General features: G+C 49.0%; 8 protein-coding genes and 1 long non-coding RNA gene across 44 annotated transcripts; 6 read left to right on the top strand and 3 right to left on the bottom strand.

The window, feature by feature from the left end:
- Positions 1-14,890: 14,890 nt before the first annotated feature.
- Mycbpap (MYCBP associated protein) lies at positions 14,891-33,620 on the top strand. 4 transcript variants are annotated; one of them, XM_048446935.2, is made up of 20 exons: positions 15,137-15,259; positions 20,926-21,053; positions 21,635-21,794; positions 21,912-22,015; positions 22,658-22,841; positions 23,131-23,246; positions 24,068-24,218; positions 25,168-25,283; positions 25,370-25,491; positions 25,903-26,014; positions 27,111-27,300; positions 27,653-27,840; positions 28,900-29,046; positions 29,342-29,521; positions 29,618-29,767; positions 30,146-30,267; positions 30,995-31,110; positions 31,525-31,670; positions 31,806-31,976; positions 33,448-33,620. In XM_048446935.2, the coding sequence occupies exons 1-20, from the start codon at positions 15,184-15,186 to the stop codon at positions 33,547-33,549; spliced, it is 2,781 nt and encodes a 926-aa protein (XP_048302892.2). In that variant the 5' UTR covers positions 15,137-15,183; the 3' UTR covers positions 33,550-33,620. The 4 variants fall into 4 exon arrangements, with proteins under 4 accessions (XP_048302891.2, XP_048302892.2, XP_048302893.2 ...); XM_048446936.2 differs by having other exon boundaries at positions 29,621-29,767; XM_048446934.3 differs by lacking the exon at positions 15,137-15,259 and adding an exon at positions 14,891-15,038 and having other exon boundaries at positions 29,342-29,767.
- On the bottom strand, positions 26,878-36,648 carry LOC146893251 (uncharacterized). Of its 7 annotated transcripts, XR_015003762.2 has the most exons (9): positions 36,560-36,648; positions 36,336-36,485; positions 35,451-35,619; positions 34,592-34,707; positions 29,008-29,142; positions 28,541-28,698; positions 28,107-28,222; positions 27,687-27,810; positions 26,878-27,254 (listed from the first exon to the last, which is right to left on the bottom strand). It is a non-coding gene; the product is annotated as an uncharacterized LOC146893251 (long non-coding RNA). The 7 variants fall into 7 exon arrangements; XR_015003767.2 differs by lacking the exons at positions 36,336-36,485; positions 36,560-36,648 and having other exon boundaries at positions 27,504-27,810; positions 35,451-36,316; XR_015003763.2 differs by lacking the exons at positions 36,336-36,485; positions 36,560-36,648 and having other exon boundaries at positions 28,103-28,222; positions 35,451-36,310.
- Epn3 (epsin 3) lies at positions 35,177-45,323 on the top strand. Of its 3 annotated transcripts, none has more exons than XM_048446930.3 (10): positions 35,177-35,317; positions 38,161-38,840; positions 39,940-40,058; positions 40,758-40,838; positions 41,019-41,147; positions 41,962-42,049; positions 42,485-42,754; positions 42,905-43,021; positions 43,137-43,364; positions 43,462-45,323. In XM_048446930.3, exons 2-10 carry the CDS (start codon positions 38,300-38,302, stop codon positions 43,785-43,787), a joined length of 1,899 nt encoding a protein of 632 aa, XP_048302887.2. In that variant the 5' UTR covers positions 35,177-35,317; positions 38,161-38,299; the 3' UTR covers positions 43,788-45,323. The 3 variants fall into 3 exon arrangements, with proteins under 3 accessions (XP_048302887.2, XP_048302889.2, XP_048302888.2); XM_048446931.3 differs by lacking the exon at positions 35,177-35,317 and adding an exon at positions 36,714-36,850; XM_048446932.3 differs by lacking the exon at positions 40,758-40,838.
- Positions 45,324-49,646: 4,323 nt separating this feature from the next.
- On the top strand, positions 49,647-56,295 carry Spata20 (spermatogenesis associated 20). Its single transcript, XM_048446928.3, has 16 exons — positions 49,647-49,874; positions 49,983-50,162; positions 50,247-50,311; positions 50,422-50,576; positions 50,652-50,795; positions 50,896-51,097; positions 51,350-51,480; positions 51,569-51,673; positions 51,877-51,951; positions 52,038-52,247; positions 52,332-52,524; positions 52,742-52,910; positions 53,164-53,375; positions 54,595-54,794; positions 55,696-55,776; positions 55,931-56,295. The coding sequence occupies exons 1-16, from the start codon at positions 49,798-49,800 to the stop codon at positions 56,096-56,098; spliced, it is 2,367 nt and encodes a 788-aa protein (XP_048302885.1). The 5' UTR covers positions 49,647-49,797; the 3' UTR covers positions 56,099-56,295.
- Positions 56,296-61,145: 4,850 nt separating this feature from the next.
- On the top strand, positions 61,146-125,930 carry Cacna1g (calcium voltage-gated channel subunit alpha1 G). Of its 22 annotated transcripts, none has more exons than XM_087910071.1 (38): positions 61,146-62,090; positions 69,243-69,355; positions 69,564-69,697; positions 70,010-70,107; positions 72,086-72,245; positions 73,171-73,471; positions 73,633-73,725; positions 76,017-76,800; positions 78,601-78,977; positions 91,295-91,446; positions 92,131-92,316; positions 92,404-92,518; positions 92,598-92,753; positions 95,780-95,848; positions 97,357-97,441; positions 97,523-97,719; positions 100,995-101,426; positions 102,228-102,328; positions 102,498-102,621; positions 104,303-104,371; positions 104,536-104,720; positions 105,626-105,752; positions 107,270-107,395; positions 108,260-108,349; positions 108,788-109,001; positions 110,998-111,051; positions 115,752-115,903; positions 116,596-116,705; positions 117,410-117,543; positions 117,800-117,870; positions 118,006-118,084; positions 118,182-118,303; positions 118,754-119,107; positions 119,762-119,905; positions 121,622-121,756; positions 123,181-123,358; positions 123,582-123,751; positions 124,884-125,930. In XM_087910071.1, the coding sequence occupies exons 1-38, from the start codon at positions 61,850-61,852 to the stop codon at positions 125,613-125,615; spliced, it is 7,164 nt and encodes a 2,387-aa protein (XP_087766197.1). In that variant the 5' UTR covers positions 61,146-61,849; the 3' UTR covers positions 125,616-125,930. The 22 variants fall into 22 exon arrangements, with proteins under 22 accessions (XP_087766197.1, XP_087766199.1, XP_087766198.1 ...); XM_087910073.1 differs by having other exon boundaries at positions 76,068-76,800; XM_087910072.1 differs by having other exon boundaries at positions 61,147-62,090; positions 108,788-108,980.
- A 14,890-nt stretch (positions 125,931-140,820) lies between these two features.
- On the top strand, positions 140,821-191,174 carry Abcc3 (ATP binding cassette subfamily C member 3). Its single transcript, XM_087910093.1, has 31 exons — positions 140,821-140,978; positions 158,793-158,969; positions 159,311-159,436; positions 159,641-159,778; positions 160,423-160,548; positions 160,751-160,812; positions 161,467-161,592; positions 162,750-162,938; positions 166,041-166,218; positions 166,314-166,475; positions 167,209-167,301; positions 169,048-169,251; positions 169,365-169,511; positions 169,836-169,923; positions 170,142-170,208; positions 170,431-170,557; positions 170,641-170,817; positions 172,886-173,053; positions 173,341-173,518; positions 174,791-174,902; positions 175,056-175,203; positions 175,282-175,489; positions 175,697-176,007; positions 177,388-177,587; positions 177,694-177,820; positions 179,406-179,507; positions 182,560-182,706; positions 182,834-182,992; positions 183,463-183,629; positions 188,022-188,216; positions 190,449-191,174. The coding sequence occupies exons 1-31, from the start codon at positions 140,934-140,936 to the stop codon at positions 190,555-190,557; spliced, it is 4,563 nt and encodes a 1,520-aa protein (XP_087766219.1). The 5' UTR covers positions 140,821-140,933; the 3' UTR covers positions 190,558-191,174.
- Positions 191,175-192,548: 1,374 nt separating this feature from the next.
- On the bottom strand, positions 192,549-205,953 carry Ankrd40 (ankyrin repeat domain 40). Its single transcript, XM_048446924.3, has 5 exons — positions 205,645-205,953; positions 199,953-200,101; positions 199,114-199,596; positions 196,147-196,328; positions 192,549-194,859 (listed from the first exon to the last, which is right to left on the bottom strand). The coding sequence occupies exons 1-5, from the start codon at positions 205,776-205,778 to the stop codon at positions 194,713-194,715; spliced, it is 1,095 nt and encodes a 364-aa protein (XP_048302881.3). The 5' UTR covers positions 205,779-205,953; the 3' UTR covers positions 192,549-194,712.
- Positions 205,954-211,136: 5,183 nt separating this feature from the next.
- On the top strand, positions 211,137-247,610 carry Luc7l3 (LUC7 like 3 pre-mRNA splicing factor). Of its 4 annotated transcripts, none has more exons than XM_048446918.3 (12): positions 211,138-211,385; positions 226,696-226,762; positions 231,578-231,617; positions 233,854-233,998; positions 236,148-236,222; positions 238,238-238,342; positions 240,555-240,716; positions 241,293-241,576; positions 242,495-242,655; positions 245,494-245,634; positions 245,740-245,845; positions 247,173-247,610. In XM_048446918.3, the coding sequence occupies exons 1-12, from the start codon at positions 211,287-211,289 to the stop codon at positions 247,219-247,221; spliced, it is 1,434 nt and encodes a 477-aa protein (XP_048302875.1). In that variant the 5' UTR covers positions 211,138-211,286; the 3' UTR covers positions 247,222-247,610. The 4 variants fall into 4 exon arrangements, with proteins under 4 accessions (XP_048302874.1, XP_048302875.1, XP_085551800.1 ...); XM_085695674.2 differs by lacking the exon at positions 247,173-247,610 and adding an exon at positions 246,292-246,612; XM_048446917.3 differs by lacking the exon at positions 247,173-247,610 and having other exon boundaries at positions 211,137-211,385; positions 245,740-246,612.
- Positions 247,611-252,236: 4,626 nt separating this feature from the next.
- Positions 252,237-257,037, bottom strand: Ankrd40cl (ANKRD40 C-terminal like). Its single transcript, XM_048446921.3, has 4 exons — positions 256,892-257,037; positions 255,341-255,424; positions 254,075-254,250; positions 252,237-252,879 (listed from the first exon to the last, which is right to left on the bottom strand). The coding sequence occupies exons 1-4, from the start codon at positions 256,929-256,931 to the stop codon at positions 252,736-252,738; spliced, it is 444 nt and encodes a 147-aa protein (XP_048302878.2). The 5' UTR covers positions 256,932-257,037; the 3' UTR covers positions 252,237-252,735.
- Between the last annotated feature and the right edge of the window lie 23,728 nt (positions 257,038-280,765).

Raw genomic sequence — 280,765 nt, forward strand, 5'->3', positions numbered from 1 at the left:
TACTTGGTTACGCAATTTTCCCCATGATGAGTACCTCTGCAGCGTGTCTTTATGGATATCGTTGCTTCCTTTATTTGGATTATTTCCTCTAGTCAGTGCCCCAGGAGGAGATGGCAGGGAGAAAGGGTATAAATGCGTTAGCGACCCTTGGCATGAATTACTGTATTGTTTTCCAAAGGGGTTTCCTTTAAAAAAAAAAATCTGCTGAGAAAAAAATACATATCTTTTTTTCAACCACATAAAAGAAAAACAAAAATTACACTACAGAATTTTTTTCAACATTCGGATGCGGATTGTTCCAGACAGCTCGTGATGCATAGATACACATGTAGATGGAGAGATAAAAATTATTTTTTCACAAAAGGGATCATATTCCTATGCCAGTTTTGCAGACTAGTGTTTTTCTTTCTTTCTTTTTTCAACTGAACATGTTCTGGTTTTTTTCTAGTTGGTTCTTTGGGTAGCTTTGCCTGGTGCTGGCACAATGAAGTGGGAAACTGTAAACCAGACGCTGTGTCAACGATTTTGCCTGAGTTTAGTTGTTGAGGCTCAACAAGACCCAGTGAGAGATGGTGTCCCTTTCACAAAGTTGTAGACTCAAAGAAATTGCCCAAGGTCACATGACCAGAGAGTTGGGGGGTAAGGGGAGTGGGGATGGGAGGTGGGGGGTAGGGAGAGTGGGGGGGGCTTTGGGGGGCGGTGCTTGAGCAAAATTCTTTGAATCTCCAAAACAGATGCTTATACAAAATAGTACAAGAACATACTTTTGTTTGTTTTTAATTAGCCTTTTTATTGTACCTTTTTTTTTTTTTAAATGAGGATCCCTCACTGTTCCTGCCTCCTAGCGCCTCCATGAGCCTCGAGAAGAGGAGAACTGGGGAGAGGTGGGTTTCCACAGCATCACCTTACACACAGAACCGAACAGACAGGCACAAAGTCATTATTGAGGTTGGAAGATGATAGCCAAGGACAAGGGGGACAGAGTATGGGAAGTAGGGTACCCTTAGAAAATCCAGCCACCCCCAGCTGGGTGCCTTAAGGGAGCCATGATTGGCTCCAAACCAAGAGGAATTAGAAGATAAAGCCCTTTAGAATCACGCAGAAGACAGTGTTGGGGGGAGGTAGGAGGGACAGTTTGGCAACTGGGATCAAGGGATTGCCCCCTCCACTCCCTGTAGGATCCCTTTCCTCAGCCTCTCTGGTCTGGCGAGAAGGGGGCAGGTCTGGGATGCCACATGCTCTAGGCAAGGTCTGGATGCAGTTCATTTGGAAGTCACATTTGAGATCTGTGTGTTGCTGCTGACTGCTGCTGCCAGCACTACCACCACCCCTCCATCACCTCCTTCTCCTCCTCTTCCTTTCCATTCTTCATATTTATTTTTAATTGTATATACTTGTGTGTCTGCGTGTGGGTATGTGCACATGAGTGCAGATGCCCCTGGAGGACACAGGCTTCAGAACCCCTGGACCTGGAATTCCAGGCAGTTGTGAGCCCCCGATGTGAGTGCTGGGAACCAGCTTGAGTCCTCTGCAAGAATAGTGCCTGCTGTTAAATCCCTGTGCTGCCTCTCCAGACTCCCCAGATTCTCTTTGACGACTGCATTGATCATTTTGGTCTTAAGGTGTACATTCTCTGGGGGCCAAGAGGTGAGCACCAAGTTCTCTTTCTTGTTGTTCTTAATCTTGTAGGCTGCATCATGGCGAGTGTGATGGCAGTCCTGGTCTGGCTGCATCTTGACAAAGGTGTTGTGGGGGTGGGCATCCACAGTCTGCCCTGTGTCGCCATGGCATCTTCCAGGATGGCGTCCTTGCTCCGACTCAGGTAGAACACTGCCTGTGTTTCTTTACTTTTCTCTGGTGCTGATGGTTGGGCACTGTCATTTCACGGGATGCTCTGGTGACACAGCAGAGACAGCGAGACGCGTGGCCGTGTTTCCGGAAGTGAAGAAAGACAAAGAAGAACAGCAGAATAACTGAGCCTTTGTGACTGTTTTGTTTTGGGGTTGGTAGGGGTTTTTTGTTTGTTCATTTGTTTGTTTTTGTTGTTGTGTTTTGTTTTTTGATTTTTTTTTTCCGAGACAGGGTTTCTCTGTGTAACAGTCCTTGCTGCCCTGGAACTCATCACTCTGTAGACCAGGCTGGCCTCGAACTCACTGAGATCTGCCTGCCTCTGCCTCCCAAGTGCTGGGACTAAAGGTGTGCGCCACTATCACTGGGACTGGTGGGTTGGTTCTGAGACAGGGTCTCACGCAATCCAGTGTAGTATAAAACTAGCTATGTAGCTGAGGGTGGTCTTGGATTTCTAATTCTTATGTCTCCGCCTCTGCGGTGCTAGGATTATAGGTGTGGCCACCATGCCTGGTTTATGTGGTCCTAAAGATCGTCTGAGCCCCCAGGCTTTGCATATGCTTGATGATATATACATCAAGGCTTGTATATGTGTGAAGGCAAGCACACCATCAATTGAACTCCATCCTCAGCCCTAAGCAATGCCTTCTTGATGAAGCTGGGCGGAATATCTAGCCAGATAGACAATGGTAGGCAGATAAATAATTACAAATGTATTAACCCTGCTTTACTTGTTGCAATATTGCTTCCAATATGCTGCAATATTGTTTTGTTTGTGTGTTTGGAGACAGACTCTTACTGTGTTCCTGGGGCTGACATTAAACTCAAGATCCTCCCGCCTCTGCCTCCCAGGAGCTGGAATTTATAGTTCGCTTGTCCCCATGCTACTCCTTTTATCCCTCAGAAATCCCTACTCTTTTGGAAGTGGGTTTTCTAGCAATTTCAACTATATTTATACAGCTGAGTCCATCTGTTGTTGCCTTGTGACTTTTTCTGCCAGTCTCAGGCTCATATGTCCATTCTAACTCCAGGGAAAGGCAGTGCTTAAGTTGGCTCTCTCTTCCCAGGAAAGACTACTGTCTGAATTCCCTTCTGTCGTTTCCCACCTATCTACCTAAGGAAGGGTTCTTCACTCTGAATTCCGGGTTTCCTGGCTAGTGAAGGAGTTGGAGCAGCCCCAGGTCCTCCAATTTGTCTGTGCACCAGGGGCTCCATAAGATGTACTTTCGCATCTGCTCCATCAGATCCCAAGAATCCAGACCTCCACACAGTCACAGGATCTTCAATGGCTTCCTGCCCAGGCTAGGAGTAGTCAGTGAGAGCAGCCGGCAGCCACGACTGCTAGGCTCCAGGAGCTGGTAGCCCTGTCTCTCCCTCTTTGTCGGAGCCCCAGCTTGGAATCCAGCCTGAGAAGCATCCCTGATCACTGCCTCCCTGGCATTCTGGGGGACTGCCACAGCCACACTCTGGGGGAAGGGGCAGGCCAGTTACTCGGCAGCTGGGTCCTCTTAGGGAAGCCACTCATGCTGTGAGTCTGGATGTGCTCACTGGTGGAATCAGGGACGGGACCTTCCTCCAAAGCTGTTGCAAGGATGACAGTGACAGATGGGTGGGTGGAAAGAGCCTGGAGCTGCTCCTTGTGTAAATGGGCATGGCTCACGTGCGGAAGGCACCACGGTCAGTGTTTTCATTGCCGTTTACAGCTGTCGCGGAGGAAAAGACTGTCCTGAGGTCTGTGGGCTGGGTCTGAGAATTAAACTGACATAAGACAGGATAATAGGAGAAGGCAGACAAAGTAATACCAGCTTAGCGTGGCACAGGAGAATGCATAAGAATCCAAAGGCCCAAAGACCCAGGATTGAATTAGACCAAAGTAGTAAATTAGGAAAACGTGATAAGGCTAAGGGGCAAGGCTTGGAATAGTGAGCTGGGTAGGGAAGCAACGAGGATGCTAAGCGTGAGTTGGGGGAGGCTTGCACAGGTTTCCTTGGGCCCCGCATTCCCATCCTAGAGGGTGAGAATGACCCTTCTGCGACAGAGGGACTATCCTTTAAAGACAAGGTCTCACTATGTAGCCTTGGATGATCAATCCTCCTGCCTCAGTCTCTAGAGTGCTGTACAGGTGTATGTCAATGTGCCTGGTTCACACAGGAATTCCAACTATTGTTTCTCCTTTTCTTCCTAGTGCCGAGGATGAGCTTCAGGTCTCACGCGTGTGCTAGCCAAACATCCTACCGCTGAGCTAAGCCCTCACCTGCCGCTTTTAAGAGCAAGGAAGGGTGCACACCTTTACTCCCAGCACTTGGGGGTCAGAGGCAGGTGCATATCTGTGAGTTCAAAGACAGCCTGGGCTACCAAGTGAGTTCTAGAACAATCTAAGCTGTTACACAGAGAAGCAAACAAACAAACAAAAAAACCAAATAAACAAAAAAAAAATTAAAAAGAACAAGGGAGGTCAAAGTGATCTTGCACCTGCTGTTTTTTCAAAGGCCTTTAAATGAACACAGTCAGGGTGCCTGCGTAGTAGATTTGGGGGCAGCCTGTTAATGACTTTTCGCTGTATTCGGGCATACATAAGTGGCCTTAGGGAATGCAGATCTACAGCTGGAATTCCTGGTGTCTGACAACACACAGATCTGTCATTTCCCTGTCACCTGGGACCCAGGGCACCTGGAAAATTTTTCTTCCTGGCTCAGTGGAGAACTTGTGTCCTGGGTATCTGAAAGGGTGTGTGCCACCAGGTGACGGGCAGCCTCTAGGCACAGGGCACCTGTCTGTGTGACTCCTCACGTTTGTGTCCTTCCCTTCCCCCAACAGGTCTGACAGGAATGGTCCCTTTTCTCTGGTGGCAGATCAATCCGGGCAGGGACCACCCCCGTCTGCCTCCCCAGACCCCTGATACCTGAGGTGCCTCAGGACATGCCTTCCCTTTCCCGAATCTCTGGATTTTGCCTCTATTGGTTCCGTTCTAGAGACTTCAGGCCTTTCTAACTCAGCCTGGGGCTGCCCAATGTTTGGGGATATTTGATCATACTGTGTGAAAATGTGTCGCTGTTTTATTTTGATTGGTGTACAGAATGAAGGAGAGATAAGGAGCCATGAGGCAAAAAGTATATTAATAGAAGCTGGTTAAATTAAGTTATTAGAGCTAGTTGGGAACAGCCTAAGCAAAAGCCAAGCTTTCGTGATTAATAATAAGTCTCCGTGTCATTATTTGGGGTCTGGCAGCCCCCAAAGTTTGACAAGAAAGACTGACAATAGCCTTGGAACCTGCCTAACTCACACCAGCCTGAGTGCTTTGCTGAGCTTTCTTGTAATTAAAACCCCAGAACCCTGGGCCCTGGCAGCACTGATGAGGGCTTAGAGGTAGGTGGGGTCTCAGCTTTTTGTCATTAAGGAAGTTGTCACGGAAATCCCCCTTCTTCCAGTCACCTTCAGATTAATAATAATGAACAGTAGGGGCGGGAGAGATGGCTCCTTTGTTGAGAGTACATGCTGCTCTTCCAGGGGCCTGAGTTCCATTCCTAGCATCCTCATCTGGTGATTCATAACTGCCTGTAACTCCAGTCCAGGCGATCTGACACCCTCCTCTGGCCTCAACGGGCATCTGCACTCACATGTACTTTATCATCACCCAACACATAGTTAAAAATAAAATAAATTAAAAAAAAAGATAGAAAGCCAAGAAAGGTAGGAGTTTTTGAGGTCAGGCAAAACAATATAGAGAGTACCATGCCAACTAGGATTAAACAGTTAAACCTTGTCTCTAAAGAGACAAGCTGGGCAGTGGTTGGTTGCACACCTTTAATCTCAGCACTCAGGAGGCAGAGGCAGGGGGATCTCTGTGAGTTTGAGGCCAGCCTGGTCTACATAGCGAGTTCCAGGACAGCTAGGGCCGTTACATGAAAAAAAAAAACAAGAAAAGAACAATGTAAACAAGGTAAGAAGTTGGTCAAGATGTCGCGCCCCTGTCATCCCAGCATGCGGGACGTTGAGGCAGTAAAATCTTGAGGTCAGGACAAAGGCAAAGCAGCAGCAGCAGCATTGGTAGAGGAGGAAGAGGAAACCTCAGGAAGGGAGAAGATATTTGCCAAACATAAATCTGGAGAAGCACTAATCACAAAAAGAATTCCTACAACTCGACAGACAAGCAATCAGATTAAAAAATGGACAAAGGATTTGAGTAGACTTTTCTTCAAATTATAAAACACATGAAAATATGCTCAACATTCAGCATCACTGGGCAGAGTTGGAAATCAAAACACAGTGAGATACCTCTACAGACCCAGTAGAATGGGTATCATCTGTTTCATTCAAAACCAGAAAAACGCTGGGTGATGGTGGTGCATACCTTTAATCCCAGCACACTAGAGGCAGAGGCAGCCTGGTCTACAGAGGAAGTTCCAGGACAGGCTCCATAGCTACTGAGAAACCCTGTCTTGAACAACCAAAACCAAAAACAAGGAAAAGATCTGAGGATTTAACTTAGTGGGAGAACACAGCCACATATGGAAAAGGAAAATAAATGATAGAGAGGAACTGGGGCAACACACACTCCCAGAGAAGGTGTGGCTGCAGTGGGAAGCAGTCCTACAGTTCCTCAGAAAGTTAAGCCTAGGGCTGGGGAAGTGGCTCAGTCCATAGAGTACATACCTAGTATGCTTGGGGCCCTAAGTTCAAACCCAGCACCTGTGAGCCAAGCACTGGGGAGGTGCAGACAAGAGGAGCAGAAGTTTAAGGTCATTCTTGACCACATAATGAGTTCAAGGCCAGTCTAAACTACATTTGAGACCCTGTCTCAGATGGACAGATGGATGGATGGGTGGATAAATAAGTAAAGTTAAACTTATAGTTACTATAAAAACTCACAATTTTATTTCTGGAAATACACCCAAGAGAATGAAAACACACAATCACACACAGACTTGTGCACAAATGTTCACAGCAGTATTATGATAGCCACAAGTCTTCAACTAATGAATGGACAAATAATAAAATGTAGTGAATTCATATAATGGAATATCATTCAGCAATAAGAAGAGATAAAATAGGGCCTTTGAGATGGCTTAGCCAGGAAAGGCACTTGCCACCAAATCTGATGACCTGAGTTCAAGCCCTGGGGCCCACATGGTAGAAGGAGAGAGCTAACTCCTGCATGTTGTTCTTTGACCTCCACATGTGGCTGTGGAATGTACACACACACACACACACACACACACACACACAAATAAATGCAATTTAAAGAATGAGAGGTGAAATATGTACTTTGTGGATGGACCTTGAACACATTACAAAGACAGAACAAGTCACATATGCATGATTTCATATATATGGAATGTCTAGAATAGGCACATTCACAGAGACGGACAAATTAGTGGTTTGGGGAGAGTAGGTTGGAAGAAGGCTAGGGAATGACTAAAGGGTTTAAGGTTTCCTTTGGAGGCGATGAGAATGCTCTAGAACTGGATAGTAGTGGTGATCTGCTGCACTGCTGGCATGACCTGGATGCCGAGACTGGCGGGGAGAGGGGGGTGCCAGGATTGAGACACTGTGGCTTCTTTTCAGGTAGAAGAACAGCAACCTTTATTTTGCCCCAAGCTAAAGCCTTTTATACCTCTACTGCTTCTGTGGAAAACCACTGGCCAGAAAGAACACAAACATCCTTGTCAATTACAGACCACAAGGAAGTTCCGCTGTGGGTCAGGGAGAGTGAGGGCAGCTAGATCACAACAGTGATCATTCAACCTCATGAATGATCTTAAAAATACTGGATTATACTCTTAAAATAATGAGTATAAAATGTTTGTAAATTATCCAGGTTTTTGTTTGTTTGTTTTTTTTTTTTCGAGACATGGTTTCACTGTATTTTTAGAGCCTGTCCTGGAACTAGCTCTTGTAGACCAGGCTGGCCTCGAACTCATAGAGATCAGCCTGCCTCTGCCTCCCAAGTGCTGGGATTAAAGGCGTGCTCCACCACTGCCTGGCTCCAGTTTTTTTTTTTTAAGGAATCAGTGCACATCAAGTGATATAAAACCACTGAGTCCATGGTAACCCTAGAAATGTTAGCCGTTCAGGGTAAACTCCTCTAGATCCATCGTAACCCTAGGAAATGTCAGCCATTCAGAACAAACTCCTCTAGATCCATGGGCTAGTCCAGAGAGGGACAAAGAAATATCATCAAAATAGGGTGTGGCCTTTAGAGACTATTTTATTATTATTTTAAAATTTTTATTTCTATGTTTTATGTATGTGGGTGCTTTTGCCTGCATATATGTGTATGTGCCATGTGTGCCTAGGGTAGGAGGCTAGAAGAGGGTGTCAGATCCCCTGGAACTGGAGTTAAAGATGTTTGTGAGCTACCATATGAGTGCTGGGAATTGAACGTTGGGTCCTCTGGAAGAACAGTCAGAGTGCTCTCAACTGCTGAGCCATCTCGCTAGACCTAAGATTATTTATTTTTTGTTTGTTTTGTTTTTGTTTTTGTTTTTTATTTATTTGTGGTTGTTTTGTTTTGTTTTGTTTTGAGACAGGGTTTCTCTGTGTAACAGTCCTCACTGTTCTGGAACTCACTCTTGTAGGCCAGGATGGCCTTGAACTCACAGAGATCCACCTGTCTCTGCCTCCCGAGTACTGGGATTAAAGGTGTGCACCACTACTGCCTGTCTAGATTATTGTTTCTTAAAGATTTGTTATTTTTTAAAGATTTGTTTTTATTTTGTGTACACGTGTGGGCCTGCACCTGCATGAGTTGGTGTACTACATGTGTGCAGGAACCAGGGGAGGCCAGAGCCAGGAATCAGAGCCCCTGGGAATGAAGTTGCAGGCTGTGGTGAGTCGCCCAGAGGATGCTGGGAACCAGCTCCTCTCTAACAGCAGTAAGTGCTCTTAATTCATGAGCCATCTCTCCGGGCCTAAGATTGTTTTATCTTATTGATTTTGAGACAAGGGTTCGTGTGGTCCAAGTCTACCTCAAACCGGTTACATAGTCGAGAATGACTTTGAAACCCTGATCCTCCTGCCGCGGCCACCCCAAAGCTAGGATTATAGACCGGCAGCACCTCACCTGGCGTTTTTTACGGTAGTTCTTGCTACTGCTATAACAAATGCCCACGAACTATGGCTTAAGACAACACAATGCCTTATCTAGCAACCAGAGGTCAAAGGTCTGCAGTGGTTAACTCAAGTTGTCAACAGAGCTGTGTTCCTCCTGGGGCACAGGGAGAATCTGTTCTGGCCTACTTCCACTTTAGTCTGTGGCTTTTCCTGGCCCTGGATGACCACAGCGTGCTGGCATCACCGCCCCACCCTCTCTGGCCCGGACTCTTCTCTCTTCTTCTCTAATGAGTTTGTGATTAAAAGGGTCAGTGGATAATCTGGGATAATTTTCAGATCTCAGGATCCTTAATCACACCCGACAAGTCCCTTCTGCCGTACCAGGGAACACATTCACAGCTTCTTGCAATTAAGACAGGCGCATCTCTGGGAAGTCCACAAGCTGCTTAAGAGAGAAGTGTTCTAGTGGGGCTGAGTGTGCTGGGCCTTAGCTGTAATCCTTTTCATCAGGGTTTAGAGTTCTTCTGTGTGACCCTTTTTTCCTCTCCTTGAACTGATCCTGGGAACTCAATGAAATAAGTACTGAGCCTACACTGTGAGACAGGGAGAAGCACTCAGGGGACTCACTGGGCCAGGTCACACAGACGCAGAGAGGCTCAGGTTCAGAGCTTTTATTATTTCATTTTCTCTAAATATTTACTTATTTATTTTGAAGCAGGGTCTCACTGTGTAGGTCAGGCTAGCCTGGAACTCACAGAAATTCTCCTGTCTCTACCTCCCAAGTGCAGGGTTTAAAGGTGTATGGCACCATGCCCAGCTCATCTTTTTATTTCTAAAGAAATATACCTTTTATGAGTTTCATCGATTCATTGTGTGTGCTGCTTAGACGCCCGGAGAGCCAAGGGCGATGTGCGGTGGCCGGTTCTCTCCTTTCACCCTGTGGATTCCAGGGAGTGGACCCAGGCCCTCAGCTGCGGCGGCACCTTTACCCCCTGCCATCTCCCTGACTCCAAGACTTTTTTATGTATTCAATTCTGAGACAGGGTCTCGTGTAGCCCGGGTTAGTCTCGAACTCACTATGTAGCCGAGAACAATAGCGCTGAGACCACAGCCAGCTTTGTGCAGCTCAGGAATGACAGTCAAGGCCTCGTGCATGCCAAATAAGCGATCCACCAACAAAGTCTTATCCATCAGCCCCCAAATTAATGATGCCTCTTTTTTTTTCCCCCCAGTACTGGAGATAGAACTTAGAGCACAGTGCATGCTGGGCAAACACTCTATCACTATGTGATATCCTATAAGGAGTTCAGAAATTTTGATTCAGTTTCCCCACCCACCGTTCCCAGACCTTCTCTTCCAGAACAATGTGCTCTTGGTGCCTGCATGGGGGGGGGGGACCCCTCAGGCACCTGACAACCTGGAGGACAAAGCTTCCCAAAGTGAGCCTGTTCTTACGGCCTAGATGTGTCCTTAGCAGGCAGTCCTGAAACTAGGAGGGTGGAGGGTGGGATGTGGGCAGAAAAGTTCTTTTTTTTGTGGGTATCCTTGGCACAGAATCCCAGAACTTAGTGTCCATCTGTCTGGGGCATGTCCTCCACAGCAGCTGAGGCTGGAACCCTGTTTGCCCAGAGCACTCTTCTTCTTAGAAAAGACTTAGTGAGAATCTCATAATCACTCCAGTGTGGTTTATGGTTTTGCCTTGGGTGCTACTACTGCGTGGGAGAAGAGCTCTCCCGGACCCACAGATCCCACAGATGCCGGGGGAAGCTGCCATGGAACCTCCCGATGCCTCTCTGAGCACCTCTCCCCCACCCCACCCACCACGATGGTCTTTGTGTGCCATCCTATTCCAGGAACTGGGTTACTCTGAAAGCAGGGCCCTGTTCCCTGGCACATCTGCCGCCGTGGAAGGAGATTAGACCTGTAGTAGAGCATGTGATAAGCAAACAGGACTGACCTGTGGGATGGGATAGGAGGGGACAGCGATCTTGGGGTGCACAATATCCCCAGCTCTAAGGATGATAGCTCAGGTAGGGACAGGCAGTCCATGAGCCTCACGCTCACTCTAGGTGGTCCCCCAAAAGGATTCTGGCATGGTGGCCCTTATCTGTAATCCCAGTTCTGAGGAAGCTAAGCCAGAGTCACCAGGGGTTTGAGGCCAGCCTGGACTATAAGGCTAGCTCAGAATCAGTCTGGAGCTACATAGCAAAACCTTGTTTAAAGGAGCGGGGGGGGGGGGGTGGGGGAGGGAAGGAAGGAGAAGGAATTTGAGCCCAGGAGTAGTGGCCAGTGTGTCATCTCTGAGGCCAGAGTAAGTCCACTCTGGAAAGGGTGTCCAGCTGACTTCAGGGCTGAGACTAGTGTAAGGTTCTCACTGAGTGTCTGCCAAGCACGGGTACAGTAAGGAGGCAGTGGCCTGATGTCAACTTTCATGAGGGTGGCAACCAGATGTGAGGCCAGCTGTAGAGAACAAGTGAGCTCTGTGTGTGGGTGGCCAGCTGTAGGGAGGCTTGGGGATAATCGGGGTGGGCCAAGTGTCTGTAGAGACAGAAGTGGGGAGCCAGAGGGCAAGCCATCTGTGAAAGGCTTGAGGTCAGCCTACCCCGGCTCAGGCTTTGGGAGGTGACTGTCCCCAGGAAATTAATGATGCTCTTGGGTGGATCTCTATCCAGGGAGGCAGTTTAACCTCTGGAAAGAGTAGCTGACAAAATACTTTGCACTTGGCTGGGTGGAAATAAATAGGGACATGAAGCAAGTCTGTACATCATCTGTAAACTCAGTCACCAGCTCCCCCTCCCTGGGCTGGAGGAAACCGCTCAGGGTTGCCTGCTGAAGGAGCCTCCCTGGCTAAATAATGCTGCTGTGCCTTTAAGTGAGGCACTTCCTCACTTCCTCCTTCTGGGCTTTGGTACCTGTTGTGTACCAGAGTGTGGCCACCAATCCTGTCTTCACCTCAGGGGCTCTCCTTCTGCAGCTGTCACATCACTGGATCACGTCTGCCCCTCTTCACAGCACACGTAATCTGGTTGTCTGTTTGTTTGGTTTTGGTTTTTTGAGACAGGGTTTCTCTGTGTAGCCCTGGCTGTCCTGGAACTCACTCTGTAGACCAGGCTGGCCTCACACTCACAGAGATCCATCTGCCTCTGCCTCCCAAGTGCTGGGATCAAAGGCGTGCACCACCACAGCCTGGTTATGGTCTATTTTTAGGACACTCAGATCTAGCTCCAAGGGACACTGACCTTATTCTAAGCCCACCCAAAAGCACAGGAATGAGCTTCAGGGAGTCCCTATGGTTGAATGGGAAATCATGGGCAAAATTAAACATAGGGCCTGTGAGATGGTTCAGAGGGATAGAGGCAGTTGCCGTAAAGCCTGATGCCCTGGGTCCCACAGAGTGGAGGGAGAAAAAGGACTCCTGCAAGTAATCCTGTGGCCTCCACACGTGAGCTGTGGCACACGTGCCCACACACATATGTACACACAAGAAATGAACTGGGTGGTGGTGACACATGGCTTTAATTCCAGCACTTGGGAGGCAGAGGTAGGCAGAACTCTGTGAGTTTGAGATCAGCCTGGTCTACAGTGTGAGTTCCAAAACAGTCAGGAGTATACAAAGAAACCCTGTCACAAAAAAAAAAAAAAAAAAAAAAAAAAAAAAAAAAAAAAACAAAGAAGAAAAAAGAAGAGGAGGAGGGGAAAGAGGAGAAGAAGAAAAGAAACGTGATTAGTGATTACAAAATAATAAAAATAAATGTGCAGATGAACAGATAATCAAAAAAAATCAATGAAATGATTCTTAATGATGCTCTCCTATACTCACAGATCAGTGTCTAGTCCACTCATCACCAGAGAGGCATCCTCAGGCAGCTGACAGGGATAGGTGCAGAGACCCACAGCCAAACATTAGGAAGAGAGAGGTCTCCATTGGGTCCCTCCCCTGAGTATCAGCTAAACTTAGCCTCTGACACACAGTGGGAATGGGGGAATCCCAAGGAATGGGGGAGGAGGAATTGTGATGTTTTGATATCCTCCCCGTCATGTGTCATTAGCCTGACTGAAAACACACAGGAGCCCCCAACACGGAGACCATTTTCAGAAGTTTCTGTTGGTTCCTCTTTGCTCTGTTTCTTGCTGGTTAACCACACCAATAAAGATAGTTAGGAATGCATACACCCTCCCTTCCGGAGCACTCCCTAGTCCCAAGTTTGGGGGAAGAAGACACACCTGGAAAACTGCTTGCCAGAAATGCTGACCACAACAAAATCCATGTACCGGTTGCTTTAACCAACCCGGACATTTTTTTTTTGTCTCTCTTCTTTCTCTCCATTCTTTTGATTTTTTTTTCTTAACAGGATTCTAGCCCATGCAGGTCTAATATCTTCTATGTAGTTGAGGATGACCTAGAACTTTTGATCTTCTTGCTTTAACCTCCGGAGTAGGGAGTTGCGTCTTTAGATCCACTGCTCTACAGCCCTCCCCACCATGAGCAGAAGATGGAGAGCCCACCACATTCCAGAAGGGCTGTTTTCTTAAACATTACGTAATCGAAATGACTACCTGTCTGGTACCTACATGCTTTCCTGTGGAAAACGACGTGGGCTGTGCTATAGGTCCGGGACAGAACGCTTGCCTACTGTACAGCAAGGCCCTGGGTTCAATCTCCTGCATTGGAACACAAAACCATCTTTACCCAAGCCTGGAGATCCAGCACATCTGTGGTCTCCGCGTTTGTGGGAAGACAGAAGCATCAGGATCCTTTGCTGTAGGACTAAGTTTGAGGATAACTTGGGTTAAAGAAATCATGTCTTTAAATGAAAAAAAAAAAATCCATGAGACTTCCTTAGGTTGTCATAAAGGTCATTGAAGGTGAGCCTGCATTTATGGCTAGAAGCTTCCTTTCATTTCCTTTCCTCCTTTCGTTTGTGGACTACACAGTTCCTACAGGGGAAGGAAATCTCACCAGCGCATATTACCTAGGCCCCTTATGGCTTTTCACTCTTTTTTTAAAAAAATTTATTTATTTATTATGTGCATAGTGTTCTGTCTGCTTGTATACCTGCAGGCCAGAAGCCGGCACCAGATCTCATTACAGATGGTGTGAGCCACCATGTGGTTGCTGGGAATTGAACTCAGGACCTCTGGAAGAACAGCCAGTGCTCTTAACCTCTGAGCCATCTCTCTAGCCCCCTTTCACTCTTCTCTGTGTCCCAGAGCCTGCTCCTGGAGGGCCCAGGTATGCTAAGTGCCCCCTAAGTGCCCCCGAGAGACTCTGTGGGAGTACAGGGGAGCAGGAGGGCTGCCTTTGGAGCATGTGTCAAGTAATGGGGTGCGAGATCTAGGAGCTTGTAGTAAAAGTCCTGGCCCTTGCAAGGGGCCCAACCTCAGAAACAAACCAGGTAATTCCAGAATGCAGTAGAGCTCTGGTTTTTTGTTTTTGTTTTGTTTTTTTTAAAGCAGAAATTTGGAAGCTGGGCAGCAGCCAAGAGGTAGGAGTTCAAGGCCAGCCTGGTCTACAGAGCAAGTTCCAGGATAGCCAGGGCTACGTGAGAAACCATGTCTTGAAAAACCAAAAATAGAAATGATAAGAGATAGAGGGGATGGGGTGGGGAAGAGGGAGAGAGATTAATTTGAGATAACAGGAAGGGACACCTTCACTTGGGAACCAAATGCAACATCTGTATGCAAAGACCCCAAGTATGGGAAAAGTTAGGCTGTCCTAGGAAGTGAAGTCCCAGTGGCTACTGCGTGGGAGGGGCAGAGGTGTCTGGAGACAGGAGAAGTGGTCAAGGCGTGGTCAGCAGGGTGTGAGCTGGTGGTTCAGGGAAGCTTAAAGGTCGGCCAGCAAGTGGTGGCTCAGGGCAGGAGCATCTGAGGGACTCTGGGTAGGGGATCGCACAGGGCAGCCGAATTACTACTGTCCCCATTCCAGCTACTTTGTCTCTGCCAGCTACTGCAGCCATACTCTGTCCTAAACGGTCGGTGACGCCTTGGAGCTCTCTAGCGCCTCCTGTGACGTCAAGAGTCTGACCCGGGCATTCTCCGTGTCTGTGAGCGAGCCTGAGGAGCCGCTCGCGGCGCGCGGGGTCGCTTCCTGATGAAGAAGTCTAATGACAAGCAGTCCCCGCCCAAGTTTATCGGTGGGTGCGCGCCCCCGCGCGGGGCGCTGGTTGCTATGGACGCTGCGGCGGCCGCTTGCGGGCGGGGTCTCAGGGGGGTGCCGCGCTGCGCAGTCACCTTGGGGGCCGGACGCGCAGGCCCACGCTGGTAACCTGGGGCGGCACCATGAAGGCCCTTAAGAAGGAATCTCGTGTCAAAATTCCAACCAGCAAGTTCTTGGAGGCCGCAGAGAGCGTCAAAGGTTGGCGCTGGAGGCCTTGGGTGCTCAGGAAAACCCGACAGGGATGCTTGGGCTGGGGTTAGGACACTACAAATTCGAGGGAGGGTCACTGAGACCATGGTGTACAGAACACAGATGAAGGAAGGAGGGAGACACAGCGCTCCGGACTTCGGTGGTGGTGATATGGCAAATGAGGGACTAACAGAGACTTCAGGGGTCAGTGGGACGTGGACAGCCTTGGACAGGAGGAGTAAGACTCCTCCAAGTCAAATTATATCTTAGGGTGGGGCAGGGGACAGGCTTCCTGGTTTGGGTGAGATGCCGAAGAACCAGGGAGCACTTGATGAGGTTCTTGGGAATTGAGGCAGGGGTCACCTAAATAGTCATGCCGGGGGAAAATCCACCAGTAAAAACGACAGCAAAAACCCTAACTCTACTGGTTTCAAAGTGCCATTTATTTCCTACCACTCGGCCTTTCCAGACTCATGACAGACATCCAGGCTAACATGGGCTAGCACCATGAATGTTTCTATTACTGTTTGCAACCTATTCCCTTTTTAAAAATTTCCTCCTGGGAATGGAATCCAGTGGCCCTGTGTGTGCTAAGCAACTCTCTGGTACTGAGCTATCCCTCGCCCTGGTTTCATTTACTGAGGTCTGTCATGTGTGGACGCTGTGTGACTCCAGTCCTTCAGAAACACATTCAAGTGAAGACCCAGAGGAATACCAAAAGGCTTATAAATGCAGATATGGATGCCTATAGGAATTCAGGACCCTCGGAGCTTTTTTGAGTTAGACCTTGGCTGGTAGACTTGGAGGAAAGGGTTTTCTGAGGTAGATGGCTTGTATGGCAGATTAAAGGAAAAGACACCTAAAAAAAGGAAGGTTTTGCTTCTCTGGGTTTGGAGAGCAGTGTGAATTCATGGATCAATGAACACAGGAACCAGAGGACTCCATGCAGGTGGGCAGGGGCCAGACCATAAAAGGACTTCCCATGCAAAGTCAGAAAGTCTTGTTGTGTGACCTTGTAGGCCCTGAGGGGACCCAGCTTCCTAGGCCTGGTGCAGCAAACTGTGAAGAGGGGGGCAATCCAAGAGTCAGTAAGAGTCCCCTGGGAGGCCCAGAGAACTAAAAAGACCCTAGTGGGCTTTTTTTTTTTTTTTTGATTTGTCTTTCTTTTATGTTTCTTCCTAGTATAAAAAGCCAGTGCTGTTTCGTGACATACTTTTAATAGTTAAGAGAGGAGGAGAGAGAGGGGGGAAAAAATCGCTTCCCTTTCCCAAGGGCAGCCAAGGGCTCTCCCAGCCACTGCCTCCTGCTCACCTACTTTCAGACTGGCCTTAATCAGATTTGAACTTTCTGCTGTAAACAGATCAAGGAAGGATTTTTTTTTCATCGTGTATTTGTTTTTAATAAGGGAGGGATTCGATCTGTTAAATAGTCTTTGAGTTAAGAACATGTGCCACAGTGAGGAGAGGAAAAAGAAACAGTGTTTAACAGGCAAGGTCCCTTTCTCTTGAACTTTCTCAGAAGCCTCCAGTGTCGCACGCCTGCCCGCCCAGTGTGTCCAGTCCACAAGTGTGACCTTGGAGTGTGTGTACTGTGTGTCTCTGGGGTCTCTTGATTCGTGAGCGGAAAGGCAAGCAAACGTGACTGGGGACCTGTTTAGAAACCTGAACTACCTACCAAGTCCCGTGGCTCTCCTTGGCCTGGTTGCTAAGCTACCAGAAGCACCAGGTGCCCCTTCTAACTACAAAGACAGCTCTGCTCTGGGAGGGACAGGTCCTGGCTTGGTTCCCTCAGCTCAACCCTGAAGTCAGCTTCCCAAAAGCTTTCAGCAACACTGAGGAAGAATGACATTTGTGCAAGAAGTAGAAAAGAAAAATCAGGTCCCTTCTTTCTGACGCCCTCAGCAACTCCTCTTGCCTTAGCAGAGGTATTGCCCAACTGTCCTATTCAAAGACGCTTGTGTCTGACCCCTGTCAGGGCAGAGAACTGGCAGCTGTCCGGCTGACCAACAGCCCCGCTCAGCTTGGGTTTCCAGAATGAACTCATGGGCCTCAGATTTAGCGGTGAAGCATCTCTACCCTGTGTGGTTCTCCAGAATACCAGAACTGCCACCAGCCTGCGGACTGGTCCCTCCTACCTAGTCTGCCTCCAGTCTGTCTGTCTCTCTGTCATTGGATGGATCATTCTGGCATGTCACTGTCAGCATGCCACTGTCCTGTACCAGGGGTCAGACCCCTGATCTGAATGTCATTTAATATCCATGTAAAGTTCAGTTCATGCCAGTGAATAGTCACGGAGCACCTTTATCGTTGTTCGTTTGTTTTGGGATAAGGCCCCAAAGCCACCACGCTGTTGTCCCTCATCCCGATCAGCAGCCCTGCCCCCCCCCAGCAAGCTTTCTGTGTCATCCAGCCTTGTTCCCACCATGGCCTTTCCTGGAATACCGCCGTTTGCTGGACCTCTGCAAAGCGTTTGCACCCTTCCAGCTCTTCCGGGCCGGACAGCTGTCCCTCCAGCTGTTCCTTGAACCTTCTTTAGGGCCTTCAACTCTGCAACTAGCATAGTTGCTCTTTGAATGGCTAATCAGGCCTATTAGTGTGCTTTTCATTCACGTTTAAGATCACTGTGTGTTTCCTTCAAGAGGAACTGAATTAACGCCTTATATATTACCTCCTTTGTCCTTTGCAGCACATAGAAGGTGCTTGGTTAGCCACGCGTAGTAGCTCACACCTGTAAAAGCAGCCCTGAGAAAGCTGAGGCAGGAGAATTGCCATGACTGTGAGGCAAACCTTGGCTAAATAGTGAGTTCTAAGTCAACCTGGGCTAGAAGGAGTCCCTGTCTCAAAAGAAAACAGAACAACAAAAGTAGGTACTTGGTGGATACTCTCTGAGACGGACTTCACTTTAAAATGCATATATTAGTTTAGTGAATGTTTAGTTAACCAGAGCACGTGCCATCTCCCAACTGTGCAGAGTGGCAGCGTTTATTGTAAGGCACTCAAGATAGTTCAAACCTCAGACCAGAGCTTTCAAGGGCTGCATCAGCCTCAACCAATCAGGGTCTGTGTTGCTAGCTGAGCGTGGTGGGATTTTTGGCCCCAGGAGTCGTCAGCAGTGTTGAAGGTTTGTGTTTACAGTATCTACCAGTAATTCTATACCCATCAGCGAAAGGCATATTCCTAGGGAAGATGTAGCTTGACCACAGTGATGGATAGAAGAAACAAATGTCTTGGGAAGCATAAATAATATGGAAATGCTTCTGACAGCGGATCTTCAGCTGGCCGCAGTTCCCTCATGGGTTATCACCTGCTTTGATGTTTGTATAGAAGGGGAGAGAATTCAAAATCAGAGCCCAAGCCCATCGAGATGGGGGCCAATAATCTCAGCACTCAGGCAGCTGAGGCAGGAAGATGGCAAATTCCAGGCCAGCCTGGGCTTCAATAGGAAGATCCTGTCTCAGAAAGAAAGCTTGTGCAGGGTGGTGGCACACGACTTTCATCCCGGCAGAGGAAGGTGGGTCTCTGTTCTACAGAGCGAGTTCCAGGACAGCCAGGGCTCCACAGAGAAACCCTGTCTCCAGGGGAAAAGAAAAGAACAGAAAAGAAAAGAAAGCTAAATATCAAAACCCAAGGCAGCATCTCCCGGTGTGGTGGAAGATCAGACTGAAGTGGGTCAGACTGCTCAGCTCTGCGTGTGTCTGTGTGTGTGCACTTTGTGCAGAGAGACACCCTGAGCTACTTCGCCTGTGGAGGAGATGGACTTAGAGTTATGTTTGGAATTATTAAAAAAAAAACCTGCAATGCAGATATTTCCTTTAAAAACAAAACAAGCCAGTTTGATTGTGTAAACCAAAGCCCCTGCCTTGATGTGGTACTGGTACCGCAGATTAGAACACTTTGAGAGTCACTAGATAAAACTCAAATGTTGTTCTAAACTCCCGAAGCGCTGGATAAAACCAAAATGTTGTTCTAAACCTCCTGATGGCTGAGTTTAGGTTCTCCTTTGATATTTTTGTATAGATGTTTACATCAAACCCTTCTCAACCAGAGGGGAGGAAAAGATGAAATCACCAACAAGAGAAGCCAGGTGTACATCTGAAAGAGATAAGCCACCTCTCTGGAGGCAGACAGAACGCGTCCTGATCAGAGGGCCTCTGGCTGTCACTTAAGTGGCATAAACTCTGGTCCCTGCACTTTTGTGAAGTTGCATGGGCCACTGGTGGCATCTAGCATCTCAGGCTGAGTTAGACCCTTAAATAATCTTGTCCTCAATCTTGACCCCTAGGCTGTCTCTGGCCCTGCCTGCCTCTGTCCTCAGGATAGGCTGAAATCCGTTGTACCAGTGGCTGGACTCCTATTTCCTCCTGCCTTTCTTCTCCCATCCCCATCTCACTACCCCAGTGATCTCACAGTGCATGCTTTGAGTTCCAGGGGGTTCTCCCTCCTCTTTGGCCTCAAGGCCTCTTCACACAGTTCCTTCTGGAATTTTGTGGCTGTTGTTGGGCTTCTCTTCCTCCTTTGCTTTCAGTAGCTTTCTTTATCGAAGCTCCCACAGCCACCCCTGGGTTGGGGGCCCCTGCGTGCCAGACTAGTATCCCACATTTAGTCGACCTGGCCATTTTGTCCCCTGAATCTGTTTTCATCCCAAAACTGAAACTCTGTCTTCCCAGACCTCACCATGTAGCTCTGGTTGGCCTGGTCTCCCTATATAGAGCAGATTGAAACACAGAAATCCTCCTGCCTCAGCCTCCTAAGTGCTAGGATTAAAGGTTTCTTTCTTAAAAAAAAAAGATTTACTTTATGTATGAGTGTTTTGCTTAATGTATATATGTCAACCGCATGTATACCTGGTGCACATGATGGTCAGAAGGGGGCATCAGACCCCCTGGGATTGGTGTTACAAATGGCTTTGAATTGGCATGCAGGTGTTAGTCATCGGAACCTGGGTCCTCTTCAAGAAAAACACGCGCCAGATAGCAGGTCTTACAACACTGGTCAAAACTGTCATGGTGGCAGAGGCAGGTGGATTTCTGTTAAGTTCAAGGCCATCCTAGTCTATAAAGCAAATTTCAGGCCAACCAGGATGACACCGCGAGACTCTTGTCTCAAAAAGAGAAAAGGAAGCCCAATGCCAAGCTGCTGCATGTGGTGGCATGCACCTGCAATCTCAGTTCTTGAAAGAGAGAGTTAGTAGGACCATCAAGGTTATCCTGGGCTACATGGTGAATTTGAGGGAAGCCAGGGTTATATGAAACCTTATCTCAAAAAAATCAAAATTAACAGGACAGTGGTGTCGCATGCCTTTAATTCTAGCACTCAGGAGGCAGAGGCAGGCAGATCTCTGTGAGTTTGAGGCCAGCCTGGTCTACAGAGGGAGTCCAGGACAGCCAGAGCTATACAGAGAAGCCCTGTCTCAAAATAAATAAATAATAAAATAAAATAAAGGTAAAATTAAAAAGGGCCAAGCCCATTGGTGCCCAGTATAAGTCTAGCACTTCGAAACAGGTGGATCTCTATGAGCTCAAGGCTAGCCTTGAACTTGTGGTGTGAGGAATTGAACCTCACTAACCTGCACATACTTGCTAGGCAAACACTCTACCACTGAGCTGCATCCTGAGTATATTTCTGTATGAATATATGCAGAGAGCTCTTGGCACATATCTCTTTGCTTCTCTCCAGATAAGAAGCGGACAAAGACAGCTGAACAGCCCACTCCCCCCATTCAGGAAGAGCCTGAGCCTGTCAGCAATGTCTTACAAGGAGATGACATTCTTGCCTTGGCCATTAAGAAGGAAGACTTGAAGAAGGTAAGGTGGAAGGCCAGGGATCCCTTAGAACATCCAGCCACTGTCATGATCCATCCCTCCACTGGCTTCCTGATCCCAAGGAGTCACCAATCCCATGAAAGAAAAAAAAAGCCATCAGATACAATTTATTTTACTTTAGTAGCTGAAGGAACTTACAGGAAGTTAGGTTTTCAAATTTTGAGAGTCTAGTAGAACCACAAAATAGCTAGGTACCTTGTGGCAAGTGCCATCACACCCATTCCGCAGACGGGCAAGTAAGTTCTAGCAGCGTAGTTAGAAATGAGCACAAGGCTACTGATCTCCAGCCTTTCCTCTTACCTGGCAGTCACCCTTACATAGTCTGCCTGGACATTTTCCCTGCTCCAGGTGGCTCCTAAATCTCAGGTCTGTCACAGGCATTTCCAGGTCAAGAAGTATGGATGGAGCTGGGGAAGCAGAGTAATCAGTCTCAGGAATTCTACCAAGAATTGGTGTGTGTGTGTGTGTGTGTGTGTGTGTGTGTGTGTGTGTGTGTGTGTGAGAATGTATGTTTCTCCTCCTCTTCCCAGGTTGCATTTTCCTCAGCTTTGTTTCTTTTTTAGCAACACATCCCTCGGTTTGTGGAAACAGAAGGGAAGCCTGTCATTACGCAGAAATTTATCATCCGTAAGCTCAAACCGAAGGATTCTGGCCGGAAGGTCTACCACTTGGTAGCACACCCTGCTCACCCCGATGTTGCCACAAAGCCCCTGGACTACTCTGGTATGGCTTCTCTGGGCCTTGTATTCCCGGGTGGGTGTTGAAAGCCCACTCTCTGAGACACAGTCGCTCTGTGGGTAGTTCACAGCCTCTGTTTCTCTGTTCCTCTTTCCTCCCCAGGTCCGGGCGACAATTACTTAAGCAGTGACCAGATCCTGCCTCATCAGATCTTGGGGAGTCTTCAGGACTTTAAAAGAATCGCAGTTGCTCGAGGGAACACCCAGGTTTGTTCCTACAGAGCTGTGTGATCAAGAGAATTTGGCAAAGCCATTCGCTCCCCCGCAGAGTCAAAAGGGCGTTTGTGGAGATGGGGTACACTGGTCAGGTTTGAGTGATAGAGGTCAGCTTCTGGGCCTAGATGATAAGGTATCCTTTGGGAAGTAGTTGGAAGTTACAGAAGCCAGTTGCCCATCGAAGCCACCCCTGGCTGAAGTGGGGGTTTACTGAAAGGAATTGAGAACTTGCCTTGTAGGAACCTGGGTCTGGGTAAACTGAACCTCACAAGGTAGCTAGCAGCTCTGGGCCCAGCTCCTCATTTCCCGTTTCTGGGGAACGGATTGCGGGAGGGAGATGTCCCCCACTGTCCGCTGTGCTACCTTCCTATCACAGAGCGCTCCTCTAGCTCAGATCCTTCACTTCTATTGGCTGTGGGTAGTAGGGGCCCAGCTCAGTGACCCTGGAGGAAGTCATCAGTGGTGAAGAAGAGCTACCCTAAAGGATGCTGTCCTTTCTGGGCAGAGGACACTGTCAGCATCCCCCAGGTCCCTGGTTTGTTTTCTGTCCCTTGCCACCCTATGGTCCTGAAGAGGAGGGATTCTTAGAGCAGGGCAAAAGCCAGAACTCCCTCCCCTCCTTGTACGTTCCAGCTGGCTAAGCTGATCCACATCCAGCCCTGTTTGATGACCCTCATCTCAGCTAAGGAAGAGCCGAAGCCAAAGGCCCCAAAGGAAGAGAAGAGACCTCCATGGGCTCCACCTCTTCAGCACAACTTCCTAAAGAACTGGCGACGGCACATTGCCTTGTGGAAGAAGCAACAGCAAGTCCTTAGTGGTGAGCTAAGCTGACAGGGACCTGCCAGGCCTTCATCTGGTGCCGGGGCTCTACTGTGTCTTCTTCCCCACCCTTCTGCAACCTGGACTCACACCGACTAGCATTTGTGCCATCACTGTTGAGCGCTTTGGGTTCTCAGGCCTCAGTGAGTCCTGAAATGAGCCCGAAAGTGGACCACCCGGTTCATAGCGCCAGAACCTGTGCGGTCTGTCTGGGTGCAGCCATAGCACCATAGCCTGTGCATTCTGTCTGGGTGCAGCGGTCACATTCTTCCTTCTTCCTCTTTAAGAGCATCTGAAGAAGCCCACGAGTGAGCTGCTGATGCATGCTGGGGAGAGCTACAGAAGGATTCAGGAGGAGAGGGAGCTCATTGACCGTGCACTTCCAACCCAGCATGACGGAAAAGTGAGGGCACTGTCCCAAGTACAGAGAGAGGGAAAGAGGAAGGGGCGGAGAGGGAGGATAGGAGAGAGGGGAAGAGGGAGGGGGAGAGAGGGAAGAGAGGGAGGGGGAGAGAGGAGAAGAGGGAGGAGGGAGAGGGAGAGAGGGAGGGGAAGGAAGGAAAGGAGAGAGAGGTGGGGAGAAAGGGAAGAGAGAAGAGAGGGAAGAGAGGGAGGGGAGAAGAGAGGGAGGGGAGGAGAGAGGAAGGGGGAGAGAGGGGAAGAGGGAGGGGAAGAGAAGGAGGAGAGAGGGAGGAGGGAGAGGGAGAGAGGGAGGGGAGGAGAGAGGGAGAGAGGGAGGGGAGGAGAGAGGAAGAGAGGGAGAGAGGGGCATGGGAGGAGAGAGGGAGAGAAGGAGGGGAGGAGAGAGACAGAATGCACATAGGAACTGGTGCCAACTTGTCTCCAGTTACACGGCTGGGGAGAAAACAGCCTGTCCATTACCAAGCATTGTTAAGCCCTTGGGATCTTTGTTGTGTTATATTTCATATTTTGGGGCTGAATAATTTAGCCTGTGGTGGTCCCTGGTGGTCAGTTTATCATAAGAGCCTTAATGTTTGTCTCCTAAAGGTTTTTAATATATATGTAGTCTAACCAAGGACAAAGCACTATTTGGTACATCAGTGAGTGCCTGGGCTAGGATCAGCTCGCCCCATCTCCTGGTACCTTGAAAACAAGAAAGTTGTTAAATGCCCACTCTTCTGCCATTGGGTCCCAGTGGATGCCCCCCACCAGCCTCTGACTGAGGTACAGAGGTGACCTCACTACTCTGCCCTTCCTTGTCAGGGTTTCAAGGCAGCCAATTGGTTCTGGAGTCCATTGGAGTACCTGGGAGATGAGGTGACCGGTCTTCTCATGACGAAAACAAAAACCCAGCGTGGCCTGGAGGAACCCATCACACACATCAGGAAGCCCCACTCCATCCAAGTGGAGACCGGTGAGGAACAGGGCCCCAACCCATGAACTTTTCGTGCCTGGTGCGGGAGGCAAGGCAGTATATGGTGGTGGTCAGCATGACTCTGGCCCAAATCCTGGTTCACTTGGCTTTGAGCAAGTCCCAGACTCTACCTGGGATCCAGTTCTGACCTTGGTGAAACTGATAGATGTGATAAAGGAGGCAGGGTAGTTAGGGTCCTGGGCATAGAGCTTTCACCAGCCTCATGCAACTATTGCATCCCTGGAATGTGATTAGTCTGCATAGAAATAACCCGTCAGTGTAGACCGGTTTGAAAACAAACAAAAAACCCCCAGTATTTTAGTAGTCATTTCTATATCTATTGCAATAGTAGTCTTCATATATGGAGTTAACTAAACTGTGTTAAAATGAATCACACTTAGAGTTTGGTGAGATTTACCTTTTCATCATGCACATAGAAATTTTGAAGTGACACACACACACACACACACACACACACACACATGCTTGCATTCGTGGTTTGTATGTAGCATACTTCCATGGGGTAGCCATGTTTTAGAGCCTGCCAGCCTGCACAGATTCACACCCCAGCTTTCTGAATTTGTATGAGGTGTTTGGCTCCCATTGTCCTTGATCGTCTATCATAAGCACTGTGAGGGGGTTCAAAGAGACATTATACGTGTTAAGGGTTTCTGGTTTCTTGCTAAGACTCAACAGAAAGTAGTTGCGATTGTTACTGCAAGCCAAAGATTTGTCTATTCGGCAGCTTATTTTGTGGGATTCCTGTATAGGGTTGCTAAGGACATAGAGGACCAGAGAACTGAAGCAGAGTTGCCTCCACAGAAGCTCTATTTACCCCCAGTCCTTCTCAGGAGTGCTCTTGAGATGGGTGTTCTCAGGACCCCTGGGCAAAGGGTAGGAAGCAGGCATGGTGGCAGCTTGTGCTGACGGTCTTCCATCTCTCCGCTAGGATTACCAGCGCAGAAGGATGCTTGGTACCGTTACACCTGGGACCGGAGTCTGTTTCTGGTCTACCGACGCAAGGAGCTACAGAGCATCATGGCAGAACTGGATTTTAGCCAGCAGGTTTCTAATGCCTTCATACCCTGTCCTGAGGTGCTTCAGCTGATAACTGCCAGGCAGCTCACGCTGCCTCTCTCTGCTCCTCTTAGGATATCGATGGCCTGGAGGTGGTGGGCCGTGGGAAGCCCTTCTCATCTGTCACAGTGGAAGTGGAAGAGCATTCACCGCGTGAAAAGAGCCTGAGGAGTTCCTCCGAAGACACCGTGTTCCTGTGAGTTTGAGCCCTGGGGGGAGAGGCGGCTGGAGAGCATGCTTGCCCTGACATCCACCAGTGTTAGAGGGCAGATTTCCTTCCTGAAATCAGAGTGACCTCATCCCAGCCCTGCCAGTAGCTGCCTCCCTTCCTCTAAGCCATTCCAGCATGTCTGCCAGCTGTCTGCTGCTGTCTTCTCCTTCCCCACAGCTGGATCTTAGTGGGGAATGACCATATATTACCACGCTTCTAAAATGTCCTCACCCACAGAGCCCTCCACAGCTATTAACAGGGAATGGCCCTAGAGAGAGACTTGCAGAGACCCTGCAAGGCTGACTGAGAGTCTAGATTTCCTGACAACCATGTCCATAGTTCCAAGTGGCGTGAGGGCTCAGCCTCGGGAAAAGAAATAATGGGTTTTTCTTACAGAGACTCACTGACCAACTTCTCTGACATGGCCCCCTTGCCGATTCTTGGCCCTTCCCTGCTGTTCTGTGGGAAGCCAGCTTGCTGGATCAGAGGCAGTAACCCAAAGGACAAGGTGAACTGCCTTTTCAGCTTCATGCACTTGCAGGAAGGGCCTCCCTGATGGATCAGGCCCCAAGGTGACCGTGACAGTCACAAGGAGTCCACACGGTTTCTGATATGTGCTTTATCTGATTGCACATTCTGCATGCCTGAAAATGGTAATAGCAGCACTAACTGAAACAAAAATGAGATCACAAGGCTAGAAAGGCTTGTGCACACCTTAAATCTCAGCACTCAGGAGGCAGAGGCAGGCGGATCTCTGTGAGTTTGAGGCCACACTGGTCTACAGAGCTAATTTTGGGACAGCCAAAGCTATACAAAGAAATCCTGTTGGGGTAGAGGGGAGACAGAGTGCATGTGTATCATTGATAATACCTGGATTCTACCTAGTCCTCAAGCAGGCAAATAAACTCTTTTACATAGATAGGACTAGATGGAGGTTTTAGGATAATAATTAATATTAATAATATAGTTTTATATATGTATGTGTGTATGATATGTATGCAGGCTTGAATACATGTGCATGTCCAAATATATGTGAGCACATGTGTGGGTGCAGTGCACATCCCTTGTGTGAACATACGTGTATAGGCCTGAGGCTGACATAGAGTGTCTTCCTCTCTTGCTTTCCACCTGTGTACTGAGGCAGGGGCTTTCAGTGAACCTAGAGCTAATGATTGGGTGAGGCTGGCTAGCCAGCTTGCTCTGGGGATTATGTCATTGCCTCCTGTGTGCTGGGATCACAGGCAGGCTGTCACACTCAACCTGGCTTCTGGAGATCCAATCTCCAGTCTTTGGACCTGCAAACTAACCTCTGAGTCACCTCCCCAAGATCAGTTCTAGAACATTCTTCAAATGCTAAGGAGCAGAAACGAATTCCAGGTGTAAAAGTATTTCTCTTCTTAGTATTAGTGATAACCACAGAGGCTTATTACCAGTGTAGGAGTTGACAGCACTCAGGGTGACCAAGCCCAGGGGACCAGTGTGAACCCTGGACTTTCAGAGGAGTCAGAGGAAACAGGGATGAATTGGTCACTGTAGGGCATGACCTCAATATGTGTATGTATATGTATGTACAAGACGGTGCTTGTACCCACTCCCTCCCACAGAAAAACATTGGAATTGCTGTCCGCCTGACATTTGAGACCCTTGAAGGGGAGAAAACATCTTCAGAACTGACTGTGGTCAATAACGGCACTGTGGCCATTTGGTATGACTGGCGACGGCGGCCCCATACGGATTTTTTCCAAGACCTAAAGAGAAACAGGACACAGAGATTTTACTTTAACAACCGGGAAGGTACCCCGAAGCTACCCTCCTCACCAGCTCCCCATTTGCCTCAATGACTGTGATATTCGATACTCGGTGTTCAGTTAGTACCTACCAGTCTGACCCCTCCTTCTGCCTTGACCCTCCCATTTCTCTAAGTGTGTGTTCTGCCATTCACGTCTGTTGAGCAAACAAGACCTGGGGCCAGGATGACCAACTGTCCCCTGACTGACTGGAGCTTCCCCGCTATAACAGTGCCACACGTCCTCGGGGGATGGCTGGTGACCAGGTGTGGGCGGGCTGGACTGCAGTGTGTTTTCTCCACACAGACCGATGGCTCAGTTGGCTCCTCCACCACAGCCTCTGCCTCTGTCTCCCTCAGGTGTGATTCTGCCCGGGGAAACCAAACACTTTACCTTCTTCTTCAAGTCTCTGAATGCTGGCATCTTCAGGGAATCTTGGGAATTTGGGACTCACCCTACCCTCCTGGGAGGTGCTGTCCTTCAGGTCACTCTCCATGCTATCTCGCTGACCCAGGACCTTTTTATGGAGGAGAGGAAGTTGCTGGAGGTAAGAGGCTTAGAACCTCAGCCACGGGGACAGTACGTGGGTACCTCAGGGGTGCCTCCAGGGATCTTTATTTGTCCTATTCTGGGAGGTGATCTTTTTCACCACGTGACAGATAACTCCTCTTGCTTAGGAAATCATACCCTGGCCTTTATGAGGTAGAGGATGGGAGGGCAGGCTTGGGCAGGACAAGTGACCCTGCCTTGCAGACCTGAGTTAGAAGGGAACAAGATGAAACCCTAAGATCCAGACTTCATAGACGTACGTACGGAGTCCCGAGCTTTCCCACTGGGGCTGTGAGGTCCGGGTAGATACGGGAGATTTTTCTTCACTGCTGCCTGCTACTGTTCAGTGGAGTGGGGCTGCACTGACAAGACTTCCAACCCTGAGACGATGATTTAAAAAATCAGCTCCGGTCCCCTTCTCCATTATCAGCCTCCCTGGAGGGTGCAAGGTGAGAGCTGGGGGCTGTTTGTCCCTGTTGGGTCTCAGTGCGGCTTCCTTGTGCTGTGCTTCGCGGGATTCTGTGGAAAGCCGGGCTTTTATGCCGTGCCCTCCCTACACACAGCTGCCTGCTTCAGGCTGGGACTTGGTTCGTGCCAATCAGATTGTAACCTTGATAAAGGCCAAGTTCACTGTATTTGCTGACTTTAGGACCTGTGTATGGAGAGATGCCCTTCTGCTGGGTTTCTATGACACTCACTGTGTGGCCAGGCCGGAGCAACGTTCACTCTCATTCTCACTGGTGCCCTGACTGTGCACTCTGTCTCTCCCCCTTCTTCCAGTGGGGGTACTGGAGGGTCCAAACCCTCTGCAGGAGTGGCTCTCCTCTAGGATTGGTCTCTGCTGGATGCCTTTTACCTTTGTGAGGTGAACACAGATATTTGGAGAGACCTGGAGATTTTTGAGTCTTGAAATAATAATAATAGTGTAAACCAGAAGGACTGATGTCCAGGCAGAGACTCAGACTTGACTCTAGAGTGTTCTGACTTTCTCCTTGAGGATACATGGGCAGTGGAGAGCCTAGGCTGCCATCGTGTGCCATCATCTTTCCTTCCCCAGAGTAAGCTGGCTGCCCACGAGGCTGTCACCATCGCACAGAGCGTGCTGCAGGAGTTACTGAGGGGCATCTCCACTCCAGAGCGTGCGCCATCCCCCGTGGATGCCTACCTCACCGAAGAAGACTTGTTCCACTATAGGAACCCTCGGGTATGGGTTGGCCCTGTGCGCTCTGGGTGACTGTCATCGTAAACCCTTCCACGTGCCGAGTATCTTCCCCAAGTAACTCACTTCTTCGCGGCACTCCTAAGAGATAACAAATGCAACGTAAATATGGGAAATGGTGGCCCAGAGATGTTAAGGAGTGTACCCCAAAATAGTTCACAAGTGGGTGGATGCTTGGTAAGACCAGAACAGCATATAAATCTTCCTTTAAACCTCGCCTGTCTTGGAAGGCCCAAACGCGCATGCATGTGTGTGTGTGTGTCCCTCTTCTTGGCTGCAGCTGCATTACCAGCATCAGGTGATCCAGGACCTGCATGAGCTGTGGCAGCAGTACTCCAGCCTGCCCCTGAAGACTGAGGAGGCTGGGGTAGGTCAGGAAGATCCCCTCAGGTCCAGAGTGCAGCCTGCTCCGATGCCGTTAGTGTTTATGGAGAAGACCCAGGGAGACCCCCATCACCTGGTGAGCAGCAGGAGCCCGGTAATGGAGGCCCCTCAGCTGCTCTCGAGGCAGGGGATGGATAGCCTCAGAGAACACCGAGAGCTCTTCCTCTCTCAGAAGACTGGCACCAAGAGTTTTCCACGGAAGAGCATCATGGAGGAGATTCTTGTGGAGGAGAGCCCTGACATGGAGCCTACCAGGAGCCCCTGGGAGCTGGAAAGCCTTCCATTGCCCAAGTGGAACCTCTGCCTGGAGGACTTCAGAAAGGTGCCCACAAGGCTCCGAGGGGTTGGTGGAGAATGTCCCTGAGTATGTTGCTCCTTTCTGGAACCAGCTGGGGAGGCTCCAGCAACCTCCCTTGCCCTATGGGCATATAGATGAAACCTGAGACCCATAAAAAACAGTCTTTTGAGTCAAAACTTTGTTTTTTTTTTTTAAAGAAGAAGCTTCTGTAAAAGCCTTAAAGACTGAAGTTTGTGGGAACAGACTTTTGCGGGAGGTGTCAGGCTCCCATGTGGAAGCATCTTCCATAGTTTCTAGTTTGGGGGCGCTGTTCTGTGTAACCAGGCCCATTGCTAGAGAACACAGGGACCCTTGGAGTTCTGGTCCAGAATGGTTGCCCATGGTGTCCATGACCCTAACCAGGCAGTGATGACCTTCCCTGAGGAGACCCAGAGAGAGGATGGCCTCATCCGGCTCAACAAGGCAGCTGTGGAGCTATGCCAGGAGCAGAAGCCATTGCAGTCTGACCTCCTGCACCAGATGTGGTGGGTATCCTCGAGGGGACCACCCCAGGTGGACCACTTCCCAGGTCTCCTTCCCTAGGGCCTGGGAAGGTAGTTCCAGAATCCAGGAGGCTAGGTTTCCCTTGAGCACCGATGCTAAGAAATGCAGCAAGCATCTCATCCTCTGGAACCTGCCACAGCAGCCCCACGGCTGCCTGCTGCTTCTCTGGGGAGCAGTCTCAGCAGAACAAAGAGTTTGCCCCCCCCTTCCCCTTTCCTTGTTCCTTCTCAATGAGCAGAAGAATGGGGGAGGGGCAGAAGACACTTGAAGAGAGAGGGGGCCTCACAAGCTTCACTCTGTTGCCAACCAGCCATTGCCTGGTTAGACTTACGTGGCTGGGTTTCAGTAGGACACAGTCCCGGGAACTTCATACCGGGAATCGTGTGCAAGGCCCAGCCCTTCCTGTGGAGCCTAAGTCTAGCCATCGCTCCAAGCTGGAATTTAGACTCTGAAGCAAGACTGAGTTCATCTGGGCTTCTTAACACTAGTCCTAGACCTAATTAATCTCTTGTTTGCTGCCACAGGGAAGCCAAATTCCAACGTGAACACTCGCAGAGTGTCAGGGAGGGTTGGCTGCTTGGTTACGTGGCATTTTCCTGGTAGTTTCCCTTGTCAGAGTCCTTAAAGGGAGGCAGCCGAGCCTCTGAAGGCTCAAGGGCAGGTGAAGCCCTTCCTTCAAGCTTTCCTTCAAGGTGTCTTTTCCTCTAGTTTGCAGCTGTGGCGAGATGCGATTGACAGCCTGGTAAGCCAGTCGCTATGGCTAAGGGCTCTTTTGGGCCTGCCTGAGAAGGAGACGGTTTATTTGGATGTCCCAGAAGAGCAAGGTCAGACATTGTAAGGTCTCACCTCTGTGTGGTCTTCCTCAGTCCTCTGCCCTGAAGGCAGTAGTGCCTTGGCTGTTTATCCCCTTATGGTAGGTATGTGATTGAGTCCATAGACGTGGGGCTCATTCATCTTCTTATCTGTTGTCAGGATTTGAGGCTCACGTCAGTGGAGCCCCTTGTTTACCACGTTGAATCACTGGGAGTTTAAATATATTGGAGCTGGGATTGAACTGTCTCTTGCCCTTGTCACACAGCCTCGGTCCATAAGGTCACGTGGAGGGCTCAAGGAAGCCCCCCCCACCCTTAGCCCTCAGCCTACTGAGCCTGTTTTCCAGCTCACCTTGGCATAAAAGCCTGTGGTGTAGGCCAGGCCATAGGGAGCCTTCGGTATGTCTCCCACTTTCTCCCTCTTAGGTCATAAGTCCCCTCCAGTCATAGAAGCGAAGGTGGTAGTCAGTAAAGTGGGGAAGGAGGAGCGGAAAGGGGCTGCCCAGGAGAAGAAGGTACCAGGTATCAGAGACAAAGAGGAAAAGAAGGGGGCCAAGACGCCAGGGAAAGAGGTATGTGCAGGTGTGATCTGCGCCCTGGATGGGATGGTGGGGAGAACTCTCGGAGTCACTCCAGGAGAGCCTCTGGAGAGAACAGCCCTCCCTCAGAAGCTGTCGAGGCTAGGGGGTCTCCATTTCTTCATGCAGGAGCGCCTGAACAGCAAGAAACAGAAGACAAAGGATGACAAGAAAGTGGTGAAGTCTACAAGCCGGGACAGGCTCTCCTCAGAAGATCCGACCACGGACAGCACAGTCCCTTCCCAGGAGCCCATAGACCCCCTGGTCATGGAGAAATATACCCAGAGGTTGCACGCTGAGGTGAAGGGAAGAGGGGACCGCACACCTCCCAGCCCTCACACCTGCATCTTTCATTCCGTTTATTCCACTGAGGAGCACTTGCCTTTAAACCCCCCCCCACACACACACACAAATACCAGAGAGAAATGAAGGCTGGCCAAGGAAGGTTGCCTTAGGCAGAGGAAGCAACTGGTGTGGAAGAGGGGTGTGCCAGCAGAGTGGTTAGGAAGCAAAGCTGCAGACAGGGCCCGTGGGCCTTGGAGTTTCTCTGAGTGACCCCAGAAGTCATGCAGAATTCCTCACTGGGCTTGATATGACAGGATTTAGGGTGCTTCTAGCCGTTCTTTGGAAAATAGACTCTCAGGAACACAACAGGAAAGAGGCCCTTCCCTTTTCAGAACTGCTTCTGCCTCCCCACAGGTCCACCCTGGCAGGCGCATTTCCTGGGAGAACACCATGTAGGATTGCCTTAGTCCTCTTTCTGTTGTTATAGGAAAAGTTGATTTGGTTTCATGGCTCTGCAGGCCAGAAAGTCCCGGAGTAGGGCACGAGGCTTGGGGGTGGGGGGAAACAAGGGAGAGAGAGGACACTCATGCTGCTTCAACTCATGACCCAAAGCAGAAGGGCAACTGGCCTTGTGTGGAAGGCACACAAAAGGAGGAGCTAGGACTCGCGGTGGTGAAGATATTAATTGCTCTGCGAGGGTGGGCTCCTCACGACTCAGTGACCTCTTAAAGGTCCCCAGATTTCTCAGCGCTCACACGGGAAGGGAAGGGGACTTTAAGGGGAGCTCTAGAGGGGGCAATGTACATTGGAAGGACATGTGTGTGTCTGCTGAGAAGACTTCATCAGGATCTGGTCTTCAGCAGCAGGCCCTCAGAGTCGCCCCCAGGCCACCTTGGTCTTTTGTTCCTGTGGTTTTTTTCTGAGGCGTGGGGAGGTCTACGAAACCACGCTCACTAGGTCATCGTATCTAACAGGGATACTTCGTCTCTCACAGATAAAGCATTGTGAACCTGGGTCCACATTCCTGTACATTGTGGGACCACCCCAGGGTCTCATTTGACCAGCAGTTCTGTTTGCTGCTGCCTGTGACATCGCTGAGTTTTCTGATGACTGATGGGGTCTAGAAAGTATTTATAGGGCGCTGGTGACCCGGGGTATAATCCCTTCTTTGACTCTGTGGCACTATAAGAGTCAGTTTTCTTAGGCTGTGTGGTCCAGCTGCAGTAGAAGGCTCAAACTCGGTTTTGGAAGCTTCAGTGTGTAGATCTATGATCTTACAGGAAGCAGAGTTGACTTCTGAAAAACCAACACAGAATTGGGTCTGAGCCCAGGCCCACTCCAGATCTAAAAAGCAATTACACGCAGCAATTCACTGTACAACTTTGGCATTCCTCTCCGTATTTTCTCTTTTTGCAAGGCTGATACATTGGTGCCTTCCGCAGAGTGAGTGAGCCCTTCGCTTCTGATGTCTGTCCCGTTCTTTCAGGTCTATGGACTGTTGGATACCCTGATTACTGACATGATGGTCCTGGCGGATGAGCTCAGCCCCCTAAAGAGTGTGGAAGAGCCTTTGCGTTTTTGCAGCTGACTCTTGGGCCCAGGCTGCCTCCTGGGAAAAGGGTTAGAAAAAGTCAATAAAGAATCTTTAGGTTCCTACCATTTCCGTTGTGCCTCTGGGCATGCTGGATCTCAACTGTGTCAGGTGATGTCTGCATCCCACCTGCCCGCCCACACGTGGTTCTCGGAGCCACCCACACGTAGGAAGGCCATGTGCAAAATGACAAGCCAGAGAACAAGGGGATAGCAGGGCCAGGAATGAAGTCAGGTGACAGGGCAGATTGCCTTGCCTTTGGAGCAGTCCCCGCCTCAGGCCCACACTTTCAGGGTCATGTTTCCTGGAGTCAACTCAAGTGGCACAGCAGCATGACCGAGTGAGAAACCAGGAGGAGAAGCAGAACCAATGGGATCTGGCTTCCTGAGGTCTGCTACTTCAGCTCTCCTCGTCCCCCGTCCCGCCCCAGGGTGGTACCTGCCAAGCTTTTTAAACCCCGGCGGAACTGGGGCTCGAGCCCAGACCCACCCCAGTTCTGAAGAAAAACAAACAAAAGTACAACTATTTGCGATAATCCAAGAAAGTCTCACAAGTACTGTTTTCCTCTCCCGGTCGGTCCTCTTTAGCACCCTTGTCCTAAGCCAGAGGTTAGGATTTGGGCTCTAGTCTGCTTTATCCCTTCCTCCAGCCAACACATCGGGCCCGGAGCCATTTTTCTGCTCTGGTGAAAAAAATGTAGTCTCAGTGGGACACCGAAGGTTTTAAATTCAAAATCAGCCCGAGCTAAATAATGACTCTGAGGCCAGCCTGGGCTACACACCTGGAGACAAGGTCTCAAGGAAAACAACAAAACAGCTTTAGGAATTCCCACTCCTTCCTGGAGCGAAGGAATGTGGGACTGTGAATTAGGTGAAGGGTAGCAGCTGGACAGAGAGGCAGGGCCTGCTCGGGTCATCCTGGGGTTTCTGTTGTAACAACTACAAAAAACAAACAAACAAAAGAAACCTTGTGGGCTGAGGGTCCCCAGGAACAGCAGAGGATCAACCTTGGGCACTGCAAAATCCTGTGGGATTCATACCTCACGAACCTTCAGCACTCTCCAGGTGAGATGTGGAGGAAGGCGGTTCAGAGGCGGTAGGGCCGTCCCAGAGTCGGTAGGGCCCTCCCAGAGTCGGAGAGGCCAGGCGAAGCCAGCTGGGAACAGGAAAAGACAAACCCCGGGGGGTGTTCTGCTTTCTGCTTTACTGTCCTCCTGGCTAGGAGGGGTTAAGGGCGTGGTAGGGGTATTGGAGTTGCCTCCACTCCCACCCCTTCCCCCCCTTCTAGCTCAGGAGGTGGTGGAAAGGCCAGCTCACTGCAGGGTGGGAGTGGGTCAGCTCCAGGTCTGTACCCCTGAGGTCACCGGCAGACACACAGGCCGGCCTCCTTCCCCTCCTCCCCCCCCCCCCACCTCGCCCCCAGGCACCGCCCGGCAGACAGCAGGAAGGGGTTAAACACGCCCGCCCGTCATCCTGTGTCCTGTTACTGCTGAGGCAGACCTGCCTGGCCAGCTGAACAACTTTCCTCCGGAGAGTGCTGGCCGGCAGGAGTCGGAGCGGCGGCCGCCCGGGAGGCTGAGCTGCTACCTGCTGGGGGACTCTGCTGTCCTTCAGAGGGCCCTGTGCCTCTGGTCGAGGGTGGGGCTCCCGAGACCAGGGTCTATGGTGGATGGCTCTGGAGCTGCTCCTGAGGCTGTACCATCCCCCACAAGTCAGAGGTTCACTGCAGAGCCTGCTGGGGCTGGGGTGAGGGAGCCACACTGGAGGTAAGCTCCCTCCCGCGCCGCGGTGGTGCCCTGCATGAGGGCGGGGGCTAGAGTGGGCTCAGGATTTAGTCTCTCTCCCTGGCTCGAAAAAAGGCAAGGCAGGGCAGTGGAGGAGGACCTGGAGGCTTCTTACCTGCAACCCTTCCTACCTTCCTGGTCCCTCCAGGAAGAGACATAGGGCCATCCGAAGGTTCTCAGTGTCGTTCCCCTCAGATCCTGGCATATCTCTGTATTTGCACCTCTAACCTTACGGTGGCCCCTTAGTCCACTCCAGTGCGCCCCTGGACACAGCCAACTCAGGTCTGATGAAGCCAGACAGCCTAAGGTTAGCTACCATCCAGTCCCACATCCCTCTAGCAGCAAGAAGGACACTGCCACTCCCCCATTGCTCACTCTGGGCTTGATGGGGACAGAAGATGGGGAGGGGTGCTGGCTGGTGGGGGTGCACACATACTTTGGCAAATTCGTGCGTGATTGGTTCTTTCTATCTCTCTGAACCTCCACCCTGGGGATGCCATCTGCTTCCTCATTGCTGACTTTTAGGAATTTCTCCATCCCCCACCCTGGCACCCTTCTGGACTTGTGTCCTGAGAAGTCCCTCCACTCCAATTCCTCCTTGAGTATCTGTGTGGAGGAGGGAGTCTATACTCTACGCCCCCACCCCCAGACCAACCTATGCCCTCTCTCTATTAGTACCCTCCTGCCTTCTTTCCATCTCTGAAGTGGCCACCCCAGGTCCTGGCTTCTCAACGTCCTTCCCTCCACCTGGCAGGGTCTGGCTCAAGGTCACTGCAGTAATTCCATACTCGCTGCCCCGGGGCTGCCGCTGCCGCACCGTCTTATCGGCAGCTGGGTTTGTATTTCACTCCCTTTTATTCCTGGGCATATTGTGTTCGATAAAACCTTCTGCTTGTAACACCACTGGCAGGGCTCCCAGCCGCTCCTCCCGCCTTCCTTTCCTCTCAGCTTGTCTTCCTTTCCTCTCAGCTTCAGCTTCAGGCCTGCTCCGGGACCTTACCCTGCCCCTCTTGCTCCTTACTGTGTCCCTACTATGTTAAACTCCTTAAGAGTAGAGGAGCAGCTGGGGTGGAGGTTCAGGCATCTCCTTTTGTTTCCGGTTCCTTTCCCAGGCTCCAGCAAAAGTGTGTAAGCAATGTCCACCTTGTTCCTAGGAGAAAAATCCAGGTTTGGCCATGGTGCCTACATAGAGGGTCCCTTCCCATGAAGGCTGGTTGTACCCACCCTGGCAAAGTGAGAAGGCCTGGGAAGCCAGGCCCAGGTAGGGCTCTGGTAGAGTCAGGAGGTCTGACCTGACTGGTTCTGCCAATTCCAGCAGCCAGCAGGGAGGAGCAAGTACACCAGGGCGGGCTTCGCACACAATTATTTCCCATCTTGACTCTGCCACTGCCAGCCTGCCCTCCCACTGGGGAGGTGAACACAGGTCTGAGTCACTAGCGAGGGGGAGGGCAGGAGTTAAACAAGTTGTGGCTGTGGCCATTCTCACAGAAGGCCAGCTGGACAGAGAGACACAAGGTAGGCAGCCCCATGGGCCAGGCGGTCCAGTTTCCACAGACTCCCATCCCTCGGCCCAAGACTGGGACCCGCGGGTACTCTGAACTGAGATGTTCATTCCCTTGCGGTACTGGAAGGACAAACTTCCTGTACACAACCTTCACTCCTACCCTTCAGGAGGCTGGGACAGCTGGCCCGCCCGCCCGAGGGCGATCTCGGGAGGGGAGATCTCTGTGGTAGTAGGGGGCATTCATGGAGAACGTGGGGGTTCTGTCTGTGTGTGTGTGTGTCTTGTGTGCACATGTATTCGTGTGTAAAACTATATTAGTGCCCTGATGATGGCAGGAGGCTCCTACTTTGGGTCTCTGACAAGGCCTTGGGGGACTCTTTTATGCCTCCTGCGGCTGTGGGGAGACATGTGGCTGATTGTCCCTTTGAGTCTGCCTCTGTTGGGCTATCAGGTCTTCCTTCTGCGTGCCTAAGGCCTTGGTAGTTTGCTTGGATTGTCCCTGCCTTCAGGGAACTTCCATTCTGGCTGAAAAGGTAGTTCTGAGACAAGTAATTAGATTAAATTCATTAGCGAACTAGGCGACACTGACAATAAGTATTGAATTAGTCTCAAGGAGACTTGGGTATTGTCAGTCTTACCCCTGCCACCTACTTGCCCTTTACCGTCTGTAGGCGGGTCACCGCAGCACTCCTGTGTGTCTGTGAGAGGCCAGGGGGTGTGTGCCCTGAGTACTCACAAATTCCCCACTTTGCTGGTTGCTTCCCTCTCCTCACTCTTCCCTTTGCGTCTTGTCTCTAGCTCAGCTCCACCTCCACTATTTTCCTTGCTTGTGCCTCCTTTACCTCTGTGCATGCCCACGCTGGGCTGTGATCGTACCCTTTCACTGGGCCGTGGGTATTCTACAAGCATATCGCGGGGCTTGGGGAGAGACCCTCAGGAAATAGGTGTTGCGTGAATTAAATTACAGAAAATGGCCATATGAGAAAAAAGAATGAAGGGCTAAGCTGGAAAGGTTGGAGGAGACAAGCATGATCTGGGTGAGGCAGGAGAGTGACATTCCTGGTGGTCACTGGGTGATCCTTGAAGCCACACATTCAGGTGTGACTAGATATAGGGATTTCAACATCTTGGTCTGGTGGTCGTATAGATGAGAATACCAAACAAACAGGGGCCATTGAATACTGAATACGATAAGAAAGATAAAAGGTGTTGGCCAAAAGCTTTTGCTGGCAGCAGGGACAGTCTGGCCAAGCCATACCTGATGAGGAAATGAACAGTGAGGGAGCCACTGATCCTGAGTCCCAGGTCCTCTTTTTCCCAGCCCCATGTGGAACCCAAGGACACAGCCGCCCTGCTGAAAGCAAGGCGGCCCATCCTTCGAGACCGTGACCTCAAGACGGTGGCCCTCAGCCCTCTACCTCCGGCGGGGGCGGGGGCTGCCCACCTCCAAGTCCCCGACCATGACAACCTCTGCGCTCCGCCGCCAGGTGAAGAACATTGTCCACAACTACTCTGAGGCTGAGGTCAAGGTGCGTGAGGCCACCAGCAATGACCCCTGGGGCCCACCCAGTTCCCTCATGTCAGAGATTGCTGACCTGACCTTCAACACAGTGGCCTTTGCTGAGGTCATGGGCATGCTGTGGCGGAGGCTCAATGACAGCGGTAAGAACTGGCGACATGTATACAAGGCTTTGACACTGCTGGACTACCTGCTCAAGACGGGCTCGGAGCGTGTGGCCCACCAATGCCGCGAGAACCTCTACACCATCCAGACACTCAAGGACTTCCAGTACATTGACCGTGACGGCAAGGACCAAGGCGTCAACGTTCGGGAGAAGGTCAAGCAGGTGATGGCCCTGCTCAAGGATGAGGAGCGCCTGCGGCAAGAGCGAACCCACGCTCTCAAGACCAAAGAGAGAATGGCCCTGGAAGGCATGGGCATTGGCAGCGGGCAGCTGGGCTTTAGCCGAAGATCTCGGGGCTCCCCCTCCTCCTACACCTGTGAGTAGACCCTAACAGTGTGACTGGGGAGGGTGGGTAGCCTCTGGCTCTGCAGTCAGGAACAATAAATGATAGATGGTTCCTACCTCAGAAAGGAAGTTGGGAGGACCCATCCAGATAAAGAACGTAAAGTGAAAAGCACAATGCCTGCACATAGTAGGCGCTTAGTAATTCAGATGAAATAATGACATCATCAATTGCTTGCCCTTGTTATTAGTCAGCTGTTGAGAGGGTGGTATGGAGGTCGAAATGCAGGCTCTGGACTTGCTTTGTTTTGGTTTGGTTTGGTTTTTCGAGACAAGGTTTCTCTGTAGCTTTGAAGCCTGTCCTGGAACTAGCTCTTGTAGACCAGGTTCACCTTGAACTCTCCGAGATCCTCCTGCCCCTGCCTCCCAAGTGCTGGGATTAAAGACCTGCGCCACCATGCCACCACCGCCCGGCTAAGGCTCTGGACTTGCATACCATTCATTCTGTTCCTTCCAAGCTGCGTGGCTTGGGCAACCGGCTCTCTGTAGAGCAGAGGTCCACTTACCTCCCTCTATTGTTTGATCTGAGAACTGAAGGAGACAAGGCCAAGAATGCCCTTGACTCTTTTACTCTGACACCTGATGTTCTGTAAACCCCCACCACTCAAGAATACTGTCCTTGAAAACAAGGGTGGCTGATGACGAAACATCCTTTCTGATGGCTTGCCTCAGTGGTGGAGGCCTTTGTGACCCGGGGAATACCAGAATGGTCCTCCTCCATAAAGCCCATGATGGCCTACTTGGGCTCCGAGGCTGTGATTTTCTTTGATTGGCAGATCCCTTCCTCCTAATCCCTGTGGCCCCAAGCAGGCTAGGGTCCTATTGGAAGAGTTCAAGAGCTGAAGTCAGGAACCTGCATTAAGTTCTGACTTAGGATCATGGCCAGGCACCCCCTGCACTGTCTACTCCTTGCCAGGGGTCCTGGCATCTGCCTTAGCAATGCAGTGGAAAATCCATAATGGGTGTCCAGGTTACTGCCTCGCTCACTGGTGCCTGAATAGCCAGTCCGGGCAGGCAGAGGAGTGTGGGGCCCGTGGGCACTGGTGTGCTCACGGAAGCCACACTTGTTGCAGCTGCGGCCTCGTCCCCGCGCTATGCCTCAGACCTGGAGCAGGCACGGCCCCAGACGTCTGGAGAAGAAGAGCTGCAGCTGCAGCTGGCCTTGGCCATGAGCCGTGAGGAGGCTGAAAAGGTGAGACCTGGGTCTGTACAGGGTGCCTGTGGAGGAAGGAAAGAGGCTCGGTACTCCCTAGCCTCCGCTTGGGCTCTCCATCCTGAACCTGGAGACCCGCACTAGCTCCCAAGGCAGCACAGGGCACGTCAATGTGCCTGATCTGTCCCAGTCACAGACTCCAACTTTTGGTGGTTCTCAGGCAGGGCCCAGAAGAAGTGGTGTGTAGTTGGGGGTCTGTGGTGTACCTTAGGGGCCTGCTTCTCTCTTTGTGCTTAGGGAGAGGTGTGTGCTGACATGTTCTGAGAAAACACGGGGACTATTGCTCCCTCGCATCAACTGCCCTTCCTCCGATACCTCCACATCTTTGCCATGACTTCTATGGATCGACCAGGCTGGAAACATTCATGCCTCTTCCATGGGGTGGGCTAGAGAGGCTCTCAGGGTACCTAGAAGAAAAAGATAGGTGAGCCCCAAGTCTGCACAGGGTGGCTGTAGAGGAAGGAAGAAATTTGGCGCTCACTAGCCTCCACTTGGGAGGCTGATTCTTAAGTTGCATCTCAGGCCCACAGCAGGAAGACAGTCACCCTTTCAAGGCCCATCCTCTTGAGCAAGGGGCATCTCTGTCTCCATCACTCTGCCTGGGCAGGACCGTGCTGGCCCTCTAGCCCTGGGGTGGGAGCACTGGGCCAAGTTCACCCCTCTCTTCCTCCCTCACAGCCAGTCCCCCCAGCCTCCCACAGGGATGAGGACCTTCAACTGCAGCTGGCTCTGAGCCTGAGCCGGCAGGAGCATGAGAAGGTAGTACAGGGGCAAACTCGCCCAGGCCACAGGTGCCTACCACGATTCGGTGACGGTGAAGGCATTGGTGGCGGATCATGGGGCACTAATCAGCTTCTCTGCTGCACTAATTTGGGTGCCTCCCACCTGCTCTCTGCTGACCCCAATACCGTGCTCATGCCCTACCTGTCCCTCCTGCAGGGGGTGAGGTCCTGGAAGGAAGATGACTCTCCAGTGGCGAATGGCGCAGAACCTGCTGGCCATCGGCGGCGGGACAGAGAGCCTGGGAGAGAAGAGAGAAAGGAGGAGGAGAAGCTGAAAACTAGTCAGGTAGACAATGGGCTGAGGAGCGCCGCTCCACCAGGACTGGATGTAGCCGAGTTGGCATCTGTGCACTAAGTGGGAAATGAAGGTGGCCGGGAACACAGCAGGGGTTGGTGAAGCGAAGTGGCCTATCAGAGCCATGATAGAGACACCTTGCGCTTCCTGCCACTGAATGACTTGGGACATAGGACTGGCCTCAGCTTCCTTTTTTGCACAGTGGGTGTTTTGGACGGTTCCAGCTCTCACACTGTAGGATCACGTGATACCATGGGTCTGGATTAGGAGCTGGTTCAAGCCCATGGTGCAGCAAATAGGTTCCCTGGGAAGGGGAGCAGGTGGCCACTGAAAGCAAGATAATTTTCCCAGGTTATTCATTCTGTCCTTGGGGTGCCCCTCTCTTCTTCCTCTCTTGTGTCTGTGGTGGCCAGTTTCTCTTGAGTACTGGGCTAGGGAAATAGACTCATTCCGCCCCCTCAAAAAAAAAAATCCATCAGTCTAGAGTACCCCTTTCTGTTGGTCTGGGATCTCTCTGACTATGTAACTATGTAACTCTGGGCAAGCCATTTCCTCTCTCTGGGCTTCAGCTAGTTGGCTCATCTGTCAAATAGGTACATTACCTACCTAACAGGTTGTTATGAGATGGGAAATTGGATGGATGAGGAAGCGTTTTATAAATGGGAATTGCTGATCAGAGGTGAGGGGTCATTAAAAGATGCCTGTGCAGTGAAGAAAAGAGGGGAATGAGTTGGCATTGGCTCAGGCCTCCCCTCCCTCTGGGCCCCACCCACTTCTGAGCCATGGTTGCCTCTCACCTCCACAGTCTTCCATCCTGGACTTGGCTGACATCTTCGCACCTGCCCCAGCCCTGCCTTCCACACACTGCTCTGCTGACCCATGGGACATCCCAGGTGAACATGCAGGGCTTCAAGAGCCCCCCCCCTCCTCAGACTGGCCTCTAACAGCCTCCTCCTTCCAGCCACTTACCGGCAAATCACCTCCTCTCTATAACTGAGGATCAGTGTGCTGCCTCTGGGAGAGGGTCTTGCTGTAAGGGGGGGGCGGATCTGCAGATCTTAGCTCCTGGGAAGCTCTACAGAGGGCCTAGTTGCCCTCACTGACTAGCCAAGCCCTGACGAGGCCAATACTCCCAGGTTTGGGGGGGTCCAAGTTCCTGGGCTTATTTGTTAAACATGAACTTGAGAGTGCCACTGGCTCCCAAGTTAGCATCCCACTTGTGAAGTGGGTACCACCATCCAACCTGGGCTGGGCAAATGAGAAGGGGCCTGGACAAAGGATGTGGGAGTGTTGGGATAATGTCAGTGCTATCTCCCTCTCCTCTACAGGTCTCAGGCCGAACACTGAGCCAAGTGGCTCTTCCTGGGGACCTTCGGCAGACCCCTGGTCTCCAGTTCCTTCTGGACATGCTCTGTCCCGAAGCCAGCCTTGGGATTTGCCTCCTACTCTTTCCTCTTCCGAGCCCTGGGGCAGGACCCCAGCGCTGCCTGCTGGATCCCCCGTTGCAGACCCCTGGGCACCAAGCTCCCCCAATCGCAAACTCCCCAGCACTGGAACAGACCCTTGGGGGGCCTCTCTGGAGACCTCTGACACCTCTGGTAAGTGGAGGGCACATGGGTGAGAAGCTGGGGACTCCTGGGTCCCCTTCCCTCCACTACCAAGAACAATCTATGGTGAGAAGGTCATATCTCAGACCCATCTCTACCCCTTTCTCTAACTCACTCTATTTCTCTCTTTCTTCCGACTAGCTCTAGGTGGTGCCTCGTCCTTTGACCCATTTGCCAAACCTCTAGAATCCACAGAGCCGAAGGAGAGCCTGGACGGTGCCCAGGCCCTGGCCATGGGGAAGTCTATCAGTCCTGTGGGTGAGTAAGAGGCCGCGGGGATACAGCTGTTTGGTCTGGGGGGCAGGGGGACTCAAAGGGCACCCACCTCTGCCTTCTTCCTTCCCCGCCGCCGAACTGATCACCTTTCTTTCAGAACTAGACCCATTTGGAGACACCAGTCCCAGTTGTAAGCAAAATGGCATGAAGGACTCCGAAGCCCTTGACCTGGGTGTTCTAGGGGAGGCACTACAGCCAGGAAAGGAGGCGCGCCCCTGCCGGACTCCGGAGTCCTTCCTGGGCCCCTCCGCCTCTTCTTTGGTCAACCTGGACTCACTAGTCAAGACACCCCTGGCTGCAAGGACCCGGAACCCCTTCCTGACAGGTAGAACCCTGGCCTGGTGTCTGGGACCCCGATGGGCAGTGCCACTCCCGCCGCCGTTGCAAAGCCCCTTATTCTCTGTTCTCTCGCCCGCCCGCAGGTCTGGGTGCTCCGTCCCCGACCAACCCGTTTGGCGCGGGCGAGCAGGGCAGGCCGACCCTGAATCAGATGCGCACCGGCTCGCCCGCGCTGGGTCTGCCGATGGGACCCGTCGGGGCGCCCTTGGGCTCCATGACCTACAGCGCCTCCTTGCCCCTCCCGCTCAGTAGCGTGCCGGTCGGCACGACCCTCCCCGCCTCGATCAGCGTCTTCCCGCAAGCCGGAGCCTTCGCCCCGCCGCCCGCGAGCCTGCCTCAGCCTCTGCTACCCACGTCCGGCCCGGCGGGACCGCTGCCCCCGCAGGCTGGCACCAATCCCTTCCTTTGAGACGCTTCGGCGGCTGCGCGTGAGGCCACGCCTCCTCGAGGGCGGTCGTGCACGTTGAGCATTGATCCAGGCTCCTGAGGACCCCTGACAGATCCTGGACAAGCTAGGGACTGACATCTAGGGGACGAAGACTACACCCGCCTAATAAAGACTGGAATCGACGTCCTCAGCTCTTACCAAGTGGACTTTTTGACGGGTGTGGCAGCTGGGTCTGTACCACAGCACTGATTACCAGCCGAGGCGGAAACCACTTGGCAGTCTGAATTCCCTCAGAACCCTCTCAACCCCCCATTCCCATCTTGTGTCGGCCTGGTGCCTTTCTTCCCTACGCTCTCACTCATTCAGGCATCCATCCACTGTCACACATGGGATACCCTGCTAGCAAGGGGGTAACAGCATTTGCTCATTCTTTGATGCGCGATATACCTTAGGCAGAGAATTTCAGGTAATCATATTGCAAGGCGCCTCCGCAGTTATACTGTTACTCAGGACTTCAGTGTTTGTAGGGCCCTACCCAAGCTGAGCATGCAGTGCTCCTTGTCCAAAACTGGGTTAAGAATTTCAGAACACAGTTGGATGGATATGGTGACACATACCTGTCATCCCAGCACTTGAAGGAGGCTGAGGCATGAGAATCCTGAGTTCAAGGCCAGCCTGGGCTCATTTTCTTTTTTCTTTTTAAATTAAGACAAGGACAGGAGAACGGTAAACTAACCCTCCCAAGTGAGGTGGCATAGGTCTTTCTTACTACTCCTGTTTAATAATAGCCAGTTGAAGCTTTGAGGGGTACAGTGGCATGCTCATAAAACTGGAGTGACGTGGGGGCAGGGGTTCAGAGTCAGACAGTCCGGCTGTCTGTGCCGGACCAGGTTTAATTCAGCAAACACTGACTGATTGTCTTGGACAAAATGCTGGACTCACCCAGGGGAACCAAGGAGGTCTGAACCCACATCTTCCAGGAGCTAGGAGGGCAGCAAGGTAGACATACCAGTAACACTGGATACAGCTTCGGCATAACCAGCCATGGGGAGCCCCCTTATCTTATGTCTGACTTTATCATCTTAAATCCAACCCTGCCCCTGCCCCTTCACCAGTACTGAAGGGAGCCACCTTGACCCCCAGAGGTCTGGCCCTCTGGAGGGTTGTTGCAGCATGTAGAAAACCAAACACGGGCTGGCCCTGGTCTTCTGGGGGTTGCTATGGTTATCCATATGCACCCAGGACCCAGGACCTGACCTATCAGGGAGCCTGATGCTGGTCCCATCTCTTTGGGGTCACAGAATGCACCTGGGTTTTCTCAGCCTAAAGCACCACCGCTGGTGGAGGTGGCACAGTATCCTGCCCTTCCTGGGTACATGGGCAGGAACTAGTCTGCTCATAAGGGAGGGAGGCCACAAGACTGCTGCAAGCAGGAAGGGCAAGGGCAGCTGCTGGGAGGTCAGCTGGGCCTGCCAAGCTCTGCTCCAGGGCTGGACTTAATGATAATCGCTTGGTAATGAGTGGTTAGGCACTCCTGAGTAAATTACTTTACCTCTGTCTATGCCTCTGTTTCCTTACTTGCGAGAGTTCCTTGTGGGTTTACTATGCAGATGCTCCCAGACCAGTGAGTCTTCTGTCTTCTGACCCACCCAAACCCAGGAGGGCCAGTGCTTCTTGGCCCCAGGGTTCTGCTACTCCCCCATACCTCTGCCCCTCCACCCCCGGAGCCCCGAAGAACAGGTTGGTGGCCTTGCTTCCTGGAGCTACTAGGCTCGCCTTCCTCCCCAAGGCTGGCACTCTGCTCTGCCCTGTCTGGGGCACTCCCCATTCCCAGCATTCTTTCCTCATGGCTCAGTTCCCACCCCAGTTCCATATTAACTCCCTGGTTCGGACCTCTCATCCACCTTCATGATGCCATCACCCCAAATCCTTGGCACTCATGACAGGGCTCTTGCCCTCCCTTGGGCACGGCTCTTCCGGCACTGAAGCATGTGACCTAGGGCAGTGCCCACCCACTCCCACCCGTTTGTTGCCCTCATCCTCTGACTCTGCATCAGGAGCCCTGTCTCTCCTCTAGGTCTTCAGATCAATTCCTTCCAGCCAGTTCTTGCCCACCAATGTATAGCCTCCTTGACTTCATCCCTTTTGAAATCAAACCCATTGTTTTTCCTCTTTCCCTTTCCTAGCTGGGGGGGCTGCCTGCTCTTTGCCCCATGTCACCCAGACAACTCTCACCAGCAGAAGGCCCAGCTTGCTAAATCCAGAGAACATTTGTCTTTTCTCTTTAGGCACTTTATTCTGTTCTACAGTGTGCGTGCTTGTGCATGGTATGTGTGTGTGTGTGTGTGTGTGCACGCGCATGCATGCACATGGGCACATGTATGTGGGTGGATACCAGAGGACTAAGAGTCATTCCTCAGGTACCTTCACCTTTTGAGACAGGGTTTCTTTTCCTTTCTCTCTCTCTCTCTCTCTCTCTCCTTCTCTCTCTCTCTTAAGTGTATTGGTGTTTTGCCTGCTTATGTCTGTGCACCACATGCATAAACTGAATTCAGCTGTGAGCTACCATATGGATGCTGTGAATTGAACCTGGGTCCTCTGGAAAAAGAGCCAGTGTTGTCAACTATCAGGCCATCTTTCCAGCCCAAGACGTGATCTCTTATTGACCCGGAACTTTGCTAAGTAGACCAGGCTAGGTCAGTGAATTCCAGGGATGCATCTAGCTCTGCCTTCGCCTTCCCATTGCTGAGATCACAAGCACAATGCTGCTGTTTTTGTTTAGCTTTTTATGGGTTCTGGGGTTGGAACTCAAGTCCTTTATTGACTGAGCTACCCCTTCCCCATGCTTCCCCCTCTACCACACCCCCTCTTTCAGACAAGGTCTTTCTTTGAAGCTCACGTTGGCCTTGAACTCATGCTCCTTGTGTCTCGGCTTTCAGCCTCAACTTCTCCCCTTAGCCTCCTAAGCGCTGAGATGTACAGGTGTGTATTACCATACCTAGCTGCTCTTTAGGTCCCTGTAGCTCTGCTTCCGGGATGCAAATGTCTCTGAGGCTATGCATGGGCCCCACTGTGTCATCAACATTCAAGGTATATGGGCCCCTACTCAGCTCTCTGCTCCCAATATGCTATTTCCTCAATGGCTCACTACACAGAAGATCCTTTCCTTTCTATTCATTAAACCTTGTCACCTCTTTTCTACATGGACATCTCAAAGGCATTAAGACCAATAGGCCCAAAATGTCCTCATGACCTCCTCCGTCTCCATACTCTTCAGAGAAAGACCTCACTCTTTATGTTGACTCTGACACCCTCTCGTCTCTGTAACTTTACTCCATCCCCTGGCAAGCCTCCTGTCTCCCCTGGGTGCTGCCATGACCTCCTCACTACCCCTGCTTCCACTCTCTCTCCTTTCCAGTGTGTTCCCTACCAGAGAAACCTGGAGCGCAGACCTAAGGGGCTGCTTTCCTGATTTAAGCCCCTCAACAGCTTTCTTCTGTCATCAAAACTCCCTTCCTCCCCTGAAGATGTGACCATGCACTGGATCACCTGTGTAGCTTGTATGAGATCCTGGGCTCCATCCCTAGCAATCCCCTCTTTCTCAGAATCGAACTAGTCCTACCCACTTCCCTAACCTCCCTTGTCAGCCTGACACAACTAGAGTCATTTTGGGAGCAGGAACTTCGAATGAGAAAACGCACCATAGGCTTGTCCTCACCTTGTGGGCAAGCCTGTGGTTCATTTTCTTGATTGATGTTTGAGGGACCGGTTCACGATGGGCAATGCCACCCCTGGGTTGGTGGTCCTGGGTGCTGTAAAAATACAGGCTGAGCAATCTATGGAGAGCAAGCCAGTAAGCAGTGTTCCTCGATGGCTTCTGCTGTGGTTCCTGTCTCCAGGTTCCTGCTTTGAATTCCAGCCCTGATGGATTGGCTGGTTTTGTGTGTCAACTTGACACAAGCTGGAGTCATCAGAGGAAGGAGCCTCAGCTGAGGAAGTGCCTCCTTGAGATCCAGTTGTAAGGCATTTTCTCATTTAGTGATCAATGGGGGAGGGCCCAACCCATGGTGGGTGGCGCCATTCCTGGGCCACTGGTCCCGGGTTCTGGAAGAAGGTGGGCTGAGCAAGATGGGGGAGCAAACCAGTTAGCAACTCCCCTCCATGACCTCTGTATCATCTCCTGCCTCCAGGATCCTGCTGTGTTTGAGTTCCTGTCCTGACCTTCCTCAGTGATGAACAGCAAAGCCAAATAAACCCTTTCCTCCCCAACTTGTCTTTTCGCCATGGTGTTTTGCCGCAGCAGTAGAAACCCTAAGACATGCGACTTCCCTTTGATGATGGACTGTGATGTGGAAGTATAAGGATGAAATAAACCCTGTCCTCCCCAAGTTGCTTCTGGGCATGGTGTTCCATCACAGCAATAGAAACCAGCCTCCTTTACCTTTACCTGTCCGCCTCTGTTACCTGTCTTTTTACTCTTCGCCCTCCAGCCGTGCTGGCCTTCCGCTGTTCTCCAGTCCCAACTCCCATCCCACAGGATCCTTAAATCTTCTGTGCCTTCTGCTACTTCTCTTACCCACTACAGGGTCTCTCTCAGTCTTTATAGTTACTGCATAAGTAGGACTTCCTCGGCCAAGCTTTCCTGCTTGTCCCGTCTACCAGATAAAGTCTCTTGCTAGATTATACCCACTCAAGGTGCTTGTCACAGTGTGTGACTGAATATTTACTGGCTATAGACTGAATAAAGGCTAAGAAGGAACACACTGGTGTCCAGTGCCTGGTATAGTAGAGAACAGTGGACACGACCCTGGCTAAATAAAGCAAATGAAGCAAGTGCATAGGGCATGCAATAGGACGCATTGGGTCAGGGTCATCATCCAGGGAAGGCTTCCTGCAGTGGTAGGACCTTGAGATGGGCTGCCTGAACCAAGCAAATTTTGCTGCCCGAGCAAATCCTCCAGTTGGAGCCTCGTTTCTCGCTTGTGAAAGGGGCAAGGGTTAGGCACAATGATAGGATTCTCTGAGATCTCACGCCCTCCCAAGGGCGAGGGTAATTTTTCCCGCCAGCACTTTAAAACTAACTCATTTTATTCCAATGTTAGGTACGGAACCTGAATGAGCTTCAAAAGCACGGCAGGTCTGTATTTCTGCGCTCTACCGCCGGGCGGCGCTCGGAGACCAGCCACAGTGCCCGAGACTTGGCGAGGATCGGGCTCTGGGTCCGCCCCTCGCAACTACCGCCCGATCTGGAGCAGCCATACTGGGAGTGCTGGCCTGACTGGGCCCTAGCCTCCGGGTCTCCCTGCGTGGGGCTGAGCCTCGCCTCTCGCTGCAGGTATGAGCAGGTCACTGCAACATGCCTTGCGCCTGTGGGGCTCGCGATTGTCTCTCAGGCACCGGTCTGTGGTGTCTGCTGAGATCTTTCTGCATGCCTGGCCCTCCCCAACACAATCTGTTCCTTGGTTCCAGCAGGAAGGCTTCCTTTCTTTGCCTCCCCTTATCTACTGCCGGGCTAGCTCAGGTTAGCTCTGGGTCTACCTTAACACCACCTCTAGGAAGCCTTTTTAGAATGCTTTCTGTCACAGCCTTAGGTTGCTGCGACTGGCCTGTTATTATTTAACTGCGTTCCCAGGGCCACTCTCGGGCTGAACTCCCTGAGACAGGCCTATTTGATTCTCTGGGTGTTCTGTGGGTGTGGATAGTTCAAGACCTGGTCCCACAGAGTGTCCTGTGCTCTGTTTTTGGTTGTTGTGGCTTAGCCATCCCTACCTACTTCCTCTGGTTGTCCTTCACCTGGCCCAGTCCCAGACCTGCAACAGACACTGGCAGTAGCCCCTCCCTTTTACAGGTCACCCACATGCGTGCTAGGGATGCCTGCAGTGCAACCACCCCAGGGAGGGGCCCTGCATTGGTGGCAGAACCCAGCTGGAAGGACCATTCTACTCATTGTGACCCGCCGTGACCTCACAGATAGCCTACTTACTGCCAGGTCTGAGAAGCTGGGGGAGCCTAACCTGGCAGGGAGCCCCCAATGAGCCACCTTTCCTCACCACCCCCAAAACATAAGGGGGAGCACAAAGGCCACGGTCTCCCCCGTGGTTCAGAAAGGTGAGCTGGGCTGAGAGTAGGACCTCCTGAGCCTGGGAGGAGTTGAGCTGGTTGGGGTGGGCAAGGGAGAAGCGGTCCTCGTTTATGTGACCTCTCTGCCTACCCTAGGGGTAGCTCCTCCCGGGACAAGGACCGAAGTGCTACAGTTAGTAATTCAGTGCCCATGCCTGCTGGAGGAAAGGCTAGCCGGACCAGCTGTACTCCGCCCGCACCTCAGAAGGCCCCCAACCGCCTAATCCACGAGAAGTCACCGTACCTCCTGCAGCATGCCTACAACCCTGTGGATTGGTGAGTTCTGGTGGACTGGTAAGGGCCCAAGCTCCTCTGAGTTTCCCAAGGCTGCCAAGTGATGCCTCTTCCTGTTGGACTTAGGTACCCTTGGGGACAGGAAGCCTTCGACAAGGCCAAAAAAGAAAACAAGCCAATTTTCCTCTCAGGTATACACCCACCTTCCCCAGTATGGGGTTCAGCGACAGGCAGTAGGTTGGGGGTGGTCCTCTGGGTCCCAGCGACCCTTTCCTGTCCTATTGCCCCTCTTCCATCCTAGTGGGGTATTCCACCTGCCACTGGTGTCATATGATGGAGGAGGAGTCCTTCCAGAATGAAGAGATCGGGCGCTTGCTCAATGAGGACTTTGTCAGTGTGAAAGTGGACCGAGAGGAGCGGCCAGATGTGGACAAAGTGTATATGACTTTCGTGCAGGTGAGCCATCTCTGGTGGCAGTCTCGTCACACCTGTGTATGACAGCTCCCCTAACCTTGACCCTCTGCCTTTCAGGCCACCAGCAGTGGAGGGGGCTGGCCGATGAATGTGTGGCTGACCCCGAGCCTCCAGCCATTTGTCGGGGGCACCTACTTCCCACCAGAGGATGGTTTGACTCGAGTTGGCTTCCGAACAGTGTTGATGAGAATCCGCGAGCAGGTTGGTGGATATCAGGGAGGGGAGATGCCCGCGTCCAGGTTGAGGGACCACGGAGCCCACGGCACGTGCTGACCTCCGGCTGTGTGTTCACCTCCGGTAGTGGAAACAGAACAAGAACACCCTTCTGGAAAACAGCGAGCGTGTCACCACAGCCCTTCTGGCTCGATCTGAGATCACCATGGGTGACCGACAGCTGCCGCCCTCCGCTTCTACCATGAACAGCCGCTGCTTCCAGCAACTGGATGAAGGCTATGATGAGGAGTATGGCGGTTTTGCTGAGGCCCCCAAGTTTCCCACACCTGGTCAGTGACCTCTGACCTATATAATGACTGTCTTGGCTTAGATAAGTGACTCAGTGACCCTGGTCTGTCTTGTGTGGCTGGGCGACTCAGTACCTTTCTGGTCCCCAGTAGACCAATGCTAACCTGATCTCTGACTAGGGCAATGACCTGTGTCCTCTGAGTGGATGGTGAAAGTTTCCCCCTTTCAGTCTGACAGAGACGGATGGATCAGAGACTGCCTGACTTTCTCACCCTCCTCTTCCTGTTCCACAGTGATCCTGAGCTTCTTGTTCTCCTATTGGCTCAGTCACCGGGTCACCCAGGATGGCTCTCGGGCTCAGCAGATGGCCTTGCATACCCTGAAAATGATGGCCAACGGGGGCATCCGGGACCATGTGGGGCAGGTGAGGGGGAGGCCAGGTTCCCTGGAGGGGCGGCAGGGATGGTGACAGAGGCTGAGATCAACCTGGCCCTCCGTCCTGCCTGACACAGGGCTTTCACCGGTACTCCACGGACCGCCAGTGGCACATCCCCCACTTTGAGAAGATGCTCTATGATCAGGCACAGCTATCGGTGGTCTATTCCCAGGCCTTCCAGGTGACTCTTACCCCTAACCTCAACCCTAGCTACCAGTCCCACAGCCTTCCAGGTAACTGTGGCTTCCTCCTAATTTCAATCCACAATTCCTTATCACATCCTGGATACCTGAGCTTCCCTCCGGTCACTTTTCTGGGTGACTATCCTCTATTGAATCTGAGCCACCCCAGTGACTTCTATTTACAGCCTCCCATCCCCTACAGATCTCTGGTGATGAATTCTACTCTGATGTGGCCAAAGGCATCTTGCAGTATGTGAGCCGAAGTCTGAGCCATCGGGTGCGTGTCCACTGAGGCGGTGGGGGGGGGGGCCTTGTTGCAGGAGGGCTTTGGGTGGTGACCTTCCAATTCTCCTATTCCCACAGTCCGGAGGTTTTTATAGTGCCGAGGATGCCGATTCTCCTCCAGAGCGGGGCATGAAGCCAAAAGAGGGTGCGTTCTACGTGTGGACAGTCAAAGAGGTCCAACAGCTGCTCCCAGAGCCTGTGGGAGGCGCCAGCGAGCCACTGACCTCAGGCCAGCTCCTAATGAAGCATTATGGACTCAGTGAGGCAGGCAATATCAACTCCACTCAGGTGAGGACTTCCCGGAACACAGGAGGAGGACCCCAGGCCCACCGACTACAGGGGTTCCTTCTGACTTAAGGCTGTTTTTCTCAGGACCCCAAGGGGGAGCTGCACGGCCAGAATGTTCTAAAAGTGCGGTATTCGCTGGAGCTGACTGCAGCCCGCTTTGGCCTAGAGGTAGAAGCTGTGAGCACATTGCTCAGCACAGGGCTGGAGAAGCTCTTCCAGGCCCGGAAACATCGACCAAAAGCACACCTGGACAGCAAGATGCTGGCTGCCTGGAACGGTGGGGTGACCCTCTCTAAGGCCTGATCCTATTTGCCAAGCCCCCTTCTATCAGCACATTCTTTCCCCCTAGGTGTCTTTATATTTTGAATTAGAAAGGAATAGTGCAGATTTACAGGCCAAGTAATCTGCCTGGGCTTGGCCCTTGGAGCCTCAGGTGGGTGTCCCTGGAGAACTCTTGTTGGCCTCTTACCACCCCTGGCCTCTCTTCTCTCCAGGCCTGATGGTGTCTGGCTTTGCTGTAACGGGGGCTGTCCTGGGCATGGATAAGTTGGTCACCCAGGCCACCAACGGCGCCAAATTCCTCAAGCGGCACATGTTTGACGTGGCCAGTGGCCGCCTGAAGCGGACATGTTATGCAGGCACCGGGGGAGCGGTGGAGCACAGGTAGGGGGTTGGGTAGGCCAAGGGGCCATCTTATGTGATTCCAAGCCCTGTTCTTCCCCTTCAATTGCCTGATCAGTCGCTACTCTGCCGTGTGCACACTCAATACTCCTGGACCCCTTGACTCTTTTGGGAAACGGGCTAACTGTAGCCTTAAGAGAGGTGGGTGTTGAGGATTGACAGAGAGAAGACAACTGTCTTGTCTGCTTCTTCCTGGGCCTGCCCTCAAACTTTTCCTTCTCTCCTGTATCCCTAGTAACCCACCCTGCTGGGGCTTCCTGGAGGACTATGCCTTCGTGGTGCGGGGCCTACTGGACCTGTATGAGGCCTCACAGGAGAGCTCGTGGCTCGAGTGGGCTCTGCGCCTGCAGGACACACAGGACAGGCTCTTCTGGGATTCCCGAGGTGGTGGTTACTTCTGCAGTGAGGCTGAGCTGGGAGCAGACCTGCCTCTTCGTCTAAAGGACGGTCAGTGTGGTTGTGGGCCAGCCCTTGGTCCTAGTCAGGGCCGGGCATTTCCTGAGGGGGGTTCCTGACTTCATGGCTTTAGTCTGTGTGACTTTGGTAGTCACCTGATATTTTTGAACCTGCTTCTTAATATTCCCACGAGTGTAGTAGCAGTGTTTCCCCAGGGTCAATGGAGAGGTGGCTCTAGCTGTCCTGTGAGCATGCAGTGGTCTTTGAAACCCACGGATTCACTTGTTAAACAAGAATGCTCTTGGTCTCTGCCTGCAGGAAGTTTGCAGTGTGTGGTAGGAGCCGAGGACTGACAACCAGCAAGAGTATAAAATGTAACACACCCCCAGAACGTTGAGCTCACGGTAGACCTGTGGGACAGGTGTCAACCAGGAGGAGCTGTGTGGTCAGGGAGGCCCTTAGGAGAGAGTTTAGGCAGAAGAGACAGTCCAGGAGAGCCCTAGGGGATAGGCCGAGTGACGGAAGACTAAGAGACTGGGAGTGGTGTGGGAGGAGGCTGCAGATGCTGGAGTAAGGAAGTGAGGGCTCAGGGGTGGAAGAGGGTTCTGACCTGCTCTGGCTTGAGTGTAAAGAGGTCACTCTGTCAATAGTGGAGTAGATTAGGAACACGGGAATCAGGGTGACCCATCAAGAGGACTGGTGTTTAGTTTTTGTGGTACTGCTGAAAGCAGCCAGGGGTAGCACCTGAAGAGGGGGACATGGAGGGATTGGGGCCTGTTCGGGCAGCAGCCCAGAAGGGTGTGTAGACGGATTAGAAAATGTGAAGGAGTTGAGTGCCTCCCTGTCCCCAGCAGTCAGTAGCTAGAAAAGGGCATTATTAATGAGGTAAGGAAACCTGAATACCCACAGCTCGGCAGGATAGAGGGGTCTGAGAAAAAAATGAAAGAAAAAAGAAAAAGAAAAGAAAGAAAAATAGCCAGGCCGTGGCGGTGGCACATGCCTTCAATCACAGCACTTGGGAGGCAGAGGCAGGTGAATTTCTGTGAGTTAGATGCCAGCTTGGTCTACAGATACAGAGTGAGTTCTAGGACAGCCAGGACTATTTCACAGAGAAACCCAATCTCATAAAACAAAACAAAAAACGAACAAACAATCAGACCAACAATGCATGTACTTCTTCATCCTACCCCTGAACCTCATAACCCAGTCTCAGGGCAGAGTCCTGAAACTCAGTGACCGTCCCCCTTGTGCCACCTCCTGTCCCTTGCAGACCAGGATGGCGCAGAGCCCAGTGCCAACTCTGTGTCTGCCCACAACCTGCTTCGGTTGCATGGCTTCACTGGCCACAAGGATTGGATGGACAAGTGTGTGTGCCTGTTGACAGCCTTCTCAGAGCGCATGCGCCGCGTCCCGGTGGCGTTGCCTGAGATGGTCCGTGCCCTCTCAGCTCAACAGCAGACTCTCAAGCAGGTAGGGAGGTGGTTATATGTGGACTGAGACCCAGACCAGGAGGGCAACGGGTTATGGGGGCCATGAGTGGAGCTCCAGTGCTCTCCCTAAAGCTCACTTACATATATGTAGGTGCTTACATATATGTAAGGTCGGGGGTCTTCTATCTGTGGAGTGGAGGTGTCTGTAGAAAGGTAGTGTCAGAGGAGACAGGCCTCTAGCCCAGGGACATGCCTGTGACGGTTTGTCACTGGGCTGTCTTGAGTATAAAGGCAAAACTGAAGGGACTAAATATGGGTTCCTGGTGGCTGGGTGGCTGGTGAAGTGTTTCTCTGTAAGGCCCCACATGGTGGTCTGATTAATTCTGTTCCTTTGTGCTTTATTGTTGTGCCAACTCTTTAGTGTACACCACACACACACAGACACACACACACACACACAGACACACACAGACACACACACATGTTTTTCTGGCTTGTGGCCTGGTGTGGGTCAGAGTGTTTTGCCTCAGGTTTGCCTCTGAATACTTGTGAGTGCATATGTGTGCAAGTATGTTTGTGTGTATTTATATGTGTGGCATCCACTGACTTTGGGCATCTGCTGTGCATGTATATAACTATTCTGTGCTTCTTGGTATGTTGTGTACCATCCAGTCTCCCAAATACCCTCCCCCCAGGTTTGTATAGCCAGCGCAATGTATGGCATTGCTGCTTGTGTGCATTCCTGTGTGTGTATGTCAGTGTGTGGTTTGCGTGTTTCTGTTTGCCAAGCATTAAATCTGATGAATCCTCCTGGTGGCTGAGGTGGGTCCTTTCCCTTCTTAGGGACACTGGGTGGGTGGAGGAAGGACGGGGAGGTCCTGGCAGATCTGGGGCCTAGCTTCTCCCTTTCTGACACTGGATGACTTTCCTGTTCTGGCCAGATTGTGGTCTGTGGAGACCCCCAGGCCAAGGACACCAAGGCCCTGATACAGTGCGTCCACTCCATCTACATCCCTAACAAGGTACACATCCCTGTGAAGTTGGGTTCACCCTCTGCCTCCCTTTGTTGCGTCTCCCTACTCGGCTTCCGACATCCTGCCTTTTGGAGGCTTGGGGGAGAGGTCAAGTCCCACTGGGCTCTCCCGGGTGACACTCTTTGCTCTGCCACTACCCCAGGTGCTGATTCTGGCTGATGGAGACCCATCGAGCTTCCTGTCCCGACAACTGCCCTTCCTGAGCACCCTTCGACGAGTAGAAGACCGGGCCACAGTCTACGTTTTTGAAAACCAAGCCTGTTCCATGCCTATCACTGAGCCCTGTGAACTACGGAAGCTACTACACTAGTAACTGCCCAGAATCCTTTGAGCTGGGCCAGAAGGCAGAAATTTCCAGCTGACCAGAGACTTAGGCCTTGCAAGACTATCCCCTACAGCCATCACTGGGAACCCTGCCACCAGGTGATGACAGCCATTCTTGTAGCTCCCCCCATGGGCACCTGCTTACCATGAAATAAACCTAACAGTGTCCCGTGGTGACCTTGAGGCCCTAGTTTCTCTTGCTCTGGCCTGGGACCTTCCTCTGCGAGTCTCCAGCTGCCTCCTTTGTCTCCTCTCATTGCCCCTTCACCTTCCGTGGGTCACTAGTTTGATCTTGCCTCTGTCCGTGATTAATAAGCTTGAATGTAACTGAGTCAGTGGACCAAAACCAAGTACAGGAACCAGAGTGAAGACAAGGTGAATACTGGCCCAGAAAGGGAGGCCCCTGTTAGGAAGTGGCCTGTATCTGCCCATTGGTCCCTTCATTTAAAGCTAGGGAAGGGATAGAGCTCAGTATAGACTTTAATATTTAACAGAAAGACAACATTTCCGTGCACTGTAGAGTACTGTAGAAGCTACTATAACCGGAACCAAGACATTTCTTTGGGGTTACCCATTCAAGCGTAGCACCACTGCAGGAGGTCATGGTCATTCTCTGCTTCCTGCAGGACGGTCTGGGGAAGGACTCTCCTTCATGGGGAGCATCTGTTGTATTGGAAGCCCTTCCCCAAATCCATCTGACTCCTGCTGCAGAGGAAGCTGGCATCTTCCCTGGACCTCCTCCTGGCCTCTTGATGTTAGGAGATGCTCTTGAAGGCCATCCTTGACAAATGATGGTTGGAAAACTCCACAGAGTTGCTATCAGCGAAGGAAGCTGGGGGACATGCTTGGGTTGGGTAGATATATAGAATGAGGGGGTTGTGAGATTATAAAGAAACTATTTCTTTGAGGTCTGCTGAGTTTGATCATCGTCCTAGCCTACAAGCCAAGCAACATGGATAGCTGGGAGAAACTGCTAGAGAGACAAAGAAGAGTGGATGGAGGGGAGGGAGAATGTCAGCAGCAGGGAGGAATGGAGCAGGAAAAAAAAAACAACTAGAGACAGGGCATTGTCACACACACAGCTACACATGGTCACTGAGACCAGAGTTGTCACAGTCTGGGCAGCAGGCCCTTGGTGCAAGCCACCAGCCCATCTGGAGGGGATTAGCACTCCGGCCAATGAGGTCAGCTGGCCCTTTTCTTGATGGATCCCACTAAGCCTTGCCAACAAGTCAAAGACCGGACACGTGGAGCCTGCCTTGGGGGCAACAGGAAGGAAGAGTAGAGCATGGTGAGACACAGGTGGCCTTTTTGGCAGCCCCAGCACTGAATTTGGAACAATCTGGGCAGTTCATGCAGTCCCCTTGCCCCTGTGGTCCCATCGACCCTCATGAATGAGATGGTGAAGCAGGAGCCTTTAGCTCTTTGAGGCTAGCTATTGGAGGGCCAGAGTTGGTAGGAATTCAGCCTGACATTCCTGAGCGTACCAGGGTGCTTCTCCCTGGGGGCTTCAGAATGATGGCAAAGATCGCTGAGGCTGCTTCTTCCCGCCAGGAGGTAGAGGCATGGCTATAAAGGAAAGTGCATTTGGTGTTCTCCCTTCACCCTGCCTTCCTTTTGCTTCTCTCATTTCCCTTCTGCTATCAGGCAGGCACAGGGCTAAGGCATCTTGTAAATAGATTGAGGAAGGAATTACATCTCCCAAGAAGGCTGGGTTTTCCAGAGCACAGGCTGAACCTGATCCTTACTAGATGTGAAGTTGATTTAAAAGTCCCACATCGCTTCCTCTTTCTTGGCAAGTGCCACCTTACCGCCTTCCATGCCCCCTCTTCTGTCAGCAGGACTGTACTGGGGCAGCTTTTTTGTGACCTAGGTTCACAATATACATGGCCTCATGGCTTGGGAGTTATTTCATTTCCCTGAGCCCCAGATTCTTTAACTAAGAAATGGGGGTCCTATTTAATTCTTAGAGATGTGGAGGGAACCATATTGAATGCTTCCAGCATTCCTAAGTAAAAAATACCACAAATAGATGATTAATTTTGTTTTTAAGGGAACCAGTAAGCAGCAGGGGAGGGGCAAAGGCTGTAGGGACCTACAGGGGCCTGCTGAACAAGGCATATATGGGGTGCTCTAGCAAACTCAGAAGAGTGTTTAGACCATATGTAGGTCTAACTTGGTAGGAAAACTCAAGCACAAACAAAGCAGGTTTTTGTTTGTTAGTTTTGAGACAGGATTTCTCTGTGAAACCTTACCTGTTTTGGGCTGTCCTGGAACTCGCTCTGTAGACCAGGCTGGTCTCGAACTCACAGAGATCCTCCTACCTCTGTCTCCCAAGTGCTGGCATTAAAGGCATGGGCCACCACCACCAGGCTCATAAAGGAAATGTTTGTTCCTCTCTTTCCACTTGCCGGATTGAAATCATTCATCCAAAAGAAATTCACTAAGTGCCTTCTGTGTGTATGTCAAACGTTAGGCTAGGGCTTGGCTCAAGGAGCACAGCCTAGGGGCAGAAATAAGTCTCCACTCATCTCTGCCCAGACGTCCTACTGTGATGTTTCTCACCTTTGACCAAGTCAATACTGTGTCCTCAGCCAGAAAGAACAGGCTGGAGAGATGGCTCAGTGGTTATGAGCATTGGCTGCTCTTCCAGAGGACCCGGATTCAATTCCCAGCACCCACATGGCAGCTCACAACTGTAACTCAAGTTCCAGTGGCATGCAGGTCAAACACCAAAGCACATTAACAACAACAACAACAACAAAAATCTCCAGAAAAGAAGCCAGTAAGAAGGGGGTGGTGTCAGAGCTGAAACTTGGAGCATTGACGTGAAAGACTTCCTATCTTCTCTTGCCTTCTTCCTCCCTTCCACCACTCAGGTAGCAGATAGGGTCCCCTGACACCCTAGGTTGTCCTAGATGGCAGATCTCTCCACTTGCAAACTCAGGGAAGTAGGTCTCAATTTCTCCAGCTGGTGCCTGCTTGTCTCTTTTCTTGGTGTGTTCCATAACAGGGGCTGCCCAAGGATGAAGATGAGGAGCCTCTGACCACTGAAGAACTGTGGGGCTGGGCGAGGCTTGCCTCTCCGCTTCAGAGACTGGGTTATGAAAGTTCCAACCTCTAGCTGCCAACCCTAGGGCTTCAAAATGGTGGCCAAAGGGCAAGCCCACCTGGGAGGGAGGGAAGAGGCTGTCAGGTTGAAGGAGCAAGCCTTAAATAGCTCCTCTCTCCCAGAAGGGGCCCCCCGAGTTCAAGACTGGCACCTCATACTCGGAATGAGAGCAGAGACTCCCTCCAGGAGAAATAGGCACTTAGGGGATCTGCTCATTAGCATGAAATGCAAATAGGCCTGGCCTCCTTTGCACAATTCAATGCTGGGATTTGGCGAAAGGGCAGCTAGGAAGGTGACAGCGCAGCAGCGGCTCTGCCCTCTTCACTCCACCTTGGCAACTGGCCGGAGTGGGAGTTGAGATGGCCCCAAACCCATGTCGTGGTGCCAAGAGGTCTCTGGAGGATGTGTGGGTGGTACATCTTTGCCAGGGGACAACGCCTGGGAATCAGGGGCTGCAGGAGGTGGTCCGATCCACTCCTCAGCTTTTCCCGCAGTGGCTTGGGCTTTCCTGAGTCTAACGGGACTACGGAACTGCGGATCCTGTGGGTTCCATCGTATACACCCTACGCAGATTGTGGAGATGTGGAGATGTTTTCTTGTGTCTGATCTCAACGTCCCCCGCTCCCGCCACCCCCCCCCCCCGCGACCGCCTCACGTTCAGAACTCCGGTGGCGCTTGGGTCTCTGGCACCCACAGGTTTTTTGGAGGCACCGGCGGTGTGAGGGAGCTAAAACTGATTGAGATCCCGAATACAGGGAGATGAGGTGGGGCAAAAGCCAGGGTCTTTGCTTGCATGCACACGCCTGCGACGCACACACGAACCCAAGCACCACTTCGAGTGGAGGAGAGCAACTATGCGGAGCACTTATCTCTCAGACAGGCTTTCCTTAAGCCATATTGAGAATATGAGATAGGGGAGAAACTGAGGCACAGAGTGGAGCTCTGCAGGACGAAGTAGGTAAAGCTCAGCCCACACTCGAGGCCCACAGTGGCCTTCGCAGGTGGTCTCCACTTTGGCTTCAGGTGACCCAAGCTCTGCGGTCTGGTGCCATTCCTGGAGGTACGCTTTTCTAGGATGAAGTCCCCAAGAGGAGCTTCCACCCTGCAATGATCTCTAGAAGCAGAAAGTGATGCTCAGAGCATCAGCCAGAAGGGTTAGGGTTAGGCCAGGGTCAACGTCTTAGAAGTCGACCCGGGATCTGGGCCAGCAAACCTAAGGGGCTGGTGGAAGACACTTCCAGACCACACCCACCTCTACCTTTCTAGCCTCGCCTATTTCCCTCAGTCACCTTCCAGCCTGAAATACCAGGCTTTCCATTTTTCTTCCCTTTCCCCACTCTGGCTCTGGGTTCAAGCTCAGGGTGAGTGATTGACCAGGTGGAGAGTCGAATTTCACTGCGGGACCCCGGTAACACTTCTAAGTCCTGGGGTTCTTGTCTCCCTTCTTTTCCAGTCTTGTTTAGAAGTAAGTTCTGCCTTTTGGCTGTTGTTCAATTCGGGGGTGCGTAGGGGCTACCCCAGGACTCAATGCCAAATACTCTGATTTCTAAAGCCTCCCTCCATGGGAGTCCCAAAGACCCTAGAGACTAATAGAAAAGTGGGTTCGGTCTGGGCAGCTGTGTGATTGGACCCAACCTTCGGGAGCGAACCCAGGGGCAAGAGGAGGGGAGAAAGGCGGTCCTGGTTTTGGGGTGGGAACCGGATTCCAGCTGTGGTTCTCTCCCCCAGTACCCCCTCCCGCACTGGCACGGCGACTGACCAATAGAAGGGCGGCTCTGGACCGGTGACGCACGGCGATTGGCTGTGAGGTTGGCTGGGGAGAGGCGGGGCCGAGGCTTGAAGTTGGAGTGAGGGATCCAGCTGTGGTGTGCGCCGGGCTGCTCGCCGCCGCTTTCGCTCGCTCGCTCGCTCCGCGTCTCGGCCGGAGGAGGAGGCAGTGGCGCCGGCGACAGCTACGGCAACGGCAGCCACGGCGGCGGCGGCGGCGGCGGTGACATCTCCGCCTCCACCCCCGCCCGGGACGGCCCCCCACCGTCTCCCTGCCCCTCCCGGTTCTCTAGCCCGCCGCGGGGCGGAGGAAGGAGCCGGCCCCCACCCCCTCCAAACCCACCCCCAAAGAGATCCCTCCTCCCCTCCCCCCTGCTGCCTCTGGCGCGGAGCCGGGACGATGCTGACCCCTTAGATCCTTCTCCAGCTGCGCCGAGGGAAGAGGGGGCGCCCCTTCCCGGACCCTTGCCCTCTACCGGGTGGCCCCTTTTTTCCTCCATCTCTCGGGGACTGCTTCGCCGAAGGTAGCGCCAATTCGGGCAACCGGAGCCTGGGCGCGAAGCGAAGAAGCCGGAACAAAGTGAGGGGAAGCCGGCTGGCTAGTCGGGGAGCCCCCGGGAACCCAGGGGAAGCGGGACTCTCGCCAGGCGGGGCTTCCCTCCGACCCGGAGCCCCGCGGGCAGCATGCCCCTGCGGGCAGGGGGAGCAGGGCTGAACTGTCCCTCCTGGGGGCTCAGCAAGCTCTCTAGAGCCCCCCACATGCTCCCCCGCCGGGGTCCCCCGGTTGCGTGAGGACACTTCCTCTGAGGGGCGCCGCTCGCCCTCTTCGGACCTCCCGGGGCCCCGGCTGGCCAGAGGATGGACGAGGAGGAGGATGGAGCGGGCGCCGAGGAGTCGGGACAGCCTCCGAGCTTCACGCGGCTCAACGACCTGTCCGGGGCCGGGGGCCGGCAGGGGCCGGGGTCGACGGAAAAGGACCCGGGCAGCGCGGACTCCGAGGCGGAGGGGCTGCCGTACCCGGCGTTGGCCCCGGTGGTTTTCTTCTACTTGAGCCAGGACAGCCGCCCGCGGAGCTGGTGTCTCCGCACGGTCTGTAACCCATATCCTTCGGGGCACCGCGATGAACCGGATTAGGGGGGTCCACAGGGGGGCGGGTCGTGTCGCCAGAGGGGGCCGAAAACCAGGTGAGTTGAAGAAGTGAGCCTGAACTGTAGACAGTTGAGAGGGGGACTGCTGAGGAGGGGAGGGGGCGTCCGAGTAGAAACGAAGACTGGAGCAGGCTTGGTGGGTACCCTAGGCGAGCCCCACCTCCGAATACACACACCTCAGTCTTCCTTGGGCGGGGAGGGGGGTGGAGGATTGAAATTCAAGCTAGGAAAAGAGAGGAGACGTGACCCTCTGGTATGCAGCTGGATGCTCTACAGATGTGGGCAGAGGAGGGTCGTCATCCTCCAGATGTAGGCAGCTTCAGGAGCCTGGGCTTTCTACTCCAACAGCTCGCCCGCCACGGGCTAGCGAGCTGGGTTTGGTTTTCGAGTTTGGGGGCAGGGGTGGAGAGGAAGCTGCGGGGACGGAGGAGGGGAGACCGCAATCTCCTGGGGTTTCCTTATGCCCCCGCCCCAAAGTTTGCGGCGGATTCTAGGGTCCAGTCCCCCGACCTGGTCCTCAAGGCTGAGGTTTTTACTGACCTAGCGGGAAATGGGGGGGGGGGGAGGTCCTGTCCCCCGCCCCCCAACACCCTCCCAATCCGCGGGTTGGAGGCACAACAAGGAGATTTCGGCGGCGGCTGATGTCAGGGGTGCAGAATGAGAACAAGATGTGGCGAAGGGGGAGCTGTCTGCCCCCAGAGCTGGACCAGAGCCCCTTTCAGAGAGAGCCCAATGCGGCCAGCGCCCTCCCCACCTCAAATCTTTATCTGAATGCTGGTGACTAAGGTTGGGTTGGGGAGTTTTGTGCTTTTTTTTTTTTCTTGTGGGGGGAGACCGACAAGAGCTCCGGCAAGTGGGGGATGGGATTAAGCTCATCCACACACTACGCCTCCCCTTTCACAAATCAGAGTGCTCCAGCTGATGGCAGACCAGGTATGGGAAACCGCAGTCTCTGAAAGTGTTGGGGGTCCAGGAGACTGCCAGTGTGTTCACTAAGGAGGACTGAGGTCGGGCACCCCAAGCCTACTCTATGGCTAGGTTTTGGAAGTGCATGCCCCACATTCTAGGCAGATGAATTTTGCTCCTCACCCTCACCTCTTCCTAGCCTGGAGCAGTCAGAGAGCCCTTAGCCCTCTAAAACCCTAGCACAAAGCACTGACTTGACTGCCGCCCAGCTCCGGGGTAACAGAAAGGTGGGGTCTGACTGTATTAATATCCCAGTAATCGACAGCCTCTTCTGGTTCTCCAGCCCAGAGGTTCTCTGGGACTCAGGGTGGGAGACCATAATTCTACCCTGGTAGCCCTTGAGAGTCCAAGCCGGGCTCTGATTTGGAGAACAGGGGCAGTGGGAAGCTCGGTGCCGCCCTCACTCTGCAGCGCTGCTGTCTCTAGTGCGCAAAGCAGGCTCTAAGCTTGCGTCCCCCACCCCCTGCTCTACACTCTGAGTCTCTGAAGAGCTCCCCTCATCATCCCTCCCAATACTTTGCCCCTTCCTCCCTTTCTCTCTGAGCTGAAGAAAGGAGAGTAGGGGCTCTGAGGTCTGTGGTCTCTCTAACTGTTAACAGACACATCTCAAATTGTGAGCCTCCATCCCAACGTCCCCTTCTCTTGGCAGAGATGGGGATGGGAAAAGAAGTCCTCCTCTCCACTCCCAACAGCACTATGAATGGGGAAAACCCCCAGCAGTCCCTGCTTCTCTTCCTCAGGGATCCTTGGGTGACTGGAAGGTCTTGTCTCCTCTCCCTTCCTAAAGCCCCTAAAACCAGACCTTTGGGCAAGCGTCTCTGCCAACTTGCCCTATCTCCAGGCGAAGGATCTGGAGGTAAATGCTTTCCTGGAAGGAGATAAGTGACCCAGGCTCTAAGTGGGAAGAGAGGTTAGGGGAGCAGGCCCAATTGGGGAGAGGGTAGTCTTGGGTGTGTAGAACCTATGTCCCTATATCTAGACTAGCCAGCACACCAACTGAGGGTATGCTGAGAACAATTTCCTGGTAAACGGGGCTGCCTGCCCGAGCCCCCACATTGTTCCAGTTCCAATCTATCTATCATTCTAGTTCCAATCCTATCCAAGTGACAGGGGCAACTGTATTTTCACTGCCAGAGAGGTATCTGAACTGCCCCTAGCCTTCCCCTTTCTCTCTCTTTGGTTTCTGAGAGGCTTCTGTTAACTCCAGGAGTCCCCAATGTAGGTCATGAAGACATTGGTCCTGAGAGACTTGAGGACAGTCTTACCCTCTCCAGTTAACTGAAGCTAGTTACCCTTTCTCCCTGCTTTACTTTTCTTGGCCCCTTCCCCTTGCGGCCTCATTATGAGGTCAGATTTCCTAGAATGGAGATCTAGACGCAGGTAGGAAGTGTGTGTGTGTGTGTGTGTGTGTGTGTGTGTGTGTGTGTGTGTTTGTGTGTGTTGGGGAAGGAGGAAGCTCAACAAGAGGAAGAAGGAACACAAAAAGTATATGCTCCTGTATGGGGGAGAGGAGGGACATGGGCCCCAACCAGCTCCGCGGCAGGCCACAGCCTCCTAGGTTACAGGGATTGCTGCCTTTGCAGTGTTTCTTACAGTGTGAGGGCGTGCGTTTCCCCTCCCGGGAAGGAGTTCCTGAGCATTCCCTCTCGGGCTGTTGTGTCACATCTGGAAGTTTGTGTAGGAGTTTCTCCAAGCTCAGAGCCCAGCACAGCTTTTTCTCATTTGGAAATCACAGGCTGGCATTTGGGATGCCGAGAGAGGAGGGGTGGGAGGGGGGCCAGGGAAGGAGAGGGGAGTCTGCCAGGAGTCGGGGGGGGGGGGGAGGGAGAAGGGGGGAGGCCTGAGAGGCAGGAGTCCTAATGGCTTCCAGAAGTGAATGTGAGTGTGGGGCTGTGTGTCACTGTGTGTGTCTGAGTGTGTGCCTTTAGAAGGGAGGAGGCCCTAGGAATTTCTGTAGTCTTCCTTGCCATTGTCCCAGTGCCCTAAGTCTTCCTATTCTTTCCAAGGGAGGATTCTCCACTGGGTCCTCAGAGGAAGTGTGTGTGTGTGTGTGTGTGTGTGTGTGTGTGTGTGTGTGTGTGTGTGGAGGGGGTTGAATCTCCTATGTTCTTTCATTCCATTTTCAAACCCTAGACCATCTAGAGAAGATTCTAGGGAGAAGGACTAGAGCAGAGAATTAAGTGGACTGGGGGGCTGAGGATCTTTGGCAATTCGTCCCAGATCCTCCTTTCTTCTGGGTCATATAGACTCCTTTGCACGCACTCTGCTCCACTGCTGGGGGACTCCCCATCACCCCTAGTGCCAGTTGGAGCCATTCCTGGGATTACCCCTCCACCCTGCCCCCCTTCTGCTACTCCCGCCCCAGCTCTCACCCCGCCCTGCCTGCCTTAGTTGGGATGGCGACAGACACACTGCTCACATACACAGACATGCGCGCACGCACACACACACACACACACACACACACACACACACACAGTCACAGACGTTTGAATCAGATTTCTGGCCTTTTTCCCCTTCCAAAGATTCCAGTGGCGTTCTCTCTTGTGTCTCTGTGCCTCCTGTCTCTGTCTCTGGGTGGGGCTGGCTGCCTTTCGGGCAGGCTTCAGTTTTCAGTGTAGTTGGAAACCTCTCTCCCCACACACCCACACACTGGAGCTGGGGGTGCATAGGGAAATAGGCTAGTTAGAGGGAGGGGGCCTCTGTTGGGGAATCCCCTTTTCTGAAGGAGAAAAAAAACGAGCACAGGCCATCAGGATGAACCCCTGAATCTTCTTCCTCGCTAAGAAGCATTAGATGCCATAGACCATCATTCTCTCTGTAAGATGGGTGAGGCAAGGACCTGGTCCCCTACCCCTCAATTCTTACTAGAAGGCCAGAATTCCTGGGTCTAGGCCAATTTCCTCCTCAATGTTCTTTAGTCTCACATTTCCAGACTTCTGGAAGGGAGGGAGGTAGCTAGAAGGCCTGCTTGCTGTCTGGGTTAACACCCCAGGCCCAGGGCCTTAGATCTCTAGTTGCCAGGCTAGGCAAAAGCTGTGTCTAGATAAAAACCTATGGAGAAGACTCATCTGTGGATATAGCATGCTCTATTTCCCTCTCCCAGGAAGGGGGGGAGGAGGGATGATAGAGAGGTCATCTTTTGCCATTCTCTTTTTCTCTGCTTTTGATGGTGGGCTGTGGGGAGGAGAAAGATCCTCCCCTCTCCTGCTCCCACCCTTTGGGATCCACTCCAGCCCGGACAGTCACCATAGCAACAGTAGACATGTGACCGCACAGGTCTCTCATAGTCACTATGGCAACCACTGTCCCCCGTTCCCTTGGTTACCATGGGGATCTGTCACATGGTTTCCCCCCAACCTGATAACCTGTGGGTCTCCCTGCTTCTGTTTCCTTGCATGGGGACAAGACAGCAGTCTGGGCAAGGGGAGGGCATGTGTAAGGGGAAGGGGGGTGTCTCTCTAATTACCGTGGCAACAAATCCACACCACCTGGTGACACATTCTCCGGTTGTTATGGCAACAGAAGAACATCACACAGTGACATACTGCCATGTTCCCAAGGAAACAAGCCCCACCCCGAGAAGGGTGAAAGACCCTCTTAGATATTCTCCTATTCAAATTGTTCTAGATTTGCCTGTCCCTTAAGACTTATCCATAGTGAAGGGACGGTGGAGTGGAAGGCAGGTCCATGGTGCAGGCTGGGTGGCCAAGGGGCCTGGAGAAGGGAATTTTGGCTAAGAGCCTGATGCAGGGTTGTCTGGGTGCAGATTCTAACTATCAGAGGCCCCAGTCCAAGCCAATACAAAGTAGGAACAGAAGTGGGGGCCATCCCTTCTGTGGGATCAGCTCTGTCGCTCCTCACATCACTGTCATTGACTGTCACCGCCGAGGGCAGCATCAGGAAAACATGAATGGGGAGGCTTCTAGACTGACAGATGACTGACTGATTGATACATTGGTTCCTTCATTCATTCGCTCTTCCTGTGCACTGATGATCTGCTAAGGACCACATATTACACTGAGCTCTGTAGTGTGGGTGCTGTTAAGGGTGAAGCAGAGTGTCCCTACCTGCCAGGAGCCTATAGCCAGCAAGGGAGAAGAGCCACGCACATGACTTAACTCAGTGGAGTCACGGCTATTAGATGTCCACAGGAATATTCTGGAGCCCTTCTCCCCACCGTTTTTCTCATGGGCCCCTCCTAGGTGCTGCTTCTCCTGCAGAGAGGAGTGGGTTAGCTTGGGGAGCATGGACCAGTTATTAAGGGGAATTGTGTCCTTTCCTTTCCAAGTGGTGGTTTCCTCCCTGTCCCCATTTTTTCCAGAGTGACCCCTGGCTGACCCCTATTCTGGAGAGAGATCCGACAGCTATACTCAGGAAAACAGCCCCATAGAAACACTTTCATTTCCCCCTCTCACCTACTTCCCTGCTCCGAACCTAAGATTTTATTTCATTTTTTACTTTTTTTTTTTTTTTTTTTTTGGTTTTTCAAGACAAGGTTTCTCTGTAGCTTTGGAGCCTGTCCTGGAACTAGCTCTTGTAGACCAGGCTGGTCTCAAACTCACAGAGATCTGCCTGCCTCTGCCTCCCGAGTGCTGGGATTAAAGGTGTCCGCCACCGCCTCCCGGCTTACTCTCATTTTTTAAAGGGATGGATATTATGAAAACCGAAATGTCTGAGGATTTCTAGGGTGCTGGGTACAGGTGGTGACACGAATGTGTACCCAACAGGAAAGAGCCTGCTGACAGGAATGGGGAGTACTTCAAGGTGGCTGAAGAGGAAGTTAGTGCTGGAGATTCAGACAGTGGTGGGGTCATCTGGGAGAATGATTACTGGGTCTCTGAATCTTCCTGGTCATCTCTTCATGCCTGCGGGAAGCCTTCTCCACTAGGCATTCCAGAAGCAAGGCTGAGACAGGAAGGGTCCATGGACTCCGGGGCCCCGAGTGAACTGGCAGGGCAGGCAGATGGTTGCCACAGCCCCTTCCCCTTTCCTCCTGTCTCCGCTTGTCTTTGGGTTCTTTGCTCTTTCTGCCTCACTCCTGTTTTTCCGTGAGGAAGCTAGGCTGTCTTGCTGTTCATCTGTGGAGTCCAGGGCCTGGAACCTTCTTTATCTAGAGGTCATCTTCATTTATCTGGAGGTATATCTTCATGCCAATGGGCCGAGGAAGGTAAACCAAACCTCTCAACAGAACTCACTATGCAGAAAGGCTTGAGATTTAGTCTTCCCTCTACCCCTAGCTGCTCAGATGTGGCTTAGAAGACACAAGAGGTGTGGCAGAAGCCTGGCCATGTCTGGTGCTACTACTGCCCTCTCTGCAGAGCTGGGGCTTCTACCAAGTGCAGGGTCTGGCATGGGTCTTGTTTCCAAAAGGCATGAATGTGGCTAAAGGCCGAGGACTTGGAGAAGCCGGGAAGCTGGTGGTTGAAGTCAGAGCCTTGGGTTCCTGTGAAGCGTCGAGGGGAGCAGGCCTGCAGATGTGGGCTCTCTTTCTGGTACCAGGGCTATCCTGAGTCCCTGTCTGCCTGCATAGTTGTAGTGCAGGGAAGATAACGGAGTCGACCATGAGCTTGGAAGCCTCCATCTCATCTTGGCTTCTTGAGCAACTTTGGCATATGACTTGGCTTCGACTCTCTGGGTCTTGCTGTCCTTGGGTTGTGGGGAATGAAATGATCCACCCTGGATGCTTCATGGGGCTGTTGTGAGCAGCGATCGTGGCATTGTGTGAAAGTGCGTGGTAAACTGTAAGGCAGGCTTAATCCGACTGTAGGTTTGTGTAACACATTCGCATACATTATCTCACTTGCTTCTCACATCTACCCAGTGCGGTGGGGAGAGGAGGATCAGATTCACAGCAAACTCATGGAGCCTGGCATTTCCACAGGCGCAATCAATTCTGTTCCCTACATGGCTTGTGCAAATAGTCAGGGTATTTATGGCCTCCTCTACCTTACAAATGAGGAAGATGGGGCTGGAGAGATAAAATGACCATGGTAGGCCTGGCCTGGCTCCTTCCAGCTCACTTCTTGTGTTTCCAAAGGCCTCGGGAGGTTAATTGACAGGTAGCGAGTGTTAGGTCTGACCTGGGAGGCATCTTCAACTCAGGCTTTGGAGAGCTGTTTCCTTGACACCTGGTACCTGGTTCGAGCGCATCAGCATGTTGGTCATTCTTCTCAACTGTGTGACTCTGGGTATGTTCAGGCCGTGTGAGGACATCGCCTGTGACTCCCAGCGCTGCCGGATCTTGCAGGTAAGTATGTGTGTGTTTCTGTACATCTGTGTGTGTGTGTGTGTGTGTGTGTGTGTGTGTGTGTGTTAGAGGAAGGGTTGAGTGGTTCTTGGATCGTAAAGCCTGAATTCTGTTCTGCCAGAAGGCCTGGTCCAGCTGGTGGGCATTGGGTGGGGTGGGTGTGTCCCCTATTCTCCTCAGTTTCGGCAGTCGCTGTTCCTCACTTTAGGCCTTCGATGACTTCATCTTTGCCTTCTTTGCCGTGGAAATGGTGGTGAAGATGGTGGCCTTGGGCATCTTCGGGAAGAAGTGCTACCTGGGAGACACCTGGAACCGGCTTGACTTTTTCATCGTTATTGCGGGGTGAGGGCTTGAGTTAGGGTGGGAGGTCACTGGGCAAGTCTCCTGCCTGTCTGGCTGTCCACTCCGCCAGGGCTGCCTGCTTGCAGGGCTCTGGTCTGTCATCTGAACCCCTACAGTGTTCCTTTGGGGGTCTGGTCCCCTTTGAGTTGACTGCCATGGCTTGGGGGTATCCTTCTCCCCTAGACAGAGAGCTGACCTTCAGCTTCCCTTGGTGGAGGAGAGGGAAGAGTCCTAGGTCATCCTGCCTCCTCACAGCAGGATTCTTCACTGGCCTCACACTCAAAGGGCCTCCATCCCGGCCCCTCCCCACAGGATGCTGGAGTATTCGCTGGACCTGCAGAACGTCAGCTTCTCAGCAGTCAGGACAGTCCGGGTGCTGCGACCGCTCAGGGCCATTAACCGGGTGCCCAGTGAGTGACCCCTTAGCCCTCACCCCTGGACAGAGGGCCCTCAGAGGAAATGTGGCACATGCATCATGACCTGGTCATTGAAAGCTGAGGCAGAAAAGGGCACAGCAGGGACCCAGTCAGAGCCTCTAACCCTGGTGGTATCACTAGGAAAGCTACCTGGGTTCCACTCATTTCAGTCAGGCTGTGGGCCCGAATCTTAGAAACACCTCAGATGACCCCTTTCCAGGGGAATAAGGGTGGATGGGGACCAGTGGAGAGACCATCAGACCAGCAAGAGGGGACACAAATTGTTAAAGGTCTTTTTGGTTTTCACTGGTGCGACCACACTGGCATTAAACACCACTTCTCTCAAGACAAGGCCACTCCACGCCTTACCCTCCGGCTGTGGTTGCATTTCTCTCCTCCCCCCCCACCCCATCCCTCCCCACCCCTTTCCAACTCTTGCAGTGACTGCTGAGACCATTATCTAAATTAAACCGCATTGGTTTCTGGAGCCAGCAAAGGTTTGGCAGCTCCAGCTCCCCTGACATTCTGCCCCTCTCCCTTTGCAGGCCCCCTTTGCAATTCCTTAAGCTGCAGATGGTCCCCACTGGGGCCTCGGGAGGGGGCGCTGTGCCTGACTTAATGCCTGATGCTGCAGTAGCCGTGTGTGTGTGTGTGTGTGTGTGTGTGTGTGTGTGTGTGTGTGTGTGTGTGTGCAATTTGCTTACCTCTGAGAGAGCGGAACTGCTGAGTGAGTGGGGGGGGCATGCTTGATGTTAACCGGAGAGCCAGAAGAGGGGCGTGGCTGGCCTCCTCTCCCAGGTGACAACTGCTAGATTGATAGACCTCAGACTAACCACTGCTGTAATTCCCTTAATGCAAGCAAGCCCTGAGGAATTGATCTCAGTTGGAGCTCTGAGGAGCTGAAGGGGGATGGGAGGAACTAAGGGGACGGGGGTGGGGTGGGGGGGGGACAAGGGCTGACTGGCTGGTCAGGATAGGGTGGCTGTCACCACCGTAAAGGTTAATCAATTGTTGTGTTATTGTTTAGAACCTTTGCCCCAGAGGGAGCAGAGCCCACACAGGGCACTTCGGGGGTCACATAGACCACTAGAGGTTTATCACTTTGACAAGGGCTTAGGATGTCTGAGTGTCCTAAAGGCTAGTTCAAGTATTTGGGTTAATGAGTCGTAGACCGGAGTGAAGAATGGATCCCTAACCAGGCTTTTATTTGGGGGTGGGGATGCAGTGACTTTGCCCGTGGAGGGAGCATTAACTGTCATGCTCCCAAGAAGACAGAGTTATATCTCTTCAAGAGATCCTGATTTCAAGACCTAGAGCCAGCATGGGACAGACACACAGGGGACAGAAATGCAGGACCGGGCGATGGGGGTGGGCTCAGAAGCCTGGTAAGCGCTGGTTATCTTGGCTGCTTTCTAGCCTTCTGGGATACAGGAGGTCTGTCTCAGTGTCCCCAGTGGCCCCTGGGACCATCATTTAGGAAGGTCAGGTGACTGAGTCTGGTGAGAGAAGGAAGTGGGAGGTGTGTGTGTGTGTGCCTGTGCCTCGGGGAGCAGGATTTGGAAGCACAAAAACCTAAATTTAAGTCCTGGCGCCTACATTTAGCAGCTCCCATCCTGAGCTTCTCACGTCACTTCTGGGAGCCTCAGACTTCTCATCTGTAAATTGGGGGTGATATCATCAGCCCTGTGGTGACAATGAGACAGTGAGGTGGGACTCAGAACCTGAGAGGGCTTTGGAAGCCACAGTTACTGGGGATAGGTGTTGGTACCATATAATAGATAGTATGGGTGAACCAATGGGGCTTCAAGGGCTGTCTGGGAGAGTTAGACATGTCTACCAGTCTCCCCTCCAGCTTAAATTGGGCCTTCTCAGCATCCCCAGTGGGCCCTCGTGGGGAAGATTTCCAGACCTGTGGCACTCAGCTTCGCTGGACTGGACTGGAACCCCCAGCATGGCTCTTCTGCCCCCACAGGCATGCGCATCCTCGTCACATTATTGCTGGACACTTTGCCTATGTTGGGCAATGTCCTGCTGCTCTGTTTCTTCGTCTTTTTCATCTTTGGCATCGTTGGTGTTCAGCTGTGGGCAGGGCTGCTTCGGAACCGATGCTTCCTCCCTGAGAATTTCAGCCTGTGAGTGGTGGACCCGGTGGGTGACGGACTGGGGGGCTGTGGACCTCTCTCAATCCCTGGCTTCCGGTCGCCATGGATATATAACTGTTCTCATATCTGGCACACATTTGGCTTGCGAAACTAGCTACACATTGGAATAACCTGGGGCATTTTCAAGCCCTGATGCCCAGGCATTGCTTTCAGAGATTCCCATTGCATTGACCTGGAGTTCAGCTTGAATCTAGGCATTTTGAGAAGTCCTCCGGAAACCAGGCACAGTCGTGTACAGCTTTAATCTCAGAACTCTGGAGAAAGAGTTGGGCGAATCTGAGTTTCAGGCTGGTTTAGTCTAATGAGCTCCAGGCCGGCCAGAGATATGTAGTGAGACACTGCCCCAAGAGAAAGAAACGAGGGTGGGGGGAGGAAGGAGGAAAGGAGGACGGGAAAGACAGAGACTCCTTGAAGGCTAGAGGTATAACTCAGTTGGTAGAGTGCTTGTCTAATACACACAGAGTCCGGGGTTCAATCCCCAGCACCCCAGAAATTGGGTGCTGAGGTGCACACCTGTGGTCCTCAGGAGGCAGAGACAGGAGGATCAGAAACTCACAATCATTTGGCTGCAGAGAGTTTGAAACCAGCCTGGAATACACGGCACAAGGATGGCAAAGGGGTGGGGGTGGGAGGGTGGAGAAACAAACCCCTCCTGTGATTTTGACTTGCAACAAAGTTGGAACCACTTCCCTATTGGCCTCGGGAGTTCCAGGCCAAGCTTTTGCATCCCTCCGTGCCCCCATCCCTGCCTACAAAGCCCTGTTTTGCCCAATCTCCTCTCCCGCTTTAGGTCTGGTTTATCCCCCGTGTGTCTCCGTGCACCAGTTTTATCCTTGGCTTCTCTATGGAGAACCCGACTCCCCAGTCTTACCTCTGTCTCTCCCTCACCCCGCAGCCCCCTGAGCGTGGACCTGGAGCCTTACTACCAGACAGAGAACGAGGACGAGAGTCCCTTCATCTGCTCCCAGCCGAGGGAGAACGGCATGCGGTCCTGCAGGAGCGTGCCGACACTGCGCGGGGAAGGTGGTGGTGGTCCGCCCTGTGCTCTGGACTACGAGGCTTATAACAGTTCCAGCAACACCACCTGTGTCAACTGGAACCAATACTATACCAACTGCTCGGCAGGCGAGCACAACCCCTTCAAAGGCGCCATCAACTTTGACAACATCGGCTATGCCTGGATCGCCATCTTCCAGGTGGGGCCACATGGGCCATGGGGTGTTCCCCAGAGCAGTCCCAGGAGAAAACACAGACTGGGGCTTATCCTCAGGATGAGGGTGGTGGCAGGGCCTTGGTGGGGGAGACTGAAGGAGGCGTTAGTGGTCCCAGCCGGAGTCAGCTGTCTCTCTCGCCTCAGGTCATCACTCTGGAGGGCTGGGTCGACATCATGTACTTTGTGATGGACGCGCATTCCTTCTACAACTTCATCTATTTCATTCTTCTCATCATCGTGAGTGACTCCTTCAGCCCTTGTGGGAGTGGGAGACAATGGGGCTGCAGATGGAGCCGTGAACAGAGGGGAAGTTCTTAGCTCCCAAGTCCTGTAGAGGTGGTGGTGTCTGTCACACTGTGGGAAGGCTATGGGGTAAGACAGGAGAAATCCAAGATCAAGACCAGACTCTACCGCTTACTACTATTAGGACCTTTTGCAAGTCATCTTTGAGACCCCATCCCCACTATAGGCTTCTGATTCTTTACCCGTTTAGTAGAGGGTTCTCAAACCCCGACAATGTTGTTATCACCTTCCCTAGGGGTACCCAGAAATGGCCAAATGTGGTTCCGACATCATGAGCTCTAGGGGAGCTCTGCCGATGTACTGTCGGAAAACGAAAAGATGCTAAATGTCTCAAAATGTTTGCAAGCAAAGAATCGTGCACCCAAAACTCCAATTGGTATTGAGAAATACTGTGAGATTTCTTATTCCTTCCAGCTCTGAAATTCCAAGACTCTCTGAAAGCAGAAGACAGACCAAAGCAGTATCATTTAATCATTTTAATCACTACCAGTCATAGTAGATGCTTTCATGGCTACCACTTATAGCTGATATTTATTGAGCACTTACTGTGTGCCAGCCACTGTTTCCCGAGGGTTGGGCATCTCATCCTCACCATGATCTCATTGCTACCTTTGTTTTCCGAGGAAGGAAAGCGATTTTTCCTCATTTATCTGCCCCTACCATGTGCCTTGTCTAAGCTGCGAATCAGTGTCTCTAGGGAGGGTTGTCAGTGCTAACATGACTGTTCTTACTCATATGTTCCCGTGATGTGACCACTTCAAGGGATGGTGGCCTCTGTCTTCTAAGTGAGAACTCAGAGCTCTAGAGGGTTGGCCTCTGGTACAATATCATGTAGGAAGTCGGGGCTGGAGCTGAGACGGCAGCTTCAGGTTACCAACTCCAAATCTAGCCCTTCCATTTTCTCCCGTCACCAAGAGGTTGGCGCAGAGCCAGGTGGAGGGTTGGATACTGAGAGAAGGAGATTGAGGAGCCAGGTGTGGTGGTGCACGCCTTTAATCCTAACACTGGGAGGCGGAGGCAGGCTGATCTCTATGAGTTCAAAGTCAGCGTGCTCTACAAAGCAAGTTCCAGGACAACCAGGGTTATTCAGAGAGACTCTGTCTCAAAAACCCCAAGGAGGGAAAAAGTGAATGAATGAAATTAAGATCAATCACTCAGGATAGCTTTCAAGAGGTGAGGACAGAATGAAGCTACTTCTAAGGAGAGACGGTTCCCTAGGCTACCATAGCTTTCTCAGGTGTGAAAGAATGACCAACCTTGGAGCAAAGCTTGGCTGGGGACCTTTACCATCCCTGGCCATTACCACAACAGTGAGGCTGGTACTTCAGGATAGCGACTCGTCTGATAATTGTTGCCGTCCTCAGGCTTGCTTGGGTGGGGGAGGGATAAACAGGGACATGGGGGGGCCTAGTTTCCACCCTCCCACACACCTCCTGAAAATTCTTCCCAAACAGCTCTTTGGAATCACACTAGTGAAGCTAATTATCATAATTACTAGGACATGCGCTAGAGAAAAAAAAAGTCTGCTTTGTCACCACAAATATTTATTTCCATCATTCAGGCTTGTTGTCCAAGCAATGGGTTACTCAGGGTCCTGGGGAAACTGAGGCATGGAGATGGGGACCGGGGAAGGATGGGCAAATCAGAATGACAGTTTCGTTAGTCTGTAGGGTCTCCCCTTTCAGCTGGGGATATTGAAATCCTATGGTTATGGGTCTCCCCCAAGGTCACGCAGCTAGAATTGAAACAAGTGGGAGAATTACAAGCAGATATCAAAAGGGTTTGCTCCAAGTTGAAGGTCCTCTGTCCCCAGTATTGCATTCATCTCTCCAGCCTTCTCTCCAACTAGAAACTGGGGAGATGCCTTAGAGTCTCTGCGCATACACATTTAAAAGGCTGGGAATTGGGGATATCTCAAAGCATTCTATCACTAGCAATAGCAACACCTGAACGTCCATAGGGCTCAATTTCAGTCTTACCTGGTCTGTATTAGCTGAGTGATCTTGGGCTAATTTCTTGATCAGTCTGAGCTTCAGCTTCTTCCCTGCTCAGAAGGAGAATACAGAAGTGTCTGCTCCCCAAATTATCATGGCAATAAAATGGGATAATGCCTGGACAATTGCAAACCCTGTGCCTGGCCCACAGTGAATTCATTGATTGTGGCAGCTGGCATCAAGATTCGCTTTTCTTCAGGACATCTCCTCTTTCTGGCCCCACCCCTGCAGGTGGGCTCCTTCTTCATGATCAACCTGTGCCTGGTGGTGATTGCCACACAGTTCTCAGAGACCAAGCAGCGGGAGAGTCAGCTGATGCGGGAGCAGCGTGTGCGATTCCTGTCCAACGCTAGCACACTGGCAAGCTTCTCCGAGCCAGGCAGCTGCTATGAGGAGCTGCTCAAGTACCTGGTGTACATCCTCCGCAAAGCAGCCCGCAGGCTGGCCCAGGTCTCTAGGGCTGCAGGTGTGAGGGCTGGGTTGCTTAGCAGCCCAGTGGCCCATGGTGGGCAGGAGCCCCAGTCCAGTGGCAGCTGCTCTCGCTCACACCGACGTCTGTCTGTCCACCACCTGGTGCACCACCATCACCACCATCATCACCACTACCACCTGGGTAATGGGACGCTCAGAGTTCCCCGGGCCAGCCCAGAGATCCAGGACAGGGATGCCAATGGGTCTCGTCGGCTCATGCTGCCACCACCCTCTACACCCACTCCCTCTGGGGGCCCTCCGAGGGGTGCGGAGTCTGTGCACAGCTTCTACCATGCCGACTGCCACTTGGAGCCAGTCCGTTGCCAGGCACCCCCTCCCAGGTCCCCATCGGAGGCATCTGGCAGGACTGTGGGTAGTGGGAAGGTATACCCCACTGTGCACACCAGCCCTCCACCAGAGATGCTGAAGGATAAGGCACTAGTGGAGGTGGCCCCCAGTCCTGGGCCCCCCACCCTCACCAGCCTCAACATCCCACCTGGGCCCTTCAGCTCCATGCACAAGCTACTGGAGACACAGAGCACGGGTGAGAGCGTGGGTGGGTGTGCTGGGACCCCACAGTTGGAGGTTGGGTGGTAATCTAGAAGACTAAGGGTCTGGAGTCTGAGGACCCAGGGCCCAGTTCCCAGTTTCTCATGCTGCTTCTGGTAGCTCTGGAACCTTCCACCAGTTCCAGTTTTTTCTTTTGAACCCTAATTGTTTCATGTGTTCAAACGGGAGCTAGGATTACTGTATGTATTACTACAATGTAGGAGGGATGGCAGTTGTCACACATGCATGCCCCCCATGTACTATGCCTTTGGCCATAGCATCTAACTACTGCTGCCCGATGATGTGCCCGTCACATGCTTTGCAGGGAAGATGAGCTTGAGTCCTCTGGACAGGTTGGTAATGAGCCTGCATGCACCCTTGCTGTGTGCATAAGAGAAAAGGTGACTAGGAGTCTTGGTGAGTGTGACCTCAAGACCATCTGACTCCGCAGCCCACTCTGTGTCCTTTGTCCCAAGGCTCAGCAGGGAAACGGTGTGTGACTGTGGCAGTCTGGTGCCTCACAAGATGACTGCTGTAAACAGAGAGACCTAGAGCAGGAGCAGGCAGTGCTGAAAGCAGCCAGCCTGTGGGTGGAGCATCGGCGACCTGGGGGGTGGGGGTGGGCGGTGAGATGCTTGCCGCCTGTAGGCTGGCTACCCAGGCAGACACAGTCTGGGACCCGTGTTGCAGGGAGGACGTGGTGACAAAACTCAGTGGCATATGTGAGATGTCCCTTGGGAGTGTGTGTGGAGGCCAGAAAGTGCCACCACAGAACCCGCCCTGCCATGGGTCACACGTAGGCTTCCATTTCCCTCCGTGTAATAGGTGGGGTTGAGGCTGTCACTACCGTGGGAGCTTACTGATGGCCTGTGGTATACAGATACACTCAGGAGGGGGACATAGCATCTTGTGTCTCCTAGGGGTCAGGCCTTGAGCTGACGACCCCCTTACACTTGTTCACCTGAGTAGGCTCTAAGGTGTCATTCATTTCTCATTCCTGTGACCAAAACAGGATTTAGATGGACAGGGATGCCTTGGGACATGTCCCTGTGTATATTCAGAACATATCTGGTATACTATGTGTACTTGTGTGCATGAAGGAAAGTGTTGGGGGGGGTGTTCCCTGTGTGTATGTGTATATGAAGGTACAAGTGACTGATTTACATGCATTTGGGTATGGTGATGCTTCCTGGTGTCTGCATAGGCACATATGTGCGTGGGTCTAGTATATAAACATTGGATGGCATGAATGTGTTTGGGTATACATGTGTGTGCTCTGTGTGCGAGTGTGTGTATGTGTGTGTGTATTGTGGTACACAGATTGCATGTGCTCACTATACATGTGCACAGTGTGTGCATGTAGTGTGCATGTATGTGTGTCTGGTATGTGTGGTGAGAAGGGTGCATGTGTGGCTGGGTCCCAGAGGTCCAGGGAAATGCTACTCAGCACTGTGTGGATACAGGGCTCCACTCTCTAGGGAGGAGAGCTAGTCTAGGTTCCTGACAGAAAGCTCCTAGGACATAGGACATAACTCCATAGGACATAGCTGTACAGGATCACAGAGGACATGGTGACTACCTCTCTACCTCAATCCTAGGATCCTCAGAAGTGACCATCAATAGGGTGCCATTGACATTGGGATATTTTGTTGTTCAGGAACAACCCATCCACAAAGTGCCTAGCATACTCATGACTGTAACCCCCAGTCTCTCTCCCACAGGCTCTACATCCTCCTAGGGCAGGGGAACTCCTGGTGAGCATCTTGATGTTCTAACATCGACTCTTTTGTTCCAGGAGCCTGCAATAGCTCCTGCAAGATCTCCAGCCCTTGCTCCAAGGCAGACAGTGGAACCTGTGGGCCAGACAGTTGCCCCTACTGTGCCCGGACAGGGGCAGGGGAGCCAGAGTCCGCCGACCATGAAATGCCTGACTCAGATAGTGAGGCTGTGTATGAGTTCACACAGGACGCTCAGCACAGTGACCTCCGGGACCCCCACAACCGGCGACAGCGGAGCCAAGGCCCAGATGCGGAGCCTAGTTCTGTGCTAGCTTTCTGGAGACTCATCTGTGACACTTTCCGGAAGATTGTAGATAGCAAATACTTTGGCCGGGGAATCATGATTGCTATCCTGGTTAATACACTCAGCATGGGCATCGAGTACCACGAACAGGTAAGGATGCAGCCTAGGCTGGCGCTAGATAACAGCTCTTCCTTAGGCTTGACTCCTCTTTGTGTTGAAGTGGGAGAAGGGGATGGGAGGAGGAAGTGATGGATGGGGTCTCTAGAGGGTGAGCGCAATGATTGTCCTCGCATGTTTTCTGAATCTAGAGGTTGCCCAAGCAGCTGCAGGTGTGTTCTGTCCGGGAAGGTTTCTCAGAAGAGGGACGCAATAAGCCACCAGAAGAGACTTGGGTCTTTGGAGCAGGCAAAGCAGGCAGGAGATGTATTAACTCAGTAAGCAGAGAGTGATTGACAGGCAGGAGGGCCATTCAGGTAGAAGTGAGGGATTGGTGGTGTTGAGTGGCCGTGCCTGAGAGAATAGCAGGGTGCAGCCACAAACAATCTTGGCTTGGCCTCAGGTCAGAGCCTTGCTGTGAACTGGGGTGACTCTGGGTAGATAAGGGTGTCCAGCATGGCCAGGTGGTTAGAAATCAGCAAATTTGAGGAGCTGCTCCCAGGAGCAGGGTGTTTGGTCAGGAGAAGAGGCTCAGCAAGGACGGTGAGCTGTCTTCAAATATTTGAAGGACTGTCATGTGGAAGAGGGAAGCTTGCTCTGTGGGTCGACGACGGCTGCCGGCTACAGATCTGGCTGAGAGGAGGAAGCTACCTCCAAGCTGTGCAGATGGAATGTTTGGCCATGTCAGGGGACTGCATTGGCCTGGGCTGTCTAAAGAGGTTGGCCAGTCGTGATGCAGGCATGTAGGCTCTCCCTAACACTGCTCATCTGGGTGTCCTGGCCATCCTGGGGCAGCAGGGAGGGGACTGGCCACCAGAGCCTCTCTTTTCCTGGTTTGGAACTGAGTGTGTATATCCCTCATTCCTGATCCCCATGCCAAGGCAGAGGTATTGAGAGCTCGTGACAGTCCAGCATGAAATTGGAGGGGTGTAGCCAGGGTGTGTGAAAGCAGTGAAATGTTCACTTTCCAGTGGGTTCTGAGACCCCGTAGCCTCACCTCACTGACCCCTGCCCTGGAAATGACATGAGCCTTTGGCTCTTAAACTGCCCTGTCTGGCCAGGCACACCCCTCATTATCCCATCCCAATGGCTCTACTCTCTCTTGCTCGAAGGACCCCGTGTGGAGCAGCTATGCTATGTACTGTCCTTCCGTGTCAGAGAGGTGTGTGTATCGGTGGAACCACACACCGGCTGCAGTGCCAGTGGGTGGGCATGCATGGCACTGGGTGGGCGTGTTGTGTCTGGGCTGCGTGGGGCGTGGGCATGTATGCACATACTGGTTCTGCCAGCCTCCCGCAGAGAGGTGTCTACTCTGCCAGGTGGCTGGGGGAGAGTGGGGAAGCATTTTCTCCTTCTGTGACCCAAGAGATGGCAATCTCTAACCTCTGCCACCTTGGATCCCCTAGCCTGAACTGCCACCTCCTCTCTTTCACTCAGTGCCGGCTGTGCCCGTCCTGCTCTCCCAAGGGAGCACATTTCTGGTGCCCTCCACTCTCCCCAGTGTGGGGGGGTGCACCCAGCAGTCCATGCCTGGCCAGATGCTGCTGGTGGAGGTTTTGATTACACTGGGAAGAAGCTGAGTCACACAGGCTCAAGGCAGATGAAGCTGCAGCAAGAGGGCTTTCAGTTAGATGTCAAGAAGAATGCCCCTTTTGGAAAGGAAAGAAAAGTCATTAGTTGAGGTGCTTTCAGCATCTTCTTACCCACATTCCTGAGGAAAGAGGCGACAACCCTAGCTTCCCCCTTAGCCCTTATTTTGAACGGGCAGCATCTGCTGGAGGGATAAGTTTGTCCTAGTACCTGGTGGCTGACGGCCCCATGAGGGTGAGTGGGAGTCCCCAGCAGGCTGGGCAGATGACTGGTTGCCGCCTGGCAGGCTCAGAGGGTAGGCAGGGTGGCATAAAACCCCAGAAGCTGCCATGGTCCTGTGCTTGCAGGCACTGTGGCGTGAATGTCCCACCATCTGGGCTCCTGAGCAGGCTGAAGGAGAGTGAGAAAGTAGGCAGGGCTGAGAGTCAGCGACACAGAGGGGCTGAGAGGGGAGGCAGGGATAGGACGGATGCATGGAGGGAAAGATGGAGATGCAGGGGGAAAGGGACAGAAAAGACAGAGACAGAAATGTGGAAGGAGAGATAGAGACAAGGGGACAAGAGACGGAGACAGAAGACATTTAGAGGGATGGAGGAAGACAGAAAGGACACTGAAGACAGAGACAGAGACAAAGGTCCAGATGCAAAGGAGGACAGGGACGGGGCAGGGAGGGGGAACTCAGGATTCAGATGGAGCTGACTGCAGGGGAAGTGAAGCTGATTGGAAGGAAGGCTTGCAGATGCTACTGTGGTGGCTCTTGGGCCCCAGGCTCCTGGTTTCCCTGTGGGGCTCTTAATGAAGTGATTACATCCATCAATTCTGGTATTGATCAGCTTGGGGAGCCCTGGAGAGGGGATGCTGTAAGTGATCCTGCCCTCCGCCCCTCTCAGGTGCTGTCTTCTCCTACTGCCAGCTACTCTGCCAGTTATTCAGTGTCGTTGCTGGAGACAGTGCCTGTCCCTTCCACCTTCCTCTTGATGGGAAAACATCATTTTGTTATCTCCCCCCAGAGCCCCAAGGCTGGGACCATGCTGACTTCAGCATTCCTCTGATTCCCCTATCCCTTAGCCCCTTGTCAGCAGTATTAGTGTGCCCAGAAAGATTAGTGAGAAGGACAAGGACACAGGACACTGAGGAGTACCAGAGCAAGAAAAGTGATATAGTATGACTATAGGATGAGCCATAGCATGTGTCCCACCAACAGGGGCCAGTACAGGGAGTCCAGAATGGTGAATTACCAACTTATTCACCTGTTCATCCATCTGCCCATCAGTCCATCCATCCACCCACCCATCCATCCACTCCATTTCGTTCCATCCATTTCATGCATTCCATTCCATTTCATCCATCTATCAATCCACCCACCTATCCATATATTCATCCATCCATCCATCCATCCATCCACCCACTGACCCATCCACCCGCCTACCCATCCATCCATTCCCCACACATATCCAATGTGTCAGAGTTGGACTTATGCAGTGGTGTTAAATGTTTATTGTGTAGCCCTTAATAAAGCAAAATAAACTAGGCTGGCTATCCCACTACTCACGAGGCCGAGGCAGGAAGATTGAAAGTTCAAGGCGAGCCTGCACAATTTACTGAGATTCTGTATATAAAAAGTGTAAATACTTACTTACTTATTTTATGTATATATGTGTGTGGTTGGATGGCTGTGTGTGTGTATTGTAGGAGCAGGTGCTCATGGAGGTCGGAAGAAGTGTCGAATCCCTTGGAACTGGAGTTACCAGTCAATTTTGAGCTGCTGTGAGGGTTTTGGAAATCAAACCTATGTCTTTGCAAGAGCAGTAAGTGCTCTTAACAGCTGAGCTGTCTCTCTAGTCTTCAGAATTTTTTTTTTTTTAAATAAAGGAAGGCTGAGAATATAGCTCTGGAGTAGAGTGCTTTCCTAGCACACCCTAGGCCCGAGTTTCAAACTCTAGTACTACGGAAACAAACAATCCCAACCTATTTTGCCAGTTTCCAGGTGTAAATGCTCCCACCATAGCCAAGTTCCTGGACATGGAGGTGGAAAGGGATGGACCCTGAGCTGAGTCTACAGAACAGCCAGGGTGCAGCCTTCCAAGGATGCAGCAAGGGGGAGGGCCAGAGGTTCCAGACACTAACCTAAGTGCTAGTATTCGGAATGAGTGGGGCACTGGATGTGGGCTGGCTGAACAAGTAACACGAGATTAAGTTGGGAAAAACTCAGGCCAGATCTTAAGAGGCACAGGAAGGAATTTGGCTTGTGTCGATAGGTTCTTAGCAAGGATTTTTAGCAGGTCATATGACCAGGTTTGTGTTTTATCAGAAACTTCCTGGGAACTGTGAGGAAGTAAAGTGGGAGAGAAAGAAGGGGCTGCTGCTGTGGTCCATGTTCTGTTTTCATTCCTGGAGAAAGAGAGGAGGGGGCTGGGGAGAGCCCACTGGACCCAAATCTTTAGACTTAGCACCAGGTAACTATTGGGGAGGGCAGCAAGGATGACCCCAGGCCTCCAGTGGGGAGCAGGGACTTGAGATGGTATCTGGGGGCCAAGAAGTGGCTCTGTGCCCTGTATCCCATCCAGGGTCTTTCTGTGAGTTGGGGTCTTGGAGTCACAGGCTAATTGTCTCTTCTTGGTTCTGAATCCAGTAAAGGATGGTGCTAGCCACTTATTTTAGAAGCAAGATGGCGGCATATAGGGCTGGGGAAGCTGAAGAACAGAGGGAGACTGGTGTAGTTAGCCTTTCAGGCCAAGAGAGGACAGGATGGGCACAATTCTGTTTGTCACTAGTGTCCGGACCCATCCTGTCACTGCAGATACACGTCCAGAGAAGGTTTCTATTTATAAGTGGTTGAGGCTGGTTCACAGAAAGGGAAGTGAGGGTAAGATAGGGGTGGGGTCCACACATGGTATGCCTGGACTGTTGAAGGGGGGCGTCACAGACTCCTTTTTTGGTTCTGTTGAAAGCCTGGAGCACTCTCTCTTCAGACACAGATATGCCACATAGATACTCCAAGCGTGGCATTTGAAGGCAAGGCTTTGTGAATGCCTTCTACCTGGGCCTGGCCCTTGCTTTTCAGATTGTGGACCAGGGCCCGTGGGCCTAGCAAGACTTTGGGTAACAATTCCTTGATGGCTGACCTGCCCCGTATTTTCAAGGGGTCTTGGTTGAGGGGAGTAAATAGAGTACTGTTTGGAGCTATGGGGCATCCCCTGGTTCTAGGCCTCCCCAGTTTCACATGGGGCGCACATCTTGGGCACAGCCCACTGGGAGAATTCTAGGATGTCAGAGGGTGGGGGCAGAGCTAAAGCACCTAAGCGGTGTCCTTGTTCCTTTTTGATGGCAATTCACACCCAATGCCAGGAGCTGGCCTCCAGGAAACAAAGGAGAGGTGTTCACACCTTCACAACAGGTGAGGGGAGGTAGTATTGGGAAAGGGGACAGGATGAGGGCACAGCCAGCAGCCTAGCTTGGAAATGTCCTGGGTTGGCATAGGGGCACAAGGTGATCAAGTCAGGAGTGGCAGGAATGGAAGGGAGGGCTCTGTGGAAGCCTGAGCTGCCAGAAGGTGCAGGCCTGGTGGGGGAGGGGCAAGGAAGCTGTTTCTATCGCTCAGATGACAGGCAATGAGAGCCTCCTGTCAAGGGGACGGCACAGAGAGGACAGGAGTGGGCAGGGCTGTATTCCTACTGGCAGGGTCTTTGGCCCTGGCACCCGACTGTCGGGATGGATGAAGGGCAAGCATGACTCCCAGATAACTCTGAGGCTCCAAAGCAGAATCTCCAGGGACAGTAGAGTGGGAAGAGGGGGAAGGAGCAGGTTTGAAGAGGAGGTGAAGGCTTTGTTTTGGACGTGTTGAGTTTGAGATGGCTGTGGGCCATGCTGAGAGGGCTATCAGGCAGGCGCTGGGCGTCTGGATGAGAAGCCAGGGACTTGGAGGACTTTTGTTTAGTGTCCTCTACACTCTCCCTCCAGTGACAGCTGGAGGGTGGGAAGTGAGGTGATGGTGGAGGGAGGGCATCGAGGGGAGGGGGTGGGCCTAGGATGAACTCTGTAGACTATTGGCTGAGGGGAAAAGAGACCACTGGAGAAGGGTCCCCTAGAGAGGCAGGAGATGGTTGCATAGGGCCCTGGAGACCAGGTGCAGGGCAAGGGGGTGGGCAGTCCTGGCTGAATGTTGCTAAGGCAATTAGTACCAGGAGGACTGGAAAGATCCTTCCTCACAAGGTGGGGGGTGGTAGGGGTGCAGAAACGTGACTTAGAGTTGAGTGTGCACAGAGCATCTGTTTGGGGCCAGAGCAGGAGAGCGCCATGTGAGAAACGACAGGGACAACTGATGTAAGGGAACCTAGTGCAGGTGGAGGAGGGAGGAAGATGAAGGTGCGGGCTGGGTGTGGGAAGGCACCGAAGAGGGGCCAAGTATGGGACAGAGCGGGAGAACGGGTAACTGCGGGCCGAGCGTAACACAACCATGCGGCCACCCAGCAAGCATGGACTGTTTGGTCAGCCCAGCCTCGTTTGTGGCTGACTGCTGTACTCTGCAGCTCAGAACACAGCAGAGAGGCAGGGACATGGGGACTCACCTGAACCGGAGACCTTACAGGCAGGAACCCTCTGAGATCAGTAGCATGAGATTGGCCTTCAATAGCCGACCATGGGCTCCAGGCCAGAGGCTGACCAAGAGGGTGAGGAGCAGGACTGCGACATTCCTCCTTCCTCATTCCCTTCCCTTCCTTTTTAACTTCTTTATGAGAGTCTCACTGTGTAGCCCAGGTTAGCCTCAAACTTAGGCAATGCTCCTGTCTCAGCCTCCCGAGTGCTGGGGTTACAAATGTGTATCACCATATTTCGTTGAGAGGTGCTGGGGGATCAAACCCAGGCTCCACATAAGCTAGGCAAGCACTCTATATTTGCAGTGTGTGTGTGTGTGTGTGTGTGTGTGTGTGTGTGTGTGTGTGTGTGTGTGAAAGATGGGTTATCTTATAGCCCGGGCTGACTTAGAGCTTAAAATGTAGCTGTAGCTGAGAATCACCTTGAACTCTTTATCCCTCTTCCTCCTGAGTACTGAGATTACAGGCATGGGCCACCATGCCAGGCTCAAGCCTCCAGAATTTTAAGTGGCAGGGGCCCGGGTTGGCTGTCTTGAAGCTGAGCCAGCACTGGCAGGGCTATGCCTACCTGGCAAGTATTCAGCTGGGAAACTTCTAGTAGCTGGAGAGATGGTGGAGGAGATAGAGCTAGCTGCTGGCTTAGGGATACAGGGGGAAATACAGTGAGGGGTCTGGGGGTGAAGTGCGCGGAGATGTAATATCCAGACTGAGAGCTGTATGCGGTCTGTGAGATTGTTTGGAGCTTCTCTGCCACCCTACCGTCCCCTGATTTCTCACACCCTCCAGGAGACTTGCCTTCTCCTGACTCAGGCACCCTCATCCGTCCCTGCAGCCTGCTTAGACTCTAGTTCCTGGGAACAGGAACCGGGGACAGCAAAAGCAGGGTTGAGATTAGCTGGGGAGTCCAAATTAGTGAGCAGAATCTTTTAGGACTGGTGGGGCTGCTAGGTGCTAAGGAGATGGACTAGGCATGGGGTACAGACCGGAGTGGCTTCACCCAGCCCCTTCCTAGCTCCGGTCTGGCTTCTCCACCTTTTCCTGGGAAAGACACTCACTGACTGTCAGAACCAGCTCTCAGGCCTCCTGCCGGGACAGCTGCAGTATCTCCTAATTGGTCTTCATCTCCCCTCCAAGCCATCTGCATGCTGCCACCACTGCAGCCAGATTAATCTTTTTAATACACAGACATGCACATTTCCTTCCTCCCTGCAGAAACACCAATGGCCGTGTTGTGGGCCAAGGCTGGTCCTGCTTGAGTTGTGGCTGGAAGCCACTTTCCTTGTGGGCCCTGCAGCCCCATCCTTTCCCACCTTTCCCACTCGTGACATTTTGGGTCTTGAGTACGACCCCCACCCACCCCCAGCCACCCAACCACACACATAGTCCCTGCCCTTTGCGCTACTGCTGCACCAGCTGGGGATATTTCCCATGGCTAACTCTTCTTGAGTGCCCCCACCTGTACTGGCCCACTGACTTAGCTGGCTTTGAGCTCCGTGTTGTTCCTAGCTTTTTCTCCCGTTGAGCTGTAGCTCGCAGAGCAGAGTCTGTTCTGGCACACATGAGCCCTGCTTCCCCGGTCTGGAGCCACAAGGCCACCTGAGCCTGGGCCTGAGTGTCAAGCCTTCGCAGCCTTGAACTCCCCTGTCCTACAGAGAAGCTTCACTTCAAGGTGGTGGCTCTCTGTACAACACAAGGGGTTCCAGAAAGTCTGAGCTGCTCAGGGACTTTCCCAAGGTCACACGGCAGAAAGGTTCAGAGTTGGCAGGCCTACTGTCTTTGGGTCCAGTCCCACGTTTATATCAAGAATGTCCTGTCCACAGAGGCCACTTTAAAGCATAGTCAAGGGACTTGGTATGGTAGCAAGCTGCTGACCCTGTTAACTTGCTACACAGTGATGATCGGGGAGGGCAGGTTGGGAGACGGGCAAGGAGGGACTCTAGCCAGCATCAACACAGATCAGAGATCCCGGCCTCAGTTGCAAAGGTTCAGGCTGTCAGCCACTTCTTATATAATGTATCCACTGGACCCTGACATCTAGGAATGGCAGGGGAAACCCAGTCAGAGACCTGAGAAAAGGGATCTGAAGCCAGGAAGGGCATGAGGGGGAGCCTGGAACGTGCCTCAGGGATTGAGTGGACTTTCTCTCGGAGTGTGGTAGATGTGGTATCGTGAGACTTGCAAAGAAGCCACGTAACCTCATCCAGCTCCCACACCTCTGCAAGCTTCCGTCTCTCTAGGCCTTCTCCTGTCTCTCCATCCCTTGTTTGGTTGGAAGTGTAGAGGAAACGAACTCTGGGAGGCCCTTCGTTCACTGGCACAGTACTGGGTTCTAGCAGAAAGTGACTCCACCTCTGCCCCTTGAGTGGTCAGAATTATGGCTGCAGTCCCTAGGGCCACCGTGTTACTAAGATTGTGTCTATGTCCTGTCCTGTGTTGGCAAAACATTCCCAGCCTCCGATTTAGTAGCTTGGACCTGGCTTTCTGGAGAAGGAAGGTTTTTCTGTTGGTTTGTTTTTTGTTTTTCTTCTTCCATGGATCACCAGGGGATGGACTATTGGGTTTTGGAAAAAGAGAGGCCTGGCCCTTAAGTGTGTGCACAAGAGTAGCAAGGCTGAGCCCAAATGCCTGGCTCACTGTCTACCCATACCAGGCACCCCAGCTTCTCCAAAACTGCTTGGCAGAGCTGGGTGGGGTCTTCAGCCTTTGCTGCCCCACCTCTCTGATGGAGAACCGTGGGATAGCCCTCCAGGGGTCCCTTGCACCTGCCTTCTCTCTGAACCCTTTGCTGTGTGCTATTAAACTGTGCTAGTATGTGCCCCTAGGCTATTGATGCAGACTGCCTAGGGCCCCCAGGGTGAAACCTGTGTACACACAGTAGCTGTCTCGTTAGGACCCACTTTTAGGGCAAACCCATGCATATCAAAGATATGGTGCTGGCAGGGCATGGTGGCTCAGGACTCAGGAGACTGGGGCTGAAGATGTGTGAGTTCAAGGCCAACCTGGACTGGGTTACATAGTGAGACATCCCCCCCCCTTTTCCTTGGTCTCCTGTCTCAAAAAAGTCTTGAGAGCTACTATGCTTTCAGCGGCTTGAAAGGAGTTTGATACATTTTGAGTCTTAGTGGATTTTTGAAGTACAGATTGAACTATCTTATATTCATTTGCAGAGTTTGGGCCGGGTAGTAGTGGCACTCGCCTTTAATCCAGTACTTGGTAAGCGGACCTCTATGAGTTCGAGGCCAGTCAGGTCTACAGAGCTCGTTCCAGGATAGCCAAAGCTACACAGAGAAACCCTGTCTTGAACCCCACCCTAACCTGGAAAAAAATGTTTGGAACCAGAAGTGTTTTAGATTTGAGAGTATTTCCATGTGCATGATAAGATATTTTAGGGACAGGGCCTGTGTCAGAGTTCATTGATGGTTCATATACTCCTTGTACACACAGCCTGGTTTAAAAATTCTATATTTTGAGAATACTTGTGTTTTTGTTTTGTCTCTCTCTCTCTCTCTCTCTCTTTTTTTTTTTTTTTTGGTTTTGGTTTTATAATAGGGTCTTATTATGTAGTCCTGACTGGTCTGGAACTCGCTAAGTAGACCAGGCTGGCCTTGAATTCACAGAGATCTGCCTGTCTCTGCCTCTGGGTACTAAGGTGTGTGCTGCAATTGAAGGCATGTGTCACCCTGCCTAGCTGGTATCCTTGTTCTGACTGTGATCTGTCACGTGGTCAGGTGGAAATTTCCGCTTGTAGCATTACATTGGTACTCAGGAAGTTGTAGGTTTTGAATTTGGGGTTTGGGTTTAGAGAAGCTCAATCTATGTACTCTCTGGGACATAAAATCCACTCCCTGTGATTCTACTTCATGCTGCTTTCATGTCTGCTTGTTCTTGACACGCACCTCTGTAGCAGATGTGTTCTGTGCTCGGCTGTCATTTGTCTGAATTCCCCGGGCTCCTTACTGTCTCTGTGGCTTCAGTCTAAATCCTCATTGTTTAGTGTTGTTGGGGTCAGAACAGCGTGAGATTCGCTTTCCCTGGATCCTCCTGCCCTCTGTCTTAGAACCCATTCCCACCATCTCTTAGCTTCTGCTGCTGCCCTATTGCATAGGCAGAGGAAGGTTGTTAGGTGGGTGGCAGGTGAAGAAGCCTGCTCAGGCCAGGAGCCCGTGAGGCCATACCTGTGTGTTCAAGGCTCAGGGAGGAGGGTTGTGTAAGTGGGGTAGGCTCACTGACAGTAGCAACTTGGTCACTGGATTTTGGAGTACAGAGTGGGGTCAGAAGAGGTCTGAGCGCTGGGCTTTATCTGCACTTAAATGGCCTCTTCCCTGCTTTCTGCACTGTGTTGACCCTGGAGGGGCCAAAGGTCCGGCCTTGGTGTGACCCTATTAACTAGAGCTGGTTACCGTGTCCTCTTAGGACTCAGAGCTGGTGAATCAAATACTCACTCAAGATCCACCAGAGCAATGGAGGGCTGAAAGAGCTCCCCTAGGAGCTCAGATGACCCTCAGACACCCAGGCCTGCCTTTAGGAAGAACCCCATGCATGGGCTGAGAGTGTATGTAGTACGACCCCACCCCACCGCCCCCAATGTCCCAGCCCACTAGTGAGAGGCCCTTTCCTTCCAGCTCTCTAACTTCCCTCCCAGCCTGGTCACACAGATTGGGGCCATTAAGATACATTTGGTTGCACCGAGGACCTGGCTTCATGCTTGGGCAGCCAGACGAGTCATCTGGGTAAACAGGAGGTGTCTGATGGAATGAGGGCCTCATTTGGCTGCTTCTTCCCTTTTCTTTCTCCCCGCCTCCTTCTGGTTTTTCGAGACACGGTTTCTCTGTGTAACCGTCCTGACTTTCCTGAAACTCACTTTGTAAACCAGGCTGTCTTTGAATTCACAGAGATCCAGCTACCTCTGCCTCCCAAGATTAAATGCACCCTCCACCACTGCAAAACTGAGGGTATTTCTTGTAATTCAGCTTCATGGGCGGGTGGCTACTATGCACCTTGGGCTTTTGGTTTGTTGCTCACCTGTCAGGTGGATAGTGAGCCCACTGAGCGAAACACATCCCTACCTACATCCCAGCCCTCAACCAAGCCATGCACCTCCCTTCTCCTTCAGCTAGAATGATAGCTTCTCTTGCCTACTCACCTCTCCCCGACCCCGGGGCTCTCCTGGGAGACCCACTCACCCTTTGGAGTTCATCACTAGTGCTCCCTCCCAATAGCCTTTCTCCACGTCGTCTCCCCTCATCTTGCCCTGAACATCCAGATTTTCTATCTGGATCATATGTTTTGGCACCAAGGCAGGTTCTAAGGTCCCTTGTGGTTATTCAACCGTTTAGAGTGTATACAACTTGTTTCCAGCCAGACACGGGGCTCCTGGGAGGCGTGCTTTTTACAGCTCTTTCAATGCCTGGTACATTGCTAGCCATACAGCAGGCACTTCCTTCATACTGGAGGGAAGGGGCTAGTGAGCTGGAACAAGCAGAAGAGACGGCTTTTGTCATCTGTTCTTCGGAGGGCCTCGCTAGGATGCATTCATGATCCCTTCTCAGACCTTTACTTGTAGTGTTTTACAGTTGGCCAGAGAGGTAGGGAATCTTACTGAAGGTCACAGCGTGAATGGCAGGACAGGGTGAGGATTAGTCCAGATACCATCAGGCACAAGATGCAGATGCATCCTCATTCTGGGGATCGCCCTCCTGCTTGCTAACACACGTGTGACCAGGAGCGTGTACATTTGCAATTTATCTGGGAGGAAGCAGGCGTAGCCTTTGTTATTTGGAGCAGGCTGCCAAGCTCATGGAGTAGCTGTGGTATATGTATGGCTGCATGGGCTATAAGGTGAGGTATGCCCCCACTTAGTCATTTAGTGTACCCTGTTAGTCTGTGTCTTAATACAGAAACTGAAAAATCTTAGACCCCCTAGGAGAAACCACAGAACTCACACAGTAGCCCCCTAAAAACCATTAGTCTTGGGACCTGAGATCCAGCTCTGGGAATGATCCCAGGGTGGCTGTCCTTCAATACCATTCTTCTTAGATACTCCCTAAGGTTGCCATTCGGGCTTCTCCTCTCCCTGGGGCTATGGGTTTTGGGGATGAGTCTACTACATATGCCACTGTTCTCTAGCCTGAGGAGCTCACCAACGCCCTGGAAATCAGCAACATCGTCTTCACCAGCCTCTTCGCCTTGGAGATGCTGCTGAAGCTGCTCGTGTACGGCCCCTTCGGCTACATCAAGAACCCCTACAACATCTTCGACGGCGTCATTGTTGTCATCAGGTACGACTGCCCCTCCTGCCTTTATCTGAAAGAGAGTCAGATGGGCTGGCTTGGGGTGGGAGACATGGCCTCAGCATTCCACCCTTTATCTTCTCTCTGGGTCTCACCATGTTGTCCTAGAGCCCAGGCCCCTTTTCCGTCTGCCCTCCTTACATCTAGCTCTTGTCCTCAACCCTACCCAGGACTGGGATGGGTGAGGATCAGAGAGTTGGCTCTCAAGTGGGGTTGGAGGAAGAGTGAGATGCCGTCAGCTTCTCTGCTCACAAAGTGCTTGGAAAACCAACTCAGACGCCCAGCGACTTACTTTAGGGTTTCCAAGACCTGGAAAGAATTCCATCCCCCACCCCCAACCCAGGGCCAGAACTACTTTATTGGTTTCTGGAATTGGCTTTAGATTTCATTAGAAGAGAACAAAGCAAATATTCCACAACTTGATGCTCTTGCATTGGTGGGATTTAAGGAGAGGGCTGCCTGTTGCCAGGACATGATCTCTGGCTGAGAGGGGAGGGTCAAGCAAGCAGGAGCTGTCACCTGGATTTTCAGCTCCTCTGAAGCCAGACATACTGTGCCTGACCTTGTTCCAAGCTGTGCTGGGCGGCTGGGTCTCAGAGGTCACCAGCGGGTCCTCAGAAAGGGAAGTCAGGCTACAGGGGTGTCGGGACTCAGGCTGCCTGCCTCCCACAGTGTGTGGGAGATTGTGGGCCAGCAGGGAGGTGGCCTGTCGGTGCTGCGGACCTTCCGCCTGATGCGGGTGCTGAAGCTCGTACGCTTCCTGCCGGCACTGCAGCGGCAGCTCGTGGTGCTCATGAAGACCATGGACAACGTGGCCACCTTCTGCATGCTGCTCATGCTCTTCATCTTCATCTTCAGGTGGGCACACTGCGGGCCAGGAGTGGGGTGGGGCTAGAGGCAGGAGCACAGGACCCTGACCCGATCTGCAACTTCCTGTGTCTCCAGCATCCTGGGCATGCATCTCTTTGGCTGTAAGTTTGCATCGGAACGGGATGGGGACACGTTGCCGGACCGGAAGAATTTTGACTCCCTGCTCTGGGCCATCGTCACTGTCTTTCAGGTTCAAGGGTCATAGGGCAGGGGTGAGCTGGGGAGGTTGGGCATGCAGTCAAGCCCTGACTCCTGTCCCCTGCCCACAGATTCTGACTCAGGAGGACTGGAATAAAGTCCTCTACAACGGCATGGCCTCCACATCGTCTTGGGCTGCCCTTTACTTCATCGCCCTCATGACGTTTGGCAACTACGTACTCTTTAACCTGCTTGTCGCCATTCTGGTGGAGGGCTTCCAGGCAGAGGTAACCCCCTGCCCTGCTCATCTCACCCTAATGAGGGCAGTCTCCTAACTCCCAAAAGGGATGGCTGTCTCTTCTCTCTGCTGCTGACTATGAGGCCTAGGAGACTCTTTGGACTAAGCCAGGGTGGATCTGGGGTGGGGAGTGCTGGGCCTTTTGAAGCCTGTCTTCAGGGGCGAGACAGGAGATGGCTGTGTGGGTTGTAAGCCGGCAGGTTATAGGGTCCTTTTAGTCAGCTAGGTCCTTCCCCAGAACGACAAGCCAAATTTGGGGACCTATATGGCTGGATCCCAGAGCATGGGCCTTTATGGTACATGTAGGGAGGACCCATCTGGGCTGAGGGGTGTGGGAGGCTTGTGTGCAAATCGTCTGAGCACAGGCTGAGCTGATGAAGATACCACCAGGGCCCTGGGCAGGGCTGAGCTGCCCAGGGTGAGAAATGAGCCCAATTAGCTGCAGGCATGGCAGAGATGAGCGTCCTATTTCCAGCCCAGACTCCATCACCTCCGTCACAGGCAGCGTCATCGATTAATATTGATTCACATTGATCCTGCCCCGGCTGTGCCAGGGCACAGCTTCTGTCCCAGAGACCTACCTCCTTCTCCCTCAGCTCTGCCCGTCTTCCCACCCAAACTCTCATCCCCACTCCGTCACGCCAGCACCTCAAACAGGGCAGGTTGACCCAACCTAGAAATTCACCAGGCTGGGCCTGGAGAAGCTCTTGGTCCAGTTCTCGCTGGGTGACCCGGATGGAAACTCCCGCTGCGGCCTGGTCTATAAATACCCAGCACACGGTGGAAAAACAAAAATCTATTTTCCGACTCTTTCCCAGTCTTGCAAGGGAGGGCTGCTCCCCCCTGGGCCGGGCTGGGCTGAGGGGGTGCGGGTGTTGGGCACTAGCGGTGTGCAGGAGGGAGCATCTGTCCCTCACTGGCCCTTCTCCACTTCCTTTCAATTGTGTAGTTATCCATGACCACATTTCCTCCCTGCTGAGTGGCGCAAAGGCAGCTTGAGGTGTGTGGGGGAGGCTTTAGTGATAGGTGGGTGGGTCTCTTGCAGTGCCAGTATGCCGCTGGCACTGTCCTTGCCATAGGACGCTTCTTTGAGGTTTCCCTTGGACCTCAAGATTTGAGAGATACCACAGGGTTCTCCCAAGAGCGTCATGATTGGTAGCCGCTAGCTGCCTGCCAGAGTGAAGAGTTGAATGGGGAAGGGTCTCTTCAGTCCCTTCCAAAAGCAATTTGTGATGACTGAGTTTACTCTCAGGCTCTCAGGGGAAAAAATAATCCTGAAGGAAGTAGAAAATACCTTAGCCTTTCTTCCCTCATCTAGCTCCCATGGCAGACCTGGGGTGTCCAGCATAGCTAGCTTAGCCCCTTCCCCACCAACTGGCTTTCACAAACACCTTGCTAAATTGAATGCAGCTGAGCTGGCCTGGTTGCTAGGCAGCAGCAATGACTGAGTGTGGGAACAGAGCTGCCAGGCCCTTAAGTCTGGCCTGGTCACCCTGGCCCTGCTGGGGGCCTGAGAGCTTTCCCAGCATGGGAAGGATTGACAAGGGCCTCACAGGAGATTCCCTCCTAAACCTCCATAGAGTAAGTGCCCTTCCCGGGGAAAGTGTCACCCAGGGCCTGGGGCCTTCAAGGGCTGGGTTGATGCTTCAGGTAAGGTGTATAATAGAGGAAAAATTTCAAGGTTAAGCCTCCTCTCCCTGGGGTGGGCTGCAGCTATAGCCCTGCAGGGGCTGGACCAGTGGCTCCACTGTCCTGCATGGGGTGTCATTCAATGCTGATGGCTTGGGCACCTCTGGAACCTCCTACCCTTTCCTCTGTTGGGTTTCCATAGGTCCCACGGTCTGGCAAGAGGGGCTAGTTTTGGGGTCGTGATAACCTGGAATACTGTTTTGCTTTTATGAACAAGACAACCCACCTCAGTGGAAGGAGCAACTGCCCCATTTTGGCGAGCCTCAGCGGGAGACCTCAAGGGTAGCTCTCCTGCTGGCCTTAACATCCTGCTAAGAGTGGGTTGGGGGTGACTTTGGGGACAGAGCCTGCTTGGCTGCTGATTTCCTGATTCCCAGGGGGTAGTGCCCTGAATTCCTGTATATTTGTCATCCATGCACTTAATTAGATGAACAAGCAGCAGGCCCTGTGTGTAGCCATTAATTGATACTAAACAACATCATGGCCGCCATCCCACTGTTCCTTGTCACTTCTCATCCTGCCCTGGGCATATGCATCCATTCTGACTTGAGAGGACTAGGGCTGAGAGTCTTAGAAACGATGAGACCGGACTCTGCCCTGCATCGAGGCCCTGGTCCTAGCTTTTATCCGCTTCTCCATCCCTCCCTCTTCCCATTCCGACCCTTGCAGCCCACACAGACACCTTGGAACAGAGAGAGGGGAGCCGTGCTCTCAGCGGGAGATGTGGGGCGCAGCCCACAGTCTCTAACTCTGCACAGGATGGGGCAATTTCCTTAACTTCTGTGACCTCAAGTGCCTACCCTGCAAGATGCTTGTAAAGGTGCCATTTCCCACCTTGCAAGGACATGAGCTTTGTTCATGAGCCGTTGAAGGCTGGGTGTGGTGGCACACGCACCTGTAATCCTAGTCCTAGGCAGAGGCAAAGGGACCGTGAGTTCCATTCTCGTCCGAGCCGTGCAGTGAAACCTTGCCTCAGAAGTCAAGGACTGTGGATACGGTTCAGTGGTAGAACACTTGCCTGGCATGGTCAAAGCCATGATTTTGACCCCTAGTTCCACAGAAAAGCACAGTGGCTACTCTTGCAAGGATTATTGGAGGACTTGATCCTTGCTACACTTGCCTTCCCTTTGTGGCCTCTGCCTTCACCCTTCAGATTCATTCAGGCCTGGGAGCCTGAGGCTGAATTCTCGAAGGCTGTCCTGTCCCACTCCCCATACCCCATGTCCTTCATTTCCTTTTCTTCATCCTCTTGGGACATTGCTGATCTATTGAAGGCCTGAGCGCCTGTGAACAGCAGCCCTCCCCTACCTCCCCCTCTCCCTGTAGGAAATCAGCAAACGGGAAGATGCGAGTGGACAGTTAAGCTGTATTCAGCTGCCTGTCGACTCCCAGGGGGTAGGTATGCGATCACGAGTCGGCATGCCCCTGTGCCCAGTGCCCCCTCCACTCTGCCCCTGTGTCTCTGTGTTCCTGTTCATGCTCAGCTGTTGTGCAACCTGTGGTCGCCGTGGTGGTCATTGGTGTCATGAGGTTTGCTTTGATTTTAAGTCCCTTCCCCCCCCACCACCACCTTAAGGACACGGAAGGGAGGAGCTTCTTTACCTCTGCCCACATCAGGTTGCAGAGGGCACATTCCCATCCCTGCCAGGCCTGTGGATGGGCCAGAAAAGGAAGGGACTTAGAATCCTCTATGTGCACATGTATGTGGGCACCGCATGCGTGCCTGCCCGCACCTGGGTCCTGAAAGAGCCTGAAACATCTGGCCTCGGTGGAAGGAAGACCTGTGGTCATAGAACATGCTCCCTCATTCTTTTCCCCGTCACCCCTTGCCCTGGTCTCCACTGGAGGTCCCACAGATAGCTCAGCTCAGGACAAGTCTTTGGAGAATGCAGGGATGGGGTGTAGCTCTGGCCGTACTGTAACTAACACGATTTTAAAGCCACATTTGGGCCTCTGACCACCAATCATTGAATTAAATCTTACCAGCCATCTCTGAGCACGCCTCTCCATTTGGCCCCTCAAGCCAAACCTGTACTTTGCTGTTTCCTGCAATGACACTAGAATTTGGGGCGAAGCCAGGCTTCCCATGGGACCCCATAGGGCTATGCATCCCTAGCAGCCCCCTGGAGATCCCACTCGATAATTAAAGGCCTCGTTAGAGATGTAAACTGAGTTAATGAAAATGATCCCCTGAGATGCCAATTATCCAGTATTTATGCCCTTATCAAAAGTAGCAATCAAGTATTTTTTAATAACTTCTTAAGGAAGAGTGTATAATTACTGGGAAACCTACTGACCTGCTAAGAAGGAAGGGAAAAAAATCTATCCCAGAGACAGAGAGAGAAGTAGAAACGGGGCCAGGAAGAAACTGGAGCTTGGGGTAGGTGGAGGCCAGGGGTCAAGGGACTCACGTGCCATCTTTGTGCTAAGTTGCTCTGGCTTGGGTCTTTCTGTTTCCTTCACAGGTCCACAGGTATGAGGTTGAGGGAGGGGTGACCTGAGGTGAGGAGAAGGGGTCCTGAGTAGGCTTTTGGAATTGGGGCTGTAGTGACTACTTTACCCTGGTTCTCAACCCCTCTGGCTTATGCCACCTGCCCATCCAGCCACCCCTTGTCTCCTCAGTTAGTATTAGTGCCAGTCCAGCCAGGCTGCCTGTGCTGTGGGCTTGGTTAACCATGGCCTTTCGTAAGGTTTGGCTGGTGGGAGGCAGAGGCATCAGCCATGGGAAGCCCCAGGCCCCCAGCCTGAGTGGTCTGGCCCATCCCCATGCATGCCTCATGTCGTGGTTGCTGGTTCCTGTGGTCTGCGTGTGGTGTGTTCATGTGATGAGAGGGAGATCTTGTCTCAGGCTGATGACACCTGTCTGGCCAGGGTCCTAATGATCCACCGTTCCCTGACCCTAGGGAGATGCCACCAAGTCCGAGTCAGAGCCCGATTTCTTTTCACCCAGCGTGGATGGTGATGGAGACAGGAAGAAGCGCTTGGCCTGTGAGTAAAGGTCCTGAGGGGAATAGCCTCTGGCCCCGAACCTGCCTGGATGGACTCAGGATCTCCCCTCTCCTCCCGCAGTGGTGGCCTTGGGAGAACACCCAGAGCTACGGAAGAGCCTTCTGCCGCCCCTCATCATCCACACGGCTGCTACACCAATGTCACTGCCCAAGAGCTCCAGCACAGGTGTCGGGGAGGCACTGGGTCCCGGCTCTCGCCGCACCAGTAGCAGTGGGTCCGCTGAACCTGGAACTGCCCACCATGAGATGAAGTCACCGGTAAGGGATTGTACGTCGGTGCCCCACTGTGGGAGATAAACAGGACATCAGGATGACGGGCTGGACAGATGAACCAGGGCTAGGGAAGCAGTGTTCTTACCCAGCACCCCTGTTCTCTTCCCGTGTGACCCTGGGCAGGATTAACTTTTCTGGGCCTCTTCTGTAGATCAAGGATGGGGTACACATTTCCCCTTTATACTTAAACCCTCATTTAGCTCCTGATACCATGCTATATTCTGCTGTGGATATCGTGAATGAAATATTTACTGGCCAACTACTGTGAGAGAGGTACCACCGTTGCTTCCATTTCACTGATAGAGACCCCGGTCTCAGGTGGCTGAAGTGAGTGACGAAGCCAGTTTTATAGTGCAGAAGACTATACTTATACTGTCTTTTTATTTATTTTTATTTTTAGGCCTTTACCTCTAATTTATTATTATTTTACTTGGCATTTTGAAACAGGGTCTCACTACATAGCCCATGCTGGTTTTGAGCACATGACCCTTCTGCCTCAGTCTCCCAGAGTACTAGGATAAGAGGTATGCATCATCAGCCAAGACTTTATTTATTTATTTATTTATTTATTTATTTATTTTATTTTTCTGAGAGAGGGTCTCCCAGTGTAGCTCTAGCTGCCTGGAATTCACTAGTAGACTAGGTTGGCCTTGAATTCACAGAGCTCTGCCTACCTCTACCACCAGGGTGCTAGGATTAAAGGTTCATATCACCACATTGGCTAGCTAAGAGTCATTTTTTAATTGATATATTATTGTATATGTTTATGTAGTAAAACGTGGCATTTGGTGCATGCGAATATGAAATGATGTAATGATGTTATTAAGCTGATTAATGACTGTAGCATCTCACATACATTTTTGTGTCATAACATGTGTCTACTCTCTTATCAAATTCAAAAACTGTATTATGTCATCGCTGCCTATAGGCCCCATGTCACTATAGGTGTACTCCTTTGCTCTGACTGACATTTTGTTCCCTTGGACCAATAGCTCCAAGCTTCCCAAGCTCCATGGGGCACCGTTCAGCTCCTGTATACATTCATTCCTTTCAGAATCCAAACTGAGATCATGGGAAAATCTGCCTCTCCATGTCTGGCTCATTTTACTTAGTATCCTTTTCTCCAAGGTCGCCCACGTTACTGGCAGTAACAGGATTTCTTTTTTTCCATTTTTACTATTTGGATTTAAGTGCGTGTGTTTGTGTGTATGTGTGTGTGCGTATGAACATGTGTGGAGGCCAGAGGTCAGTGTTGGATGTCTTTCTCTATTGTCCTCCACCGTATCTTTTGAGAAAGGGTCTCTGGCTCAAACTGGTGCTCGCTGACTGTCTAGACTGGCTGGTCAGCAAACTTGGGGACGTGCTTGTCTCCACCCCCGACCCGGTGCTAAAGTTACAGCTATGCACAACCTGGCTTTGTCCATGGGTGCTGGCTACCCAAACTCAGGCCCTCATGCTTGTGTGGCAGGGATTTTACCCACTGAGCCCCATCTTCCCAGCCGCCTTCTTTATAAAGGCTGAGTGTTGTATATGTGCCATATGTTCTTTTTCTTTAAAAAATTATTTCTATTTTTAATTATAAATATGTGTGTGTGTGTGGTGTGTGTGTGTGTGTGTGTGTGTGTGTGTGTATGCAGTGCTGTCAAGAGTTCAGAAGAATGTCTTATCCCCCTGGAACCAGAGTTATAAGCAGTTGTGAACCTCGTGATGTGTTCTTTGAGAGAGCATTGTATGTTCATAACCACTAAGCCATCTGTGTAGCCCCATTTTTAAAATCCTCTTGGCTAAGGGATACTTTGCTATTGTGAGCAGTGATGCAATGAACATGAGAGCAGAACTGGGATTTTTTTTGCATAGTGATTTAGAATATTTTCTCTATATACCTATAGTTGTAGAATTGCTGGACTATACAGTCATTCTATTTTTAGACTTCTGAAGATCTTCCATATGGTTTTCCACGGTAGCTGTACTAATTTATATTCCCACCAACAGTGTGCAAATGTTCCCTTTTCTCCACATTGACTTGGACCATAGTTATTCCAACAGGTGTAAGGTACTTAGTGCTTTAACTTGTATTTAGGGAATTTGGAGATGGCTCGGGAGGAAAAGCACTTGCCACACAAACATGAGGACCTGAATTTGAACTCAGGACACACACAGAGAGAGATTTCATATATACACACAGATCTTATACACATATACATATCTCATACACACACACACACCTCATACACGCACATAAATCTCATACACACAGAGATATATCATACACACACAGATCTCATATACATATACACACCTCTCTCTCACACACACCTCATTCACACATACATGAATCTCATACACTCAAAGAGAGATCTCATAACACACACACACACACACACACACACAGATCTCATACACACAAACATATAAAGGTGAAAAAGAAATGATTAGCATTTCCCTGACGGCTAGGATACTGAACATTTCCTGTGTGTATTTGCTTGCAGGTTTTGTTGTCTTTTGAGAAATGTTTACTCGGGTCGTCCATTTACTTTTGTTTTTTGTTTTGGTTGTTTTGTTTTGAGGCAGAGCCTCTGAACCAGGCTAGCACTGACCTTGATCTTGATGTGTAGCCAAGGATAGTCTTGAACTCCTGGTCCCCGTCTCTGCTTCCCTCCAAAGTGCTGGGATTTCAGACCTGCATCATCCCACCCGGCCTTCAGTCGGATTGCTTTGGCAGTGGTTCTCAGTCTTCCTGATGCTGCGACCCTTTAGTGCAGTTTCTCATGTTGTGGTGACCCCCAAACATAAAATTATTTTTGTTGCTACGTTGTTACTATAATTTCGCTACTGTTATGAATTATAAATATACATATCTGTGTCTTCTGATGGTTTTAGGTGACCCCTGTGAAAGTGTCATTCAATCCCAAAGGGGGTCGCAGCCCACACGTTGAGAACCACTGTCTTTCTTGTTATTGGGTTCTTTCTTGCCATTATTTTATGCTGCCTCTCGATAATGACAATATTTATCTCATCAGCTAAATGAAAACAAGTGTTATTGCTGGATCTACTTTACAGATGGAAAAACAGAGGCAGGGAGAGGCTTAATAACTGGAAAGTTGAAACAATGTCTGAACTGAGGCCTTGGATTCCAGACCCTTGATTAACATCATTTCCCAATGTCCATTCCAGAGAGGCTCACAGGCTGGGGATGCACATGAGAAATGATGATCCTTGTAGCCTCAGCTGAGTTCATTTCTCCTCTGCTCACTCCACAGCCAAGTGCCCGCAGCTCCCCACACAGTCCCTGGAGTGCAGCAAGCAGCTGGACCAGCAGGCGCTCCAGCCGGAACAGCTTGGGCCGGGCCCCCAGCCTAAAGCGTAGGAGCCCGAGTGGTGAACGGAGGTCCCTGCTGTCAGGAGAGGGTCAGGAGAGCCAGGATGAGGAGGAGAGTTCAGAAGAGGAGCGGGCCAGCCCAGCAGGCAGTGATCATCACCACAGGGGTTCCTTGGACCGCGAGGCCAAGAGCTCTTTTGACCTGCCTGACACCCTGCAGGTGCCAGGCTTGCACCGCACAGCCAGTGGCCGAAGCTCTGCCTCTGAGCACCAAGACTGCAATGGCAAGTCAGCTTCAGGGCGTTTGGCCCGGGCCCTGAGGCCTGATGACCCTCCACTGGATGGAGATGATGGTGATGACGAGGGCAACCTGGTAAGATCCCAGCGGGGTACAGTGACCTCTCACCCCTGATCTTGAGAGAGGGCAAGTATAAGGGATTTGTCCCCAGGAATGCCCACCCAGCAATCTGACCTCTGAGCAGCCTCTTTCTCTCTGCCACCCTGCAGAGCCCCAAGCCCGCGTGCTTGTGGCCAGGGCTGACTGCTCTTCGCTGTCCTTGGTGGATATGAATGGTTTCAGGCAGATGTGTATGAATCTTTCATGGCCCTCCCCCTGTGACTCAGGAAGACCCATCACTCATCTCTCTAAACTGATCTCTCCCCTCCCCTCCTGTCCCCCTTTCTCGTCTGAACCTCATCACAAGCCTTGACTTACAGCATGTCCTCAGCCACTTCCTCCTCCCCCATCCCATCCACCACCCCTTAACCCTGAAGATGAGCACAAGGGCAGGGATGCAGGACGCAGGGGTAGCCCGTGAGAAGGGTCCGTGTCTCCTCTGCCCAGGTCTATCCGAGCAGACAGCTGTGATGAGTACAGTGTTTGATAACTGATGCAGCTTCCAAACCCAACAGGGAGGGGAGGAAGAAAAGCAGGGAGCTGGGCTGGAGGCTGGAGGCAAGAGACTGGGGATGCAGGGGAGGAGAGGAGGATGAAGGAGGGCAATGCTGGGGCGTTGGTGTGTTGGTGTGTAGGGAGTCGAGAGGTAGTTCTAGAGATAAAGGTAAAGGGCTGGTAGAGGCTGGGAAGGATGGACCAGGTTCAAGACTGCTCAGGAGACAGTCGTTGATGATTTGGAGTCCTGATCCTGCTCACACCCCAGTATTCCTTTCTTAGAGCAAAGGGGAACGGATACGAGCCTGGGTCAGAGCCCGGCTTCCTGCCTGTTGTCGAGAGCGAGATTCCTGGTCTGCCTACATCTTTCCTCCTCAGTCAAGGTCTGTTGTGTCCCTGCCTGGGGATGCCAGCCATAGGGATGCTAGCCATGGGGATGCCAGTATTGGGGATTCCAGCCATGGGGATGCTAGCCTTGGGTCCCAGTGCAAGGCAGCCGGGGTAGTCTGCAGGTGCCTCTCCTTCCAGCCTTTCCCTCTGTCCCTGGAGCAGGTTCCGCCTCCTGTGTCACCGAATCATCACCCACAAGATGTTTGACCACGTGGTCCTCGTCATCATCTTCCTCAACTGTATCACCATCGCCATGGAGCGCCCCAAAATTGACCCCCACAGCGCTGTGAGTCACCAGGATATAAACACGTCTGCTGAATTCTGCTGAGTGCCAGGTTCCACTGGGTTAGCAGTTAGAACAAGAAAAGTAGGCGAGAAAACTCAAACTGTCTCCAGTCTGCCTAAGGTCACACATCACAGACATGGCAAGGGGATAAGCCAGGGCTCCCTTTAGGTCTCTTGGACTCTAGCCTTTGTTTCTGGTCCCATTGCCAAGATGCCTTCTGTGTCCTCTCCTGCCTCAGTTTCCCTTCTACCGGCATAACAACCCAGCTGGGCACTTTATTGCATACACACACACACATATCTATATTTATATGTTTATTCATACATATATATTATCATATCCCATAGTTCTTCTGAGCCCTGTCCTGAGATGAGGTGACACATAAGATTGATCCTGTATGGGCAGAGCAGTTCTGCTTTCCCTGTGCCTGGCCAGGAGTCTCAGTGTCACTGTGACTGGTACATTTCTCGAGGACATCTCACACACACACACACACACACACACACACACACACACACACACACACACACAACACACCCCAAGGGTAATGCAGAGCTAGATGGAGGAGCTACTGCTTGTTCCCTGAGGTCTAACCAAGTCTCAAGCAATTAGGCTTTGGGGGGCCTTTGGAGGGTAGGAGGTACGTTGGTCGCCTCTGCTTGGCTGTGAATCTTTCAGTACTCAGAACAGCAGAGGTCAGAGGCTTCCTTAGCTAGACATCCTTCCCAAGGGCCCAGCCGGTTCTAGGAACTGCCTCTCCCAGCCTGGCATCAGAGCCCTTTCCTCTGGCAGCAGTTCAAGTTCTAGAAGGGTGACGGGGTGGCCCTGTTTCCCCCTCTTGACAATGTGCACCACTTGCTTGAAGCTAGTCAGAGGTCCCCTCACTCCTCCTTGCCGCCCTCCCCGTTGTTGTTCAGATAGTGCTGCTGGGACTCGGTGTCCATCGGGTGGGCTCCAGCCAGGCCAGGAGAGGGGAGAAAGCCTGAGCCTTGGAGGGGCCTGCCCACCAGGACTAAGTGGGTAGGTGAGAGAACGCCAGCACTGGGGACTCCCTTTCCGGGATGGTGCACCCCCTATGCCTGCCTGCTGCCCGCCCAGGACTCCACACACCCTGACACAGTCTCTCTGCCTTCCCACGCTGTCTCCAGCCTTTTCCCTCCATCCTTTGACACCCCCGCCCTTGCCACATGTTCAGTACTGTTGGCCACCCCTCAAGCTCCCCTCTCAGCCATAAGGGCTGACTTCAGCCAATAAACACCAGGGCACTGGGTCACCACCACCAATGCCCAGCATAGGCATAAACGTAGTACCTAGGATAGCACAGTCTGTACCCAAGCACCCCAGCCTGCCCGCTGCACCATTTCTGGGGCTCACAGCAGGAAAGCAAGTGTGTTGGGTAGAATGGCTGACAGGGATGGAGAGCCAGTTAAAACCTGCTCCAGTTTCAAGAAAGAAATCAAGGAAGCGGGGATGCAGAGAGCAGCCTACCCCCTCTACAGCACACAGCCGAGGTTCTTCTGTTCCGGGCAGGGACAAAACTTACCCCAGAGCCACAAGTGAGGCTGGAGGTGATACCGTGAAGTATCAAGTCACGGGAGCTGTTTTGATTTCTTCATGCAGAGCAGATCTGGCTCACGGGTGGGCCTCCTGATGGGTGGTTCCCGCCTTCTCTCTCCTGCAGGAACGAATCTTCCTGACTCTCTCCAACTACATCTTCACCGCCGTCTTCCTGGCTGAGATGACAGTGAAGGTGAGGGGGGTGGGGGTAGCACTGGTTCGGGCCCTCGGATCTCCGGTGGGTGTGGGGATAATAGAACTCGTAGGGAGTGGGTAGGAAGGATGGCCACGGTGGAGGGCAAGGCTGGGGATTGCAGGGAGAGTGGCTAGTGCCAATGATGTGGTGGTGGTCCCCAGGTGGTGGCACTCGGCTGGTGCTTTGGGGAGCAGGCCTACCTGCGCAGCAGCTGGAATGTGCTGGATGGCTTGCTGGTGCTCATCTCTGTCATCGACATCCTGGTATCCATGGTCTCCGACAGTGGCACCAAGATCCTTGGCATGCTGAGGGTGCTACGGCTGCTACGGACCCTGCGTCCACTCAGGTGACTCCCCCACCTTTCCTAACCAGCACCCCCGCAAGGGAACAAAATTTCTTGTGCGCTCTACCTCCTGGCTATGACCCCACAGGTAATTCTGTGTTCCACTTCAGACAACACTCAAGTCACTGTTATGGTCATTTCCCTCCCCACTGTGAGCTCTGCACACTCCTTTCCAGTGCGGCACACAAGGTCCACAGCCACTGCGAGCTCTGCACACTCCTTTCCAGTGCGGCACACACATCTGTACAAGTCAGCTCTGTTGGGAGCACAATATAAAAGATTATAACCCCACCCCCCACCCCATGGCCTCCAGCTGAAGCTTCCCTTAGAGTCCCCTCAGGGTGATGTTCTTGCCGTCCCTGTGAGTGACATATCTTCCTACTGTCTTTTCTTACCTCCTGCCCCCTCAGGGGTCTTCCCTGCTAACCCTCCCAGCAGGGGATCTTCCTTCCCCAGCCAGGCAGCCCCAACCTCCTAACTCAGAATTTCTCCCGAGTGGAAATGATGCCACACCCATGCTGCTCTTTCTCTGTCTGTACCGATCATCTCCTGCCCCCTGTACCTCCCTGCATGCCCCTCCTACCGGCTCCTGGTTGTCATCACCCCACCTAGGCACACTGCAGCTCTGGGTATTATCTCTCTCCTCTTGAGTCTTCTCCACTTCCAGCCTGTTCAGGAAATAATACACTTGCTAGCCTGAGAGTGGAGGTGGAGCTGTGGGAGCTGTGGGTGCCTGTTTGGAGACTGCAGAGGGGGGATGTCCTTGTGGTGGGGGCTCTCTGAAAAGGGGACTTTCACATGGCATGCCAGGAGGGCAGAGTGGATGGACAGCAAGCTAAGGTTAGGGTGGGAGGAAGGGTCCTAGCCGGGAGTGTTTGAGCACCCACCATCCCTCCTCTGCTCTCCAGGGTCATCAGCCGGGCCCAGGGGCTGAAGCTGGTGGTAGAGACGCTGATGTCCTCTCTCAAGCCCATCGGCAACATTGTGGTCATCTGTTGTGCCTTCTTCATCATTTTTGGCATTCTGGGGGTGCAGGTGTGCAGGGATGGGTGGCCTGGGGGGTCTGTCTGGGAGAGCCTAGGGAGTCCCTCCTCTCCTCTTGGCCCTGGGTCATGCTACTGCTGCCATTGTTTCAAATAAAAAATAAAACGTCCCTTTCTTCAGGGGCCTAGGCTTCAGGCCCCTTTGCCTGATGGGAGTTTTATGGAAAACTGGGAACCCTTAGGGTGAACCCCCTCCAAAGGACCCAGTTTCACAGAGGCTTCAGGCCCATTGGTAATTGTAGCCTGTTGTCCCTACCCCCTGTGGCTTGATCACACGTCTTGGTCTGCTCCAGGATCTCCCCCTTTCTTTGCTTCTCTGAGCAGGGTGGGCTGAGTGCCAGGTCTGGGGATCCAGGGCCCAGACAGCTGGGCCAGGTTAACGGAGTGCTGGCAGGCAGGCGGGTGTAGACCCTAGACAAGGCAGGAAGTGGGGGCTGCCTGAGAAACCTGGCTTCTGGCCCAGAGAAGGAACTTGGCTCTGGAGGAAAAAAGAGCCATAGCAGCCTGCAGGGTTCAGCAGACACCCCAGGGAACTGGGGGAGCCCCTCGGCCCATCTTCATCTGCTAGTGTCCCCACTGCAGCTGCAAGGTAGACAGCTGCCTGTTGGGCAGTGTGGGAAGTCCTGGGTGACTGCAGCTACTCTCCCCTCCTTCCTCCTGCTTCTAGAATGCCCACTGTGCTCTGGGGAGGGGCTGTTCCTTGATTTCCTAGAAATTCTCTAGCTCCAAGGACCAGGCTACATTTACCAAGGCTGTGCAGAGCCTCTCTAACCCACCCCCATTCCACATGTGGTCTGGGGCCTCCCCTTTCCCACTTCTCTTGGTTTGGGAGAGTGAGCCATTGTTGAATTCAATCCCATGGGTTTATGTTTGCCCTGAATGGTTCCCTCAGGCCCCTTACCCTCCTGTCCTTCAAATCCCTTCCCCAATACCCCAGCAGGCACCGTCTGGGCTATCCTGAAGCAAGAATAAGCTTTCTAGGCAGACCCAGATGTAAGACCTTTTCTGCTGCTACGGTCTTAGTGAGTGAGTGAAGGTCTCTGAGCCTCAGTTTTTCTCTCTCTAAAGTGGAGCTTATAATCTGCACACCTCATAGTTACTATGAGAGCTAAATGCCCTAGGTCAGTGTGGCCCCTCAAACTTGAGCATCCATCAGAATCACCCAGGCTTCTTGTTAAAAGATTGTGGAGCCCACCGTAGCATAGCCAATCCAATAAGTTTGGGTAGGCTAAAAGAGCATTGTTCTCGGGTGACTTTTGGACCCCCCCTCAATCCGGAGCACCACTGCTCTTGGTGGAATGGTAATGGCTAACTCTCTCTTTCCACGTTGTCCTTCTTCCCTGGGAAAAGAAAGAGGGCACCTATAGGGGAGCTTCCTGTCAGGGTTTCTGTCTGACCCCAGAGGCGAACAGCCCCATCACTCAGGGCATGTTACATCCCTGGACTCAGAGCTACGGTAGGGTTGGGAGCCCTGGGCTCACTCTCTTTCTCCCACATGTGTATGTCCAGCTCTTCAAGGGGAAGTTCTTCGTGTGTCAGGGTGAGGACACCAGGAACATCACCAACAAATCGGACTGTGCTGAGGCCAGTTACCGATGGGTCCGGCACAAGTACAACTTTGACAACCTGGGCCAGGTGAGTGACAGGTCTGGTACGAGAGGATCCTGGGCGGGGGAGGACAGGACACCTCCATCTTGAGTAATGTGTGCCAAGTCAGCTAGAGTGGGCAACCACAGAATCTGGCCTTCAGCTGGCTCACTGTCACTGTGTCCCAGGGCTAGTATACCGGCATACCCCAGTGAACAGACCACAAAGGCCTGTAGCTTGCCAAAGATGAAGGGATGGAGGCTCAGAGAAGGTAGGGGGCTGGCCCAGGGTCACAGGGTCTCATAGTAGAGCAGAGAACACATGTGAGGTTGAGCGCAGGTTAAATTTGATGTGAACCCTGGCACCATCTTGGGTAGTTTTGGGCAGCCGACCTACGGGGACCTCTAATTTCCCATCTGGAGAAGAGTTCAACCTGCTATAACTTGGGATTTGTAATGTAGAATGTATGAAATGTGTATTTGCTTACCTCATTAGGGTCTATTTTTTCAGAGGATCCCTTTTCCTCCTCATTCATGGAAACAGATACATAGACAGTGACGTAGCCAGGCTGGGGCAGCCCAGGGTGGTACGTTTGCCTACCATTCTTGGGAACGTGGGTTTGATTGCTATTACTGCACAAAAAGAAAGTGAGGTGGCTGGTTCCTGCTGGTTTGTTTTGGTTTCTAGACTCTGAGGGCCTGAGGAGCCTCCATTCTAATGAGGCTAGAGACTTAGTTATCTTTCATAGCTTCTGACCGACCATGGGACCCAGGACAGAGTGTTCTCCTGGGACTTGGAAAAGGGATCCCCAGATATTGCCAGGAGGTGCTTTGGTGGCATGTGGTGGGCAGTCTGGCCACACATTCTAGGTTTCAGTCTTTCATTTCCTCTCCTACCCCTCCATCCCCCCAGGCTCTGATGTCCCTGTTTGTGCTGGCCTCCAAGGATGGTTGGGTTGACATCATGTATGATGGGCTGGATGCTGTGGGTGTGGACCAGCAGGTAAGGTGGGGATGAGAAAGGCCGTTTCTGGGTTCAGGTCATTCAGCCTGGGCTGGTTGCCAAGAGTAACCAGGCGAGCATGGGTCAGAAGAACATGCCGCAGCTTTCTGCAGGGCTGCATCTGTGAGCCTTCAATAAGTTTAATTTTTTTCCCAAATGATGAGCGAACAGTTAAAAATTGGTATATTTGGCATGAGAAGCCCGAAGGTCTGAGAACACGGGGCTCCCATTCCCTCAGGGCAGGAGTCAGCAGGCACAAAGAAACAGCTACTGGCTAGAGAGTAGCCATCCTTGCCTGACGCCAGCTCACACCAGTCATTCACCTGTCAGACCCCTGAAGCTATTTAATTCTATACAAGTCCAGCCAAGGTGGGCAGCACCTGAGATGGCCTCCCCGTCAGGCTGAGGTGACCACATGGCCTTCCTGCTCCCCACCAGCCCATTATGAACCACAACCCCTGGATGCTGCTGTACTTCATCTCGTTTCTGCTCATCGTGGCCTTCTTTGTCCTGAACATGTTTGTGGGAGTGGTGGTGGAGAACTTTCACAAGTGTCGGCAGCACCAGGAGGAGGAGGAGGCGCGGCGCCGGGAGGAGAAGCGGCTCCGGAGGCTGGAGAAAAAGAGAAGGAGTAAGGAGAAGCAGATGGCCGGTCGGTAGTCTTTCCACGTCTCTCTGGGTCATGCTTGACCTTGGCCTTGCGACTGCAGGGGGTTGGGAGCTGGGGTCGGGGGCTGGGAGGAGTGCTCCTGCCCCCTTCCTCATCTCCTTTCCTCAACAGCATGTCCGCCTTTAGAGCCTGCATGAAGCAGACCGGGTCAGCTCCATGGGGAAGGAGCTGCCCCCCTGGAGGCTCCCTCGGTCTCAGCCTCATACTCCCCAGAGGATGCCAGGTAGAAACTGACACTCAGCATCTCTGTTGTCTCTCAGAGGAGGGACATCCACCTGACCTGACATTACACCTCCCTGTAGTGGTGTCCAGTGACCCAGGGGTTAGCATAGGTGCCGACTCAGATCAACACAGGCTTGCCCAGAATGTATTCTAACCTCTGTACTTTCTCAGAGTCCATAGCTGCTCAGCCAGGGCTCAAGTGAACCTGCCAAGAGTCAATGGTTGAGAATGAACTTTAGAGCCACAGCCTTTTCCCTTTCTCCAACAAAAATGCCTGGCTCCTTGATGGCTGGTGGTTTTCTTGCCAAAGAAGAAAGAAAAGAAAAGCCGGGCGTGGTAGCACAAGTCTGTGATCAGAGCACCCAGGAAGCAGAGACAGAGGACCACAGGTTCAAAACTAGTCTGGGCTCCACAGTGAGTTTAAGGCCAGCATGGGTTAAACAGTGAAACCCTGTCTCAAAAAGTCAAACAAAGAAAGGAAGGGTAAGAAGGAGAAAATGAAAGGATCGGAAAAGAGGCTTCTCTCGTATCTGGAAAGATTTAAACTTACAGGAAAGCTAAATGACCACTCTTTGGCCCAAGATCACCTCCAGGCCCTGACCTGTGCGCCCAGCATCTCTTGCACAGGGCAGGTGAGGCTTCACGCCTCTCACCTTCAAGCTTTGTCGTGGACAGGCTGAGACACGTGGGAAAGACACAGAGTTGGGAAGGGAGGCGAGCAGCTCTGAAGCTGCTTTGTTTCCGGCGTGTGTGCAGGTGTGTGTGCACCTGGCTCCCATTCGGGGCTCCTGTCTGTCTGGTGCTCTGTCATCTCCATGCCTCTCTCAGTCACAGCCCACGTCCTTCCACGTGTCTCTGTGTGTGGGTTTCAAAGCCTTTGTGTGTCTCCCCGTGTCTCTCCCTGTTTGGTCTGTGGGTTTCCCTCTTCTCCACCCGCTCACAAACCGTCTGCCTTCCGCCGATCAGATGTGTGCCGCGCTCTGAGTTTCCCTTTGGTGTGTGGAAATGTGAGTACCACCAAATAAATGAGTCAGGGGCTCAGTGCCTCTGCCCGCTTGTGCCCTCAGCTGCATCTCCTGCTGCCTGCGGCAGGTGCTTGGAGGAAGGGGAGAGTGCTGAGTTACAGAAAAGGATGAGAGGGATGGAGCCAGAGATGCTCCAGGAGGATGTGGAGGGGCACTCTGGCCTCCAGGTGGCCATGAGCAGGTGCAACTCCCTGTCTCTCACATCCACCCATCACCCTTCAGAGGCCCCCCCTCCTCTACCCAGCTCCGGGTTTGGGTCTGGCCTTGGCTTTCCTGTAGATTCCAGAGCTGAACAGGTACCATGCTCCCACTTCTGCTCCACCCACCCTTGCAGTGAGATGCCTCAACACGGCCTCTGCAGATGGATTGTTTTGGCAGGAGGCACTATGGCCCCTGCCTGACCAGCTGTCTCCACTTCTGGGGTCTGTAGTTGTTCAGGTGCAGCTGAGACCACAGCGGGGGGTAGGAGTGGACACGTCTGTTCTGATGGCAATCTGCCTGCTCCCTTCCAGTACCTTCCCTCCCCTGTCACCCTGGAGAGTTGGATAAAACATTTGTCTTCTTCGGGTGCCCAAGTCTGGGGTTGGGCAGTCAGAAGTGATGGCTATTGCTCAGTAGACCCTATTTGTAGGCAGAATAAGGGTTGGAGCTGAGGGGGAGCGAGCTGCTGAGGGGCCCTGCCCAGCGCACCTGGTCCGGTCAATGACCAATGTCGTGTTTCGTTCTTTTAGATCTAATGTTGGACGATGTAATTGCTTCCGGCAGCTCAGCCAGCGCTGCGTCAGGTACTGCGTCTGGGGTGTGGGTTCATGAGTGTGGGGACATGCTCTTTGCTCCCTCTCCATGGCTCATTGATTCTATCCTCTAGGGGTGAAGGGCTGAGGGTCCTTGGGGCCCCCAAGAGGGCAGAGTCCGAAGCGTAGGGTCTGCGTCGTCGTCCACCACCCCATTCCCCCCACCCCAGGCCCATGCTAAGCTGGATGGAAGTGAGGCGGGCCTGGCCCCCTCTGACTTCACAGTTCTTGGAGGGTCTGGGTCTTCTGAAGAGGCCCCGGGATTCTGCACCTCCTCCCTGTTCTCCTGTCCTCACCTTTTGATTATTAAAGCTGCAAATCGCTCCGCCTTCTCTTGTCTGAAGGGGAGTCTTTGATCCAAGGAAGAGGATGAGAGGAACAAGGAGGGGAAGGATTTGTTTTAAAAATGTAGCAATGAATAATTGAACCAACTCATTAATAGTCAAGTAATCACGGTGGCCACATCGTCGCTACAAACATCAGGCACTGGGAGCTGAAAGAGTGCCTTAGCTACAAGCTTCTCCCCTAAAAGTCAAGGTTTGAGAACAAGTTGAGTCCCTACCTCCAAAAGCTGTGTGTGTCTCTGGGAAGACTCCCCAGTGCCTGCCCCTCACCCTGTGCCTGACTCTGTCTCTTAGTCCCCTTATACTGGTCCCAGATGGAGGTTGGGAGGATCAGAGTCTATGGCAAGGGCTGTGGGGCCTCATCACATCCCCTGACGTCTCCACCTGGTGGTTCCCAAGTTGTTTATCCCAGGATTCCCCTTCTGGCCTCCTCCCACAGATTCTGCAGTTCGGAAGACTGACTGATGTCGGGAGCATGTGGATAACGGCTTTGTTTCACTATTTTTACTAATCAAAGGCACATTTAATTGCTGATCAGAGCTTCTGAGCCGCAGAAGGTCACACACCTCATGATGGCAAAGAGAACTGTTTTGCCATTAAATTGCTCTATGGGGTCTTCACATGAGCGAATGTATGATTTCCTTTAAGCCTTGAGAAATTTTATTGAGAATGAAAGGTCCCCACATGGCTGCTTTCTCTGTTGCCGAGGGCTTGGATTTTCAGCCTGGGAACCGCTGACGGTATCATTCCTCACTGCCCAACTCAAGCAGGCACCATCCCCGGGGAGAGATGGGCTGCGGGGTCTGCGAGGGCTCAGAGACCTACCCATGGGGCCTTCTGATCCTTGGCGGGTCATCATCTCCCGTTGCCATGGTCCTGAGCATTGTTTGACATTGACTAGCGTCCCTCTGGGGGCTCAGGAGTTTCTGGCTGGTTTGTGTCTCTATTGCTAAGATCCCCGTGTCTCCATGTTGAATTGTTTTCCAAATTTCTGACATGGTAGGGGATGTGGGGAAGGCGGGAGGAAGCGATCTCCAGCTTAAAACCCTTCTGAGGTGTTGGGCAGCAGGTTAATGCGGAGACTGAAGAGTATACATGCTCACCTTGACCCTAAACACCACCCAAACACAGGGCTGGCCCACTGAGGCTCCACCCCCAGGGGACTGTCCCGTTTAATCAGCATGCATGGGCACACCTGTCGAGGCACACCATTCCTGCACCACAGCACACACTGACATCCTGCACCCCTACCCAGGGGCCTGGCTTACTCCAGCTGGCATGTGCATTGCTCTCTTTGATCGTAGCAACAACCTAAGACTCTGAACAGGGCCTCTTAACATCTTACATCCCTCTTCTCAGGGCCTAGGGTCCATCAGGGTCTAGACCAGAGCTTGCCAAACTTCCACATCAGTAAGACTTACATGGAGAGGTAGGACAAGACTTTCAGAGAGACTCACCCTAAAGGTCTCCCACAGGGATCTTGGCCCTGAATTTCTAATAGACTCCCAGATGCTGGGGTGCTGGTATGCCAGCCTACCTATCACGGTGACAGGAGTGAAGTCAAGTCTGGGATTTCTGGGGGTCCAACATGTGAACCCCACTTCCTGCTAAAATATCTTCACCCACCCTTCTGCTGCGACCAGCAGAAAGTATCACATGCCCCAGGGAAAGGTGAAAGGGAAAATTGGATTATGGAGACACTGGGCCTAAACAGATACTTAGATCTGAAAGGGGGGGGGGGGGGTTCTGGGTGACAAGACCAGCCCTGTGACCCTTGGCCTCCGGCACCAGCTTCTACCTCAGCCCCCTCAGCCCCCTCTAGCCTCCACCCCCACTCATCCTCTCTTCTTCCCACCGGGCCAGGACCCACAGCCGCATGGCTTTTGTTGTGAGAGGGCCTATATATCCCTACTAAAAGCCTATTTCTCCCCTACCACTGTCCTTGGTAAGCCCGTCACCCTGGCTGTGCCTTGGGCTCCCCATGACCTCTACTAACTCACTGTGCCCATTGCTGTCACTCACAGGCCCCCTCCACTCTCCTCATCCGCCCCTGGACCTCCCTAGGGGCCTGATGTTCCTCTCCCGCTGTTTCACTCTGAGGCCTATTCTGCCAATAGCAGTTGATACCAGCAGGAGGCGAGGAGGTCAGGCTGGAGGCTGGGGTCTTGCCGGCTCATCCTGGTGCTGGACCACCTGGGTCTCTCTGGATAGTAGAGGGAGGGGCTGCCGGAGGACAGGCCACTCTAGTTGGCTCGGTGCTCTTTTGACTTGTGTTCTAATGGAGGATTTCCTGGATGCGTGCCAATCAGGGCTGGGGGCTCAGGTAGAAGGGTATTTGGGACCTGTGGCCATGAACAGATGTCCTGCCTCAGTCATTCCCTGTCCCTAGCGCCCCTTCCCCGCCCCCCCCCCACACCAAGTTGCCTGGAGGGTCCCTGGCTGAATGCAGCCCCCACCACCCCCACCCCCACCCCTCAGGCTCCTGAAGCAAGGCTGGAAGGCATGGATGTTAGTGATACCTCTATTTGGCTCTGGTGGACTTATAATAGTCAGGCTGGGGTACCAGAGGACGAGGGGACTTCTCCCTTCCAGCCTCCCCTCGACATTGTCTCGACTAATAACGGGGCTAATAAGGAGCCGCTTCTTTTAACCTAATTGTATTCAAACATTTTAGTTAATTCTCCATTCATATTTTAGCATAATGGGATCGGGTGTGCTCGGCATTTATGGAGATTAATGCAGAGAAAAGAGTTCCGGCTGTTAAAGCAACACAGGGTGACTAGCGCCCTCTGGTTCTCATGGTACTGAAGGAAGGAAGGAAGGAAGAGGCCCTGGCTGGCCCAACCACCCTCCACTATCGGGTGTGGATGACCTGTGGTCTCATGGAGTCCCCTGCCTCCGGCCTTTTCATTCCCTATACTCTTGGGTGTCAGGAGGGCCGCCTGAGCAAAGTCACACTTGACTGGCCCATCTCTGAAAACAAAGAGACGGGTTGATGCTCCTCTGATGTGCACCTGGCCTTTTGGGGTCTGTGCCCCTGTGCCCCGGGTTATCCACACCTCAAGGCCGATGTGGAGTTGGGTCGAATGGGCTTGCAGAGTGGTTCGCAAACCCAAACCTGCCATTTCTGGGCACACTTCTTCCTTTGGCTTTTGGTGGGGACTCACCCCCAAGCCACTCCCTACCTCAGTTTACCTCTCTGTGAAGGAATCCTCTGCATGGGAAAAGATAGTTGTATTTGAGCTGGCCTGGGTCCAAAGCTTTCTGCCACCCCTAAGCCAGCTGGTTACTGGCATGGGCCTCTGTAGCCCTCGCTGACTGGCTTCTGCCAAGACCTCCTAAGAGGGGAAGGGCTGTCTGGGACCTGAGGCTGGCCATGCTTTCCCAGGAGGGGGGCTCTCTTCCCTCTGTGTGACTTCCTGTGAGACCTATCTGGTGGCACATTTCCAGATAGCCTGTCCCCACCTTGGCCTGGCCCTTACTTCAGCACCTGCAGGAGGGTGCCCCCAGATTTCTCTGGCCTGCTCGGCAGGATAACCCAACACTGACTTCTCTAAGGGGTCGGCTAATTACAAGAGTGACCATATGCCTGTGACAGATCTCAGACAGTGCTTCCAGCCCAGCCTGCAGTGTCAGGCCACCCCAATACCCAGGGTAGACTGGGTACTGCCTCATTAGAAACTGGGTGAGTCTGTGGGTGGCACCCTCCCAGCTTGAGTCTGGGACAGAGCAGAGCCCTGGGCCTCCTCTCTACCCTCCCTACACGAGGCTGTGGGAAGTCCAGGCCATTGTCCTCTGGGGGCCCTGTGGTAGGTCAGCAGGCAGCCAAGATGTCCAATTTCCAATCTCTGGTCCTATCGCAAATCCCAGATCCATGTAATCCCTTCGGCGGGCCCCAGAGGCTGAGCTTGGAGAAGGCATCACAGCCTCGCCTCTGTGGCTGGAGCTACCTCTGAGCCCGATTAGATGGGATCTTTCATCTTATCGATCCACCTTGCTACAGAACATGGAATCAAAGGTGTTATAAGGAACTGGCACAATTTAGAGGCTGCCCTAGGATATGGGCTCACCCAGTATCTAATGTAGGGGAGGGGCTCTGCATGTCCCTATCCCATTCACCCCTGACTGCAGGCAGTAGAACAGATGCTTGACTGGGGATGGGCCAAAACAGCCTGTCTCCTGCAAAGGGCACCGCGGCGGGAGGGGGTAGGGGCGCCATTGGGATGCTGGTGACATGGAATGTTTTAGCACTGGCGGTAGAAGCTGGCGGCAGGGAGGGGCTGTGGGTGGAGGGGTGTGGGGGGCAGGGCCTGATGTTTGCTCTACTCTCCTTCCTGCCCCCCTCAGAAGCCCAGAGCAAGCCGTACTACTCAGATTACTCACGCTTCCGGCTTCTTGTCCACCACCTGTGTACCAGCCATTACTTGGACCTCTTCATCACCGGTGTCATCGGGCTGAATGTGGTCACTATGGCCATGGAACATTACCAGCAGCCCCAGGTAAGAACAAGTAATGGGCCAACAGCCTTGGGACCTCCCCAGATGAGGCAACAACCTGAACTATAGCCTCTGTGTGCCAGGCAAGCATTGGAAACACTATGTGGGTCTTTGTGCCTGCAGCAGTCTCTTTAGAGGTGGCTATACCCTTTGTTTTATGGATGAAGACACTGAGGCCCAGTCGGTTAATTATCTTGACCAAGATCACATAGCTAGGAAGTGGGGGACCAATACATTTTTATCAAGCATTTAGCATGTGTGGCTCTGGGCCTTGGACAGTGAAGTAGACAGATGGATGTTGGCCCTCAAGACTTAGATTCTAGTAACTACTCAGCCCCTAAGCTCATCTGTTTCCAGTCATCCCTCTCGTCTACCTTCTAGCCCTCAGTTTCCCCATCTGTACAAGGAGGAGGTTAAACTGACTAATATGCAAGCCTCTCTCCAGCCTTGACTCCCTGTGCCTTCTGGCATAGTCTCATATGCTCCTCACCACCTCTCAAGGAGAAATTAAGCACCAAGTTTGAATTGTCATGGAGTAGTGGTCAGGGGTCGGCTGTCATGGTAGGAGATGGGGAGAGAAGGCTTCCTTAACTTCACCCTGCTTCCCCACTTGGGGAGGTACGGTGATGGAGGGGTGGGGCAGGCTTCAGCCTTGGACCTAAGGAAACCCTGCATCTGGCCCCCACCCCTGCCAGATCTTGGACGAGGCTCTGAAGATCTGCAATTACATCTTCACTGTCATCTTCGTCTTGGAGTCGGTTTTCAAACTTGTGGCCTTTGGCTTCCGCCGTTTCTTCCAGGACAGGTAACAGAGGAGAGGGGTCTGGGAGAGTTGGGAGGAAATAGAGATGTGTCTCCTGGGAAAACACCCAGAAGGCTTTGAGCCTAAAGACCTTTCTTAACTCTGTGAGTCCAGCCGCCACTCTTGGACTGATGATGATGGTGGTCACGGATCCAGGGCTTAAGGGATGGGAGGGAGGGATTCGGGGGTCTGACAAGGGATGACATAGAGGGCTTTGACAGGAAGAAATCACTGTGAGCTTGGGACCAGACTGCCTGGGTTGGATTCGAACCCTAGTTCTTCTACGTAGTGACTGGTGACTTCGGGCATTGCCTCAATTCCCTCCTCTGTGAAACATCAACTATCTCTCTCTATATCAGAGTTGTGGTATGGATATAAAGCTCTTAAAACAGTGCTCGGTGCAAAGTAAACATATTAACGCTGAAAACAAAGTCAGATGAAGCTTGTAGTCTCAGCATGCTGGGAGACTGAGACTCAGGCTTGTAGTCTTAGCGTGCTGGGAGGCTGAGACCAAAGGATTGCTGAGTTTGAGGTCAGTTTAAGCAACACAAAAGAACACCATGTGTATGTGTGTGTGGGGGGGAGGTTAGATAATGATTAAAAACGAAAAGCACAGGTCCTCCTCTGTTCTGCTTTTCTGAGCCCCCACGGCACCCTCCCCACCACCCCCTTCCCCCACTCATAGAGCTGCATTCCCGATGTTCCAGGTGGAACCAGCTGGACCTTGCTATTGTTCTCCTGTCCATCATGGGCATCACACTGGAGGAGATTGAAGTCAATGCTTCACTGCCCATCAACCCTACCATCATCCGTATCATGAGGGTGCTTCGCATCGCCCGAGGTAGGTCCGGCTTTCAGCGCTTGTGCCCGCCCTCCCACAGTAACCGGCTTGCAGGGGGAGATGGAAAGAGTTGGTTATGGGATGACTATGGGTTCCCAAGGGCTTTTCCCCCAGCCCCCGCCATAGGGGTTTGTCCAGCACGAGCGGGTTGGGGTATAGGTGGACCATTCCGTCAGCTACAGCCCAGCCTGGCTCTCCCAGCAAAGTGATGGGAGACCCGGAGGGCACCAGTTCTTGACACTGTCCTGTTCCTCAGTGCTGAAGCTGCTGAAGATGGCTGTGGGCATGCGGGCGCTGCTGGACACGGTGATGCAGGCCCTGCCCCAGGTAGCTGGGAGGTGGGGTGGGCAGAAGGGAAGGGTCCTCCTGGGGAGGAGGAGGTGCCCTCTGAAAGGGCAGGGGGCTCAGGGAAGCTGACTGGAGAGCCAGCAGCATCTTTCCATTTCTTTTCCTCTTCTCCAGGTGGGGAACCTGGGACTTCTCTTCATGTTATTGTTTTTCATCTTTGCAGCTCTGGGCGTGGAGCTCTTTGGAGACCTGGGTGAGTTGAGATTGGGGATGGTGGAGGAGTCAGGGCTGGAAATCAAGGGGGAATTCTGGGACTAAAATGGCTTCTCTCCTTTACCCTCTTCTCCCAGAGTGTGACGAGACACACCCCTGTGAGGGCTTGGGCCGGCATGCCACCTTTAGGAACTTTGGTATGGCCTTTCTGACCCTCTTCCGAGTCTCCACTGGTGACAACTGGAATGGCATTATGAAGGTGAGAGCCCACACAGGGAGGTCACCCCAGTCTCTGACCTAAGGTTCTTTGAGAAGATGTATTAGTCATGAATAAAAGCGTGTCCCTGCCGGGGCAGTGGTGACACACATCTTTAATCCTAGCACTCGGGAGGCAGAGGCAGGTGGATCTCTGTGAGTTCGAGACCAGTCTGGTCTACAAGAGCTAGTTCCAGGACAGGCTCCAAAGCTACAGAGAAAACCTGTCTCAAAAAAAAAAAAAAAAAAAAAAAAAAAAAAAGGGTCCCCTTGGTGCACGTGTCAGGGCATTCTGGACTCTCTTCTGAGGACATACTCTGACTCACTCACTTGCTCCAGCAGCATCAAACACCCTCCCATCCAGGTCCTTCTCCCTCAGCACTCTGATTTTCCAGGAAAGCTCCAGCTTCTGCCCTCCTCACCCTCACGCCTCTGCCCTTGACACTTCCCACAGGACACCTTGCGGGACTGTGACCAGGAGTCCACCTGCTACAACACAGTCATCTCACCCATCTACTTCGTGTCCTTCGTGCTCACGGCCCAGTTCGTGCTGGTCAACGTGGTCATAGCTGTGCTGATGAAGCACCTGGAAGAAAGCAACAAAGAGGCTAAGGAGGAGGCGGAGCTGGAGGCGGAGCTGGAGCTGGAGATGAAGACACTCAGCCCTCAGCCCCACTCTCCCCTGGGCAGCCCCTTCCTCTGGCCTGGCATAGAGGGGGCCAATAGCCCTGGCAGCCCTAAGCCTGGGGCTCCGCACACCACGGCCCACATTGGAGCAGCCTCGGGCTTCTCCCTTGAGCACCCCACGGTGAGCAATGGTACCCCTTCAAAAGGGCCATGGGGCAGGAGAGGGGAAGGGAGGGCAGGGCAAACAGGAGCTTATTGAGGGTATATAGGAGCCCGGCAGGACCCAGGGCTTCTCCTCCATCCTTCCAGCCCTCTTACCTCGAGGTTGAGGGACTAGCTGCCACCTGCCCCTTCCTAGAATGGTTACCCATATTCACTGTATACGGCCACCCTCTAGCAAAGCGGTGACTCCTCCAGCCTGGTGTGGCTTCCCATTCTAGGCTTGAAGCTCAAGGCTAAGTTCTCTGTTTCCTTCCTATTTCTTTTTTATCTTTACCTGATTGTCAAACCTCTTCCCTCCCCACTCTCTTACCTTCCTGGCTCCCTTCCATCTCCCATTCCTTGCATCTCCTCTTTGTCCTCCCCTGTGGATCCTCATCATCCTCATCCCCTGCCTCTCCTTCCTCCTCCACCTTCCTCTTCTCCTATGCTCTTCTTTCTCACCTCTCTGTTGCTGTGTGTTGTGTATGTGTGCGCGTGCGTGCGTGCGTTCGTGTGTGTCTGTCACGTGGGTTTCGCTTCCACTCGCTCCTTCTGCCCCTCTCTAATCCCCTGTTGCCCCTCTGATCCCTGTCCCTCTGGCTCTCCGGCTCCCTTTATGGGCTGGTCCTCCCAGGACAGACAGATGTTTGACACCATCTCTCTGCTGATCCAGGGCTCCCTGGACGGGGAGCTGAAGCTGATGGACGAGCTGGCAGGCCCAGGGGGCCAGCCCTCTGCCTTCCCTTCCGCCCCCAGCCCGGGCGGCTCCGACCCACAGGTTACTGTGCCCTGTCATGTGCCACTTCCTCTGACCGTGCCGAGCTGTCCCATGCTATGCTGTGCTTCTGGGGTGCTTGGGGGTATTGCCTGCCCACGGGGTAGCTAGAGAAAGAGCAATTGTAGGGCCACAGTCGAGCGCTACATCTGGAAGGAGGCAGGAGGGGGTGCATGTGTTCCAGGCTCTGCAAGGCAGAGAGGCTGAGATCACACTCTGAGGGGGGAAGGAAGGATGGGGGACGAGCCTGGAGAGGGTCTTCGTAAGAAAGAACCTGGAGAGAGAGGAGAAGGGACAGTGGACTTTAGGGGTAAAGGAGGCTGTGTCAGGTCCAGGCGAGAAGAGCTGTGGCACCCATAGAAGGACCTGCCTTAGCCAGTCTGTTTCTTCTGTAGTGTCCAGTACCCATCCCCCCTCCTCTGGTGGCCTTATAAGTACAAAACCCACTGGACGTGGTAAGGGCTGTGGTAGGCAGTTTTTCTGACTTGAGGAAATAGAAGTGAATTCTGGGACATAAACATGAAGTAGGCTTGGTTCTCTCACCAAAAGCCCACCTTCCTGCACACCTAGGGTGTCCTTCTTTGGGCCCGGCTCAGCCTGAGCTGTTGGTGTCTTGGTCCCTCCAGCCCCGCTTTCCTCCCATGGCCCAGTATTCCTTCAAGACCTTCACCCCCCCCCCACCCCAGGTCAGAGACAATAGCTCTAGAGTGGGTTAAAGAGATGGATGTGGATTCCAGCTGGAGCTTGCTGGCACAAACCCTGCTGGGAGAAGGGGTAGACGCACAGGTTCCTAGGGAGCCCATAGCCTGGTAGAAAATAGACGGTGATTTTCACATGATAAAGACCCGTGCTTCTTGTTAGGATTCAGTCTCAGACCCAGCAGTGACCTAGAATGGTCAGTGCAAAAGGAATGCAGTTGGTCCCTTCCCCCAGACTCCCCCAGGCTAAACCAGGCCCACAGGAAAGGTGGAGGGAAGAGGGTGGCCTAGGTCAGAACAGACCACTCACCTGAATACCACTCAGCCCCCAATATCCTGCAGATGTTGGCGTTCCTTAGGTGAGCCAGACTGATGATGTGGTGGCCCAAGTGCGCCCCCTACAGACTAGCTGGGAGAGCACTTCTCAAGGCTCACATTGGAGAGGGGGAGCAGGTTGCACGCAGGCGGAGGAGGGCCCATGAGGGGAGAAGCAGGAATCTGGGGGCAGGCCAAGTCCTGCTAGGCTTTTGGAAGCGAAGAGAATAGGCAGAAAACAGCCGTCAGATTGTCGGCATTGTCCCCGGTGCGTCCACCCCCACCCCCATGCCGCTCTGTCTGCAGAGAGGAGCCCGGGCTTTGCTGGCCTTTCTTCATCCTTTTTTTGTTTGGTATCATCTTTATGAGAGTGGAAGCCCTCTCCGCCACTCTCTCTCTGGGTGGTGGTAGTGTGGGAGGGGGCTGCTAAGATGCCTGGGGTATCTTTAGAATGTGTTTCTGTGTCTCTTGGTCTCTTTGCTTTGCCAGTGTTTGCTCTGTCTCTTTGGTGCCTGCTGCAGACTCTCTGATCAGAGCAGGGGGTTGAGGTGGGAGGGGGGCGGTGCTGTGGGTCTATTGGGCGAGGGGTGGAGAGCGAAACGGGATACCTTCCTCCCTGCTTTATGGAGAGGGGAAGTGGGGGTTGCGAGTGTGCCACGTGTACGCGTCCTGGTTTCTCATGCCTGCTCATCTCTCTCCTGTCTAGATCCCTCTAGCTGAGATGGAGGCTCTGTCTCTGACGTCAGAGATTGTGTCTGAACCGTCCTGCTCTCTAGCTCTGACGGATGACTCTTTGCCTGATGACACTCACACACTCTTACTTAATGCCCTGGAGAGCAATGTACATGCACACATCCCTTGCTGCTCCCCCGGCCTGGGCTAGGCTGGCTGCAGGGTTCCAGATCCTCTTTGTACTCTGTACCCAGGTCCTGCCCAGAGGCACTCACCTGTGGGCACAAAGTGCCCCAGCCTTTGCTGGCATGGATTCTTCCTTGAATTAGATAAGATAAAACCAAGGCCCTGCTCAGAGGGTTACAGGGGCATCAGTGGTGACAGGGTTATTCCAGGAATGACAGCCCAAAACAGAAGTGGCTTGGGAACCAGTTTCTGTGTTTGGAGCCCTGTACCAGCCAGCCCTCCCTCCCTCCCTGCCCCCTCCCTGCCTCTCCCTCATGAGACTCTTGTTGTCCTGGGTGAGAGTCCCATCTCTGCTGTTACCACCATGCCTGTCCCCACTGGGGACTGTTCCTGTCTCCTCTCGCTGGTCCTGTGTGTCCTTGTGTTCTGTCCTCCACAAGCTCTGGGGGTTTCTTGATACTTTGACCTTTCTGCCCTTCCTCAGTTTCCCTCTGTCCCTCTGACAGTGAGCAGCCCCTCCTCTTCTCGTTTGCCTTCTGTTGTGAGAGCTGAGCCAGCTGAGGCAGGACCTTGAGCAAAGGCTGGGAGGGTCTCTAGAGGTTGTGGCTGGCTGGAAGAAGTGGACCCTGGGACTGAGAATAGGAAGGAAAGACTCAGACTATACTCAGCACAACCATCGTCCGCTTGCGGGAACTGGAGCTGGCTGAGCCCATGTGGGAGGAAGCGCCCTGAGAACTGGGAATGACTAGTGCAGGGCAAAGGGTTCCAAGGGGGAGAGAGACTCTTGGGCCAGGCCTTGGTTTCCTGTTCTGGGGTCCAGGGCTGTTGACTGCCTTTCTTTGAAACAGGTTTCCCAAACCCACTCCCACCTCTAGTCTGTGTACTGAGGGAGTACTGAGTCCCCAGTACCCAGGCCTTGCTACCCACCTCCACTCTCCAGAGTGGCTGTGTGGTTAAAGATCCAGAGATTAGGTGCCCCTTATGGGGCACGCCCCTTGTGCATGGGTCTGACTCAGGCCTGCCCCCTGTGGATCCCTGGGGTAACTTTCAGATTCTCTAAGAGGACTACCTGCAATGCTGGGGGCTGCTCTCGCTTCTCTCATCCCTCCCAATCCTTCACCATCCCCAGCCCGGAGGCTCACAGGGGATCCTGTGAGCATGCTCTCAGGGTGGGGCCTCTCCACTCCTCCCTCCCTGTATGTAGAAACTCCTCGTTTGTCTCCCCATCTCCTCCCATGCTCCTGCCTATCACCTTGGCCTAGGAGGGTGTGGAGGGGGGGTGTGGGTAGATGGAGGGGAGAGGGTTGTGGGTCTGGTGGAGGAGGGCTTAGTTCCTGCTGTCTAGCTTTTCCTCATTTATCAAACCCAGCTGCTTGCTCTTCACCCCACCCCCTGATCCTTTTGCAGATGATACCCCACCCTGAGGAGGTACCAGGCCCCCTGGGACCAGACCTGCTGACTGTGAGGAAGGCTGGTGTCAGCCGGACGCACTCTCTGCCCAATGACAGCTACATGTGCCGCCATGGGAGCATTGCTGAGAGATCCCTAGGACACAGAGGCTGGGGGCTCCCCAAAGCCCAGTCAGGTACCAAGGCTGGGGTAAACTAGCTTAGCTCACACAGGGAGACCCAACCTTACCTAAAACCAACAAAAGAAGTGTTCCTTAGAGCTGAAGGGAAATCCCCAGACTGGAGGAAGTAGCTTTCATCCCAGGGCAGTGAGGAGTAGTGGCCCTAATGGGGAGGAAGGTTGGAAGGGAGGCCTCACATACTCCTCCCTACTCACTCCTCCATGCCCCTTCCCCGCAGGCTCCATCTTGTCTGTTCACTCCCAACCAGCAGACACCAGCTGCATCCTACAGCTTCCCAAAGATGCACCCTATCTGCTCCAGCCTCATGGGGCCCCCACCTGGGGTGCCATCCCTAAATTACCCCCGCCAGGCCGTTCCCCTCTGGCTCAGAGGCCGCTCAGGCGTCAGGTAAGCAAGTATGGAGGACTGGCCCTGGGTCCTGGGGTAAGGCTCTCTATCGGATCTCCTGTGTTGTTGGTAATGAGCAGAGCGGACACTTTTATTCTTCCAGCGAATGTGTATTGTGGGCCAACAACACCACAGCTCTAGGCACTGGGGACATGGCATACTGGATAAAGCAGAAGTGGCTGGAGTTTGCCTCCTACCCCATGCACATATCTTGTTTTACAGAAGAGGCCTAGGGTCCAGGGGAACGGTTGTTTCCAGGGCAACAGACATCCAGTGAAGGTGGTACCCAGGTACCAAGGCTCCCAATCCCAGGCTCAGAATTTCCCCTATTTCTTCACACTTTGGGCTAAATTCAGGGACACAGGGCAGGGTTTAAGTATCTTTATTTTTGTCCAACCCTGGGGTCCACCTTCTGTGGCTAATGTAGCCTGGTGAGGCTTGTGTGCCTTGTGTTATGAATCTCTGCTCAGCTCCATGCTCTTGGGGAGCAGGCACAGTCCCCTCATCCTGCACCCACTCACTGGGCAGCCTCCAGCTACTAGGCACTGAGACACAGTCCCTGCTCTCTGGGCGCAGTCAGAGCGGACGCATGCATGCCATCAGAACACTGCAGCTGCAGGTTATAGCTGCAAGGTGTTTGTATGGGTTGTAGCAGGGAATCCAGAAGAGACAAGGGTTAATTTTATTTGAAGTGGATTACCAGGCACTCAAAACCTGTGCTCAGAAGAGTGAGGGACACTTGTTGGGAAGAGAATTCAAGACCAAGGGAATTGTTTCCCTGGTCTCCCTAAAGGGCTAGAGGCACAAAAGGGCCAGCTTAGGAAACAGAATTCTTTCTGCCCCCCACCTCAAGGCGGCGTGGGGGGGGGGGAGCAAAGACTGCAGAGTTCCTCCTGCAGGATTTGGGGAAGCCCAGCACAGAGAACTGAAGAAAGGATTGGTGGTTGAAGTGGGGGAAGCGTGAACCACAGATCACAGAGGGCTCGTGGCCCCCTTCTCTCAGTAAGAGAAGTTAATAGGGTAGTCCTGCAGCTTCATGGGGTTCTGGAACACCCAGTCTGACAGAAAGGATAGAAGGCAATCCGTGTTGGAAAGAAATCCCTGGGCTGAGCCCTGTACCCACTCCCTACAGGCAGCAATAAGGACTGACTCCCTGGATGTGCAGGGCTTGGGGAGCCGGGAAGACCTGCTGTCAGAGGTGAGTGGGACCTCCTGCCCTCTGACCCGATCCTCATCCTTCTGGGGCGGGTCGAGCATCCAGGTGCAGCAGCGATCTGGCAGCCAGAGCAAGGTCTCCAAGCACATCCGCCGGCCAGCCCCTTGCCCAGGCCTGGAACCCGGCTGGGTCAAGGACCCTCCAGAGACCAGAAGCAGTTTAGAGCTGGACACAGAGCTGAGCTGGATTTCAGGAGACCTTCTGCCCAGCAGCCAGGAGGAAACCCTGTCCCCACGGGACCTGAAGAAGTGCTACAGTGTAGAGGCCCAGAGCTGCCGGCGCAGGCCTGGGTCCTGGCTAGACGAACAAAGGAGACACTCCATTGCGGTCAGCTGCCTGGACAGCGGCTCCCAACCCCGCCTATGTCCAAGCCCCTCAAGCCTAGGGGGCCAACCTCTTGGGGGACCTGGGAGCCGGCCTAAGAAAAAACTCAGCCCACCCAGTATCTCTATAGACCCCCCGGAGAGCCAGGGCTCTCGGCCCCCATGCAGTCCTGGAGTTTGCCTCAGGAGGAGGGCGCCATCCAGTGACTCCAAGGATCCCTCAGCCTCTGGCCCCCTTGACAGCTCGGCTGCCTCACCCTCCCCAAAGAAAGATGCGCTGAGTCTCTCTGGTTTGTCCTCAGACCCAACAGACCTGGACCCCTGAGTCCCGCCCACTCTCCCTCTCACCTTTCTCTACTGGGTGCAGATCCTAGCTCCGCCTCCTGGGCAGTCTTTCTAAAAAGTTCCACATGCACAGCGGGGCGCTTTGCTGCCTTCTTTAGTGGCTGGGGGATCACAAGCAGGACTTCCAGGGAGTCTGAAGAGAGCACAGCCCTGGCACCACCGCCTCTGAGAAGAAAGAGAGGGAGAAGCCCAGTGTGGCCGAGGCTCCCGACACCAGGAGCTGTTGGGAGAAAGCAATACGTTTGTGCAGAATCTCTATGTATATTCTATTTTATTAAATTAATTGAATCTAGTATATGCCGGATGTACGACATTTTGTGACTGAAGAGACTGGTTTCCTTCTACTTTTATGTGTCTCAGAATATTTTTGAGGCGAAGGCGTCTGTCTCTTGGCTATTTTAACCTAAAATAACCAGTCTAGTTATATTCCCTCTTCTTGTAAAGCACAAGCAGGGACCGTGAGTGCATTACGACCCAACGGTGGCCCATCTTCAGTGGAAAGTGAGAACCATTTTGGAAACTGTCATGTAACTTATTTTCTCCTTTAACGTCGTCATCGTTTTCTGTAGGGGGAAAAAAAGGGAAAAAGAGAAAAAAAATGAGATTTTACAAATGAAAATGGAACCTTTTATATATACATACATACATATCTATATATCTATATAAAATAAAGTAATTTTCCAAAATAAAAAGTTAATCACAGTCCAGAGTAAAAGCAAAGGGGATGGAGAGATAGGTGTGTGCAGATGGCCACAGGGAGCGGGGAATGGGTGGTGGGAGGGAAGAATCGGGGCTGCTTTTGTGTGTGTGTGCTCGTGTGTACACGGGAGGCGGGTGCCTGTGTGTTTGGGTGTGTGTGTGCATGGGTATATATATGAGCTGCGTGTTTGAGAGAGGAGAAGCTCAAATGCCCAGCTGTGGAAGCCTCCATCCTTGTACCTCCCCTGCAATCATGGCGAGAAGGGAACCCTGTGCCAGGTAGGGTTGGGCAGGGGCGGCAGGGGGTGGGGGTGGGGCTTCTGTTTTTCTGTCAAAGCTTTATCGCATCCTCAGAGCCAGGCAGCTCAGGGAATGTGGGTAATTCCAGATTAATTCTTATTTCTGCTGACAGCTATCAGCCGCACATTGAAAGCTGGAAATTGGCATAATGAAGCTGTTTTGGTTAATGGGGCCAATGGAGGCTGGAGGCAGCCTCAGCTGCTGCGGCTCTGAATCGAGGGGCTCCTGGGGGGAGGGGCAAATGCTGCTGGGTTTTCCTGCCCTTTTCTTCCACCCCTGCATTTGCCACACTCTGGCTGGGTGGTGCCCTGAGGTGTCTGGGCTAAACCCTTAGGCCTCATCTACCTGCCCCGTGAGATTGAGATTAATCTGTGTAAACGGAGCCGGTTTTCCCCTCCCGAGACTGAGACTGCAGAAACCAGGGCTGAAGGCCTCCAGATGAAGGTGGAAGGTTGAGGGTTGGTGGTGGCCAGAATACTGAGCTAGGGAGCTGACTCCCTGAGGGGTGATGAATGATCCAAGCAAGGCGCTTACATGGTCTGCTGCTGCTTGCCCAGTGGGAGGGAGCTAGAGAAGAGGGAAGAGGGGGAAAGGCCACCAGCGTAGGGGGCAGGGGTGGGGAGAGCCACCTGGCCTAGAGCCACCTTTCTGGTGCTACTGCTGGCAACAGTTTCTTGGTTGAAGTCCTCCTACCAAAAGGTGTCAGCCAGCCTGACACCCATCAGCCACCTCGAACATCTGTCCTATTTCCATTCCTTTGAACATCCCTGCCTCTCTTAAACCAGCTCTGAGTGTGTGTGTGTGTGTGTGTGTGTGTGTGTGTGTGTGTGTGTGCAAGCTTTGGAGTAGAAAGCAAACCCAGGGTTTCTGCATATTTGAGGCAGCACTCTGCCACTGAGCTGCACTTCCAGCCTCTGAACTTGCAGCCTCAGAGACAACCCTCACTCACCCCACCCCCCCACCCCCCTGCATAGGCAGCTGGGAGCCCCAGTGCCAAGTTGCTGGTTGCTGGGAGGCTGGACCTGCAGGCGTCCATCCTCTGGCCTATTTCCTAAGCTGAGAGAGCTTTTCTGATGATTCTATTGGACAGAAATGATTCCACTCATCGAAGCAAACACCTGGTTTGATCTAGGGTGTGTGATAGTGCCAGGCTCTAATTCCTCTAGCCCTCTCAGCTGGAGAAAGAGGGGGGTGCTTGTAGAAACTGACTTTTCCTTCTTTTCTTCCTTCCTTCTTTCTTTCTTTTTGGTGTGTGGGGGGGGGGAGCTGTACAAAATTCCTAGAGTTTTGCCACCTGGATCTGGAGATTAAGCTTTTGTATTTTTGTGCAATTCTATAGCTGTCTGTGCCTTATGAGTGGGAGGTTTGGGAGGGGGTTGTTCTGGGATTCCCCCTTCTTCTTCTGATGTTCAGAAGATTCTGGACCAAGGGGAAGCAGAAAGCTGAACCCGCTCCCCTCACCCAGCCCTCCCTCACCCCCCCTCCCTGCTTCTGTGAACATGGGCAGCAGTGCAGTAACAATGTAGTGTCGTATGAGGTGATACAGAGCACGCCTAGTTCTTCCTAGCATCTTCCTTCCCCTAGTTCTCCCTTCCCAGGAAGGACTAAGGAAGCTTGCTAGGGGCCACACTGAATATTCTTCAGAGTTGCTCTTCAGAGATCTACTGTGATCCACCAGTGAGAAGGCAAAGTCACCCTCTCTCACCCTGCACCATTTGTGGTCCTGAGCACGACTCTGGCAGGAAGCAGTGACTACAGGGGCATCTTGGTGGTGCTGTGGGCATATTAACAGCAGAGACAAGGTGGATGTTTTGGGGTGGGGAGAGTATTGTGGTCACTCTCCCAATAATGTGAAGAAGTATTTATCAGCCAGGCATGGGGATGCTTGTGTGTAATCTCAGCCCTTGGGAGGTGGAAGCAGAAGGCTCAGGATTACAAGGTCATCCTCCACTACAGAGTGAGTTGGAGACCAGCTTGGACTCATGAAAATTCCCTGTCAAAAACAAACAAACAAAAACCACCAACAAAACTATAACATTGCTGATGGGAAGAAGCCATTGGGTCTCATGGCAAGGGTTCAAAAGTGAAGAAGAGGCTGATGCTGAGTCTTTGAACGGTAGCTGGTGATCTCAGAGAAATGGAAATGGGGCTGGGAAGATGGCAGGTCTTTGGTTAGGACCCTCCAAGGCAGGCTTGGAATTGCCCAGGGGCTTCTGAGATGGGGATGCCTTTGGAAATGAGAACATCTATCTCCCTAACAATGGTGCTTCGCCTCAGTTCAATCTTCTCCCTGGGGTTCAAAGAGAAAATTGTGTCAAGAGCACCAGGCCTCCACCTCAGGGGTGGCTATTGCGGCTCACTCCACCCCCAAAAGCTCCAGGAAAAGGCCTGTCTGGGGGTGGGGAACTGGGAAGGGGAGTGATCTGAGCTGGTGCTAAAAACAAACCTGAGGCTCACACGCAGTCTCTCACTCACTCCTCCAAACGCTTCAGCAAGGGAAGCACCCCGCTAGCATTTTTTCCAGGCAGCGGTGGCGGGTTTGTAGAGGTTAAGGGACTTGCCTGAGGTCTCCCAGCCAGAATTTGGCAGAGCTAGGGTTTGACGTCAGGACTTGTCCTTCCGCAGCCTGCACCACCTCAGCCCATTCTCATCGAGGAGAGAATGGGAAGCGTTGGGAAGAATCGTGCTTACAAAATGAAAAGGGTTTGCGAGGAGGCTAGGGGACCCTTTCTTAAAGCAGTCGCATTTGGTTTTTAGAAATGTCCTTGAGTTTTCCATGTGGCATCAGAGAGGTTCACAGTCTCCCACCTGGTGAGATCCTAGCCTCCAATGCGATCCCAAGGATCCCAGGGATGGTGAAGGCATCCTTTAACTCTGGGTGATTTCAGTTGCTCCGGGGTTTCCAGGCAACACCCTTCCCTAGAATGGCTCTGCTCTTTGAAACCCTGGCACCTGCTCTCCTCAGTCACCACTGTCACCACCCTTCTCCTTTCCTGTCCCCACCTAGGCCTCTGCCCACTTTTCAAATAAGTTTCACCTTCAAACGTTCTCCCCACCCATCACTTAGTGCCCTCTGGCCTCTTTTCCTCTCCCCTGACCTGCTGAGCTGCCAGCCTCTGTGATAGCAGAGCCAGCTATCACCAGCCCCACCTCTGTGATAGCAGTGTAATGACACCACATGGCAGCATCACGCACTCTGTGTGCCACCCAAGGCGTCTTCTGAAAAGGGATGGATCCAGGGTGAAGATAGCAACCCTGATGGATCCTTCCACAGACAGAAGCACCGTACAATTCCCGAAGAGGAAGCTGAAGGTCTTGTCTGTGGGGAAGCCTGGACTGGAATAATATCCCATCTGAGTGATAGGGAGCCACAGCTGAGGAGGAAGGGAGGAGAGTGAAGCCTTACTGCCAATGATACCGCCCTAAAACCAATGAACTATTCCCAGACAGAGGTGGCATGGTGGGTAGGGGACTTAACTCTCAAAGCAAGTTTCCGTGTGGACTGGTCCCACCTATAGGGCAGGATAAGGTGCATTAAGAAATGAGTTGCTCAGTAAACTCCAAGAAGGAATTCTGCTACAAACTACACTCTGCGTGCCTTAGCCCCTGTCTCAGTGTACGAGCTTGGCTGAGGCCCACGTTCCTATTAATTATTACTTTGAGAACTCTGGGATCAGGTACAGTAGTCAAACCTTCACCTGCATACCAATTAGATGAGGAGCAGGTTGGGGCAGAGGGCAGCCTTGCTGAGACTGGGAGGGGACCAGGTGGCTCCAACTAGGCTGAAATAGGCCTGCAGCTTGGGGAGCCAGAAGGAAAGGCAGGGGTGTGCTGGAGCATAATTTAAGGGTGTTCCCAGACTCCAAGGGGTTTTAAAGAAGCACTGTAGTGAGGTTGGGGGTGGGGTGTAGCATCATTTCTTTTTTCACACTGTCCCTTTGGCTAACTCCAACCAGCTCTGTCCCCAGGCAGCATTTCCCGTGCCTAGGTTTATTTTCCTGTTCCCTTTGCCCTGTTTTCAATCCCCTGCCCTGTATTTGCAGTGATTGTTCCTTGCCAGAAGAATCCCTGAGGCTGGGCTGCCTGGAGATGCTCACTGGCGGGGGAGGCACAGATGCATCCTTCATCTATTGTAGAGTCATAGCCAGGTGGAAGGGGAGGGGAGGCATTGGTCACCAGATCGTGTTCCCCTCTGTGCCACAGCTCAGACCACATGGCCTTTGTTGCTCCTTTCAGCAGCCTTCTGGCTAGAAACATCTTGGTTCTGAAAACTCAAAGGCCAAGGAAGCCATGCTCACTTCGGGGACTGTTCCCGGTGACACGCAATAGCCTACCTATTGCGGCAATGGCATTTTTGAGAAACGCTGTTTAAAGTTTCCCTTTACAAATCAAACTTTCACCCAACCTGTGATAAATTAACCACGTTCGCTGAGATTATTTATAGCTTTGTATTCATTCTGTTTGCGGACTGTGAGTTCAACCTGTTCAGAAGCACCTCCTAAGACACAGTCAGTATTGCTGTGCCTTAGACATCCCAGTGTACCATGTTCCCTGTTTCTCCTCTGGGAATCTTTCACACCTCTAACTCAGAACAATGTATGTGTATGGAAGATGTGAGAACCAGGTCTAAGACCATTTGTTAAAAGCAATGAGGCACTGAAAGCAACATCACCTCCCCTCCAACATGTGGGTATAGTTTCATTATATCTGATTGTGACTTTATGTGCTGTTCTGAGTCAGGAGGGCCAGAAAGACAATTTTCTCCCTAGGAGACCCCCATGAAAGATGAAGACAAAGATTCCTCACTCCTTTTCAGTACTGGATTTGTTATGCTGCTCAATATGGAGAGGACTGCCTTTGTTCAGCATCTCCTTTTGAGACTCTCTTTAATGAGGTTACTCTTTCAGACTAGACTACTATTAGACCGGGACCCAAACCCTTCCCAGTATATGATGCCCACTCTTGGGTAAAACTCACCAAGAGTTAGTCTGTCTTCTTTCACACGGCAGAGCCCCATGTGGAGCCTTGCAGGAGGAAGCATTCTTTTCAGTAGTGCCAAAGCCTGGAGGAAGAGGCACCCCTTGCTGGTCACTGGAGCTGGTAGGCGGGCGACAAGCACAGGGCTTTGCCGGTGAGTGTTAGTAAGTCAGGTTTCTTCTAGCCAGCCTGCTTTATTCTGGCGTTGACTTTCGCTCTCAGGACTCTGTCTCCTTAATTTAGAGTTCATGCACAGCAATGGACAACTCTGTTTATAAAGATCATAACTAAGACATCTGTAAAACAACCTCTTAAGCATTATTCAGAAGTATTGCCCTCGGTATCCTGATGAGGGGGAATGCTTGATTTAGAAACTTGGAGTGGGGAATGGAATTGGTATCTGATTACGCTGTTGCATAGGACAGGTTCAATGGAAACACCTAGTTCTTTGGAACCATATTAGGTGAACTACAAAATCTTAACAATAGAGGAAAAGGGGAACTTCTGGAAAACCACCACCTACTAAAACTCATGCACCCCCGTCGGCCTAATTTTCTGCCAATTAGTAATCTACATACACAAAGAGCCTTCCAAAAATGCCTGGAAGAGACTTCTCAAAGAGAATTTTTAACTGCATGCCCTATCTTTAGAGAAAACAATTCCCAGCCAAGAAGGGTTCTTGTTTTCCTGCTTAAAGATTTTTAAAAATAAAAGAGCATTATAGAGCCAGGCAATGGTGGCACATGTCTTTAATCCCAGCACTCGGAGTCAGAGGCAGGCAGATTTCTGAGTTCAAGGTCAGCCTGGTCTACAGAGTGTATTCTAGGACAGTCAGTGCTACACAGTGAAACCCTGTCTCAAACACAAAACGAAACAAAAATAAATAAAAGACAAAATAAATTTAAAAATTAAAAAATTCTAGAGAATGGAGGCCAAGGCTATTTTTACCAAGGAATAATCGATTTTATAGCAAATATGTGTGAAATGATACCTTTTGACTGGCAAGACCTTATAAAAGCATTTCTGACCACTGAACAATACTGTTTACAGTTCCAGGGATGAATGAATGAATGGACAGATGCCAGCCTATTGCTGCTCATAATCGAAGGGAGCAATCCTCTCTAAATATTCAGGATCAACTAATCAAACAAGGAAACTTTGAAACTGTAGCTCTACAACTCACCAACACTCTGGTTAATAAACAGATCAGTAGAACCACGGCAGGGGCTTGGAATAAGATCCCTGACCATAACACTCTTCCACAGTCTTCTTCCACTATCAGACAAAGATCTACACAGCCCAACGTTCATAAGCTTAATTGTCTATGCAAGCTATGGACAGCTCTTTACACCTTATCTCTTTCATCATTTTATGAAAATGCAGATTTGGACTCCAGAACTTCATCCCGTGGTCCTTGCAGTCAGGTCAGTGTCTGTGCTGGCTACATTTATGTCAATTAAACACAAGCTGAAGTCATCGGAGAGGTGGGATCCTCAACTGAGAAAATGCCTCTGTAAGACTGGGTTGTAAGTAAGCCTGAGTCTTCGTTAATGATGGATGGGGAGGGCCCAGCCATTGTGGGCCCATCTCTGGGCTGGTGGCCCCAGATTCTACAAGAAAGCAGGCTGAGCAAGTCATGGGGAGCAAGCCAGTAAGCAGCACCCATCCATGGCCTCTGGCATCAGCTCCTGCCTCTGGGATTCTGCCCTGTTTGAGTTCCTATCCTGGCTTCCTTTAGTGATGAATTGTGATGTAGATGTGTACACCCAATAAACCTTTTCTTCCCCAAGTTGCTTTTGGTCATGGTGTTTCATCACAGGAATGGTAACTAAGACAGCTTGCCATCCATACTATTGCTGATATGGTCAAAAAACCTTGGCACCAAGAAGCACAAAATCCAAATTGTAGAAGCAGTTCTGCAACCTCCTGCATGCTTTAAACCTGGGAAAAGAGGCCATTTGCAGAAACAATGCAGACAAACCGATAGAAACCCACCTCTGAAATATGCCCAAAGTCTAGCAGGGGTTTTCCCTAGGCCAGCCAGTGTTGTTCTAAATTTCATAAAGAAGGTGATCTGATTTTGGAAATGGAAAAATGAGTCCCAAGGACACTGCAGAAGACATAAATCAGCCCTCTTACACCCCCAACTTGGAAGCCCAGAGTCCCCTCCGCTGTACTGTCTTCCACCTGCCAGAAGCATAGCCAGCTGTAGCCACAGCTGGTCTCCTCACTTTAGGCCTTTTGAAACATTTCATCTGGTTCCACCCCTAACCTCAAGACAGTAAGATCACAATTAAAAACAATTCAACATTAATCTATCCTTAGTTAAAGATATAAAATTAGGTGTGATAGGAAAAGTAATGAGATTCCTCACAGACTTATGGGGATTCCTTTCTACAAAATGTTTTGGCTAAATTTGAGGTAAATCAAATTGGATTATAAAGAGAGTTTTTATTTAGATGTCATTGATACAAATTACACAGGTCAAATTCATATTAATGTTCATTCCCAGTTACTCCAAGAAATTCCAGCATTAACTTAACTGGAGCAATTGATTGATCTAACATCTTGATAAAATGCCTTTATCATACACACTCTTGATGATTATTGACAAAATCAAAGACTTGATTTCTCAGATGCATACTGGGCTCAGCTGATGTCTCTTGATAAACCTTATATTGCAGTTTCAGTCAACCAGATCCCCACAACTTGTATTATCAGTGTGGGAGCTCACGTTTCTATTATAGCTGAACAATCCTGTCTCTCCAGTTATGCTTAGATCTTCAGTAGTAGCTACCCACAATGGTGGTTGCAAAAGACATTCCCTACCAAGTGTAGAAACCTTACCTGCTGCTCCCAGAATCCAGGAGCATATTGCAACCGTCTATGCCATCCTTAACCTTTTCCCTTGGGAACAAGACCTCCTGTTTCACGGAGGTTGTAGCAACTCTTTACTTGAACATCCTTTTTTCAAAGGGCCACTAAAAAACACCTACCCAAGATTTCTTGGATAAAAGATCCCCCCATTTGGGTAAGCCAGTGACCCATTAAAGGGAACAAAGAAATTAAATATTTACATCAGCTAAGTTAATAGCGCTTTAGGTTGACCATACATAACCGTCTTTTCGGACCTGAATTACTCCTGTTTTCTGTATTCCCAAGGAATCTGGTCAATGGAGGCTTTTATAAGATCTCTGTGCTGTTTATACGCATCGTCATCCCTTTGGTGTCCTTCAGCCAGGCGGTCCCTCTCCTACCACAGTCCCTCAACCTACAATGCAATTGTTATTATTTTGACTGTTTCCAAGACAGGGTTTCTCTGTGGAGTCCTGGATATCCTGTAACTTGCTCCGTAGACCAGACTGGCCTCAGACTCAGAGATCGCCTGCTTCTGCCTGCTGAGCACTAGGATTAAAGGCATGCACCACCACACCTAGCTCCATGCTATTATTATTATTGATTTTAAGATTTTTTTCTTTCTTTTTTTTTTTTTTTTTTGAGACAGGGTTTCTCTGTAGTTTTGGAGCCTGTCCTGGAACTAACTCTATAGACCACAAGACTGGCTTCGAACTCACAGAGAACTGCCTGTCTGCCTCCCAAATGCTGAGATTAAAGGTGTGTGCCACCACTGCCTGACTGATTTTAAGAATTTTTTTAACTGTCTCTTTACACCCTGATGTTAAAGATTAGCTTTTTCAGTAACTACTCTTTATAATCATGCATCTATGACTCACTTTCAATGTAATGTTCTTCACCAAGTATGACCAATAGCCTCGCTTTCTGCCAGTGGTAGGTTAACAAGGTAATATACCCTATTAAAACAGAGATTTCAGACAGCTCTTGTGGACACACTGTTACTCATTCTTCTATTAAACTTTACTGATTATCATTGTCTATTCCAAGAAAGACAATGTTAACAGCTCCCAAGAAATGTCAATGGGCCTCTGTCTTGACTGGAAATTCCCGATGTGGCTTTCTCACCTTTTTGATTCTCTTAAAAAAGACGCTGACTTAAATTCACCTCACACCCTGACTCCTTACAATGCAGTAATCACAATTAATCATTCCAGGCCTGGTGTGGGATGTCTTTCTGTATGCTGCAGATATGTGTTGCTTTTATTGGTTGATGAATAAAGCTGTCTTGGCCAATGGCTTAGCAGAATAAAGTTAGGCAGGAAGCCCAAACAAAGATACAGAGAGAGTAAGCAAAGTCAGGGAAACGCCATGTAGCAACCCAAGAAACAAGATGTGAGGTAATAAGCCACAAGCCTCATGGTAAAATATAAATTGATAGAAATGGGTTAATTTATAGAGAGAGCTAGCCAGTAATAGCCTAGGCCATTGGCCAGACAATTGTAACTGATATGAAATTTCTGAGTAGTTATTTGGGAACAGGCGGGCAGAGAGAAACTGACCCAGGGGGACCAGTGGGCTGGAGTAGACTCTCCTTTACATAAGTCTGCAGCAAAGACAACCTTTCCAAAGACACTTAGATTTTAGGGGAGTCACTGGACAATTAACTTCCCCTGTCAGCATTTTAAAGCAGTATACCTAAGCAAAACACTTTTACTCAAAAAATGTTTGCTCACCAGGTGGTGGTGGTACACGTTTTTAATCCCAGCACTTGGGAGGCAGAAGCAGATCTCTGTGAGTTTGAGGCCAGCTGGTCGACAGAGCGAGTTCCAGGACAGTCAGAGAGACATAGAGAATCCCTGTCTCAAAAAACAAAAAAATAAAAATAAAAAATGTTTACGCAACAATCACTCTTACACAAGGCAGAAGCAGAACTTCCTGACTCAACTGAACAAGACTCTGATGTTGTTTATTCTTCTGTATCTCAAGTCAATCTCAGCCTTCTCTATAGACCTCACAAGATATCCCCAGGAAACAGCTTTTACTGGTTTTTTTTTTTTTTGTGGGGGACAAATCTCCATCTCACACCTATAAAGATTCTGTGGAATTTCACATCCTATTTCTGGTACATTTATCATTTCTCAGACGGAGCCAACATATCGGGCAAAGAAGCCAATCCTGGTGTAACGAGGCTGGAGTATGGCATTCTTTTGTTGCCTGCTAAACAGCCCCCACCTTCACTATCCTTTCTGCCTTCAAACAAATCCATGTTCAAACTTTCAATTTACAAACTGATTCTTACTATGTGACTCAAGGTATTCTACTTTTATTTTGAGCTCTTATGGAGTTTGTGACCCCTGGGGAAAGACCATGGACTTAACTCAATTATAATTAAAGGATTTATTGATTGGCTGCTAGCAGGACGACAGCCTTAAAACTGAATCTCAGGCATGTCGTGAAGAAAAGGTATGTGGAAGGGATTTTTATTTAATTTTATTTGTTTTGTGTGGGTTTTGCTTGTTTGTTTGTTTTGAGACAGGAATTCTCTGTGTAGCCCTGGTTGTCCTGGAACTCGATTTGTAGACCAGGCTGGTCTCACACTCACAGAGATCTGCTTCTGCCTCCCTAGTGCTGGGATTAAAGGTGTGTGCCACTATCGCCTAACAGGAAATGATTTTTTTAAATTTATTATCTATACAGTGTTCTGCCTGCATGCCAGAAGAGGGCACCGGATCTTTTAGATCGTTGTGAGTCATCATGTGATTGTTGGAAACCGAACTCAGGATCTCTGGAAGAGCAACCAGTGCTCTTAACCTTTGAGCCATCTCTCCTGCTCCGGAAATAATTTTTTAAAGGCAAAAAAAAAAAAACACAAGAAGACCTTCAGTATCTACAAAAGTAAGCAAAACCTAGTCTGCTCTGCCACATTAAATTGCCAAGACTAACCACAATAATCCTTGGGTGTCTGTATAAACAAATTACAAAAGCCAAAAAAGCAATCAGCCATACCATAGCAAGTAGATGACTATATATTTCTGGGTCAGGGCCACTGATTCAGAGTTACTAGGAACTTGTCTTTCAGGACTGGGATCATAGACAAAGGGCTAGTGGGTACCAAGACCGAGGGCTAGCATAAAATGAACTTTCTTTAGCTATCACAAAGCCACCTTAGCTCATACCTCTGATGTGGAATGTCCTTCTGTAAATGTGTTGTTTTTATTGGTTAATGAATAAAGCTATTTTGGCTTAGCAGAGTAAAGCCAGGTGAGAAATCCAAACAGAGATATAGAGAGAGAGTAGGTGGAGTCAAAGATACGCCGCGTAGTTGCCAAAGGAGAAAAGTGCTAGAACATTACTGGTAAGTCACAACCTCGTGGCGATACATAGATTAATAAAAATGGGTTAATTTAAGATGTAAGAGCTAGCTAAGAGTATGCCTAAATCATTGACCAAGCAATGTTGCAATTAATATAGTTTCTGTGTGATTATTCATGTCTAAAAAGTGCAGTCTCTGTCTACACACCTCAGACTTATCAGCATTTAGCTCTATGCAAAGCCTCCCGCACAGATGAATTCATTCTGTTTTTATTCAACACATTCAATAGCAAGCAGAATGTTGCCTTGCAAAAGGAAATTGTAATGCTGACAACTTCGTCATGTCTCTATCCGTTGCTTTCCCCATTCCCTCGCTCACGTATCCAGAGTTTCGCAGAAACAATTTCAGTATCACAGATACAAACTCGGCGAAATATTGGTCCTACCACGACTGTCATTTGTTGGGCCCCTCCATCCCCAACCCGAGAGTAGTTAGTCCCCTGGGATCTTTGTCTTAACAATCTTTGGCAACTGGGTGTAATTTTTTTTTCTAGACAGGGTTTCTCTGTGTTAACAGCCTTGGCTGTCCTGGAACTAGCTCTTGTAAATCAGGCTGATCTTGAACTCACAGCGATCTGCCTGCCTCTGCCCCACAAGTGCTAGGACTAAAGGCCTGTGCCACCACTGTGGGCCATTGACAGATATCTTCTTGAAAGATAAACAGAGTTTGGTGGGTACAGAAAGTTGGGGGAGCTAGGGAGTCAGCAGAGCAGCTTGGAAGGTGGGTTAGGGGCAGGGGTACAATAGTTAAGGGTCCAGGAAATGCATCCTGTCCAGGGAGCTGCCTGGAATAGCCATGTGTGGAAGCTACAAACAGGAGAAGAAGGCTCTTGATATCTGTGCCAGATGAAGCTCTGAGGCCCTGGGCAAACTGTGGAATGTCCCAAGGCTTGAGATCTCTTGTTCTGGTGAACCAATTAACCAAAACAATGATGTCATACAAACACTAAGCTCATTCTTCAAGGACTGTGTGAAAGAGGCCAGGGGAGTGAACTCGGAGCATTTCCAGAGGCGGGGGATGGCAAGGATCGCCAGGGACCGCACATTGTTTGCGGAACCTCCCACCCCGGTATGGTATGGTATGGTATGGTAAGGATGGAAGGTAAGGCAGGATGGAAAGGCTGATGTCACAGAAGATGGAGCTTTGTTTCAGTGCTGAAACCAGACTCCTGTCCTTAAATCAGGGAGCTAACTGGAGGACTCCACGCTGACCTTGAGCTGGAAGGTCCCAGGGAACCCGAAGGGTACCTGAAGGAGCTCACCTCCTAAAGGGTACCAGAGGGAGGCCCCTTAGTCTCCTCAAACCATGGCCAGACTCTAAGAGAGAGCCAGTAGTAAAACGCCAGGCAAAGGTGCTGGGAAGTCGTGTTCAAGGATAATGGAAGGCTTAGAGACTGATTCCCAGATGCTCTGGTCCTAGTGGCCTGGACCACAATGTAGAAAGAGAGCTTCCGTGGAACTTCGCTCACTTCTAAGGTGAAACTGATCCCAGAGACACAAGGAGCGTGTTAAGGTTACATAGTGCACAAAAGTTACGACCTGAGGCAGGAAGGGGAAGTAGAGGTGACTCAGTTGGCCATGAGGACCTTTTAGATTGGCAAAGAAGAGAGACTTCACAAGCAAATGTAGCCAAAAGTACACTGACAAGATATGAAAACTCCTAAAGTCTCCTGCACAGAGCGGAGGTTGAGGGAAGGCAGCGTGGGAAAGAAGGAGAAGAAAGGGCTGAGAGAATCTGCACAGGTCCCCAGAAAAACCACCTGGGAAGCGGGGAGGGACCTCATTCACCGCTGCCCACCTCAGTCTACTGATTCATCTCTATTCTGGCTTCCAGGACTTCCTGCCTGCAGTCCAGAGGGGTCGGAGATGATCTTTTCTGCACTGTCCTCCTGGATCCCTGCAAACCTACATGAACCCCAGGAGGCTAGAAATACCTTGTCCTGTGTGGGAAACAAGTACCCAGGGAGGCCGACCTTCCCCCTCCCCTCCCCTCTCTCTCTTACACACACACACACACACACACACACACACACACACGCCAGGAGCTTGCAGGTAAAGATGGTAAATTAGACCGAGAAAATGTTTTACTTAGCTCCAGGGATGGGTGGTGAGTTGGGAGCCTATAAGGGAAAAAGAGAGATGGAGGGGATCCCAGCACAACCAAGCTGGGAAGGCCATTTTAGCAAACTGACAATGTGGAGGTTCAGCATTAAGATGAGGTTGCTAGTATGGAGCTCTTCCTGGAGTCTCACTGCCCATCCCCACCCTGGTCAGGCTGAAATAGAATTAACATATGTTTCATGCAATACATATGCTTTATATACTTTTCCGTAGACTCCTCAGAAAAGCCTAAAGGATTCCATAATGGTTATCCATACTTTACCAGTGCAAAATTGGGGTGGAAGTGTCCTGAGCAAAACTAGGGAGCCACAGAGCTTCAGAAGGCAGCAGCTTAAGAGGACCACAAGGAGGCCACACACCCATCTATTTGGTACTGGGACCAACTGCATGCCTCACTCTCTTGCTATACACATGCACGTGCACACATCACAGATATGAGCCATTGTCTGTCAGTTGTTTCTGACAACCTGTGGAGAATACTACTAGGCTCGCAAGCACTTCTCATATTATAGATGATGAAACGCGAGATGATCCTGTGTTTACAAAATCAGAAGTGACCCTGCCTTTATAAAGTACTTCTTTTACAGTGAGAAGCTTGCTAACTGCCTCTCCAGGTCTTTCTGGCTGGGTTGAAAATTTGCGTGTTTCAGATCCCATTGGAAAACTGATGAAGACTTTCCCAGGCCCATCAGCTTTGGGGTCTAGAAGCTCAGGGGCCACTGGAAGGGACTCGTCTTGTCAACTACCTTTCCTCACTCTACAGTCCCTTCCAGGGTTGTAATTTTAGGTACCAGCAGTTTTTATTGAGGCGAAGACTCGTGTCGCAATCGCTGAGAAGGACCGAGAGAACTTGACCAGAGGACCCGAGGGCGGGGCCGGGAGGAGTGCCGGTCGAGCTGGGAGGCGGCTCCGGGGCAGTTCTGCTGGGGCTGGGCTGAACCGAGATCTCAGTCCTGCCGTGCACCTGAGCCACATGGACCGCCTGTGCGGCTCCGGGGAGCTGGGTTCCAAGTTCTGGGTAAGGCCAGCATCTCAGGATCCGGGATCCGTGTTGCGGAGGGAGTAGTTGTCAATCGCGGAAGTCCGGTCTCCCGCCCGGCCACGGCTTTCCGGGGGAGGCACGGGACTGGGGGCGCGGCAGCTGATTCGTGGGGAGGGTGTGTATAGCCAGACCCGAAAGGGTCTAGGCACCCGAGAGGGAACAATGGGTGCCGAAAAGGTGTATGGCCACGATGCCAAAGCATCAGTTGGCCGGGACCTTTGTTGCCATGCCTTTCCCTGCCGCGTGGAGGAGCTAGGCAGGAGGCAGGCTCCTGGCATGGTAGTGGGGCATCAGGAATTGGAAAGCTCTGGTACTTACTTGCCTGTTGGTCTCAGCACCTCTATCAGTTGATCCCAGGGTACAGAAGGAGCATTTTGCATTTTGCCTGCATCCCATGAAACTCCCAGCACCCGATCCACTAACTATTGCTTGGTTATCCACCCAGTCTTTCTGTGCTACACCCTAGGGCATACAGAGCCCTGCTCAGTCAGGTATTTGGTACGGCTAGACCTTCCAGGCTCCATTTTTTTGGGGGGGAGCCACTATTTCTGTGGACAAGATCTACCTGGTTGCAGGTCTGTGAGAAGGCCCTATTTATATCCAGGATGTAATAGAGAGAGGTGGCCAGGTGAGTTCAAGGCCAGCCTGGTCTACAGAGCAAGTTCCAGTACACTGAGAAATCCTGTCTCGAAAAACCGGGGGGGGGGGGGGGGGGGGGAAGGGGGGGGCTGTGGACTGAGCCCAGCCCTATCCTTTGATAGATGGGGAAAATGGAGGTCCAGAGAGGAAGGGGCTTGCCCCAAAGCACCCAATTCCATGAAACCAGAGCAAGCAAACTACTGGATGATAGCTCAGAAATGGGGCACCTGACTTACATGTAGGAGACAATGGGTTCAAAGCCCAGTACTGAACGTGCACACACACACACACACACACACACACACATGCACGCACACACACATACACACACGCAACTTCTGTGGCTTCCATCAAATCCTTTCATAAGGCAACTTGGGTATGCGAAGTGTGTGCAGCCTGAGTGCTCCCCTACCAGACAAGGCAACTGACGGTACAATCTCAGTTTCACAGGCAGACCTAATAGGGGGCTAATTTCTGATTACTCATGGGTTGGTTTCAAAGCTAGACTCAGAATCCTCGCTGGTAAGTCTTTTCCCATTATGACATATTTTGTATACGGATTTGTGTGTATGTATCCGGTGTGTGCAGATTAAGTGTATGCAGAGGTGAGGGTGAGGTGTTGTGCATAGACGTGTGCTGTTTGCCGGTGTGCTCACAGGTACGTGTGTAGAAGTTAAGAACCATACTCTAAGTTTGTCGTTTAAGGTGTCTCGGACTAGGTCAGGCACAAAGTGTTATGTGGATTTGGGAGAAGTAAGTGCAGTAGAGTACTTTCCCCACCCCGGACTGCCAAATGTCTAGAAGCTGGATGTGGCAGAACAGCCTGTCACCCTGTATTTGGGAGATGGAAGTAGGAGAACCGGAAATTCAAGGTCACACTTGGCTATACAACAAGTTCAAGACCAGCCTAAGATACAGGAGACCTTACCTTCAAACAAACAACAACAACAAAAAGTGTCTTTGGGGACCATTCTTTTTCTTTGGATCACTAACTCGTTCTAGGTCAAATCATCCAGGCTGATGTGGCCTCTGTTCTCAAAGGCCCAGAGGTGACCCTTGGCTTATCAGTGCATCTCCTTTCTCTGCTCACTTGGGCTTGGCAGGCATGACTACAGCATGGGCATGGTCACAGTGACTAGGCAAAAAGTTTGACAACCAGGAGGACAGATATGCCAAGCCTCGCGTGCAGCCTTCCTTGTTCCTTGGTGGCAATGAAGCCCTGAGTAATCAGAACTGCTCAAGGCAATGCTCCCCAGAACCCGGAACTGGAAACCTCAGGAATCCGCCCCCACCCCTTCTCAAGCTTGGAGCTTTAGCTAATCCAGCCTTTCAGTGTAGAGTCTTGGGGAGAAAATGACACATGGCTGGTATGGCCCTGGTAGGGTCACATGTTACAGAGCACTGGACTAAGAAAGAGACAAGAAGCCTGTGGCACTGCCTGGCCGAACTTTATTTTTTTATTATTAACCTCTAGGCTTCATTATTATAATTGTAGGAGACGTCAATCATTTGGAGATTAACAGAATAGTTTACACATTATATATTGAGATACTTGCAACACGCACGAAGAAGACAGTATCTGGCATGAAAAAGAGTGAAAGTGAAAGATGCAAAAGGGATGGATAACAATCAGCAGCACTGGCACGGCTCCCATTTCCAAGCAATGTATTTGTCTTCAGCTACAGCGGGTAAACACGTCATAAGGATCCCTTAGCCAGCTGTCCCACTGCCTGGCTGCACTTTTGAGCCTCAGGCACCCTGGCCCTGGAACTTAACACTGTTCACGAGGCCGTGTGGGTGGAGCTTATCTCTACTCTGACCCTTTGAGGGGGTCTCTGCTTAAATATCTCCAGTCACAGGGAACTGGCTCCTCTGGCCACGCCAGACTGGAAACGTCCTCCATCTTCCATGGGACCTTGGCTTCTGAAGGCCATTCATTCCTGGCTGCACTTGTTGGTGGCTTCCTTTGGGGGTCTGAGAAAGCGGGACATTTCTCCTAGTTCAGTCCTGGGAGTTTGCAGAGCTAGGATGTGCTAGGAGGCTGGAGCCTACGCTGTAGCTCAGTTACCCAAAAGGCTGGCTCTCTGGGCTAGTCTTCATTAGTGCCGGTTTGCCTTTCATTTGTGTCACCTCTAAGTCCGCTGCACCCTTGAGCCTTAGCAGTAGTGGTGAGGAGTGACCGGGGTAGCCAGGAAAACCCAAACAGAGGAGAAAATGGAGCAGAGGGTGTGGTGGCCAGGCCATTCTGGGCCGCTTGTCTACCCACACTTTCCCTAGTGTCTCGTGGCCTTTCTTTCTCCACCTACAAAATGAGGAAGTGAGCCACCTGCTGCTTACCTTGCAAGATTTTTATGGAGATCAAAGGAAATAGAGGTCGTGAGATAAAGTTGGGAAGCAAGAAGCTCTGTTGGCGGGTCCCTGTAAGCCTACCGACTGGAGGGAAGACAGAAGAATGAGGCCAGAAAGGGTGCTAGAGCCCCGGTCCTGGAGAATAGGACTGGTAGACTATGGGGACAGAGGTTCTGCTTCCAGCTGTTTCCGGGGGATCAGGGAGCTAATGCCTATGACAGATTCCCCTCGTCTCCCCGGAAGGGTAGGAACCTGGGGACCTGTGACCCAGTGGACACACCCACCCCTGTATGTTCACACACGCCGCTTGTTAGATGGCATGACGCTTCTCCTTCACTCTCCCTGCCTCACCTCACCGGGGCATAGTATCAGCATCTCAGAGTATACCTAACGTTTGCATGAAAATAAGTTCCAAAGAGCACTAGGCCAGAGGAAGACTCAGTCTCAGCAAACAAGAACAGAACATGGTGTCACCTGCTTATAATCCCAGGACTTGGGAGGTAGAGGCAGGAGGATCAGGAGTTACAGGACAGCTTCTAGCTATGTAGCAAATTTGAGGCCAGCCTGAGTTACACGAGGTCCTCAAAAAACAAAACCCAGCCGGGTGGTAGTGGCACACACCTGTAATCCCAGCACTCAGGAGGCAGAAGTAGGAGGATCTCTGAGTTTGAGGCCAGCCTGGTCTACAGAGTTCCAGGACAATCACCACGGCTGTTACACAGAGTAACCCTGTATCGAAAAAGCAAAACCAAAACCAAATAAAAACCTCAAGAGTAAGTTCAGATGCAAGAGACCAAGGATGTCTCCAGGATGGAGGAGGTTGTGGATTGTCCTTGCTGGCCTTGCTGCCCCATGCCGAGAGGATCACTGTCTGTTTTGAGATGGTTAGCACTCACTGGCCTGATGGGAGTACACAGAGAAACCTGGACTGTTAGCTCTCAGAAAGTTTAGTCTGTTTGCATAATTCGCCCTGATCCCATGCCCTCCGGAAGCCTAGAAATCCAGAGGCTGACTTGGCATATCTAAAAATAATCAAAACTGCCCAAAAAATAGTGGGTTCCCTGTCACTAGGGGTGTGTAGGTACCTGATTTGAAGCCACCTTGTGGGAAGAGAACCCAAGCAAGAAAAGGAGGTGGTCCTAATTTCAGATTCTGGGAGCAACTGGGAAGAGGGAAGTTTCGGTCACTGGAGATTTCTCTGGTTTCTTCCCCCTGATTTCTGGATTCTTCTTTCCCTGCCTTTCTCATTGTTCCAAATGTAAGCCTACTTAGCAGCAGTTCTTGGTCCCGTGGGTCACACAAGGGTCTGGCCCGTGTGAAAAAGACAAGTGATTCTCACTGCTTACTCAGCTACCCACTCACCCAAGGGAGGGGCTGAGCTCTACTACTTTGAAGATCATTCCTATATCTCCTTCTCTGGCTACGAGGTATGGAACTATGGGAAAGTCACTCACCCTCTGGGTCTAGCTGAGCTTAGGTGGTTCTGGTCCTCCCACTTCAGGTCTGGAGCTGCTCGGTGATGATTCAGGGAAGTTGAGCCTCAGGCTTGTGGTACAGGGCCATAATTCAGGTGCTCTAAACCTTAGGGCTTTAGGTATTAGGGACTCCACGGTTCTTCTTGTTTTAAAAACAATTTATTTAACTTTATTTTATGTACATGAAGGTATCAGAATCCCCTGGAACTGGAGTTAGAGACAGCTGTGAACTGCCATGTGGGTGTTGGGAATTGAACCCAGGTCCTCTGGAAGAACAACCAGTGCTCTTAACTGCTAAGCCATCTCTCCAGTCCCCAGGGCTTCCTCTTGAATTATTAGGCAACCATCAAAAGGCCCGCATAATGGACAAAGTTCAAGTTTCAATGTATTTGGGCTCCCAGAGGAAGACGGTGTCATGCAAAGAAGCTGGAAGTAGGAGGACAGTCTGAATGGACATCTGGGTGGAAGGTGCTCAACTTTAGCCAGTTAGACACCCAAGCTTAGCATCTCTTTCCAGGGACCTAATCACCCCTGCTGGACCAGGCCTCTGGAAAAATATTTCCACTAAAGCTGGAGATACTGAACCTCAGGCTTGTTAGCTTTGGCCTCTGAGTTCTCGGTTTCTGGCTGGGAGATATAGTCCCTTGAGGTCCCAGATTGTCTCCTGTTCCCTGGGTCCAGACTAAAGGCAGAAACGTAGGACAGGAAGTGAATCAGGGGTGCAGCCTGGGAGAGCATGCTTTGAAAAATCTCCCGGCTTCCTTCCCCACCCTGTCCCCCAAATGGTCTTGGAGGCGCGTTTGTATTCCTGGTGCTCAGGAAGCGGAAGCAGGAAGATAGACATGAGTATGAGTCTTTGGCTTTGCTTAGTGAGATCTTGGAAGGAGCGAACAAAGGGCTGAAGATGTTGGAGGAGGGGTAGCCAAGCGTCCAAGCGTACACAAAGCTCGCGTTTCATTCCAAACACCACACCTGTAACCCCAGCACTTGGCCTGTGGAGGCAGGAGGATTCGAGGTCTCTCTCAGCCACGTATTTACCTTGAGGTCAACCTGGTCCACATAAGAACCCATCCCACGAAATGAACAACAGGGACTAGAGAGATGGCCCAATGGGTAAGAATGCTTCTTGCTCTTCCAAAGGATCTGAATTCAAATTCCCAGAACCCACATCAGGTGGCTCATGAGTACCTGTAATTCCAGCTCCAGGAGATCCTCCTTGGGCAGCTGCACTCACAAGTGTAGATGCAGACACAGGCACACCTATACATAATTTACCTAAAACAATAGCAACAAAAAGACATTGGAGTGCAAAGGGCCTACGTGGGAGGCCAGGACTGAAAGTCCGCGACTATGCCCCCTCCCCTACAGGTTGCCTCCAGAGTCAGGACACCAGCTAGGCTATTCTCTTGTCCAAGACGCTGTGCTGAGACAGGGTGTGGTTGAGAGTGGGGTCTTGAGCCTGGATTGGATTTCTCTTTCGAACCGGACATTCCAGTTTTAGTTCGGTTTGCTCCCAGCACTCACTTGGTCCAGCGCCAGACATGGACAGCCCCTACTCAGCTCCCTGAATGAATTGCTCCAGGAGGGAGGACGGGCAGCATGGGTCAGGGATGACCAGGAGGTTGAGAGTGTTGATGCAGGTGGATGTTACACTAACACTGACAGGGCACCAAGGAGGCAGACTCGACCCCAAGGGTGGGGCCTGGGACTTGGGTGACATTGCCTGGGTTCAAGTTCCACATTAACCGTGGGTCCCAGGTGTCCTGGCACACAGTGGCACTCATTAACTAAAGCCCTTCTGGAATGCCAGCTCTTTTCAGGAGTGAGAGGTGTGTCCGGCTGTGTTAGCCCTCGCTGGCCTCCCAGGCTTCCTGTTTTTGTCTAAACAGCTCATAGAGGGTGGAAGGGAATCAAAGCATGCCCTCCCCCAGCCCCCCCAATCCCCGGTTTCTGGTGAGGCATGTGATCTTACCAATCAGTCACTTCCCAGTGACCTCAGGAACTGTCTAGCACTGATGGCCCCTCACACCACCGTACAGGATTGAGGAAGTAATGAATCTTCTTTGGACAGGGTCTGTCAGCAGCCTGAGGCCTGGGAGATTTGCTGGCAGAACTGGGGCACAGAAGGCTGGAGTCCTCATCCCCCTCCCCGGCCACTGGTTTGAGTCCACAGGGATCTCAGCCTCAGTGCCCATTAAGGGGCATCTGCCCTGTGGTTCATTCTGGGTGCTGGACCTTCCGCCTTATCAGCCCCATCCAGCTGTTTAATCTCAGTGTTAAGGAAGCTGTTGTTGCTATGGAGACCAAGTGGATGATTCCGGCGGGGGCGGGGAGGGGGGAGAGTCTGCAGGACTGGGCTGCCTCCCATTTGATGCTCCTCAGACCAGGAGTGGAAAGGGAATCTTAAGGAGCCCCCTCCATTCTGCCTGAGGGAGTCCAGGAAATGACTTCAACTATCCCTGCCCTCAATGTCACTTCTTCTTCAGTATTTTAGGCTCAAAGCCCCTTTAGTTGTTAAGATGGTGCTTAGAGAAACAGCGTGATACCGTCCTGGTATTCGGCTCCTGAGCCGGGGCTTGGGAGAGCACATTAGCTCATTCATTCATGCATTTTGTTCAGTCACTGTCTACAGAGAGTATGCCTTCTGGGTTGAGCGCCCGACAGTGACAGGCAGGCAGGTGGGAAGACAAGTCGGGTGGTTGCTCTGAGCTCTGGAGATCCTGCCTGAGTGTTTTTCCTTGAGAGAAGAACCAAAGTTACTTGGTTAAGGTGGAATGGAGGAGGAAACTGATCCAGGCTCAAGACCCTGTTCTCAGTCACACTCTGCTCCACAGTGCAGTGCCCTGGACAAGAGAATAGTCTAGCTGGTGTCCTGAGTCTGGAGGCAACCTGTGGGGGAGGGGGCGTAGTCGCAGACTTTCCTTCAGTCTTGGCCTCTAATGTAGGCTGCTCACACTCCAATGCCTTTTTGTTGCTATTGTTTTAGGATTTGCTTTTATAATTTTTAGTTATATATAGGTGTGTCTGTGTATACATCTGCGTTTGGGAGAGCGGTTGCCCAAGGAGACCAGAAGTTGGATCTCCCAGAACTGGAATTACAGGTGTAACTCAGGCAGGGAGGAGCATCACGGTCAACCAAAACTGTCCTTTAGCAAACCTGTCCTCAGGGAGCCCATATTCTAGTAGGAGAAAGTAGAAAATTCATAATTGAAAACAATTCACTTGTATCAAATGAGAGAAAGTGTTAAGGAACTATGGAGAAAATAGAATGGGTAAGAGATGGTTGCAGGGATAAGGAGGGGGCTGGGGGGCCGCAGTTCTAATTAGGAAGCCAAGATGAACTTTCATGATACCATATAAAATCGAAACAAAGCCTGCAGACAGTGAGGGATGGCCAGGTCCCAGGCCAGGATCCTAGGACAGGCTGAGGCAAGAAGGTCAAACAAGGAGGAAGCTGGTAGTGGTTTTGAGGACTGTGTGACATTTCCAAATTTTTCCTTAAATGCTAGTTTTAAAAAAAAAAAAAAAAGCAAAATGCATGTAGTCTGATGGGTGTGGGATCTGGCTCAGGCTTCCAATAGATCTTTCCCTGTTGTACTAGTAAAGAAAATGTAAGGACAAGAGGCTGAGCCAGAAGGAGGACTCTGGAAATGATCCAGGCAGGAGAGTAGAGAATGAAGAAGAGGCCAGATTGTAGAGTGATGGGGTAAAGTAGGTGAGATTTCCTGTCTATGGATAAGGATGATGAAATACAGCATGGCCACAGAGTTGTGTTTAATCTTTGTGTGTACAAGAGGGGGCTGCTTTTGTTTGAGACAGGGCCTTGCTAGTGGCCTAGGATGGGCCTGCTATGGAGTTAGGATAGTACATGTGTGTCACTACACCTGGCTTCCCACCTGATCTTTTGGATAGAGTGGATAGGGTTTGCTGATCTTGCTGATCGACTTAGGACTTCAGAAGTGAGACAAGCCGGGTGGTGGTGGCGCACGCCTTTAATCCCAGCACTCAGGAGACAGAGGCAGGAGGATCTCTGTGAGTCTGAGGCCAGCCTGGTTTACAAGAGCTAGTTCCAGGACATGCATCAAAGCTACACAGAGAAACCCTGTTTCAAAAAACCAAAAAAGGAAGAAGAGGAGGAAGAGGAAGAGGAAGAGGAAGAAGAAGAAGAAGAAGAAGAAGAAGAAGAAGAAGAAGAAGAAGAAGCAGCAGCTAGACAAAGATAAAACTGGGCTGCCTAGGATGATTTTGTCCTGAAGAAAGGAGGAGGGAGATGGAGAGATCTGGAGGGGTGGAGAGAGAGGAAGGAAGGCATTGCCCGTAGCCAAGGTAGGCAGGCAGCAGAAAGAATATCTCAGTTCCAGACCTTTGATGTTTGATAGGTGCCATAGATCTCCTAGCAATAGCTGTGGGTTAATAATCTGCAATTCAGGAATGAACAGGTACCTACTGTCTCCAAGGAGACTGTGCCCAATCAGAATACATCTTCCACAGGGAGAGGCACCCAGATAGGACCTTCACAAGCTCAGAGTAATCATCCGATTCTTACTCCCCAAGGGTTCTTGGTTGTGGCTATAGTGTTAGTGTTTATGTCATGAAATATGTCTCCAGTAGCTTGCTGTCCTGAAGTGTGACCAGGTAACAGTTAGGCATTTGCAATTTGCCATTCATTGCTCCTGCAGGGAAGGTGGCTGTGGGTCTGTCATTTCTTGCACCTGGAAAGTGGAGCTCAGAAGGTTGCAGGAACTGGCCACCATTACATGACTCAAAAGTGGCAGAACTGAGCATAGTGGTACATGTCTATAATGATGGCATATGGTAGGTGAAGGCAGCAGGATCAGGGGTTCAAAGCCAGCCTAGTGAGTTCAAGGGTTACACAAAAACTTGCCTCAGACAAGCAAACGGATGGAGCTGTATACATCTCCAGCGCCAGGACTGGGTCCTCTGGTGACCTTAAAAAGCCAAGCCAGTGACCTGCCAAGCGTACTGTGGACCCATACATAGGCTCTCTCACCCCCACATTACCTTGTTTATCAGCTTCTTGTCTGCCCCAGCGCAACTGTCCCCATGGTGGAAGTTGGGTGGGGGTGATGTAGCATAGCAAAAAAATAAGAGGAGAGCATGGGGTACTCCCTAAAGGTCTGCAAAGCTCAGGAAAAAAGGTGTCTTTTGGTCTATGAGTCTAAGAACAGGTTTGGAGAAACTGTCACATTGCATGCCCCAAAGCCAGGATATTTGTTCTGCCTCCACAGTGTCAACTGTCCCTGAAGTTGTTGCCAAAGTCAATGGCCAACTGAACCCAGCGTCACCCCTGTTACATATTCCAGAAACTTGTTTTAAGCTTTCCACAGAACAATGACCCTGTGAGGACAGTCATACAATGCTGGAAAAGCTCTAGGGACCTTTGTTGCCCTCATTGAGCTGGTTCTGGAGGTGACACAAGATTTAGCATTGATCAGAACACTGCTGTGATGACATGTGCCTGGAGTCCAGGTACTCTAGAAGCAGAGGTAGGATGGTCCAAAGTTCAAGGCCAGCCTGGGGGATTTCGTGAGCCTCAAGACATAAAGCAAACGTGAAGATGTAGCCCAGTGGTAGAGTACTTGGCTTGCTTGAGTGAGATCCAGTGCCCCCCAAATGGGGAAGACTCTTTCAACATATAGAGTTGGTTTTTTGGTCTTGTTTTGTTTCTGTTGTTGTTGTTTTGGTAGGGGATGGGGAGCATGCCATGGTGCCTGTGTGGAGGTCAGAGGACAACTTTGAGAAGTTGGTTCTCTTCTTCCACCATATGTGTTTTAAGGAAATGAACTTTGGCTGTCGGACTTGGTGGTAAGTGTTCTTATCTGCTGAGTCAACTCCTCGCCCCCTCAGCATGTAGTTTTGGAAGCTTCATACGTATGGAACTGAAAGAAGGTGCCTGTTTTCATATCTACACACAGCTTTCAGAGGAAGGGCATTTGCTTGCTTGTAGCCAGACATAACGCATGAAGCAGGCTTTCTTTGGGGCCACCAGCCAGCTCTGAAATCATGACACAGAGACTTATTGTTAGTTATGAATGATCTACCTTATCTTAGGCTTGTCCCACTAGCTCTTATAACTTAATTTAACCTGTTTCTCTTCATCTACATTTTGCCTTGGGGCTTTTTACCTTTTATTCTGCATGTCCTACTCCATATCTAGCTGGCTGATGGCTACTTAGCTGGCGGCAACCTGACTGGCTGGCTCCTGGCATTTCTTTCTCCCTCCCTCTCTCTTTGTCTTCTCTCTCAGGGCCTAGATTCCTCCTCCTCCTCCTCCTCCTCCTCCTCCTCCTCCTTCTATTTATTATCTCTGCATGCCAGCCCTGCCTATCCCTCTACTGCCTTGCTTTTGACCATTTAGTTTTTTATTAGACCAATAGGGTGCCTTAGGCAGGTAAGGTAAAATAGCAACAAAGCTTTACATACTTAAACAAATACAGCATAAACAAATGTAAACATCTTCACGTAGTTAAAAAATGCAACATACGTAAATGTAGCACATCTTTGCCTAGTTAAAGTAATATTCCACAACAGCTGTGTGAGTATGTGTACATGTGAATGTATGTGTGTGCATGTGTGCACCACAGAGCATATGACACAGGGCCTCTTGTTTGCAGCAGCATATACCAGGCTAGCTGGCTCGTAAGTTTTGGAGGATTCTCTCTCCACCTCCTGCCTGGCCAAAGGAGCACCAGGATTACAGGTGTGGCTTCTGTGTTCCTCCCCCCTTTTGTGGATTCTGGAACTTGAACTCTGATCCTCAGGTATGTGAGGCAAGTGCTTTATTAACTGAGCCATCTCCCTAGTCCCCAGTAGATACCTTTTAAAAACTCATAACCTGGATTTGTGTTAGGGCACTCTGCTTAGCGTGTTCGGCTCAATCTTCAGGACCAGAAACAAAGACAAAAGTCACAGCTGGGATGCCGAGAGGCTTAGTATAGAATGTGTAGTCCAGAGATCCGCTTTTCTCAGGTAGGAGCTGCCTGGAGACAGGTTGGGTCTGTTCTCAATCGAATGTTCGCACAGTGGAACACAGAATTGAAGGTGGACCCTCCAGAATAATATACCACAGCACGGTGTTGGCTGAAAAAAAAACCCAGACAGGCACCATACAACTTCATTTATGGGAAGATCCAAGCTGGGCAGAATCATCCGTTGAATGAGAGATTAGGATGGGTTCTCTGTGCTGTGGTGTGGGAGGTCCTTCTGTCTATGTGTTGCTTTTATTGGTGCTGGGAAGAACAAGCGGCCTCCTTCCAATAGTGTTGGACAGTGATGGGGAGGACCCCAGGGCCTCTTCTTGCCGCCAGTGTTGTGAGTGCTGTTTATAAGGCTGAATGCACCTGTGAAGAAAAAAAAAAGCAAAAAACGTGGAGGTTTCTATTTCAGGGATGCGTGTGCTTTTCTATAGCTCCGTTCCACTTGACTTTTTTAAAAATGCCTTTAAAATAGGAGTTGGCAGGAATGGCGGGATACGCTAGTAATACCAGCACTTGGGAGGTGGAGACAGAACAGAATGATCAGGAATTTAAGGCAACCCTGGGTTACAAGAGACCCTACCTCAAAAAAAAAAAAAAAAAAAAAAAAGGAAGGAAGGAAGGAAGCAATAAAAGAAAGAAAGTCGAGGGAAGGAAGGAGGGGAAAGGGGGAAACAAAAAGTAAGCCAGGGCTAGACTATGTCTGCCTGCTCCCCTTCTTGGGCTCCCTGATCAGGCCAAGTGTTAGACCCAGCTCTGTGATTGACAAGGCAGGAACTCAGCAGGAGTGTGTGGGTATTTGACTTACACAGTCTGAATGAAAACAAAATGGGTCAGACATCGTGGACATGTGTGTGATCCCAGCTTCTGAGAGTCTTAGACTGTGAGGACCATAAATTTGAGGTCAGCCTGAACTTCCTAGTGAAACCTTCTCTCAAAAAACCCTACATAACTGCCAGGCGTTGGTGGTGCACACCTTTAATCTCAGTACTCAGAAGGCAGAGACAGGTGAGTTCAAGGCCAGTCTGGTCTACAGAGCCAGTTCCAGGACAGTCAAAGCTATTAACACACACACACACACACACACACACACACACACACACAAAATCCTGTCTTGAAAACAAACAAACAAAAACCTATAGCTTGAACTATACTCAGAGGTAGAGCACTTGCCTAGCTTGTGCAAGGCCCTGGGTTTAATTTCCTAATCAGGAAGAAAGGAAAGAAAGATGGGAGAAGGGAGTTATAAAGAACAAATGAATTCTGCTGCATCCTGTATAGGGTTTTGGAATGTAACATGTATGTACCACAGCCCCAGTCCCCCGACATGAACACACATACACATGGCTTGAGAGAGGCATCTCCAGGCTCATGTCCTGGCTACAGGCTGCCAAGCTGCTATGTCTGCAGCACTGGACTTTCTCCAAAGCATCCTCCAAGGCAGGAAAGCTGCTCCAAGAAGTAACATTCCCAACAAGTGCTGATCCTAGATGAGAAAGAATGCTCAGGAAGGAAGCAGCGACTCCAGGACCTTCCCAACACTGCTTGCTTGCTTGCTTGCTGCTTGGTGGAGGCACTGAGATGTGCAGAGTTGGAAGAAGAGAGGCCAGGCAGAGCAGGCTGGGGGTACAGAGAGTTGGCTGCAGAGGAGTGAAGGGAACAGGAGGTGGGAGGAGAATCCTGAAGCAGTACCCTGAGCATCGGAGGGTAGAGGGCTACCCAGAGAGGATTAGAGGGGAGACAGGCTAATGGAAGGGAAGCAGGGTGTAGTAGCCATCCATAGACAGGTGGGTGGAGAACCCAGGCCCCTGCAAAGTTCCATAGATCATCCAAGGTCAATTGGGGGTATTAAACGCCATAATAGGGCATTTAGATTTTATCTTCTAGGTAATAGGGAGTCACTGAAAGTTTAGAAGGAATGTATCATATTATCTTCTTGTTAATTCTTTCATTTCAATATATAAATACCTATATATGTATTATATGTGTGCATATAAATTGCTTGCTCTTTTTGATACAGCATCTTACTATATAGTTCAGGGTGATTTTGAACTTACTAAATAACCCAAGTTGCCCTTGAACTCTCGGCAATCCTCCTGCCTTAGCCTTCCGAGTGCTAGAATTACAGGCATACATTACTATGTCTGGCTCCAATTCTTCAATAAATGTTGAATATAATTTACCTTAAAAATGTTGAAGATTGATTTATTTTGGTTTTGGATGTATTAGTGTTTTGACTGCATCTATGGATGTGCACCACGTGCACATGTGTGTGCTACCCTCGGAGGTTAGAAGAACTGGCAGCAGAGTTCCAGAAGGTTGTGAGTCACCATGTGGGTGTCCGGAACCAAACCCCAGTCCTCTCCAAGAACAAGTGCTCTTAACCCCTGAGCCATCTCTCCAAGCTCCTCATCTAAATTATTTAAACTACTTTTTCTGGCCATCTACTATGTGTTCGGTACAATAAATTAAATAAAAGTGGTTTACTTCAATGATCCAGTATGTTAAATGAAAGATAATGAGATAATGGCTGGCCCGAAGTCTTTCTGAAAAGCCATTGACTATGACACTGGGACTTGTTTCCTCTGCATATACTGGATTTTGGGGATCCAGTCTGTTTGGATACTCACCTTCCTGGACCTGGAGGGAGGGGGGAGGAACTTGAACTTCCCACAGGGCAGGAAACCCTGACTGCCCTAAGGGACGAAGAGGGAGGAGGAGAGGGAGTGGGGGAAGTGGGAGGGTGTTGGGAAGAGGGGCGGAAATGGAAACTTTTATAATTTAATAAAATTACTTTCAAAAAAAAGATAATGAGATAAATGAATAAATTATATGCCATGTTAGGGGATAGGTGCAACCGAAAAGGCGGAAGGGGATTGGGATGTTTGGGGTCTGTTGAAGGTGATCGGTGATACTACTATACAAGGGGGCAATTACAGGCCTCATGAAAAGTGAAAGACTTAACCATGTAAGGGAGGAACACTCTGGAAAGAGAAGATGGTATGCGCAAAGATCCTGAGGCAAGAAGGAGCCAGAGTGTGCAAAAGAGCCACGGGCTACCTTTAGGCCAGGGACTGTTTTAGGAGAAACAGCACTAGAAACCAGGTTACTGGGACTCAGTTCAGGCTACAGAATGTGTAGAATGGAGGTTCCTAGTTAAGAACTGGACACAGCATGGGTGATTGAGGTGCAATAGGCTAGAGAGATAAGCCCAAAAGTCACTGGTACCTACCCATCCTGGAACTATAGAGCGAAAGAGATCAGCAGAGGGCAAGCCCAGATAGAGAAGAGAAAGACCTGAGTCTGGGCACTCTCACATCAAGAGAAGGAGCCAGCGAAGGGATTCCATGGCCCTATAGGAAGCAGAGAGACAGCACCCACATCCTCGAGGTACCAGAAGGGAAGAGAGCAGAGCCCCTTGGTAGGCACTCTGGAAATGGTAAGAGGTGGTGTGATAGCCAGAAGGCAGGTGAGGGACCCGGTGAGAGTGGCCAAGGAGGGAGTATTATCATCCCGGCCCCAACCCTGATGGAGCCAAGGCCCAGAGAGGTGAGAGGCAAATCTCCTTGACTGAGATCACACAGCTTGAAAGAGGCGAGAGCCAGAGTCACACACCTGCCTGTCATGCACACTTCCTGTCAAGAGTCCGGTGCCTGGTGCATCTGGGGGACCTAGACGTGTGGTGGTGGCTTTGACGGGGACAAGCGGCATCAGTGAGATAGCTGTTCCTTTCGGGAAGCAAACAAGCTTGGTGTGAATGGAGTTGGACACGAGGTGACTGAGGACAGATGGGGACATCATCTGAGAGGCAAGGGGGCATGGCCACATAGGCCTAGGAGACCAGAACTATTGGCTCAGCTTTGGAGTTCCTGAGTAAAATCTGTGAACAATGATGCAACAGCCCAGGGGGCTGAGGCTGCGTGCACAGAGTTCCCTGGGAGAAAGGAAAGGCCTGTAAGGAATGCTGCTTGCCAGGCGTGGGGAGACCAGGAAAGAGCCATTGCCAAGAGGCGAGCATAAGCAAGCCAGAGAATGGCTGAAGTCATTTCCCATGCAGAGTCTGGCAAAGCTCAGGACTGGGTAGCTGCAGGAGGCTGGGGAGGGGCAGGACTGGAGGAGAGAATATAAGGAGAACTGAGACACCCAACTTGCTTCTCCATCTCCTTTCAAAGCCAGGCCAGTGCTAGTCACCCCTACAGAGACCCATTTTCTCCTCTCCCCCTCCTCCTTTCTCCTTTTACATGTATGTGCACATGCATATGTTCATATGTATGCAGGCCTACATACGTGTGTGTATGTGCATGCAAGCCAGAGGACAACCTGAAATGTCATTCCTCAGACACTGTTTCTGCAGTGCCGGGCCTTTGGTAACATCCACCTTTTTTTGAGATAGGCTCTCGTAGTGGCCTAAAGTTCACCAAGTCAGCCTTTCTTCACCTCCCAGACCTGGCATCAGGAGCACAGGCCACTATACCTGGTTTAAAAAATAGAAACAAAGCTGGTCAGTGGTAGGACACCTGATAATCCCAACACTTGAGAGGCAGCAGCAGACAGAACTCTGTGAGTTCGAGGTCAGCCTGGTCTACAGAGCAAGTTCCAGGACAGCCAGGGCTACCCAGAGAAATCCTGTCTTGAAAACAAGCAATCAAACAAACAACAACAAGAAAAGAGAAACAAAAAAACACTGAGTTTCCCCTGACCTATCAAGCTTCACCCCAATCTGTAGGGCGTCCATTGATGCTTTCTTGTCTCGTTTGAAAGTACTGAAGTGGCCAAGCCTTCAGAGTCACGCACGTGTGAGAGAAACTTCCAATTCCGGTAACACAAAACAAATCTGCTTCAGGAAAAGCGGATTTATGTGCATCTGTGGCTTGCATACAAATTAAATGATAGTTGGAAGGTGGGCGGTATATCCTCAGGCAACACTTGTCTCTAGGTGGATGGTATGGTAGGCGGGTGTCTCATTATTTGTTTGTATTTGGGGGCTTTTTATAAAGAACATCTAATGCTTTGTAGGAAGAGAGAAAGATGAGTCCATTAGCTACCTTGGAGGGAGTGATCTGAATACAAAGTATTTGTGAATGAATGTGTTACCTCATCGCTGTCTAAGAAGTGAGGAAGAGCTGTGGCAAGAGAGTGACCAGCCACGCCTGCGGGATCTAAAACACTGACTTCTCAGGCTACACCCAGGGCTCTTCCTCTGACTAGAGACGGTTGCTTACCTTTCACTTTGGAATTTGCAAAGGCCTCTGCCCCTCCCTTTGTTCCTATGAGTCTCACGAGGACGGCCACCCCATCTTTTTCTCTGTGGTGTGTGTATTTGTCAGCACTTGTCTTCACACAGGAGGGTGTGCATTCGGAGATCCAAGGTTGATGGTTATCTCCACTCGTTATTTTATTACATTTATTTATTTTGAAGGGTGTGTGCAAGTGTCACAATGCAAATGAGAAGGTCAGAGAACAACTTACAGGAAGTCGGTTCTCTCCTTCCCCTGTGTTTCTGGGGATGGGGCTCAGTTTATAAGTCTTGGTTGGCGAACCATCTGGCTGGTCCTCCACCTTTGTTTTTTAGACAGAGTCTCTCGGTGAACTGGAGTGTCATCAATTGCACTAGACTGTCTGGCCAATAAATTTTAAGGATCCCACCTGTCCCCTACAAAAATCCACCACTGCCACCCCAGCGCTGGTTGGCACCACCATGCTAGGTTGGTTTTAAAACAAAAAGAAAGAAAGAAGCTTGGATTCTGGGAATCCAAACTCAGGTTTCCATGCTTATGCAAGAAAGCCATTCACCTAACCTTGCCATCCCATCTTAAACGTACCTAAGGACCCAGGAAGCTCTCTCCTTGCTTAGAAGAGTTCTGGAGAGGGAGGTTTGTTTTTTATTTTGGGGTTTTTTTTTATTCAGTTTGAAAAAAATGGGGGAAAGATTAAGAATATTGAAAGACACCGTTAGCCTGGGAGGGTGGAAGGCAAGGAGACATCAGTGACCTTGCAGGATAATGGAAATGCCGTGTCTTTATGGTGGCAATGGCTTTGAGGAGTTACGCAACTGTCAAACTCACTGGCTTGTACACTTTAAATGGGTGCAGTTTATATTGCGCTTAAATTATCCCTCAGTTAGGAAGAGTATGAGGAAACGAGGCAGCCTCGGGCTCCTAGGAGTTCACACCAGGACACTCCTACTCACCTCTCCACGGGCATGCTCAGTCTCCTGCCCTCGCCTATCCTCCACCCCATGCCCACCTCCTAGGTCCAGCCACCTCCCTGAGGAACAACTATGCCTACAGGAAGTCATCGCTATGCTAAACCGTTCTGTCTCTGTTCCCCAGGATGCCAACCTGTCTATATATACCAATACTCCGGACCTCACACCCTGTTTCCAGAACTCCCTGCTGGCCTGGATCCCCTGCATCTATCTGTGGGCTGCCTTGCCCTGCTACCTGTTCTACCTGCGGCACCACCAGCGTGGCTACATCGTCCTCACCCTCCTGTCCAGGCTCAAGACGGTCAGGGACCCCCAGTTGCCCTCTGAGTGGGGAGACCTAAAGGATTCTGCTTCTGATGAACCCCTTGTCCCTCACTGATAACTAAACCAGTGTTCCCAACCTGCCCCTGCCCCATAGTCCTGGGTCATAAACGCTTACTAACTGGGTCTGCAGCCCTTCCCTGTTTTGAAAGTTGTAGAATGTCCAAACAACAGAACTTCCTGTCACCCACTGTAGACGCTTCTGAGTAGGCCCAGGCAGATCTGATAGCTTTATGATGGCTGCATGAGTAGGGACCCCTTCCCAGCAGGGACTGGCACTGCCATTAGGAATGGAGACTCCAACCTGTGCCCTGTCTGCAGGTCCTAGGCGTTCTGCTGTGGTGTGTCTCCTGGGCGGACCTCTTTTATTCCTTCCATGGCCTCATCTCCAGCTCAGCCCCTGCTCCTGTCTTCTTTGTCACACCCTTGGTGGTGGGGATCACTATGGTTAGTGTGGGGCCCAGGAAATTGTGGGGAGGTCTCCCGTGGGGGATGGCGTATGCTAAGACCGTGGGCTCTGAGGAGGAGGGTGGGCACATGGCTGTGGTCAGAGGGTGAAATGACTGCCAAACATCTGGCCACACCAGAGGGGGTTAGAGCAGGCCCAGATGTGTGTGCTTGGGCCACGCCTTCCCTGCCCTTCCTGCACAGCTGCTGGCTACATTGTTGATCCAGTATGAGCGGCTTCGCGGGGTGCAGTCTTCAGGGGTGCTCATTATCTTCTGGCTACTGTGTGTGATCTGTGCCATCATCCCCTTCCGTTCCAAGATCCTCTCGGCCATAGCAGAGGTAAGAGGGTCAGATCTTCCAGGTCTAGCCCCGCTCAGGAGTGTGACTTCAAGGCTCAAGGTCTCCGCAGTCCCAGGATTCTCTTCGGCACCTTTCATGCTCTTCCTCCACCTACTATGTCTCCACTCGGTGGTAGGAAGTGGGAGATCTGAGCCGTGTAGGGAAATAGGTCAGAGATCCCACCATAGCTGTGTGCTCCTGGGAGGGCTGGGGTAGGCCAAGGGGAGGACAATTCTGAAACTGCCCTTCCCAAGGTCAGTATCTAATGGGGATGCCAGTGTCTGCCACGAGGACACGCGCAAGTGCACACCAAGTCCCGTTCCTTTGTTCTGATTCTTCCCACACGCTTTGGGGCAGGAGGCTTTGCTCTGTGATGGTGGGTGGGTTGAAGCACTGACAGTCAGGTGGCCCCCATCTCCCTCTCTCGGGAGGATACAGGCAAGGAGCCAGCTGCTGGTTTGTGTGTGTCAGCACAAGGCCTGGCTCAAGGCAGGTCCTCACCATGTCCCCACCCCCAACATCACAGCACTTCCCCCGCCACTCAGCATCCTTGGGGTGCTCCGGAGGAGTCTGACACCCCAGGGTGCTGCGCTGTAGGCCAGCCTTCCCAAAGGCTTCTGAGGTCCCTCTCCACTCTCCCCCAGGGTAAGATCTTGGATCCCTTCCGCTTCACCACTTTCTACATCTACTTCGCCCTGGTGCTCTGCGCCCTCATCCTGTCCTGCTTCAAGGATAAACCACCATTGTTCTCCACAGAGAACATTGACCCTGTGAGTTTGCCTGCTATAGGGGAGTGGGAGGGCTTCACAGGTTGTACCTCAGCTCCCCCCCCCCAATCTCACCCACAGTGGGGAATGTCACTTCCATAGCTTGTGGACAGGCTGAGAGCATGGATGGCCTCCCTGCCTCTCCTGGGTGTTGAGATGCTGGGTGATACTCCTGATCCCTTTGTCCCCTCCTCTCTCCTTCTAGAATCCTTGCCCAGAGTCCAGTGCTGGTTTTCTCTCCCGTCTGTCTTTCTGGTGGTTCACAAAGTAAGTGGGCTCTCGCTTTAGCTTAGAACCGAGGAGGGAGAAGTGAACTCCAAGAATCAGCCAACTTACCCCCTCCCCTCACTGCCACCCCAATAACTGAATGGGCTGACCAGGGTGGGCAAAAGTGTCTATTTGGGCTGGGGGTTGAGTGTGGCAGCTGAGCCTGAGGGATCTAGCTCCCAGGCTGTAGGACATCCCTGCATCTGGCAGGCCACAGGGACAGGCACAGCAGGCTGGAAGGAAACCATAATTAGCTCTGAGCGCTTCCATTTAGGATAAGCTTCCAGCTTGTCATCTCTTTGGCTGCCCCTCAGAGTGGCTTGAGCAGGATAATTGTGTCTGTGACACGGGTGACAATTCATTAACCGCATGCACCTGAGACTGGCCTGAACCCCTCCCGCCGAGTACACACACACTCAGGCCTGGCCAGTGTGGATTTCATCACCAGGGCCTTAGACAGATAGAGCACATGGGGACGTATAGGACAGAGGCAGAGAGAGGTGCCAGTCAGGAGGGGAGAGGCAACTCGCTGCCTGTAACATGTTCACTATGGCAATAACTGTGGGTGCTGCAATTTAAAGGGAGCTCCCTCGAACTTAGGCACTGGTCTTCTCAATTCTGACCCTGTGTGGGGATTCCTCCTCCCTCCTCCAGGCTGGCCATCCTTGGCTACCGCCGTCCTCTGGAGGAGCGCGACCTCTGGACTCTGGATGAGGAGGACTGCTCTCACAAGTTGGTCCAGCGGCTGTTGGAAGAATGGCAAAAGCAGCAAGCATCAGGGTGAGGCCTTCCTGTGCTGTAGGTCTCCAGCCTAACTTCTCAGTGTCCTGACCCTCCACTCCCCAGTCCTTTTGGTGTTCCTCAAACACCTAGGATGCATAGTGGGGGGAACAGCAAGTAGAGGGGATGTCCCTGCAGCCTTAGGATGCTGCATCTGGGAGCAAGGCCTGGGTGGGACCCGTCCTCCCAGGTTTGGCTGAGGACAAGAGGGTGCTGACGCTTGGGTACCATTCAGTGTATCCTAGGCACAGCTCTTGGCATATAGAGTACCTCATTCACTTTCTCAGCAGCCAAACTGTTCATTCTATGGTTCCCTTGACTCGGAGAGGGCACTGAAGCTTAGAGATTTAAAGATACAGCCAAGGTCTCCCCACTGATGCTGACAGAGCAATAATCCACACCCAACTGGTTCAGAGGCCCTAATCAGATCTCTATTCTACTGTGTCTGATTTTAATCAGAAAGTGCAAGGATTTTCCTAGTGAATGCGGGGCCAGCCCTCTCAATACAGCCTCTCTTGTCTGGAGACAGGCCTGGATGAGCTAGCCTGAGGCTGAGAACCTTTGAGTTGGCAGCATCCCATCCAGGACCCACAGACAAGACCTTTTCCCTCTTGCCCACAACCCAGAGTATAGAAGTTAATGCTTGGTCAGCCCAGAGTCACTGGTGGTCTTTAGCTGTTGGTAGAACAAGGGTAGGGCTTGGATAGCAGTATTGTGGCTTCCCTGCCCTGGAGCATCTGGAAAGGCCTCTGGAACCCCCAGTTGCCTGCTGTACTCCCTCTCTGTTCCCCAACACCATCTCTATCCCCCCTGTTCAACTGCTTAAGCCTAAGCCTCCTGCTGTACCTGGTCTGATCTCTCCTGTCTTAGTGTCCTTGCGAAAACCAGCTCTGGGAGGCAAGAAGAGAGCCAGAGACTTCTCTGAGCTGGGTACCCAGTGCTTTCAGCAAGCACCCCTGGCATCTGGAGACAGTCATCTGGGGAACTGTGCTGTCTAACCCCCTTCCAGTTCTGAAAGCCAAGAAAAAGCTACCACCACCTCCTCTTCTTCCTCTTCCTCCTCATCTTTTTTTCCTTCTCCCTGCCCAGCCTAGACTGGCTGGGCCCTTAGCCTCCTGGAACCACTTCCATCCACTGTTGTTTATTCCCCCAAACAGGCCTCAGACTGCAGCCTTTGAGCAGAAGATCCCTGGAGAGGATGAAGTCCTGCTGAAGGCCCGACCCAAGTCCCAGAAGCCCTTCTTTCTGTGGGCTCTGGTGAGAACCTTCACCTCCAGCTTGCTCATGGGTGCCTGCTTCAAGTTGATCCAGGACCTGCTCTCCTTCATCAACCCACAGCTGCTCAGGTCTCACTACGCTCCCTCTTGCTGTGGCTCTCTCCTGGGTGGAGGAGGGGTGGCTGGCTGCCTTAGAGCAGGAACTGAAGAGCTGTCTCTGCTTTCTGGGTGACCCTTGGTCCATGGTATTGACTGTGTACCTCAATTTCCCATTCCACATACATCTACACATATCAGGGGCATTTCAGGAGGAAGTGTCCCTCTTTGACCTTGTTCAGGAGTCCTCTGAGGAAGTACCTTCATTTCCCTTTATACAAATACGAAGGCAGACACTCAGGTGAAGCACACAGCTGGTAAGGCAAGGCAGATGTGAGTCCGGGGCTCTCAAGTCCAACTACAGAGCTCCTTCCACTTCTGCCAGCCTCTGCCATCTGTCACAGGAGAGGTTTGGACTGGAGGGAGCTCTCCAATGACAGGGTGAGATACGGAACTGAGCCCTGCATCGATTCCCCTTGTTGTACACATCCATTAATTCAACAAACGTTCATAGAGCACAACCGGCGCCCCTAGATTTGCGAATTAATTAAGGTAGTCTTAGGGTCTTGTGGGAGAAACCGAAGGTAATTCAGGAAGATTACAGTAGGTCCCAGGGCCTGAGAAAAGCCTGGGGAGTCCAGGAAGTCAGCCTGCCAGGGTAGAGAACAAGTGCCAGCTCCAAAGGTTATCAAAAGAAAGAAGTAAGAGAAGGAGGAGGGGAAGGTGCAGCCGGGTGAGTCACAAAGGGTTGGGGCAGTAATGACTGGAGAAAGCTACTGAAGGGTGGGGCAGGGATAGGGAGAGAGGAAGCCCTGGGAGGGATATCATGTTTACATTTCCAAAGGCTGACTCCCCTGAGTGTGGGAGGGGTAGGGCAGAGTAGCAAGATGCAGTTAGGCCAAGCAGGCCAGAGGGCAGCAGAAGCCAGGTGTGGGGCAAGGATCCAGGAGCTATTCTGTCAAATCAGCAGGTTCTGACCCCAGTGGGGTCATGAATCTTTCCCTGATTAGTGATTTCGGAGAAGAAAGAGGCTTAGGTACAGAGCTAAGTGTTGGCCAGCTGGGCCCTCCAAGAGGATGTCTCTTAGTGAAGGTACAGGGTCCCATATCTGGGGTTCAGCTCTCCTAGACAATCTGAGAGGTTGAGGCCTAAGCTTCTAATGCAACCAGTGCTGTCTCATCGTCTGTCAGTAGGGCCTCGGCAGACCTAAGAGACAAGAAGGGAGTGCTGGCCGGATTAGAGGTCCAGAGCTGGGGACACAAGATGAACAGAGAGTATGTCTCAGAGAAAGAGAGGCTTCCAGTACACGAAAATAACCCACAAACTCGGTCCCAAGAAGGCGGCATGAAGTTAGTTAGCAGCTTTGCCATGACTGGGGCCTGGGGCAGGGGGGAAGAGTCATTCCATTGCAGCGGAGAGTGTCTGCAATGAAATCAAAGACTCAAAATGTGCTGCAAAGACACCTGTGTAGTTTACAGAGCTGTTCTGACAAGTTACCATTGTGTGGACAACTTGAAACAATAGAAATTATTCCTTCAGTTCTGCCCCACTGTCCAAATCAGGGCATGGTGACAGGATTGGTGAGTTTTTCCTTGTTGTTGCTGTTGCTATTGCTTTGGTTTTTCGAAATGGGGTTTCTCTACGTAGTCCTGGCTGTCCTGGAACTCACCCTGTAGACCAGGCTGGCCTTGAACTCGCAGAAATCTGCCTGCCCCTCCCTCCTGAGTGCTGGGATTAAAAATGTGCACCACCACAGGTAGATCAGTCCTTTTTTTTTTTTTTTTTTTTTTTTTTGAGATTCAGTCTTGCTATGGGGCTCAGACTAGCCTTGACCCCCTGCTTCAGGCTTTTGAGTGCTGGATTCAGACATTGTCCCATGCCCTGATTAAGACTGGTTTGTTTGTTTTTTTGTTTTTCATTTTTCAAAAAAAAAAAAAAATGAGTGTTTCTCCTGGGCCTGTTTTGGATTGTCAACAGTCCTTGGTTTTCCTGACATGAAAATTCATCACTCAGATCTCTGCATTTATCACATGCCTCTCTCTGTGTGTCTCTCTTTGTGTGTGCACGCACTCACGCACAAACACGCACTTGAGTGTGTGCAAATCTCCTACTCTTCTGAAAAAGAAAAACTACAGTCCCTGAATTAGGACCCACCCTACTCCAGGGTGCCTTCATCTTGACTGTTTATAGCTACAAAGACTCTATGTCTACATAGGGTCACATTCATAGGAACCAGAGGGTCAAGACACAATTCAGCACCCCGGAGAACAACAGGCTTGACTCTGGTGGTGCTGGGAAAGTTCCATGAGGTGGAGAAAGTTTGTCCTATGGCACAATGAGTCTTGGTCATGTTGACCAGTGAAGCACAGTGCTACCTGAAGAGATGACAATACTGAATATCACACAACCATGGGATCCAATCTTCCTGCTGGGGAAAGATCTGGTAGGAACATTGGATCCCGGGTTTAGGGAGACAGAACAGGGCTTGGAAAGTCAAAACAACTCCTCTTATAAGATGAAAACAAAGGACGAGCTTGGGGAACCTTGGAAATGTTGGGGAGTCAGGGAATTCCCAATGGGCAGTTCAGTGGGAAGATAAAGAGCTGCTGAGAATGGCAAGGAGTGGGAATAGGCCAGGAGGTAAGAGAAGAAAGATAGAGTCAAAGGAGAAGTAGACAAGGGCCTCAACAAAGGGGGCCAAGTGTGGGGGAGATCTGCGGAATGAAAATTCTTGTGGTCCTGTGGTGGGGTCTAGAAACCCCAGCATTCAAGAAGAATGAGTAGGAAGGTCTAACCCAGTGGTTCTCAACCTCCCTAGTGCTGTGACCCTTTAAAACAGTTCATCATGTTGTGGTGACCTGCAACCATAGAATTATTTTCATTGCTACTTAGTAACTGGAATTTTGCTACTGTTAGGAAATCGTAATGTAAATATTTTTGGGAGATTGAAGTTTGGCAAAGGGGCCCCGTCCCATAGGTTGAGAACTGCTGCTGCAGCCAGTGAAAATGTGCCTCTTCTGCCTACCGTGACATTCAAGGAGGAGAGGGCCGGCAGACAAGGCTGACAATAAGAGCTGTTGCTTTGGGGACAGGCTGAAGAGCGCACTGACCTCATACCTGCTCTCCTCCTGGCAGCATACTCATCAGGTTTATTTCTGACCCCACGGCCCCCAGTTGGTGGGGCTTCCTGCTGGCCGGGCTGATGTTCGTGAGCTCCATGATGCAGACGTTGATCTTACACCAATATCACCACAGCATTTTTGTGATGGCCTTGAGGATTCGGACTGCGATCATAGGTGTCATCTACAGGAAGGTCAGCCAGAGTGGGACGCACGCTGGGAGAGATCAGTTCTGGGCTGCTTGGGAGAGGCTCATGGGCTCCGTCCACCTTTTGCTCTTCATCTGTAGGCTCTGGTCATCACCAACTCAGTCAAACGTGAGTCCACTGTGGGAGAAATGGTCAACCTCATGTCAGTGGATGCTCAACGCTTCATGGATGTTTCCCCCTTCATCAACCTGCTGTGGTCAGCTCCCTTGCAGGTCATCTTGGCTATATACTTCCTCTGGCAGGTAACTCTTGAGCCTTGTCCTCTGTCCCCTTCCTCCGACGACATCTATCTGTTCTGATAGATGGGCTGTGTTGTGTGCCCATGAAACCACCCCTAGGTACCAGGGGAACTTGGTCACTCACTCTCCCTATCCTAGGTTGTGCTTCATCCCTCCAAAGTCAGGGGCAAGGGGTTCTCGGAGGCAGGATGGATGTAGCTGTCGTTACCACTGTTGGTCTGTTTGTACCATCTTCCCTGTGCATCCCCAAAGCCTCCTCCATCCCCGTCTCCTTCTCCACCCTGCCTTCTCCCTCCTTTTTCATCAACTTTGCCGTCCTGGGATTGAACCCAGAGCCTTGTGTCTGTCAGCACACACTCTGCTACTAACACCTCTGCCCTTTGAATTTATTATTTCAAGATGGGGGTCTGGCTAAGTGGCTCAGGCTGATCTTGAAATCATCTTGTAACCCAGGCAGGTTTCAAACCGTCTAAGAAGTAGAATCCCAGACCTGTGCCAGAGCGGCCAGTTTGGACAACCCTCTCCGTGTGCCGCTGACCTTCTGTGCTCGTCCTCTGAGAGCTGGCTGCTTCTGCTGATGTGCTTGTGGCTGTCTGTCTCCTTCCTGACTGATGACCTTTTGCCTCTTGCCTGTCATGTCTCACGTTAGCCAGGGTCTGCTGAGCTCTGTCTACAGACCTTGGTTACCTATAAGTTCATTTGCCTTACCTGACCCTCCACGTGTATGCCTCCTCAGATCCTGGGTCCATCAGTCCTGGCTGGAGTGGCTGTCATAGTCTTGCTGATACCACTCAATGGAGCTGTGTCCATGAAGATGCGGACCTACCAGGTGGGTGCTCCTAAAGGCACCTTCATTAGATGGGAACACAAGTCGGGGTATGGCGCTGAGGGCCAGTGTTCATCTTCTGTTCTCAGGACCTCTCCACTCCCTGTACTGCATGAGGATGGCCACAGCCCCTTGTACAAACTGTAGTTAGTGACAGTCTTATTTCACAGCAGAAACCCCAAGGCCCAGAGTAACTGTGGCAGCCCAGAGACAGGGAGAGCAAGGACTCAAACCTGTTCTTACTTCACAGTGCTAAAGTGTTGGTAACCAAACAATGACTTATCCATCTGCAAGCGATTGCTGGACTTTTCAGAAGCTCCCTCTACACATAGAATAAATGACAAACTACCTAAGACCACTGCCTTAGTCACTGTTCTATTGCTGTGAGGAGACACCATGACTAAGTCAACTCTTGTAAAAGAAAACATTTAATTGAGGACTTCCTTATAGTTTCAGAGGTTCAGTCTGCTATCAGCATGAAGGGGAGCATCATGGCAGCATGCATGGCAGACACGGTGCGGGAGAAGTAGTTGAGAGCTTTATTCTCATCCAAAGGGAGAGATTGGGTTCAGCATGGGCTTCTGAAACCTCAAAGCCCACCCTAGATGACATACTTTTTCAAACAACAGCACACCTCCTAATCCTTTTATCCTTTCTAATGGTGCCACACCCTGGTGACTAAGCATTCAGTATATAAGCCACTCTCAGTCACCCCAACCACCCTCCAAGCTACCTTGGACCTTGCGTGCCTCCATTTCTATTCCTCATGGGATGGTCACATTCCAGACATGCTGGCTTTTCCTTTCTTTAAGAACCAAACTCTGTGTATACCTCTACAAGCACTCTTCCCTCTTTCTGGAATATTCCTCGCTCTCCTTGCCTCTTTAACACCTTCCCTTCCTTTACCTCTCAGCAGAAACATCGCTTCCTTCAGACAACTACCTTGATTATGCCAAGGTCTTTCCCCTGCCCCTACCTGTCTTTCCCCTTACTGCAGCCTGTTCTTTGCCTTTGGAGCGCACACAATGATTTAGAATTAAGCATCTATTTTGGTAATTACTTTTCCATTTGTTTGTTTTGAGACAGAGCCTCTCTATGTAGTCCTAGAATTCACTATGTAGATCAGGCTGGCCTTGAACTCATAAAAAACCCACCAGCCTCAGCTTCCCAAGTGCTGGGATTAAAAAGCATGCGCCACCATGCCCGGCCTGGCCTTTGCATTTTATTGCCGGCTTCTGACATCAGACTGTTGGTTGCATGATGGCCTGGGCCGCATCCGAATTGTCCATCATGATATCCTCCATTTGGCACACAACTCGACACTCAGGCGCTCAGCACACAAGCGCCGAGTGGACAAATCACTGTGGTATGCCAGGCCTTAGATTAGGATCTGAGTGAACAGAAAAACAAACAATTCCTGCCCCCTGGGAAGCACACAGTCTGACTGGGGACATTGTGTAAAGGGCTAGAGGTGGGAACGGAAGGCAAGGGCAAAGGATGTTACCTGGTGAGGTCAGTGGTGTTGACACTGAAGATGGAGCTGAGCCATCTCTCCAGCCCCAGAGCTGTACTTCTGAGTCAGATGACACAGGCTGTGGGGACAGGGGTCTAGGCATTTGAGGTGGGGTGGGGAAGCCCGTCAAGAAAACTGCAAAGGCTACAGTCGATGAGATGGTATGGGAGGTGTGAGCCTGGCGGACAGGAGGTTGGTGGGCAGGGGAAGGTAGGCCACTCATCCTTTCGGTACAGGTACGGCAAATGAAGTTCAAGGACTCTCGCATCAAACTGATGAACGAGATTCTGAATGGCATCAAAGTGCTGAAGCTGTATGCGTGGGAGCCCAGTTTCTTGGAGCAGGTAGAAAGCATCCGGCAGAGTGAGCTTCATCTTCTGCGCAAGGGTGCCTACCTGCAGGCTATCTCCACCTTCATCTGGGTCTGCACCCCCTTCCTGGTGAGGCTCTCCACTGCTATGGGGTTCCCTGGCTGTTACTAGGCCAGCCCACGTCTTGAGGTTCCCTGGTGCCTAACAGACTCCACCGTGACACTCGTTCCCATGCTGTCCAGGTGACCCTGATCACCCTTGGAGTGTACGTGTGTGTGGATGAGAACAATGTGCTGGATGCAGAGAAGGCCTTTGTGTCCTTGTCCTTGTTCAACATCTTAAAGATCCCCCTCAACATGCTGCCTCAGTTAATCAGTGGCATGACCCAGGTAAACCAGGGCAAGTCGGGTGTTTGTTGGACTTAGGATATGGGGAAAGCCAGGCAGGGGTCACTTAGTATCGACGGGAAATCAAATGGTGAGAGTTCCTGGGGCCAGGGAAAGCTGTGGAGGTTGTGGGTGGTTTGGAATCACGGGACCTGAGCTCCTGACACAGCCTCCTTATAGCGATCTGGACCTTATCTTCAGGCAGTGGGAGCCTTGTAAAACTTGGTTATAGGAGGGGCCCCAGCATTAGTGAGTAGGTCCTGTGCTTAGCCCTAGAAGTTGGGCACCCATAGAGCAATGGTAAGGCTAACTCACAACCTCCTGCAGGCCAGTGTGTCTCTGAAACGAATCCAGGATTTCCTGAACCAAGATGAACTTGACCCCCAGTGTGTGGAAAGAAAGACCATCTCCCCAGGTCCCAACACTCTTACTCCAGAGCAATTCTGCTCCAAACTTTCTAAGACCCCCCTTCTCTGAATTCTACAGCCCCTCCCCAATCCATCTCCCTCCTTTACCCCTCCCCCAGGCTCCTCATGCCCCTCTCTCTGTCCTTGCTCCAGGGATTCCCCTCCTTTGCCCAGCCTCCTCCCAGGCCTCCCAAGACCCCTGACCCTATGCATCTTGTCCTCCCAGGCTGTGCCATCACTGTGCACAATGGCACCTTCACATGGGCCCAGGACCTGCCGCCTACCCTGCACAGGTACCACCAGCTGCTCTCACTCACTCGCTATCTATGCCAGGCAGACAGAAGGTCAGATCAAATGTAGTCCCTTCTCTTCCTGTCTCTGTCTTTGACAGGGAATGCCAGAAGAACCTGCTTTTGACAGGGTGGTGTCAGGGAGGGAGGGGGGTCTTGGGTCTGCAGGTGGAAGGCTTGGACCAAACCCAAATCTCACCACTGACCACTCCTCCTTGCTCTCAGCCTAAACATTCAAATCTCAAAGGGGTCGCTGGTGGCTGTGGTGGGCCCTGTGGGCTGTGGGAAGTCTTCGCTGGTGTCTGCCTTACTTGGAGAGATGGAGAAGTTGGAAGGCACAGTGTCGGTGAAGGTGAGATGGACAGAGGGCTCCTGGGAAGGGGTAAAGTCTGGGCAGCCTCAGACAAACCCTAAGGCAGCCTCTCCGCTGGCCAGGGATCGGTGGCCTATGTACCCCAGCAGGCCTGGATCCAGAACTGCACTCTTCAGGAAAACGTGCTGTTTGGTCAACCCATGAGACCCAAGCGCTACCAGCAGGCTCTGGAGACCTGTGCCCTGCTGGCCGACCTGAATGTGCTTCCTGGTGGGGACCAGACAGAGATTGGAGAGAAGGTACAGAGCCACCTCTTCAGCCCCAGTTCATGCAGTTGCTAGCTTGAACCCAACCTCAGATTTCCACACTCATTTGCAAGTTCGTGTCCCATTACATCCAGCTCTGTGCCAGGAAGCAGCTCTATTCCAGAGAGAGTGACTCATGAACAGACAGGGACCACAGAATGCCCGGGGTCACAACAAAGGCCTATGCAGGGTGGAAAAAGAACAGTAGGCAGGGGTAGAAGGGTCTCTATAAGGAGAAGCATCGCTCTTGAGCTGACACTTTTTCTTTTAGTAATTTATTTGAGTTCATTTTATGTGCATTGGTGTGAAGGTGTCAGATCCCCTGGAACTGGACAGTTGTGAGCTGCCGTGTGGGTGCTGGGAATTGAACCCAGGTCCTCTGGAAGAGCAGCCAGTGCTCTTAACATGTGAGTCATCTCTCCAGCCCCTTGAACTGACTCTTGATGACTGAGAACGAGGAGCTCATCATTCACTGAGGCAGCCAACAGGTTTTTATTAAGCATCTGCCAGGGACTATGACATGGTGGGGAATGCAGCAGGGGAAAAATGTCTGGTCTTGTACACCTTACATTCCAGCAGAGGAAAGAAAGACAAAAAGCAAGATAAACAAAATGTATATTAGATAATCCTAAAGTGGGGAAGATAAGCAGCTCAGGAATTTAAGAATTTGGGCTGGGCTGTTTTGTTTGGGAGATTTAGCACTGAGAAATAGAGTCCTGACCAGAAGGAACAACAGTCCTGTAGAGGACTGGAGATCCCTGGCCATCTAGGGACCTAGTCTGGAGCCGTCTGAGTAGAACAGACAATTCAAAGCCTCAGGCAGGTATGTGACTGGCCATTAGCCCAAGGAGGGGAACAATGTGGTTGGAGCAGAGTGACCCAGGGGAAGAAAGGGAAGCGAGGGAGTCATCAGGCCAGACAGCTTGGATGCAAGACTGTGGTTTTTACCCAGGGTGATAGAAGGACCTCAGAGAGTGAGTCTATGCGCAGTGGGCAATGGTCCTGATTGTCTTGGAACTCCTTACTTAGACCAGGCTGGCCTTGAACTCTCGGAGATCCTCTTTCCTCTGCCTCCCCAGTGCTGGGATAAAAGATGTACACCACCAAGCCCTGTTTGACTAGGGCCTTTGAATTATAAAACATGGGGCTCCGGTGGAAGTTTTGTTTTTCTTTGTTGGGTTTGCGTTTTATTACATGAATGTGTGTGAGAGGTGCGTGGGAGAGCCCACAATTGCTGCAGTGTGTGTGGAGGCCAATTTTTTTATGCTTTCCCCCTTGGGTACTGGAAACCAAACTCAGATCCTTTGACTTGGTGGTGAGCACCTTTCTCTGTACAGCAGCTACCTTACTCTTGTTTTTAAAGTATTTCCTAAGACGTGTAATGGTCACCTAGTAGTACATGCACTCTCTTCACTATCTTTCCGTGCCCAGCTCAGTTACATTATGTACATTTGCAATGTTATGCAATGATTACTAGAAGCTGGGCATTCCAAATGTCACTCCAGCCTTGTTGTCTGTCCTTATTGAACAACTATCAATTATTCCTCCCCAAGCCTCTGGCAACCACTGCTTTGTTTTTCAGTCTCTGGCTATCTAGACACCGGTGTGAGTGGATTTGCATAATATTTGCCTTTTTTGTATCCAGATGGTTTCACGTGGCAATAATGGCCTCAAAGTTCATTTATGTTGTAGCTCATGTCAGCATTTTCTTCCTTCTTAGGGCTGAATAAAATTCCAGTCTATGGATATACCCCCTGTTGTTTTCTTGATCATCTGTCATGAACACTGGCATTGGGCAGAGCAGCCAACTAGACAGGGTGCTGAATAGGTTTATCTGCCCCAGAGGAGTCTAAGAGCCAACACCCACTCCTCCTATGACTTTAAAGTGGAGACAGTCAAGTATCCTATGAAATAGATATTCAAAGGTCTGCCTTGCTGAGTGACAAGGAGTTGGCTCTTGTCCCCCGTGGGTCTATCGGACCCCTTCCATCTACCACCATTATTGGGGTCCAGTGCTAGCCCAGCTACACACTGTACATCACCTGCCTTCTCCTCCCTCTAGGGCATTAACCTATCTGGGGGCCAGCGGCAGCGGGTGAGTTTGGCCCGAGCTGTTTATAGTGATGCCGACATTTTTCTGCTGGATGACCCGCTGTCTGCCGTGGACGCTCATGTGGCTAAACATATTTTTGACCAAGTGATTGGACCAGAAGGTGTGCTGGCAGGCAAGGTGAGGCCACAGAGAGTGGGAACAAAAATGAAATTTGGTCCTGGGGGAGAACAGATGGGAGGTGTGGGGGGAGACTTGGAGATGTAGGAACCTGAGGAGCAGGATACGATCTGGGGAAACCCATAGGGAGGTACACCCCAGAGATGCTGAGCAGGCTCTGGCTAGTGTGAGGTACGTTGTGGATATGCCTGGCCTATGACTCCTCGGGTTTGCCCCGTGGCTCTGTACCCCTGATCAGCTGTATGCCTAAGGATGCTGCAGCTCAGAGCCTGTTGCCTTCTCCACAGACTCGGGTGCTGGTAACCCATGGCATCAGCTTCCTGCCTCAGACGGACTTCATCATTGTGCTTGCTGACGGACAGGTGTCTGAGATGGGCCACTACTCGGACCTCCTGAAACATGATGGCTCCTTTGCCAACTTCCTCCGAAACTATGCGCCAGATGAAGACCAGGAGGACAACGAAGGTGGCAAAAAATTAGTACCCGCCAACCCTGGCCTCCCCAACGCCCATCCTTCCTCAGCATCCACCTTGTCTAGACTGGCCTAGTATGGTGCTGGGGACCTAGTTCTGGGAAGCAGAGCCACCTGGGTGATAAATGAACTGGATCCATACAGATTCTACCTTCTCTCCCCTAACTGTGGGGCCCTGGATCAGCACCATGGGTCTCGGAGTCTGTTTTTCTGTTTGTTAAAAGAGAATGAGCCGGGCAGTGGTGGCACACACCTTTAATCCCAGCACTCGGGAGGCAGAGGCAGGCAGATCTCTGTGAGTTCGAGGCCAGCCTGTTCTACAAGAGCTAGTTCCAGGACAGGCTCCAAAGATACAGAGAAACCCTGTCTCAAATAACCAGGAAAAGAAAAAAAAAAAAAGGAACACATGAGCTCAGACCTGGAGTATGTAGTATAGCTGTTTTATGGTTGGATTGTTTTGTAAGTATCTAAGTACTTGGCAAAATCACTTAGTTACCAACAGGAGTTGTTAAATAATTACATGACCTAGAACCTGGAACTATTTCAGACAGTAGACTGACAAAAAGCCCCTCCCTACATGAATCCTGGAGTAGTGTCTGAGCTCACAAAAGGCACAGCTCCCCACTTCGTGGCCCAGTCACGGCTCCCCTACTTCAACACTCTGTTCTGGGGCCTTCTCTTGGGCTTCCCTGCCTGCTGCTGTGTATGTAGCCAACCGGCATGAGCATTCCCCAGTGCTCTGCCCTTGAGAAGCTTCCTTTCCTTAGTTCTCACAGTGACTGGCGGTACCCTTTGGCCATGCCTGCCTAAGGCCCTGCTGCCCTCAAGGAAGTAGGATATAAGGTCAGCCAGTCAGACTGACGTCAGAGCCCCGGTCTTCAGCCTATTGAGTCCCCTTTTCTACAGTCTCCAAATGGAAGATTTTGTGTGTATATGTGTGTGTGTGTGTGTGTTGCCTAACCCATTTCCTTCTGACTGGTTTCTGCCCCCAGAGACAGGGTTTCTCTGCATAGCCCAGGCTATGCTAGAACTCACTCTGTAGACCAAGCTGGCCTCTCACTCACGGAGATCCATAGGTCACTGCCACTGGAGTGCTGGGATTAAAGGCGTGTGCCATCACTGCCTGGCTTCCTTCTGGTTATCTTTGCAAATTCTCTCCTCGCCCCCTTGCGTGTCCATGCAGCCTCCCACTGGCATGGAGGATGGGGTCTCGAGGGCTGCAGAAGGAGCAATCAGTCTCTGTGACTTTTCCTTCCCTACTGCAGCCTTGCAAGATGCAGATGAGGAGGTGCTGTTGGTTGAAGACACGCTCAGCACCCACACAGACCTGACGGACAATGAGCCATCCATGTATGAGGTCCGCAAGCAATTCATGAGGTAAGTTCCCAAGAGTTCTCAAGTCCCCCCGAAGGCTACATCAGGGCCACCAAACCCCAGCAGGTAAGACACAAATGGACATTCTCCCTGACGCTCGAATCCCGGGAGCGTGTCCGTGGTCCCCCACCTGGGTCTGACCAGCTGCTTCCACAGACAGATGAGCTCCATGTCTTCAGAAGGGGAGAGCCAGAACCGGCCTGTGCCCAAGAAACACACGAATCCATCAGAGAAGGAGATGCAGGTGATGAAGGCCAAGGAGACTGGTGCACTGATCACAGAGGAGACGGCGGAGACAGGCAATGTGAGTCGAGTGGGCATGGGCTGGAGATGGTGATCGGGTCCCCGGGGCACGTACAGATTGTGTGGGCACTCTTTACAGGTGAAGATGAACGTGTTCTGGGATTATGCCAGGTCTGTGGGGCTGCACACCACGCTAGTTATCTGCCTCCTGTATGCGGGCCAAAGTGCAGCATCCATTGGAGCCAATGTGTGGCTCAGTGCCTGGAGCAATGATGCGGTGGTAGATGGCCGGCAGAACAACACCTCCCAAAGGCTCGGTGTCTACGCTGCCCTAGGAATACTACAAGGTGAACATATTGGGGTTCCCAGAAGGGGATCCCTCATCCTTTCTCTCCTTTGCTGACTCCCCAAACCACAGAACCATATATTCCTGTCTTAGAGCCTCCCTAATTCCACCTAGGCATCCCAAGTCTCATTCTGCCCCTCTGTCCTGGCCTCCTCCTCCCTTGCAGTAAGTGACAGTAAGTGACCCATCTTCTACTTCTCCCAACAAGGGCTCCTGGTGATGCTGTCAGCCTTCACCATGGTGGTCGGCAGTGTCCAGGCTGCCCGCCTGCTGCATGCAGCTCTGTTGCACAACAAGATTCGCTCGCCGCAGTCCTTCTTTGACACGACGCCCTCGGGCCGCATCCTCAACCGTTTCTCTAAGGACATATACGTCATCGATGAGGTTCTGGCCCCCACCATCCTCATGCTGTTCAATTCCTTCTTCCTATCCATATCCACCCTTGTGGTCATCGTGGCCAGTACGCCGCTCTTCATCGTGGTTGTCCTGCCTCTGGCTGTGCTCTACGGCTTCGTGCAGGTGACAGTGTGGATGGGTAGGACACCGCATGGGGCAGGTGGAGCTCTAGAGAGGTCACGGTCACGGAGTGTGTGAGCTCACGGTGGGGGCGGCGGGAGGGGGCTCTGATTGGACCAGGCACTTTTGTAGGCTAGGTTGTGGGTGAATTGGATCAGGGACTTGGGTCAATTGCTTCACTTCCTTGAAACTCCCTTATCTAACCTGTAAAATAGACTCTTCGAATCTAATTCATAGGGATGATGTGAGGACTAAACGTGTGTTTATAAACTGACAGCCATGGGGCCCTTTCCAATTGGCTGTATTCTATCTATCTATCTATCTATCTATCTATCTATCTATCTATCTATCTATCTATCTGTGTGTGGGGGGGTGTATGTGCTCATACATGTTTGTGCATGCGCACAAGTGTGTGTGCGTTTGTGGAGGCCAGAGGTCAATGCTGAGTGCCTTCCTCAATCACTCTTCACCTTATTTTCTGGGACAGAGTCTCTCATTGGATGCAGAGCTCACCTATCTAGCTAGGCTGACTGCCCAATGAGCATCAAGGATCTGCCTGTCTCTGCCTGCCCCGTGCTGGGGTTACAGGTGTGCACCACCATGCCTGGATTTCGATGTGGGTGCTGGGGAACCTTAACTTAGGTCTTCATGCTTGTGTGGCCTACCCTCTACTGCATGAGCCATCTCCTCAGTTCCCCACACCTATTGGCATTATCTGAGTAAACCTCTGTAGAGAGTTCTGGAGACACTGTCCTATGGATGCATACTTAAACATATATGTGTTTCCCGAGTTGCTCTGCATTCAGAGGCAGCTCATTGTAAGGTCACTGGGATCTTTCTCTTCAGGAAGGTGATCAGTTCTCACAGTCCCCTAGGTAAGGAGTCTCCTGTCAGTCATACCTGTGCAGGCCTGGCTATCTTTGACCCACAGAATACAGACTAGAAAATGAAGACAGAACCATGCTTTTGTGGGTTTATTACTCTTAAATGACTAGAAAGATAGGGTAAAAGAGACTTTTTCAGGAAAAAAAAAAGATACGAAATTATTTTTGCAGTCATTTGTCTGTGAGCACATGTCTAAGCGGAGCAAGGAATCTCACTACTCGGGAAACTAAGCAAGATAGTGTCATAAAAGATCATCCGTAAAAGATGATGAGATAGGAGGTCACAGGGCACTAGGGAGCGCTTCCTGGATGAGGTGGGCTGACTGGCTGAGCAAAGCTGATCAGAGGGGAAGAGTATAATGGAAGTCTGGAATTCGTTCTACAAGGAAACGCAGGAAAGGCTATCGAGGTCTCGTGGGAAGAGGAGGAGGAGGAAGTGCAGGGAATTGAGTTGTGGCCCAGCATCCCTTACTGGAGCTCTCTTTCTCTTCCGGGTCAGCGCTTCTATGTGGCCACATCCCGGCAGCTGAAGCGACTGGAATCCATCAGCCGTTCACCTATCTTCTCCCACTTTTCGGAGACGGTAACGGGCACCAGTGTCATCCGGGCCTATGGCCGAATTGAAGACTTCAAGGTCCTCAGCGACAGAAAGGTGGACACCAACCAGAAGAGTGCCTACCCCTTCATCGCCTCCAACCGGTCAGGAGCCTCCCTTTCCCCGACAGGTGCCCACAGGCTCTCTGTGGTTCTGGGTGGCCTCCAGCACCCCCTGCCTTTGTTCATTACCCTCTATTGGTCCCTACAGATGGCTGGGTGTCAACGTGGAGTTCGTGGGGAACTGCGTGGTGCTCTTTGCTGCCCTGTTTGCGGTGATCGGGAGAAACAGCTTGAATCCAGGGATCGTGGGTCTTTCTGTGTCCTATGCCCTACAGGTAAGGTGGGACCTGGGACACTAGACAGGGCCACTGCTGAGGCAGAGGACACACAGGACTCCCAAGCCATCTGCTGAGTGCATTCCTCCGCTTCACAAGCAGATCAATCAGGCACAGGAAGACACTGCCACCAGGGAGTGTGATATAGTCTGGGGAGGTCTCCCTGGCAGGAAGAAGAAAGTGTGACAAGAGACTTGGGGATGTCATTCATTGGCAATACACTTACCTAGTATGTGCAAGGTCCTAGGTTCAAACCCAAACACAGGAAGGAAGGGAGAGAGGGAGGGAGGAAGAAGGGAGGGAGGAAGAAGGGAGGGAAATAGCCAAGAGCTTGGAGGAGTTTCTGTACTCTGAGGTGCTAGAGAAATGATCTTAGAGCTTGGCCCAAACAGAACTGCCGTGTCTGGACAAGATATAGGTCAGCCTGACCGAGGTCTGAACACGGGACACGTCGGGCCAGACCACATGATGTGGTGCATGCCTGCAGGGAAGCTACAGCTAGCCCTCGGTGTCCTCCTTCTTCACTCAAGAACCAACCAACAGCAGATAGAAAACGCTTGAAAAGGCTGGAAATGATGGTGCATGCCTGGAATCCTAGCACTTGGGAGGAAGTTGAGGCAGGAGAATTGCTGTGAATTCAGTGCCAACCTGAACTATATAGTGAGACCTTTTCTCAAAACAAAACAGATTAAAAAAAAAAACCCTCCCCCCAAAACAATCTGAAAAAATATTCTAGAAACTTCTACCAAAAAAAAAAAAGCAGAAAACAAACAAACAGGATGACTTCACTGAGTCTCTGAATGTGTGTATCTGAAGTGGCGTGTAGGCTTTGTGTTAGGTAATCTAGTAATCTAGATACCATTCACAGCATTCCGGAGGGTGTGGGTAGGTTTCACGTAAACAATAAGCAATTTTATGTGAAGGACTTGAGCATCTGTGAATTTAGGTATATTCAAGGGTGCCCTGTGGATGTGGAGGAGTAAACAGATGAGGCGACTGGAGCCTGGGACTGGAGGTCACCCTGACACCAGCCTGTATGATCAAAGAGTTATACAACCTGCAAATGGGATTTTTTGTAAAGCTGATCACATTGTCGAGGCCTCAGGTGGCTCAGATCTGAACGCACTGGTAAACAGAAAGCGATGCTGACAGGCCTGTCTGCTCGCACCTCAATATGCATGTGACTCATTTGGAGACCTTGTTAAAATGTTCGTTCTCATTCACAAGCTTCCGTTCTTAGCCAGAGCTTGGATTCTGCATTGCTGTCAAGGCTCTTGGACACAGGACAGTCCCTGGACTGGCTCCACTGACATATTCTGGGAGCATGGTAGGAGTGGAGAGCCTTGGGCCTATTGACTCACACACTGCGTTTTGACAGGATGCTCTGAGAAGTCTAATACATATCAAAGTTTGAGGGGCACTGAGTGAGACTGTCCTCCACTGAGTCTGCACTGCCACCGCCTGAGGCACGGCTGTGATTAGAGGCCTAGTCAGTACTCACCTGTAGGTCTTAGAAGGGATGGATCCACTGATCAGAAACAAAGCTCCTGCTGGGCCTCTCCCGTAACACAGTTCCTTTACTCAGGTAACCTTGGCTTTGAATTGGATGATACGAATGATGTCAGACTTGGAATCTAACATCATAGCCGTGGAGAGAGTCAAGGAATACTCCAAGACTGAGACCGAGGTGAGTTCCAAGATGAGGCCTGCAGGAGAAGGTACTCAATGACTTGAGGAAGGCTGCTTGGTGGCCTGTCATCGCTGTGCTTCAAGGATAACTGTTTAAGTGGCTTCCACCCATCCATACATCCACTCTCAGAGTGTCAGGCCATGACTGATGCTACAGGTAGAGGGCTCAGAGTTCAGCAAAAGATTCTGAGCCAGGGGGAGGCACAAGGCATGTAGATGGCGAGGCTCTGGGGCTGCACACAGCTGGGGTGATCCTGGAGTAAGGGAACTTCAGAGAATGGGCAAGTTTTGACAGATGAGATGAAGTAGGGGTGGGGCAGGGGAAAGATGAGCATCGCAGCCAAAGAAACAGAGGTGGAGCAGTGTGCCTCCCCTTCTTTGGTAGGGGGAGGTTTTGAGACAGGGTTTCTCTGTGTAGCCCTGGCAGTCCTGGAACTCACCCTGTAGACTAGGCTGGCCTTGAACTCAGAGATCCATCTGTCTTGCCCCCCACCCCGCCCCAAGTGCTGGGATTAAAGGCATACACCACCACCACCACCAGAATTGTTCTCTCCTGGGTGGGTACAGGTTGTTCTCCAATGAGGGCGTGTTTCAGACCTCTTCATGCCCGGAAGCTGCACCATCTCTGAGCTCTTAGCGTCAAGCATCCCACTTTTTGACCTCCAACCCTATGTTGCACGGCCAAAGTCCTCTGCCCTCTATGAGATCCCAGCACTGTGACCTGCCCTTGTTTCCCAGCCATCAACTCCTGTCTTTTTCACTTTCCCTGTTCAGCCTGGACTCTATGCTCCATAAAGGGAGGCTCTCAACCTGTCCCTGTCCCTGCCTACAAAACCCCCACCCTATCTGAGCCCCCATGTCCACATCATACCTGCAGAGAGCCGCTAATGCGAGCTGGAGAAGGACACCACCAATGCCATAACCACCCTCCACATCTGGTTTCCCTGCTTCGCTTCGCTGAGAACTGTATGCTCCCACTTTCAAAACGGTCCCTTCAGAGCATTCTCTGTCCTCAAACCACATCTGTTTGTTGTGATATTTTGTTTGGGTTTTAACAAATAAAGCTTGCCTGAAGATCAGAGTACAGAGCTAAGTCACTAGAGGCCAGGCAGTGGTGACTCGTGCCTTTAATCCCAGAACTAGGGAGGTGAAGACAGGAAGGGAGAGGGCTGGGCAGAGAAAGGACTACAAGGCGGGAGGAGACAGGAGCTCAGATGCAGTCTGAGGATGCAGTCTCGGGATGCAGTCTGAGGATGCAGTCAGAGGATGCAGACTGAGGAGGCAGTCTGAGGATAGGACCACCTCTTTGGTCTAAGCATCGGTAGAGGTAAAAGGTCTCTCTGATGGTTGGTCGCTCTGCTTCTCTGATCTCTCAGCTTTCACCCCCTAATATCTGACTCCAGGCTTTTATTAAGAACAATTAGAATTCGTGCTGCCTCTGTTCTCTGTGCTCAAGCTTCCACCTTGCCTGACCCTTCCTTCCGTGAGAAAATAGGTTAAAGATGATGTGAACACCCTTCACCTTCAGCTCTTCAGTGCTGCCTGGGCATCCTCCTCCTCCTTCCTTTCTCTTTGAGCTGATGTTTTCCCTTCAAAGTCCAGCCCCTCAGCTTCTATCAGATCATGTGTTAGAGACTATGGCTTCCTCGACTAGACCATCTGTCTTGCTCCCTCTGTTGAATGATTCTCATCTATGTTCACCTTCCATTCTAGACACAAACAACCCCCACCCCACTTTCCCCTGCCACACATTGCCTCATTCTTAGCTCTCCTTTGTCATGAAGTCTGTTTTTTGTTTTGTTTTGTTTTGTTTTGTTTTGTTTTTTTACTTTATTTTGCTTGTTTCTTTTTTCGGGACAGAATTTCTCTGTATAACAGTTCTGGCTGTCCTGGAACTAACTCTGTAGACCAGGTTGGCCTCAAACTCACAGAGATCCGCCTGCCTCTACCTCCCAAGAGCTGGGATTAAAAGCGTGCACCACCACTACCCAGCCATGAAGTACGTTTTAAGCTGTGATCTACACAGGTTTTACTTCTTCCTGACCCTGGCCCTTGCCTGCTGGAACCTGCTTTCCACGAAAACAGCTCACTCGTGACCTACCTGGCAAATCCATTCTCCTTGAAGTGCCCAGTGAGACCCTTTGAAACTCCACTGCGAACTGGGCATGGTGGTGCAAGTCTTTTAATCCCAGCACTAGGAAGGCAGAGGCAGGAGGACCTCTGTGACTCCAAGCCCAGCCTGGTCTACTGTGATAGCTCTCTCAGTAAAGTGCGGAACAAACATACCCAGAGCCTTGGGTTCTGTTGCTGATATCAAATTAACCTGGCGTGGTGGCTGGTGCCTGTAAGCCCAGCACTTGGGAGGTAATTCAGAGTACCAGCCCCTGTACTGCAGAATGCAAATAGCAAACAGCGTCCCCTTGTCTGTCATGCCTTTCCTCTAGATAGCCACTTGCCTTGTCCCCTCTGTCACCCTCTTCAGGTCACTACTGTCACCCCTTCCAGGAAGCCTTCTTGAATAATGCATAGAAGAGCAATCCCAGACTCTTCTGGTCCCAAGCCCCGCCACTTGTTTTGCTATAGAGACTTGCTGACGCATAAACCATGCACCCTTGTGTATGCGGGATCGCAAGCCTCCTAGAACGAGAGCTTTGTCTCATTGGTGACACTTAGTAGTAAAGAATGAATAAAGGTGATGAAAGGAGGTGCTAAGGCAGGCCGGGAGCAAACCTCAGAGATCTGTAACAGATTGGTGAGGGTAGGACAGAGAGGTTCTGGAGTTAGCATTTGGGGGAATGAAATCAAAGAGGAAAAGCTGGGGGCGTGGCCCAGTGGTAGCCTGGCATGTGTGAGCCCCTGGGTTCCATCAAAGAAAAAAGTCAAAGGATATAGGAATTTACTGAACCAAAGGGCGGCAGGCCTCCCCATCAGGGACCATGGTGGGTCAGGATTGAGGTGTCTGGAGAAAGGTGGGGCTGAACAGTGGGAGAGGGATTGAACAGGTGTCGTTACCCTGATGAGACTGTAAGAACCCAACTGTCTCTTGCTAGGCCCCCTGGGTGATAGAGGGCAACCGTGCTCCAGAAGGCTGGCCCACACGTGGGGCAGTGGAGTTCCGGAACTATTCAGTGCGGTACCGTCCGGGCCTTGAGTTGGTGCTGAAGAACCTGACCCTGCGTGTGCAGGGAGGCGAGAAGGTACTGGTGCCTGAGGACCTTGCCACATCCCTTGTGGGGAGAACATGGGTGCTCTAACTGGCTCTATCCATTGGGGTGCTGATAGAAACCTAGAGATGCCCCTGACAACCTTTCCCATGCCCCACAGGTAGGCATTGTGGGCCGCACTGGGGCTGGCAAGTCTTCCATGACTCTCTGCCTGTTCCGAATCCTGGAGGCCGCAGAGGGTGAGATCTGCATCGATGGACTCAACGTGGCACACATTGGCCTCCATGACCTGCGTTCTCAGCTCACCATCATCCCCCAGGTAAGAACCTGCTGATCCTGCTCCTCCCTGCACCCCTCTCCCAAACCCGGAAACTTCAAAAACTTAACAACTGAGCCCTGGGGCCTGCTTGGAGAGATGCCTCCTGGAAGGCATCTCTCCCCCCCAGGCTCCTCCCAGCACAGCAGGGCTGAGGTTTCCTGCCTTTCTCTCCTGGATGCCCCGTTCCCAGTGGCACAGCCTTTCCTGGCTCCTTAGGGTGTTTTTCTGCCAAGTAGACACTTGAGAAGCAGATTAGTGGCCCTGCTTCCTGCCTCAGGCAGGGGACTTAGCGACTGGCAGGGCTGAGGTTTATCACTCCCCCACAGACAGTTTTGTTATCTCCCTGGTAATGTCCCCCTTCTGGAAGACTGGGGACAGAGCAGAAAGCTGCTGCCTGGTCACCTTCCTTGCCCGGCTCCTGAGATTCCTTCTAGGGTATAAGCTATTTCTCCCTGATTTTATGTCACCAGGACCCCATCCTGTTCTCGGGGACCCTGCGCATGAACCTGGACCCCTTTGGCCGTTACTCAGAGGAGGACATCTGGAGGGCCTTGGAGCTGTCCCACCTCCGTGCATTTGTGAGCAGCCAGCCTGCAGGCTTGGACTTCCAGTGCTCAGAGGGTGGAGATAATCTCAGGTAGGAATGGGACTGGACATGTCAGGAATGCTGCCCCCTACTGGACAGAATCCTAATGAGCCCCTAACCCATGTAGGCATGCACCTCAGCCAAGGCTGCACAGGGATGTTATTTCCTATGGAGTATATTCTCAAAGGCGCACGGCACTTCCTCAGACTGCTCTCACAAGCCTCCCTTGGCAGTTTAGGAAACAAACTCGAGAGGGCAGGCGATTAACCAAAGTTGCACCGCTAAGAGCAGGCATGCCTGGGGTTTGAACCAGCTCTGGTTCTCATCGAATTCGACCCCAGTGACATTCAGATGGAACAGTCCCACCCCTGTTGGAATCTTCTGGGCTCTAGGGTCATGGACCTGTGGCACAAGTGCAAGGAAGCCCATGTGCTCTGGAAAGATGTCTGCCAGGATGGAGGCAGTCAGTCAGGAATATACAAAGTAGGCTCTCTCTGTATTCCCTGTGCCCCCTCCAGACCGTTAGATTCTGCATCGCAAGCCTCTGGGCTGTGTGTTCCACAGATCAGCAATCTGTTCCTAGTAAGTCAAAAACCTCAAGCTATCTAGATTTTCTTTTGTATTCTGTTTGAGTTTGTTTCTGGTGCTAGATTCACCCATGCTAGGCAAGCTCTTCGCTGCTCAGCCTATTCCTAGTCCTAGCTGTGTGATTTGGGGCAAGTTGCTTAACCAGTCTGTGTCTCTTTTACATTCACTATATAAACAGGGATAGTAATAGTCCATGCCCGCTTGCATTGCACTCCCTGATAATAATGTACTATGAGGCTGGAGAGATGGCTCAGTAGTGAAGAGCAGTGGCTGCTCTTCCAGAGGACCCAGGTTCAATTCCTAGCACCCGCATGGCAGCTCACAACTTGCTGTAACTCCAGTTCCAGCAAATCTAAGCTCCTTTTTGGCCTCGGTAGGCACTGCATACATATGGTACACAGTACATGCAGGCAAAATACACACACACACACACACACAGAGAGAGAGAGAGAGAGAAAGAGAGAGAGAGAGAGAGACCTTGTATACACATAACTACATATACACACAAAAGATGCATGCACATATAATAAAAATAACACTGATGATAACAAGAGAGGCAAACAAATAAGAATAAACAGGTGGATTAATTAATTAATTTGGGGCTAGAAAGATGACTTGGTGGTTAAGAACACTTGCTACGGGGCTGGAGAGATGGCTCAGTGGTTAAGAGCACTGACTGCTCTTTCAGAGGACCCAGGTTCAACTCCCAGCACCCACATGGCAGCTAACAACTGTCTGTAACTCCAGTTGCAGGGGACCTGACACTCATGGGAAAACACCAATGTATATAAAATGAAAAAAAAATAAATTAATTAAAAAAAAAAGAACACTTGCTGCAAGGCTGGAGAGATGACTCAGGGGTTAAAACAGTTGCTGCTCTTCCAGAGAATCAGAGTTTGGTTCTCAGCACTCACATCAGGTGGTTCATGACTGCCTGTAGATTCAGCTCCAAGGGACCCAGTGCCCTCATCTGACCTCCACAGGCACACACACGCACACACACACACACACACACACACACACACACACACACACCACATGGCATATAGCCACACAGACACACAAGCATACACATAAATAAAAAATACAACTTTTAAAAAGTTAATTTATTTACCTCTTTTTTTGAGACAAGCTGACAATGTAGTTCAGATTAGCCTAGAAGTCAAGGTAATCCTGCTTTAGTTTCTTGGGGACTAGAATTATAGGGCTATGCCACCATACCTGGTAGAATAAATATTTCTAAAAACGTATTTGTTTAGTGGCACTCATGTGTAGAACAATTTACAAGAGTTAGTTCTCTCTTTTCTTTTTTTTGATATTTTTTGAGACAGAGTTTAGCTGTAGCGTTGTAGACTAGGCTGGCCTTGAACTCACAGAGATCTGCCTGCCTTTCCTCCCGATTGCTGGAATTAAAGGTGTGTCCACCACTGCCCGGCTAGTTCTCTCTTTCTAAGATTGAGTTACAGGGATCAAATTCTTGCTATCAGGCTTAATGGCAAGTGTCTTTATCCACTGAACCATCGAACTGAATAGGCCCTGGAATAAATTCTAAAAGCATATTTTATCCAGCCCAATGTATCTAAAATAATATTCAATATGTCATCAATATAAAAGCTATTATTAGGTGGTATATGTCTATCATCCCAGACCTTGGGAGGCTGAAACAGGAGGATTACCTTAAGTTTAAGGCCAGTCTGGGCTACATCATGATTCCTTATCTTAAAAAAAAAAAAAAGGAAGTTATTATGGACATTTTTTTCCACTTTCTTTTTGTTGCTTTGTTTTGTTTTTGTTTTTTTCAAAATACGGTTTCTCTGTGTAGCCCTGGATGTCCTGGAACTCACTGCATAGACCAGGCTGGCCTCAAACTCAGATCTGCCTCTCTGCCTCCCAAGTGCTAGGATTAAAGGTGTTCGCCACCACTACCTGGAGGTTATTTGTTTTTTGAGACAGGGACTCTCTATGGGGTAGCCCCAGCTGTCCTACAACTTGCTATGTTCACCAGGCTGGACTAGAACTCACAGAGATCTCTCTCCCTCTGCCTCCGCCTCTGCCTCTGCAGCCTCTCCCTCTGCCTCCTGAGGTGATATGCCACACCTGGCTGTATTTTCCACTTGCAACACAACTCTGTCCAGAATAGCTACAATTCAAGTATGAAAGAGCCAGATGTGGCCCATCAGTGGTTACACTTTGAAGGGAGCAATCCTGGGCCAGCTCTGCTGAGAAGCACTTAGCCTGCATGCACCCCTGTGGAGTGTCAACGAGTTCCCTGCCCTTTCTGCCCTCTCTTTTTTGCTTACTCTTTCCTTTGGGTGCTGGGGTCGGACCCAAGACCTTGCACATGCTCAGAAACACTTCACCGTGCCCTACATTCCTAACCCTTTGTTTTCTTCCTTATATTCAGGACATACTCATGTTTCAAAACTTGAAACAAACAAACAGAAGGTCACATCTGCCCAGCGCTTAATGTTTTGCAGTATTCAAAGTAGTTTGGCCTCCACCGTCTCATTTCATCTCTTCTGCTGCCCTGTGGGCTGGAAATAGAAATGGAATTACTTGCCCAAAGCTGCCTGGCCAGCCAGAAGCAGGGCAGGGGTCTTAAGGAGATGTGAGATTTTTTTCCCCATCACTTTTCTTACTTCATTACAAGGCTTCCTCAAACAGAAAACAGGTGGTGCAGGCCCAGTGACACAAACCAGCTACTTGAGGCAAGAAAATTGGAAGTTCAAGATTAGCCTTGGCTGGATGGAGATACAGTTCTTACTTAGTGAATGTGAGGTCCAGACCAATACAACCCCTCCACTCCCTCCACCCCCCAAAAAACTTGTAAGGGTAAATGGGTACCTTTAATTGGCTTTTACTTACGTAACTACACGCGGTATGGCTGGTAGCAGTACGGGCTCTCCAGCCTCTGTCTCTAGAGCTCCTAGCTGCTTGCTAGTCCCCAGCACGTCCCCCAGAGCATCTGTAGCCCTTCACACCAGCCTCAGAGACAGAAATGGTCCCTCCTCCTCCCTCAGTGAGCTTGTGGTCACTTTAAGTATAACCTGCAGCCTGTGCCAGGCCCACCATTAATCAGCCCTGAGTTCTATCTGGCAGCTCATTCTGCTGCCAGAACCTTCATTAGTTGCGGGAAGAGGCCAGGGAGGGAGGCCGGTCTTTACTTTGGCTGTGACTCACCCCTCTGGGAAGGGTTGAGGTATTTGTCCTTGTGTGTGTGTGTGTGTGTGTGTGTGTGTGTGTGTAAGAGGGAGTGTGCTGTGGCCTCTGTGGTTGGGAACACAGCCTGGCTTTGTTTACTGGTTTTGGCTTTCAAGGCTGGAGGTTGAAGATAAGGATCCACCCTCCTGATTTAAGTGAAGAAAGATGGGGAGTCCCCAGGTCCCTCCCTTCCTTGCCTCCCAAATAGAACCGTGCTCTCTATTCCCTGTGTGGGTAGGAGATGGCTGCCAGAATGGTCTAATCATAGTTTAGCAAGATGGCATAAGTGGCTTGTATGCAAATATCTGGGAAGCACAATCCCAGTATGTTCTTACTATCGAGTCTGAATGACTGACAATATGAGGTAAAGACACTGTGGCACTAGTTGAAGAATGTGGTCTGGAAGGAGGCTCGGAAACAGGAGACCTGAGAATACTACAGCAGAGCTCTCTCGGTGATGCTTGGCTCTGGGTCTGGCCCTCCAGGTAGCTCATGATGTTACAAAGCCTTGTCCCTACTCCTGGAGGGCTGTGGCAGAACCAGGAAAGAGAAACAGTCCTGGGCTGCTGAGAGGAAGTAGAGGCAAACATGTTGGAAACAAGGCCGGGAAGGTAGTTTGGGTACCTAGCTGGCAACTCCCGCCTTCTTTCTCAGTGTTGGCCAGAGGCAGCTCGTGTGCCTGGCCCGAGCCCTGCTCCGCAAGAGCCGCGTCCTGGTTTTAGACGAGGCCACTGCTGCCATTGACCTGGAGACTGATGACCTCATCCAGGGCACCATCCGTACCCAGTTTGAAGACTGCACTGTATTGACCATTGCCCACCGGCTCAACACAATCATGGACTACAACAGGTGGGCCATGGAAAGCCGGGGGATGAGGGGATGGAAAGTCATGAAAAGCGAGGGGATTTGTGGCTATCACCTGGGAGACCGGAAGAGTCAAGGCCAATGAAAGGATCTGGGCATGAGACTCTTGGAATTGGCTATGGCATGGGAGTACAGGACAGAGTTCCCAAGTTATGCTTAAGAGGCAGAACAGAGCAGGGTTAATTGTGTACAATGGTATCTGCAAAGGCACAGGGTCCTTGTGGAATTACCAACAAGTAGGGATGGTACACCAGGCTCCCTAGACCTTGGAAACAGCATGGACCACCTCTGTGTTCCTTGTTGTGAATGGGAAAGGGGAGGGGAATGGCTCCTCATGTCCCATCCAAGCTTGCTGGTAGAGTGTTTACACGACTGTCACTTCATCTGAATCTCACCACCGCCTGTGGGGAAAGCACAACAGATCACAGGGAATGAGATAAAGCTGTTTGGGAGATACATGACAGCTTCCTGGGTTCCATCCTTGGTGACTAGATCCTAACAGTGCCCGGAAGAACGAATATTTGTGAGGAAGGCATGGTGTCTGAGCCAGAGCGCTGAGACCGATTGTTGTGGGACTATGGGACATTCACGAAGCTTCTCTGGGCTGTTCCATGTCTCTCGGAACTGCTGCTGTAAGGAGTCAGCGAAATTATGTTTAAACTGAAGGGAACACCGAGAAATGTCGGTTTCTCCCCAGTCCCCATAAAGCCCATGTATTGTGGTTCTCTTAGCAATCATTCCTCCTGAATGAGAAAGACAAGCATGCCCTCGGAATCTCTTGGCTTCCTTGGGTAGGGGGATGAGTCAACCGAGGCTTTCTCTTGGAAGTGTCCCCATGTAGCCAGCAGGATCTTGGCGGGAGCAGTGAGATTGCCTGATGCTACCCCGTGTCTGTCCCACCCCTACCCCATTTCTAGCCCCCACTCCCATTCAGGACCCCACTGGGAAAAGAATGCAGGTGGGCTGCAAGAGCTGGGCTCTGCCTCTGGGGAGAGAGGCGGAGCTGAGAGGATCTTCCCAGATCCATGCCCCAGCAGCCCTAGGGTGGGAGGTTTGGGGCCACCATGGGGGGTGGGAGTTCACTCATTCTCAAAGGGCAGGCAGAAATTAATCAGAGAGTCAGGTTACAGAGCCTGTAATTAGAGCCCACGAGAAGTAAGCAGGCGTCCCTGCGTGCAAGCAGAGAAGTCAGTCTACACGGAGTGGCAGGGCCTGCTCTTCTAAGAAAGGGCAGTGCCAGGTGGACCCAAAGGATGAGGAAAGGGTGAGAGAGGGGAAGAGAGGAAGGGAGGGGCTGAAGCCCTCAGAAATAGAGGCAGCACAGCCCCGAGGCAGGGAGTACTGAGGCTAGAGAGGAGAGCCGCAGAGAAGAACCAGCCCCCAAAGCTGTTCTTGAAGACCGTGCAGATTCAGTTGGTCTTCATGTTAAGGACCAGGAGACACCATTGGAGTCGGGGTTTGGATAACACAGCCTCCTGGCCCAGGTTTGGACAGTGGCCAGGTAGTAATGTGCACTCCTTCCCAGAACACAGATGTAGGAGCCCAGCAGGTGGAGATCAGAAAGCAACCTGCCCCTCTCACAAAGGAGTCTCTCTCCAGACTTGGGGGCCCCTGACCCTCCCACCTTACCCTGGTGCAGCTGCCTATGGGTCTTTTGCCAGGTGCCTCCTGTGTGGCTGAAAGGAGAGGCTCTAACTCCAGGCTCGGGCTTGCCTGGGGTGGGGCAGTAGATCCATGCAGCAGCAACAACAGCAGCAGCAGCAGCAGCCCAAGTCCCAGATTGCAGCCTTGGCCTCACTGCAGCCTGGTTTCCTGCCGCGTGCCTTTGTGAGCTGGCATAAAACAGATGGATGTCCACCAGGCCTGGTGCAGGCCCGTGACTCCCCACACACAGCCATCTGAAGAAGCCCTGCGACCCCAGCAAGAGGAAGGGCTCATTAGGGAAGCCTTTCCAAGCCCAGACTAGCAGAGATGAATAGGCTTGATTTGTGTTTGATCCCAGACACCGCGCCGTGCAGTAGGACAGCTAACAAAACAGCGAAAATAACCAGCCTTGCGAGTGTGCACATGTGGCCTATCAGTTGCGCTAAGTGGGCTGACTGAGTGGGTGGGCTGACATGTCACCGCGGAGCCTGAGCTGTGCCCAAAGGGCAGGGCTGGCCTCCAGGGCTGGGTCTACACTGTTGGAGACCTAACTACTTTTTCTTTTTTGGCTAGGGTCCTGGTCCTGGACAAAGGGGTAGTAGCTGAATTTGATTCTCCAACCAACCTCATCGCAGCGGGAGGCATCTTCTATGGGATGGCCAAAGATGCCGGACTCGCCTAGAGTACATTCCAAGGGTTTCTTTCTTGTCTGAATTGACAAGTGTCTGCAGAATGGACTTGATGGCAATAAGTGGGGGCATTTGTGACATTTATTATTATTTTATTATTATTATTCTGCAAGTTGCCTCCCAGACTAGCCATACTTAGTACCGGAATGAGGAAGTGAGCGGGAGTCCAGTTCAAAGTCTGGTTGAGACCAGCGCCTGGGTTTCCTGGCCTAGTCCACCATTAGTCCCATACTGCAGTTCTGGGCTTTTTTTATTTTTCAAGACAGGGTTTCTCTTGTAGCTTTGGCACCTATCCTGGAACTAGCTCTTGTAGACCAGGCTGACTTTGAACTCACAGAGATCCGCCTGCCTCTGCCTCCCGAGTGCTGGGATTAAAGGCGTGCGCCACAACCGCCTGGCCCATACTGCAGTTTCGATTTGTTTTGTTTTGAGACCTTACTCCTGCCTCTACATTTTCATATTTTCCATTGTTTTTTAAACAACCCTTCCTCCTCCTGGGCCAGGGACTGCTAGGTCAGGCTGTCTGCCCCAGGAATGGAGTTCCCGTATTGGTGCTGTCTGAATCCACTTCAGATAGGACATGTGTGAAATAAAACTGTGGTCACCAGCAGATACAGCATGTGTTGCCTCCTTCTACCCATCTCCAAAGCCTGGGGGGCTAGAACCTTTGTGAAGAACCAGAAGGGGAGGGCCTCCTACACTTCTCTGTGGCTGAGTGATCTGAAACCTTCAGACCCGAAATTTTTGGCTGCAAATGCCATCTTCATAGCCAAAATTCACAGTGAAATTATAGTGCCTCCCACTCTGCTGGGCAGATGCTATGGAAGGTAAGAAATAAAGGCCCTGAAATCTGACCTGAGGCCTTAACTTCTCGGAAGAGCTGTTGAGAAACTTACTGGGGCCTTGTCATTGCTGTCTTCCAAGCCTGTTTTCCAGGGATTAAAGAGGCTCCTTTAGATGCCTGTTTACCAGGAAGACCACTGGTCATTCTGTCTCCACAGGTCAGCTGGGCGAACAGGAAGGTCAGAAGTGTCCCTGGTCCTTGCCTCCCCAGCTCCTTGGAGCCATTTTGCATGAGTCAACAAAGGTTTATTCTCTGCAGAGCTCACCTGGCACCAGGGCTCCATGTGAAATGGGTCTCTTCTGCCACCTCCTCAGCTTTCTCACCCTCATCTGTACCCTTACTCTTGGTAAAAAGTGTCACGCTGCAGGTGGTGGCTGTTTTTCTTTCCCCACCCTAAGTGCTTGCCAGTCGCTGAGGAGACGGCTCCTTTGATCTGCTTTTTCTATATGCCCTGGGTTGGCCTATGCTGCAGGACCATTTGTTAAAGGTTAATCCCATTTTTTTTCTGGCAGGTTGTTTCCGAGTATATGGAAGGCGACGTCCATCCTTGCTCTATCGCAAGGATGAAAGCACAAATGCCCAAATTATTCTGCCTCTTCTCGGTGCTAAGAAAAGGTCTCTGCTATGCTCTCTGATTTATTAGGCCAATTTGGCATGGCGTCTGCTCTGTGAGGCACTAGCTGGCCTACACTGACAGGAGAGTCATTTGGCATGCCTCTCAGCTGAAGGTGTGAGGCTGTTTCCTCTCCTGCCTGGGGAGTTTGCTTCTGAACTCATGGAGGCCATGACGGGTGCTGACAGCCCAAAGGGGAGGCTCAGTTGTGTCAAGTAAATAGGATAATCAAAAACTGTGGTTAATAGGGGATGACCTCTATCTAACTGGCTCAGCGACTCCAGGGAAGCAGAGTGACTGCCGTGAACTGGGAGGGAAGACGCCACACAGAATCTGTCTCCAGATGCTACTGACAAGGCCTGAGCGCTGCTGGAATAGCAGCGGCACTGGGGTGGAGGCGGCTCAGCTGGGGAGCAGTCCTTCCCTTTTCCCTCCCAGTGCCAGCCCCATAGGACTTTACAGCAATCTGAATCCTCTGTGATTAGAATACAGGGCTGTTTACAAGGGCAAAATGAGAGAAAATGGACTTGGCCAGTTAACACTTAATTTTAATAATACCTGTTATGTCTGAACAGTCGACGACACACAAGGAAAAGTCTCCTGTGAATGTTTACACAGTGTGAACACATGCTTTCAGTATGCAGTAGAGGAGAAGTGCATTCAGTTAACAAAGCTTGAAAGAAAATCCCTTGTTATAAATTACACAAAGCATATAAAAATATTTCTCTGAATGCATAGATTAAGACTTCAAACTCATCTAAGAGCAACCATGCAGTTTCATCCCACTGCCAGAGGCAATGACCACAGAGGACTTCAGCAAAGGACAGGGCATTGGGCAGAGCCAAGTGGGACCTGTCCCCCATTTGGGACACCAAGACCCTTGGTCACTCTGCTTCTGTGCTCTGGGGCACTCTTCTGTAGCCCACCTCCCAGCCAGGTCTCTACTGCTTCCAAGAAGCTCTCATCAATTGGGGTGGCTGATGGAGTTTGAACCCCAGTAATTTAGACATGAATTAATACTGAATTTATTTCTTCCAAGATAGAACCACACTTAATTGTATCAGTAAACTAAGTTTTTCCAAAGCAAATTGAGGGGGAAAAAAAGGTTAGTACATCTAGATAAAGTAGATGGGCTGATGGGCTGAAACACAGGGGAGGTTTCCTCATTAAAGCACTTGGGAGAAGGGGGGGATTGAGCAACCGCCACTTGGCTATGCAAACACTCTACAAAAGGAAGTCACCAGCTGTACCAAGGGTGGGTATGATTAATCCACTACACAGGGTGACCCCACAAAGCTGGCCTTGAACACCTCAACTTCATTCCAGCGTTCAGGTGGCAGCGGGAGGCCATGTCCTCAGCACAACATCCTCTTCCACGGGCATCTGCATGTTCTCACTCAACTGCAGTGTTCTAATACAATTAAGTTAATAGTCAGGAAGTTAAGTTTCTTTGGAAACTATAGGCACTATGGGGAGAAAGCTTAAGACAGCAGGGATCCTCATCAACAGCTGCTCCAGCCCCTGCTCTCCTGTTTGTCTGCATGGGCCAGGTCCTATTTCTCAAGTTAAGCTGTCTCAGCAAAACGGAGGCTTTTCAACTTTAACGATGCCTAGGAGAAGGGGAAAACTCTCTAAATGAACTCTTGGGAAAGATCCTTACACCATGCTCCGGAGTCTGATTGGGTGCTCACAACTGACTGTCCAGTGGACTGAGGGTGGTGATAGGGGATTCCTAAGATCCAACAATTTGTTTACAAAAGCAACAGATTTCAGAGTTATGTAAAAATCCTAATAATTTCCAAAATAACCTTTATCTTTGATACAAAAATAAAGATGCTAACTCCTTTAGTTCAGTTTCCCACAATGACCGTTAAAACAGCAACAAATTCAGGCTCAAAAACTGCTTTTCATTTCTGGTGGGAAGTGAGAGTGGTGGGTGGGACCAGCAGTATTTGTGCTCTTCGTGGATGGTGCGATTCAACAGGGATGACAGGAACTGCCTCAGAGTAAAAATGTGGTGGTTCCTTTAGAAAGCATTAGAGAGCCCTCTAGTGACTGTGGACGGGAGGAGACGTAAAGATGACTGTCCTGAGAAGGTGGCAGTCATGAGTGGTCACAAAAGAAAAGAGGGGGAGGGGAAGCTCTTTTGGTTAACAGCCTATTTACAATTACGTAACTATATTTTTAAATACTTTAAACCTGAGTAACATTTATAAATACGCTATGTGAACCGTCACAGCCATGTGCTTTCTTTCCCCAGTCTTCCTCCCTAGTCGGTTCACAATTTCAGGAGCATCACGAGCATGCAACACCAAGAGAAGTGCTCCCGGCCCTTCAGGTGCATGGTCAACAGGAGTGGCTAGAAATAGGTCTGCTCTCAGGTTCCGCATCGACAACTCTAGACTCTGCACATAAAACATTGGCTATCGTACCTCCGGCTTCTGCCTCTCAAGACCACTTCTCAGCTGTTCAGAGATTCAGCAATAAGTTTATTGTGCACCAAGAGGCTTGGAAGAGTGGCACCGCTGCTGGGGGTCGGGGTTCCCTCCTGCTGAGGCTGATGTTAGTGTACACTACGCAGTGACACCAGGGGCCCTGGTGGGCATCCGAGGCTTTGGGATCAATGGCTTGTCCTTTGGCCCAGAGGTGACACATACTGTCACAATACTCAGTGATAAAGGCCCTGCTGTGTTAGTATGTCAGTTTTGAAGCTCTCCGGTTGTAACAAGGTCTCTCAGTCAGTGTGGACGCAGCATTTCTGAATAGAAAATTATTCTCACTTATCATCAGGACCAGCTCCAGCTCCTGGAAATCCTGGAGTCGGGCCACATCTTTGTCCTAAAATAAAATAGGGTGATGAGTTAAAATTTCCTTTTCATTTAGTTACTTTTTATTATGTTTATTTGCTTATTTATTTTGTATGCACACATGTTTGTGTCATGCATGATACACAAGTGGAGGTCAGAGGACAACCTGTGGGAATGAGTTTTCTCATTCCACAATGTGGGGCTCTGGAATGGAATGGAGGTCACTGGGCTTAGCAGCAAATGCCTTTAACCACTAAGCCACCTTGCCAGCCAAGGGCAACAGATTAACAGAAGCAGCTTGTGTCTATGTTTGGTGGGTTGTATTGTAGTATCTTGGTCCATCTTCAATTTAGAAGGAAAATCAAATCCCTGGGGCAGCTAAGCAATGACCAGTCCCCAGGTATAACCTGAACAAGATGGAGAAAGCCCGAACAGTCTCTGATGCAGGATGTGAATGTCCTGAAGGGACAGGCAAGTGGCTATCAGTTTTCCTCAGGAACCAAAGAAGCCAGCAGTTTGATGCTGAAGAACCCTAGCTGGCTAGAGGCTCACAGACGCCCAGGTGGGCCTCATCTCATCATACACAGAACATACCCTAATAGAGCACTAAGGCAAGCCCCACAGGTCACTATGGAAACAACTGAAACAGGCCCACATAACACTCTGCTTATCTTCAAAAATGCCAGTGTAGCCGGTGGTGGTGCACACCTTTAATCCCAGCACTTGGGTGGCAGAGGCAGGCAGATCTTTGTGAGTTTATTCGAGGTCAGCCTGGTCTACAAGAGCTAGTTCCAGGATAGGCTCCAACGCTACAGAGAAGCCCTATCTCAAAAAACAAAACAAAGAAAAAGAAAGAAAGAAGAAAAAAGAAAAAAAAGCCAGTGTATTAGACAGTGTTTTAGAATGTAGTAGCTCACACCTTTATTCCCAGCACTCAAGAGGCTGAGACAGGAGGACTGCCATAAATCCACTGCTGGCCTAGGACAAACAATAAATACCAAAGCAGCTAGAGCTACACATCAAGACTGTCTCTAAAAAAATAAATCAATAAATAAATAAGCGAGCAAGTAAAGTCAAGGTCTCCGTGGACTCAGATGAACAGAAAGAAAGCTTATGGACTACATTTAGGTTGGAGCTTGAATTCAAGGCCTTGCACATAACAAGCATATGCTTGACCACTAGCTACAACCTTAGCTCCCCTTAGCCCTTTGCTACTTACTGGCTTTCCCTTCAGCTATGACTCAATAACCAAGGAAGAAGTTAGGCGTGCTCCAAATGCAGACAGCAGCCACTCAACTGCGGTAGGCAGACTTCTTACCTTTCTCAGCAGAGTATTGGGTAACTTCCTGATCTTTTCCACTTGGTCTGGATTAACACCCAGCTCACAGCAGCTCACTCTGAGCAGTTCTTGGTAGGTGAGCTCCTGTCGATCCAGTTCAATTTCAATGAAATCATTTTCCCGAAGAGATGGGTTCTGAATCCTCACCTTGAGTACCAGCTCTAGAGAAGAAAGAAGAAAGGTAATGCACAGGCTGTGTAGCTCAGTGTGTAGAACTAAAGGTCTGTGTCACCCACTAAGAAAACCTAGGCCAGTCAGGAAGGTTTATTCACACCCATTGCTGGCTCTGTTGGGGCAGTTTCCTACATTGTCTTCTCCACTGTGGTTCACCAAGCAAAAGGGGGCAGGAGTAGCAGCTACCCTAGCTCTATAAGGGTCACTAATCTCTGTCATCAGACATAAGGAAATAAAGACACCAGAAGGATTTGAGTATCAATTACACACATGTACGGAAAGGAGAAGAGGGTCAGAAAGATGGCAGGGCAAGATGTGGTCTCTGAGAGATCTTCTGACAGGATTCAACAATAATGGATCTAATGTTACTTAGGACACATAACACTCCTTGAAATAAAGACAGTAAAGAAGCCAGGCATGGATTCCATCACACACTTATAATCCCAGCAATATGAAACGGAACGAGAAGGACAGCCTGGACTACATAGAGAGAAACATTGCCTCATAACACCAAAACAATTCATTCTAGCAACTCAGGAAACAGAGACAAGCAGATCTCTCTGTGAGTTCAAGTCCAGCTTAAGCTACACACCAAACCTATTAACAAAAACAAACAAACAAACAAAAAAAAAACAAAAAACAAAAAACCCTACCACCAAGTCAAAACAAAAACAGCAAAAGAACAACAACAACAAAAAGTTAAATCTAAGCAGTACTTGAAATACTACACCTGGATAAGAGAGAATCTTTGCTCGGGAGTAACATGACAGGCATGAGCCAGAGTTAGAAGCAATCTATCTGTCTTTACATTCCAGACCCGGCGTCAAAATGCCTGAAGCCAAGTATTCACATACATTTGTCAGTTCTGTCCTGCTCTTAAAGTACAGACATGGCACAGCATCATAGGTTCGATATTAGCAACTATGGTACCAGGTCTTCAAAACTAGAAAGTCAGGTGAAAAGAAAAGGTAAGTGTACATCAGACTATATGGATTTTACTGAAACTAGAACTGTCTGAATGAACTTGTGGCTTCTAATGTTCTTAAAACAGTCAGGCATGGTGGTATACTTCTTTAACCCTAGCATTTGGGAGGCACAGGCAGGTGGATCTCTATGAATTCAACATTAGCTTGTTCTACATAGTGCAATTTGGGCCTAGCAGGACTATATAGTGAGACTCTGCCAAAAAGAAACAGATAAAACTGAACAAATACATACACAGAAAGAGAAATATACCTGAGTATGCATATACATATGAATACATGTATACACATACAAACATATGTGTAAATGTTTATTCGCTTCCTTCTCTTCCCCCATTCCCTCTTTATATCACCCCTTCTTTTCCTTTCTCTCTAATTAAGCCCAGAACTGTCACATCTATAGCAAGAAGGACACTTAGTGTCCACATCCTGGCTTCTCCTACTCTCCACCCAAAGAACCAGAGTTCATAGGAGAAACGGTGGACTGCAGTGTTGGAGTGGGGGAAAATGACACTATAAACCAGGAACATCTTGTTACACTAGAAATAAGGATGTGTTTCAAGAATAATGGAGATGTGTCCATAGAACATTAAGAACTAGCTTGAAGGGGTTCCCACTGGCTAAATTAGGAATAATCTGAATATCAAAAGAATGACTGTATCAAATTATTACAACACACTAAATATAATATGAATTGAGTCCAGGCTGGAGAGATGGCTCAGCAGTTAAGAGCACTGGCTGCTCTTCCAGAGGACCCAGGTTCAATTCCCAGAATCCACAGAGTGGTTCACAACTGTCTGTAACTCATTCCAGGATATCCAATAACCTCTTCTAGATTCTGAGGACACCAGACACATACATGGTATACAAATATCCATGCAAGCAAAGCAGTAATGCCAAAAAAAAGTCAGTATGGCTATAACTGAGAAGGAAAAGTCCTTCTTTACTGAGATCTTTTTTAAAAATTTTATCTTATCCCCTGAACTGAAATTACATAAGGTTGTGAGTTGCCATATGGGTGCTGGGAATTGAACCCAGGTCCTCTGGAAGAGCAGTCAGTATTCTTAACCACTGAGCCATCTCTTCAGCCCTAACCCCCAAGTCCTTCATTATAGAAGAATAGCAAGTAATAAACAGAGAAGGAATGATAGAAAGCCTATTTCACCAAATAACTCTCTGAACCCTTCAAAATTATAGAGAATCATCAAGAATTATCAAGAATAATAGGAGAAAAGGGCTGGAGAAATGGGTGAGCTTTTAAGAACACTTGCTGTTCTTCCAGAGGACCAGAGTTTGGTTCCCAGTACCCATATGCCACATGGCTCACAGGGCCTGAAATTCTAATTCCAGGAGATCTGGCACCTCTTTGATCTCTGTGGGCACTGTCCCTACACGGCACACTTACATGAAGGCAAAACACTCACATTCATAAAAAAAATTTTGAGGGGGTCTTTTGAGACAGGGTTTCTTGTGTAGCCCTGGTTGCCCTGGAACTCACTCTGTAGACCAGGCTGGCCTCGAACTCACAAAGATCCGCCTGCATCTGCTTCCCGAGTGCTGGGATTAAAGGTGTGCACCACCATACCCAGCAAGAGAAAATTTTTGTTCCTAGGAATGATAGAAAAGGAACAACATTTCCATATTTTCAAGTAAAAAATTTACAGTTTATGAATCCTGAGAGAAGGGAGTTCCTTGGAAAAGGTCCTGGAACCTTTCCCTGATTCTGAGTACACCCCGATTAAACAGACTTCACTCCTGATGCAGAGGCTGTTTGCTGGTAAGGCATTACCTTGCATATTAAATGGAAACGCTCCAGTGAAGAAAAACGGCTGAAATGCTGGCGCTGGTCCTGCATATGTCCCATTTTGAGGCTCCAGAGACACGGGTGGCTTAGATGGGACAGAGGAGAACAGGGAGCGGTTCTGACTCACTGGTGGCTGACAGACAGGACCAGGTTTTGTGCTTTCTGGTGTTCTGAGTATGGCAGAGGGGGCAGAAATATCACCATTCTGAACCAGTGCTAAAGAGGTGTGGTCCCTAGGAAAGGCCCCTAGCAGAGGGGGTTCTGTGGGGGGCAGCAATGGCGGTGAGCCATCTGCAGGGGGTGATGCTGGAGGTGTGGAGGAGCCCCCATTCTGCAGCTGGGTGGAGTCTTCTGCTGCGGACGCGTAGATAAAAGGGAAGGCTGGGTTGGCCAGATAGTTGGGAACAAAGGGCAGATCTGACTCCTTCTTCAGCTGGGGGAGCTCGTCATCATCATCAGTTTCTTCCACTTAAAAACAGAAAGATACAGACCATAAAACTCACCAAGAAAGGAGCATGGTGGAAACTAGTATCACTTGGGATGTGACAAATACTTTGGTAGGACTGACTGCCTCTTGAGGTCAGAAGAGAGAAGAACATTTCATTAGGTTTATGACCATTGTTACTGTCTTCACTTTTACAGATTAAAAAACCACAACTTATAATATTGGAATCCTACAAATAATGTGGAATCACAACTTTGGCATAGTAATTAACTTATAGAAATAGGACCAGTTATCTGATCAGCATCAATGTGGCCAATCATACCACATCTTAACGTATTTGTTTGACAAAATCAAATAATATTACCCCAAACAGACTTACCTCCCATAATCTTTCTGATTTCTCTCCTTGATGTTAACTGCACTGGCATTTCCCCTTTTGTTGTAAGAATGTCTCTGTCAGCCCCTGATTTTAGCAGGTAAGAGACCACCTGGCCATGGTTGCGCTTACATGCCCAGTGTAAACAGGTCCTGTCCCAAAGAAAGGAGAAAGAATGACTAAAGAAACAGAAAAGGTGATTCAAGATTTCAAATTACAAACATTAGTAAATAAATATACATAAGGTTGTTAGACTTCGGCTAGAACTCAGAAGTCAGACTAGCAATCTCAACTTTTCATTTCACAAAGCGGATGATCAAAATATTAATATAGTCAGGTATGGTGGCACATGCCTTTAATTCCAGCACTTGCGAAGCAGAGGCAATCAGATCTCCGTGAATTCAAGGCCAGTCTGCTCTACATAGTGAGTTCCAGGACAGACAAAGCTACATAGTGAGACCCACCCCCATCTTCAATAATAATAATATTTTAATATGCTTATATTTTATTTTTAAGTTTCATTCTTGGGGCTGGAGCTGTAACTCAATGGTGCTTGCCTAGAACACACAAGGCCTACCTGGGTTCAATCTTAGCACTGCAAAATAAATAGATAAAGTTCTAATTTCTAGACCTCAAGAAACATTAATCTATGCCAGGAGCTTCAATTTCCAAGGTTCCAGAGACTGCTGGCTGCTGACTGCAGTGACATTTCAGGATTAGTAAGATCCATTAGATCCTGGTCTCTTTGAAACAGATTTCTATGTTACCTCTTTATTTTAGAAACTAAGGAAACTTGATGTGCATCGAGGGCCAGCTAAAGAGTAACTACCGTCAGGCTATTAGCTATCTCCTACCCGCGGTTTCTCTGTCATGTCAGTCACCACCACAGCAGGGACTATCGCATCAGTCTTGGCTGCTTACTCCCCTTTCCTTGGTTTCTTTCCTACACACACCTACACACATACACAATTTCCAAATTTTCATTTTTCAAAATGCTGGGTTTTTGCAATCTCTTCAGCGGCTACCAACATATTCTCATCTGCTCAAATGAAACACTGCACACACACTTTTTTACTCTGGAGGCACTGAAAACAAAGGTATCAACAACCAAATTGGTTCAAGAATAGACCCTGCTAACATAACAGCCTCACCAAAGCAAAACTATTTACTATTGTATACATAGAGGTGCTGCACAGTCCACAGGACTATTTTAATACTGTAGAGAAATTTAGTTAGCATCCCTCAAATACGCCATCTTAACACAAGTTGCACCCTCAGGTGCTAAGCGGAGTGCATATTATGGAAGGAAAACACTTTTCCCCATTTCAAATGATCCCATTTATCAACTCTCTGATTTAACCTAGATAATCATCGTCAGAGTTTACAGCCAAACCCAGATAAGATAATGGACAGAGAAGAGGTTCAACAAAGAGGCCACTAACCTAAGAAGTACAACCATCATAGAGTTTATTTCATTTCAAGGAAAAGTTGATTTGCCTTGTGTATCTTTACAGTAATAACTTAGAGAACACTACCTGAATGACTGGGTGGAGTCACTCATTCACCATCCACCTGCCTTAAATGAACTCTTTAACAAAAGTGACTGCCCACGTGGGGGAAAACAGCGAAGAAGCTTTTAAAATTCTTTTGTCGTGCTGTAATCCAGGGCCTCACACATGCTAGGCCAGTGATTGATCACTGAGCTACACCCCCAGCAGAGGGTGACCAGAAGGCGGCATCTACCTGACAGAGGCAGATGTGTGTGCATGCATGTGTGTGTGCGCATGCATATGCATATGATATCAAACACTGAACCAACGTCTTCACATGTTAGGTTGATATGCTACCACTGAGCTACATCTCCAGTCCAAGTGCTTATTTCTTATCACTTATTACTGAACCTAGGATAATGAACATTGCTTAGCATAGGGGGGATCCAAAATTTCCTTGATTCTGAGCAAACCACAGCTCCAAGTGGGTTTGTGTGAAAATGTCTGTGGCATAGGCTTGAAAAATGAATAATTACAATACAGTGAGCACTCACAAATGAACGGATCAAGCTGAGAAAAAAAAACATGCTCCCTTTTGGAAAGAAGTACTTAGTCATGAGGAGAGTGAAAGAGTAAGACTGTGAGTGGGTCAGAGACATTACGGACAAACCACCAGCTAAGAGCACTGCCACGGAAATGGGGCTAAGTGGACACAGCAGGCCCCAGCCACCCTGGACCCCCAGTGACCACTGTTTCAGTCTAGAGCTGAGTGGCTATGGGCAGCTATAGCTCACAACCACTGCAGTCAGGCAGTATTTTCAACTTCTTCATAAACCATAATACTCATTTCTAAAGCCAAAGGGGACACATGACACTTGAATCACAATTGATGTGGAAACTCTATTTTTGAACTTCAACTCTTTAAACTTTATATTTGCAGTCCGAATATCCCATTAGGGCTGGAAAGTATTTTAGACCAGAGGCTTTGGGCATCATTCATCAACTGGGCATCATTCATCACTGCTGAAACTGTGGTTACTGAGCAACCAGGAATTGAAAGCAGTCACCAGTCTACTCTTCAATATTGAAAAGAGTTGGGTGTTTTTTTTTTTTCAGGATGACTTTATGTCTCCCAACATGTTGCTTAATAACAAGAAAATAACAATAGCAAACACAAACTTAATACTTTACATGTTGGACATCGTTCTAAAGACTGCACTCATTTAATCTTCAAAACATCCCCTGAGGAGCTGGGTATAGTGGGATTTGCCTGTAGCCACAGCGACTCAGTAGACTAGGGTAGGAAGAAGGTAACTTTGAGGACAAGAGTGTTAAGGCCAGTTCAGGCAACACAGCAAGACCAAGTCAAGAAAGAAAGAGAAGGGTGGGGGTTGGAGAGATGGCTCAGCAGTTAAGAACACTGATGCGCTTATAGAGGTCTTGAGTTCAATTCTCAGCAAACCAAAAGGTGGCTCACAACCATCTAATATGGAATCTGATGTCCTCTTCTGTCATGCAGGCATACACGCAAGTAGAGCGCTCATATACATAAAGTGCATAAATTAATAAATCTTTAAAAAATTTTAAAAAAGAATAACCTAATATTGTGATCATTCTTCACTCATTTTATAGTCAACAAAGCTAGAACAATTTGCAAATAAATAAACAAACTATATAGCATGCTAGGTGGATGGATAGTAAGTGTTATGGGGCTATAAAAAAGAGTAAGAGATTAGGAAATGGCAGAGTTTGGGAGGGGAGTTGCATAATTTATTTATTCATTTATTGGTGCTCTGAGACAGGGTTTCTCTGTGTAGCCCTGGCCGTCCTGGAACTGTAAACCAGGCTGGCCTCAAATTCACAGAGATCTGCCTGCCTCTGCCTCCCAAGTGCTGGGATTAAAGGCGTGCACCACCACTGCCCAGCTAGAGTTGCACAATTTTAACTGATAGCCAAGGAAAAGCTTTACCATGAAGCTAACATTTAAGCTGAATGATAGAGAGCAAATCATGGGTATATGAAAGAAAAGCTTTCTAGGCAAAAAGGAAGGCAAAAGCAAAAGTCTAGACTTGGGGTGTATTATTCCGGGAAAAACAGGGAGGCCAAGGGAATGGAAAGGAGTGAACAAGAAAGCAAGTCTCAAGAGATGGGGCCAAAGGTCAGGTAAGGGAGTGGAAATTGATTTTCAGAGGAACATGGGATCCACTAGAGGACTTTGCACAAAGTGATCCAACTGTTCTAAGTCAGGGCTCCTCAGACCACGAGTTAAGGTCATAAAATAAGCAAGGACACCATGCAACTATCCAGCACGGTGAATGGTGGTGGCTTTGTATGACAATGTGGCAGTCAGATAGTGGTTTTGAGAGGTAGTCAGATCCTATATGAACATGGAGGCAGCAGAAATGGCTGACTGTATGTGGTATGTGAAGGAAGGACAGGGACCGAGGACAGTGCCTGCATTCTGGTCTGGTCATGTAAGAGGCTGAGACAAGATGGACTCAAAGCGGTAGGCCGAGAGCATAAGGCGGGATAAAGGGAATCTAGGACTTCACTCTTGGATTGAATTGATGGGAGTGGAGTGGAATTAAATCTACAGGAAGCCTCATCCCGGTACTTCAGTCTCACCTGACATTCACTGTCTGTGTAGCAAGGGCAGGCACTGTGCTGAGGGCGGCAGACGCTGGATTCACGTTCAGCTCTACCAGTTATTTAAAGGTGAACAGGAATGTAGACTAATTAAATCCAAGATTTAGTAATTTAGGGATATTTTGAAAATTGGATGGTTTACTTAATTTTCTTGGGGACTCGGTTTCTTCATCTTTAAGGTGGAGAAAATAACAATGATGTATGTCCCCAAATAGTCATAATGAGATGCCAAATGTTCAGAACCACATCTGTGCCACAGAGCACGTTCCAAACACAGCAGCTATTTATTATCCTTCATCTCAGTAAAGGCTAACAATCCTTCTGAAATTACTGGAAAATAAAGTGACTCAGCCAAGATCTCACAGCTAAGCAGGTATAGCCTGCAGCAAGGCCAGGCTCACTGTTCTGTAAAACACTGCCCCCCAGTGCCAAAACAGCAATTCACAGCTTTTGGACGTCATGGCAAGGCAAACACACAATTCCAAGTTTTTTTGGTTGCAAACACTTGAAACAAGACAAGAAAAATGTTCACTGTCTCCTAGCTGTGGACAGCTATCTGGGATAGTTTCTTTAGGCAGGTAAATTTCTTAGGAAGGAAACCTCAATTCTGACTCTGATATCATATTAACGATTGTGCAACCAGGGCCAAAACATTCTCTGGAATTCAAATTATCTCCAGTGTACGGGTGTACGATTTCCAAAATGTACAACTCGATTTACAAAGCGGGGTGGGAGGGGGTAGTTTCAAACTTACTTTAACTTTGAACTAGCAAATAGGCTAGTTAAACACTGCCTGGACTAAGTAGAAGTGCAAAAAAAAAAAAAAAAGGGCAGAATACCACAATTCAGTAACTTGAAACTAAAGGCTCGATCGCATCTTAAAATCAGACTCCTTATTTAGTTGGGAAGGGGGCAGGCAATCTGCACGCAGACATCTAAAGCCTTGGGTGAAATTCTCTGTTGGAAATTGTACTAGGAAAACAAAACACTACAGGGCAAACAAATGAGCCTCCTCCCAATAGCCAGCTGTAGGCAATAGCAAATCACTGCAGCATTGAAACAACAGAGGCAAATTATGATGCAAGTGGTGGGGTTTTTGTAATTGTTTCTTTTCTCCTGGGATTGACTAGAGAAATAGTGTTGGTTCTAAGACTGGCATTTGCTCGGTTGCTTATGCTTTCATCTCTGCCGAAGTGTTCTTCAGAAGCGCCCATGGCAAAATAATTCAAGCCTGATGAAATCCAGAGCAGAGTCGCTGAGAATCAAAGCCTCTAGTATCACTTTTCGGGTCAAGATAGCCAGGGGGCGCGGGGGATGATGGCGTGGGCTCTAGTGTCCTAGAGGGCGCTGGCCGCGGTGGACCACGGTAGGGTATGATTTAGGAAGGATGCGCTCGGGACTGCTCGAGGCAATGAGGCAGGGCTAGTCTCGAAAGAGCACAACCTCCGAGGCCTGAGGTACCAGCCTTCACCTTAGCCAGCGTGCTGGGTCAAGGCTGACTGCTCCACGCCCCGAGCTAGCAGCCCTGAACCCTCAGGCCTCCCCCGCTCGCCACTTACCAGCCGTTGACCTCATTTTGGGAGTTCACATCCACCCCGCTCTCCACCAGTTTCTGCACCTCCCGAATGTCCCCCAGGGCCGCTGCCTCCCGCAGCCTCTCCTGCTGCTCCTTCTGCTCTAGGAGGGCGTTCATCTTCCCCAGGGCCCCGGGCCCCCGGCCGCCCCGCCCCGAGCCCGTCAGTGCCGCCGCCGCCTCCGCGGCCCGCTCCCGGCCATGGGGAGGGAGCGTCGGGTTTTGCCACCCCACTCGCTTCTCCTCCCGCGCCCGGCCCGGGCCCTGTGCTTCCGCCCGCCCTCCTGCAGATCCCCGGCTGTTGGCGGCCCGCAGGCCCAGGCCTCCTCCCCCGCCGCGCCTCCCGAAGGCCGGCTCCGGGGGACTCTATTTAGTGTGACAACACTAACCCAGGTACTTTTCGTTCCGACCCGCGGCTCTGCCGCTCCAGCCGGCTGTTTATGTAACCGCTGCACTGGATTATCTGCTGTGATTCATCCTCTATTTTTAGACCTCCCAGCTTCCAGCGAGGAGGACAGACACAGGAATAGTTGCGGGGCGGAGGGACCCGACATATTTGAGAGCCAGAAAAGCCATATCCTCTGAAGCAGGCTGCTTAGCCGGCATTAAAAATAATAATTGGTGGGTTTCCACCCACCCCCCAAGTTTGGTAGCTCTTTTTCTTTATCTGAGCCAATTTTTGCTCGGCAGGACGGGAAATGGGCTGAAAACGATCCTTCTATAATATGCCCATTATTTGCAAAGATAGATGACACTGTTCTTTCTTATTTTTGTCGGTGCTTGGAACCATTCAGCTAGAATATTTATTACAGTACTTACTGTTTTACCCCTTATCGTTATTAGACAGAAATTCTTCTAACTTGGCTTTTATGAAAAATAACATTGTTTACAGCTTATAAACGGCAACTCATTATATCTTATAAATTATAATTAATTACTCTGTAAGTCATGTAGGGAAAGACAGGGGCGGGGCGGGGGGAGCGAGGGGGCGGCGCTTAGTCATCCAGGTCCTGATCCTAGGCGCTGAGGGTAGAGCTATGGTGTGTTCACAAACAGCGTGTGCAGTAAGTACTCCTTGCCTAAACTAGCTAATGAGGCTGAGAGCCTCGGTTGACACTATTCTACTACCTGGTGGGAGAAACAGAAAATATTGTTTTGCTGAGCCCAGGTGCCTCGGAGAGATCCCTGTTGTGGCACTGGCTAGAACTTTGCAGATGGACTGAGAATATTAAGGAAAGTGTCCTGGGGAGGCCGAAAGGAGGGCCTGAACAAAGAGGAGGTGAAATGGGAAGGGATAAATTTAGGTATAGTCTTTATTTCCATTTCTTGGGGCTACCAAGGGCTCTCAGCGTGCATTTGTCTTGTTACTGTTTAAGGAAAAGCAATGTCTGTTTATTATGATACAGTAATTCACAGAGTACACACTGCACACCAGGAGTGATGAATATCAACTGACTAAACACTTAAATTGACCCCAGTGGCAAATTGGAACTCTGCTTGAACTTATACTTTTGTTTATTTCCCCAATTTAAAATTTAATTCTTAGCTCCAGCTTGGTGCTCCATCTGAGGCTGATGGGAATGGCATTGGAACTCTGTCTTTTAACACAATCTGAGTGACATGGGAAGAAAGAGTGGTCTTTTAAAAAAAGGGGGGGTCATTTAAAAAGATAGTAGTGACTGGTGATATAGTGTAGTGGTAAAGTAGTTACCCAAACAAGGCTTCCATCCTCAGAACTGGAAGAAAGCAAACGAATCAACAGCAGCAGCAGCAGCAACAAAGATTAGGTGGTGACTGCCCTCCAAAATTTATGTGCTTTAAAGATAAGAGTTTTTAAATTTTCTTTCCTTAAAAGGATTATGTCGGGAGAATTAAAAAAAAAAAAAGATGGGGGCTAGAGAGATAAGTCAGCAATTAAGAGCACTTACTGCCCTTGAAGAGACTCAGGATTTAATTCCCAGCACCAACATGGTGACTCACAACCATATATAACTCTAATTCCAGGGAATGAGATGCCCTCTTCTGGCAGGTCTAAGCATGCACATATGTATACACATACATACATGTTGGCAAAACACACATACACATAAAGTAAAGCAAAACAAATAAATAAAAAAAGAAAGAAAGAAAAAGGCAACTGAGTGTGAGCCAGGAGAGCAAGTCAGTAAGCAGCTCCACAGTCTTCTCTCTAGGTTCCTGCCCTGCTTGACTTCTTCCTGCCCTGGCTTCCCTTTATGATAGTTTGTAAGCTGAAAGGTGAAATAAGCCCTCTCTTCCCTAAATTCCTTTTGGTCCTGGTGTTTATCACAGCAATAGAAAGCAAGCTATGACAGGGTCCAAACCCAGGTCCTCACACATTCTTGGCAGGCACTTTCCCGACTGAACCATCTCCTTAGCCCTGAATGCACTTTTTAATCTAGTGTCTTCAACTATACTTGTTTTTGTTTATCTCTTTTGGATCTGAGGATCCAACCCAGGGATTCACAGTGGCAGGGTAGCTATCTGCCATGGAGCTATACTTCCGGCCCAGGAAGCTGTTTTGTTTTATTCTGTTTCTGTTTGTTTTTCTGACTTTCCTGTAAGTGGACTGGCTCAGTCAAGGGGATGGGCATGGATGCTAAATTCAGAAAGGAGATCTGGCCTGGAAGTTGGGATTTGGCACTCATCAGCAAAAAGTGTTAGCTGAAGTTATAGGAACCGAAGAGATAACCCCAAGAGAGTTGGTGAGTACTGAGAAAAGACAGTCAAACAGAACTCTGAAGAACACTCCAAATTCTAATGGTGGAAAGGAGAGAAAATCTCTAAGGAGCTGTGAATAACTGGAATCCCTGTAGGAGGAAAAGCAGATGGGTGGGCGGGATCAGTGCTGAGTGATTCACTGGCAATAGAATGGGTAAGAATGGACCAAAAGGTGTGAGTTTAACTTTAGATTGTTTGTGACCTTGGAAAGTTACAGTGGAGGTGGCCTGTGGGTTTTTTTCTCGTCTGCGCAGGTTGGCTTTGAACTGCGGAGCCAAGGATGACCTTGAATTTCTGGTTCTCCTGCCTCAGCTTCCCAAGTGTTGTATTTTAGCTTTTTTGGAGTTTGTTTCTCTCTAATTTTTCAACCCATCCTAGTCTAGCTCCCATTCCTGAGACTCAAAGAATGTTTTAAAAAGTCTCTCGCTTACCAGACTTTCAACAATATTCTTCAATGTTTCCAATTTCATGTTTTCTAAACTATTTTAGTTTGTTTGTTTGCTTTCCTTAACTGTAAACTTTTCAGATTTCTGGTTGGGGAAGGTGCCCTACGGGAGGCGTAGGGAGGAGGATCAGTCTTGAGCTTGGGGTTTCTTTTTCCTTGGTTTTTGCTTGGTTGGAGTTTTGCCATGTTCTTTAGTCAGTTCGGCTGGGAGGGTTCTCTCCTACCCTTCGACAATAAAGAGGTTCACTCCCTCTTGCGAATAAAGGAATTAAAAACCTGTTGGGTCTCTGTTTTGGTATATTTAATCTCACTGTGTGAAAATGTCTCTGTTTTACCTCATCTGCCTAAGGCACCTTCTGATTGGTTTAATAAAAAGTTGAATGGCTAATAACTAGGCAGGAGAGAATAGGTAGGACTTCTGGGTAGAGATAGGAATTCAGGGGAAGAATCTGAGGTGGGGGATTTGCCTGCCAGATTCAGAGGAAGTAGGGTGTACAGTATGGAGGAACAAAACATAGATTAATATGAATGGGTTAATGTAAGTTTTAAGAGCTAGTTGGAAGCAATCCTAAACTAAGGCGAAGCTTTCATAATTAATAAAAAGTCTCTGTATCATTTATTCAGGAGCTGGTGGTCCAAAGAAAGACTGCCTACAGGGCTCCTCTATCAAGGGGCAGAGTGTATCAATTCATTTGATCTTCTCACTAGCAATGGTGAGGAGGACACATAAACCCTGTTTTACAGTTGGGGAAACAAAGGCACAGAAGGAGGTTTGCTGAGAATCACAAACCTAGGCAGTCTGGCCTCTTAACTATGGCAGAGTATTATTCCACTTTTTAATTTTTTTTTAAAAATATTTATTTATTTATTTACCAGAAGAGGGCACCAGACGTCATTAGAGATGGTTGTGAGCCACCATGTGGTTGCTGGGAATTGAACTCAGGACCTTTGAAAGAGCAGGCAATGCTCTTAACCACTGAGCCATCTCTCCAGCCCCCCACTTTTTAATTTTTTAAAATGACATTCTATTTTATGTGCCAGCGTTGGTGTGTGGGGATGCACATGTGGAAAATAGAGAACAACTTTCACGAGTCGATTCTCTCCTTTCCCTGTGTAAGCCAAGTCCTGGGGCTGGAACTTCGTTGTCAGGCTCACCACGTTTATCTGCAGATACCTTTCAGATTAGCCATTTCTCTGAACCCCCACCCCCGTTTTTTAAAATTTTTTAGTCTTAAATTGTTTGAGACAAGGACTCACAGGGTAGCCCATGCTGACCTGGAACAACAGTGCTGTCCCAGCCTACCAAGGGTGGGGTTACAGGTTTGTTCTATTGCTCTCAGCAGAATACAGTTTTGTTTGATTTTGGATTGCTGGGATTAAAGGCGTGCATTACTATGCAAGGCCGAATTGACCTTTTTTGTTGTTGTTTTGATTTTCGAGACAGGGTTTCTGCACAGAGTCCTGGCTGCCCTGGAATTCGCCTTGTAGACCAGGCTGGCCTCAAACTCACAGAGATCCACCTGCCTTTGCTTCTCGAGTGCTGGGATGAAGGGCGTGCGCTGTTACACACCCTTTCTTTAAAAAGAAAAAAAAAAAAAAGGAAAAAAGTGCTTGATTCCTGAGGAATGGACTCTAGAGGCTGACCTCTGGCCTCCGTTTACGAGCAGCTGAACACACAGCAACACTCGCACAACACACACAAAACGAAGAAAAATAAATTCCTGCATGGGAGATATCAAGACATAATTCCCACACCGCACTTAGCCTATTCCTTGGTTTTTCACCGTAAAAATCAAAGGACAAAATCCGGACAAAAACCAGGTAGAGGAGTTAGGGATTTAGTACAGCGGTAGAGCGTTAACTGTATGGTCCAGGGTTAGGTCCCTAGCTTCAATGACAAAGAAATACGGCCAGGTAAAGGAGGCGCTAACTATAGCGACTAGGAAAATGGAGGATGAGCACGAACGCAGCTTGCTCATCTCGTTTCCCTCGCTGGAAGATGGCACCCTGGGCACCACGTGGACAAAGGGACATCATCTCCATTCCGGGGCACTGTCAAAGCCTCCAGAGCTAGCTTGCTCTTTTTCTCGAAGTGAAAGGGGCCGACAGCCCGGGCCGTTAGGGAGGTTAGGGCCCGGCAGGCACAGCCGCGGCGGGGCGGAGTCAGCGCCTGGCCCCCGCTTGCCCTCGGCCTGGCCCGGAGGTCCCGCCCCCTCGCCGGCGGAGTCGGGCCGCCTTCGCCGCCCGGGCCTAGGCGTGTCTCCGCGGGCGCACGGCATGCTGGGAAGGTGCCCGGGCGGCGGCCATTTTGTCTTATCGGCTCCTCTTTGGAAGAGGCTTTTCGGCTTGAGAGTGGGCCGAGGGGGCGTCTGGCGACCGAGTGGCTGGTCCTTTCCGTTCGTGGGTGCTAGGGCTGGTGGGAGCAGCCGCCCGGAGGAAGCACCATGATTTCGGCCGCGCAATTGTTGGATGAGTTAATGGGCCGGGACCGAAACCTCGCCCCGGATGAGAAGCGCAGCAACGTGCGGTGGGACCACGAGAGCGTAAGTCCCGTGGGCCTTGGGCCTGTGCCCAAGCGCCTGGGGGAGGGAAGGCGAGGGAGGGCGCGGGCCAGGCCAGGCTGGGTCTCGGCGCGATTTGGGGTCCCGGTCGCGCCGCCCGGAGCACCTGACGGCTGCGGGAGGCGGGAGGGCGGCCCGGGAGGGAGGATTCCGCGCGAACCCCGGGGATAGGGCGATTTGTTCTGGGGAGGAAGTCCGGGATTGCGCTCGGCGGGCCCGAAAGGAGCACCTCGGTGAGGCCGGGAAACGCGGGAAAAAGGAAGGAAGGGCTCATTTTATTACACCGGAGCTCCAGGCTTTTTACCGCATGCGAAAGAAGGGCAAATCCTTCCGTTATTTGGGTGCAGCCATCGTGTTTGGCAGTGCCTCGTTTAGAGATGGTTTTGTTTCGACACTTCTTTGGGAAAGTAGACATTTGATACAGGTCACAACTTGATACAGTTTATCGTAAACAGTGTTTGTATTTAGCAATACTGCTAGATGGCAGTTGTGTTTAAGTCCCTCAGGTAGGCGCGTGTCAAGGTTTTTGCTTTCACAGAAACTCATTGGAGCCTTTTTACCCACTTGGGCTTAACTGTAACTCCAGCTTCGCAGGTGAGAACTGGAGAAGCTCGCTCAAGGTCTTTTGGTACTCGGCAAAAGCGACGTCTGATTTTTATAGCCCCGTTCAGCTTGCGCGGTTCTGTGCAGCTGGTTCCTCGCAAATATTATATTTTATTTTAAGTATTTTTATCTAGTTTTGAACGTGGAGCACACTGTTTGAAATCTTAACGGGAGAATAGACGGACTTTGTTTTCCTTTGCAGTTGCTATCAAACAGCAGTGAAATCAGTTGCTATTAAAAATAGGAGGAAAGGGTTCAACAAAGGCTTTGTTGAGACATTGTTTCACTTTATAGGTCAGGTTGTTCTCGAACTTGAAATCCTTGCTTAGCTCTCAGAGTACTGGGGTTACAGGCGTCTCCACGCTTGACTAACACAGATAGGCCTTTCAGGAAAGTAAACTATGCATTGTTTTCAAACAGGGTTTGAGTAATGTAAAAATTTCTTTTGCAGTGGAGAAAAATGAGGTGGGGGTACATGATTATTTTAAAAAAGTGTTTTGACTAAGGTTGTATGGAGGAGGTGCCTGACTCCAGAGTAGTATAAAAGTATTCTTAGGTATAATTTATGGTGTTGGCTGTTAGTCATATTAATCTGTGTGTTTGTGGTTGATTTCAACATCTGTGGATTTTTAAATGTTTGTTTTCCCCTTCATTTGTCGCAGTATTAGTCTAGACTCTTGGTTATGTCTTGACCCTGTTGCCTTTTTTTGGCCTCTGTCACTGTGAATTTCTCTTTCTGTCCCCCCACCGCACTTAATTCTTTTTTTGTTTGTTTGTTTTGTTTTTGGAGACAGGGTTTCTCTGTGGCTTTGGAGTCTGTCCTGAAACTAGGTCTCATATTCCAGGCTGGCCTGGAACTCATAGACTTCCGCTTTCTCTGCCTCCTGAGTGCTGGGATTAAAGGCTTGGGCCACCACTGCCAGACCCACTTAACACTTCTATCTAAGCTTTTTTGTTTTGTTTTGTTTGTTCCAGACAAGATTTTTCAGTGTAGGCCTGGCTGTCATGGAACTTGCTCCATAGACCAGGTTGGCCTCGCAAAGATCTCCCTGCCTCTGCCTCCCAAGTGCTGGGATTTAAGGCGTATGTCACCACTGCCCCACTCAGTCTAAGCTTTTAAAAAAGTTAGTAAACATCAGCTGGGCTTGGTGGCACACATCTTTTATCCCAATACTGGGGAGGCAGAGGAAAGTGGATCTTGGTGTATTCAAGGCTAGCCAGAGATTCTCAAAAATAAACAGCAACCAGGGCTAGAAAAATTATGTTTTTCTCCCCTCAAGCACAAATAGGACTTTTGTGGTCTAGATTAAAGTGAAAAGTAATTTCATTCTTTACATCTTAGTTTTGAACATGTTGTGAAGAAAGGCACATGGTAATGCATGTGGACAAGTTTATGACTTTGCAGTGGTGAAAGTAATGAGGTTTTGATGTCATCTCAGCCATAGATGTGCTTTCTCTTTGGTTTTAATGCTTTTTATTAATAGAACATTTAGTGATTGTCATCAAAATATTTCATGCCTTTAATGTCGAAGTTGCATTGTATTCTAATTTCAAGGATTTCCAGGCATTTAATTGACATTTCAGACTCTGTCTTCAGAGTTAGGGGGTGGTGCTGGTGGTCCTCACGAGGAGTAATAACATGGGGCCTTGTCTGCCTGGTTTCGTTGTGTATCTTTGGCTGTCCTGGAACTCGCTCTGTAGACCAGGCTGGCCTTGAACACAGAGATCTCCTTGCCTCTACTTCCCAAGTGCTGGGGTTTAAGGCCTATCCCACCACTGCCTGGCTGTGACTTTTCTAAATAGTGCAGATAGTGTAGAGTAAACATGGGGAAGGAAGCTCTTGGTGTTACTTGCATGCCAGAGGCTGTGCTTTTGATTGCTAATAGAAACTTCGAATGTAAAGGGTTCACCATCACATCACATCACTGTGGCCTATCATTGCAACGGAGTTTTGCATTTTTATTCCATTTGGAAATAAATTCCATTTTTTTCTTAATTTTTTATTGTATTTGGTGGGTTTGGGTAGATAGGGGGGTTTAGGGGGGTTTGGACATAGGGCCTCTGGCTTTATGACTGAGAGAGAGCCGTCTGACTCTTATTTGAACATTTTTTCTTTGCAATACTTGGATTAGATGGAGAAAAGCCACATAACTGAGCAAACCATTTTGTTTTTACTTTTTTGGAATAAGAATAAGAAAATACCAAAAAAAGAAGATGTGGAAATGGAAATCAAGCCTGATGTAGTGCGTGCCTGTAATTTTAGCACCCTGGTGGCTAAGGCAAGAGTAAATCAGAGTTCCAGGCTAGCTTAGGTTAACCCTGTCTCAAACAAAGCAAAGAGAAAAAAAGATTAAATTCCAATTTATATATATATATATATATATATATACATACACACACATATATAATATATAGATATTTAGCAGTCAGAATAGAAATTTGCATGGCGGTAAGTGTGTGTGTGTGTGTGTGTGTGCTTAGTCTCAGCACTCTTTGATTATAGACCAATCTGGTCTATATAGCAAGGTCCAGACTAGCCAGAGCTACATAGTGAGACCCTGTCTTTTTTTTTAACGTTTATTTTTGATATATATGTTTTGCCTGTATGTATGTGTGCCTCAGCTCCTGGGACTGGAGTTAGAGTCAGTCGTGCTTTGCCTCCTGGTTGTTGGGAATTGAACCCTGGCCCTCGGGAAGAACAGTGTTCTTAACTACTGAACCACGGGGGGAGGGCAGGGGAAACTTCATCTTGTTGTTAATAATAGTTCTAAGATAGGTTTTCTAAAAATGTATTTGTATTTATACACATCCCATATACATTTATTTTGTGTGCTATATGAGTGCCTGAATATGTGTGTGTGTGTACCATGTGAATGCCAAAAGAGGGAATAGGACCCCACTGGAATTGGAGTGTGGATGGTTGTGAGCCACTGTGTAGGTGCTAAGAGCCAAACAGCAAGTACTTTATTTTTTTTTCCTTTTTTTTTTTTTTGGTGGGGGTGGGAGGCAGGGGTAGGGGTTTGGTTTTTCGAGACAGTTTCTCTAGTAACAGCCTTAGTTGTCCTGGAACTCTGTAGATCAGGCTGGCCTCGAATTTACAGAGATCCACCTGCCTCTGCCTCCCGAGGGCTGAGATTAAAGGCGTGTGCACAAGTACTCTTAATTACTTTCGTTGTAAGATAGCCTTATTTGACTGATCCGGGTAATTTTAATTGCATATTTCTGTATCCCTCCAGCCTAGCACAGTGATTTTAAAAAAATATTTTACGTTTATGTAGGGGTGGGTGAGTGTGTCTGAGGACAATTTAAGAATGTTGTTCGCTCCACCTGTAGGTTTCAGGGGTTTGATCATTAGATTTGGCATCAAGTACCTTTTACAAGATGCACCATCTAGCTTGCTTCTTTTTTTTTTTTTTTTTTAATTGGGGGAGGGAACTGAAAATGACCTTGAGTGCGTGCTCCTCTTGCCTCTACTTCCAAGTGCTAGGAAAGTACATTGTTAAAGTTAATTTCATCTGTACGTTTAAAAGTGTTGCTTTATAAAGCTTATTCTTTTTAAGAGACTGGGTTCTGTGTAACAGAGAGCGACCTTGAACTCTTGATATTCAAGTCTTTACCTCCCTAGTGCTGGGTTTATAAGCATGTCAAGAATATTCTTGGATGGGGCTGGAGAGATGGCTCAATGGTTAAGAGCATTGCCTGCTCTTCCAAAGGTCCTGAGTTCAACTCCCAGCAACCACATGGTGGCTCACAACCATCTGTAATGAGGTCTGGTGCCCTCTTCTGGCCTGCAGGCATACATGTAGACAGAATATTGTATACATAATAAATAAATTTAAAAAAAAAAGAATATTCTTGGGTACAGTTATGGTTATTTTACGCACGCACGCGCGCACGTGTGTGTGTGTGTGTGGTGTGTGGATGTGTGGATGTACATGCACTCATGTACACTGCTGGAGTGGGCACTTTTGTGAATGTCAGAGGATAGATAACCTGTTTGGAGTTTGGTTCTGTCCTTCTGTGTGGGCTCCAGAGATTGATCTTGGGTCTTTAGGCTTTAGTTGCAAACACCTTTATTGGTTGAGCTGTCTCGATGTTTGCTTTCGTGGGGGTGGGGAGTGGCAAAAAACACAAGCCCTACGCTTGTTGAGTCTTTAGTGTAGTAGTGTTAGTGCCTTTCAGGCTCTTTGAAAGTAGTTTTCACCCAACAGCAACTCTTTCAAGCATTCATTAACGTATGCCTGTGTTTGTGCTTTGCATATTTGCAGCCACTGGTGGTTTTGCATTAAGCAGTTTGTCCTACTTTTGGTTGGTGTTAACTTGTAAGTAACCTTAGTAATGAGGAAAGCATGCGATTGTAACTGCCTGGGGTAAGTACCTTAGGATCCAAGTGGAAGATTTTAGTGTTGCCAGAGAAGCCCTTAGAAGCTGTGTTATAGAAGATTACAAAGTCTAATTTGGAGCTTTTAGTATTTGTTAATGTGATAAGAATTTTGTAGTTCAAATTGAAGGCTTACATTCAGAACCTCCTTCCAAAAGTGAATTTAACTGTGGATGATTGTAACTGACTTTTACAGTGTCTGCAATTGCATGCGGTTTTATTTGCTGGGAAAGGGTCTTCATAGTTTTCGAGGCTGGTCTTAAGTGATCCTCCTGCTTCTAGGAGTGTACTCCCACATCCTGCCATGACTGAAGTTGCTTTTGTCGTGTACCTTAATTCAAGCATAACGTGTTTACTAAAGGTTACTATGAAGAGAATTGAACTAAATGTACTTCTAAAACTTTTGGAATGTTAGCAGATATTGTCACTGACAGTATCAAACGACTTTAAAAAAAGATTGTTTGTTTGCCATACTGTGTACAGGTATTGTTGGAGACCACAGGAGGGCTTTGAATCCTCAGGAGCTGGAATTACCTGCCATTGTAAGCTGCCTAATGTGGGTGCTGAGAACCAAACTTGGATCTTTCAGAAAAGCAGGAAGTACTCTTAACTGCTGAGCTATTCCTTCTTCCCCAAACTTACTATTTAAAATATCTGTCCGTGTTCTTACTTGAGAAAAAAATTCCCCCAATGCCTGAGGTAAGGAAGAGGTTCAGTTTAGGAAGGAAAATTAAAGGTATAAAAATTAGTGTCTACAGGGGCTAGGGATGGGTCTCAGATGGGATCAGCACTGCCAAACTTAACAACCTGAGTTCAGTCACTAAGACCCATATTTGGAAAAGAGAACCAACTCTCACAAGTTGCTTTGTAACTTCCAGATGCATGCTGTAGCATATGCACACCCACATATATACAAAAATAAACGCGCAAACACTTTTTAAAATTAGTGTAGTCCATGATACCTACTATTAAATATTAAATGCCTGCAGGCAACTCAACAGGTTAGAAAGTGTTCTTTCCAAGAGACTCTAGTCTAAACCTTTTCTGGGCAACTCAAAAAAAAAGACTTTGCTTCTTTTCTGGCTGTTGGTCTGACCTCAGAGACTTCTTTGTTGCTTGTCCTATCTGAGAGTCTTTGCAGCTCAGCTCTACTTGTCTGAAAGGCACTATGAACTTTTATTTTGGGTTTTGGGGAGGTATCCACTGGTGAATCTGGTCAGTTTCAGAGACTTCCTGAAACTATTTTGAGTTGTTTATTTCTAGCTTCCCTCCTGAGTGGAATAGTTCAAATACCACCCCTCCATTGTTTGAGGTGGATCTATAATACCTGTCTTAAAGATGTCTTGTATCTCTAAAATACAAAGATGTAATGGAGATCCCTGAACAGTTGGGGGCTTCCTCCCGGACCTGGGATTAGGCACAAAGCACACACAAACACCTGATATCACAGAGAAATCCTTTATTAAGCAGGGAACAAAAGTTAAAGTGACTGCTTCTGACTCGGTCAGAAAACAGCAGCAAATGACCTTGCAGGTGTAATTTTTAAGATGAGGAAAACTATGCTCACATTCCCAGAAAATGGACTATGGATATTTTACTTTGCCTAGAATGTTGGTTACAAGTTGTTATAGATAATGGTCAGAAAGAAAACTAAACAAGGGAGATTCGATTCAGAGTTCATTTTTTTAAAGGGGGGGTGCTGTGGGGCAATAGTCTTTTATCCTGTCACTTGTATTATTTTTAATAAAATGCTGATTGGCCAATAGCCAGGCAGGAAGTAGAGCCAGAGCAACAAGAATGCTGAGAAGAGGGAAACACAGTCTGCATTCGTGACCTAGCCTCAGAGGAAGCAAGATGTGACTGCCTTGCTGAAAAAGGTACCAAGCCATGTGGCTAACTCAGACAAGAATTACAGGCTAATGTAAGTTATAAAAATTAGCTAAGAAGCCTTAGTTACTGGGCCAATCAGTTTATGATTAATGTGTAAAAAAAAAAAAAGATGAGGAAAAGGGGGAGGTCTGTGTTAGAATGGACTATAGGATACAGTGGTAAAGGAGATATGAGATGAGAGAAAGGAGGCAGGGGTGTTTTCCCAGAGAGACAAAGGACTGCCTCTGGGTAGAGAGAAGACATATATGACACATATAAATGGTGGTTTATAAAGATAAAACGGGAAGCCCTGTGTTAGGATGAAGTGTTTAATTTTAATTGGGCATTTTAACTAGGTGAACCAAAGGGGACTTCTGATTGCCGGACTTCAGTACTTCAATAACTGGTCTTTGGTAATCAGCCTCAGGAGGAAGAAACAGCCAGTAAGGGAATAGACCTTGGTGGCTGGCTTGAGGAATGTAATCTAATGGTTTTTAGTGAGGCAGAGGGAATGGGGAGAATGGGAAGGCTTGCGAGAGCCACATGTTCAAGTGTCCTGATGTGGGTGCCCTTCTGTATGTTATGAATATGTCTTACCATTGGTTAATAAAGAAATTGATTTGGGCAATAGTCAGGCAGAATAAAGCCAGGCAGTAAATCCAAGCAAAGATACAGGGAAGAAGGAAAAGGTGGAGTCTGGAAGACCTGGAGAAGCAAGATGTGAGGTAACAAACCACAAGCCTCGTGATAAAATATAGAATAATAGAAATGGGTTAATTTAAGTTGTAAGATCTAGTTAATGATAAGCCTGAGCTAATGGACCAGTTTGTAATTAAGCTCCAGAGTGATTATTTGGGAACTGACAGATGGGAGAGAAGCCTTTAGTTAGTGTCCCTTCATATGATACATTGCATAAATAGTGAAAGTACATTTGCTTACTAATGGTTTGATATCTGTCTTGTGATAAAATACCACAGCAAAAGCAATTAAGAAAAGAAATTTGGTTTACAGTTGCAGAAGGTTGCAGTCTTCCATGGCAGAAGGAGCACAAGGCTGGCCAGCCATTCTTTACCTGGCCATGCAGGAAAAGAGAAAATATAGGAAATGGACCCAGACTGTAAAACCTCAACCTGGCTCAGCATGCTTTCTATAAGACTCAGCCTCCTAAAGGTTTCATAAACTTCCGAGACAGTGCCAACAGCTGGAGACCAAATGTTCACACACATGTGTAGCACAAATAATAAAAACCCAGAGACATACCTGTCCTTAGATGTGATTTTCACCAAGGGAGATGGCTACTTCAGTTCCTTTCAACAGAACTGCATTGTTTTTAAATACTAGCAGAATTGTGTAGGCACAACCCTCAGGCCTGAGATTGTCAGTGGAGTGGCAAAAAGTAATTGGTAATGACTGCAGTGACCGAGTGTGAGTACTACAGTGAAGAAAACCAGAGGGTGCACAGAGCGTAGGGTGTCTGGCTAGACTTGAGAAGGCCTTTTCATTGAAATTGACCTTGAAATACTGGACCCTAAAGGCTTGGTAGAATCAGCCTGAGGAAGGGCAGAGAGAAGATTGAAGGAAGTGAGTGTTATTGGGAAATTTTAAGTAATGTTACAACTGAGGCCTTTGGGTATCTTGGAAGGGGAGTGAGTGGGCAGATACGGGAGAAAGAAATTCGAACTTCATTATATTGAGAAATGGTTGAAGGCAGTAAAGATGTTCACTGCCCAACTGCTGTGAAGATTGAAATTTTATCATTCTGCCGGGAGGCAGAGACAGGTGGATCTTTGAGTTTGAGGCCAGTCTGGTCTACAGAGTGAATTACAGGACAACCAGGGCTACACAGAGAGATACCGTCTCAAAAAACTTAAGAAAAAGGAGAGAGAAAGAGAGAAAGGAATTTTATCATTCAGAATGTGTAACCAGTATGTGAAATCTTTGAGCCGTGACTGTAAAGCAGTGTAGACACAAAGACTAATTGATAAGTATAATCTCAGTGTAGCTGGATCAGAACCATAGCCCTCAGACTGACTCTTACAGACCCTCTGTTTAAAGCTGTCCTTGAAGTTCCTTCTGCTTTTCTTTGTCTTTTGCTTCTTAAAAACTCAATGAATTCTTTTAGCTTAAAAAAATTTAACTAGGCATGGTGGCACAACTCCCACACACCATTACTCAGAAAGCTGAGACAGGAGGAACTCAAAATCTAGGCCAGCTAGGACTGTTGGGTGAGACTATTCTTAGAATATTGGTTTTAGCCTCCCCCCCTTTTGCTAGCTGCCTTTCAAAAGTTAGTAATTTACAATAGAAATTCTGTGAGCATTCCCTAGGATTTTAAGCCAAGGACTCATATCTGTAGGTGCCTGTAAATACATTTATATTTGATTTAAATTTACATGCTAATGATTTGAAGCTGTTCTGATTGGTTACATGATCTGACTACAAGGGCAAGAAATAGCTCTACAGTAAACCATTTTTTTTTCTCCTTTCAACTGATGGTCTTGGGAATGTTTGAGAGTTTTAAGTATTAATTAGTACAAGGAAGTATTACTTACTTGTTAGGAAGCTTACTGTTAGGAGTCTGGTAGATTCAGGAAAACAAAAATCTTTAAAGTATTCTTAGTGTATGTTTGAGATTGAAAGTTTTTTTTCTCCAGGCCTTTGTGTGTGCTGGGGAGTCATCTTGTCACCAAGCTGCATCTCCAGCCTGTGACTCAGAGATGATCAGAATTACTGATCCTGCTTTTTTTTTAAGCAGTAAATAGTGTTCTCATGATTTTCTGAACATATTATGAAATTGATTTTACTATTTTTCTTGAATTTCGATAGTGCACACTCAACGCTCTCCCTCTTTTTCTCCCTCCCTCTTTCGAGGCAGGGTTTTTTTTATGTATTTATTTATTTTTTATGGATATAATATTCTGTCTGTGTGTATGCCTGCAGGCTAGAAGAGGACACCAGATCTCATTACAGATGGTTGTAAACTACCATGTGGTTGCTGGGAATCGAACTCAGAGTCCTTTGGAAGAGCAGGCAATGCTCTTAACTGCTGAGCCATCTCTCCAGGCCCCCCTCCCCCAGGGTTTTTCTGTGTAGCTTTGGAGCATGCCCTAAAACTAGTTCTGTAGACCAGCCTGGCTTAAAATTCAGAGATCTGCCTGCCTCTGCCTCCTGGACAATGAGATTAAAGGTGTGTGCCACCACCGCTCAGTAAACTTTTTCTTAAAAATAAAAGTAAACATGTTTGCAAGAAAATATTCTTAGCAGAAGTGAACTGTGAGTTTGTTCTTTTCCCACTGCTAAATACTCTGTCAGAGTAATTTAAAAATTGTATATATTCTTTCCTGACTTTCCCTAATAATTTCAACAATATCAGCATATATGAACCTGCCTTAATTTATGTTCACTATTTGATTCCTGTTGGGTATGTAAATTGTCTTTTGTCATTTCTGGCCAGGCTGAAGGGAGAGGGAGAAAGGAGTATTGGGAGGGAACGTGAGTGTGAATGATTATGTAAACTACTGGTCAGTACCTAGAAAGGTAGTGTGACTAACATGCTGGGCAGTGGTAGCACACACTTTAACCCCAGCACGCGGGAGGCAGAAGCAGGTGGATCTCTGAGTTTGAGGCCAGCTTGGTCTGTGGAGCGAGTTTCAGGACAGCTGAGGCTACACAGAGAAACCTTGTTTTGAAAAACAACAAAAAAAGAAAACACATTTTAGGTTTGGCAAATAGTGTCAAATTGTGTCTTAGCCCTGTGGTATTGTTTAGAGCATTACTTTTTCATAACTGATGCCAGATACTGTTTTATTGTCTGTCAGTCTATTTTTGGGCAGTTTGACTTGAAGTTGGTGGAAAGTTACCATTTAAAGTTTTCTGATTATAGCCAGGCGTAATGGCGCATGCCTCCTGTGACAGAGGCATGCGAGTCTGAGTTCCAGGGCAAGTCTGGTCTACAGAATTCCAGGACAACCAGAGCTATAAAGAAAGCCCTGTCTCAAAAAAAAAAAAAAAGTTTTCTGATAATACTACCTACCAAGAATGTTGGTTGTGAACCAGTTATTTCCTTAACAGTTGAAACTGTCTTACTGAGATTTAACTCTTCTGCTTTAAACTTATCAAAAAGCTAGATTGTAATTGCATTGTGGGAATTATTGCTTCCACCCCTGCTTCCTGTTAGTAGGTTGCTGGGTCCATGGTGGAGTAAAGAATTATTGAATAAAGAATTGTGACTAGTGAGCTGGCTCAGCAGTTAAGAGCACTGACTGCTCTTCCAGAGGACTCAGGTTCAATTCCCAACACTCACATGGCAGCTCACAACTGTCTGTAATTCCAATTCCAGGGGATCTGACATCTTCATACCAATGCACATAAAATAAATTTAAATTAAGGTGAGGAAAAGGCATTGAGAGTACTTGCGATAAGTATTTATATTTTTCACCGATTAATATTAAATGCCAAAGGCTAATATCTTAAATTTAGAGTGATTGGCACAATTATATCCCAAAGAAAGATAACCATATGCAGTTGGGCACCACAGTGCCTCTGTTTCCCCAGTGCTGGGCAGCCAGAGACAGGTGGATCCATGAGCCTACTGTAGAACAGCCAGACTACCCAGTTAGCAAGGTCTAAGTTCAGCAAAGGACACTGTCCCCAAAAGTGGAGAGCAGCTGCAGGAGCCAGCTGATGTTGTTAGCTTTTACACTTACAAATAAATGTAGTAAGGAGTAATGGAGGAAGACACCCACGACCACTTCTGGCATTGTCATGCATTTGGACACAATCACAAATATGTACATGTATACAGCACACAAAAATAGAAGGTATTATGTGGATTTGTTGTTATTGTTATTAATAACATTATTTGAAACACCCAAGTATGTACTACCAGTTATTCAGTGTTGTAAGCTTGATTTTTAAAACCTGCAGTTCCTGGGGAGAATCAGAAGTAGTCTAGAGTCTGAAGGTATTGCTTAGTGGTTAGAATTTGTCAGTCTGTGGGTTTTATCCATCATTTGAATTTTCAAAAATTATGATTAAAGAAATTGTATTTTGTGTTTATGTGTGTGTTGGTCTGAAGACAACTGGTGGAAGTTTGCTCTCATTCCACCCTATGGACTATGGGAATTAAGCTCGGGTCTTTAGTCTTGGTGGCAAGCACCTTGACTCACTGAGCTGTCTTGCCAGCCCTAGATTGATCTTTTTGGATAGGCCTCAGACTCCCAGTGATCCTGCCTTAATCTCCCATGTGCTTGATTACATGCACACGCTACCATGACTTTCTGTTATTATAGTTTTGTAAGGCGAGATCACTATAGGTCTCTGGTCTTGAACTCAGCTTCTGTCTTGGTTTCCTAGTGCTATAATTACAGAAATGTGCTACTATATCCAACTGAGAGGTATAGTCTTTGTTAAATATAGGCAACCTATAAGAATATTGTCTAGGGGGCCTGGAGAGATGACCCAGCGCTTAAGAGCACCGCTGATCTTCCAGACGCCCTGAATTCATTTCCTAGCATCCACTTGGCTCACAACATCTGTAATGGGATCTTGGTGCCTTCTTCTAACCTGCAGGCATTTATACAGGCAGAATCTTTTTTTTCTTAAAGAAATATTGCTTGAGGCTAGCTGGGCATTGTGGCTCATACATAAAATACATATAATTGACACTCAGGTGCTAAGACAGAGTTGCTGTGAATTCAGAGCCACATGTACTATATAATGAGTTCCAGACTGCCTTGGGCTACGGAGTAAGATTTTGTCTCAAAAAGAAGGTGGTGTGGAGCTTAAGTTGAAGAGAATGATCTTAAAAGTCAAATATTGGTGTTTCTAAGAAAAGTGATACAGAGCAAGACAGGAGGTTGGAACTAGCACCCTCAGAACCACACATGTGCATACACAAACATTAAGTTATGTCAGGTTAATGTTGTGAAACAATTTGTTTAGACTTGATACATGAAGCTCAGATTTTCACCATATGTGTATTTATGATCGGGGTGACACATGCCATTATGTGTGAGGTCGGTCACCACTTCTACCGTGAGGGTCCTTGGAATGAGCTCAGGTTGTCAGGCTCAGCACCAGCTATTTTTACAGCATGAGCCAACTCTCCATCCTCTTTAAATTTTATTATTATAATTATGTGTGTGAGTGCATCGTGTGTGTGTGTGTGTGTGTGTGTGTGTGTGTGTGTGTGTGTGTGTAATGGAGAGCTATATAGAGGCCAGAGGACAATTTTGTAGAATCCATTCTCCTTCCTCCTTTACATGGGTTCTGGATATTGCCAGGCAGGTTAACTGGTCTCACTGACCACTTTTTGTTGTTGTTGCTGCTGCTGGTGTGTGTGTGTGGGTGTGTGGTTTTGTTGTTTTTTTCTTGAAATGACATCTCACTATGTAACCTTGATTGGCCTGAAACTTATATAGACCAGACTACAGAGATCCACCTACCTTTCTTTGCCTCCTAAGGTGTGTGCCACCACTGCCCAGTTGCCCATCTCCTCTCGAACATTAGTTTTTTGAGATTTGATTTTGCTGTGTTTCCCATGCTGGCCTCAGACTTGTCACTCTCTTATATTAGCCTTCAGGGAGCTAGGATTACAACTGTGTACTTAACCTTACTTGACTTGGACCTCCTACGATCTGTTGGGTGGTTTGTTCTATCGTGTTCCCCTCGCATTAGAGGAACTTGAACCCCAGAGCCTTGTACTCACCACTAAGCTGTATCCTTGGCCTTTTCTATTTGTTTTTTTCTTTTGTTTTATTTATTTATTTTTGTTTATTTTGGTTTTTGGGTTCTTTTTTTTTTTTGAGACAATCTCATTAAGTCTCATAGCTGGCCTTGAACTCACTCTGTAAGCAAGGTAGACATTGAACTTGAACTCCTCCTACCTCAGTCTTCTGTGTATCTAGGATTAAAGACTAGTGCCACCCGTCCTGGCCAGATAGATTTTGACTTCAATTTTTATGGACAGAGCTGTAAAACCATACTGCTTTGATAAAGAAAAATCTGTTTGACATTTGGCATCAAATCCTAATTGTTGAGAAAGATTTCTTACTCAGTTTATCTTGTGCTAACTATAGAACTCAGTTTCGTTTCATGTCAGGCATGCAGCCTAGAATACTCTCCTTTCCTACCCTTCTTACTGTTGTTTAAATGTAATGCATTGATAATCACAGTAACAGTGAAATTTTGGGTGAAAGGCAATAGTTTGGAATTTTGATTAATGTGCTTTAGTTTACTAAATTAAATATGGGATCTGGAGGAGTTTCTCAAAAGTGGGCTTGGTGTGATAGAGCAAACAGCATTTATGAGACTGAAACAGAATTGTTTTGTGTTTAAGGCCAATTTGGGTTACATAATGAGACACTTTCAATGACAAATGCATCAACAGGAAAGAATTCATGTTCATAATGTTTTCTTCAAAGGGATCTAGTAAGATCTAGTGAAAGTATTGGTATGTGAAATGTCTATTACATGGACAGTTAGAGGAACTTTAGCAATAATATAAAACTAATTTATTTTAAATGAGTGTTATCTTTGATTTAGACAATGAGTCACAAGGCCTAATCTGTAAATAAAGTCTGTTAACTTCAAAGCTTGAATATCGATTGTGGGGAACTCGCTGTACAAGACACCTGAGTACTACAAGAAGAGAAAAATAAGTTAGGATAGGAAAGAAAAACTTAGAATGAAATCATTACACATTATATTCAGATGTATTACTGAAATATCGCAATGTACCTCATGTCAGTGACAAATGGATTTTCAAGAATGATGTAGTTTTTTTAAGATTATATTTTTAGTCATGTGAGTGAGAGGTCTGTGTGTATATGTGCATAAACACAGGATACGTATGCATGCCACAAGAGAGCTGGAGTTACAGGTAGTTGTGAGGCTACCAACTTGGTTTCTGGAAATGAGACAGGTCCTCTGCAAGAGCAGTACCTCCTAAGTGCCGAGCCATCTCTCTAGCCTGTTAGAGGTTGTTTGTTTTTAGGTAATAAAAATTTATTGCCAGGTGGGGTGGTGTAGTTTTTATCCCAGCACTAGGGAGGCAGAGGTAGACAGCTTTCTGGGTTCAAGGACAGCAGAACCATTCAGAGAAACCCTGTCTTGGCACACCCCCTTTCCCATTTCGTTTTTCTGTATTAATATGAGATCCATCTGCCTCTGATTCCTGAATATCATCCTCAGCTCACAGCCAGTTCTTAAAACACCAGATCATATTTGAACAGACATAATTAGTTTATTTTTAGAAAGTGACAATTCTATAATTATAACAAAAATATATATATTTTTGTCAACATGTATAAGTCGTGTTCGTACTTGATCAAAAGATGAATAATACATTAAGACAAATATATTTGGCACCCTTTCTAATGAAAATTTTAGAACTAAGCAATTTTTGAAAGTTAAGTACTTTTTTTTTTCTCTTAATAGGTTTGTAAATATTATCTCTGTGGTTTTTGTCCTGCGGAATTGTTTACAAATACTCGTTCTGATCTTGGTAAGTGATTTTTCTGTTTATCTTTTTATTATACTTAGAATTAAACGTCTTTCACCGGGCATGATGACACAAGCCTATAATCTGAGCAGGAAACAAGGGGATCTTGAGTTGAAGGCCAGCCCAGGTTATGTAATAATAAAACCTTGTATCCAAGTAAAACTCAAAACTGTTTTTGTAATCCTGAAGTTTTTTTCACCTTGAAAATTTGCTGATAAATAAATTCCTACTTGATTTAATTATGAATATGTTAATAAATTTTAATTTGATCAGACATACTGGCATAATTAAATGTTCACACCTACTCTTGTAAAACAATAAAGTGAAAAGTGTTCACATGTACACTTAACTCTCTACTCTAGAACAGGCTAGCTTGAAATACACTTAAGTGGCTTAGGCTAGCCTGAAGCATAAAGCAGTCCCTCTCCCTCTACTGAATGCTAGAATCACAGGTATAAGTGATCGTGCCTGGTCAGAAGTGCACACCATGTTAAAGGTGTGGAATAGGCAGTAACACGGTATCAGCACAGTTTTAGAAGATTGGTCTTGGTAGAGACCTGTGTTGAAAGTCTGCAGAGGGACTGAGAAAACAATCGTTGGGTTCTAGAATCGTGGCTATTGTAAGATATGGGCCATCAGGATATTATAAAAGTCAGGGCTGAGTCAAAAGACTAAAAATGCAGAAGATTTTCAGTTGAGAGAAAATTTGGCTTTGACACTGTTAACGTTTTGAACCAGTTGTTATCTTGTTTTGGTTGTTGTTGTTTTTTGAGGGTGTTGGCAGAATTTCTAGCCCAGACCTGGTGTTTCCAGTAGCATACACCACCATGGTGACAACCAGAACTGTCACCAGACATTGACAAATGTCCTCTGGGGTCTGAATAACTCCCAGTAAAGAACCACTAATTTGGGCCTGGAGAGATGACACAGAGGTTAAGAGTATTGCCTGCTCTTCCAAAGGTCCTGAGTGAGTTCAATTCCTAGCAACCACATGGTGGCTCATAACCATCTCTAATGGGGTCTGGTGCCCTCTTCTGGGCTGTAGGCATACACATAGACAGAACATTGTACACATAAAGATAAATAAATAAACAAATAAATAATTTTAGAAAAAGAACCACTAATTTCAGTATTCTTGCACATTTCTTGATACTAACTTTTCTACTCTAGTGACCCAGGAAGATACGGCTTATTTTTTATAGAAATTAACCAGAAAGACCTGAGGTATAAACTACAAACGTAATTGGCTGAGTTGTGAGTTCTCTCACATTACTGATGTCAGTGTTTGCCTTGGGGAATATTGTGGCTGGAAGAGTCTGGATCTTGACATTTTAAGCATAGCACAGGGAAATTGTGAGCAAAAATGAAATTGTAAAAACAATCTTTAAATAGCTCTGCCCTGTCTCTGTTCAGAAGAGGTGGCAGTGATCTCCACTCTCCCTCTCCCCCTTCCCCTCTTTTCCCCTCTCTCCCTCCCACTCCCCCTTCCCTTTTTACTAAATAAACTACATCCAAACTAAAGAATTTTAAATAAGTACTTAATAGTAGTGTTTTCTTAGAGGTGTCTCGGAAGGTATAGCTAGAAATTTCCCACTGGTGTAAAGAGCAGGTGAACATCTTAGAAAAGGGATCTATTGCTTGCATCCTGACCCTCTGAGCATCTCCTTTTAAAAAAATAAGTTCTTGGTATCCCTTCGGTAAAAGCCCTTGTTTACAAATCTTGCCCATCCATTCTAATTTCCAGTCAGAATTTGGAAGTATCCTTTAAAAACTTATTGCCGGGGCTGGAGAGAGAGATGGTTCAGTGTTTTTAAGCACTGACTCTTGCAGAGGACCTGGTTCAGTTCCTAGCATCCATGTGGTAGCTCCATGTGACTCCAGTTCTAGGGGCTCCAGTGCCCTCCTATGACCAGGTATGTAAGTGGAGTATATATATAACATGCTGGTAAAACAGTCTTTGAAAAACAAGTTGCCTGTCAGGGAACACTAACCTGGCAGACATGTGAAGAATACCTTCAACTTACGTTATCAAAATGATCAAGGGAGGAAGTATGATAAGAAATGATAGGAAATACAGGAGGAAAAAGTTTGAAATGCTTAAATCTTACCTAACTTTAGTATCTTCAGAGAAATGGTATGTGCACGTTAGAAAGAGTAGATTACAATTAAGCTGAACTTCTTAAAAATAAATCTTTTAGAAGTTAAAACTAAATGTGAAATAAAAGCCAGTGGACTGAACTGGGGGTTTGGCTTAGGGGGTACATGTGCTTGCTCTGCAAGCAGAGGATTTGAGTTCAAACCCCAGTATCCACATGAAAAACTGCACATGCCTGTCATGACAGCATTGTGGGGGTGGAAGGCAGGTGGTTCAGAACTTGCTGGCCAGCCAACCTAGTTGAACAGCAAGTAGGGGAAGACACCAAAGTCATGCTCTGACTCATTCAAGCTTGTACATGGACACACAAAAGTGCTATACACTCATGTACCACACAGCATGTTTGTGTGCATGTGCATATATACGCACATACAAAAAAATGCATCACTGGGCTGAACTAGAGTTGTGTCATATGACTATTGCAATCTCAGCACCCTGGATGCTGAGGCAGGAGACCCTCACATTAGAGGCCAGCAGTGATGCATAGAGGTGTGTACATACCTTAATAGAAAGGACTGGAGTAATTTGAAAATAAAACGAATGTTACGAAACGTGCAGCAAAACAAAAATATTAGTATCCAAATGTGTTTAAATTGGAACCATGATTAATAGTTTGAGACAGAATACAGATGGGGAAGAAATCAAAAGAAATGCATTAAAAAATTCAGTGATTTATTTCATTTATGTATACTAGTGATTTTATCTATATGAATATTTATATACCACATGCATGCCTGGTGCCCACAGGGTTCAGAAGAGGGCATTGGGTCCCCTGGAACTCCCATTTAGGTGCTGGGAATTTAATTTGGTTCTTTCGCAAGAGCATTCTGTGCTTTTAACTGCCAAGCCATCTCTCAAGTCCCAAGAAATACACTTTTAAATTCAGTGTTGAGCATCATCTTTAGGTTGGTTAAATCTTTGAAGAGATGGACACAACGGATGACAAGATTCCATGCTCTCCCTGGCACACCTTGGTGAATTAGAGAACAACAAACACAGGAGCAACTCAATCACAAAATTATGGTTCAGAATGACCTAAGATTGATGCCATGCAAGAAATCTGAAAACACCAGAGAATTACCTTCAGGGTTTGTGCTAACACCAGAATTAGTGTAGAAAGTATTGAAGGATGAGGGTAAAGAAAGATGTTTGGGGACATAGGAAGTCTCAACAAGCTTGTTCCCATGTATCCTTTCTCAAACAAGTTATCCAGGATAATGTTCATTAACCTGACAAGAATAAAGAAAAATAAGCTCTGGTAGTATATCTAATACAGTGTGGGTAAGGAATTCTTTAAGATAGCAACTCTAGTAAGCTTGGAATATAAGCATCCCAGATGGAAGTAAGACAAGGCTCCCTGAAGAGAACAAAAATTGCTGCCTTGTTTTAGAGAAATTAATATGGAGATACTTTCTTAGACTAAGTGGAAGTATTTAAGGGAGATCTAAAATATATACATAGAAAACAAATCTCAAGACACAAATACCTTCCACACCTTTTGTTTGGACTACAGGGAATGCTGTTGGCCTGGTCAAAATGTAATTCCAAAAGATGGCTTAGCTTGTTTTGTTTTGTTTTGTTTTGTTTGGAGTCTCCATGTAGTCCTGGCTGTCCTGACTAGACAAGGCTGACTTCTGGAGTGCTGGAATTAAAGTTGTGTGCCACCTTACTCAGCCTAACCTAAATTTTTGATGTATAATATTGATTAAAAATAAGCACAAAATTCCAAAACAAAAGCCGGGCGATGGTGGCACACACCTTTACTCCCAGCACTTGGCAGGCAGGGGCAGGCAGATGTCTGTGAGTTTGAGAACAGCCTGGTCTACAAGAGCTAGTTCAGGACAGGCTCCAAAGCTATAGAGAAACCCTGTCTTGAAAAACCGAAAGGGGGGAGGGCACAAAAATTTCAGAATAATGGAGTTAAATTTCAAAAGAAATGGCTAAAAGTAAAAAATGATTGCATTTGGTATTGAGAATGAGACTTGTGTTACTTAACTTTATGTACAAGTATTTGAAGGTAATATCAATGCTGGTTCAGATCAAGTAGTCTCTAGCATCCAAGTTTTGTTTTGTAGCAGTATGGAACAGATTTTTTCTTTCTCTTCACTCTTGCTCTTGTCCCCTTTGTTGACTTAAGAGACTAAAGAGGTCAATTTTCATGATGTTTTGTGACTCAGTATCAATTTTGATATCTGCAGTCTACTTAGTGATTTATTTTTATTTTTAAGGGCTGTATATATTGTAATTGCCATATTGGTACTGTATACAGCTGTATTTTATTTCACAGGGATGCTAGGAATCAAACCCAGGGCATTTTACATATGAAGCAGGTGTTCTACAATTGATCTATTGGCTCAGCCACTCCCTACCCCCTCCAATAGTAGTGTAGCTTTATTCTGAACAAAGTGGCATTATTTATTAGAAAGGGATGCACTGCCTGAGTCGACTTCAAGTCTCATAAGGCCTTCAACCTTTAAACAAAAAAGAAAATGATGTAGTGGTCTACTGTCTTATCACTTAGAAAGCTAAGGCGGAGGATCCTCAGTTCTAGACCATCCTAGGCTATGTCGAAAGATGCTATTTCAGTGTGGGGGGTGGGGATGACCCTTTTTATAGCTAGTGAATGTCACAATAATTTATACATGCTATTTTCTCTCTCTCAGGTCCATGTGAAAAAATTCATGATGAAAATCTAAGAAAACAGTGAGTACTTTTTTGTGTGTGTGTGTGAGGGTCATTTTCCCTTTCTAGTTATTCAGTTTAAAGAAACAAGCATTGAAGACATAACTGAAACTAATATAAAATAATGTTGCATGGAAGTCTAGTCACTGGCTGGGCATGGTAAGGTTTAATAGTTTTAATAATGATATTAGCTGCCATATGAATGCATATTATATGCTTAATTTTTCTGTATCTGTACCTTCCTTTGTTTGCCCTGTTAAAATTTATAATTGTTTTGTAACCCCCTCCCTTGTGTGTCAGAAGACACCCTCAGTTGTTTAAGATAAGATCTCTTGTTCGGTACTGCATATGGCAGGCTAGCTGGCCCAGACCTTTCTAGAGGTTTTCCTGTCTTTGCCTTCCATCTCACTATAAGAATGTTGGGATTATAAACCTATACTGCTGTACCTGGCTTTATATGGATCCAAACTCAGGTTCTCATGCATATACAGTAGGCATTAACTCACTGAGCCATCTCTCCAACTTCCATGGCATAGGAATCATTTGAGCATCAGATGGGGTGTATGTGGAGGCCCAAAGCGGATTGTCCTTGATCATTTCCACTTATTTGGTCTCCTGTTGGCTAATTCTGTCCAGTCTTTTGAGCCACCTTGCTTCAGGAGTCCCCTTTCTCTGTTCTTTCAGGCACTAGGAGTATAAGTGACTGCCATGCCTGCACAGTTGCTGCTGCTATTATTGTTGTTGTTATTATTGAGACAGGGTTTCTCTGTGTAGCCCTGGCTGCCCTGGAACTTGCCCTGTAGTTGAGAGTGACCTTGAACTCAAAGAGATCTACAGGCCTCTACCTCCCAAGTACTAAAGTTAAAGTGTGCCTTACCATAGCCAGCTTTTAAAATTTATTATTTCTTGAGACACTGTCTTACTATGTAGCCTAGCTAGCCTGGAACTCACTATGTAAGCCAGGCTGGCCTCGAACTCATATTTATCCATCTGTCTCTAGTATGTAATTAGAGCATATGCCAGCACAGCAAACAAATTTTTAATTTTTAAATCATGTATTTGGTTTGTATATCTTACACAGTGTACACCAGTGCTGTGGTACGCTTATGGAGGACAGCTTCTAGACATTAGTTCTTTCTACCATATGGGCTCCTAGAAGCAAACTCAGGTTGTCAGGCTTAGCAGTAGATTGTCTGCTGAAGCATTTCACTGGTTTATAGATAAAATTTGCCCTGGGTTCAGAGTCATTGATAGATCCAGTGCAGTAGTAGAGCTGGTGCTTAAACTCGTGTCTTGATTTTTTTTTTTCATTTTTTTTTTTTTGTTGTTGTTATTTGGTTTGAGACAGGGTTTCTCTGTAGCTTTGGAGTGCGTCCTGTTGACCAGGCTGGCCTCTAACTCACAGAAATCTGCCTGCCTCTGCCTCTTGAGTGCTGGGATTAAAGGCGTGCACCACCACTGCCTGGCTAAACCTGTGTTTAAAGCTTGTGTCTTTTTTTTTAAATATTTATTTATTTATTATGTATACAATATTCTGCCTGCATGCCAGAAGACGACACCAGACCCCATTACAGATGGTTGTGAGCCACCATGTGGTTACTGGGAATTGAACTCAGGACCTTTGGAAGAGCAGGAAATGCTTTTAACCTCTGAGCCATCTCTCCAGCCCCTAAAGCTTGTGTTTTTACCTTGGCCTGGTAGTGCAGGCCTATAAAACCCATTATTTGGGAAACAAGACAGGAAGATCCAAGTTTAGGGCCAGTCTGGACAATTTAATGGGATCTTTCTAAAAAAAAAAAAAAAAAAGCAAGGGATTATAGCTCAGATAGAGCACTTTGGTAATATGTGTAAGTCCCTGGGTTCAGTGTATAGTACCATCAATCAAATAAACAGCAAACTGATTCTTCTTATTTTATATGCATTGGTTCCTTGCCATGGGTGTTGAGTCCTCTGGAACTGGAGTTAGAGACAGCTGAGATCTGCCATGTGGGTGCTGGGAATTGAACCTGAGTCCCTTGAGAGAGCAGTCAGTGTTCTTAGCCACGAAGGCTTCTCCCCAGCCCTGCAAACTGATTCTTAGACAACACTAATACAGTGTATAATACCTTTCCCTTTGATAGGAAAAGATACAGCCAGAAATTTGCTTCATGTAATGCCTTGTTTATTTCTCACTCTAAATACAGCAGTCCTAGAGATGTGTTGATAGAGAATGTATGATATGTAATGGTTAAAAGTTGATTTATTTTCATTTTATCAGGTATGAGAAGAGTTCTCGTTTTATGAAAGTTGGCTATGAGAGAGATTTTTTGCGATACTTACAGAGTTTACTTGCCGAGGTAGAGCGTAGAATTAGACGAGGTCATGCTCGTTTGGCATTATCTCAAAATCAGCAGTCCTCTGGGGTAAGTATGACATAAACTTTGTAAAGAGCCCTTGTCCTCTGCAGACCCAGATATCTCATATTTGTCTTCCATTGATTACTTTGTCTTTTAAAAATTACATGAAGTTTGAAAAATACCTTTTTTTTTCTGCTGAGGTTTAGTGGAGAATCTTTTCCCTTTCTTAATTTTTGTTGGTTTGTTTTGGTGGTGGTGCTGGAGATCAAACCTCAGACTTTGTACATGCTATCCAGTGCGCCACCACTAAACTACACGTTCTTTATCCTAGGAAAACTCAGAAAAGTGGTTTCCTAGTAACTAGCCCTGACCCACTGACCATTCCACCACCATGAGGAGAATGTGATAAGCAAGCTATCTAGGGGGAATTGCTTTTCCAAGGAGAGCATGACTAGAAAAGAATGTTCTAAAGGTGACCTTTGTAGTAGAAGGCAAACACGGAACTAGCTAGCAGAACCCAAAGTGGGGTGGTGTAGCAAACATAAGACAAGGAAGGGGTCATTTCTTTATACAGAGCCACAGCAAAGTTAGGGTGCCGGGTGTGAAAGAGTCTAAGTACCTTTCTTAAAGGCCCACTCTGGCTGTAGAATGGATAACGGTCTGAAGGGTGTACAGTGGAAGTAGCCAGTCTTCTGGGGCTTGTGTAATGATTACGACGGGTTGGGTGAGGATGGTTGAAAAACTTAATAGCTTATAGGAGGGAGGATTTGGATGAGCAGGGAAAGATAAACCATTCTACCTGTATAGTTCTTTATTTAAGCAACCAAGTCACTAAACAGATTTATGTAGATAGGAACTAGAGAAAATTTTGTTCTTACAGTTTCTATCTTAGAAATGTCACATTTGAAATGCCTTTAAAATACTCAGGTGGAGACATCAAGTAGGAGGTGAAGTGACGTGAGCTTGTGATTCTAAGTCAGGCTATCCAGGCATGAATCCAAAATCTTCAGCTGAATTACTTACAGCAAATTACTAACCTTAGCCTCATGCCTTGCTTTTGTGTCTGTTAAGTGGAAATGGTAAAGTAGCTATCATACAAGTCAAATTCTGTGACCAGTGGTAACATACCTAGTTAAGTGCCCAGCAGATATTTGAGTCTGGAGCTCATGGAGTTGCTCAGAAATAGACATATGGGCTTTGAGCTTTTGAATAGATAGAATGTGACTGATGCTGGTCAGCCTCAGTCCCTTTTCCTTCCTTCCTTCCTTCCTTCTTCTTCTTCTTCTTCTTTTTTTTTTTTGGCCGTAGAAACTAATTACTGGGCTTCCTTGTAGTTCTTAGACAATTTTCATTAGAATGTGTAATAAAGGTGGTTTTGCTATATAAGAAGTTTTTGTTTTGTGCCCTGGATGACTCTCTAACTCAGAAATACTCCTCTTTTAATTTCCTAAGTACTGGGATGACAGGCATGCCCTTCCATGCTCAGTTGAGGATATTTTTCTTCAGGTGTCAGTAACTATATATATATATATGTATATATATAGATATATATCTGGCTAGCAGATCTAACATAGTTGTATTAGTATTTAGTGATTAAAATGTTTACTATATTTGTTTTGCTGAGACAGGGTTTTTATGGTCAAGACTGGCCTTAACTTGTGTAGGTGAGGATGACTTGGAAGTTTTTTTGTTTTGATTTTTTGAGACAGGGTTTCTCTTTGTACTCTGGAACTTACTCTATAGACTAGGCTGGCCTTGAACTCATCTACCTGCCTCTGCTTTCCGAGTGCTAGGATTAAAGATGTTTACCCCCACTGCTGGCTCTAATTTGAAGTCTTGATTCTCCTTGCCTTCACTTTCCAAGAGATTATACACATATGCCATGATGTCCAACCTCCTCCCTCCTTCAGTTACTAAATAGAAACACTGAGGGGCAAGGTGGCATCATCCCATATTAGCCCTTGGGAGGGTAGGGCATAAGTCTCTTTGGGTTCAAGGCCACTGATTTTTCTTTATTTTTTTTAAATGGGGGTCATGTATCTGTATCCATGAGAACTTGAATGTTTTATTGCTTTAGGAGGTGGTGCTGGGATCAAGCCCCAAGGCTTTGTGCATGCTGTCACCAGCTCCATCCCTGGACCTAAGAGTTTGAAGTATTTTCATTGGTATTTTACTAATTAATGGCAATATTAACACAGGTTACTGTTTTTAACAGGCTGCTGGTCCAACAGGCAAAAATGAAGAAAAAATTCAGGTTCTGACAGACAAAATTGATGTGCTTCTACAGCAGGTGAGGATTGTTGGCAGAAGTGTGAGAAAAAAAAATTGGAGCTGGATGCTGCAGCATCTGTTTTTAACCCCAGGATGTAGGAACTGATGGAGAGTATCATGACTCTGTCTGAAGAAACAAAGACTGACACATGACTGATGAGATCAGAAAATAAACATGAAAAGAAATTTGATTGGTTATACAGGAAATACAAACTGAAATCTCACAGGGAGATTTAACAGTATTTGAATTGCTCCAATTAAAAAGAATAGCTATAGTAAAGTATTTGAGCATTGTGAAGGATTTGTGCTCATTAGAATTATCAGACATTGGTGGGTGTGTAAAATGGTTCAGGTACAGGTATTCCAGAAGAGTTTAATCTGCTGTGTGCATGTTTACTTTGGTTTTTATGTATTTTTTTATTTTTTTAAAGATTTATTTATTAATTATGTATACAGCATCTGCCTACATGTATCCCTGCAGGCCAGAAGAGGGCACCAAATCTCATCATAGATGGTTGTGAGCCACCATGTGATTGCTGGGAATTGAACTCAGGACCTCTGGAAGAACAGTCAGTGCTCTTAACCTCTGAGCCATCTCTCAGCCCCCTACTTTTTTTTTTAAAAGGTTAAAATTGTACTATGAGACATTCCCTTACTCCAGACAGAAATTAAAACATGTCTATACAGCTTGTGCTCTGCTCTTCAGTTTTATTTAAAATCATTGAGAACCCCCGCCCCCGCATCTCACCCCAGCAAAATCCAGTACTTGTGCTAGTTCAGATGTTCATCAGCAAGTGTGTGCGAAAGCTGGCTGTGATCATGATCTCAGGGCTAAGGTGGGAGGAATGCCATCATTCAAGGCCAGTTTTGGCTATATGGTGAGTAGCGGGCCAGCCAAGGCTACAGAGATAGAATATTATCTTAAGAAAACTAAAATTATTGGTTGGAGTGATGGCTCAGTGGTCAAGAACACTGGCTGCTCCTCCAGAGGACCTGGGTCCAATTACCAGCATCTACTTGGCAACTCATAATTGTCTTGTAATTCCATTATCAGGGAATCCAACACTGTTGCACAGACACACATGCAGGCAAAACACTAATACATAAGATACAAAGAATTATATTTGCGGTTGTGGCACGTGCCTATTAAAGGGATTAACCCAGCATTCGGAAGGCAGAGACAGACCTCTGTGAGCTCAAGGCCAGCCTGGTATACAGAGTGAGTTTCAGGATGGGCTCCAAAGCTAGAGAAACCCTGTCCCCAAAAACCAAAAAAAGAAAAATAAGTTGTGATTATATCCATATAGTGAAATAATATTCTGAAATACAAAGGAATTTATAGTGTTTGCAGTAATATGAATAAACATCTAACTCGTCTTGAGTGAAAGAAACTCTACTGAGGAAGGAACACAAACCATATTATAATACCATTTATAGGAAATTTGAAAAATTCAGTCTTGATCTATAGTGACAAAGATTATTGAATGTCTGGTTATATGTGTATGATTGAAGTTGGAGGAAGTACTAAAATGAACCCTTTTGGGATTGGGAAGGAACTTGTCTAACTGGTATTGATGGTGTTTCTTGGATGGATACACACACACACACACACACACACACACACACACACACACACACACACGTGTCCACACTTAAAAACCTTTGTTTTTAAAATCCACATCATCTAAACTGTAAAAGAAAAAAATCACAAGGGTCAAATAAAGCTCAAGTGGTTTTTTGTTTTGTTTTGTTTTGGTTTTTCGATTTTTCGAGACAGGGTTTCTCTGTAATAGCCCTAGCTGTCCTGAAACTAGCTCTTGTAGACCAGGCTGGCCTTGAACTCACAGAAATCTGCCTGCCTCTGACTCCCAAGTGCTGAGATTAAAGGTGTGCACCACCATTGCTTGGCATAAAACTGAAGATTTAGCAAGCAAAAAGACGTAAATCTCCTAAATGCTAATGAAGCAAGGGGGATATAAAATTTTTAGCTTGATTGAAAAGGAGTCTTGACTCTTTTTTTTCTGTCTGTCTTAGATTGAAGAGTTAGGATCTGAAGGAAAGGTAGAAGAAGCCCAGGGAATGATGAAATTGGTTGAACAGTTAAAAGAAGAGAGAGAATTGCTAAGATCTACAACCTCGGTGAGTTTCAACCTTTTATGTTCTCAAGCCTGTTAATTATAAATTACTTAGAGTCTGTTCTTCTTGGGGAACCTTGGAATACCTTTTCTGTTGTCCTAAATTCAGTCTTGATCAAGCGTTTTGTTGACCGCGTGTGTTGGTTTGGCTGGTCACAAGGTTACATTGTGAGTCTATCCTCAGATGACATGAAACTAGAATAAAAAGCCCTCAGCTTGCTCTGGTGTGCTCACTCTTTCTGTCCTGCCGTGCCCTTCCCACACACATGTACCAGCACACACAGTGCTGAGAGTCAGGCAAATGCTCTACCTCTGAGCCATTTTCTCCATTTCACTCCAGTAGCAAGCAAGAAATGTTCTTCAACAGCAGGCAAGGGCCAAGTGTCTTCTTAGTCACTTTAGTACAATCTAACTGGAGATAGCATTCGATTCCACAGGTTGGGAACTTAATCCTAAAGCTTGTGTTTTGCTCATCCCTTCTTTCCTCCCCCTTCCCCCTCTTCTCCTTTTATGCACATGCATAAGACGCAGTACAACACACACACACAATCCTGGGCACATATATGTCAGATGTCACTCAGATGCTCCAGGTTTTGCCTGTGCTTCTGACTAACATTAAAAATTTCAGGCTTTCACAAACCCTCACCTCGGGTTCAATTAATTTGCTCCCATACCTCACAGATCTCTGAAACACGTTTGCCAGCTTATTATAAAGGATATTACAAAGGATGCAGATGAAGAAGAGATGCATAGGTATGGGAGAAGGGTTGTGAAGCTTCCATCTCCTCTTCAGGTTCACCACCTTCTAGGAACCTCCATGTGTTCAGGTATCTGGAAGCTCCCAGGCCCTTTTCTGGGTCATATTGGAGACTTAATTCTGTAAGCATATGGAAACATGGACAACTGGGTAGAAACATAATTAGACAAAAAGAATATAATAATTCAATAGACCAAGTTAAAGTTGGGGACCCAGCATCCTACCTGTCCAGATCTTTTTGTGACCTCCCTGCAACATCCCTTACCTTGACTGTTGTGCAGAATCCCTTAGGGCTTTGAGATCAAAAAAGTGGGTCTTGATTAGTCTACTCCAAGTCTTAAAGGTGAGGGAAGGTTAGTGTTTCTGTGGCTTGCCTTAGGGAAGAGAATTATGAACTAAGCATGGAAATAGTCACTACTGCTGGTAGTGTCTCTTAGACAGAGGCAGGCAGATCTCAGTGTGAGTTTGAGGACAGCTAGGGCTACAAAGAGAAACCCTGTCTCAAAAAGCAAACAAATAAAAAAAATTAAAGGGGCTCAGTGGTTAAGAGCACTGGCTGCTCTTACAAAGGTTCTAAGTTCAATTCCCAGCAATCATCTGTAATGATTCACAACCATCTCACAACCATCTGTAATGAGATCTGGCGCCCTCCTCTGGCTTGGGGGCATACATGGAGGCAGAATGTTGTATACATAATAAATAAATAAATCTTTAAAAAAAATTAAAATAGTCACATGTTATCTCACTACAAGCAGGCTGTAGTCTATATTTTTACATTTATTTATCTAGTGTGTGTTTATGTGGTCCTGTCCTAGCATGTGTGTTAAGATCAGAGGACACATTGTAGGCAGTGGTTCTCTCCTTCCACCATGTGGACTTCTTGTTATCCAACTTGGTGGCAAGAGCCCATACCCACTGAGCCGTTTGCCAGCCCCTCAGTAAAACTATTAAAACAGTTCTTCACTCTCTGACTAAGCCCTGCCTTTATTTGTAAATGCTCATATGAGCCTGACTTATATTTTCATTGTCAAATCACTCAGTACTTCTATTTACCTTAGTTTAAAATTAGCAGTCTTAAAGTGTCTCCCTCCTTATTGTGAGTAGTGCAGTGTCTGCCTTAAGATGCTACTGATCAAATGTAATTGGTCACTGTTCCTGTTCCCTCTGTAGTGTGAGCTCATATTCACCTTGAATTTAATTTCTTAATAATTTTTGAGTTATTGAATCTATGTGAAAGAAATTTAGACTAAAACAACTTTCTGAAAAAGATGATGTAAGTAAGGAGATGTAGGTGTTCAGCAGAGGCAAAGTTGGTTGCTCTTTTCAAACCTTTCCTCTCTAAACTTGAGCAGTTGTGTTCAGCTTATGGCTGGAGAGATGGAAGATAGATGTTGAGGTTTTTTTGGAATTTATTCTCTCTCCCTCAGATACTCTCATAGCAACTGACTTCTCATTTCAGACTATTGAAAGTTTTGCTGCCCAAGAAAAACAGATGGAAGTTTGTGAAGTGTGTGGAGCCTTTTTGATAGTAGGAGATGCCCAATCTCGGGTAGATGACCATTTGATGGGAAAACAACACATGGGCTATGCCAAAATTAAAGCCACCGTGGAAGAGTTAAAAGTAAGTTTCTCATTAGCATATATAATCTGAAATCTCCAACAGTAACTATCACTGAAAATTCTGTATTTTAGCATAGCTAAAAATTGGTCAAACAACGATAGAAACCTTGAGCGGCCTCCTGTTGATATTTATGTTTTTTTAAAGCAGTGCTGTGCTAGGCTGTTGATTCATAAGCATGCTTCTTTAGTGTGCCCACAGCTCTGGGGTTGACCCCAGTACCAAAAGTAAAAAGAAAATGGGCAGTGATGTTTCCTGTGGCAATCTGTTGTTCATAAAAGTAGTTTTATTTCCTTCATTTTCAAGTCAGAAATTGAGGCTTTACCTAAAGAATTAGTCAAATAATCGCATTTTATGTATACATATGGTGCTGAAATTTCTACATTTCCGCTTAGGTTATGGAATCCATAAACAACTTGGTCTATAAATTGTTTGAGAATGTCTTTTTAAGAGCTAAAGTTGTATAAAAATCTATCTTGAGCTGGGGAGGTGGCTCAGTGTTAGATCACTTGCCTAGAAGTCTTGGCTTTCTAGTTGGTCCCAGCGCTACAACAAGCAAATCCAACTTGATTTCCTTAGGAAAAGCTAAGAAAAAGAACAGAAGAACCTGATCGGGATGAACGTCTCAAAAAAGAGAAGCAAGAAAGAGAGGAAAGAGAAAAAGAACGGGAGAGAGAAAGGGAAGAACGGGAAAGGAAAAGACGAAGAGAAGAGGAAGAAAGAGAGAAAGAAAGAGCTCGTGATAGAGAAAGGAGAAAGAGAAGCCGTTCACGAAGTAGACACTCAAGCCGAACTTCCGACCGGAGATGCAGCAGGTCCCGGGACCATAAAAGGTCACGGAGTAGAGACAGAAGGCGAAGCAGGTATGTAAACCTCTGACAGTGTCTGGCTCATGATGAGGCCGTAGTGGACAGTCATGAGCAGAAAAATTACTAAATGATCTTTCATCATGGGCTCATGGATAACATAAATTGAAACTGTTGTAAGTAAAAAATGCACTAAGTCACTTGTGGATCTCATAGTACTCCACTGAGTGGGTTGCTTGTCCTGCTTGGTTACATGGCTAATGGAGAACTGTGAGTGATTGATGACACCTGGGATTAGGATACATGTCTAGCATGTGTTGCTATGTTAGCCTGGGTGGTGATAAAAGTCCTAAATTTGAAATAGAATGACTGATGATGCATATTACTTCTATGTTGTCATAATAAAGTCATTATTTCATGGTGGACCATAACGGCATCTTTATGTGATAGGTAGCTTTATGAGAGTTGAAAGGTAAGTTTTCTCTGTCTTCTCGGTTGTTAGCTTCTGTTACGGGGTTTTAGATAATCTTTGTAGAGACTCATACCAGAGTGGGTATAGCTCTGTGTTTTTTTTTTCAAAACAGGGTCTCTATGTAGCCATGACTGGCCTGGAGCTCACTATGTAGACCTGGCTGGTCTCGAACTCACTGGGATCTACCTGCCTCTGCCGCTAGAATGCTGGAACATAATGGCAAGGTTTTCAATAATTATCCTTGAAATTTCTAGTAAATTTTACATTTACATTTTACATTCAGTAAAATGTTGTGTTTGTTTGTTTGTTTGTGTGGTTTTTTTGAGACACAGTTTCTCTGTGTAGCCCTGGCTGTTCTGAAGCTCACTCTGTAGACCAGGCTGGCCATTTATTTGTTTCATAGGGAAACTTTTACTTAAATATTTTTAATTATTGAATGGTATATGCTTCTCTGAGCCCTTTTAGTACTGTCAGCTAAAGTTGTTTCTTTTTAAATTATTTAGAAGTAGAGATCGACGGAGAAGCAGAAGCCATGACAGATCAGAAAGAAAACATAGATCTCGCAGTCGGGATCGAAGACGGTCAAAAAGCCGAGATCGAAAGTCATATAAACACAGGAGCAAAAGTCGGGACAGAGAACAAGATAGAAAGTCGAAGGAGAAAGGTTGGTTTATTATGAGAGGTGCCGCCTGTAGCCCAGATCTCCATTTTGCTGTGCGTCAGAACAGTCAGCTCAATTTCAAGCTGTTTCTTTCCTTTCCGGCTCTGGGTTGTGAGAGTGGAGGTCCACCCAGGGCTGTCTGGTCTTACTAACGCCTCCTTACTCAGTTGGCAACCCTGAAGGTTTTCTATAGATTCTTCTGAGTTTGTATCATCTGTCAGGGTTGGGGGTGCTTAGGCTGTAGGCTTTTTTAACCTTGTTTATTTGGCTATATTTTTATAACTCTACAATATTCCATAATGCCTCACAATATATGTACATTGTTCGTTGGTTCTATTGAACCCCTTACTGTGTTGTAGCTGTGTTTTATGTTCTGTCCATCTTGCTTTTACTCCCCCTGATGTTACCTGGTTTGTATTAGTGATATTGACGGACTGTAAATTTTGTCTTTGGCTGGTTTTCACAAAATAATTTCTTTTAGCTTTTACTTCAAGGTAATGTTTTTAATCATCAAGATCTACTTTTAAAATCTAATTTTGTTTTTGGATTATCTTAACATTTTTGATTTTTATATTAGGGGTCTGTTTTTGCTCTGTATGGTTTAAAGATGAGAGAAAGGGCCTGTTTCTGATTTTCTCAGTCCTGGTTCCATCCTGTCCTGTTCTGCATGTCTGTTCTGTGGTGGTGTTAAGTTACACTGATCATGTATGTAGCACTCATGTTTTCTTTTTATAGCTATTTTTTTCCTAGATTAAGTTAAGAACTAGCAGTATACAAGGACTAATTGTTTCTTGGTTTTTGTTTTTTTATGCCTCTGTTCATTTGCAGTGAGGGGCACGTGGTGCACCTCTTAGAAGCTGTAATGTTTGCCATTTTAAATTCAGAAATTGTTTCTGTGATTCAAAGTTAATTGGGTACTACTTTGGGAGGGTCTCTTTTTGTCCCATTTTAGCAAGGCTTTGGCATGTTTTTGGAATGAGGTTTGTTTTGAAAACAGTTTTCAAGAGTTACCAGGCGTCAAGTCATCTGGTGACTGTTAGATGAATCCTGTTTTGTGAGGCTTTTGATCCCATATTTCTGTTGTTGCATTGGTTGCTCTTTGCAGTTGTGCCACTTAAATAGACACATTTGTATAATTTCTGGATAAAGCAAAAATAATGTCCTGAATTATTTATTGACCTGTTACAAGATGAGTTTAGTAAAGCTCTTGAGTTTGCTGTTGAGACTTGGGAAAAGAAAGAAGACTGGATACTAGGAAAGCTGTCAGGCCTGTCTTGTTTGGGTATTCTGTCAGTAGATAAGTGGTGAGTCCATTGACTTTTGAAAGTTCTAGACACTTCTGAATACAACCTTCTCGCCTTTGGGGTCAGATGTCTACAATAGCAAGATTTGATAATGGCAGGTGAGTAAGGCTGTTCACTGCCTCAGGTGCTATGATCAAAACAGAAGCAGTTTAATTCCACAAGCGAGAGGCCATTTCTCACACAGCTATCTGGGTGCTCTCTTTGTTCAGAGTTCCCATTTAATCCATAACTCAAATCCACCACACATTTTGGATATCCTTAGGACTATTAAGATCTGCCATATTTACATAGGCCAGAAGATAAGATTTTTGGACTGCTAGTCCTCTACGGGGCAACAAGACGACTCTTCCTCCTTGAAGCTGCCTGTGCACCGGAGAAGCCCATAAGGCACAAAGGGAGGACTTTCCCACAAGGTCAGTTAGAGCATAGTTCCCACAAGTGGACAGACAGGCATGAAGCGAGTCTTACAGTTAACCACTTAGACATTGCTCTGTTTGTTTCACAAAGGTTGGACCTAATACACACTCCTTTGCTTAAGAGAGCGAGTTCGTACTGTCTGTAACAACAGTCCATGTAGGGTTCCTTTCTTTAGCCATCTTCCCATCATGGTCTACTTTGCTAGATTAGTTATTCTTAGTTTCACAGAGCGAGTCTAACATTTTCTGCAGAATCTTTTTTAGAGGAATACTTAGATCTGGAGGGCAGAGTGCAAGTGTGCCACTTTGGCTTAGCCTGGGCTTTACAATGGCAGGGGGGCTGGAAACTACTTGTTTTTGTAGCTGAACTGAGTTTTAATTTTTTCTTAAGGGGTAGAAAAAGCTCTCTTAGGTGTCTTTATAGCTAGTGAAAACAGGGGTCTGGGGTCTTGGATTTTTAAGATCCCATTTTCTTGTTTATTTATTTATTTAAGCTTTTCAAGACAGGGTTTCTCTGTAGCTTTGGAGCCTGTCCTGGAACTCACTCAGTAAACCAGGCTGGCCTCAAACTCAACAGAGATCCTCCGCCTGCCTCTGCCTCCCGAGTGCTGGGATTAAAGGTGTGCACCGCCACCACTGCCCAGCTAAGATCATGTTTTCTTATTTGGTATGCTCCTCTTGAATATTTAAATAACCATGAATATTCTTTTAGTAAAACATATCACTGGGTGAACATGTCATTAAATATTCTTTTTCTGGTTATCATTTTGCCCTTGTAGCTTAATTAACCTCATGCTAACAGCGTTGTGTACTGTCTTTCATACCTTTCCTGTTGCCTTTGAATATTCTTTATCTAGAATGAAAATTTACTGGTTTTAAATTAATAGATGAATTTAGCAACTTTTCACAAGTTTGAGAAATTTGCTGTTTTACTTTTGTTTCCTTTCAGGCCCCTTCTTGACCTTTCCTATAAACTACAAACATCACTGGCGAATTCTGCAAATTGTTTGTTGCAGGCTGTAGGACATGGATCTTTCACCTCTGTTGTTTCCCTTTTAAAGAGTAATGTATTTGTTGTATTTCGCTCTAAATTCTATGGTCAATGTCTTCTTTTATGGCAGAAAAGAGGGGATCTGATGATAAAAAAAGTAGTGTGAAGTCCAGTAGTCGAGAGAAACAAAGTGAAGACACAAGCACTGAGTCGAAGGAAAGTGATACTAAGAATGAGGTCAATGGGACCAGTGAAGACATTAAATCTGAAGGTGACACTCAGTCCAATTAAAACTGATCTGATAAGACCTCAGATCAGACAGAGGTAAGTGTATTGTTTCTCACTTTGATTAGGGCTTTTTGTTACTGTTTGACAGTGCAGCGTAAGTATGCACAGATGAAGATGGATCTAAGCCGAGTAAGAAGACATACAAAAGCCTCTTCTGAAGGAAAAGACAGTGTAGTCCTGCAAAACATTTTGAGGTACATTGTTTTGTCTCAGCTATTTTGTAGCAGACTCGTGCCCCCATTAGTGTGCCTCTTTGGAAATTATTGTCCACGTATGTAATATAGTCGCCATTGAAAGTTAATTATCTTTTTTTTAGGGATTTTGCTGTCATTTCTTTTTTTTTTTAAATAAAAAGGTTGAACTGTTTTTGTTTTTTTCTTTTTGGTATTAAGTCCATCTTGTGTTGGTACATTGGCAGAGACTTATGCTGTAAAAACTTAAACTATTTCTGAGGCACATGTTGGACTACTTTGTTTTAATTAAACTGCTAGTATTTCTTTGTCAAGGATGTTTCTAGTTTTTTGCTTTATTGCCTTGCATTCTAATGCAGTTTGTTCTGTAACTCGAGAGCCAGTAGCATTGGATTGATGGAAGTGTAGGGTTTATGAATTATTGCAGCTGACTACCATACCTCACACAGCGTTGGTGTTGTGAGCGGCCCATGAAAAGCCAAATTAGAAATCAAGGATTCAGTCAAACTAAGCAGGTACTCATGCCAGGTACTCCTTTCTCTACCCACATCCGTGTTTGAATGCTATTGCCTGTGACCTTTACGCTTAACTGTTGTGTATCCTTTTTGTTCTTTACAAGAAGCACAGAGGGGTTTTTTGTGTATTGCGTGAAATTTTACAAATCATGTTAACAGAATGGAATTTTTTTTCAACTGTGTGTAGGGATGCAGTGGTGCCCAGAATTAGATATCTTTAAAGAATTTTAAATACAATAAACACCTCATATTATCCGCCTTGTTACATTCAGTGCAATTCTCAAGTCTTTAAGAGGTATGTGTTTAACGTTTCCTACTGTGTAGGAGAATTTGCGGTCAGCCATAGTATAGAGTTATAGCCACTGGCTGAGATATTGAAAGCAACAGCATCTAGCAAGGACAGACACTTGGATCAGTAACACGAAGAACTGATTGATACCAGATGAGGTTGGGTTCTTAAAGAACTGTTTAAAGCTAGGTTTTATAGATGTTCTTAAAACCTCTAACTTCAATCTTTGGGCTAGTGGTGTGGGATGAAATAATCCTAATGAAAGGAAGTACCAATTAGTTGACATATTGGTGGCATTCCTATTTTAGAAAAGCAGTGTAGGTGTGTCTGTGTGAACCATTCACACATAGGCAGCATACACAGGCACATGGCTCTATGAACCACGTTGATGCCTTGATGTAGAAACAATACATTTCAGATACATGTGTCATGGTTAGCAGTTAGCGACTGGGCCAGCACTTAGTCATAAAATTTTACCTTTTATATGCTGTCTAATTATCAATTTTCCCCAAATTTTGCATTGTAGGACTACTGTTGAAGATTTTTTGAAGAATACTGAAAACGGCATAAAGTGAAGATCAACATTAAAATGAGGTGAAAGAAAGCTATAGTGGCATAGAAAGTATAAAGTCAGTTAGTTATTTGTTTTTATTATTATTATTAAAAATTAATTCAGGACTGTCGTGACCTACCAGATTTCAGAACATGTGTTATTAGCACATATGCCACTTTGAAAACTTAGGTCCTGTATCATATTTTTTTCTTTAAGACTTTTTAAGAAATATTCCCTAAACATGTGGCTTGCTCAGTGTTTAATTGCAAGTTTTCAGTCTCGGACTTTGAAAACAGGATTAAACGTTAGTGTTCATGTGAAGCAGATTGAGTGGGACTCCATTTTTACACTTCTGCTATACTTAGCCTTTGGATTTAGACGTGAAAATAAAGTATCTCTGACTTTCTGTTACAGAGTTGATTGTCTGTGTCATTGAAAGGCTTTAGTGTTGCTCTTTTTCTAATAAAGCTATTGACTCCAATCTAGTCCCTTGTTTTTAAATATGAGGCACACTGTTGATACAAGTGTTAGTGAATGTTTTTCTAACTTGTCCTGTTGAAGGGTAATTTTTATAGAACTTCCATTTGATGTTTTAATGGTGCTTCAATTTGGGGTGGTAATAAAGAAATTTGGATTTGCTTTTAATAGCAAAAGTGTACAGTGAACTAGAATATATTTTTACACCCATGAGAGGTTTCTTTAGTAGTAAAAGGTTCTGAATAACCTTACAAACTGTCTTCCTCTGTCGACCTAGGAAATGTTCTAGGCAAACATTCAGAAACTTTCAGCTCGTTATTTTCCTTTAAATGCTAGACCAGAATTTTCTTTTAACCCAGTCTTAATCCATTTCTAAATGTATATATTTCTCTGTATGGAGTATGTAGTGTATATAACAAGGATATTTGAAGAACAAAGCAGGTGATATTTCACATGGAAGTAGCAGCATGTTTCTACCTAGCTCCATCGACTATAAAGTGTTATCCTCAAGTACATTTGTTTATATGTACATATATATCAGAGCAGTTCCTTATGACACTAGCATCAGTTGATAGGTAAAGAAACTGAGTAAATAACTTCATGTTGATCAGTGTTAGGGCATTTCTCACTGTTGTGCCACTGTGTTCTTTCTAGTGTGCATTATGGGTCGTTACAGAATTTATTAGCTAAAATACTCTCTACCGAACTTTGACGAATCATGAAGCAACCACTTTTAGAGACACTATATGAGAAATGTTAATGGGGATAAAAGGTCCCCTTCCCCCGGCTTCCCCAGCTGATCTAAAATGCAGCAGAGGGTGGGGGGGCTGCCTCTGCAGTTGTACGAGATGAGGCAGGTGGATGTGAAGGTACGCAGAAACACCCAGCTCTGAGCTCTGCTTTGTGTAGCTTATAGTTTGATGACATTGCTGTATTAAGAACATAATGTATCTGCTCAAGTATTAAAATGCCAGATTGCTTTCTTCTGCCTCATCTAGACTCAACAGTGAATTTAAATGCAGTACAGCAAATGGGCGTCTGTAAAAAGACGTCCTCTATGGACAGAGTTCCATTGATACAGATACAAGATTTGAGAACGCTCTCTTAGGGTTTCTGGTATAGAGGCTAGGTATTAACTTACTATAAGAAACATTTCTGTTTTGTAGACCAAATAGCTGTTGCTGTCATTTGGTGTTTATGTGTGTGAGAATATAGTGAATGTGTCACGTCTTTTTGGAGAGCCAGCTTAAATCAGATTACTCTGTAATTTTGAAATCAGAGCAAGCAGTTAATCTTTTTTTTAAAGTGCTTTTTATTTTGGGATTTTTTATCTCATGAAAGTGTAACAGTGTAACCAATCTCTGTTAATTTAACTCTTGTTAGACTCAGCTATAGCTAGTCCCATGTGTGCCTGTGTCTGGGGGAGTACAGAGCAGAAGTGTGTATGCGTGCCTGTGACTGCATGTCTACTCTTTCTGTATTCTTAAGCAAGTCTCAGTTATGCTGTTAACCTGTGTCTCTGAAAGAGCAGGATCCCTAAGTAACTCATATCATCTGATGAGCGTTTTCTCTGTAGGTCTCAGACTGATAGTCCTTTGCGTTGTATCTCTCAAGAGGGTGGAAGACGAACAGCTCCTGTAGAGTGTAGACAGACAAGACAGATGACCTCTGCAGTAGGTCCCAGCTACCACTTTTGTACCTTTGTAAGCATGAGCTGTTGTTCATGTGTTCTGCTGAGATGTTTTCCTCTAGAACATTCTCACTTTGAATACAGTTACTGTTATAGGAGGGCCAAAGATCATTCCAGGGTGTAAGAACGTGGCTCATAGAACCTTTAAGCTGAGCCATCTAATTAAAGATTTTAGGGATGTACAAACTGAAAATTTTGCAGTGGGAGTTTTATAAGTTCACATCTGTTCTGTTTCTAAAGATGCGTAGCTGCAATGTAGATGAGTGATGTGTGTGTGCCTAACCATTGCCTTGTATGTGCATTAAACAGTCTGGAGCGACACTTCATTCAGGGTTGGTTTTCAAGATTTTGCGTTTTTGACTGGTTTTTATTTGCTTGTGAAAGGACCCAGGATGACTGCATTTTAACTTGTTTGATAACTGCAATTGTAATGCTTGTTCTTGGTTTAAAAGCAACAGCTGAAGTGTTCAGTCTCTGTCATCCTTTACTCTTACCGTCTGCTCCTCTAAAAGTTTTTGATGTTGCCTCATCCAAGCACTTGGTGGGGGCACGCAAAATAGGGGGTGGGGAATATACAATATAGATGTCTTTTTATATATGATGGTGTCCATCATATATGTTTTGAACTTGCCTTTTTCAGGTACTATATTTGGAAACATTTTGAGATGTAGGATACAGTACTTTGAAGTTGAGTGTGTTGCTTTTAAAAAGTGTGTTTCAAGTTAGTTGAAACAGGGTAAATGGCATTTTGATTGTGTCAGAATTATGGATCTTCTATTAAAATGCATTTTCAGAGTTTCATAGTTGGTCTGTTTCTTCTCAGTCATCCCAGACAGATCAGTTGTCTGTCAACAGGTTTTTTAAAGAGCAACTTTGGAAACAGTTTGGCACAGCTAAGTGTGTGTGCTCAGCCCTAGGTACGTATTCTTGAGAAACTCTTAAATATTGCCAGGAGATGGATGAACAAATAAATGTCTAATGTCATCTTGTGTAATGAAGAAAAGAAAACCCAGACCAACAAAGCCCTGGGAAGATCCCATCAGCATTTGTGTTGGATAACTAGTGTGACACATCCCCATCACGGAATTCACAGGTGTGAACATGAACTTCGGCTCCACCATGACCATGGATGTTGCAAGATGTAATAATGCCCCCAAAAAGCAAGCCACAGAAGAATCTACCTATTATGGTTCACTTTGGTAAAGGCCAAAACAGGCTGTTAAAATACATGGTAAATGAAAGAAACACGAAACAGTTGACATACAGATCGCAGTTAGTGGCTACTTTGAGAATGACCTTGGAGGGCGAAGGGATTTTCAGAGGAATGGCCACTGTCTTTCTCAAGCTGGACAAGCTATTTTCATTTTGAATTGTATGTTTGTGTGCTTTTGTGTATATGCTATATCTTAATAAAAGTTTTTAAGTGGGAAAGGTTTTTGGTGTAGGTAGTGACTAATAAACATAACAAATTAACCTCAGTGCATATAAGATTTAAAAAGCACACTTTTCCATTTTATTCTTTAAGTGGTCTTACTGTGTAGCTCAGGCTAGCTTGGAACTTGGAAATCTTCCTCCCAGTTGCTTAGGTTCTAAAAACACTACCCCACTTACACTACATACAGGGCATGCACACAGTGTGCGATATCTTTCCTTTCATTTTATTTATTTATTTGATCCTTTTAGTTTTCAGGACAGGGTTTCTCTGTAACCCTGGCTGTCCTAGAATTCACTCTATAGGCCAGGCTGAGGTCTGGGATTAAAAACAGGTGTGTGCTACCACTGCCTGGCAAGTTGAGGCTCTTAATGGAGCAGGTAAGCAAGGAGAACAGGACCTCACACACACACACACACACACCTACTGACCTAGTGCTTGTTGCTGTTTCCTCGCAACTCTTGAGTTACTTACACCTGGACTACTTCCATGAGCACAGCACAAAAGGAGGTGATTACTTACCAGCCTCTATCACTGTAGTAAACTGATTGATTGTGTGCATCTAGGAGTCAAGGGTGTTGATTTTATTGTAATTCGTATGTTTGGGGGCTTTTTGGTCTGGTAGTCTGCTGTGGGGTTCATTTTACTTAGAAAAGTTGAAGAGTAATTTGGTGGAGTTGTTTCCTGTTTTTTCATTCAAGATACGAAGTAAAGCTTAGTACACTTCTTAAAGCTCTCAGGTTTTGATTTAGAACTTAAAGGGGTCTTTGAATCTGTAATCCCAGCACATGGGAGGTTCGGGGTTATTTCTCAGCTACACAGGAGGTCCAAAACATTCTACTAGAGCTCCATATGTGCCCCCCACCTTATTTTGTTTTATAGTGAAGTGTGCTTATTAATTTGGAGCAGGTAAGAATTTGCTCATTAGCTTTGTGGTTTAGTTACTGTAGCCACTGGATAGCACCTACATAGGTTCTGTCATTGGGATGGTCTTACCCTCCTAAGTAATTTGTTGTGTATCAAACTTTTTTTTAAACAAATTTATTTTAAAAACAGTTCTCAGTGTTGTACAGATAGTGTTTCTAGCTATTAACCTAACTAGCCTCAAGCCCCTGCCTAAATTTTCCTTATTATTGAAAGTGAAAGGGGAGTTACCATTTGTGGATCCATCCTGTCCAGTCACAATCACTGTTACTGGAATCCTGGAGTTGGACACCTCAAGCGCACAAATTCTCACAGTGCCGCTTTCATTAGAGACCTGGATATTGGGCACATTGCAGGTGCAGGAGTGTGAAATGAATCACATACCATATAAGCCATTTTCCTCCGACTGTTGGTAATGCCTGCTCTGTGTCTTTTCCTTTACTTCAAATCTCAGCTGCTGGGAAGCCGGTAATAAGGAAGCAGTGAACTCTCTGAGCTCAGAATACAAATAGAATGTGTTGGTCCACAAGGAGCCCTGGTGTTTTAATTAAACTCAAGGATCAGAGGTGACTTGATATTTGAGGAGAAATGGCTCCGTAAAGACAGATGGGTAAGTGGGCAGGTTACAGATACGTGCTTATAAAGTGACAGCCATCTAAAACACACCAAGAGGACCAGCTAGGGATGTGAACACCAACCTTGTACTTCGGTAACCTAGTGAAGCCGCCACCAGCTGCAGTGACGTAAGCTGTTTTCACAAGTTGTCTTAGCCTTAAGTCGATTGTTTACTCAGATCCTAAGTCATTCCGCTTCATAGGTAAGTGGGACTGGGTGTATGTGCAGCTCCGTACTTGAGTGTCAGTATTGGGGTGCAGCACTTCAAAATACACTTGGCTACTGCTCAGAGAGCTTGAAAGCGAGGAAATTTTCCAAAGTTCAGGTGTGGTTAGCTAATTGTCACGTGGGTCTAGGCCTCATGGTTGACGGTGACTGCAGACCCCGTTCTTCTGGAACTAGTAAGTCAGTGTTGCAGCTTCGCTGTTGTAGCAGGGCCTCTCTGTAAGAGGTGACGTCGGGTGCCGGGTGCGCTCATACTTCCCGCTCTTCACCAAGAGCTCTATCTCCTGAAAGTCTTGGAGTCTTTGAATGTCTTTGTCCTAAAAGTTGGGGAAAGGCTTAGTGATTCCAGAACACTGTAACGTCAGTGGAATAAGGCTTACCGTTGGCCATTTCAGGTTGACCTTTGTCTCCGTGGTGAATCATCAGCAGTTGGTTTATTTTTAAAACTTTAATTTTGAGACAAGTTCTCTCTGTAGTCCTGGCTGGTCTAGAACTCGGATCCATTTGCCTCTGCTTCCCCAAATGCTGAGAGTATCAAGGTGTGTGCCCTCAAGCCTAGTACAAATTTATTTTTCATGTTAAAGCTATCTGAAAAGTAAGATTATCTTGTGACAATGATAGTTTACAAAGAATACATCAATAAAGTTGCCAGAGGCGTGGGGTGGGAGGCAGGGATTTTTGTTGTTTTTGGACCTGGAACTCAATGAAGACTAGGCTGGCCTCAGAGATTGTCTTGCTTCTGACTCCCAAGTGCTGGGATTAAAGGTGTGCACCACTACATTCAACTGTGGGGGCGGGGGGAAGATTCCTATTTGTTGGCTTGGTTTTCAAGACAGGGTTTATCTGTGTGGCACAGGCTGGCCTCAAACTCAGAGATCTCCCTGCCTCTGCCTCCTAAGTGCTGGGATTAAAGGTGTGTGCCACCACACCCAGCTGGAAAAAGATTTTTTTCCCTGTGTGTGTGTGTGTGTGTGTGTGTGTGTTTCTCTGTTGCTTTGGAGCCTGTGGTGGAACTAGCTCTTATAGACCAAGCTGTCCTTGAACTCAGATCCTCCTGCCTCTGCCTCCTGAGTCCTGGGATTAAAGGCATGTGCCATTATCGCCTAGTGAAAAAAGGTTCCTAAGAAATGAAGTCTATTAAAACTTGAAGTATACATTTTCAGCCTGTGAAAAAAATTCAAAGAAACATGTCTGGGGATTGCAAAGATGGACCTTCCCCAAGTGGTAAGGGCATGCCACGTTCCAGTCTGAGGACAATGCTGATTTTATTGGCCAATCAGGGTTGCAGAGATTGACAGAGCTAAATATAAATTTCTTAAATTAGGGTGTCACTTATCGGGTATTTTAAGAAATGTCTGAACTAGGTTTGTGGAAACAATGGAAGTCAGTGGCCCAGCTGCATTGTGGTCCTTTGGGCAGTTTCCACCATGAACTTGGTACTTAGAAACTAAAGGATTGGCTTTGTGGAGCATTGTTCGCCCACAGTTGTGTACTGGGCGATGTGTGGCCTACCTTTCTGAGCAGCGTGTTTGGCAGCTTCCTTATCTTCTCCACTTGCTCTGGGTGGATCCCCAGTTCACAGCAGCTCACTTGAAGTAGGTTCTGGTAACTCAGCTCTTGTGTGTGCAGTTCAATTTCAATGAAGTCATTTTCTTTGGAGTTCTGAATTCTTACTTTAAGCACCAGCGCTGATCACCCATAAATTCAGACATAGGTTTTTAGATAAAATACCCATTTTAAAGATTGTTGACATCAGTTATCACAGCAAAGATGATCCTAAAAACCGAAAGATAAGTAGACTTGGAGCTTTTGTAGATACTTTATAAGTTAAGACTAAGAGTGCTGGGCCGGGTGAAGTTGTGTGCCAGTGTCAGGTCCAAGACAGAAAGCTTGGAGCATGATAGCAGTCACTTAAGGGGTATTTTGTTTAATTTTTGGAAAAAGACTTAAGTGTCTGCCATGTGTGTACAGGTGCCGGTGGCCACAAAGACTGTCAGATCCTCCTGAGCTGGAGTTATTGGTAGTTGTGAGCTGCCAGATGATAACAAAACTGGGCCCCTAGAACAGCAAGCACTCAGCTTACTATGCTCTCTCTAGCTCCTATTTATCTTTGGGAGTGGGTCTCAGTATAGCTCAGACAGTCCCTAAACTCCAAGTTCTCCTACCTCAGCTGTCCAAGTGTTAGAAATTATAGGCATGCACCTCACACTTAGCTTTTTCCTTTCTTGGAGTTGAGGATCAAATCCAGAGCGTTAAATATATGTAGAGTAAGCACTCTATCCTGAACTATACTTTGAGCCTGTAGTAAGAGATTTATGTATGCAGTGGAGGGCTGGAGAGATGCCTCAGTAGTTAAGAGGCTGTTCTACCAGAGGACCTGGGTTTAATTCCCAGCACCCATATGAAATTACAACCATCTGTAATTCCAGTCCCAGGGGATCCAGGACCCACTCCTGGCCTCTGAAGGCACCAAGAACACATGTTGTTCACAGATACACCCCTACATATATAAAAGTAAAATATGCAATGGGTATGTTAATGCATTGGCAGCGTGTAGCAGTCATGGTACTTAGTTGACCATTTGAGAAGTTACTAGGAAGTCTGGACAAAGTGCTGGGCAATGGGTGTGATTCTTCTGGCATCTCAGCTAGGATGAGTCGGTATTTTCGAGGACTATGGCCTAGAGTGTCACTCTTGTCAACTAACTATCAAGAACAGTGTGAACTAGAACTACACTGGGTAAATCACATGACGAGAACAGGCCTACATGGTCCTTACCTTGACCCATGGTGGTGTCAGTTTTGCCATTACATGGATCAGTTGACAAGTGTGGATTCGTATTCATGCCTTGTTCATTTTCACCTGGGGGAGAGTTAAGAAAAGAGATGGGCTGAGAAGGGGTAGTCCCCAGCCTCCACTTCCTGCCTCTCATCACCCGAGTCTATTCTTCCCTTTTACAGGAAGGCCAGGAAAAGGACTAATCAAAATTAATCTTAACAACAAAAGCCTTTTTATTTCCAGGTAGGGCATGCCACAGTGAATGTGTAAAAGGTCAGAGCACCCCTGTAAGTGGGCTTTGAGGATTGGGCTCAGGTCTTAAGATTTTGTGGCTATCCCATAGCCCCTAGTTTTGCTCTTGAGTAACTTTTTTTAACTACCAGCCAAATCCTGAAAGGAAGCCAATTCTGTGTTTTAAGGTGGAGCCTGATCTGGGAAAGAAATGCTTATAAACCCTGCCCTTGAGTTTCTGCTGCTGGTTTTGCTATGCAACGTTTGTGTTTCCAGGTCTCTAGCATAGCTACATGCAGAAAGAGAATCATTAAAAATCTTCCTTAGAGACAGTGGATCTCTTGAGTTTGACACCAACCTGATCTCAGGGTACACAGAGAAACCCTGTCTCAAAACAAAAAATACTTGAAGGAATTGGGTGGTGGTGGTCCACACCTTTAATCTGGGGGGTAGAGGCAGGTCGATCTCTGAGTTTGAGGCCAGGCTGGTCTACAGAGTGAGTTGAGTTCCAGGACAGCCAGGGCTACCAGAGGAAACTGCTCAGTGGTACAGCACTTGCCCGTCATGCCTGAGGCCATTGGTTTAGTCCCCCAACACCACAGAGCAACAATGAAACTCCAAAAACATGAATGGGTCTGTACAAAAGCCTAGAAAAGGCAGATGGTAATAAGGCGAAATTGCAGTGGTGCCCAGGTAAAGGCAGAGCACAGGACCTAACAGCATGAGAGCTAGAATGAGTACTTTCAGGCCAACAGCCCAGAACACTAAGCCTTGGGTCTGCAATGCAAGCCCTACTTGTACAGCATTGTTAATATTACTCCCAGCAAGGAGACAGTTCTGGTCAGCACAGCCCCCTCCCCTCACGGCATTAATGAATGTCCCTTTTCTCAGCACAAAGGGATTAAGGAGGTTTTGTCCTTCCAACCTGAGCCATAGAGGTGACTCAACCCTATGCCCAAGAGGCTGAGGCACATCTCAGACACTGCTTGTAAGTGGAGCATTAGGTTTGTGTGTCTCTGATAACTCTCAGGAACTTTCCCAAATCTAATTGGGAGGGGACAAATTGGGGCCTGCATTTTCAGGAAAACGAAGCTAGTAAGCCCTACCCCACGGGGTAGCTAGAAGAAAGAGAAATGCTCAGAAGGCCCTTCTAGCACCGATTAGCACCAGATATTGCTTCTGCTGGTGGAGGGAGAGAACCCTGGGTCCAGTTGCTCTGCTCACGACTGGCCCATTGCCTGTGGCACTAGCCACCACCTTCTGCACACCGCCCTCTACCATTATTTCCTTTGAGGACTGTCAAAAACAGGACCCACTCACCTGCCAGCTTCTCCCTGATGTCCTGTTCAGGCTCCTCCATGACAGATGAATGGCCCCTCTCAAGTTAGTATAAGCTCCCAACCAAATGTGTTTCCTAGTGTCTCAACATAAGTATGTGTAGTAAGATAGTATATAATCCACTGGCCCTGTAAAATGGACAAGGTCGTGTTTATTGCCAAGTACACAGGCTCAGGTTGCCACGTGACTCATCTAGCATGCTGCAAGTGAAGGCAGAGACTGAAGTTCAAAGCATCTCCCTTCCTAGGCTGTGACCTCTGGTTACAATGCAGGGGATTAACACTTGGGTGGGAATGGAGCCCTTTGCTCTAGTCTGAGTACCAGGGACCAACCAGGCACCCCAGAACCCTCCACCAGCGTCAGGCTTTCCTTGGAAAATATTTGTGGATCCGTATCAGGGATAGAAATATCAAGCCCTCCGTTTCTGGTATTGGACAGTCCTCTCCAAGCTCCTCCCTCGGTTGCTATGCATGCCTGGAAAGAAGCTGGAAGCCCCTGGCCATACCTGTGCAGGCTGGCTTGTGAATGTGATCTCTTGGTTGTAAGCATCAAAGGGCAAGAGGTGTGCTGGGGCAGGGCTAGCTGAAGGGTGGGTGGGGCTGGACAAAGTCCCCAGTGAGGCTGCTGTCCCGAGCTCTCAAGAGCAGGCTGTCAAGTAGGAGGAGCATGGACTGAGGCCGAATGGATGGGTGACTGGCGTTAACCATTCTGTGACAGAAGACTGCAAATGGACAGTCCATCCAGTGAGCCTCCAAGCACCGGAGGAGCCCAGAGGGCTTAGATGAGATGCACACCTCCTGCAGGAAATTGGCTGCCTAGTTGGCCACCCTACAAGAAGTCCGAGATAGGTGATCTGGGGTGCCCTGCAGGCACCTGGTTGTAATGTACAGCTATGGTTGAGAATCACTGATTTACCCAAATTGCTTCAGTTTGCAAAAGAAGAAACTGAGGTCCAAGGAGATGAAATGCTTACTGACAGTCGACTATGTGGCCAGCTAGGCACAGGCTGGCGATAGACTTGGGTGGCATGGCTGCCCCCTCCCCCACCATGCTGATGATGTCTTCCTGCCAGGTATGGAGAAGGTAGGAGTGGCCCACAGGAGGAAATAGGTCTGCCTGGCCTGACCTGAGCATGGGTATGGAATTGTACTTTGGTCAGCTGGGCTTCCAGGGTGTGGTGAGCCAGAAACAGGGATCCTGGATCACCCCACCTGTTGAAATAGGCTCGGGAGACAGGGGCTGCAGCTGGCACACTGAGGGAAAGCCTCCACTCATCCCCGTACGTGCTCTGCCAGCTTGTCCTCGGTGCCCATGTGTGCATGCGGAGTCACCCTGGTGATGTGAGATCGCATTCACTGTACCGTTTCCCTGTATCTCATCGTCTCTAACTCATGCTAAGATGTCACTGATTATAGACGACTGTACTCTATTTTCCACAGCCAGAGAGCTAGATTCCCCTTTATAGCTTTTATTTCCTGACATTTTTTCCCTAACCATTGTTTGCGGGGGGGGGGGGAGTGTCCTTATAATTTTTTTTTTTCATTATAAGTGTACTAAGGCTGGGCGGTGCTGGCACACACCTTTAATCTCAGCACTCGGGAGACAGGAGGATCTCTGTGAGTTTGAGGCCAGCCTGATCTACAAGAACTAGTTCAAGGACAGGCTCCAAAGCAACAGAGAAACCCTGTCTCAAAAAAACAAAAACAGAAACGTGTACTAAGAACAGGTAAGATGGGTCAGTAGGTAAAAGAGCCACCAAGCCTGACAACCTGAGTTCAATTTCCTCAACCTAGTTAAGAATGGAAGGAGAAAACCACTCCTCAATGTCACCCCCTGATCTCCATATGCAGGCTTTACCACTGAGCTACACTCCCGGCTCGTTCTTTTATTGGTCTTCACATGCATTTTGTTAGATTACAGATAGTGGCTGCCTTTTTTCCATGCTGGTCTTTTTCTTTTTCCTGAGACGGGGTTTCTCTGTGTTGTCCTGGAACTCATTCTGTAGACCAAACTGGCCTCAAACTCAGAGATCCGTCTGCCTCTGCCTCCTGAGTGCTGGGATTAAAAGTGTGCTCCATCACCAACTGGCTCCATACAGGGTTTTCAGGGATGCTCATACCAATCAGCCTTTGAAAGCAGACAGTGCTCTCCTGACCCCTCCTGCAGCCAAGGGAAGGCTAGTTAGCATAGAGTTTAAAATAAGGACAGTGTCTTTTGGGGACCAAAATTGGGCAGCTTGTGCAGCCACACACATGCAGGCGCACACACAAACACACACGCACAATTAAGCTCAGATAGGGCAGCAAGGTGTCTTTAGCAATGGGAGCTTACTGTGAAAGCCTGCAACCTGAACTCCATCCCTGGAAGCCAAGTAAGTGTGGAAGGGAAGAACGAACTTCTGGAAGTTGCCCTCTGACCTCTATGCACCCACGGTGGTACCCACACATCCCCACACAGCATGCTCATATGAGCGATAACTTCAAGATTGTTTTCTCATACCCTGTTCTGCTGCTGGAAGCTGTTTATTATCATTCCTGTCTTTATATTTACTTAGAGACAAGGTCCAACTCCCTAGTTGAGAATGACCTTGAACTTATGACCCCCTCCCAAGTATTGGGATCCTGGGAATGCACCACTACACCTGAGTGATACTGGGGAGTGAACCTTGGGGCTTTGTGCGTGCCGGACGAGCACCCTACCAACTGGAGCTATGCCTCCAGTTAGTTCTGTTGTTTAAGCTAAGGTACATAGTACTTCGGGGAAAAGGTTTTTAATGACTGAGGAAGGAGATGTGGAGGCAAGTAGTTGGGTAAGCGGCCTCATAGCAGCTTCTGCATCCCCATGCGGTATGGAGTCCTGGTGATCCTAAAAGGTCCAGTGGTATGGAACCACCAAACCCCAAAAGCCTCTTCAGTGAGGCTGAGGCCAACAGTTTCTTATCTGATAAACAGTACAGGGGAAAAACTCAACTATTAGCTCGATAAAACACAAGTTTGTTGGCTTTGGATATGAAGTTTCTCAGCTGGTGGTGCTGTCGAGAGCTTATTGGGTCTTAAGAATGCTAACTAGGAGGTTAGGCCTAGTAGGAGGAAGTGGATCCCTGGGGAGCAGAGGGTCTCTCCTGGGCCACACCTTTCATCTAGGCTCCCTGACTGCCCGGAGGTGCACATTTTGTTGTGGCCAATGCCCCTCCACTTGATTGATGTGGCCAATGCTTTGCCTCCACACAGTCCCACGGAGGTGGTGTCACACAAACGTGGGTGTGGCCTCTAAATTCGGAAGCCGAAAGAAATCTTTCCTCAGTTGTTTATCTCAGTATTTTGTCACAGTGATGATATGTAAAAGACAAAAACAAAACCCTGACAGTTTGCTCGTAGGACATAAAGACGGAACCAACTAAACAGAGCTTGAGTCCGTGCTGGCCTCCACCCACAAAAACAATAGCCTCAGCAAAGAGAGGCTTGTAGGCGTGTCACAGTCCCTGCAAGGAGGGGCACCATCAGCCCTGATAGAGGATCATGGGTTCTTTTATGGGCTGCATCAGTATTTCAGGTTGTGGCGATGGGGGCTTCTGGCTGATTCCTCATTGAAGCCACATTCCCAGACCCTTGCCTACCCAAACACCTGTGTAAGCCTCTGCAGGAAAATTCTTCGGCACAAGATCACTGGGCTAAAGGAAGGGCACGCTGGCGTCCATGAAGGCTGTTTCTGTATCTTGTTTTCTCTTTCTTCTTGACCACCGGTGTATTTACTTGTTTTTCTTTGCGTGCATTCAAAGAGCTCCCCCCACTCCCTGAGACTGAAGAGATGGTTTATTGTTTAAGAACAGTTGCTGCGCAATCATGGGGACCAGAGTTTAAACCTCAGCATCCATATGACAAGATAGACATCCTGCATGCTTGCAACCCCGGCTCTGAGGAGGACAGAAACAGCGGCTTAAGGAGGCTTGCTGGCATCCCATCTCACCGGCAGAAAAGCGAATGCTGTGGGATGATCCTTCTGTACAGTCATTCTTAAAATGCTGATTGGCTGACAGCTAGGCAGGAATTTCAGGGCCAAGAGAATGCTGGGAAGAAGAAGGGTGCAGCCTGAGGAGTCTTGAGCCAGACACAAAAGAAGCAACACGGGAAGTTTACAGATGAGGTAACAAGCCTCAGGGCAACACATAGATTAATAGAAATGGGTTAAGTTGTAAGAGCTGGCTGGAGACAAGCCTAAGCTATCGGCCAAGCGTTTATAATTAATATCCAGTCTCTGTGGTTATTTGAGGAGCAGCTGGTGGGACAGAAAAGTCTGCCTACAAGTGAAACCTAGGTTCAGGGAGAGATCCTGTCTCAAAGGAGTAAGCAGAGGCTAAAGGACAAGAGAACACTTCAGTATCCTCTTCTGTCTCCATGTATGCACATGGAAGGACACACACACACATTTTTAAAGCTTAGTTTGACTCTGTGTGTGTGTGTGTGTATTGTGTGTGTGTGTGTGCGCGTGCATCTGTGCATGCGATTGTAGGTGTCCACAGAGGCCAGAGGCATCAGACCCCTCGGAGCTAGAGTTACAGCTAGTTGTGAGCCACTCTGGAGATTGAACTTAGATCTTCGGTCCTCTGCAAGAACAAAATTCTTATCAGGTATGGCACACCCCTTTAATCCCAGCACAGGCAGAGGTGGGCAGATCTCTGTGAGTTTGAGGCCAGCCTGGTCTACATAGTTCCAGGACAGCCAGAGCTGTCTCCAAAAGAATCTTTATAAGGTGATTTTTTACACCATAAATTTTGCTTGATGTATCTTGCAGTGTCAGGGATCAAACTTGGAGTCACAGGCATGTTGGGCTAGCTCTCTACCACTGAGCTAGCCCTCCAGCCCAACTGATCCATTTTAAAGTATTTTTTCCCTAATGCATGGACGGCATTGTGCATCATTCACTGAGATCTTGTTTCATCACTCTGAAATAATAGCCTGTGTTTATTCTTTATTACCTGTTATGTGTCATTTCTCTTCCTCATCCTAATAACATGTCATCTACTCTCTGGACCTATGGATTTGCCTGTTCTGGACACTTCCTGTCACTGGAGTGATATGTAATGTTTTGTGTCTGACTTCTTTCACTCTGCGTAGTATTTTCTAGGTTCATCCCCGCTACAGTTTGGATCAATATTTTCTTTCCATAAAATCGATGGCCATTTGTTTTGGTTTCATTTTGAGTGATGATGGTCAATGCTGCCACAGCCTTGCACAAAATTTTGGTATCAGGTGCTCTGTGTTTCATGGGATGATCAAAGAAAGGGTCACTCCAAGGTGCAATTCAGGTTCTGTCACAGCGGGGTGGAACAACAGTTCCTCCCTGGACAAACTGAGCCCCAAACAGCTGTGCAAAGGAGTAGTTATTGATTGTTACACAGAAGCTGGTTTTTGGGTGAAACAAGTTCCCCATACCAAAGCCCCGATCTGATCTGTATTCTTTGAGAAGGAAGATATCACACCCTGCAGCATTAGGCCTTATTGTGTACTGTTTGCAGTCCAGTAATGTAAGTTGCGCCAAGTGTGCCAGGATCGTCCAGTGATCAAAGTCATGCATAGGCTGCAGAGCTCCTTCAGAAAAACGACTCTCCGGATAACAGAGAACAACCACTGTTTCCTACGATAATTTCTTCAAGGTCTAAGTACTCCTAGAAACCAACTGCTCTGATGTTTACCCTGGATACAGCAAGAACGGATATTTCATTCTAATGTTTACTCGTGCTACAATGACTCTTTAGGTAGCTTCTACTTGTGCTTGTTTTGTTTCGTCTTTTTTTTTTTTTTTTTTTTTTTAAGACAAGGTATCACTATGTAGCTCTGCTTGTTCTGGATCCAACTCACTCTGTAGACCAGACTGGACTCAAACTCACAGAGATCCTCCTGCCCCTGCTCCTCAAGTGTTGGGTTCAAACGTGTGCACACCATGACCAATAAGATTTTGGACAGACTAGTGTCTTCATTCCTTTTTGAGGTGTGTGTGTGTATATATATACGTTATATATACGTAGGAATTGCATTTGGTTCAGAACTGCCCCTATGTTTAATGTTTTTAGGAGCTGCCAAACTGTTTTCAAAGTAACAGCCACTCTGCTTTGTCACTGACATTGGGAGGGGATCCAAACTCTCTACCTCCTCACCAAGATGACATTCCTATTGCTTTTTTTTTTACTTAGAAATCTTTTTTTCTGAGGTCTTCAAAGATTATTACAATCAAAGGATCTCTCTGAAAATGTCCCAAATTAAATCAGAAGCTCATCGTCCAAGAGGGAGACATCTGTGCCAGAAAGGCTTTTAGGCTGTGATAGTTTTATGTGACTTAGTTTTTCTTAATTTTTAAGGTATCATTCCTCCCATCATGTGGGCTCTAGGATCCAGCTTGAATCATCAGGCTTGGCAACAGAGAGCCTCTACACTCAGCCATCTTCCAGCTCCTCAGCCTTAAACTATTCGCTCCGCTATGTATGTGGGGCACGTCTTAAACCTTGTTTTTGAGACACTGCTGCACTATGGAGCGTTTGTTGCCCTGGAGCTTGCTATGTAGGCCATGCTGGCCTCATACTCATAGAGATCCTTCCTGCTCCTGTCTCACTAATGCACAGTTCAGAAGTGTGCATCACCATGCCTGGCTCGTATATTCTTAGTGTAGTAGTAACTTTTCTCATTGCGATCACAAAAACAAACAAACAAATCTGGCAAAAGCTTCTTGAGGAAGGAAGGGCTTATTTCAGCTCGTGAGTGGAGGGCACAGTCCGTCATGGTGGGGAAGACATGGCAGCAGGAGGCAGCTGCTCACTGTGTCTGCAGTCAGGAAGCAGAGAGATGAAAGCTGGGACCTCCACCCACACTTAGGTCAGTCTTCTAGAGACCTCCTCACAGGCATGCTGGGAGATTTGTCCCCCAGGTTATTTCTGGAACCTGTTAAACTGATAGTATTATCCATTGCACCGGACAGTTCTAAATTCATGAAAAAAGAAGACATTTTAGCCGGGTGGTGGCACACACCCTTTAATCCCAGCACTCGGGAGGCAGAGGCAGGTGGATCTCTGTGAGCCTGAGCCCAGCCTGGTCTATACAACTAGTTCTGAGATAGTGAAGGCTATACAAAGAAACCCTGTCTTGAAAAGTAAGCAAACAAGCACAAAACAAACAAAGACAACAACTGGAGAGATGGCTCAGAAGTTAAGAGCAATGACAGCTCTTCCCAAGGTCCTTTGTCCAAGTAAAAGACACATGCTGTGGTATAGAATTTTAACTAGGCAAAGATGCGTTGCATCTGTTTATGCTGTAGAATATTACTTTAACTATATGAAGGTATGTTATATTGGTTTCTGTTGCCTTTGTTAACAATGTAAAGATGTGTTACTTTTGTTTCCACTGCCCTTGTTTAATTCTGCAAAGATGTGTTGCATTTGTTTCACCTTGCCTGCCTAAGGCACCTGATGGGTCTAATCAAAAGCTGAATGACCAATAGCTAGGCAGGAGAGGGATAGGCGGGGCTGGCAGGCTGAGAGAATAAATAGGAGGAGGACTTGAGAGAACAAGGGAGAAGGAGAGGGGCACATCAGAGTCCAGAAACCAGGCAGCTTTCAGTCAGCCAGACCCAAGAAGCAGTGAAAGTAAGATACGCAGGAAGGAAGAAAGGTAAAAGGCTTCGAGGCAAAGTGTAGATGAAGAGGGACAGGTTTAGTTCTTAGGGCTAGTGGGACAAGCATAAGATAGGGCCAAGTATTTATAACTAAGTCCCTGTGTCGTGATTTGGGAGCTGGTTGGTGGCCCAAGATAAAAAACCTGGTGCAACATGTAGAGAGAGGCAGGAGGATTAGAAGTTTAAGGCCATCCTTGGTTACACATTGAGTTTGGGCTACATGAGAGTCCATCTTAAAAAAGAAAGCGGCTGGAGATATGGCTCAGTGGTTAAGGACACTTCTCTTCCAGAGGACTTGGGTTCTGTTCCCAGCACCTACATGGTGGCTCACAAATACCTGTAACTCCAGTTCCAAGGGATCTGACCCCCTCCTTTTGGCTTCCAAGGCGTCCTGCACGCTTTCACGTGGCACGTACAGATAAGGAGGCACATACACCTGCGCATACGCAAGGAGAGTGTGTGAAGGCTCTTCTCAATGAACTTCTCCACCTGGTCCTCAGAGTGAAGCCGGGGACCTGCAGACCCGGAGGACCTGACGGAGCAGTGACCCCATGAGTATCCTTGCAGACATTCTGCATGCAATGGTTTAAAATTCTCCTTAGTGCCCACCCCCTACCCGCTGTCCTCCAACTTGAGCGGCTGTGTGCATTTACTATCTTTTAATTCTAGTCTCCAAGGGAGTGTGAAGAAGTATCTCATTTTCTTTTTGACTGCGGAGGTCAGAGGACAATTGTCTGGCGTCCTTTCTCACCTCCACTCTGACTTGGGTACTAGGGGTCCAATACAGGACACCAGACTTTAACTGATATGCAAAAAATTACCAAAAAAAAAAAAGAGAAAAAAAGCATTTTTTGCTTTTGTATCTTTTTTCCATGTGGACAGTCAACACTTAGTGAAAGTCTATTTCCTTTCTCTCCGTCTTCCCAGAATGCCCCTCCCTAGACCTGGATCCCCTGGGATAGTCACTGTTGTTCCACGCCCGAGTTGGCTTTCAATTCCACATAACGTGCCCCTCTCCTCTTCTGAGCCCCGCTGAACTCCTTCCCCTCCCTCCTACTCACGTGGACCCGGGACAAGGCGGTCCCCATGCTGCCATTCCTCTCACATCCACGAGGGGTCGCACCATACCTGCCTGCGTTCTCTCCGAGAACCTGCGGTATTTAATCTCTTCCGTCCTGAACCTCTCATCCTCTCCCAACACCACCTTCGGGTTTAAAGTCCCAGAGCTGTTTTCCCGACTCTCCGAGAAGCCCTTCTTTGTAAGCCACCTTACGTGATTTGAACCGACCGATGGGCAGCGTGCTTTCTGACGCCCTCATTCAATACCCCTGTACTGTACTTCCCTCATCAACAAAATAATAATAATTCCCATTGCGCTGAGCGCTATCCGAGTGGGCGGAGAGCAGGATCTCATTGTGAGCATGGTGCCCGGCATATTCAGGTGCTGGGCGTTTCCTAGGTTCCCGATATACAGCAGGTGCCTAATGAAAACAAGGCCTTCACCAAGACTTCAAAGTCTCTCTTTCTATAAATCTCCCTATAGCAGATCCTCGTGTTTTCTTCGACCTTCGCTCTCTTAGGCACGGGGGGGGGGGCAGCAAGTTTTCCTGGATGGGATTCCTATAGTAGATTCAGACTAGACAAGTCATCCAAGTCGGACGTGAGCATTTTTATTTTCTGTCCGTGGAAATGTCAACCTCCGTCTCCTTTTCCTGTGTTGCGTGGTTTAAAAGCATGTTCTGAAAAATGCAGGGTTGCCTTGGTGTAATCTAAAAGCTTTTGCCCTCCTTCTCCTTGGGATCCTAGCTAATAAGGAGATGGCTCTTGATTTTGGACAATCATTTTTCTTGGTGAACATCTACAAAGATGGCCTCTGGCCTCACCCAGTACCATTTACCGGTGCCTTTCCACTTCAGATACATTGTTGCCAGTGTCCACCGCTTCCGTGCCCACCCAAGGAGCCCAAGCTCCATCTGGGTCTCAACTTCACCCTCAGCTTTCTTTGACCCAAGAACCTTCTTTCAGCCCCTTGAGTAGGAAACGAGGGGGGGGGGGGCTGGGTTATCTCAGGCCCTCTCTTTCCAGACAAACAAAGCCACCATGTTCAGTTTATGTGGAGATACCTGTCGGGTATTCTGGGATTTTGACATCTCTGTCCCCTGAGCTCTGTAGTACCCAGATGCTCAGGCTGGGGTGGGGCAGGAGAACGCCTTCCACGGTTAGGGTTTTGCAGATGTAATGCTCAGCAGTCAGGACCCCACACCCTCTTACTGTCCTCACAGGGTGGCGTGCTACGCTAAGAAGGAAGCCCAGTTAACAATCCCAGCAGCCTGTCACACCTTCTGCCCTGTTTTCTAGGTACTCTGGGTGCAGGCTGACTCATACCCTCCAGCACCCTGGGGTTGTTTGTGCTCCTGGTAACGTGTAGGGTGGAGCTAAGGGTGACAAGGGTTGGTGTTCAGTCCTCTGAGGGGAGGAGGGTAGACAACTAAGCTACTGGCTGCACACAACAGAAAACCAGCCTGGTTAATTCTGCCCAATGAGAATTTCCTGGAACGGTGACCGAGCAGTCCACAGAATCACAAAGTGAACTAGGGGACAAGCATCCTAAATTGCCCAGGAATCCAGAAGACTGAGGTAGAACCACAGGGAAGGACTCTAAAGACTAGTCCTGCTGCACCCTGGGTCAGATCCCCCGGAGGCTAGCTGTTGAGGATGAATACCATCTCCGATGGCTGGGCCTTCTCAGTGGGCCTAGGTTCAGTACCCATGCACTTTGTAAGAAATGTTGTGGGAATCTCTGGCCAGTCAGGCTCCTACAGGAGCTCCCATTTTGGATTAGCCCCACCTCCACCATGGCGTCTAGCTGCTAAGCAACCAAAAACAACAAACACCAGTCAAGAGGCAGTCTCTAACTTGCCTCCTATAGGCAACTGGGTACCCAGAGCACTGCTTGCAGTTGTGGGTCAGGGACCCCCACCCCAAGCTCAGAGAGGCTGTCCAAATAAATTGAATGCGTCTAGAGAATTCTTATGTCAGCTTTCTCCCCAGGGCTAGGGTCATTGAACTCTATGTTTTTGTTTGTTTTGTTTTTGTGTATGAGTATTCTGTCTATATGGATGCTTTGCAGGCCAGAAGAGGGCATCAGATCCCATTACAGATGGTTGTGAGCCACCCTGTGGTTGCTGGGAACTGAACTCAGAACCTTTGGAAGAGCAGCCAGTGCTCTTACCCTCTGAGCCATCCCTCCAGCCCATGGGTCATTGAACTCTGTGCAAGGCATGGATTGAATCTTTATGTGGATTATTGCATTGGGTTTTACATCTGTTTTGTTTGAATTACATTCATTTATTTGTGCGTGTATTTGTGTTTGTGTGTGTGCACAAGTGCCAATGCTCACACACATGTAGAGGCCAGAGGAGCACCATGGAGCACATCGAGCTTTCACTGAGCACACTGAGGCAGGGTCTCTGGGTCTCCATCTGTTCCCGCCAACCGGCATTGGGGTTAGAGCCCCTCAGCCACGCCCGGCTTTTACGTGGGTGAAGACCCAGACTCAGGCCCTTGTGCTTTCTCAGCAAGTGGTCTCACTGACTGAGATGTCTCTCCAGCCCCTGAGAACTATTTTAAAGTTTGACAGAATGACAAGGATTACACAGGTGGAGGACGAAGGTAAGACGTAGCAGGAAGTGGGAGGCCTTGAATGTTGCTGAAGAGGGAAAAGGGGTGTATGAGAGGGGGATCAGGTTAGGGAGCTGTGGGTGTGGGGTAGTGACTCTGAGTGACTCAGAACCCCTGGGTTACTCCCGCTGAGTCCACCTCAGGAGCTGTGACTTTCCAATCCCTGTCCTCTTCCTGCCCCCTTCACAGACCTCCCAAATTCCTCAGGACCTGTGTTAGTGTCTCCTTGGGGCTCAAGGCAATAGCTGAAGCCTCACGATAGTCTCGTCAGTCTTCCTCCTGGGCCTTCTAGATCTGAGTTCCCACAGCTGCCGCTTGGCTATGGCTCCCTGGGCTACAGCCATGCTGGTCCTTGGCTCCTCGACCTGCCGGTAAAGCCTTGCCCTGGTCTTCTTCCCCCACTAATGTCCTTTGTGTCCCAGCTGCAGGCATGCCCAGGCATGTTCTCCTGGTGAGGCGGAAGGCCAGGGCTGATAAGCCTCTACTTATCTCTCTGAACTTTGTGAACTTCTCCCTGGCCAAAGCAAACTCATGGCAGAGGCCAGAGTCCATATGGGAAACCGCAGAAGTTGGTGGGGATTGGAGGACCGTGGCCTTGTGACTGGAGAGTTTGCAGCCTACCATGATGACCTATGGGCCTGTGCTCCAAGCCCCTACCTTTTGTCCAGATACACCTGCCTCAGCAATTGTCTGTGTCTGTTGGATGCCCTTCCATTTTCTCCTAAATAGCATTTGTTGCAGGCTTGCCATGTGCCAGGCCCCGTTCTAGTCACTGGGGTATGCCACCCGTTCTGGTCACAGTAAGATTTGTGCTTGAAGCATGTATATTTTAGTGACAATGACACCAACAGGAAAACCAACACTGGGAAGGACCACAAACAGTGCAGGTGATGTTCCTTCTTCCTTGACGTAATCCGGAAAGGACTTGCTGGGATGTTTGAACTGATATCGAAGGAAGCATGAGTGAGCCAAACACACAGGTAGGAAAGAACGTTCCAGGCCAGGGCAGCGGAAAGTGCCGGCATCCTGGATCAGTAGTGTGTGTTTGAGCAACAGATGACTAGAACAGAGTGAATGAGAGCTAAGCAGAACTAGGGGTGTGTGTGCGTGTGTGTGTGTGTGTGTGTGTGTGTGTGTGTGTGTACTGTAGTATCTGGTGGGGATTTTGGACTCTGTGCAAAGAAGAGCTGTCAGAAGCCAATAGGGCACAGAGAAGCAGTCTGAGTTTGTCAAAAGGTTCCTGTCTGCAAAGGAAGGATGGCTTACAGCAGGGAGAAGGGAAGCAGGGCTCAGTTAGGAAATGTGACCGTCACCAAGGTAAAACTGGTACAAGTGGCAGCCAAGGGAGGTGGACAGACTCAGGAAACACTTTGTCTCTGTGACCCTGGTGTCTGCCCATACAATAGAGGACAGGAGACAGGAATGAAACATGACTGATATTTTGAACCTGAACATGTGGTCAGACGGAATTGCTGCTTGCAGACCTGGTGGGCACTGTTTCAGATCCGCTAGTTCTCCTGAGAGGAGAGGATTTCTAGACCGTGGACACAGAGGCTGGCTTGTGAGTGAGCACAGGGCTCTGGGGAGCCTTGCCTTCCACGGTGTGGAGGAAGCAAGAAGAACCAGAATGCCACTATCTGCCTCACAAATCCATCCATCCACACACCCACCCATCCACCCATCCATTCATCCACACACTCATCCATCCATCCATCCATCCATCCACCCATTTATCCATCCATACATCCATCCACGCATCCATCCATCCATCCATCCATCCATCCATTCATTTATCCACCCATCCATTTATCCACCCATCCATTTATTTACTCACCCATCCTTCCATCCATCCATGCAGGTATGCATTCATCCATCCATTCATTTATCCATCCATCCATCCATTTATCCACCCACCCATCCATCCCTGTGCACATTCATTCATTCAGCAAAATTTAAATGAGCACCAGAGACAATAAGCCAGATACTTTCCTGGATTCTGTGGAAAGAGGAGAAACCCGAAGAGACAGTGTTGCCTGCTGGAGAGAGAGCCGCCTAGTGGAAACACTGCCACTTTACTCTCTTGAGACAGTGCCTCCTAACTTTCTGGAGACACAGTAGCCTCCTTTCTCATTTGTTTCCTGGTTTTCTGGTCAAAGACAGGCAATCAGTAAGCTAATACATGGAAAAAAAGATTACTTTAAGGCTAGGCATGGTACTATGTGCCAATCATCCTGCTACAGGAAGTAGAGACAGGAGGATTGAGAGTTCAAGGCCAGCCTGAACTGTGTAATAAGACAATACCTTGTTTCAAAACAAACAGGGGAAGAAATACATTTTATAGAAAGGTGGATGAGTAGTAGGAGAAACGAGATTGGGGAGGAGGGTCTCCCAGGCAGCTTCAAAGATCAAACCTCAGACTCTTCTCAACCCAATTTGTTTTCACAAAGTGGGCGCCACATCCTTAGGAAGGGAAGAAAGACAGAGTGGACCGTAGTGACCCTGGGGGTCATTGGAAAAGGTTTGGTTTTGGAAAAGCTATGCTGGTGCGAGGCCACCCTTGTGAAAATGGCCTGGTTACCAAGACCGGGGGATTAGGAATCTCAGTGAAACAGAACAGGTGTGTGGGGGCAGACAGTGGGCCCCTCAGAGGGGCCGGCTTCATTCCCTCAGAGCAAAGCTGCTCAACACACCGCAGGGCTCTGAGCGTGTGCAAAGGGGGGTGCCGGTTTGAGGGTTTCTGCTATGCGAAGAATTTTCTTTGTGCTTCCTGGTGCTTTATCCTGCGAGGAATGGGGAGTGGAATCATGGGTCTCTGAAGGCTCATAAACAAAAGTCCCCACCTCAGTGCTGCCGCAGCACAGATGGGTGACCTCAGTCCCTTCGGAACAGCAGAGCTCAGACAGAACAGCGATTTCATTAGACTGGGTTTAGACGAGGCAGACCTAAGCGATTGTGGGACAGCTCTAGGAGAGACGGGGGTCACTGGGACGAGAGAGGAGGCTAAGGCAAGAATCTGAGCTGGACTGAGTCAGGATACAGGGTGGAGGGAGAATGATTTGAGAAATGTAAGTAACTCAAGAAGCATGTGTGGAGAAATTGGTGACGGCTGTGGCCATTTTCTTGTTTCTGGATCGGACGCTTGACGGAATGAACTGTTCACTGAATCATGAGCCAGAGAAGGACAATTAGGTTTGGAGGATGGGATCAGCTTATACCTCAGAGCCTGCAGTGTGAGAGGCTCCACCCACCGCTAGAAACACAGATGTGAAGTTTGGAGCGCACACTGGACCTAAAGATGCTGAACCATAGGTCACTGGAGCCTGGGTGGGGTTTGCAGCAGAGAACCCTGGGTGGAAAGCCTGTTACAAGGAAGAGTGGAAAGTGGCGGCCAGTGTCGTGGGGACACATGGAGTACAGAGACAGAGGGCTGAGTTCTGGTCAGTGGGCTGGAAGGAACACAGAAATGTCCCCGCTAGGTCTGGCCCAGCAATCCTCTCCAGGGCTCGGCAGATTTCTTCTGCAAAGGAAGTCATGTCCTGAGGCTCTGTGAGCCTCACAATCATCACCACCCCAAACACAACCCGAGAACATCCATAAATGTAAATGAATACAAACCAGCCATGGTGGTGAGGGCTGTAACAGCAGCACTCAAGAGGTGGAGGCAGGAGGATTAGAAGTTCAAGGTAATCCTTGACTGCATAGCATGTTTCTCTCTCTCTCTCTCTCTCTCTCTCCCTTTCCCTCCTTCCCTCCCTCCCTTAACACTCTGTAGGGTCTTAGCTCTAGAGCTCAAGGTGGACTAGTACTCTCTCTATGGCCCAAGGTGGTCTTGAACTTGTGGCCATTCTTCTGTCTTAGCCTCCTGAGAGATGGGAGGCATGCACAATTGTGCCTTTCATTTCTTCTTCTTCTTCTTCTTCTTCTTCTTCTTCTTCTTCTTCTTCTTCTTCTTCTTCTTCTTCTTCTTCTTCTTCTTCTTCTTCTTCTTCTTCTTCTTCTTCTTCTTAATGAGAGGGTCTCACATGTTCCTATTGGCTTGAACTCACAGCTGAGGCTGCGTTGCTGTGTCTGGTCATCGTGCCCAGCTTTATACTCTCTTTTCTATCAGCCACCTGGATTCTAATGCCCAGATCTCATGTCCAGTCCAGGTGCTGACACTGGCAAGACCTCAGTAAATCCGATCACCGTGGTGGTTGAAGCCCAGATCGCTCAGCTTATCCACCCTTTAAAAAAAAATGACATTTTACTTATATTGCCTTTGTGTACCAGGGTGTGGGGTGCCTGTGGAGGTCAGAGGACAATTTGCAGGAATTAGTTTCCTTCTTCCACCATGTAGGATCTGGGGGTGGGACTCAGATCATCAGGCTTGGCAGCTAGCTAACTGGCTGGATCTCCTTTTTCAAAATGAGACATAAACTCACATTGTGCCTGGCAACTGAAGTTTCCTTTATAAGAGTTGCCATAGTCTGGCCAGGCAGTGGTGGCACATGTCTTTAATCCCGGCACTCAGGAGCAGAGACAGGCTGATTGCTGTGAGTTCAAGGCCAACCTGGTCTACAGAGGGAGTTCTAGGACAGGTTCCAAAGCTACAGAGAAACCCTGACTCGAAAAACAAAAAACAAAAAACAAACAAACAAACAAAAGACTTGTTATGGTCATTGGTCATTGTGTCTCTTCACAGCAATAGAACAGAACACACAATGACCACCGAAGTCACCCTGAGCCGGTAGTTTCTGAGTTCATTGTCTCATGCCCAAGAAGGAAAAGGAAACTCTGACAAAGAGTAGAGAAAAGAACTCCCCAGTGGCAAGGCCTTCAGGGAGTAGCCGCCCCGGCTGCCCTACCCAGCAGCCTTTTATGGACTTCCATCAGGAACTGGGTAGAGACTAAGATCATCGTTATTGGGCTTGGTCCGTTTTGAGCCCATCCCAGGCTGAGCCAGTAAGGTGTGCACGTGCCTTATACCTACACCCTGGGTCCAGCAGGGGAATTTCTCAGCCGTCTAAGGGAGGAGTTCCTGGCAATCTTTGTCAAGGTCTTAGAAAACTTAGACAGGCTCAGGCAAGAGCTCACTGGTTTGCAAGGGAAACAAAAATGAAAGAAAGACTTCATGCCAAACCCGGGGTCTTGGTCACCATGAGGAAATCATACTGTGGAACTTTCGGCTTCTGGAGGAGGGAGTGTGGTTCTGTCACAGAGTCTCATTGACTCTGAAGTCAATCCCTTGCATGGAAATAAAATAAAAATAGGAATATAAAAACGGGACTGAAGAGATGGCTCAGTGGTTAAAGCACCTGCTATTCATCCAGAGAGCCGGAGTTCTGCCTCCGACACCCAGTCCCCAGGTCGGGTAGCTCTGAACTGCTATCAGGGATCTGGCTCTTGCTTCTGACCTCTTCAGGCACCAGCATGCATGTCTCTGTCTCTGTCTCTCTCTCTCTCTCTCTCACACACACACACACACACGCACAATTATAAATGAAATATATATATCACATTTATATCACACACACACATTTGGTTTTTCAAGACAGGGTTTCTCTGTGTAACAGCTCTGGCTATCCTAGAACTCTCTTTGTAGACCAGGCTGGCCTCGGACTCACAGAGATCCACCTGCCTCTGCCCAGTTTAAATAAAATATTTTAAAAAGAATAAATAAATGAAAAAAAAAAGACCCTTGAGCAGGAAAGGGCCATTAAGCCTCTGCTTTGCCCAGGGTCAGAATAGCCAGTGTCCTTTCCTGGACACAGAATCTCAGTGTTGTCCCCTTTGCATGGATCAGCAATGACCTGAGGACAGAGAACAAGAGACAGGCTGGAAAATTATGTCTAAAAATGCATTTTGTGTGTGGTTGCTGGCATCTGGAATGAACTGGAAGCAAATAGATAAGGCGCCTTTTCAGGTTTCAAGGGAACCATGCCATCAAATAAGTCATAAGCCAGAACTAAAAACAGAAAAATCTATTTGACCCATTGGGCCTTCAGACCACCTTCAGGTCTTGAGACTTCTGCCCACAGGAACTGTGGGCAGCCAAGGATGAGCAGTCATGGGAGAATGCACCCACCTCAGAGGTGGCCTTGGACAGAAGTGGCAAGGCAGACTTCTGGAGGGTGGGGCTAGGGGCGGCAGAGAACAGGGAGATTGCTGAAGGAGGGATAGAGGTCCAGGGCCCAGCCTCTTTCCTTTTCTCTCTTCTGAAGATGATGGGGGCTGTGGCTTTCCTACCTGAAGCAGCTGTGTGAGTGTAGTGTGGAAGGGACTCAGATAGCCGCCCCAGATTTCAAGGCTCCATGAGAGACCGGAGGAGCAAGATCGGCCTATCTGCTAGAGGGCCTAGTCTGTACAGGGTGGAGAAAGACAGCTTATCTGTGGGGCAGTGAAGCACGCTCCCTGAGAGAGGGTCGGTGGTGACCTTGGGCAGCCTGTGGCAGAGACTGGTGAATTGCTTACCAAAGATAGCAGTGTCCCACCAGGGAAGAAGTATGAAAATAAAGCATGTGTCTCTCACGAAACCCTCTGCACATGGTTTTCTCCTTGGCTGGAGTATCTACTCAAGACTCTAGTGACAGCCATGTCAAAGATGTCCTGTCCTGAGCGTGAAACACAGACCAGTTGGATAGTTCATAAAGAAATAGATTCTATACTAAGCCATCAAAACCTTGTGTCTGCAGCTAGTGTTTCCATGGTTAAAGATGCATCAAAGCTGTAAGAACAGGGCAGTTGGAACAGGACAGAGCCGGTGCCTGGGAGATGGACACAGAAAGGGAGGTGAAAGCTGGAGGCAGGGATGGAGTTGCATGAGAAGAGGGTGAGAAGGGGAGATAGAAGGTAGGATGTGGGCTGGGTGTGTGGCTCAGTTGATAGAGGGCTTGCTTAAAGAAGTCTGGGTTCAAGCCCCAGCACCGCATCAAGCTAGGTGAGTTGATCCAAGCCTGTAATCCCAACACTCGTGATGCGGAGGCAGGGGGATCTGGAGTTCAAGACTATCCTTAGCTGTCTGGGGAGTTCCATTCAAGACCTTGAGTTCTCGATTCATTTCTGTTGCTGTGATAAGATACCTCAACAAACAAAACAAAACAAATGCACAGCAACAACAAAAACCATCTTAGGAGAGAGAAAAGGGTTATTTTAGTTCACAGTTCTAGGTTTTAGTCCCTCATAGAAGGGAAGTACAGGAGGCAGGAACTTCACATAGCTAGTTACGTCATCTCTGAGTTCGGGATCAGAGAGACACAAGGGCGTGCATGCCCAGCTTGCTTGCTTGCTTACTTGCTTGTGCTCAACTTGATGTCTCTACTCTGCCGCTGTGTCGGACTCCTTACTAGGGATTGGTGCCACCCACAGTAGACTGACTCAGCCTAGTACCGGTTACCTTAATTAAGACAGACTCCTACAGATAAGCCCACAGGTCAATCTAGTGTACACAATCCATCCCTGAAACTCTTCCCACGTTATTCTAAGTTGTGTCCACTTGACAAGCTATTTAACGATGGTTCATACCTTATCTCAAATGAATAAATAAATAAAGGAAGCAGAATGGGCTTCAGGAAGAAGAGGCTTTTTGGCAGTTAGAGAGGAAATTCTTCATCTAATACCTACTGTCTATTTACTCTTAGACAAGGGAAGCCACAGAACTGTTCATTGAGGGAAAGAGAACGTAAAATATTTCAAAACCCAAAGCTAATTAATTCGCTTTCCTTTCTCTGCTTCGAATTTTATTTGTGCCTTTTCTCAGGGCCCTCCACACCCTTCTATGGGGAAGCAGTGGAGCAGATCCGCAGGCTGCGCTGCCTGAGAGCGCTGATCAGTGTGGAGAGAGCCTTCAGCTCTTCCTGCTTCTCCCCGCCCCCCACCCCCATCACGTGGCCGGCAGCAAAGCCATCGGTGCAATTAGCGGAAAGCGGCTCCGGGTGCCCACTTTGCCACCGTGGCGCTGCTCCAGCTCCTTCTTTACTTTGTTCCTAGCCAGAGGATCTGTTTTGATTTCCTCAGACTCCCCTTGCTTAAGTGGTCTTTACCCCAGCGGACCCGCGAAATGTAAACACCGAGGTTTCCATGGTGCGCTCCCCTGGGTGGAGCTTGTTTGGGGTCTGTTGAAATCTTGGCTGGAAGGAGCCGTGAGGACATTTGGCAGGCTGGACTCAGGACAGCCTGATAGTAAGAACACTATGATGGATGTATTCTGTGAGGTGTCAAGAGCTGGTTTGGCAGGTAAAGGCACTTGCTACTGGGTGGGCTAATGACCCCTGTTCAATCCCTGGGACCCACACAGCGGGAGGAAAGAACCAACTCTTACCAGTTGTCCTCTGACCTCCACATTCGCACAGGGCACAGGAGCACCCCATATACAAAAATGTTTAAAAATGTAAGATATCCACTAAAAACAATCTATTTTGCGGCTGGGTATGGCAGTGTAAAACTATAATCTCAGCTACTCAGGAAACTGAGGCAGGAGGATCCTGAAGCTGAGGCCACAAAATAAGACTTTGTTTCAAAAAAACACTAACCAAATTAAGAATGCTGGCATTCACTTTTAAACCCAGCAAAGGCAAGCAGATCTCGGAAAGTTTCAGGCCAGCCTGGTCTGCATAGTGAGTTCCAGGTTACCCAGTAAAGTGAGACCCTGTCTCAAAAGAGAAACAACAGTAAGGGAGGTATTGCTGACTGAGGTCGGATGGGAGGGAGGGAGGAAAGGAGGGAGGCACCTCAAACCACACAAAACCTCCAAAAGATAAAGCCCAGAAATGGAGATCTGTTTTACAGACAGACCCTGAGCCAGGTGCCATGCTGGACATCTCAGGTCCCCTTTGTTCCGGGGCGCTCTCCCTCTGGGTAGAAAGCGGGCTACTACCATGCCCTTTGCTCAGTGCTGTACAGAGCAAGACAGATGTGATGAGTGTTAGGTCTGGAGATGGGCCTATGGGCTGCAAGGAGAAACGGTGGGAGGAAACAATCCAGGCTCCGTCAACCGATGAATGGATGACATAAAGTAGAATATCAGGCATCCATAAAAAGGCACAAAGTACCCATTCACACCGCAAATAAACCTTGAAAAGATCTCACAGAGTGAAAGAAGCCAGACCTAGAAGGCTGAGACCGCTAAATTCCATTGGTGTGAAACACCCAGGGCCGAAAACTTTGTAGAGACGGAAAGCAGGTTTGAGGTTGCCAGGAAGAAACATTAATGAGTCTGAGTTTTTATTTCAGCATGATGAGAAAGTTCTGGAATCAGTAGTGATTCTGGTCTCACAGAGACATACATGCAGAAAAACACCCAAATACTTGAAAAGTTAAATTAAAATAAAAACAAATCCACAAATGCACGCGCGCACACACATGCTTAAATACAAGCACACACATGCATGCCTATATGTATTTTTTAAATGTGTTTTTCCTACATGTATTTCTGTGTACCATGTGTGTGCCTGGTGTCTGAGTAGGCCAGAAGAGGGTGTCAGATCCCTTGGAGCTGCTGTGACAGATGATGGTTGTGAGCTGTCACAGGGGTGCTGGGAATCTTAATTCGGGTCTTCTGGAAGAACAGCTTGTGCTCGTAACTGTTGAGACCTCTCTCCAACCCCTTGGTGTATTGCTGTTTGTTTGTTTGAGGCCCAACCTGATCTGCTATGATCCTCCTGTCTCAGTTTCCCAAGTACGGGATTATAAGCACGCTTTGTTCATTTGTGTTTCTTAAAGTCCATGCCTTGGAGGAGAGGGGAAAAAGCACAGCCGGAGGTGACCCTTGAGTCTTGGTCCTGGCAGGGACCTGGTGACAGTGCTGGATAGTCTTATGTCAACTTGTCACAAGCTAAAGTCGTCTGTGAGTTCAAGGACAGCCTAGTCTACAGAGTGAGTTCCAGGACAGACTTCAAAGCTACACAGAGAAACCCTGTCTCGAAACAAACTATATACGTACGTACATATATATGTACGTACGTACATACGCACATATATGTGTGTCTACAAGTATGTATGTGTATACACACACACACACATATTAAAAAAAGAAAGAAAAAAGTGCTTCCATAAGATTGAGCTGTAGGGCTGGAGAGATGACTCAGGGGTTAAGAGCACTGGCTGCTCTTCCAGAGGTCCTGAGTTCAATTCCCAGCAACCACATGGTGGCTCACAACCATCTGTAATGAGACCTGGTACCCTCTTCCAGCAAGCAGTCATACATGGAGGCAGAATGTTCTATACATAATAAATACATAAATCTTTTTTTTTTTTTTAGATGAAGCTGTAGGCATAGAGCCAACCCCATTGGCGGAGATGTGGGTGAGCTAGCCCCGATGTTGTGAGCATGGGAGAGCTGTCCCCATTACTCATCTGTCATGTGGCTGCATGGGCAGGGGAGAGATGCCACCCCTCACCCCGAGTCCATCAATGCCTGAGGCGGGTAGGAGAGCAGGCTCTAGGGTCAGAGGAGCAGAAGAGCTGTCCCTGCCCCTCATCAGCTACAGCACTTCGGACGTGAGGGACTGAAAGCTGCCGGGATGGCTTAGAACTATGCTACAGGAGTATGGGCTGGGGAGGAAGGGAGGCCTCAGAAGGTACAGGAGCAGCCTCGGAGACTCTCGGGGGTGTACTAACATCTGCAGCAGGGACATCATTCCCAAGACTTTCCTGTGTGATGCTTTTGGTTTTTATTCCTGGCATGTTGCAGAATAATTAAGAAGTCATGAGTCTGAAGCCTTTTTTTTTTTTTTTACCTTTACGGAATGTAGTGAGGAGCTGCGGGCCTGCTTTTCATCCTGCCCGGCTCCTGCACAGCTAGCTTAGCCCCAGAAATAATAACACATAAGTTGTATTCATTTAAATACTGCCTGGCCCATTATCTCTACAGAGTTAGTTACTGGCTAACTCTCACATCTTGATTAACCCATTTCTAATAATCTGTATCACACCACGAGGTGTGGCTTACCGGGAAAGATTCAGCATGTCTAACCTGGTGGCTGGCTCCATGGCGTCTGCCTCATAGCCCTCTTCCCAGCATTCTGTTCTGTTTACTCCGCCTACCTAATTTTCTGTCCTATCAAAGGGCCAAGGCAGTCTCTTTATTGACCAATGAAAATAACACAATAGACAGATAACCCTCCTCCATCAACGGAAATAAAATTCATCGTTGATAAACGGAGGACTGAATGGGGAGACGCTCGTGAGATGGCTAAGAACAGGTTGTTAAACACAGACCCCACCGCAGACATAGAAAGATGGACTCACGGCAAACCCGACTCTGCACATCATTCTGGTCTCCCTGGTATGTCTGTCCTTCTGTCCGTCCATCCCTCTCTCCCCCTCCTCCCCCACTCCAACACCAAAGTTGTTTCTTTAATAAGGAAAACACTTTCCCCTTTCCAGGACAAGTTAGTTTTGGGGTAGAGGAGGCTGTCAGGCACGGAAGTGTGACCGTGTTAAGCGGCTCTTGAATCACCGCAGCTGTTAGGGTGGAGCCAAGCATCATGGTACCGTCTGCACTAAAGTCTGGGTGGACCGGTGCCATGCAGAGAAAACTGAGGGGCAGGGGTGGCGAGAGTGCCTGGAATAGCTCGCTGTCTGGGAGAGGAATGTGTAGCGATCAGAGTAGACATTTGCCGTCTGCTGAGAGCTGAGCCGTATTTCCCAGAGTCTGCACAGACCCCAGAGCCTTCGACAGCAATGTTGGGGGGAAGATGGCCCACAGATAGGGTATCCGTGACCAAGGCAGTCAACACAAAGATTGTTGAACTCATCCCGGAGCAGGATTGAGGATTTGTAAGTAGAATGTAGAACTCACATGAAAACCAGTAAATCTGTGGTTTGCTTGTGCAGATGAAGCTTTGAACCAGCGGACCCGAGCATTGGGGTTCCTCCAGGATGAGAGAGCTGAGTATTAGCATCCTACATCTGTGGGAAGGAAGAGCGCTTGATGGGAGCCTAGAGAGGGAGCCCCTGAGAAAGTCTTCCTCCTCTTCCAGAAAGGGCTTTGGGGGCAAACCTGGATCCCCCTTTCCATGGGTGGGATCCCTGCTGGAGGTGGAATTCACAAGATGCCTGGTCCCTTCCATTCTCCTGGGGCAAACCCCTACAGAAAAGAGCAAGAGGAAGGGTCCAGCAGGTCCTGTGGTTGGCACCGTGGGGAAGGTTGTGCTCCTGCTGGCCATATGGGAGTCTCAAAAGAAAGCCTGTCCCCAGGTAGCAGTCATCCCAATTCACCGCTCACAGGGCTCAACGTCCACCCATGTGCTGACTGTTCTTGTGGATTTACCTCTTCCAGGCGATTCAACCAAAAGCAAGCAGACGGCGCATGACTGCTTCCACTCAGCATGTTTTCAGGGGTCACCCATGTTGCATCCTTGGGTCATGATTTTTATCCTTTTTGTAGCTCAATAACCTTTCATTGTGTGGCATTGCCACATTTCCACGTCTGTTTCTGAATGAGCTAGAAGGCGGCCCCGGTCTCTACGGCAGACAGCTGTGTGCCTGGACATCCGGTACAGGCAACAACGGAGATGCAGATCTGGAAACACCTGT

The sequence above is a fragment of the Myodes glareolus genome, chromosome 9 (assembly GCF_982192425.1).
Source record: "Myodes glareolus chromosome 9, mMyoGla1.1, whole genome shotgun sequence".
NCBI lineage: Eukaryota > Metazoa > Chordata > Mammalia > Rodentia > Cricetidae > Myodes > Myodes glareolus.

Excerpts from the sequence above, each read along its gene's own strand:
- Mycbpap (XM_048446933.2), top strand. The coding sequence starts at position 15,184 with ATGAAGGCCCTTAAGAAGGAATCTCGTGTCAAAATTCCAACCAGCAAG. Across the intron at positions 23,247-24,067 it reads CAACCCAGCATGACGGAAAA|GGTTTCAAGGCAGCCAATTG; the intron begins GTGAGGGCACTG and ends CTTCCTTGTCAG. Across the intron at positions 27,841-28,899 it reads AGGAGAGGAAGTTGCTGGAG|AGTAAGCTGGCTGCCCACGA; the intron begins GTAAGAGGCTTA and ends TTCCTTCCCCAG.
- Epn3 (XM_048446930.3), top strand. The coding sequence starts at position 38,300 with ATGACAACCTCTGCGCTCCGCCGCCAGGTGAAGAACATTGTCCACAAC. Across the intron at positions 40,839-41,018 it reads GCCGGCAGGAGCATGAGAAG|GGGGTGAGGTCCTGGAAGGA; the intron begins GTAGTACAGGGG and ends TCCCTCCTGCAG. Across the intron at positions 43,022-43,136 it reads GAAGTCTATCAGTCCTGTGG|AACTAGACCCATTTGGAGAC; the intron begins GTGAGTAAGAGG and ends CCTTTCTTTCAG.
- Spata20 (XM_048446928.3), top strand. The coding sequence starts at position 49,798 with ATGAGCCACCTTTCCTCACCACCCCCAAAACATAAGGGGGAGCACAAA. Across the intron at positions 52,248-52,331 it reads GCAATATCAACTCCACTCAG|GACCCCAAGGGGGAGCTGCA; the intron begins GTGAGGACTTCC and ends TGTTTTTCTCAG. Across the intron at positions 54,795-55,695 it reads AACAGCAGACTCTCAAGCAG|ATTGTGGTCTGTGGAGACCC; the intron begins GTAGGGAGGTGG and ends TGTTCTGGCCAG.
- Cacna1g (XM_087910071.1), top strand. The coding sequence starts at position 61,850 with ATGGACGAGGAGGAGGATGGAGCGGGCGCCGAGGAGTCGGGACAGCCT. Across the intron at positions 107,396-108,259 it reads ACTTTGACAACCTGGGCCAG|GCTCTGATGTCCCTGTTTGT; the intron begins GTGAGTGACAGG and ends CCATCCCCCCAG. Across the intron at positions 111,052-115,751 it reads CTCAGCCAGCGCTGCGTCAG|AAGCCCAGAGCAAGCCGTAC; the intron begins GTACTGCGTCTG and ends TGCCCCCCTCAG.
- Abcc3 (XM_087910093.1), top strand. The coding sequence starts at position 140,934 with ATGGACCGCCTGTGCGGCTCCGGGGAGCTGGGTTCCAAGTTCTGG. Across the intron at positions 159,779-160,422 it reads TCCTCTCGGCCATAGCAGAG|GGTAAGATCTTGGATCCCTT; the intron begins GTAAGAGGGTCA and ends ACTCTCCCCCAG. Across the intron at positions 166,476-167,208 it reads CTATATACTTCCTCTGGCAG|ATCCTGGGTCCATCAGTCCT; the intron begins GTAACTCTTGAG and ends ATGCCTCCTCAG.
- Ankrd40 (XM_048446924.3), bottom strand. The coding sequence starts at position 205,778 with ATGAACGCCCTCCTAGAGCAGAAGGAGCAGCAGGAGAGGCTGCGGGAG. Across the intron at positions 199,597-199,952 it reads AATCAGAAAGATTATGGGAG|TGGAAGAAACTGATGATGAT; the intron begins GTAAGTCTGTTT and ends TCTGTTTTTAAG. Across the intron at positions 196,329-199,113 it reads GTTTCCATTTAATATGCAAG|AGCTGGTACTCAAGGTGAGG; the intron begins GTAATGCCTTAC and ends TTTCTTCTCTAG.
- Luc7l3 (XM_048446917.3), top strand. The coding sequence starts at position 211,287 with ATGATTTCGGCCGCGCAATTGTTGGATGAGTTAATGGGCCGGGACCGA. Across the intron at positions 226,763-231,577 it reads AAATACTCGTTCTGATCTTG|GTCCATGTGAAAAAATTCAT; the intron begins GTAAGTGATTTT and ends TCTCTCTCTCAG. Across the intron at positions 241,577-242,494 it reads AGAGACAGAAGGCGAAGCAG|AAGTAGAGATCGACGGAGAA; the intron begins GTATGTAAACCT and ends TAAATTATTTAG.
- Ankrd40cl (XM_048446921.3), bottom strand. The coding sequence starts at position 256,931 with ATGGAGGAGCCTGAACAGGACATCAGGGAGAAGCTGGCAG. Across the intron at positions 254,251-255,340 it reads TGACACCACCATGGGTCAAG|CGCTGGTGCTTAAAGTAAGA; the intron begins GTAAGGACCATG and ends ATGGGTGATCAG. Across the intron at positions 252,880-254,074 it reads CAAACACGCTGCTCAGAAAG|GACAAAGACATTCAAAGACT; the intron begins GTAGGCCACACA and ends CCCAACTTTTAG.